Consider the following 204,345-nt stretch of genomic DNA (forward strand, 5'->3'; position numbering starts at 1 on the left):
TCTCTGGTAAGGGCTGTTAGAATTTTTCTGGGAAGTTACCAAATTGCCAAGGTCTCCTGGGGGGCCAGGCCCTGGGTGTGATTCCTAAGCAGGGCCACTTTCGTAGGGAGGTGTGGAATCCCTGTGGCTTCTGGCCACCCCTGTTCTGGGTAATTTTCCATAGCAGCCACTTCCAGGAGGGGAACAAAGAGCACGATGTCCGGGCTGAGCCTCAGGGCCTTGGGCTTTCAAGGCCTCTCTTGGCCCAAGGTACGCACCCCTCTTCTAAAGTACGCCACTAATTTTACTCCATTGGAGGTAAAATTTATTCTGTGGCCACACAGAATAAATCTGGAAACTGAGCAAGGTGGTATTTGGGGTGGCATGACTCACCAAAGCCAGGGCCAAAGAGGGACTGGAGTCTAGACCTCTGATAGTGTCCTTAGCTGCCCTCTCCAAGGGGAAGCTCTTGCACACCTGCCTTTCTCTGCTTGCAGACCTGCAGGGGTGGGAAGCTCACTGTCTTTCCGTTTTCAGATACTGAATGTTACTTCTGGCTTATTTATCTTTTTAAAAAATGTTTATTTATTGATTTTAGAGAGAGGAAGGGAGGAGGAGAGAGGGAGAGAAATATCGATACTCAAGAGAAGTATCAATAGGTTGCCTCTTGCACTTCCCCAGCCAGGGACCCAGCCTGAAACCCAGGCACGTGCCATGGCTGGGAATCAAATCAACAATTTTTTAGCTCACAACTTTCCTCCCATATCCAGCTGTGGGGACAGCCAATGGGCCTGGGGGCCACCTGGCCCAGTCCAGCCCTTGAAGGTGGGCTCACTTCAGTACACAGAACAGGAAGACCCAGAGAGTTCTAAGGATCAAACTGCCAAGGTCACACAGCTACTCAGGGACAGCAGCAGGGTTGGGCCTCAGGGATACCTGGCTCCAGACTTGGTGCTTATCTCTGGGAGCAGCCGGGATGGAGGCCACAAGAAAGAGGCAGACTGTGCTTTAGACCTGAGCTGGGTTGCTCTGCATCATGACAGGTGGGGCTGAGTCAGAGGAGGCAGCTTGGCTGGGGACGGGCCTGGAGAATGAACCTAGGGCCCAGTGGGTTGAGGACAGAGCTAAGAGGCAGGAGAGGGATTCCAAAGAGGTGGATTGAAATAAACCAGAACTGCCCTAGCTATGTAACTCGGTTGGTTGGAGTGTTATCCTGGTGTGCCAAGGTTTTGGGTTCAATCCCTGCTCTGGGCACATACAATAAGTGAATACATAAGTGGGTGGAAGAGTAAATCAGTATTTCTCTTTCTTTCTCCCTCTCTCCCCCACCTTCCTCTTGCTCTAAAATCAACATACAAAAGATTAGTCCTGGCTGGTGTGGCTCAGTGGATTGAGCACTCCAACCTGGGGGCATCCTCAGGGTCCTGTTCCAGCAACTAAAGCTCCAAGTGGTGATGTAACTGGCCTGAGGCCACACAGCAGTTCTTGCAGCTATACATTGGACGGGTGTTTCTTGCTCTAAAGAGCCAAATCTAGAAAGCGAAGTTTGTCAGGACACCTCTGTCCTCCCCACAAGTCCAGAGACCTCTGGGCCGGGCCCAGTCCTCCCGCTTCCATTCAGCCCCTTTGCTTGGTGCTGGAGAAACAGGCCCAGAGAGAGGCCGTAGCCTGCCCGAGCTCCCGCAGCAGAGGCCAGAGACTAGGTAAAATGAACGACCACAGGGTTCACCCTCGGGGGTGGGTTTGCCTGGCCTCCCCGGAGCCGGGTCACGCTCTCCCCAGGTGGGGCGGGGCCGTCCGGCCCGGGGCGGGGCCTACGCGCTCAGGACCGCCCCGGTCCTGCCCTCCCTGCCTGCCCTAGCAAGCCGCCCCTGAGGAACCCAGTTTCTGAGGAACTTTTCGCGGGCACCGGGCCGCCACCGAGGCCAGGGCGGGCCGCGAACGCGCGGAGCGGCGGCGGCAGCGGGCCAGGGCTGGCGGGCGCAGAGCTCCTTGAGAAAGTCTGTGGCCCTCAGAGCCCAGCCGGAGGTGGCGACGGCGAAATGAACGAGCCGCCCTTTACCGAGGCGGCCTTGGAGCAAGGGCTGGCCGAGCCGTGCGAGCTGGACGCGGCGCTGCTGACTGACATCGAAGGTGCGTCAGGGCCGGCTGGGCTCCGCACGAGTGGGGCGCGCAGGTGGCGCCCGGCCTTTGTCTCCCCTGGCAGGGCACGGGGCTTCCCGGCGTCTCTGTATTCCGCGCTAGTGTTCAGCCAGCAGCCCCCCTGCGCCCACTCTGGCGCCTCGGGCTGCGCCGCGCTGACAGAGCGTCCTGAACCCCACCTCGGCTGCAGCGGGAGCTTGGGACCAGGGCGTTGCCGAGGCCCCGCCTCGCCTCCGCCCATGACGTCAGCGCGGGGTAACTTACGGTCATTCCATGGGTCCCGAGAGTTCAGCTCTGCGCTGAAGCTCTTGCGCTTGCGCACACGCGCGACTCGTCCTCCCGCCACACCCCGCAGGCTCAAGCTCTCCCGGTGGAAGACCGCAGCTTTTTGGCAACTGTTGAATAGTAGGCCCCATCTTAGACACAAAGGGGCCGGGGGCGGGGTGAGGGTGGTCGGGTCAGAGACCTGGCCAACTCCCTCTCTTGGGAGCACAGAAGTTCCTTAGAAAACGGGCAAAAACGGATACTGATATTTAGTTGCCACTTGGGGGCGGAGCAGGGGTGGGGCTACTTTGGACACAGACATGGGTCCAGATCTCGCCTAGCAGACTTTTGAGCTGAGACCTGAGGGTCAGCTCTGGGACCAATTGAGAAGGATGTTTTCCCAGCCACCAGCACAGCCAGGGCAAAGGCCCCGAGTTTGAGGACCTAGAGGAAGGCACAGGAGGTGAGGTAGGTACGCCAGAGGATCACGGGACCTCGTCCACTAGGGAAGGACAAGGGGCCCTGTGCTGGATTACTTACGTCTTTTAAAGCATCATACACTAGTTATGCCAAGAAGGGATTTGGGGACCACCGCACGGCAGGTACCCATTAGGAAGTTGTTGCCTGCTAACGAGCACCTGCTACAAAACCTCAGCAAATTGCCCCCCATTGGTTGCTGCACAGGTTCAGCAACATTGGCTAAGTTGCATTTGGTTGATAGGGAAACTGAGGCCAAGAGCTCAGGTCTTCCACCCCTGGATGGACATGTCCGTGGAGCTTCTTCTGCCTGGGATTGGCAGAACACACACATCTCCTTCAGCCTTACAGGTTAACCAAGCTGGCTGCTGGCTGGGGGGCTTATCAGCTTGCTTTCCCTGAGACCAGCCTGAGGCAGGGCTAGAGAGGAGAGACCCCGATCACTTCGTTCCGAATTCCAAACCCCAAGTCCTGGGGAAATCCGAACTTGACTCAACTAACAGTTTCACAAGTACTGGACTAGTGGGTGGAGACTGGGAGGTGCCATGACCAAGCGGCTCACACCTGGGCTTTGGGGTCAGGACTTGAATCTGGACACTGTACTTTAATGCCCTATACAAGCGGTCTCGCACTCTGATCCTCAGTTTCCCCTCTGAATGCAAATGCTCCCATTCAAATCAGAGCAGGAGTACCCAGGTACAGGTCTGGCACAGACTTTTCTTATATACTCATTTATAGAAACATTCCCTTAACCTTAATCCCCAGGACCCAATGGGTGAGCCATTGGGCAGCCATTGGGGGTAGGGGCAATTGGAGGTCAGACTAGGCACTAGCCCTAGTCTGAGAAAGGTAACAACTGGGCCTGTCGCTGGGATGAGTTCAGTCCCAGAACCATGCCTGGCTTGCCAGAGCTCAGGGAAGGGGAAAAACTGATGACCCACTTCCAGTTGCTGGCCCCGAAGTACAGAAACTCATGGGCAGTTTCAGGACTGAGGCCCCCAGCTTCTGGCAGGGGTGGGTGGGGAAAAAGGAGACCCCCTCAGAGAGGCCTAGAGCCCTCTAGCCTGGCTCTCAAGGGCAGATTTGCCCCTGCTACCTCCCAGCCTTGCCCACTAGCCACCATGCTGTCATGGTGCCACAGCACAGAGCAGCTGCCCAGAGCCACCACTGCTGGCCGCAGCGCGGGCAGGAGGACTCTCACTGGGTTAAACATGAGGTTTGCCCACTGCATCAGGTTTCTTGTTTTTTATTCAGACTTTCTGCTCTTTCCCCCAATTACACGCACCTACTCTCTTTGCATTTTAGAATGATTAGCACAGCGGAGCAACAAAGAAGGCAAAGTCTTCCTTAAACCCTCTACCTACAGACAAGCTCTGTTAATTACATGGGAGATTATTTCCTGTGTTCCTGGACATATTTTTTCAGAATGGCTGCACACTCTTGATCTTCCTTTTAAAAACTACTTCATTGAAGTATAGTTTACCTGTCCTAAGATTTACCCATTTTAACTCTACAATTCAGTGAGGTTCAGTAAGTTTACCAAGTTGGGTGAGCATCACCCGTTGGCTGAAGAACATTTTCATCACCCCAGTATGTTCCCTCCTGCCCATTTATAGCTGCTCTGTAGCCTGCCCCAGCCCAGGCACCACCAGGTCTGCACTTGCATGAATAGAGTCCATTGTAACCTACCCTGTCCCATGCCATTAGTCAGGGCCTCTGGCTTATCCACCTGTCCCCATTGATGGACATCTAGCTTGCTTTGTGCTGCAGTGGACACCCCAAAGCCAATGTTTGCCAGGAGGAGTCCGTGTTTGGTTCCATAGGTAGGCTGTGGCTCTGGGAGGGGAATTGCTGGTCTGAGGCTGGACTGCTTTCCAACCTTTCCCTGCCCTGGGAGCTAGGCACATTCGATAAGGTCAAGGCAGAGGTGACTTGAGGGTGCGAAGGGCAGGGCCCAAAGGTCTCCAGGTCCCCTGGGAGGAAGAGGGGTTGTGAAGTGGGCCAGGGCTTTGGAGCTGGACCATATCTAGGAAGCAGTGGGGAGCCTTGGGAAGGGGATTGGAGCAGAGCATTGCCATGCTTGAATTACTTTTCCTAAGTCCCCTCTGGTGGCCGGGATGGAGGATCACTGCATGAATAGGGAACTAATTGAGCACTTGCTGCATGCCAGGCACTGTACAGACCACTGAGTCCTCTTGACCACCCCGGTGGGTATACGTAGAACCCTCACCCTACAGACGAGTACCTTGAGGCACAGAGAGGTTAGGGGACTTGCCTAAGTTCACACAGCCAGAACATGGCAGAGCCGGATTCAGGCCCAGGCTGTGGGCTCCAGTGCTCTCTCTTAGCTCTGAACCTGTGGGCTCCTGAGACTGGGATTAGGGGTAGGGAGTGGCAATAGAGCACAAAACAAAAGGCTGCTCCACATGGGGTTGTTTTGGGGCCAGGGAGTGGGTCATAGATAGGGGCACAGGCCACAGGCTACCTCCCTCTCCCAGCCAAGAGTGGCTTTGGAGTCATGAGACTGAGGACTGGCACCAGAGAGCCAGGCACAGGCCCCAAGCCCCACCCTGCCTCCCAGCCCTCTGCCACGTGAACAGTAGCGGGTGGATCTACAGAGTCCTGTGTTCTGTGGGCAAAGGCTCTACCCTGGTGACAGTGCCCAGTGGCCTTCGATGAGCTCCACTGCTCCCCGTGCCTCCTTTCTTGCTCTGTGCTCCGGGATGCCTAGCAGCTGTGGGCAGAGGGGACTTGAGAGCCGTCTTGTCTCACAGGTTTGGGATTATTGCTAAGCTGGTGTCTTCACCTGCCCCCTGATTAATTTATCAGACCTTGCACGTGCTTCTAAGTGCAGAAGAGACAAATGGAAATGGAGTTTCTGGTCAGGGCCCCCACATCCACCATGGGGGGCCCTGGCTGAGGAGCCCCCTGCAGGCTCTGGAGGCACAGCTCGTTCTGCCCCCCCACCCAGAGGCCTCTGTGTTCACATGGTGTGTGTGGTGCCCCAGGGACCTGACAGGCTGGCTGCCTGCCTGGCTCTTGCCTCCCTCCGCCCCTTCCTGACAGTGCTCACTGGGCTCACAGCTCTGCGTGTTCTCCCAAGGTGCCTAAACCAATCACACCGAGCCTCACCTCCCAGGATCCAGACCATGCTGACCAGCTGTTTTTTGGATCCGGGCCAGCTATGGTGGTGAGGACACACTGGGGTGACACTGCCATCCGGTACCTCTCCCACTGCATCTTGTGCCTAGTTCTCTTCCTGGTCCCACTAAGCACAGTCCCCCTAGAAAGCACAGCCTGGGACTGCCTACTGGCCAGCCCCGGCTCATAACTCCCTGTGGCTCCCAGTGCCCCCTAGAGTTCCCTGTTTCAGATGGCATTCATGGCCTGTGCGGCTTTGCCAGACCTGCCCCTCCTCTGCCATTTCCTGTTCACCCAGAGCCTGGCCTCAGGCTCTCCCTCTGCCCCCCTGCTCTGCAATGGTGCCTGTCCTCCTGGCCCCCAGCCCAGCACCCCTCAGGAGAGAGACCCCTCCTGTTAGACATGACCTGCACAATGGCCATTACACAAGATGCCCTTCCCAGCCCCCTTCCCGCCCTCTTTGCTGCCTCTTGGCACCTGGCCTGCCTGGCGCAGGGCTACCGGAAGTGTACCATCCCCCGCCAACCCCTGCCCAGTGGCAGTGCCTGGCCGCTTTTCCTGGGGAGAGTGCCCTGCCCTCTTTGAACTTCAGGTGCCTCCCCTGGAAAGCACGAGGTAGGGGCTACAAGGTTTTCTGCCCCTGAGCCCCTGTGGGTTCCAGCCCTGATGCCTCTGAGGGAACAGGGTTGTGAGGAACAGAGAGAAGCATGCTGGGAGTGGCTCCAATAGACAGGCAGGCAGGTGACTGGGAGTTACCTTCTGCTCAGTGGTTCCCTCGCTGAACATAAACGTCCTGTGTCAGCCACAGCCGGTGCTCACCACTGGGCAAAGGCCTGGGATGTGGACTTTTCCCTGCCAACAGGTGACACTCGGATGGGAATGGCTGTGCTGGCCAGAGAAAATGTCTCTGCCAGCCACAGGCCCTGTGGATGTGTCCTTTGACCCTGGGAACCAACTGGGGTGGTCCACATGGGCCACCCATGTCCCACATGGCCCCATACAGGGCTCCTGATAGGGGGCGAGGGGGTCTTTCAGTCTGGTTCCAGGTTTGTGAGTCCCCTGCTAGGTTTGAGGTTTGGTGGGAGGTATGGCAGGGCTGGGGGGTATCCATCCCACCTGGGAGAGTTAGTGGCTTAGAGAGGCTCACTCTGACCTGGAGCCCTACTGAAGCCCCCTACTTCCCAACTAACACCCCACCTCTAACCAGTGAGCTTGCCTCTCCCAGTCACACCTTAGGCCTTCCCTTCCCAGGGCTCTGGGGTCCCCATTCTCCCTGCAGCTGAAAGGCTAGGTGTCCAGAGGTCTTCACATGCAGCCCCTGCTGTGTGGCCATGGACAAAGTGGCTTAACCTGTCTGACCTTCAGGTTCTTGTCAGTGTACTAGGAACAGTAACAGAACCAGCTTCTTAGGGTTGTGGCCAATCGGATGAGCTCATTTAAGTCAAGGGCTTAAGTAGTATGCCAGCACATAGTAGGCCCTCAGCCAGTGCCAGTGAGTATTCATTTATTATTTGTTATTTATTTATTTGAATCCTCATCTAAGGATATGGTCATTGATTTTAGAGAGAAGGGAAGAGAGGGAGAGAAACATTGATGCAAGACAGAAACATTGATCTGTTGCCTCTCCTATGCACCCCAACCAGGGACCAAATCAGCAACGTGACATGTGCCCTGCCTGGGTATTGAACCTGCCATCCTTCAGTTTATGGGGTTACACTCCAACCAAGTGAGCCACACCAGCCAGGGCCAATGCCAATTAGTATTATTTAAAGCAGTGGTCCCCAACCCCTGGGCTGTGGACCTGTACCAGTCTGTGGCCTGTTAAGAACCATGCCGCACAGCAGGAGGTGAGCAGTGAGCAAGTGAGCACAGCTTCCCTCAAATTACTCCTGTCCCTGACTCTACCCCGTCAGTGGAAAAGTTGTCTTCCATGAAACTGGTCCCTGGTGCCCAGAAGGTCGGTCCCACTGCTGCTTCTGAGCACTTCGCCATGCCCTGCACCTGTTATGTTTAGCTAAATAGGGTTAGTGGTGGTAATCCAGGGACCTGTGCTCAAAGTGTTTAGGATATTCTGGGCTATGGCTCCCAGTTCCAGCACTCACCATTTGGGGATTCTGGTTTTCTGGGTGGGAGGCAAAGTGGGGATGCTCAAGGCCAATGGGGGGCTCCCTACCGCCACCTTACTCCCAAGGAGCAAGCCCCCTGAGGTGAAAGATATAGAGATGAGAGCTGGAAAGGACCTTAGAAATGCCATTGTCATCACTTCTGCACTCTGTGCAGATGAGAAACAGAGGCCTGAAGACAATTGGCTCACCACAGTTCCCCTGCCACTCAGGCTGCGTGGTCCAGGCCCAGTGGCAGCAGGATTGGGGGTGGTGAAGGAGCTGGAGACCCATGAAAAGCAAAAAGGGAGCCAGGCCCAGCAGGGATTGCTTCCCAGGCCAAAGAACCTGCTAAAAAGTGTTGCTGATCTCTGGCTCCAGGCGACTGTTTCCTGCACAGAACACCTCAAGATAGCCTTGGACAAACAAGCAAAGCACCAGTCACCCAGCTCTTGGGACTAAACAAAGCATCCAAAAGTAAATAAAAACAATAAAATCCAGTGCTGGTGATGCTGTGAGGAAATGGGACACATTGAGGAGTGTTGTAAAGGACTTATCTTTTCAGAGAGAATAGCCTGGCAGCTGTGCAACAGGTCACAGGGAGAAATAAGGAGAAATATTTCTCCCTTCTCCAAAAGGGAGAAATAGATACAATCTGTATAAAGATGTGCATGGCACTACAATTTAGACGGGGAACTAATGCAGTTGCTCAGTAATAGAGCCACTGCATCAGGCCTGTGGGTTCTGTGAGAATAAGGATGGGCTCGAGCCCACACCCGTGACAAGATGTCTGGGTTGGTACCGATGGGCATCTTGTGTAATGGCCATTGTGCAGGTCATGTTCAGGAATCTGTAGACTTGGGAGCTGGTGCATGGGGCAGCACAGGTGAGGGGAGGGTCTGAGAAGGTGATGTCAGAGCAGGTTTTGGAGGAGGAATAGGATGTTGCCAGGTGGACAGAATAGTGGGAAGGGCACTCCCCACAGAGGGAGAGGTCTGGGCAAATGCATGGTAGCATTAATTAGCATGATGTGTTCAGAAGACAGACAAGGAAGAAGGAAGGTTCAGCTTGCCCTGGAGCAGCGGGGCTCAGGTGGTGGGAAACCAGCGGCTGGGTGGTGGCTGGCAGTCTATAAAACCCTCGACTGTAAACTACTCTTTGCTCAGCCCTGTGCTGGGTGCTCTGGGGTCACAGAGTTAGTTCCAGCTTTGTCTCTGCCTTGAGGGGCCTGCTGACGCCTGGTCTCCAAGGGAGCTTAGGAAGGCCGCAGAGAGGAGGCAGTACGAGCTGAGTCTTGAAGGGCTTTCTGTTGCCTTCCCGACCTGAGGCAAGTGGTGACAGCAAGTCAGGCCGAAGCAGGCTAGAGCTGGGCTCCTGGCAGGCTGGGGCTGACAAGTGTTGGCTCTGAGGTTGGTGGTTCTGGATCTCAGTCCCAGGTTCTCCACTTGGCAGCTGTGGGACCTTTGGGCATGTGGTTGCCCACTTAGTCTTAGTTTCCGTCTATAGAGCCCATCCCATTCCAGGAAAATCCAGCACACACTCGTACCCCTGGGACATCCCTGAGTGCACAAAGGGCAGCCGGTGTCCCTGGTGCACACGTGGCCAGCTGAGGACATGTGAACTTCCTGACCCAAGTCCTCAGGGTGATCAAGGAGGCACAGGTGGCAGCAGCAAGACGGATGGTGGGCAGAGTGCAGCCCCAGCTCCCTTCAGTGTTTGGCGAGCGCCCCATTTCCACCCTGCGCCCTCCGTCAAGCAGGTAGAGGCAGACCACCTGGGTGGCTCCCAGGACCTACGTCTTACTCTCCTGAGTGGTGGTGCTGCTTCATGTGGTTAGCGTTCTTTGCAATCTGACAAACTTTGGTATCTGCACTGCACAGGAGAGTTTGCAAATCCCTTTCTAGCCCATACCGTGCCCTGGAGTGTTGGTATCCTTGGCCCAAGTGATGGACCAACTTGGATTGGAATCCCAGCTCCTTGGCTGCCTCCCTGACCTCCAGCCCCAGCCCCTCCACACTGGCCTCCTGTTGTCTCCACACCGCATCAAGCTCACATTTGTCCGAGGGCATTGCACTGCTGTTTTTCCTGCCCAGGACATTCTTCCTCCCTCCTGGCTCACTCCCTTATTTCATTCAGACCTTTCCTCAGGTGTCACCTCCTCAGAGAGCCCTGCCCTGACTACGTCATCTGCAGTGGCCCCTCACACTTTCTACTCTCTCAGTTTTGTGCACTCATCACCACCTGCACCCGCATTCCTCCCTGTATTTGCAAACTGCTGGTCTCCCTCCCTGGAACAGGACATCCCCAAGGAAAGGTCTTTGTGCTGTGTCCCTGTACCTTCCGTACCTGGCACAGGCCCAACACAGCAGGCCCTTTGGGAAGGGGAGTAGTTCCTCTCAGAGAATTACAGGGTCCTGCACACATAACACCCCCTTTGTATTACAAAATCTTTCATCACAAAATCATAAACATGCAATTCTGTGACATAACAATATCACACCCAAGTACACCATGTGACACTTTAGGTAAAATATTCAAATTAAAACTATAAAAATTATTATACCCAGATTATTACCCTATGAACCATACTCAAGCAGGCCTTACTTCTGCTGGACCCTATAGATCTGGGCTTCATGAACCAGGTCATAGTGTATAAGGTAGTGAGTTCCCTGCCCTGGGAGGCATGCAAGTAGATTTTGGGATTCAAGGCTTCATGCAGGTTGGATGGGCTCTAAGCTTCTGTGATGGGCATAGCTGGGCTCCTGCAAGTTCATGGTATGGGGTCCTCCTGGGATTTCCATCACAGCTTCACAGAGTAAACAAGCCAGAGAGTCAAAGGCTGACCCACATTTGCCTTCAGAGGAAGGTTGGAAGGTACAGCAGGGAGGGAAGGAGGGGCGGTTTCAGGTTTCCTATTGGGTCCTGACAGAATCAGGGTTGAAGAGAAGGAAGAGGAGGAAAAAGGAGGAATGCAGGCTAGGAGGTGGCAGGGAAGGTGAAAATGGGCAGGGGTAGAAGGACATGGTCACACTGAGATCCAGAGTCCGTGTTTCCTGCCCTTTCCCTAGGTTCAGAGAGTGCTCGCAGGAGCTGCATGTGCCCTCTGAGTCCGGGCTCCCAGGACCGGGACCAGGTGAGGCAGGAGAGGTGTGTTTTCACAGTGTATCCTGGGTGCTTCTCCTGCCTCAGCCTAGTCTCGGCCCTGTTTACTCTGTAAAACAGTTCCCATCAAATGGACATGGAGTTCCAATTTGTACATTCCAAGTGTTGGGCAACTCACCACCTGACTTTCCAGTTCTAGACCATTCAAACTGGTACAGAGGGACTGACCTTTGTTGGGGCCTTGCTGAGTGGTAGGTGCTTCACACACTGGGCTCTCCCAGAATCCCCCTCTGGAGAGGAGGGGTAGAGGCTCCGAGAAGGGGCCAATCTACCCAGGGTTACATAGCAGGTGAGGGACTATGAGGCTGGCTCTCAAATTTCCACCCCTGAGTCTTAGTCCTGGCACCCAGCTTCCACAGAGGTGGCTGGCAGACTGAGCTCCAGGGAAGAGCGAGATGGGGCTGATCAGGCCACGAGTTCCGTGGTTGGCTGGCTGCTCCACATGCCACTGGGTGCTTTGTGGTTGCATCTTAGACTGTGTCCTCTGGTTGCATCTTAGACTGTGTCCTCTGGTTGCATCTCAGACTGTGTCCTCTGGTTGCATCTTAGACTGTGTCCTCTGCCCCCAAGGCCCAAGGCCAGCCCTCCTCTCAGAGCCTTTCCTGACGTGCTGTCCTCAGAGGGTCGTTGAATGGCTGTCATCTTCCTCCTACCTCAGGTCTGGATGGGGTGGAAGTAAAATGCAAAGATATGAGAAATAGAAAGCAAAAAGAGACAGGGCAATGTGCCAAGAAGAGAAGAATGGGACTGGAAAGGGAAGGGCTCACAAACCAGGGAACAGTAAGGGAAGGGTTGGAGGCTTGAGGTCTGCCTTTGAGCTCTGGCCTGGACTCCAGCCTGGGTCCCGTCTTCTTATTCAGATAAGTCAGAGTTTTACACCAGCACCGTTCGGTTTTGTGTTTTTGAGGTGAGAGTGTAAGCACCCATGGGCAGAGGGCTGTGGCTGTGTTAGAGAAAAGTTCTGTTTTCCTTGGCACCCCCTACGAGGCCATGGAAGGACCTGGAAAAGGGGAGAACTGGGTGTGTGTGAGGAGATAGGTCAAGTTTCCTCATTGAAGCTCCTGAAGAGGGAGAGCAACTGGGGCCAGGAGGGCTCCAGCCCCCCAGCACTATCTCCTCAGTCTCCATGCCTGCCTGCCTGCCTGGGATTTGGCCCCCTTCCCAGCTGTCAGGAGCTTGGGAGCAGGAGGAGGGGTGGCTTGTGCTGTGGTTGGAGACTGGATCAGGCCTTGCTGGTGGTCTGTTTGGTCACAAAAGCCTGAGCTGCTAACCTGGGCTGCTGGCCAGGCTCTGTGTGTGTGTGTGTAACTCTGACCTCACACAGAAGGGGAGATAGGCCTAGGTACCCCCTCAAAAGACCCCTGCAGCCTGTCGCCCTAGGGCTTGACACCCTGCCTTCCTTACCTGTCCTAGGGATTGAGTTCCCTCTTGGCCTCCCAGGACCCTACAGTGAATAAGAGTCAGACTTCACCGGGACTGCTGAGGGCCTGTAAGGCTTGGGGTGGGGGTGGGGGTGGAGCAGGGAAGACTTCACTGACCACACACACGCACACACACCCTCCTAGACCCAGGTCCCTCTGCAAAGGGATATCTGTGCTGAGAGTCAGGAGATTTACATATTATCTGGATGTTTATTTGGTGTAGGGGTTTCCCTGCACTCTGGACCTAGTTTCTTGGCAGTGACCTGTTATCGCATGTTGCGGGGGCCGGTCCCATGCTGCATCTACCCCAGGAAGGGGAGGCCTTGGATCCCTGAGCCGTAAATGCTTCTTGGTTCTGAGCACAATACCCATACCTTCTTTACTTCTTTTATTTGATGACAAGGAGATGTGACTATTTTTTGAAGGAGTAAACCAAGGCTTAGAGCGGTGAAGAGCTGCTCAGGGTGTCAGCGAGCCGGTAGTTTAAATCACAGAGAGCCCCGGAGTTCCTCCGGCCCGTGCGCACTCCACGCGGGGTACTGACCACAGGTGGTAACGGAGGTGCCGGGGGCTGGAGCGGGCGCGCGGCTCACAGTGACCGCCAGTAACCCAGGCGGCTGTCGGCGCTGAGCGGGTTAAGGGCGGACGCCCGCGGGTAACCCCAGCCCCAGCAAAGTCTTGGGGTGAAACCCGAACCTGAGCCGCCGTCGGGTGGGGTGGGAGCCGGGGCGGGGCCCTAGCTAGGCGGCGGCGCGGCGGCTGATTGGCCTTGCATGCTCACCCCACGCCAGGCCCGGGGCCGAGGGGGCGGGCGCCGGCCCGAGCCAGCGGGAGGGGCCGGGCTGAAGGGCGGGGCGGAGTGCTCCTCCCGCTTTTAATGCGCCCGGGAGCCGGGCGTGGCGAAGTCGACGCAGAGACCCGCAGGCCAGCTTCCGGGACACCCCAAGGGGTGGCAGGCCGCGGAGTCATGGATTGCACGTTGGAAGGTATTTTTTGGAGGACCCCCCACCCCTTCATTACAGAGCCTCCACCTCCGCTGTGGGGTCACTCACCCCGGTTCCCTGGAGGGTGCGTGTGTGATTGGCGGCTGTTGGAATATAAATGGGAAAAAACTGCTTCCCGAGGGGGAGGTGTACCACTTCCCAGCTCTCAGGAGGGATAGTGGACCACCCTTCAACCTCATTAGTTGCCCCCAGCCCAACGTCTGCAGTGAGAAACTGGCTTTCCCCAATCCTCTGCTGTCCGTCTGGGGCACTGGAGGAGGAAGCTGAGAGGGGGGCCAGTGGTCTTTCTGTTGCCCAGGGGAGCTCTGGATTGTCCAAATCCGGGATCCCAGGCCTGGATTTAGCCAAGACCAGTTTTCTTTCGGTTCCTCAGTTTCCCTATCTGTTAAAGGGCTCAATGAGGACTGGGGTGAGGAATGGGAGATCCTGCTAGTGAAAATACTTTATGCCCTCATAAACCTGGAGGGCCCACAGAATATTTCTGTTTGAGAACCCAGGAGACTGAGCCCAGCACCCCATTTTGCTTTCTCGGAGGTCTTAGGGAGGCCCCTCCTGCAGTGACTTTTTTGTCTGGGTACCTATAGGAAGGAATTGGCCACTATTGAGGCCCCACTCTGTGCTGGCCGCCTGCCTGCATAGCCTCTTAGCAGCCCTGTGGAAGGGGTTTAATCTCTTTTGTTGTATGGATGAGGGATGAGGACGCTGAGACCCAGTGAGAGGAGGCCATTGGGTTCCAGAGAACTCTGGCTCTCAGAGTTCTCTGGCTCTTGGGATCCTGGGGGCTTTGGGGCTCCCAGAGTTTTGTGCTTGTGGGTCCTGCAAGGTACTTTGACCCAGTCGGCAGCTGCCCACAGTGAGTTAGAGGGCCCCAGAATGACCCAACCAGGTTGCCGGTTACCCTCCGTTGGGGGCAGGGGGCTGTAGTGGAGTGTGTGTCCCAGTTTTCAGGAGGAGGAAGGAGTCAGGACAGACAACGTTCACTTTTCCCCCTGTATAGAGGGAAACTAAAGTCCCGAGTGGCCGGGTCCCAAGTGTGCTTGGCTACAGACAGAGTCTGGGCTTGTGCCCAGAACATGTAGAGACACACTGCTTGGCACACACATGCCCAGCAGCTGACTCTGCCCCAAGCCTTGGTCTGGTCCATGGAGTATGAATTGGTAATGGCTCTTAAGTCGGCAGTCTTGGACCCAAGCTCCAGCTTACGTATGGGGCAAGTTAATGGGCCTTGTGGGGCCTTGGCCCTGCATGTCACTGAGCTTATCTAATTGTTGCAAGGGCTTTCTGGTAACATGTGAAGCACTAGGCATTGATACTAGATGTCACAGGTGCCTAAGAAATGGCTGTGTGTCTGGGACCGCAGGCTTGCACATGTACAACAGTGCAGACAAGGGGTATGCAAACGTGTGATGCCTTTTACAGGGCCAGTCCCCATAGGCTCTACCGTCCCTCACACAGCCTCTTCTTTCCCCAGACATGCTTCAGCTCATCAACAACCAAGACAATGACTTCCCTGGCCTGTTTGACCCACCCTATGCTGGGGACAGGGCAGGGGGCACCAATACCACCAATCCTGAAGCCAGCTCCTTGGGCAGCTTGTCTTCACCTCAAGCCACTATGAGCTCCACACTTGAAGGCTTTCTGGGGGGGCCCAAGGCAATACCCCCACCGTTGTCCCCTCCCCAGCCTGCACCCACATTGAAGATGTGCCCCTCTGTGCCTGCCTTCTCCCCTGGACCTGGTGTCAAGGAGGAACTGGTGCCGCTGACCATCCTGCAGCATTCCACCCCACAGCCCCTGCTGGGGGCCCTCTTGCCCCAGAGCTTTCCAGCCCCAGCTCCACTGCAATTCAACTCCGCTCCTGTGTTGGGGTACCCCAGCCCTTCTGGAGGCTTTTCTGCAGGTAAGGGGGCATGTGGAGGGAGAGGGATGGCAGGAACACAGAAGGGTCCACTTTGGTCATGGTGGAAGAATTTCAGGCTTTAGAAAGCTATCTCCTCTCTGCTGTTTGAGGCGCTGACTGGCAGTCAGCGTGTTCCCGTTGTTGGGCTAAGCCTCACCTCCCGTTCCACTGAGGCATCCACCTCGGTGCTGCCCATCCAGAGACACAGGCCCGGCTGGAAAGCTAACATGTTTACATCAGAGCCTCAGGAAGGGGATGTTGATAAAGGAAACTGAGGCCACACAGGTAATGACTTACCCAAGGTCACACATGCTAGGGACCTGAGGGCAGGTTGGAAGTGGGTTAGGGCAGCTTGTACCAGGGACTTCATCTCTGCAGGGAGCACTCCAGGGAGCACTCCACAGCCACTGCCTGGCCCACCAGGGGTCCTGCCCTCCTCCTTGCACACCCAGGTTCAGGGTGCAGCCCCCCAGCAGCTGTTGACAGCCACAGCCACCACTACAGTGGCCCTTGGAACAAACAGTGTGACCTCACAGATCCAGCAGGTCCCGGTAAGGGCATTTGTTCAGGGGCTGGGGAGCTGGCAGCTCCTGGTCCAGACAGAGCTTACAGTAGAGACCACCCCTGCCCCCAGGTGCTGCTGCAGCCCCACTTCATCAAGGCAGACTCGCTGCTTCTGACAACCATGAAGGCAGACACAGGAGCCCCTGTGCAGGCAACTGGTGTCGGCTCCTTGGCCCCAGGCACAGCTGTGCAGACCGGGCCCTTGCAGGCGGGTAGCATGGGCAGGGTGGGAGGGTACGGGGTCTGTACACATGCATGCCTGCCTGGTGACACATACCTGGCTCTGCAGACCCTAGTGAGCGGTGGAACCATCCTGGCGACCGTGCCGCTGGTAGTGGACACTGACAAGCTGCCCATCAATCGCCTGGTGGCCAGTGGGAAGTCCCTGGGTTCGGCCCAGAGTCGTGGTGAGAAGCGCACCGCCCACAATGCCATTGAGAAGCGCTACCGCTCCTCCATCAATGACAAGATCATCGAGCTCAAGGACCTGGTAGTGGGCACTGAGGCAAAGGTGCGGGTGCAGGCCTGCACAGGCACGGAGTACAGCGACTCTGGGCCAGGAGGCAGCGGGAAAGGAGAGAAGGACTTGGGCTGAGCCCGGACAGACCAGGTCTTGGGCTTCAGTCTGCCCAGGCCTGATCAGCTTTATTTGTCCAGCTAAGCTTTATGGAGGGCCCCTTGTGCACCAGGAGCTGTTATAAGCACTGGGGATAAAGAAGTGACCAGACAGGCAAAAATCCTCCTGTTGAGGAACCAACATTCTAGTTGGGGGAATGACAATAAATAAGATAAATATGGAACGGTTAGCCAAAATAATTTTAGGACTGTACAAATGGAGCTGCCACAGTTGAAATTACATTCCACCCTTTGGAGGCAACTGCAAGGCTGGAAGTGAGTTTGACACCTCTGGGTTAGAGGATGGCAGATGGTTTTAAGTGCTATGGGAGAAAAGAAGGCAAGAAGAGGGATGGTGAGTTGCAGATCTGAATCAGGTGGTCAGGGAGGGAAGGCTTCACAAAGTGCTATAATGCAAAGTAGACCTGAAGAAGGTGAGGGAGTGGGATGCGAAGATGACAATAATAATAGCAGTTAGTGAGATGGTACTGTATATATTTTACATATTAATTGTTATGCCCATCCTGTGAGGAAGGTACTAGGGGAAGAACATTCCATGTAGAAGGAATAGCAAGTGCAAAGGTCCTGAGGCAGCTGTGTTACAAAGAAGCCCTGACACCACCACCCCTGCTTAGGTGCCCACTTGCCAGGCCTGACTGGTAATTACTGTGCTGTCTCCCTCCCACCTCCTGCAGCTGAATAAATCTGCTGTCTTGCGCAAGGCCATTGACTACATTCACTTTCTACAACAGAGCAACCAGAAACTCAAGCAGGAGAACTTGAGTCTGCGTACTGCTGCCCACAAAAGCAGTGAGTCCTGGCCTTCCATGGCCTATGGTTCTGGCCCTGCCTCCAGCCCTGCCCCATCCCTGGTCTGACCTTAAGCTCTGAGCCTACAAGGGCTCTCAGCCCTCCCTTTTTCCTAAATTGGCCCTCAGAAACTAGGCCAACTCCCAGTCCCCTTCCCCAGGGCCCTAAGTTGATTTGGGTGGGGTGGGTGTCTCTGGCCTGTACCCTCAGCCCTGCTCCTTTCCCTCCTGTAGAATCTCCGAAGGACCTGGTGTCCACTTGTGGCGGTGGCAGGAACTCTGATGTGCCCATGGAGGGCATAAAGCCTGAGGTGGTGGACACACTGAGCCCACCACCCTCGGACGCTGACTCGCCCTCCCAGAGCAGCCCCTTGTCTCTTGGCAGCAGGAGTAGTGGCAGTGGTGGCAACAGCAGTGACTCAGAGCCCGACAGCCCAGCCTTTGAGGACAGCCAGGTTGGGGTCTGCACCATGGCCCTTTCTAGTCTCAGTGTACTAGGGCTGAGCCAGGAAGAAGCCCCTAACATATATCACCTCCTGTTTTGTAGACAGAAAACCTGAGGCCTGGAGCCCTGCAGGGCCCCACAGTTAGGGTGGGTGGAGTGCTGGTCCCTCCAGCAGTGCTCTCTGGGCCACCCCCACTCTGTCCTCACCACCCTGCTCCACCCCAGCAGGTGAAGCCGGAGCAGCTGCCATCCCCCCACAGCCGGGGCATGTTGGACCGCTCCCGCCTGGCCCTGTGCGCTCTCGTCTTCCTCTGTCTCTCCTGTAACCCTCTGGCTTCCCTGCTGGGCAGCTGGGGTCTCCCTGGCTCCTTGGATGCCACCAGCACCCACCAGGGTCCTGGACGCAACGTGCTGGGTGCTGAAGAGAGAGGTGGGACAGGCCAGCATGGACACCTCTGGCAGAGAGGTAGCAGGGGGACTTTTGGGGGTGTAGACCCCAGGCCCCTGGGCTTGGACTCTGCACTTCCTGGGAGCTATGTCCCCAGCCCTTCTGTCTGCCCCCAGATGGCCCTGCCTGGGCACCGAAGCTGGTCTCCCCACTGGTCTGGCTGACTAATGGGCTGCTGGTTCTGGTCTCCTTGGCACTTCTCTTTGTCTATGGAGAACCAGTCACACGGCCCCACTCGGGCCCTGCCATGAACTTCTGGAGGCATCGTAAGCAGGCTGACCTGGACCTGGCTAGGGTAAGGGGCAAGGAGAAACCTGGGGGTTACCTGGGAAGGTGCTTAGCGTCACCCACTCTCCCCTGCCCTCTGGGTGGGCCATGAATCTGCCCTGTCCTCTTCACTCTTGTCTACTGCTCAGTCTCCCACTGACCCTTGGTGGCCCAGCTCACACTGCTGGGGGACATTGGGGTCATAGGGAGAGCCCAAAGTGGAGGGATCTTCTGTTCAGAGCTGGAAGAAATTCCATGCTTCACCCAGAAAACCATCACCCACAGGGGGACTTTGCCCAGGCGGCCCAGCAGCTGTGGCTGGCACTGCAAGCACTGGGCCGGCCCCTGCCCACCTCCCACCTGGACCTGGCCTGTAGCCTGCTCTGGAACCTCATCCGCCACCTGCTGCAGCGTCTCTGGGTGGGCCGCTGGCTGGCAGGTCGGGCTGGCGGCCTGCAAAGGGACTGTGCTCTGCAGGCAGATGCCCGCACCAGTGCCCGAGAGGCGGCCCTTGTCTACCACAAGCTATACCAGCTTCATGCCATGGGTATGATGGGCGAGGAGCAGGCCTAGGGGATTTGGCCACTTCTGACAACAGCCCGGCTTCATGCTCTGCCCGTTTTCCAGGGAAGTACACAGGTGGACACCTCACTGCCGCTAGCCTGGCACTGAGTGCAGTGAACCTGGCAGAGTGTGCAGGGGACACCCTCTCTGTGGCCATGCTGGCTGAGATCTACGTGGCTGCTGCCCTGACTGTCAAGACCAGTCTCCCTCGGACCTTGCATTTCCTAACTGTGAGTCGGGGGTAGGCTGGTGGGGACAGGGCTGGGGGCTTGCTTGGCTTTGTAGCTCTGACCAGCCTTGGAGAAGGGGCTGCACTGTATGAGGCCCTTGGTCACAGGCTGGGCTCCAGGCCCAGCTGGGGTCTCAGCCCAGGGTCAGGTTTGAGCCCTGCCTGGTGCAGTGTGACAGCCCACCTCCCCTCACCCACAGCGTTTCTTCCTGAGGAGTGCTCGCCAGGCCTGCCTGGCACAGAGTGGCTCAGTGCCGCTTGCCATGCAGTGGCTCTGCCACCCTGTGGGCCACCGTTTCTTCGTGGATGGGGACTGGGCCGTGAGCAGTCTCCCCAGGGAGAGCCTGTACAGCTCAGCTGGAAACCCAGGTGCGGTCTCACGCCGGGCCCCTCCTCCTCCTTTGTTCTCCATTCCCTATTTCTCATCCTCACTCTTGCCCCATCCCTGTCCCCTGCATCTATGGATGTCCCTACCCACCCCTGTCTGTTGCCTGGCCATCTGCTGTGGCTTTGGGGGCTGGGTCTCTCCCAATTAGGGCTCTTCAGAAGCAAACGGAGACAGGGAAACAGATCTGTGGGCAGGCGGTTGATTTGGGAGGCAAACCCAGGCAACAGCACTGCACTGTGAGGAGGTAGGACAGGGGAAGACAGCAGATGAGGGAGTGTTAAGGAGTAGATGACACCGTCTGAGGTCAGTTATCCTAAGGGCAAGGACAAGGGTATTTCTTCACCAACTTTATCTGTCCCAGAGCCAAGCCCACCCGTGTGCCCTGGAAATAACCCTTGGTGTAGAGAAGGGATACGGAGAGTAGAAAGTCCCCCAACTCACACCCTCCTCCCCACAGTGGACCCCTTGGCCCAGGTGACTCAGCTATTCCGAGAACATCTCTTGGAGCGAGCACTGAATTGTGTAGCCCAGCCAAGCTCCAGCCCCACATCAGCTGATGGGGACAGGTGAGTATCCCCATTCCCCTCCACAAGGCAAAAGCCCTCCACTGTGGGGTCTGGGAATGGCCATGTCCAGGGACTTGTGCAGGTGGCCAGAGCCAACTGACTGGCCACTTACTCTGTGGCCTCAAGTAGATCTCAGCTCCTCTCTGGGTTTTAGTTTCCCCACCAGCCTGGCAGGAGGAGATTGGGCCACTTTATAGCCACTTTATAGAGCCAGGAAGTCAGTCTCTGCTCTGGTGGGAAGATGAGAAGGGCCACTGCCCCTGTTCTAATGGCCAGTCCCTCCTTCCACAGGGAATTCTCAGATGCCCTTGGGTACCTTCAGCTGTTGAATAGCTGTGCAGATTCTGCCAGGGCTCCGGCCTGCACCTTCTCCGTCAGTTCCAGCATGGCCACGGACACAGGTGAGCCCCGGGCCCCTGGCCTCTGATGGCCGCTCAGCGCCTGCTCCACAGCAGCTCAGCCTCAGGTGCAGTGTGGCTGAGTTTCAGGGAGCGCCCCCACCTGCACCCTGCTCCCTGCAGGCACAGACCTGGTGGCCAAGTGGTGGGCCTCACTGATAGCTGTGGTGACCCACTGGCTGCGGCAGGACGAGGAGGCAGCTGAGCGGCTGTACCCACTGGTGGAGCACCTGCCCCGTGTCCTGCAGGAGTCCAAGTGAGTGCTGGCCAGATTGGCCACCCAGCATCGTGCCCCCCACCTTGTTCTGCATAATTGGGATTGCCACCCTTTTTTAGCCATGAAACTGGAACCAGGGCAGTGGGAGCTCAGTGAGGGCCTGTGGCCTGGTCTGACCATCCCTCCTCTGCCTCGGCCCCAACAGGAGACCCTTGCCCAGGGCAGCTCTGCACTCCTTCAAGGCTGCCCGGGCCCTGCTAGGCCGTGGGAAGGCAGAACCTGGCCCGGCCTGCCTGGCCGCTTGTGAGAAGGCCAGTGGGTACCTGCAGGACAGCCTAGCTACCACACCAGTTGGCATCTCCATTGACAAGGTGAGGGGTGGAGCCAGGGGCCCGGCAGTCTGCAGGGTCACAGCCTTTCCATTCCATTCCCTGGCCATCCCTGCACAGGCTGCAGAAGGCTGGGGGTGGCCTTACAGTACAGGACTGGGGCCCAACTGGCTATGCTCTCTGGCTGACTCGGGTCTCTTGGAGAGTAGTTACCACTGTTCAGCCTTAAATCCCCCCACCCTGGCCCAAGGACGGGTAGAGTGAATGCTTTTGGAGGCTGCAGCGGTGGCTGGTGGTGGGTGTGGAGGCCTGGAGAGGTGGGTGGTCCCGAGGTGCATTGCTGTTGCATTGCATGTGTGTGAGGTGGGTGCAGTGCCTCGGCAGTGCAGCCCGGAGCCAGCCCCTGGCACCACAGGCCCCCCCGCTCCTCTCGTTCCAGAGCTGGAGCCCCTCAGTGACCCCTACCCTGCCTGCCCTCCCCAGGCTATGCAGTTGCTCCTATGTGACCTGCTCCTTGTGGCACGCACAAGTCTGTGGCTGCGGCAGCAGCCATCTGCACCAGGCCAGGCCTTGCGGGCCCCAGGCAGTGGAGCCCTGCCCTCTGCCCTCGAGCTTCGTGGCTTCCAGCGGGACCTGAGTGGCCTGAGGCGTTTGGCGCAGAGCTTCCAGCCTGCCATGCAGAGGGTGAGTGCCCACCACGGTCTCTTCCCTTCACAGAGGGGATGCGAGGCAGCTGGTGTGGAGAGAGGGTGGGAGCCTGGCCTGAACCCCGACTCACCTGGCCTCTCCTGCCCAGGTGTTCCTACATGAGGCCACAGCCCGGCTGATGGCAGGGGCCAGCCCCACACGGACACAGCAGCTCTTGGACCGCAGTCTGAGGAAGAGGGCCGGTTCCTGTGGCAAAGGAGGTGAGAGGGGCCACAGACCTTGTAGAGGTGTGTGGGGGTGCTGGTCCAGCCTCATCTTCCCCACCCAGGTGTGTGTGTGGAGAGGTTTGCAGTGTTAAAGAATCCAACAAGGTGACTGTCATTTGTGGGATACATGACTGTGCACGCATGTCTGTACTATGTCTGGCCCTGAGGGGGGACCAAACCTCCCGAAAGTGTGCCTGAGATCCAGGTGGGGAGGCAGGGGTCAGGCATCTGGCGGGCACTAAGCCCCGCCCACACCCCACCTTATGATGCGGCTTGTGTGTAGGAAGCCGGGTGGAACTGGAGCCACGCCCCACGCGGCGAGAGCAAGCTGAGGCCCTACTGCTGGCCTCCTGCTACCTGCCACCCTGCTTTCTGTCGGTGCCCAGGCAGCGTGTGGGCATGCTGGCCGAGACAGAGCGCATGCTGGAGAAGTTCGGTGATCAACGCCTGCTGTACGACTGCCAGCAGATGCTCCTGCGCCTGGGCGGCGGGACCACAGTCACCTCCAGCTAGACACGCTCCCCTGCCCCAACCTACCTGCGGTCAGGCCCCAGTACCGGTTTTAAGCCACCTTGGCGCCTTCTGGATCTGTCACGGGCCAGAGCCTCGAATGCTGAAGGCAGTACCAGAGACCCCAGTGTCCACAGTTCACCTAGGGACTGCACTGCATCGGCGGGTTTTGGGGAGGGGAATGGGACTTTTTTTGGCTTTTGCCGCTGGCCCTGGAAGGCCAGAACAACGTGATCTCGTCACCCCTGCCCCCTCCCCAACCCGACTAGCGGTGACCAGGATGGTGCTGACCTCTGGTGGCTGGTCGGGGGATTGCAGGGGTCGGTCCAGTCACCTCTTGGCTCTGTAGGTGCCTAGTGGCTTTTCCCTCTGCTATCTAAGAGGGAAGATAGGGGGTACATGTCACTCAGCTGTAGGGTGGGTGGCAACTTGGCTTTCCTGGCCAGCAAGGGGGCTGTGCCCCAACACCCCTCTTTGTCTTCTGGAGAGATGTGTATATAGTGTAGATCAGGGTGCATCAGCCTCCTGGCCTTGGAGGCCCAAGTGTTACTTTGCCTTTTGCAAACTTTATTTTCATAGGTTGAGAAGTTTTGTACAGAGAATAAAAAGTGAAATTATTTATAATCTGGGTGTTGTTTCTTTGGGGAGGGTATGTGCTTCAGCTGATCTACTTGCTAACCAGAGGGGGTCCTCTGTGCCTTCTCCCCAGCACTGGGGCAAAGGCCTTCCCACACACATCTGCCATGAGGGACTAGATTTCCCTCCTCTGATATTACAGGAGGCCCAGGGAGGGCAGGTATGACCTCCAGCTGACTTGGATCCCACTGACCTCTGGGCCACGTTGGGGCACCTAGTCCTTAGGGCCATTTGATTTCAGCTGTCTCCTCTCACCTCCCAGCTTCTACTCCTGCCCACTCCCAGGGTGACATGGAGGACACATGGAGATCCAAGTTTCCTGTTCTCAAGGATGTGTTGACAAGAGCTACAACCTGGTGTCCCTGTGTTTGGAATGTCAGTTTCATGTTTTCCCACCCCTGTGCCTTGGTCACCTAGCTCTCCCGCCTGAGGACGATGCCTTCTACCCCCATTCTGACCTGAGGCTGCGTGGCAGAGGTGGGGTGCCCACTGTGCAGCAGGGGCTGGTTTCTTGTCCCTGCAAACTGCTAGAGTCCCTGACTCTCCATTTGTGCCTTCTGGGCTTTCCCCTCCATTTCCATCCCATACCTAAAGCCTGGCCCCCTTTCCCAGCAGAATCTGGTCAGAGTCCACGGGCTGCAGACTTCCAAAAACAATCATATCTTTATTGACTTTTTTTCTGAATGCAATGACTGTTTTTTACTCTTAAGGAAAATAAACATCTTTTAGAAACAGCTCAATACACACAATCTTCAGTGTGAAGCAATATACTAATAAGAACACTAGTCTTAACATTTACAGTCTTCATATATATTATATATATGTATATGTATACATATATATACACTATATAACGAAGCCAGATATAATACACACGTTTACCATTGTACAGTCATATGTACAGAAAGTTGCTAGGATGCCCCGGTCTGGGGCTGCCTCAGGCCTATCGAAGCATGGACAGGACTGAGGGCAAAGACAGGGTGGCAGAGGGACTGGCCTGGGCTGGTGGTGGCTGTGTGGGAAGGGGTGTCCTGGCTGTGGCCCCCTTCCCAGCGAGGGCCTGGTGCTGAAGAGTGCACAACGCACGGCGGCGACACGGCAGAAGCGAGCATGTTCCCAACATATATACATTCTATGCAACATATATATAGAGGGGTACACAGGTTTGTACACAAATCTGGTGCTGCCTCTGCTCCTGAGCCCAGTGGGGGCTGCAGTCCCTGGAATCAGAGGTCCTGCAGAGACAGGCTGCTGGGGCTGTGCTCTGGTCCAGACTCTGGCGCTCTCTGGCTGGCTCCAGGGGTGGGGCAGAGGATTGGAAACGGGAAGAACAGAAGCAAAAGGGGTGCCCCCAGTCCAGCCTGTAGTACCCGGGGAGCCTGCATCCCCCTGAGCCTATCCCCAGACTCCCCTGGCTCTGCCCAAACTGCATGAAAGCTCTGAACGGTTTGTTCCAGCGCTGTGCATTTGTTCCAAAGCCTCCAGTTCACACCCCTGTTGGCCTAGCACTGTCCAGAAAGGCTTCGGCTCCAGCTCCCCCCATCCCCCTGCTTCCTTCTAGGAACCACCCTCTGCCACTTCCAGGGGCCCTTTGGACCCCCACCTCCAGGGTGCCCAGCTGCATGTCACAACCAGACTGCGTTGGTGGCAGCACCCACCTGTAATGTGTGCCACACTGATTTAGAACTTCCGGTGGAGCAGCTGACCCCAGCCTAAAGGCATTGCCCCGCTCTACGGAACCTGGGTACCCCAAGGAGTCTGGCTGCTCTGTGTGCTTCCCCTTTCCAAGCCTGGCCCATAAATGCCGTGTTGTCCAGTTCCAGGAGCAGGTGGCTCCAGAACGTGTATTCTTCCCAACCCGGGACCAAGCGGTTCAGCCCTGGGCAGCCAGTCCAAGATCCGGGTCTGGATCCTGGACCGGCTCATGGAGCAGCTCAAAGGCCTGTACAGACGACCCCTCTCCTTCCGAGGGAGGGCTAGCGGCTCCGGCAGCTTCCACACGGCCGGGGTGTGTTACAATGGAAGCCTCTGCAGGAGAAGAGTACACACCCGAGCGCCTCATTATGCACGGCTGATACCCGCCAGTGGTCAATCCCTGCAGCCCACCCACCCGGGGCACCGGAGCTCACCACTGGGAGGGGCAGGGGGTGGGAGGGGGGGAGGCTGCTGGCCCCGCGCCAGGCCTCGCCTCTCTGCACCCAGACCCTTGTCCCCGGCTTGTCCTCCCATTTCTGCTGCCTGGGATGGCCCCTCCTGCAGGGCCCGCCAGGTTTCTAAAGTGGTCTCTGGTGTCTGCGAGTGCCAACCAGCCTGCCACCCGCCTGTTCGCCAGCCTGCTGAGGGCCCGCTGGGAAGACCAGTGGCCCGCGGTGGGCAGGTCCCTGTTCAGCCTAGACCCTTCCCAGTAGAGTCCTGTGGTCACCTACCTTATGCTGGGGGCATTTCAAAGAAAAGTTATCTTCGGTGAATATGCAACCTGTGACCGAAGAGAAGTGGGTGCGGTTAGGGCACTTTGGATGTCTAGTCGGAGCCGGGAGGGCCCCCACCCCACGACCCCCCAACCTCTCTGCACCGCGACGGCTCTGTGCCGAGTGCTAGTCAGACCCGCATAGGTGCTCCCATCCCTCTGCCTGCCCCTGCACCGCAGCCCAGCTGGCCTGGCCTGTGGCACTCTCACTTGCCTGCTCACCCCAAGCTCCCCGTTATTCGGGGAGCCTTCCCAGACCCCCGGCTGTGGTGGACCCCACGTCCCGGGCGTCCCCTGCTGTCTTGGGCCTGGCTGCACTGGGAGCTGCCCAGGAGAAAGCTCCCTGCGGATGTCTTTCTTAGGGTCTCTGCCTTCCTGGAAGGCCAGCTCTGCGCACCAGCTCTGACTTCGCCCTGGGCGCAAGGCCAGCCCTGGAGGAGGCTTTGCCCCGCAGTGGGGCTCACTGAACAAACGTTCAGGGACTGGGTAGTGCAGTCACCGGTTTAGATTCAAGCACCAGCTACTTCTCTGAGCCTTGGTCTCCACATCTGTCACATGGGCACTCTGCCGCCTACTGTGTCCATGGTTGGCACTGATGAGGATGTCTGTAAACCATCGCACCTGTGAGGCCAGGAGGGGATGCACCCTGAGTGTGGGGCAGGGCTAGGGAAGGGGCGGAAGGTATCAGGTCCACGCAAATGCCCCCAGGTATCTGAGGGCCCAGGGTACTGCCCACCCTGCGGGAACAGGGAGGTTGGCTGAGCATGGCCTGTCCTTGATGCCCACTCAGGCCAGGGATGCACTGATGTCTCAGTGAGTCCCCACTTCCCTGTCTGCTGCACTTAGAGAAACCCTTGCTTTCCCCCCTGGAACCCCCACCCACCCTCCCCTGGGGAGCCTAGTCCTGAGTCCACTCCCCTCCCTCCCATGCCTCATCTGACATGGTTCAAAACAAACCCTAAAGCCACAAATAGCCAGAGGCCCAAGCTTGCCAAAGAAAGCCCTCTTGCCCGTGCTGAGGCCAGCTGTGGTGGCCAGTGGGCAGGGCTGGGAGGCAGCAGGGGCAAATCTGCAGCCTTGAGAGCCAGGCTGGAGGGCTCTAGGCCTCTCTGAGGGGATCTCCTTTTTCCCCACCCACCACTGCCAGAAGCTGGGGGCCTCAGTCCTGAAACTGCCCATGAGTTTCTGCACTTCAGGGCCAGCAACTGAAGTGGGTCATCTGTTTTTCCCCTTCCCTGAGCTCAGGCAAGCCAGACATGGTCTGGGACTGAATTCACACTTCCCAAAGAGCACTGGGCTGTAGCCCCAGGCTCGCTCACAGCACATAGAGGACATCCCCCTCAGCACACACACCCACAGACCACCCTGCTACAGGCCTGACGACAGTCATGAGCTTGAGTCCACAGAATTAAAGGGTAGGAGGTTACCCCTTCCAAAACCAGCTTGCTCAGTGATCCTCCTGGATCCACACAGGGCGGGGGGAGGGGAGACCCTGGGAAGAGCCAAGTCATCAGTTCCTGGCTCTTCTGTTGGTGTCTGTGCTAAGGGGACCTGGGACCCAGCTAACAAGGTGGCCCTGGGCCCTGGGTGAGGAAAGGAAACTGTAGTGTGTGCCTGTCCCTGCCAGCCCTTTGGGACATTACTGCTTAGCTTCAACGTGGCACTCTTTAATGAGACTGAACAGGGGCAGGGGCAGTGGGACAGGACAGGAGGGAAGGGAGCGGGCAGGCAACCCAGAGCCCGTGGTCTGAGAGCTGACCCAGATGCCCAGGAGAGCCCACCTGGCAGACCTGGGGGTGGCGTAGGTAGACGGTGCTGATCAAGGCCTGGGACTCGCACTACCCAGCCCGCTCTCTCAGTTCCCTCCCACTCCCAGCCCCTCCTGCCTGACCAGGGCTGCACCGGCCAGCCCTCCCTGCTGCCAGAAACCCTGTCTTCCCTCCCCTTCCCACTGCCTGCCAGGCTCCCTTGTTCTCCCACCTTCTCTGGCTGCTGTTTCTCCAGTGCCCAGGGCTCCACCCCTCCTCCTCTGCCAGCTACTAAATGGTGGTGCCCAATCCCCCCCACTGTCCCCTCTGGGTCTTTGACGACCCCTTGAGCTGAGGGCCATTAGTCTCTGCCCTGAGCCCAGCAGGACAGCTCCCCTTGTGTGTCTGCCGCTGCTGCCTCCAGTGCAACCTGCCTGCAGGGAGGCTGCCGTGTGTGGTGGACAGACAGACTGATAGAGCAGACTCGAGCCTCTGCCTGTGCCCCCATCCTTTGCAGTGTGTCTCTGCCGCTCCTGCCATCCAGCAGGTGTGCATTTGCCACTGCATGGATTGGAGCTGGACGTGGGCCTTGTTCTGGCCAGCAGGACACAGTGAGAGGGACTGTGCAGTCCCACACAGAGGCCTGCTGGAAGACGAGAGACCACAGGGAGCAGGTAGGAGCTGGTCCAGCTGGGGCATGAGATGGTCCTGCCTCCGCTGACCCACAGCTGACTGCGGCCATCTGGGGGAGCTCCACGGATGATGTGCCTGCGGACTCGTGGCCTTCTAAGAAATACTGAAGGAGGGTGGTTTAGCCATGAAGTAGGGCCTGGGGGCCAGCAGCTTGGCAACAGTAGTGAACACACTATTGGTGCCCCACCTCAGACCTGCTGGCACGGGGTGGGGTGGGCTCGAGGTCACCACTCCATCATCCCTCCCACCAGAGAACGGCTGTGCGTTCTCTGCCCAACCCACGAAGCCCTGGGATGCGGGTTCTCTCCAGACTGGCCACCTTCCTCTCTTGCCCAGGTGCTTGTAGCATCCACCAGTTCTCGCTCAAACACAGCTCTGGTCACACCAGTGTCTCATCTTCCCAGCCTGTGGGCTCCCTTCACACCGCAGTCCCCATGCTCTGCAGAGATGCCTCACTGAACTCCTTGGAAGACGTCATTTGAAAGAAGTTTCTGTGGCTCCAAGCCTAGTATAGGCATCCCACCACTAACCAGCTGCTGCCTGCCTCCCCTGACTTTCCTAAGTACGGCCCAAATACTGCCTCCTCTTGAAAGTCCTCCTGGATTTCTTCCCAGCTCAGACAGAACAAATCTTTTCCACAGCACACACTCTCTCTTCCTGTCTGGTCTCCATAATTTTGAGCAAGGAAAATGGTTTTCCTGTCTGTCCCACTCAAAATGTGAGCCTCTCAAGGGGCTGGACAGCACTGGGTGGAAGAGAGAACACAGGATGTGGAGCGAGGCAGACAGGGAGTCACACCCTCGTTCTGCTGGTGCCACGCTCAGTGACCACGGGCAAGGCATCGTGTCCCTAATGACGCAGGGGAGAGGTGCAGAGACCTGACACAGGCCTGGCATGGAGTGGGCATGACATGGGTCATGTCAAAGGGATGTGGCTTGTGCAGCCATTACTGCCAGTGAGGCCACGTGTCTGGTTAAGTGGCAGAGTCCACACTGAAGTCTGACTCGCACTGCTCAGAGGGGGAAGGCTGGAGCCACAGACACCCCTGCCCCGCGTCCCTGCCCCAACGAGCTCCCTCCCTCCCTCAGGCTGCGAGCACCTGAGCCCTTGCCCAAGAGAGGTCACCACTTATTGCACAGCCCAGTGGGGTCGGAGCTGCCTCTGCCCAGAGCAGCTCCGCGTTCAGGTGGGAAGGGTGGGCAGCTGGTCCCCAGGAGGTAGGAGGGTGCTCCACGAGGAAGGGGCACAGGGAGGTGGGGACAGAGGTCATACAGCTGCCCCCAAAACAGGACTGAGGCTGCCCTTGCTGCGCAGTGTTGGTGATCTCACTTGCTACTCCCAATAGCTTGGGAAAGAAGAGATTATTGTAACCTCCATTTGACAGATGGGGTAACTGAGCACAGAGACCTCGGTGAACCTCCCCAGTCCATGTCAGGAATGCCACCAGGGTTTTAATCCAGACCAAAACGGCCTTTAAGCCCCTTAAATACTGCCCCCATCAGTGACTAAAACTCCATCATAAAAGTAGCTTCCCTTAAATGAAACAAGATGTGTCTCTGAGCCTTGGTTGAAGCCTTTGACAGCTATCAAGCCTTCTCAGACTGCCTCTGTCTTGCAGTTTATGCCTATGGGCGCTCCTCAGGCCGGTGGCTGGGGACAGATCATCTCCTTGTCCCTAGTGCTGCCCAGCACAAGCTCTGGTCAGGGAAGGGTTGCTGGGGCAGGAAAGGAGGGAAGCTGAGGATTCCTGTGGGGCTGGGTCCCAGCGGCTGTGCCCAGGGTCCCTTGTCCCCCAAGGCTGGCTCTTACCTGCGTCGCTGGCACACGGGTAATGGTAAGTGTGAACGCAGCCTTTGTGGGAGCACCCAATGGTGGCCCCAGCTTCCTGGCATCTGGAACAAGTCTGGCAAGGAAAGAGGAAAGACAGGTGAGCCTGCCACTGAGGGGCTGGGCAGGTGGGCTTTCCAGAGGCACCACATGGCCCCTGCTTCCTTCCCACACGATGGTTCCTGAAAATTGGCCAGGAGGCTCAGAATGGGGTGCATATGCCCACAGAGTTGATCCTGTGGCAACCCCTGAGCTGTAGCCATGGTGGGGGGCCCTTTGGGCAAGGGGGGAAGGACCCTTTGTGGATGAACCTGTGGCGTGGCCTCCCACAGACCCAGGCCTGAGCCCCAGCTCCGTCACGTGATCCTGCGGACCTCAGCAAGCGGCTCAAACTCTCTGCACCTCAGCTGCACAGGGAGACAGCATCCCCTCAGGGTGGCTGTGAATATTAAACTAGCGGTCGTGTGCCCAGTGGATGACAAGCACTGCTGGTGCCAGTCACCCTGATGGCCATGGCTACCGGCTGGCACTGGCAGGCCTTCTGGGTGCAGAATGTGGAGGGTGTGTTCTCGCCCACGGACAGCACCAGGCAGCACTTGCAGCAGGTAACTTTGTGAACCCACTTTACAGTGGAACTGAGACCCCCACTTCAGGTGAGAGTGAAGGCGCGAAGCATTGTTTCCTGCCTTCCCTGGCAGCAGAACAAGCACCTAACTTGGAGGAGATGGGCCGCCCTCAGACCAGCCATTCACCCCTCCCAGGACCTGGGAGGAGATGACATAGCCAAGCCCCAGAGGCGGGGTTAATGTGAACCTTGTGCTTGGTGCAGAGCATGAGGGGGTCAATATGGCCACCACGGTGGCCAGCTCCCTCTGGGCTTTAAAAATGTGTCTGCTGAGCTTGGGACCTAACCCACGTCTGCCCAAGCCACCTGGAGGGAGATGTGGCAAGGACAGGGAAAGGCTAGGAAGGCCACTGAGAGTGGGAAACAAAACCTGGGCTCTGGGAAGGGACGGGTTGGGCCCCAGGTCCTGCAGACCATAGCCTGTAGGGTGGGGGAGTGCCATCCAGGAGGAAGTAGGGAGGGCGGCAGGCCCAGGCCCAGATGCTGAGCCCCTGGAACTAATACCTAGAGCTCAGGGTGTGCCAGGTGTGCTTGGGAGCTGCCTCACGACAACCTTCTGGTGATGGCATTGCTGTTCTTTTAGCTGGTCACCAATGAGAGCACACAGAAGCCGAGTGACTCGCCAACAGTAGGCTGGAGCATGGGCTGGTACGCACCGCCCCATGCTGCCCGGGGTGGGGTGGGCTCCATTTCAGGCCCCAGGACTGAGAGACCCCACCCTAGCAGCTGGGAGACAGACAGGGATGAAGTCTCCTCCCACTCTTCACGGGCCTAGCCTGAGGAGCACCCGGAATGTTCCCTCTGAACCAAACTGAGAGTAGGAGAGGTCAGGGTAGGAGGCTGGGGTACATTCAGGAACACTAGGTTTTCACACGGTGCCTCTGAACAGGCAGTTTCCTTCTGACCAGAGCTGAAACACTCTGGGACTCTGGGGCCCAGTGCTTCCCCCAATTCCTATCCCAAACAGGGGTGAGGAAGTGGGGGTGAGACCCTAGATGAGGCCCGTGTGCCTTCAGCCCACAAGCAACCCTCAGGTATTTGAGACCTGCACTGAGGCCTCCCAACAAGCCTTGCGGGACATTTTAGATGTGGAGAAACAGACGTACAGACAGACAGAAGCTCCAGGGCCTTCTGACCTCAGCACCTGCACTGAGGGGCTGGGGCCCGCGGACCTGCCGAAGGGCCCCAGGCTGGCAGAGGGGCCCAAATGGGGCCTCCTGACACAGGCCCCTGCAGCCAACGCCCACCTCCTCAGTGTCCGGGGCCTGGCCTCACCGGAGGGAGACAAGCCCATGGGAGCTCCGGGCAAGGTCTAGACTCTGGCAGACTGGGAAACTGAGGTCCTAGGGGGGGTGGGCAAGACAGGGCTCAGGGACAGATTGTGTGTGGGGTTCCCAGGATGGGATGCAGAAGAAGGGGGTCCCTGGGGGCCCCAGCTCTGTTCCTCTGGAGAGCAGAAGTAAGGTGAGCGTCAGTAGGCCTGCAGGGGGTGGCAGCTGGGGCCTCGGCTGCCCTTGGGGAGGGCAGACCACCACGTGGACCTGCAGCCCAGCCCAGAGTGAACATGAGTGCTAGTCAGGGGGGTGGGGCCGGGGTGGGCAAAGGAGCTGGTATGTGGGCCGTGGGGCCAGGTAGGGGAGGATAAGGATCCCTGGGGCTGGGGCTGGGGCTGGGCAGTGCTGCCCAGTGCCAGAGTATGTCACCCTACTGGACCATGGCTGAGTATGGGGGGTCGATGGGGGGCAGAGGCACAAGCCTCGGAGGGAACTCTGAGCCCCACTGCCCTGTCCCACGTGCCTCCTGCTGATTGCTTCCAGGACTCTGTCTGAGTGCCCCCTGCACCCCTCGGAGGGGTATGTGAGAGGCATGAGGGCCCCGTGGTAACCCCAGGGGGAGGGATGCCAGGGGTGGTGATGTGGCTCCTGCTGCAGTCACCAGTTCTAGCTCAGCAATGCCAACAGCACTCAGACGGGCCTGGCCCGGCCTTCAACTCGCCCTCAGGGCCCCTCCGAGCTGGGAACTAATGTGAGGAAACGGGGGTGCAGAGAGGCCACGTCCCTGACTGGAGCTGGGCGGCGAAGGAGGGCGGCACTCGGCTCCAGACCTAGACCACATTCCTGCTCGCAGACCTCTGCACCTGAAGGCTCTCAAGCAGCGTTTCGGGACTGTTGACAAGCGGTACTGGGGCCACCCTGCATGAGGGGAGCTGTGCGGCCCAGGGACCACCCAGCAGAGGAGACACAGTCTGACCTCCTGCTGTCTGAGGCGCCTGTCCCCTCCGTCCCCAGCTCCATCTCACAGGCACTCGAGCTGGGGTAGCCTCCTTGTGGTGGGCCACCCTGACATTCCGTCTGGGAAGTCCCTCCGCCTGTGGGACCCCAGCCTCTTGGCTGGTTATCTGAGGTGGGGAGCCAGGGGGGCTCTGGAGTGGGAAGGGGCCAGTGGAGCATGCAACCTTCCCTTGATGCGAAGGCATCAAGGGGCTGGGGTGGGAAGTGCTAGATGGGGCTGGGTGAGTCTTGCCTCGGCCTGGGCTGTACTGCCACTGGCCCAAACCCCTCAGAGACTAATTCCTCATTATGGGCCTGTTTGGCTCAAACAGAAGTCCTGGGGCAGCAGTGGGGGCTCCCTGGCTGCCTGTCTGCCTGCCTGGCCTCTGAAACCTGAGCTCCCTGCCCCCCTGGGCCGGCCTCTTACCATGTCCAAGGCCACCTTCATGGCCTCCTGCAGCCCAAAGAGCTTCCCGGCCACCAAGTAGACCCCGCCCGTCCACACGGCGCAGGCCTCGTGCACCCAGTGCTCCTGGGTGTCCCCACCAGGCTCTGCTGCTGCCTCCTTGTTGCACTCATGCTTTCGGGTCTTGTCAGCAGCTGGGACCACCTCCTCACTGATGTCCCCTCGACCATCACAGCAGTAGCAACTCTGCAGCCGCCGGGACAGGCCCCGGGCACTGGTGCGTAGTGAGCCCTGCTTGGCCAGGTCAGCTGAGCTGTCAGGCCGGGGGGCCTTTCCGGTGGTAGTGGCAGAGCTGGCGGCAGTGGCTGTGCACTCAAGGCCCTTGAGTGTCCTCTCGAGGGGCAGTAAGGCCTCCTCACATGTGCCTTCAGGCCGCACCTTCTCCTTGAGTTTTGGCTTCTTTTTGGGGAGGCAGTGTTCAGGGTAATAGGGCCCGCAGAGGTCCCCGAGATCCTTGAAGTTGGCTGGGTTTTGGCAGAGGCAGCAAACAAGGCAAGAGGTACTCAGGGCCTTGGACACCACGGGCCCCAGGTGCATGGTGGAGGAGAGGGGCAGAGAGGGCCGAGGCTGCAGGACAGAAGAGGCCCCAGGGAGTGTGACCAGGGAGGCCCCAGCAGTGTCCAGGGAGGAAGAGGATGAGGAAGAAGAGGCAGAGGAGGAAGGTTTTCTGTGGGGCTTGGGCTCCTCCCCAGGGGAGTTGACAACAGTGCATACAGTGGTGAACGCGTCTCGCTTCTCGACCCGCACGAAGGGTGAGAAGGCTGGGGTGCGGCTGTCTGCCCGCAGCCGCTTGCATGAGGAAATGTACTTGAGGCGGATTTCAGGCTCTGCAGGATCCAGGGGCAGCACCTGCTGCTGCCGACGCCGCTTGGCACGCCCCTTGCAGGGTGATGAGGTGGTATTCTTGGCTCGGCCCCGAGAGAGACGCTTCCGCTTGGAATAGCTGCTGTAGTTGGCGTGGCCTGGCTGCTTCTGTGCCCTCATCTGGGGCTGGCAGGACCGGCTGTCGGGGGGCTGGGGGGCCAAGCCCAGCCCCTCCATCTTTGGCTTCTTGCTTCCCCCACCAGAGCTGTCCTCACTGGCCCCCTGCATGCTGTTGGTCCTGTCTCGGGGAGTCAAAAGCAGAGCAGGGCCTAGATGGGGCTGCTTCTCCAGGGAGCCTTTGGGGAGTCCCAGGGCTGCAGCCCTGCCTTTCCGGCTTCTCTTCTTCGGCACCAGGACAGTTCCCCCAGGCGACAGGGCCTCTGGGGACACCAAGTCCTCAGTTTTGAAATAGTCAGTCAAGGACAATTTCTTACTGTTTATGACTTTGCCTTTCAAGGATCTGTTGACTGTATTTCTGCAAAATGGGTCAGTCCCCGAAGCTGCCGGGAGCTTCTGGCTGGTGCCCACGACTGAGGGACCTTCTGCCCCCATGAGGCTTCCCCTGGTGCTCTTGGGCGCTCGGTCCTTCTCAGAGAAGGGTGGGCTCAGAGAGTGCCCAGGAGTGGTCCCAGGCGTTTTGCACACAAACTTTTTCAGGCTGGGTGAGGTGATCTTCTGCACAATGGCCTCCAGCTTCAGGCCCCGGCCTTTTCGGGGCGGCAGAACCTTGGTCTTCATGGTTCCCTGAAAGGCCGCCCTCGAAGCCATCTTGAGACAGGTGTCAGGCGTCTCGGGTGGCAGAGGCCTCAAGGTGGCCTCGCTATTGCCTTTGGCAGGCTTGGATTTCTTAGGAGAAGACACCCTCTTGAAGAGGGCTGGGGAGCCCTCAGCTCGCTCCTCCTTCGCATCCCCCCGGCTGCCACTGCCACTGCCGCTCCGTAAGACCAGGTTCCGCTTCTTGGTGGGGACCGGTGCCATGAAGGCTGATTTCCTCTTGAGTGCGTGGAGGGGCCGATCAGAGAGCTTGCCACCTGCGCTAGGCTTGGGGACCCTCACCCAGTGACCAGCCCTGCCCTCCTTCTGGGAGTTGCCAGAGACCTTGAACGTGGCAGGCAGGTGGTCGTTGGCAAGGAGCTTCTTGGCAGCCCGGCAATTGGGGACCCGGCTTTCCGAGGGTCGCCGCCGCTTGCAGTGGAAGACCTCCTGGGTTCTGGTACGGGACCGAAGGATCATGGAGCGCTGGTCTCTGCCAGGGGGGCTGGGAGAGTCTGTGTCCTTGGTCTTGGAGCCCATGGGGCTGCTGTCAGAGGCCACCGGCAGGGCAGCTGGGTTGCTGGGGCTGGACGCCGCCTTGGGGGAGGGCTTCCCTGCGCGCTTGCCAGACTTGAAGGCGGCTCGCTGCCTGCCGCCCAGCTTGTCCGGTGGGGCAGGGGTGGTAGTCAGTCCAGGAGGGCCAGGTGTGCGGGGTTCACTCAGGGCTGTGAAGGAACGGGTACACATCCTGGGGAGCCCTTCCGAGGCCCCCCGGCCTGGGGCCCCGGCCCCTTCCATCTGTCCCTGGGGGGGCCCTGTGCAGGATTCAGGCAACAGGAGGTCTTTGGGCAGAACCGGCGCCCTGCACGGGGAGTCCTCAGCCTCAGGAAGCCCCCGATGCACCCGCCTGCTCCGCAAGCTTTTGCCCCTTGGCACGGGCTCTTTCTTAGCAATGGGTGCCTCGGGAACGGCAGGATTGTTGAGCTTCTGGGCCAAGGAGGTCTCTGGGGCCAGAGTGGCAGGATCCCCTGGAGCTAGTGCCCCACTGGGCCCTTCTTCCCCGGGCTTCATGTGGGACAAGGAGGACTCGAACCAGCTCTGGACCTTTGACTCGGCGCCCACAGTGGGGCCCAGCAAGATGACAGACTCTCCAGAGAGGTGGCATGGGGAGCCCCAGCCAGTTTTGGGGTCCAGAGCCTCCTCTACCTCCTCCTTGGTACACATGAGTGGGGCCTTTGGGGACAGTGGGTCCCGCAGGCCGGGCCTCTGGCTGGGGCTGCCCAGAAGCTCGCACAGGGAGGAGTACTCCTCCTCCGCCTCCAGGTCCTCCTTCCTGCCTGTGGGCGGCAGCAGCGGCAGGTCCCCGAAGTCCGCAGCCGGGCAGCAGTGCCTGCCGTCCTCCAGCCACACCTCGGCCTTGCCCACCTCAGGGCACTGCAGCAGCCCGCCTGCCTCTTCCTTCACCCCACCTGCCTCCTCCTGCTGGGAGTCCCGGGGCAGGGCGGCCTGCCCCCCAGGGGGCTCCTCCTCCCGGAAACCCAGGCAGGATGAAGCCTCGTGGGCATCCTCCTTGCTGATGCTGTCCGAGGCCTTTGAACCCTGCTCTAGACCCTTGGTGAGCTCGCTGGGGTGCAGCCCCCACCGGGGACAAGCATCACCCAGGTTCTCCTCTGGCCAGGCAAAGGGGGTGGCGCTGTCTGCCGAGCTGGCAGTGGCTGTGTCTGGGAAGCAGTCAAAGGCGGCTGCGGTGGGGTCTGAGGTAGCAGCCCCAAGGGTGGGCCGCTCACCAAAGGAGAGGGGACCAGTGGTCTTCTTGGGTTCTGGGGTGACGAAGCCCACAGAGGGGTCTTCAAACAGCCCTGGGCTGAAGTCCTTGGCATTGCTACCCTTGTCCAGCTGTAAGGGCTCAGGCAGGGCCTCAGGCTCCCCTGGCCGTGGCCACGTGTTCTTGGCCATGGAGTCCAGGCAGGTGCTGTGGTTCTCCAGTGTGAAGGGCGGCTTGGTGGCATCCTTGGAGAGGCCAGAGACCTCAGCCCAAGCCTTGTCGGCCTTCTCGCCAATGGCCTCCTGTAGGCCCAGGATCTCGGAGGCCAGGTCCTCCTGTGCCAGGGCACTGAGCAGCAGCCGCGGGCAGTCCTGCTCGCTGGACACAAACTTGGAGAAGTTGTCGAGCGGCAAGCTGCTGTGAAGGCTCTGGAAGGAGTCGTCAGACTTGGTGGACATATCGTCGGGCGAGGTCACGGAACAGGTGGACACGGACTCGGGCTTGGCTTTTGAGCTGCTGTTGGCCCTGGCGGGGCTGCCTCGGGCCTGGGTGCAGTAGAGGAAGCCGCGCTCCAGAGGGTCCTCAGAGCCGCTCAGGTAGTCAGCCTCGGGTGGCTCGGCATGGCTGGATTGTGGTGTGCTGTTTGGCGGCTCTGACAGTGGCGTACCTGCCTGCTCGGCTGAGTAGCCGCTTCCCTCCGGGCTACAATGCTGGCTTTTGTGCTGCTCTGGTGTCCTGGACACCAGGGTCTTCACACCCTTCTTCTGGGGCATGGCAGCCTTGGAAAGCAGCAGCTGCTGGACCGTGTTGGAGATGTTCTCTACCTGTGAGGTCAGCGCGGTGAGGCTCTGCAGGCTGAGGTCTGACAGCAGGCTCTCAGGGAGCTTGTCCTTCTGCAGTGGCTTGCAGTTGCTGGCCTGTGTGTCCACAGAGCTGGCAGCGTCTGTCGGGGAGGGGTTAAGCAGGGGCATGAAGTGGCTGTGGTCCGAGATGCCTGCAGGGAAGGCTCCTGTGCTGAGTGGCTGCTGGCTGTAGGGAAAGTTCTCCAGGTTCGGCATCAGCGGTGACGGGGTGGAACTGTAGGAAGGGGAGCGGCCCAGGGAGCGCACGGGCGAGTGGCTGGAGCTGGGGCTGAAGGTCTGGTAGTACTGCTCTGGAGTCCTGACGGCCGCATCTGGCTGGCAGTAGCCTGAGCCTTGTGGCCCGTAGTGTTGGTACTTGGCCAGATTTTGGTAGTGGAGGGTTTCCTGGGCGTGGTGTCGGCTCTGAAGGGTTTGCTGCTGCTGCTGATGCTGCTTCTGCTGGCTGTAGCTGAGGCGGCCAGACTGGTAGGCATGAAGGTTCTGGACTCCTTGCCCGGGGGCCAGGCTGGCACTGGCAGCCAGTGGCCTGTCATGGGGCTGTGCAGACGGCGCTGTACAACTCTTGTAGGAGTGGGCCCCCTGCCCGCCACCCTGGCCAGTGGAGGAGTAGGTGGAGGAGGTGGGGAAGGACTGTGACTGCTGGGGAAAGGGGCTGCCCTGGGGAAAGGGCAGGGGTGACGTGAGGTCATTCTGTAGCTTCTGCCTCTGGAGCTTGGGGTAGGACAGGGGCTGTGGGGGCGCTGGTGGCTGGGGCTGGGTGTGCAGGGGGTGAGTCCGAAAGGGCAGCTGGGCACCCTGCTCTGGGTACTGCCTGCCTGGGGGCACTGATGTCTTCTTCATCAAGTTCTCGTCATATTTGCCCACCCCCCCTGGCAGGGTCTGTGGCTGGGGGGGTGGTGGCTGGGGGGTCCCCCAGGCCTGCAGGCTTTCCTCTCCTGCATAGCGGCCTGGGTAAGGGCTGCTGTCTTGGACGCCGTAACTGGAGAACGCTGGCCTCCCAGGCAGGACCTGCTGTGAGGGCAAGGCTTTGCTGCCTCGGGCGGTGCTGGCAGCTATGCCTGCACTACCCTCGTAGCCCGGGTACGGCTGTGGGCTATAATAGTCCTTTGCAAGCAGCCGCTGCCGGTCACAACTCAGCCCGGCCTGGCTTGGCTGCCTGTAATTCTCCAGGCGAGATGTCTCCTGTGAGGTCTGCTGGTAGTTCTGTTGTTTGCCATGGAAACCACACCTTTCTCGAAAAGACTGCATGACTTGGGCTGGTTATCTGTGAAAAGAAAAGGGAGGTGGGGTGGGGTGGGGGAAGACAGGCAGGGAAGGGGTCAGGGGGAGAGCAGCTCAGATGGGCCGTTTCCTTTCACCTCAGCAAACCAACTGCCTGCCACCTCTCACCCAACCCTGCCCTCCCCCCACAGCTCTTACCAGCACCCCTTTTGCCTGAGCCTCCCTCCAAGCTGCGCACCTACTGACAGCCTCTGTTGCAGGGGTGGGAGGGAGAGGTGCACCAGGCTGCCCACCTCTCCAGGTCGCCTGGGAGATGCCACCCTTCCCTCCCCAGCCAGCTCCCCACTCTGCCTCATGCCACCCCTCCCAGCCATTTAGCAGAGCAATTCCCGACACCCTGCTCCCTGAGGCTGCTGGATCCTGTAATCTGGTCCCAGCTTGGCAGTGTTCAAGCACGATCCAGCCAAGCCAGGGACCTGGTTCTGCCCCCAGCCTGGAGAAGCTGCTCCCAAGGCCTGCCTCGAGCTCCGGTGTGCACACACCTCTTCTGTCACTGTCTTGCCACCTGGAGCCTGCCTGCGCCTGCTAGCAGACGTCAGGTGGGGGCCTCTGAGCCACTGTAGGCGTTAAACAGCCCCTTCTCTGACTCCCAGGAATGCAGGACAGCAGCACCGGCCTCCTATGTTTGATACCATAGGTGTGTAAACAGGTTGCGTAGCCCAGGTCGAGGAAGTACATGCTAATGAAGGACAGAACTACAGCTCCTCCCTGTGTGAAGTAGCCCAGCCCTCCTAGCAGGCCCGGGATGACCTTCATAGGGTCAGGGCCAGGTCATACCAGGCCCAGAGCCCATCTGTTTAAGATTTTAGGGCTGGGGCCCCAGTGAGACCCAAAGCAGGACTCAAGGTCAGGAATTGGTCCTGGGGGTGAGGGCCCTTCAGGGCAAAACAACCAGTTTCACAAAACTGGCCGGTCTTCTGCATGCAGACTATAGGTTCCCTCAACTGGCTGGGGGCCTGGTCACCCCAGAAGACCCTCCTCAGAGGGAGGAGCAAGGGCACTCCTGAATGGGCAGTGCCAGGGGGGCTCAGGATGTACCCACAGTCACGATTGGGGTTAGAGTAGGGGAAGGGGGAACAGGAAGACCATGACTCAGCCAGGCTGGCCCACCCCAGGCCCCCAGGAGAGCACAGGAGACTTCCCAGTTTGCATTTCCAACATGGAAAGAGGAAGGGGCAGTTGGCCTTGGGCCACAAGATTCCAGGGTTATAAGAGAGACCAGAATGAACTAAAGAGGCACAGGGAAGAGAGACACGAAGATGTGGAAAGGGGAAAAGAGCAGAGAGTGGTGTGGAGCCCGGGAGGAGAGGGACTGCCCCCAAAAGGCGCAGCTCACCCCTCCTTGTCACTGGAGTCCTATCTAGCTGCTTTCTCATTCAGTGTTGAGGACTGATCAGGAAAGGGAACAGAGGAGAGACTCCAGCTGGCTGAGCAGGGCAGGCCCTAGGCAGCCAGATGCCCCCAGAAGCCTCCCTGCACTAGCCCTTGCCAGGCAGCCTGCCCTGACGCAGGGGTGGAGGCACTGCTCTGCCCAGAGGGGACCAGTCTCCCACAGGGCAAGCTCCTGTCCACAGGTGGCAAAGCCCACGTCCCCCTGCCTCTCCCCAGACTCATTTCAGGCATACCCAACACTGAGAACCGTGTCTGCCCTTCCGACCCACTTCAATCCTGTCTCTGGACACCAGGATCAAACACCGAGGGAGGGGCCTGCTGCCACACAGCCAGCCCCAGGGAGGCGGGGCAGCTTTCAGTTCTGGTCTGGAGGCCCCCTGACAGGTGGACAGCCCCGAGCCTCCTGACCTGCCCCTGGCAGGGAAGGGTGCCCGCCAGACTGCCACAGGGCTGACCAGCCAGGTAGCCCTTCTGCCCCAGGCAGGCACACTCGGGGGCCTCCCCACTCGGCCCACATATGGGCCAGCAGGTGGAAGCCACCTCTGAGCCAGGCAGAGGCACCACCAGATCTCTGCCCTCCCCACCTCCCATGTTGTGTTTATGAGCCCAGAATTTGCAAACCCAGGCCTGCTCTGAAGGCTGTGCCTTGTATATCTGCACAAATTATATTTCAGCTTTTATTAGTCCCAGATCGCTCTCATTTCCTGCTGCGTGTCCTGTGGATATCATTAACATTTCTACAGCTTTTATTTTTTTCACATTCTCCAAAATGCATCAACCAGAAACATTATTTAAAAAGGAAAGTGCTATGACCAGTGTCCCACCCCCTCCCCCAGCTTTAATCAGTCCAGCTGCTGCGTCTTTTAATTTCGTCGAGCTGTACTGCAGGCGGGTTTCCCAATGCACACAAGCAGCTGGATGTGGTGAAAGCATCTATCTCTAAGAAAAGACAGTTCAATTAAAATACAAAAAGCCCAGTGCCTGGTGGAGAATGCAGCCAAAAATGCTCACCCCAACACCAAGCTCCGACCCCAGGTAGGGCATGGGTGCCAGAACAAAGGCAGGACACCAAAGGCAGGCCTGGGAGACAGCCAGCTCTGCCCAGAGGAGGTGGGGCTCCATGTCTTTGCAAGCTGCCGTGGACTCTGTTGTTAATTATTATGATTATGATTACTTTTCAAGAACATTAGGCAAGGATAAGGAAAGAGGGAGGCAGAGGGGGGTGGGGTGGGAAGCATCATGGGGGGGGAACAGAAAGTGGCCCCCGTGGCAGAAAAATGGTGACCTTTGAACTTGGGGGAGAGAAAGGGCAAAGCAGGGCAGACTGGGGGGTCTGACCTCTGTGGGTTCAGCTGGAGGGAGGAGTGGTGGTCAGGGGAGGGCGCTGACCTCCTCACAGTGCTCCTTCTTGTCCAGCCCAGCTCCCGGCCTACCACTTCTCCCAGACACTTGGTCAAGAACTTATCTCTGCAGGGCTTGTGCAACTGGGAAGGAGGAGGGAAGGGAGGAAGAGAAGAAGCCGGTCTCACACTCCCTATGACAACTAGAAATTGGCCTTCCCTTGGGCCACTGGCCAAGGAAGCAGGCCGGGAGGCACATGTGTTAGAGGCTGGTTCTGGTTTGGGCAGCCTGCATCCAGGCCTCAGGAGTTCCCTTGTCGCAGCTGCAGCTGTGGTCTCATTGCCCATTGCCCTCTGCTCCCCGCCCCAGCCAGCCCCATGGCCATAGGCTATCGGGGCAGGAGAGAGAAGCATGAACAGACCCCGCCCCCACCACAGTCTGCCAGGGCCCAGCAGTCCTTCCAGGCATAGACTCTGCCCTCCCCAGAGGGCAATAGAGCGAAGGGGGCACCCTTAGCTGTGGGTGCCTACTTGGTACTGGTGCGCTTCCCAAATGCCTACTTTCCTAAAGTAAGGGAGGTACAGAGAGGAAGGAGACCTGGTATGAGCCCCCACATGAAGAATCTTTCTACGAGACGTCTAAAGTAGGGGCCGTGCCCCAGACCAAGCGTGGATACCCCCCGCCTGGGACCCACACCAAGAATTCTTTCAGAGGAAACATCTTGGAGCATGACAGCAAGAGGGCATGGCAACGGGGTGCTGCTGGCACCTCACGTTTCCCAGGTCCCCTCTGCAACCTCAAGGGCCCTGGCAGCCAGTCAGGCCCACTTAACTCAGGAACCAGACCCACCTGAGGGAGGTCCACTCAAGGGCAGTAGTGCTTATAGGCCACCTGCAGTCACCATGGCTGCCTCAGAGAGAGGTCCCTGTCCACACAGCTCCACAGGGAGTTGGGGAGTGCAAACCAGACTGCTGCAGCCCTCACAGAGGGGATGCTGCGCGGCCAGCCAGGAGACTGTGGCTATAAGTTCTTCCTGAAACACAGGGAGTGTGTGTGTGTGTGGGCGGGGGGACGGGGAGGGGGCAGAGAAGGGAGAGCCTGGAAGAGAAAGAGAGAGAAGAGGGAGAGGACAGAGAGGAGGAGAAGGAAGGGGGAAAAGGGCAGAGGGCGGGGAGGCGGGGAAGAAACAGAGACAGGAGCTGTCAGGAAAAAAGGGAAGAAGAGGCTTTCCGCTCCCTGCTTCCTGGTTTGTAGCTGGAGGGATAGTTCTAAACCCATCCCGTTGAAGGCCTGAGAACAGAAAGGAGAAAGCCACCTCAGTCAGGAAGCAGGGGGTGGCACCTGGGGGTGTCCAAGGAGGCACTGAGGTGGCACCACCTTGGGCCCCCCCATCTGCTGCAGGTGATGAGCACTGAATATGATACTTCGCTGAACTGATGAACCATTGACCAGATTGACTGGTGTCCTGTGAGGTCTATTCTGGATCCTGAAGGTCTGGCTTGAACCGGGGAAAGGGTGGACCTTCCAAGGAGCCCACAAGACAAGCAGCCCAGTGCCCACAGGCCCCTGGGACAGGCAGGATCTTCAGGCCAGGGGCAGAGGAAGGGCCATCCTGGGGCCTAAGGAATCCCAGAGAAAAGGCAGCCCCTACCCTTGTGAGCGGCATACTTGGTATGCACCCTCCTCTTTCATGCCCACCCGTGCCTGCATCTTCCTGGGAGAACCACCCAGGGGTTCACCACACCCCTCCTAGGGCATCTTGCTGCTGATGTGGCCTTGTGCAAGCACTTTGACCTCAAGCCTCAGGGCCTTTGCACCTGCTGCTTCCTCTGTTGGAATAATAGTCTCAGGTATCTACAAGGGCCTGCCCACAGGCTTCACTAACATTGCCTTCTCAGGCAGCCTTCCCAGACCAGTGTTTGAAGTGGCACACCTTGCACTCCCTCCCTTTGCTTCTCCAAAGCACTTATCTCCTTGTAATTAGCCATGTGGCTAGCTGGCTGCCTTTGGTCTCTCCTTATTGTAACAAAAGTTCCATGAGAGCAGGGATTTTTTCTTTTTGCCTGTTTTGTTCACAGCTATATCCTTATTTCCCATAACAATAAATACGCATTGCATAATGTGTAAAATGTTAGGTTAACCCTATGAAAATATCCTGAGCCAGCAGCCGGGAGGCGGTATGGAACACACTTGGGTGGGGCCAGGAACTTGTGCCCACAGAGCCTCACTCATCCAACAAAGAATCCTCTCCCTCCAGCCTGGCAGGCAATGCACCTGAGTGAAGCAGGTGGGAATGGAGGCAAACTGGGGGTCTTAGTCACAAGTACAATGAGGGGGAGCACCACTCACCTCCAGTGAATTGCTGCCTTATGAGAATGAGGGCCCAGAGTGCCAGAGCTTGAGTTTTTTTCCTTTAAAAAGCCAGAAATCAGGATTTTATACAAAGGGAAATCTCTCAGTTATGAAAATGTTACCAAGCAAGTAAAAAGTTTAACATTCCAGGGTTCGGGAGAAGCCACCTGTGGGCTGTGTTTGATCACCAACTCTCAGGTGTCCCATGCTGAGGTAACTGACACAGGTGGAACTTTCCTGGGCAAAGGCAGGACTGTGCTGGGCAGGAAATTTGGATACCTCTAGTGCAGGCACTTGAGGACCAGGAAGGAGAGTGGCAGGGGTGTCCAGAGCCTTAGGGTGAGCACAGTAGGCTGGAGGTGGGATAAGCAGGGTTGCCCGGCTACTTGTGGCCCTTGGGGAGGGAGGAACCCAGCAGCCTTTCGAAGGAGGTGCAGAGAGATGGGGGAGCTGCCAAGGCTGGGAGGCCCGAAGGTCCACAGAGGCCCTTGGATGAGGCCCTGCTGCCTACCACCTAGCTAGGTCCCTGCAAGACTCCTTGGTGGCTCTCATCACAGCTGTAATTGCATAATTAATGTATAACAACCAGTTGGACACATGCCTCCTTCAGCAGAACGTGGTCTGATGAGAGCAGGCCTTCATCCGTCAGCTCCTAAACTGTAAGCCCAGAAATTGACCCAAGTAGGTGCCTATTAAATAAATAAAGTCCACTGCCTGGGTGGATGGGCAGATGGGATGAGCAAGGGGTCAGCTCCTGGTTGGGTGCATTACTTAACCCTCACCATGGCTTTAAAGGATGTGACCCAGAGAGGGCTGATGATGGCAGGCCTGGAGCCGGGTTGGACAGAAAGACCAAGTTTCGCCCTGCCCTCCACAGCCCTGCCCATGCCTGCACCCACTCACTTGTCAAGTCCATTTCTGCTCAGCTTAGTCTGCAGGAGGGGCAGGCTGGGTGCTGAGGAGCCAGAGGAAAAATCGAATGGGCTTCTGCCCTCCAGGGGCAGACAGATACCCAGGAGGCTGTGGGAGTGGGGAGAGAGAGCCAGGGGCAGCCAGAAGGGGAACTTGATCTGAGGAAGGGAGAGCATCCATCCTCTGCAGAGCATATTCCAAGTCAAATCTCTCTCTCACTTTGCAGGCAAGACTAAAGACAGCAACTTGTCCAGGAGGTCCAGCAAGGCTAAGACCCTCTACAGAAAAAGAACTCAGAGCTGGAGGCCAAAAACGAGGGTGGTGAGGTCCTCTTCTGGACACTCCAGCTTCCCAGAGTCAGGGAAAGTCTCCCCACTCCCAGCCGCGGTGGGAAGCACCCCTGCTTCAATGCCTTTGACACCCCGTCTCTGCAGCATCCCGACAGCCTGGGAGGCACACAGCCCACCAGACCCTCGTGCCCAGATCCGCCCTGGGCAGCGGGGAACTGGCGGAATTGGCGTCGCCCCCTCCCCCCAACCCCCAGGGGAGGAAGCCGCCTGTCAGGCCGCCACAGCGTGTCAAATCCTCTTGCTGCCTAATTGTGAGACAGCGGCATTTAAAGAAACGCTTTCCTGGCCGCCTGCCACACCGCAAACTACTTGGTATAATTTTATTATTAAGGAGAGAGAAGGGGGAGGTTGGAAAAAGGAGCGAGAAAGGGGGCGGGAGGGGGGGGCGGGGATCGCTTCGTCCCAGTCAGCTGGTGGAGTCTTCCGCTTGCTGTGGAACCGAGACCGTTTTCCAGTGGGCAAGCCGACTTCGTTAATTGCGCATTCAATCTCTACTTAGGGTAATTGAAACGGAGTAGCCCGGGTCTGACAATTTAGGGTCTTCGACTAGGCCATTAACCCTTTCCGCGGCTGCCCTCCCGCCCAGGTCGATACCGCGGACCCCTCGGAAGGCGGGGACCGGCCCTTGGGCCCCACGGAAGGCCCACTCTGGGGCCGAGAGCCCACACTGAACCTCTGCTGCGTCGGGGCTCCCGGGAGTGCGTCTGGCGCAAGCAGGGTTAACACGGCGCCGCGAGCCTCGAAGCCCGGCAAGGGCCCGGCTGGGGATGGGGAAGCCGCGCAGGGCGTGTGGGGGTTGTTTGCGGCCTCGCCGCCCCTTGGCAACAGATGTTTCAGCCGTGTAAGACAAAGGCAGAGCGCCTGCTGCTGCCGGGAGAATATCCGCAGGACTCCCTCGGGGGCAGGTAAAATTTCACCTTCTATTTGTGTTCCTCCGTCACACCCCCGCCCGCCCCTCCCGGTTTCCCAGCCTCTGCTCCAATCCGGAAAGCGCCACCAAAGGCGCCGCGCCGCCTCCTCCGCAGCCCAACCCGCTGACCCTAGCAAGGTCACGGCGACCTCGGTTCCGCCAACCGCGGGCCCGCCTGCCTCCTGGGGCGCCCCCGCCCGCGGTCCAAGGTAATTGGAGGCGCCGGGAGAGAGGAAGGGGGCGCTGCACTCGCCGCCAGGCAGAGACGCCGGACGCTTCGCGCCTCCCTCCAGCCTGTGCCACATGTGACCCCGGGTGGCTGCACCGCCCGCCCCGCCCCGCGCCCCGGCCCCAGTCATTCATCTCCCTGATTCCTGCTGTAGCCGCCCTCGGAAGCCAGCCGAGTGAAGCAGCTGTTCCTTGCACACTCCACTTGACCAAAGATGATGATAGATGAAGCCCGGGCTGCACCGGGGACGCGGCGAGGGGCGCGCCGGGCTAGGCGTACAGCCCGCAGCTCCTCCTCGCGCCCCGGGAAGGGAGAGGACGCACAGGGCAGAAGCCGAGAAGCAAAACCTAAAGCCCGCAGCACTCCCCCCCCCCCCCCCCCCCCCCCCCACCCCNCCCGTACCGCCCCATCTCCCGGCGGACGTGCCGGGTCCCGAACGCTGGTTCGAGGCGCAGGCTGGGCACTTGCGGCCGGCGCTGCAGCCCCTCCCTCCCTGCCCTTTCCCCCTCACGCCTTCGTCCTCGCAGCGCCTTGGCACCCACCCGCAGTGCCTCAAACCTATTAACGCTCGTAAATAATAAATAACGGCGCTATTCCCTCCAACCGCGCAAAGCTGCAGTCGGAGGCCGCTGCCAGCTGCGCCCGGTCCTGGAAAGGGGGCACCCTCAGCCCCAAAGTGTGGGGGTCTTTGGGCGCGCCCCTCAGCACACGTGCCGCCGTGGCACGCAGACCTGTACCCCGCCCCGCAGAGGAGGGGGAATCCCGCTCTGCCCTCCCCAACGCCACCTCCCCTAGAGTCCTCTGGCACCAAACGAGGCGAGAGCGCGCGCGCGCAAGCTTCCCAGCGCAAGAGGATTATTTTTAATCTGTTCCCCGCTTCCATATCTGCCTTTCCGGTTTGTGCGCCCGCCCGCCCGCCCGCCCGCTCCAGCAGCCGAGGCCGCGGGCTCCTCACCTCGCTCGGCGGCTCCGGCCTCTGAGCACCTCCCCCGGCCCGCGGCCCCTGCCCCTGCGCGGGCATCGCGCGGCTAAATCTCAGCCCGGAAAAGACGGATTAGGAGCCGCGTGTCTTTCTGCGAAATATTGGAAGCGGGTGGGGTGGGGGCGGGGAGAAAAGCGCTGTGGTCCCCTTGCCTCCCCACTCGCGGAGCGGCTGCGAAGGTGGCTCTGGCTCTCGCTCTGCATACAGGGGGCTGCCGGCCCTGGGCCCTAAGCACCCCTCTGCTTTTCGGCCTTCTCCCTTCAACGCCCACCCTTCCTCAGTTACTGACGAAGCCGGAGTTTCTACCGCAGGGACCCTCGGGCGGCGCCGCCAAGCGCTGAGCTGCCTCCCCCACCTCCAGACTCCTCCCGAAGCTGCTTCAAACAAACAGCATTTAAACAGCAGCGGGCTACCGCACCAACAACTTCAAGGCTAACTCGGCCGGTGCCCGAGCCGCAGCGCACCACGGGGCCTCCCCCCTAACGCTTTCTTCTAGGCCCACCTTCGCTTCTCGCTCCCAGGCCCTTTCCCCTTCGGGCCCGGGAGCTCAGGCCCCGCCCCCTTCCCGGTGGAGGGGGGGGGAATGAGACAGCAGGAAGTCCATGTCCACTACCATTAACCGGCTCCCCAGAAGGCACCCACCCAAACCCCAGCCGGTCCTCCCCCTTGGAGGAGGAAGCAGAAACCCCTCGCAGGCTTTGGCTGAATAGTCACTTGACACTTTCCAGACTCCGATGTGCCCAGTCGTGGAGGCTCAGCGCTTTGGGCCCCTGAGCACCTCCCTGCGCAATAAGGTGGGGAATCAGAGATACCCACCGCAAAACAGGGGAAAAGGGAGGAAGTGTGGGCTGCGAAGGAAGAAAAGAGGCATTCCAGCGGCAAGGAGCCGCCCCGGGTTAGTGGCAGGAGAGAACACAATCTGCTTGGGAACCTGAGCCAGATTTCTTTCCCTAGCCCGGCTATGGGTTGGGAGGGCCGGGCCCCTCCCCAAGGCTTCTGACCTGAATCCCCAGAGGTAAGAAGCCTCGTGGGTTGTAGGTAGGACAGACATGGGGAGAGCAGCCGCACTGGGCTGGGCTGGCCTGACCTGCCCGGGAGCCAGCTGTTGGGCCCCGCCTGCCCCGAAGGCAAGGTAGGGCTAAGAAGGGGGAAAGAGGGTCCTGTGAGTACCTGAGCAGGGCCCGGCAGGGTTCTGAAGGCTCTATCCCCCAATCAGCCCCCGACATGGGGCTTGGGGCCTCCCTCAGATATAGAAAGTTCCCAGTGGCCTTCAAACTTCTGGCATGGGCATAACAGCAGCCACAACATTGCCAAGGTGCCTTGATGGATTTTACTTCTAACCCTCAAACTACCCTTCTAGGAGGTGGCGTTGCACCTTGTTTCACAGGTTTGGAAGCTGAGCTCCAGAGTAGGAAGGGGCCATCCTGGGGTTGGGGCCTCCAGCTTGTTCTGCTTTCCAGCAGCTGGGCATCAGGGAGGTACCCTGGGGCTGGAGGGTGTAAGACAAAGAGGTTCTGGTTTTTCTTTGAAACTTTAAGAACAGTGGTTTTCATGAGAGGAAAACGGAACAGCAGGGGGTTGGTGTGGTGGTGAGCTGGAGGGAGGGAGCAGTCACACTGACAGCACCCCCCCACAGAAGGTTCCCAAGGCTGCAGCCACCTTAGCAAGGCCTCTAGTCCACACAGGGCTCACTTTTCACATGTAGCCCAAATGTAAATCTCACACAGCCAGGTACCACTATGTTTCAAATGTGTGTGGCTATTTTGATGAATAAATTACAAATTTACTTAGGGCCAGAGGCTTTGAGTGTATAATATAGCCTCCCTCCCCCAACACAGACCAACAGACAGCTACTATTTGGATGAGGGATCTGCATCTCAAGACTGGGCTCGGTGGGGGAGGACCCCAGCCATGGACAGCCGGGACCACCCTGTCCTGGCTCCACTGCACCCCTGTGTGGGGAAGGAGCTTCCATCTCTGGGCATGGCTTGAAAGGCCCTCAGCTCTCCTGGGTGGGGTGGGTCCTGGTCAGTCCCCCAGACACCTAGCCTGGTCTGAGGGACTGACCAGAAGCACTAACCCTTGGGGGAAGCAAGCCACTAGCTGCTGTTCCAGAGGCAGCCTGGGGAGCCTTTCTTCAAAATGGAAAATACATGCTTTTGGTTTTTGGCTGCTGCCTCATTCTGGCCCATTTTCCTCAGAGCAGTAAAAGGTGGAGGTGCTTCAGAGTGAAAATGAGGCAAGGACACGCTGTCTGAGCCCAGCATCTGGCCATCTTAAGCAGCACTGTTTTCCTTCCAGGGTGAACAGGAGACTTTCTGCTAGCACTCTGTGCAGTGTTCTTTTGCATTCCCAGCTAAAAAGGCTCTTCTTCTCAAGCCCACCTCCAACTGCACCAAACCTTCCAGAGGCTCCTCCCCTCTTGCTTCCAGTCACTCAGCGACTGGGGCAGAGCCTCCTCCAGCTGTGTGTAGATGGCCTGCCTCCAGAGCGGACTTGTTTTGGAAAGTTGCAGGACACTCCCTCTTGGCTGCTTCTGAGGAGCTGGTGTGGAGAGTGGCTGGCTTCCTGGCGGGGGTGGGGAGGGGTGATGATGAGGGCTGCAGAGAGATGCCAGATTCACAACAGCCAGGCCTGTCCATTGTGTGGACTCACGGGTGGCTGGTTGTTGTGAGCCCTTAGGGTGAGGGAAGGCATCATTTGCCCCCACTGCACCTTGACTGTAAATGCCTAGGACCCTGATGCCCCACAGCTCTGGGTTCAAATCCCAGTGTGGCACACTCTCTGCTGTGTGCCCATGACCAATTCACTTACCCTCTCTAGCTTCATGTTCCTCAGCCAAAACCTGCTTTTATTAACACCACACTGGCAGGGCAATCCTGAGGCTGACGGGGGTACTGTGCTTGGCACCTGGCAGAGGCTCCGTGAAGGGTAGAAACTCATTGCTCTGTTGGGGGATGAGGACCAAGTCTTATCCTCTCCCTGTCTCCCAGGGAGCTGTGTGTATCTGGGACAGAGCAGGTCTTCAGGGAGGGCTTTATGAAGGACAAGGACACCCTAGCGCTGGGAGAGCTGCTGGGACTGAAGGTTAAAGCCCCTCTCCAATGGCAGGTGAGCTGTCTTCCCAGTAGTGTCTCTGGGTTTCTCACACACCAGTGTGCACATCTTAGAAAGATGCACATTCTGCTGGTGGTCAGGCCTGGGGCCCTGCTATGTCAGAGCTCCCAGGAAAGGCTGGCACTGCTGGTCTGTGGACCACAAGTGGCTGCAAGACCTCAGCCTTGGCAACCCTCTGGTCCCTCCACATCCTGGGGGCAGGGCATGGCACCCCGAAGCCCTACGTCTCAGAGCTGGGTGCTGCAGGGCCTGCGCAGCCCTGCTGCTTGGTGTGCAGCCCTGCTTCTGGAGCTCCACTCTGTGAAGCTTGCCGTCAGTTCATGAACTGACGAACCCCATGCCTCTGGGGTGTTTGTGTCCCCATCAGGAGAGCAAGAAGCTGAGATATGACGACCCCACTCTTTCCTTTGCTGTCTGCCCATCCCCTCTTCCCTTCTCTGACCCTTCCAAAGGCACGAGTCTGAGACCCCAGCATCCATCCCAGGGGCTGCGGTCCTGGGGTATGAGGCTCACTCAGACGCAATCAAGTACAGCCAGTTCTCACTTACTGCTTACGTGCCAGGCATGTCCTGAGAAGCGTTTTGCATCTGCAAACCTCATCCTCATGACAGCCCCATGGGATAGGTACTGTCACCATCTCTGATTTATGAAAGAGGAAATAGACCTGGAACCACTGCTGAGGTTCCATCACAGGTCAGGGCACAGGGCCTAGAGAGACTGGACATGGGTTCTTTCTGGCCTGGCCCCTACGCATACCTGGCCTTTGAGGATTTCCTTTGGGGAAATGGCCCAGTGGACTGTCTTGGCACATCGCAGCTATGGGTGTGGCATACTGCACGCCCCCAGCTGGCGGTGGGAGCAGGAGAGGGCCTGGTCCGGTGAGGGATGTGGGGATGAGCCCATGAATCTGTCTGGAGAGCTTTTTTGCAATATGGACCGGAATAAAAGCCATAGGTGCCCTCTACCCAGCAGTCCTGCTCCCAGCCAGATGCAGGGTTGTCTGTACAGGGCGATGACCTGCGTTGTCGACTGCAGCAGCAAAAGACTGGGTACCCCCTAAACATCCATCTGAGAAGGATGAGGGGAATACACCTGGGGAATTCTTCACAGTGAAGCACCAGAGTGAGTGCACCCAGGCTCGTGTATTGGGGGCGCGGTCTTCAGATTCAATGGGAAGCACAGGGCAGATGGTGCGTAGAGATGCCCACTTTGCATAAGGAGGAGACACTTAATTTTTTTTTTCATGAGCACTTGATGCTTAGTAAAGATTTTTAAAATTCTACGGATAAAGATTGAAGAAAGAGCCTGGCTGCAGGCTCTAGTGTGGCACAGCCATGTCACAGCAGCCAGGCTCCAGGCCGGGGCGGAGGCACCCACCACTTCCTCAGATGGGATGAGTGCCAGCTGCCAGGAGCAGTCAGCCCACCTGTGTTCTGTACTTGGCAGTCAGCAGGGCAGGAATCATCCTCCCATTTTACAGAAGAGGAAACAGGGCCCCAAATTAGGGAGGGACCAAGTCTGAATCCCCAGGTAGGCTGTATCCTCATGTCCAGGTGCGCAGCCCTAAGGACACAAGCCAGGACTCACTTAAGGACTAAGCTGCATAGATAACCAAGGCCTCCAGAGCCACGGATGGACCACAGGCGCTGCTCCTGGTCCACATGCCCCCGTTCTCCCCACCCCCGGCTCTGGCAGCAGTGTGCTTTCATCCTCAGAACAAAGGTGACACATCACAAAATTTAAAAGCAGAGGCCATGCTGGGCTTCCATGGGGCCCTAGGACTCCGAGCTCTAAGGGCGTGACTGACAGACAGCCCAGGAATACCTGGGGCAGAATCCTGGCTGGGGCAACCCCCAATCTGGGGTGCCTGGGGAGGTGACCCCAGCACCCATACCTCAGCTTCCTGATCTGTGAAGCAGGAGTAAAAAGAAGTATGTCCCTCAAAGGTCCTATACGAGTTAAATGAAATAATGGGCAGAGTCATCTAAGCAATGCCCGGCAGAGAAGGGCCCAATAAATGAGCTGCTATTTTTATTTTTAAGAGGTAAATATGTAATTTTTTATAACAGAGGGAAAGTTCAGGAAAATCCTTATCCTGGTTGTAGCTGGCTATGGGGGTAGGGCCAAGAAGGTGGGGAATCCTTGGAGGGACAGGAACCTGGCTCTGGCCTCCCGCCCCAGGAGCAAGGGGTACCATCCAACTGGCTGGATCCACTGTCCTGGCCCAGAGGCCCAGTGGGTAATGGCCATAGCAGAGCCCAGCCGTCTGCGTTCCCCAGCTGGTACATTGGGTGGAGCAGACTTGGCCAGCTGGCCGGAGGCCCCTGCAGCCCCAGGCCTGTGCAAAGAGGGCTCAGAAAGGCACTGGTGTCCCACCCTATTCCACTGCTGGCCATCTCCAGGCCAGAGCCTCTGGGTCTTAGGAAAGAATATTTAGTACCCAAGGCCCTGACAATGTGCTCTGTGACCTTGGGTGAGTCACCCCACCTCTCTGGGCTGCCATTTCCTTAGTGATTAAATGGGGATAGTGGTAAGTATTCACTTCACAGGCTGACCAAAGAACCGATAAGAAAACAAACATAAACCTCCTGTGTCGTCACGCCCTCACGGCCACCCTCACGCGGTACTGTGATGTGTGGGGCCGCACTCCAGGAGCAGCCTGCACACTGCAGAAGCACTCGGCTTCTGGCAGAAGCCCTGTAACAGGTAAGTAATGAAAGGCCTCACATGATTATTACTATAGTGTACTTCAGGGCTATGGGGTCAGGCCTTGGTTTTGGAAGTTCCAAACTCAGTTCTGGAAGGCCCAGGAGGGACTGCTGTGTTATTGCTGACGGTGACCCCCATGGTATGTATTGGGGCACAAGTCAGTCTCTTTGGCCGTGTTTTCTGGGCACCCTGCATGTGCTGGGACCTGAGATGTGCCTTCCTCCCTGTCTCATCATTTCAACCCCCAGAGTAACTGCAAGGAACACCGGGGCACCCCCACCACACAGCCACTGCCACTCAGGCCTAGAGGCAAAGGGGATTTTTTGGTGAGCAGTAACATTTGAATCTGAACTTGGTCTGTCTGGCTCCAAGTGTGTCCCCTGGGCAAGGGTCCCGGGCACAAGCAAGCAGGATAGGTGTCAGAGTCCCCGGAGGCAGGAACCTGGGCCTACCGAGCCCTGGGACAGGTTGCTCTGCCCCTCGCCCTGGCCTTGCAGCTCCTGATCTGTGGCCTCTGGGCTCCACCTCTGCCTCCCTGAAGGGACAGTGTGGCCCAGAAGGCTTCCTCTGGATGAGGCCTCCTTGGCACTGCTGTCTGGGTGGGGAGGGGACACCATTCAAGCTCAGTGATGAAAGGCCAGCGCTGGAGACTTGGAAGGGAGCAAGATTCCCATGGGAAAGGGTGGCTGCCATGGCAGATAAGCTGCAGCGAGATCCCAGGCCACATGTCCCTCCGTGGGAAACAAAGGCTGTGGGCAGTGGCCACAGACTGGTACAAACAGCAGGGAAACCCCCAAGCAGCCCAACCTGGTGTTTCCTCCGCTGCAGCTCTGTCTCTGTCCCTGTCCTTTTGCAGGTAAACATAGCCCTCATGGACCAGACAGGCCAGCAGGCCTACACCATCCACTGTGGTCCCCAGAGCTCCTTTGTCACTTCCCTTTCCACCCTAAGAGCCACCACTGGAAGGATTTTTGTCTCCCAAGCAAAGTGTTTAGAGATCACCCACTTGTTCTCTCTCATGGGGCCCCAAACAGCTCCTTGAGGCTTTGCTGGAGAACAAACCCAGGGTTTCAGGGCCACATGTCTGTTATATGAATGAATGAATGGGTAGAGGGATGGGTGGGTGAGTGGATGGATGGACTGTGGGTGGAATGGAATTCCATCCCCAAGCAAAGCTGTGTTGGCCTGAGCAAAATACGATTTCCCCAAGGGTCTGAAGAACATTGCAGGTGGTACTCGGGACCCCCGCTCCAGCTGCCATTCATGATGCCCGGGCTGGGAGAGTCAGAGGGGCCCAGCCCCACTCACACCACACAGAGAGGGGAATCGGGCCCCGGGCTTCCACCTCCTTGGGCCATGTCACTCTAGATCCCCAAAAGGTCCCCCAGGTGCCCCCTTTCCTGAGCCCTGCCCCCAACCCAGGGGCTCCCAGAGGCCCTCTGAGAGTTCCCCTGGCCTATAAGTGTCCCCAGACCCGAGGTGGCTGGGAGCCTCTAACTAGGGGCCAGAAAGATGTCAGAGAAGGGAGGGGTGCGTGCCTGCGGGAGCCCGCCCTGCAGGTTTGCAGAGCAGAGACAGCAGCGTTTTTGTCATCTGCTGAGGACAGTGGGTACAATTTAAGGTGAAATTTAAGCCCATTAGTGCTTGACTGATGACATCAGCAGCGACAGTGAAAATGATGGTGGCAGGGTGTATGAGCACCCATAAATTTTGTTCTCGGGCCGGTTTCTGTGCCCCCACTAGCCTGGACCCACAGAGCTAGCGGGCCCTGCCCCTGCCCCAGCAGCCAGCCCCAGCCCCCAGGGTCCGTGTGGGCTGGGGCCTCAGCCAGGGCGTGAGAACAGAATGGCCAGAGAGCCCATGCGTGGAGACAGTGTCTTCTTAATCTCCCTCCTTTTGTCACTCCTGTCTTTCTGGCGCACATACAGGACCCCAGCTCAGCCGACAGCCTCTCTTCCCCGGGCTGAGCAGTTTCCTGCAGCTAATGCCTGACAGCTCTGTTTATGTCTCCCCATAATTCTCCAATTTTATGTTTTTTTTTTCAGGGCCATTAAGCTCCCAGCCACAAGCTCCTTCCCCTGTCCCCGCCTGCCTTTGTCCTTGAGGCCCAGCAGCCCCATGGCCCTTTGGGAGATAGGCTGTCTTCCCTAGCAGGTGGACAAGGACCTCAATAGGAGGCCTCACTCAGGACAGACAGCCCTCGGCCAAGACTTCCAGTCACCAGGCCCTCCTAACACCAACTCCCTTGTCCTCCGGCCAGAGGTCTTATCCTGCAGGTCCACACCAGGGTCTCATGGGCCTTGCCAAACCCTCTGGCCCAGGTCCTGCCCCCACCCCCCATGGGGTTATATCTTAGCTCCAGCCTTTCACTTTTCTTCCTGGCTGACCTTTCTGTTCCCAGAGAGCCCTGGTCAGCTTCTGAGGGCGAACCCGGCTCTCTTCCCCAACTCTAACCCCCTCTGTGGCTCCAGATCCCTGGATCCAAGGAATCCTCAGTGTCCTGAGTCCCCCTACACTCCACACACCTGCCCTTGGCCCCAGTCCTCCCACATCCTACCTCTGCATAGGCCCCCATGTCCTCCCCTGCCACCCAAGGTCTCTCAGAGCCAGAGCCCACAATCCAGCCTCTTCTCCTCCCACAGGGAATCCCATGACTGCCTCCAAGCTGGGTTTCCATTTCCTAGCCTCTGGCCCACCTGGCTTCTCACAAGCTCTGCTCAGGGTACTCCCTTGCTATAAGGCTTTCACTGGCTCCCCATTACTCCCACCTACTTGAGCTCCCTACTCAGTGTCGGCTCTGAGTAGGGAACCACCTACTGGGGGGAGCCACCTCTGGGGGGAGCCACCTCCACTCCCCCCCCAGCTCCAGCACCTGGAGAGGAGCGGGCTCCTGCTGCCTCTGAGCTCTCTGAGATCAGGCCTTAGCTGTCCCCGACAGGCTCTCCCACGTCCCGGCCAGCTCGTGCCCCCTGGGGCGCCCTTCCCTATCACTGCAGGTCCAAATCCAAGGGAACAGGGGCCTCTGAGGGCCTTTCCTGACACCCTCAGAAGTGATTCTTCCTTTCCTTCTGGATCCCACGACCCCTGTGCAGCTCCCACAGCTCATGGAGTACATCGGTTCCCCAGCCCCAGCTGGGACACGGGGCTTCCTGCATCACGGTCACCCACAAAGGCTGGCATGCAATGTTGAAAGAACCACTTCACCTTGAACTCCCTTTTCTTTCCAGGGACACCCTTCACTACTTCTATCCTGGGGCCCAGGACCCCCCCCCCCAGGAATGGGGTGTGTGGTAGAGAGGCTCAAACCCTCTGTCACCCCTGGTTCCTCCCAGAGGCCGCCTGTGCACCTTGTGAAGGCATGAGAGCCCTTCCTTCTCTGTCTTTCTGGCACTTCCTCTCTTCATTGCTGAGTAGCCACAGTCACCCAGAGGCCCCTGGCCCTGCTGGCTCCTCTGCCCATGTCCTGGACACCCCTTCCCCACAGGTGCAGGTGGCCCTAGTCCCACCTGTCCTGTGGATGCAGCCCTAGCCCCACAGCTGTACTTTGCCCCCTGGCACTGTCATAGGCCTTCCGGACCCCATGTGCCCTCATCCCAGCTCCTTTCCTCTCTCCCCCCATGAGTGGGTGCTGGGGGGTATGCAGGCTGCCTCCCTGAGGACAGAGATGGGGAAGCAGACTCAACACCTGAGCTGCTGCACTTCTCTGTGCTTCCCATGTCCTCGGCTCAGCTCCAATCAGTTCCAACCTGAGCTGTCCCATGTCTCCCTGGTAAGTCTGGCCACAGCTCCGCAGGCCCTCCACTCCGCCCTGCCCGCCGGGCTGGCGTTCCACCCAGACCATGGCCTGCCCTTGCCGGCTTCACCACTACACTGGCAGTTCCCGGAGTGGCTGTCAGCATCACTGCTTGGCACCTGCTGCCACGTGTGCCTCAGGCAGGGGACTGGACCTCACAGGCAGCGTTCCTTCGCCTCTGAAGGGGTCTCCCGGCCCCACCTTCCACTCCCAAATAGCTTGAGCACAGACATACTTCAGGGTCAGGCTCAGAGAGGTGACCCTGTGGCGTGCCGCCAGGACTCCTGTTGTGCAGAGCAGGGGAAACTCCACCATCTATGTGGCCCAGTGCAGAATGAAAACGCAGGCCTCTGCTCAAAAAGTGTCGCTCTCAAGGCAGCACAAGACATTTAGAGTGAGCTTGGGGCATTGCTGAGCACAGGTCCCCAGTAAAGAGAAGGTTGCCACACCGGCGCTGTACCATGCCTTGGTTCCCCAGGTCCCAGGCACCCTGCTGGGCCCTACAGGAAGGTCACGGTTTAATCCTCACATCACAGATAACAGAAAGCATAGGAGCAACAAAAGTAATAACAGTAATCATAAGAGTACCAGTAATCCAAGGGTACCTACTGGGCACTCACTGTGTGCAAAGTGCTTTGCGCATATTAAGTCAACAAACCATCAGAGCTACCCTATTCTGTGGCTCAGGAGGTGGGAGGTCAGGGAGGCCATACAACCGACTGACTGGCAGGAGACTGCACTGCGGGAAAGTGCTACAGCCAGGACGGAGCCCAGGCTGCCCAGGCCCAAGGGGCTGGCTCCCAAATGGACTGCATGACAGGAGCCAGGCCTGCCCTGTGCCCAGCCCCCCACAAACATTACCAGGCTCTCCCATGGGAGATAAGGCAGAGCAACTGGGGCCATGGCTGCCCCTCTAGCACTGAGACCCCTGGCCTCTGGCTCTGAATGGAGCCTGGGAAACCACCCCGCCCCCTGCCCTGCAAGAGCACAGGCACAGCAGCTCAGAGCAGACAGCTCCTGCAACACCACACAGCATGGCAAGACCCCAAACCCAGCCTCCAGCAGCCCTGTGTCTGAAGGCCCTTTTTTGCCCCTTGGGACAATGTTCACAATGGGATATAAAATGGAAATGGTGGACAGAAGCAGATGGTCAACACAACCGCAATTTTGTTAAAAAAAACTGGGTGTGAACATGCAGAAATGCTAACATTGGTGATTCCTCATCAGAGGAGCTAGAGGTAACTCTATTCTTTGGTCTTTGGTCATTTGTATATTTTCTCCAGTGAGATTAAATTTGCCAGAAGGCCCAGCAGCCCTGAGCATTTCTGAATGCACAGGGAATAGGAGTCTACAAAGCTGAGGTCCAGTTCACAGGGAGCTGCCATGGACACACGAGCCCAGCAGACCAGTTTCAGGCCATGCTAGTCCAGACCAGTCTTCCCTCCCAGCTGAGGGTTCAGAGGCTCATCGGGTCCAGGGGCCTGGGGTCATTCCCGGCTCCCCTGGGGGATTCATCATCAGGCCCCTATGCCCCTTGGAGGTGCAGCTGGATTGAGGCCCCCAGCACAGCCCATGCTGATACTGGGCTTTCTGCAGACATCTCTGAGCCACCTCCTGTCCCCACCTCCAGTGGGCCTCTGGCCTGAGAAGAGCTGACAGCTCCTTAATAAAAGCAGGCCACAAACGTGCCCGAGTGACCCTGCACCTGCTGAGAGGTAGTGGCTGGTATCAAAGCCTTACTTTCCCCTTCCTGTTAGACTCTGGGACAATGCACATAAAAAGCCCCACGTGAGTGTGACAAAGATACGTTCTTCTCACGGCTGGCCAGCATCTCCCTAGGTTGAATGCCTGGCCCACTTCCCCAGGAGCGGGGGTCTCAGGGGCCATCCTGTGCCTGGGTCACCCAGACATGGGGCCAGGGGAGGCCAGTCAAAGGAACAGCTGTGCTGTATCTTTATTAAAACAAGAACCCAACCCTTAGTGGCCCTGGGAAGGGAGCAGGTGGGCGACGTGCCGACCACATGGATTCAAGGATCTCAGCAAAGCCTCGCTCTGGCCTCTCAAAGGACTGCAGCCAGCCACATACAGCTGCTTCGCGTGCGCCTTGTGAGCTCACCTGTGAGACAGCCCCACTAGGCGAGTCACCTGTCCAGCAGGGCAGGCTAGCCTTCCTGGAAAGGAGGCGCAAGTTCACAGGTGCTGGCCACTTGCTGCTGGGTTCCTGTGAGAGGGGCTGACCATGCAGAGGCCCGGGCAGGCTCCTTAGGAAGCTTCTGTCTTCCAAAGGCCAAAGCCTATAACCCCACTGTTCTCCTGCTTCATTTTGGGCAAAGAATCACCCTTTCTTGGTGCCCATTAGGAAATGCCACCCCAAGATGCAACAGAACAGGGCAAGTGTCCCTATCAAGGAGGGAGTGACCCCAGACCCTTTGTCCTGTGGGCCCAGGAGCAGGGAGCAGAGTGGGGCTTAGCCAGGCCCGACCGCTCTGGAGCCCCTTCTGCCGACTCACTGAATGGGGTCAGTCTTCCCTCATGCAGACAGGCAAGGGGGCGGGGCTGGCTCACAGAGGATGGGGGATGTTCTTCACACATGCACCTGGCAGGTGTGAGATCTGCATTATGATGTATACACTGTGGCCATTCCTGTCAGTGTGCTAGAACAGACTATGTCAATGCGTCACTCCCACCACCAGCCTGAGTGTTACTGTCTAGGGCTGAACACGCAGCCCCATGTGTCTGGGCCTGATTTTATGGGATTTTCATCTTCCAAGTCCCATGGAAGACAAGACTGCACTGCGGATGCATCTGGGTTCTGAGGCTGCAGGGGCAGAGGGCCTGGCATGCTCTGTCTCTCACTCCATCCTGGCCTGAATCACTGCCTCAGTCTCCCCATCCAGGTGAGCCTTCTGAAACCCATGAGCCCGTGGTCATTTCACTTCCAGGCACTTGGCCAATGGGAATGCTATGCGCTAGCACCAAAGCATGTGTGCTATGTCTGTGGCAGGTTTATTCATAAGCTCCTCAAAACTGTGAACTACCTAGATGTTCATCAAAGGTAGGAAGGATGAGCAGACCACACATCTGCACACAGTGGAATACCACACAGCAAAGGAAAGTAACAAGCGACCAACACACTGAGCATGGGTGAGTCTCAGAAATGGCGTGTGGAGTCCAAGATGCACGTGGGCAAAATGCAAAGGCAGGCAAGCAGACGCTGGGCAGTCCACACTGCACACTGGCACAGGGCACCTCCAGGGCCGTGGTGCTTTTCCCCTGGATCTGAGTGCTGGTTGTGCACAAAGCACGTTCAGTCTACAGCAATTCACTGGCTGTTCACTTAGGGTTCATGCCCTTCTCTGTGTGGAAGTCAGCAGAAAGTTAAAAAGTAAAACAAACAAGACCTCAGCCTCCCCTACTGAATGCCTCCTGAGGCTCTTCGCTTGGTGCACAGTGAAGTATGGAACCCGCCTCAGTCTGTGCGGTCAATGTCGACCCACCACCAAGTATTTCCTATTCTCCTGCAAACCCACACGTCTGTCTCTCTCTCTCTGTGACATGCAAGTGCTCTGAAGCTGCTGCACCATCCGCCTGGGTCCCTCTGCTGTCCAGTTCAGAACCAGTGAGGGATAAACCCTGTTTTAAGGTGCTGATATTTAGGGGATATTTGTTATTCAGGATAACTAGCCCATTCTGATCAGGACACCAGGCATTCAGGGCTCTTGGTGGCCTGGTCCCTGACAAGCTCTACAGCTTTGCAAACTAGGAGTACTCTGGCCATGAGCCCTATGGACACTACAGTCCAGGCATGCTGCAGTCTCAGCTGTTTCAGGAGCCCTGTTCTTTCATGTCCTGGGCCTCCAAGCCTCCACCCAGCATCACTCTCCCTTCCCTGCCTTCCTGGCACATGACCACTGCTCCCTGAGCATGTGAGAGGCAGGCCTCGCTCACCCCCACAGCCACGCCTGCATCATCCCTCCTGCCAGGGTCAGTGGCTCCTTGAGGGCCAGCACCAGTCAGCGAGCAATCAGTTCCTACAGGATCAAGCCAGAAGGGGGTAATGACACCTAGGCTAGACCTCCAGATTTTCCTCCTTTGACCGCAAAGCCAAGCATAGCCCGGGGCGGGGGGGCTTGTGGGCACCTAGGCCTATCTCTGGGAGCCCCCCAGCAGGGCCCCCCAGAGGGTCTGGATACCCAGAGCACACAGGTGCCTTAGACAGGTCCTTCTTCCCACATTTCTAGGGGTTGTCACCCTCCCCAGAGGGTCTCATGCTGGCTGGGAAAAGTTAGGGGGTGCAAGGTAGGATTTGGGGGCACTCAGGAAATGGTGCCCCCAATTAACCTAGTTTTTACAATAGTAACTGGAACCCCAGGAAAAGAACAGAAGAGTTTTTTCCAGAAGGGCCCTGGTTTTCAGGCTTGTGATAAATGACCCCAGCTCAGCGCATGGCTTGGATTCCTAGCTCTAAAGGCTGCCAGGGACCTACCCGCAGCAGCAGGGTTTCAGAGTGGCTGCTCACCGGGCAGCCTGGTGGGGAGCCTGGGCCATGACCTGCTTCTAGCCCTGGTGACAGAAGAGGGCTGGATGGGGGGTGGTACGGGCAGGAGTCTGGGGTGCATCAGAGAGCAACTCAGCCACAGGAGGTATAGGCCCCCTGGATCCCGGTGTCCAGAGGGCTCTTGGTTCCACTGAGTCACCTCCACCTGCCCTTTCCCACAAGCACCCCTTCAAAGGGGACTCTGAGCGAGTACTTCCCATCCTCTGCATAGAAGCTAGTTCTACTGCTTCAGAGGGGCTCCCCTGCTGCCAGCCAGGGGGTCACACTACCCCTCAGCTCAGTCTGCCCTGTCCTATATGAGGGGCACCTTTCTCCCTGCACATTCTCCAGCCACACCGGCTTCCACCAGCTCCTTGTACACGCCAGGCCCTGACCCCCAGGCCTTTGCTCACCCCATTCCCTCTGCCTAGGCCACCAGCTCCTTGGATCTTCTCATTACCCCCAAAGCCACCTCCTCCCAGAGGCCCTCCCTGCTTGCCTGCCTGCCTAAGGGAGCCCCCACCCCCACAGCTCTTGCCACTCTCTAGAATCTCCTCTCTCATGTATTTGCTGACAGCTTCTTGTCTGCCTGTCCCATGGATGGTAAGCTCTGTGAGGGCAGGGTCCTGTCTGACTTATCAGGACACACAGCAGGCACATGCTTGCTGAATGCACAGAGGTTGCTGGCACTCCTAATCCTTACCCAGGCATGGGGCTTGGGCTGGGAGAACGGCCTATGGCTGTTCCTGGGTTCCAGGCCATCCTTACACTCTAGGATTCCCAGTTCAGCCTGAAGGTGCTCAGATGCCAGGAGTCCTCCCCCTCTTCCCCCTGTACCGGCTGTCCCACCTCCTGAGCCCTCCCCACCTCTCCTGCCCTTCCTTCATGTTCTGGATCCACTATATTTCTCTCACCTGACCCTGCCCTCCAACTCAGACCCCTGCCCCCAGTCCCCATCACCCATGAGACAATGTCTCTGCCTCCCTGGTTTGACATTTAGGCATGACCTCTGCCTACCTTCCCATTCTCAAACCTCATGTCCCAGCAACACCAAACCATGAGGAGCTACGTGCACCCACCAGTTCTTTTATGCCCCCAACCTTCGCACACTGCTGGCATGACCCTGGGGTATACCTCTCCTTCCTCGTTTGCCTGGCAAAATGCTCCCAGTGTCACCTCTCACTTCTGCTCAGTGTCACCTCTCAACTCTCGCTGTGACTTGCTAACAGGAGCCTGCCCTGCTTTCCCCTCCTGCTCTCGCCACCTCACAGGTCCACCGTGACCCTGGTCACTCGGCCAATCAGGATCTGCGGCTGCCCACTTTGCAGCAAGCCTGAAGTCCCTAGTTCCGTCACGGCACCTCAGCTCCAGGCACACAGTAGGTATGAGGGTGTGAGTGCTGTGGGCTGGTGAGTGAACTGTTAGGTGAGCGAATGAACTGTATGTGTCACTTCCCTTCTTAATAGTCAATGACCTCCTCCAGGAAGTCCTCCCTGAACACCCTACTCCTTTACCCCAATCATCCAGAGCCCTTAGTAAGCATGGATCTTACCCCAAGATTTCTTTTAATCGTCACCCAAGGGTATTTTTATTGGTTTTAGAGAGGGAGGGACGAGAGAAAGAGAGAGAGGGAGAGAGAGGAATACCAATGTGAGAGAGAAACATCAATCAATTGCTTTCTGCATGTGCCTTGACTAGGGGGTGGAACCTGCAGCCTTTTGGTGTGCAGGATGACGCTCCCACCAGCGGAGCCACCCGGCCAGGGCCTCACCCCAAGATTTAGCCTCAGATCCAACTGCAGCACTCCCACGGAGTCCACCCAACTTCTGCTTACTCACTTTCAGGGACGGAGTGCTAACTTCTTTCCACAGCTCTTCATTCAGCACCTACTGGGTGCAGCCTCTGTGCTGGGTGCCGCATGCAGCAGAACAGCTATGGATGGGCTCTGCTCCCCAAACAAGCTCTGGACACTTCGGTCAGTGGGGTCCTTCTGGACAGCTCGGCTCTCAGCAAACATCACCCCTGGATGTGTGAGGACATGGGAAACTACTCCCAATGCGCTAAGTGCGAGCAGCGAAATCACTGAGGGATGCAAAAAGATTATGATGCTATGTCTGTTTTTAAAAACATAGAACCAGCCCTGGCTGGTGTAGCTCAGTGGATTGAGCGCGGGCCTGTGAACCACATGATCGCAGTTCAATTCCCAGTCAGGGCACATGCCTGGGTTGCAGGCCAGTTCCTGGCAGGGGACTCACGAGAGGCAGCCATACATTGATATTTCTCTCCTCCTCTCCCTCTCTAAAAATGAATAAATAAAATATTTTTAAAAAGAAAGAAATTGAAAACTTAAAAAAAAAAACATAGAACCAGGTCTGATCCCACTGGGCCCAAAAAGCGACCCACTACTGGTCAGTGTGAGATCCCATGGGAACTTCATTTTCCTGGGACTTGTGTCTACTTGCTGAGTTTTCCACAGTGAGCGCATACAACCAATGCTTCCTCTGAGCTGGGCTGAAGCCTGTGTCCCAGTCTGTGTCTTTCTTTCTGATGGCAGCAAGTGGGTGCCACAACCCCTCACGGGGCCCTCCTGACTGGGCATTTCTCCAGGTGACACCCAGACCCTCACAGGTCCCAGGTGCAGAAGCCACACACTTGCCTCTGCAGCTGTTCCCTCGAGGGGTCTGCGCTGGTCCAGCCCCCACTGCATGGCAGGTTCCCCAGGCCTGGGGCCTGCAGCTTGCAGAGAGGACTGTCCCAACTGACCCCCACCCTGGGCAAGGGCTCTGGCCTCTTTAGGGCAGCGGGATGTTGATGACAGCACTTGCAGATGCGAGCTCAGGCCTCCGCCCTACCCCAGGGTCCCTACCTGGAACTGAAACCAGAGTGCCCTATCACCGCTACAGCTTTTCTATAAACCCAAATCTGACTTTATCTCTATCCAGTTTAAAAACTCCCATGGCTCTCCAACGTCTCCAAATAATACCTCCCAAGCTTGGTATCCATGGCCTTGTACCTTCAGACACCTTCTCCCTTCTCCAGGTCCCTTCCCCCACCCAAATACGTCAGTGGTAACCCACCTGCCAACAGGACTGCTTCCCATTGCCGGGCCTTTGCACTGGCAGACCCACCGCACTCATCCTTCAAAACCCTGCCCAGGTGCCTGCCTCCAAAGAGCCTGTTCTGATCCCTTGCCCTACACCCTCCCCAGGTCCCTGTAATCTCTGCTCCCCTTCCTGAGCCTGCTCCTTGCACACACATTGATTATCGCACTCAATGCAATTAGCTGTTGATGTGTCTGTCTCCTACCGAACCGGATGCGACAGGGACAGAGCCTTTTGTCTTTGTTGTAAATCCCTGGTGCCCAGATACTGCCAGCAAACAAACAGACACTCAGGAACGCCTGGCTGACAGGTGGGAAAGTCAGTAAACAACATCTGCACAGCCCTTTACAGTTTGTGAAGCCTCTTTCCATCTTCTACCACACTGGGCTCCTCTCAGCAGGGCAGGGACTGCCGGAGCTCCAAGGGACTTGGGGGCCCTTCTCTCTGCCTGGGCAGAAGCTGGGGTTTGCTGGGTGCCTCAGCAGGGCTCGCCAAGAGCAGCTTGGACCCCTTGTTCAGAGGAAGCCAACTGGTTCCCTGCCAAGGGCTCCCTCCCATCCACCCTCAGGGAGAGCCTGGTGGGTGCCCGAGTGGCGGCCAGCCAGTACAGGCATGGTGATGGCTGCCGTCCCGCCAAAGCTGTGGGCTGTGGTGGGCTGGAGTGGCAGCTCCACCAGAGAGTCTTGGTAACAGTTGCTATGTAAAACGCTCAGAGGGGGAATTTACTGTCAGCGTTAATAATAGATGAAGGTTTCAGAATTTTTGATGCCTTACGTTCTAAGCCGTTTGATTTATAACGTCTCTGGAAAGGGAGAGATGAGGGTGGGGGGCAGGGCAGAGGCTCAGAGGCATGAACTGGAAGCTCAGCCCCCTTCCTCCTTTGACAGATGGGGAAACTGAGGCCTGAGGAGAAAAGCGATGGAGCCACATGACTCCAGCATGCCAAGACTGTGGGGATTCCAGATGCACAACCCTACCCAGGTCCACAGGAGGAGAAACTGCGCCCAGGGTTGTTTTGATGGATTACTGCTTCTCCTTTGAGCTGAGCAGGTGTATCTCAAGTAGTCTCCGGAAGCGGCACTGATGGGCGCCTCTGGTGGGGGCTGTGTGAGGCTGATTACAGGCTCCACAGAGGCAAAATGCAAGTCTTGACTTCCCTTCTGCAAAGCTGCAAGCAGTGGCTGCTGTGGAGCCTTGGTAGAGAGCAGGCGGGCAGCTGGGCAGGAAGCAGGGCTGTCGCCTCTCTCAGCTGGAAAGAGCTGGGGCAAGGATACAGGGCTGTCCTAGGTGTGGGAGGCTGGTGAGAGGGTGCCTGCACTAGGGCCGGGCCCCACCACAGCCGTACATCCCCCATCCACATGATCAGACATGCCACGTGGACATACACCACCCCCACCTTGCTCAGGTGACTCCAAATCGATCTGGTCTTACAGAGGCTGGGATCCTTCCCTTGATTACACCCCCATCTCCTGCTACCCTGCCACCTTGCAAGCCTTAACGTGGAATTCTCTTCTGCCTTCTCCAGCCCTCCTTGGTCTCTTAGCCTAGGCTAGGAAATCGGATCCTGCAGCCAGAGGAGTTCTTTCCTCCCTGCATCCCCAAGACCCCAGTCTTTGGGCCAGAGAAACTGGACCCAGGACTGGGCATCCCAACACCCAGAGCAATCACCTTCACAGCTATCACCAAAAGCCCCATTTTACAAATGGGAGTGTGTCTAGGCTCAAGGTCCTCCTGCCTCTTCCCTCAGACCCTAAACATATCCAGGAGGCCCCGTGGACCTGGCTCCAGTAGATGGGAGAATGCTCACATCCCCTGCTCCGCCTCCGTTTCTGCACAGAGATAAGAAGAAGTTCTCACAGGGCCTGAGAAGTTCTCACAGGTGCCCCATGCTCAGCAAAGGCCTGATGTGGCCCCACGAGCAGCCACAGGGCCTGCAGGAGAACAGCAACCACTGAGAGTCACCCTGCCCCATCCTGTCACTGCACACTAAGGAGGGCCAGGAGCATGCTAATAACAATGATAATGATGATGATGGTGGTTAGGGCCAGAACACCATCAGTGAGCCTATCTCCCCATTTGACAGGCGAGAGAAGCTGGGGGACTGGGGGGAACGAGCACCTCCTCAGACAGAGGCTGTCTCTGACCATCTCTACAACAGCCCCTCCCCCAGGCCCCTACCTGCCTCCCTGGGTCATTATCCACTGGCTGGTCTGCTGGGCTCAGTGACCCCCAACTCAAGCATCAGCTTCACAAACAAGAATTTCTGTCTGTCTTAGCCACTGCCTTGCCCTTAGCACCTTGGACAGCCTGGCACATAGTAGGTGCTCAATGGGTGCTTGTGGAAGGCTGAGTAGATGAAGAAATGGGTGAGGAAATCTTGCCCCATGGGTGTGAATCCAGCCCCCCCAGTGGCTGTGGGCGTGAGGCTGGCAGTGGGAGTGGGGCGTCAGGTACCATCACTGGCTCTCCCCCTTCCTGGCCTGCTATTGTCACTCCACCGTCCACTCACTCATCCCTGAGGCCTATTGATGACAGGCTCTGTGCTCCCAGGCTCTAGAGTGCCCTCAGATGGCCACCCTGGAGCTCTCCTCCCAAAGGAGCTGGACACACAGACACACCCGCACTCCAGACATGCCTCAGTTTTCCTCCTCTATAAAATGGACCCAATGAATCACTCACATTGACTAGTTACATACTTATATGCAGGTGTTCCCCTCCCTACTCTTGGCCACTTTCTGCTCAGAGACCGGCCAGTCTGCCTTGACTACTTTCCTGTCCCAAGCGAGGCCTGTGGCAGCCCCTCAGCCACCACCCAATTAAAGCCCAGGACTCTGGCAGTACCAGGACAACCAAACATTAGCGGGTGAGGGCTGCCAGGTCACTCGTAATGGCCTTAATAATGGAGTTTCTGTAAGGGCAGTTAGTCAGTGATGATGTGCATAATTTCTGTGCCTTCATTAGTACTGCTAACCTGAGTTGTCACAGGAGGCAGGAGGGTGAGGAAGACAGGGGTTGGGGCCATTCCACGCGATGTGTTTGTACTAAAAGGAAGACACCCCAGATGCCAGGCTCCACAACTTGGCCAGTAGCATGTGGGCTAGATTTCTGCCAGAAAACCTCGTGCAGGCCACAACCCATACAACTGTGCCCTTTGGCCCCAGGGTTACGCGAGTGTCAGCAGGAAAGCCTTTCCCCAGACAGGTTTCCTGAACTGTCAGATCACTCAACCCAGGAGTGAGAACTTTCTGAGACCAGATGCAGAGTCTGTATGTGTGTACAAATACATTCTTCTAAAGAGGATGCAGGACTTTTTTCCAGCTCCCGAAGGGCCCAGAGGCCTGGCAATCTGCACTTGAATCTGAGCCCGGAGACTGGGATGGAGCATGTAGAGAAGTCTTGCTGAAGCTTGGGAAGGGGTTCAAATGTGTTTGAGGACATGAACATTTGTCATTCTCTTTTTCAAAACTTGGACTTAAGATTTGGAGCATCGAAACCACACAGGTTTTAAAAAGGGCAGATTTCTGGGTCCCACCCCTTAAAATCTGTGATTTGGGGTGGCCAGAGCCCAGGAATTTCCCCTGGTAAAAACTCAGGGTGGTTTGAGAAAAATGCCAAAGCTCCCAACGCTCTGATTTAGTACATTGTTATTGGCTCTGCTCTACGATGTTTTTCTTCTGGTCTTGGTGGGGAACCATGTGTATGCCCCAAGGCCCATCAAAACCCCCAAAGGGGCATCCACGTAGAACTGTGTAACTGGTGTCGTGACTAGCTCCTTTTTGTTGCATAAGTACCACAGGGGGCAGGTGTTGTGAAGGTTTTCTCACCCCACCCACCAGGCCACGGACAGGCACAGGAAGCGCTCCCCAAATGAGGATTCAGATGGCTGGGCCTCCCTGGGCTCTCCCTGGGTTCTCAGGCTCTCAGTGTGCTGAGCAGCCCTCGCCAGCCCATGGATGCGCCACGCCTGCCTCCTGAGGCAGGGCCAGTCCAGAGTTCCCCATCTGTGCCGCACAGTAGACCATTCACCAAGGGCAAACACCAAACGAGACTCCTCTGGCCTGGGGTCCTGGCCAGACACTTACCCCATGGCCTGGCCTCAGACACAAGCTCTTCTGTGTCTGGGAGTGAAGGAATATCTGCCTCCCTTTCTCCCAAGTTCTTGCGTCCAGACTGGGCCTGCCAAGGAGGCCTACAGGGCAGCTGGATGAATGGGTCCATTCAACACCAAACATGAGCACCTACTGTGTGCCAGGCCACAGGCAGGCCCCACCCTGATGGCACTCAGTCTGGTGTGGGAAGAGGATGCACAAATAAAAGGTATAATTGCAAGGGAGGTAAATGCTGAGCAGAGCATAACAAGTGATCTTCTGTGGAAAGCTCCTGAAGAGGGTGAGAGATTAACCAAGAAGAGGGAATGAGAATGCCCAGCAATGGAGTATGATATGCAAAGGCACTGTGGTGGGAAGGGGTGAGAGGCCATCGTGGTGAGTACAGTTGGTGATTGGCCCTGGGGACAGATCAGTGGGGCACCAAGTGCTGACATCAGATTTAGGGGGAACTGGCCCAATCGGACCTCTCATTCTCAGACCCCGAGGGACCAGAATAAACTACAAGAGGCTGAGCCAGGGACACGAGGCGTCCTCCTTTGTTCAGGAATCACTATCCTTGCATACTGTATCCCTTAGCACGCTCTGATCACACTCTAGTGGCGGCTGTCCTTGAAGCTGCTAGGCTTTCTCGCCGCACCCACCGGAGCAGACTTCTCTGTCCGAGGCCACCCGCACCAGCCGAGAAGGACCCTCGCTCCTTCGGGCCCCGCCCGCACGGTTGGCGCAGCCCATATCCCAGGCTGGCGGGGTTCACGGGGCGGGGCTGCTCCGCCTCTGCAACAGAACAGCCAATCAGGGCTGGCAGACCGGTTTGGGGGAGGGGGATTGGGTCCCGCGTGAACACAAAGGCAGGAAATACCAGGCGGCTCCCACGACGACGTAACCATGACTACCTGAGCCCTCCAGCCGCGGAGCAGGAAGGGGGGTGCGGGGGATGACCCTGGGGGTGCGCTGTGCCCCATCTCGTGCTCGCGGGACCCAGGGCCTCCACTGCTTCATCTGTGAAATGGGCTCACATTTTGCCTAGGGCTGCGTTCACTCATTAGTTCCAACATTTACTGAGTGCCTACTATATTCAGGGGCGAGAGATCCGCCGGTGAACAAGACCGACTGAAAACAAAAACTGCCCTGGCGGGGCTTATACTGGGGGCGGGAAGGGGTGGGGCTCGGAAGGGAGGCAGCTGACAGGCAAAAGCATAAGTGAATTGTGCAGGACGTTGATTAGTGACTAAGTGCTTTACAAAAAGCAGGGATTGCTGCAGGAGAGTAGGGAAGGCGAGGGAGATGGCGTGTAGGTTTAAATAAGGGTGATCCGGCAGGTCTCACCAGGAGGTGCTGCCGAAGGAAGGCGAAAAGGGAGAAGGGGGCAGGTAGCTGTCTGTGCCCAAGCGCCCGAGTCCGCCGGAGAGGCCAGGTGGAGGGCCCCAGCGACAAGGCACGTGAGGAGGACCGGGCGGCTGTGGGCCACAGCTGAGTCTCTGAGGGGAGAAGCAGAGGCGAGGCCTGGGGTTGGGGCGGGTAACAGCAGAACGAGCCAGGCCCGCCAGGCCCGCGGGGCCTCTCAGGGTCAGTGTCTGCCCCCCCCCCCCCACTTCCGTGTTTGCTGTCCTTTCCTTTTCCGTTGCCTTCTCTCCTGCCTGGGCTCAGCGAGGGCGGAGGGACCTGCATCACTGGCCAGGGCAACAAACCTGGCACCACCCAGGGGCTAAGGCAGGGACAGGAGCTGAGGGGCCGGGTTCCTGCACAGTTCCCTTCACTTGGCAGGTTCCTGCCATCTCTGCATCTGACACAGTCCCACCTCTCACACTCAGGGGCCCATCACCTTTCACCTCCAGGAGGCACCGCTCCCTGGTGAAGAGCTACCCTCCGCACAGACCCTATCGCAGTGCTGACCAGCATTCTGGCAACTCTCCTGAGGGAGGCATTTGCCCTTTCTCGGCGTGGGGTGGAGGGAGGGGCAGCTGCTAAGTGGCAGAAAGGTCCTAGGAGAGCATTTGTCAGTCACAGGCGGCCAGGAAGAGAAGGCCTGGAGCAGATGGCCAGTGGTTAGCGGCCCCATGTGCACCTTACTCCTGTGTGGCAGGTGAGTCCTGCCTTACCCCACCACCTACAGGTGCCCAGCACAGGCCCAGAGCTTGGGGCGTGGTGGGAGGCAGGGAGGCCCTTCAAAAACTGACAGCTGGAAAGACAGGGAGCACTGAGCCCTTAGAGAGGTGGCCCCTGCCCAGGAAAATATAAGCCAGCCACCACTGCTTGGCCTGCATACAGTTCATTTCTCTGGACACTGGCCTGCTGCTGAAACACCTGAAACCTCCAATGGGTGTGCTGGAGACTGGGGACGGGCAGGGTGGGGGGTAGTGTGCAGGGCAAATCTCCCTGGGGCATGGGCTGTGTTACCAGGAAGAAGTTCAGACAGGTGGACTGTGTGGAAGAATGGTGGGACTGTACTCAACAACATGGGTCTTTCAGTCAGCCTTGCACCTTAACACATCATTTGAGCTCAGCCTCCTTTGTAAATGGGGCTAATATAATAATGCCCACCTCGCAGGACTGAAGTGAAAACTAAATGGGCCAATGTGAGAAAAGTATTTGAAATGATGGGAAGGACTTGGTAAAGGTGGGCTCTGGCCATCAGAGAGACCTGGAGGAAGTTTTTGGAGCCAGCAAAACTGGTCTCTTCTCCTTGGTGGTGCAGCTGGACTATACTTCCCAGCCTCCCTTGTAACTGAGCATGGTCACATGGCTGAATTCTCACCACTGAGTGTGAGTGGCAGTGATGCATCCCTTCCAGGCAGGAGCACCACCATGCTGAGGTTACCAGGGAAGGCAAAGCCAGATCACTCCACGAAGGAGACCACCCACCAACCAGGAACCTCTCACTACTGTCCCACATGAAGAATGGGCTAAAAATGTTAGGGTTTGCCTGTCACTGCAACTAGCCTCGGCCTCCATAGCACAGGAATTCACTTCACCCATTTGCTCATTTACTCATTCAGTAATATTTGAGGGCCCCCAGGCTGCATATGCCTCCTCCTGGGTACTAGGGATCCAGAAGGAGTGAGTTGTGCCTTCATGGAGTTTCTTGTGAGGAGAAGACCATCTTAAGTAAATCCTCAGGGTAGGGGTGGGGCAGGAATGCACCCCTGAGATGAGATTTGAGAAAGAGAACAAAGGGAGGATGAGAGTAGGCTGAGATCAGCAGAGGTCAAGTACCTTGGGCAGGAGGGAACATGGCCCCACCTGCTGACACCAGGGAAAAATGAGGCCACATGGTCTGTCTTTGTCATGTTCTCTTTCTAAACCTCAGTGTTCTCACCTTTAAAAGGAGGCGAAGCTAAGAACACTCCCACAGGGCACCTCTGAGTGTCAGGAGAAAACACCCGTGAGAAGAACTCGTGGATGTTTGCCCACTCCTGCCATTGCCTGGTGAGGAGAAAGGCCTCTGCCCGCTGGTGGAGTGGGGTGGGGTGGGGTGGGGGCCATCAGCTCAGGAGGCAGGTGCAGGGAGGGAAAGCTCCTGATATTACGGCTCCCACCACGTGGGCTACATATGAATGATGTCTCTAGCCACTAGGCAGCAGAAGTGCTGGCTCTCTGGGGAGGCGGGCAGGGCTGTCTCTGGAGGCAGCTCAGCGCGCTGGTGCTAAGAACAAACTCTCTGCTGATGAGCAGATGTTGGCTGCCATTCGCCCTCTTTCCAGACAGGGACGGCTGAGATGGGCAAATGCAGGAGTGCGGGGAGGTCCAGGGGGCCCCAGGAGCTGATGTGGGGGGTGTCTCCTGAAACTCAATGCCAGCCTAAATGCTGTCCCCTGAGGTGAGGAGTATGAAAACATGCAGCTGATCTGGGAGGTGTACTTGCCACCATGTACCTAAAAGGGCAGGCAGGGGGGTGCTTGGCAGGGGGAGTATGCCTAGGAGCTGAAGCCCCCAGTGACTTGGAATCATACTACATCACTTCCTTAGCTCATATACCTGCCATGGCTCCCTAGCTCCCTGCTACCACTATTCAAGACTCTCTCTGACTCTACTGCTGCTTATTCCAGCACTGCAGACCTTCACGCCACAGGTGCTCGCATTGCCACACTTCTCCTGTCACTGTTCTTGCCAACTTTACCTCTCATATCCTTTCATCTTCTCTGTCATCTTTTAAGAATCACTCGGAGTTCTAATTCTGGCTGAGCAAACTAGCCAGACTACCTCCCTTCTGATTCTTAGCTTACTCACTGAGAACATGTGGAAGCTATTTCCTGCCTCACAAGGTTGTTGGTGCAAATTAAATATGACAACGTATGTGAAAAGCACCTAATGGCATGTGGCATGAAGTATTTATTTAAAAAGTAACCCCCATCAACCAATTTTCTTGCAACACCTTCTCCAGGAAGCCTTCCCTGACCATACACCCCAGTTTGGATTAGGCGTCTTCTTGTTGGTCCCTAGTTCCCTGAGCAAGCCCTAGCATGACACATGGGACAGCAATGACTTTTTTGAGCAACTGCCTCTATCCCCACTAGACCATGAACACCTTGAGGGCAGGGACCTTCCTGGTGGGTACAAGGTCACATGGTTGTTGTCAGAAGAGTAAAGAAGCGGTAGATGGCGTGGGCCAAACCTCAGCCTCCTCATATGTCCCAAAAACTAAAAACATGCCCCTGGGAGGTGAGAGGATGAGGGTCTCAGATGCCCTAATGCCCCACCTCTGTACTGAGGGCCAGCTTGCAGGACAGCCCTCCGGCTGCCCTCCAGCTCTGCCCAGGGCAGTCCTTACCTCAGCAAGGCACCAAGGCTCCTCACTGGGCTGACATGAATGGCAGCTTCTGGGTGGGAACAACCCACTCCATCTCCTTCATCCTCTGCCAGCCACTGGTCAGCCTGTGGCCAAGTGCCAGAGGCCAGCCTGCACTCAGGACTGGCTAGAAAAGGGGTGATAAAGCATCGCAGGTGGTCCCAGGGATTTGGGGAGGCAATACGTGGGAGTCCATAAGCTGTCTCTATTTCTTCTAGAAACCTCAGGGGAGCTGTGTATTTACCCAAATGAGGCCACACTGACACAGATCCAGCAGGGCCCCTGCTCTGGGCCAGAGGCTGTCAGCTTGGGGCCCCACTGCCTATCTCCCCTCATTTAAAGCTCTGATAAGCAGTTATAGATGTTTTTGATTAATAAGAAATGAGGGCAATGAGTTAATCACTATGTAATAGTTTGTTTGGTGGCTGCCATCTTTCAAAAACATGGCTTGTGTGTGTATGCCTGTGTGTGTGAGAAATAATGAAGGGGTTACCTCAATAAATGCATATGACACGCTGGGAGAGGCTCCAGTTTGCTCCTGGAGCCCTGTACGTGGGGGGAGGGAGTGACAGCCACCAAAAATCTTAAGGAGCCGGCAGGAACGTCCGGCGAGGGGGTTGGTCGAAGAGGGACAGAGGCGGGCTGGCAAACTGGGGGCACCAGCACGGGCACTTGGAAACCCAGCATAGGACTGGAGCGGCCCGCCCTACTGCCCAGTGGCTCCCCGTCCCGGCTCTGCTGCCTGTCTCTCTCTGGGAGAGGCATGAACAGATGTTTCCTTGAATCAGGAAAATAACGTTGGCTCCCAGATGGGCTGCGTCACAGAAGCGTGTCCTCTCCCTCCCTCCCTCCCTCTGTGACAAGGTCTTTCTTTCTGGGGAGCAGCTGAGCATCAGAGGGTGGCGGGTGGGTACAGTGGCACCAGTGGGGCATCTGCTGGCTCTGTTGCCACACACGTCCCTGGAGGAACACTTGGGAAACACAAAGGCTTCCGCCCACTGCTGCATGCGAGAGTGGGGCTGCAGGTTCGGGTGCAGGGAGTTCTGTCCTGGAGGAGTGTGGGGGCTGAAGGCCAGACACACCCAAGGCCCAGGAGGAAGGCCCTGTAGGCCCGAGCCCTGAGTCAGGCCGACCACATTAGGAGCCACACAGTCCTTCATGGTCCCTGACCCCTGCCCATACCCAATCACCGTGGGTACAGTGTTCTCACTCCCACCACTGAGTCCACCCCTCCCCTCCTCCCTCGCCAGGCAGGGGCCACCAGCGCTGTGGCCTGCACAGCCAGACCACCGCCCCAGCCTAGGGGTGGGGGTGACGGGATTCCCTGACCCCCTCACCCTCCTGCAAGCTCTGCTGGAGAGACATTCTTCAAGTGCAAGACAGACCAGGTCACTGTCCATTTCAAAGCCATGACTGGCTCTAATCACAGAATAAAGAGGAATGCTGGGGCCAGGCCTCAGGGCCCCAGCCTCACCCAGCCTGCCCTCCAGCATAGACACACATGCATGCCCCCATGGGGGGCTTCAATGGAGGGGTTGACCTGGCAGACCCAAGTCCTTGTGCCCCAAACCACCTCCCTTTCCCCAGATGTTTTTCCGTGCTTCTCTCCCTGCTCTTCTCTCCCTAACAAGTGACCAGCACCTATGCAGGCTTGGTCTGACCTGCCAGGCCTGTCAGGCCCCTCCTGTCCCCTGTCCCAGCTACTACCCACAGCCACCCTTTCCTTAGGGTACCCCTCTGAGCTCATCACCTTACAGCCTGCTCCCCACCAAAGGGTAATTTATTGGTTTCTCAGCTTCCCCAGCACACCTGAGAACACCCCCTAAAGGCAGGGCCCAGAATGCACCGGAAAAAGAAACCAAAGACCCACATTAAACTAGTAAAAGCAGTGACCTCCAGGGAAGCCTGGTGAAGAACTTTGACCTACTATTTTATTTCCCTCCATCATTTTTCCCTTTTCTATTCACAAATATCATTTTTTCCCTTTTGGAATTAATTAAAAATGATTTTGAGTGAAAACCACCCCTGGCTGCTCAGGGGAATTTGCCTGTTATGGGCCCTGCTCTGAACAGGGGCCTTGCCTTCCTGGCAGCTCACGCTCACAGCCACCCTGGCTGTGCTGGGACCATCAGACCCACTTAACAGAACAGCCAACGGAGGCTGAGCACAGGACAGATGGGCCATCCTGGAACCTGAACTCCAAGCTACTGCAGGGGGCTGCAGGGTCTCAGAAAGTGCGGCTGATCCCAGCCATCCCCAGGTACGGCAGTCAGCACACACATAAATGCCACCATTCACACAGTCACTCTTATTTGTAAGTGAAGTCTCTCAAGCATTTACTATGTGCCAAGAACTGTGCGGGTGACGCGGGGATGACCAGTCCCACTGCTCAAAGCAGATTCTTAGGAAGCAACACCTCCAGCTGCTCCCATGGCCCTTCCCACTTCCATCTCCCCTCCCTGCCTCCAGCACAGGGCTGTCTCCCCGCCCGGCTGGGAGGCTACAGAGAGGACCTGTCCCCTGCCAGCCTAAAAGATGGCCCTGATCTGGCTACACCTCATGCTGGCTCTGGATCCTGGCAGGCATCTGCAGCTCCCAAGAGGCTTGTTACAGTCTGACTCCTGGGCTATCCCCTAGGGCTGTGACTTGGGCAGGCCCAAGGACAGGAACTGTGTGCTGGGCATTTCTGTAGGTGGCCTCCCAGAGGCCTGACCAGATGAGCCCCAGGCTGCTCCCAGTGTGCTGCTTGCAGGGAGGTGGCCTGGTGCCTGGCAGCTGGCCGTGGGGCAGGGGTAGGTGGGGCTTCTCCCGCACTGAGGTCTGGAGACAACCCCAGAGAAAGTGCCCTGGTGCTTGCAGTGACACAAACAAGGCTGATGGGCCTGGGGGCCAGCAGTGACAGGCTCCTGGGTGTGCCTCCTCGCTGCTCCTGAGCCACAGTGTTCCTGCACCTGGGGGCCCGGAGCACAGCAGGGGTACAAGACACGTTTGGGGCGTGGAACTGAGATTCCTTCCAAATCACAAAGACTACCGTTACAGAAAGTACCTGCCTGTGGTAAGTGTTTTGCCTACAGGAGCCTCTTTAAAACTGGGACTGGGAGGAAGGTGTCTGAAATGGCAGAAGAGCTGTCCGTGTGTCTGTCCACACACACAGGCACTTAGGCAAGAACTACTGCGCACTCCTGTGCGCCGATGGAGAGTGGGCATGGGGACAGCCGGGGAGGTCGGCAGACTTGCAGAACAGTGTGTGTGGAAGGGTCTCATGAAGAGAACGCCAAACCTCCCAAGAATTCCTGGGGACAGCAGAAGAGCTGTGGATGGAGCCTTCCCATGACTCCAAGGGACTCAAGCATAGAGCTGTGGGGATGGAAACTTCCCATGTCACACACGTCTGTCCTTTCTATCTTTTTAAAAACAATTGACCACTTTTTTTTAAGGGATATGATTTTTGGCAAAGTTTCCAGTCAATTCAGTGCCAGGGGCTCAGGGGTGTGTGCAAGGTGGGTAGGTCTTTCCAGATAGGTGACTTCAGACTCTGGAGAGCAGGCATGCATTCTACAAGGGTCCCGCCTCTCATCAGCCTCCAGCTACCCTAGGCCTCAGCAGTAAAAATTCATTCATTCATGCCACAAATACTTATCAAATGACCACTGTGAGTCCCGGTCTCTGGGTGGTAAGTCTGGAACCTGGATAGAGGCCAGGTTATGTGTAGATAGCCCAGGGCTGGTGAGCTGGGCAGAGCTGCGTGTCACCGCCAGCAGCCTGCTCTCTGGTGAGTACCCCTCTGCTCCTGCTCCTTGGCCCCTCAATAGTATCACCTGTGGTCACAGGAGGCCACCCCCAGTTCCAAGCTGGCAGGCACCCAAGACAGGAATTATGGTCTCTACAAGTTGGTTACTGCAGCTGCCTTTTCAGCAAACATAATTCCTTTTTATTAGAAAATTAAAGAACAGGACCAGTTTGCCAAAAGAGCTGAAATGTGCTGTCCTGCGATATGCAGCATCTGATAAAACAGATTTGTCCGTCTTCCTCCTTTTCCAGTACCATCACCCCTTGACCAGCCTTCCCTCCTCTCACGCTCCCCCACCAAGTGCCACCAAAGTGACTGCCCTGAGCTGGACCATGGTGGCAGGTGCAGCACCTGGATGCAGGGGCCCTGCCGGTGCCACCCCGCATGGGGCAGGAGGGAACCTGTTGAGTCCCACGGCCTGGGTTTAAGCATTTTTAGAATGATTACCTTGGGGATTCTCCGCCTTCCTGGGACACAAAGGCTGCCTGTGGCCTCTGCTAAGCTGAGGGTGTCGGGAGGGAAAGGCAAGAACAATACAGGACTGGCCCTTCCGAGCACCTTGGGAGCAGGAAGCTACAGGGAGCAGGGCACCAAGGGGAGGAGAGCCCCTCACTGATACACAAAAAGCAACTACTTACAACCACCCAGGGAGTTCTTTCTTATTGGGAAGTTCTTTCTTTCTTTCTCCTTGACTCTCCCCTTTCCGCTGCAGGGCTCACGAACAAGGGCCAGGTCTTATTGATGTGGAGCTGGAGGGGCCCAGGAGGGAGGGTCCTCCTGCACAGGAAATGGCCAGGAAGGTGGCCAAGCTGGTAACCAAGGTAGCTCCAAAATCAGGTTTTCTCTCCACTAATCTCTTTTTCTCTTTCCTTTTTTCTCTGCTGCTCAGTTGCTACCTTCCTGGTTCAGAGAAGACCTCAGAGGGGGTAGGGGAAGGGGGGAGGGCCATGGGAACCCGTGACCATGCTCTTGATGCCCTAGAGGGGGGTGTCACCTCAGGTACCTCTGCCCCTGGTCTCCCTCCAGAAGTCCCCACCATGTCCCCTCGTCCTCCCCCATGCCACGCCTCCCTGTTCGAGGGCAGACCTGCTCCCTTCACTCCCTCGATGAGTAACAAAGGTAAGAGGAGTCCTCTTTCACCTGCTCTCTTTGAAGCCTCTGCTTTGGCGTGACTAGCAGAGGCAGCTTTGTTCTGGGGAAAGCCAAGAGGGGTGTCTGTCCTGGGGCCTGCAGGGCGGGGGTCAGAAGGAAACACAGCAATAGCATTGTTTCCCAGGCCCCTTGCCTGGGAACCTGGTCCAGGGCAGCCCAGCTGGAGGGCTGGTCTGAGTGGCCAGGGCAGGTCCCAGAGGGGCCACCACTGGCCACAGGGTCTGCATCAGGTCCTTGCATGCCCTAAGCCTGGCCTGCCTGCCTTACAGGACAACTCAAAGCCCACAGGAAACCCCTGGCACCAGTCAGGTCTCTCTCCCACCTGGTTCTTCCAGGGCTGAGAAAGGATGTACTTTTCTGTTAGGTGGGTAGGCAGGAACAGCAGGCACGGTGACCCCAGTTCTCCGAGGGTGGCTGGGTAGGGCTCAGAGCCTCTAGCAGGTGTTTAAGGGGAAGGCAGCATTTGATAGCCACTGGGACCTAAGGTTTCTATGGATAGAGAAGCTGGGGACCCTGGGCCAGGTCTTCCCCAAAAGAAGGCCATGGGAGGAGCTGGGACTGCAGAAGCCCTGGTGTGGCCCCCTGATGTGTCTGCACAGCCCCTGCCTTGCTGTGGAGGGGTGGAGGCCCAGAGCCGGCTCCCAGGGCTATAGGTGTGGACACCAAGTACAGGTAGGTGAGGCACCCCCAGGTCCTCTGGGGGATGTGGTCCTCAGGAGTGGGTCCAGCCTACTCTGTTACTCCTGAGGGGAGGGCTGGCAGCCTCAGGGGGCTCCCCTGCCCTCCCAGTGGGGAGGTGATAAAGTCAGCTCAGCAGTACATTGGGCTGGCTGGTGCCTGGAACCCACCCTGGGAGGCCTCTGGGCTCCAGAGCACCAGCCCCTTCCCCTCATAGGGAGGACTAAGCCCAGCTCAGGGAGGGTGTGGCTTAAGGCCTCAAAATAGCCAAGCAGCCCCAGCCGGTGTGGCTAGCTTGGTTGGGGTGTCATCCCATAACCAAAGGGTCTCAGGCTTGATTCCTAGTCAGGATACACGCTATGGCTGTGGTTCAATCCCTGGTCCGGCACATATACCCCCGGGTTCAGATATGTACGGGAAACAACCAATCTGTGCTTCTCTGTCGCACTGACATTTCTCTCTCCCTTTCTCTGTTTCAAAGTAATTTTTTAAAAAGTGTCCCTGAGCTGGCTGGTGTAGCTCAGTGGATTGAGCTTGGGCTGCGAACCGAAGGATCAATGGTTCAATTCCGGGTCGGGGCATATGCCTGGGTTGCAGGCAAGGCTCCCAGTTGGGGCCGTGTGAGAGGCAACCACACATTGACCTTTCTCTCCCTCTCTTTCTCCCTCCCCTTCCCTCTCTCAAAAAATAAATAAATAAAATCTTTTAGAAAAAAGTGTCCGTGAGTGAGGATAAAAATAAAATAAATATTTTTTAAAAAGACACCCAAGCAGTAGGGCAAGGAGACCCGTGGGGGAGGTTGGGTTTCGGGGAGCAGGTGTGGGGCTGTGTCTGGAGCTAAGACTGACAGAGCTGCACGCTCTGCAGGCGGGAGGGGCCGCCAACGAGGGAAGCAGCAGACATTCCCCAGAGAGTGAGGCTCAGGCTGCAGGCCACAGGCCCAACCCCTCTCTGCCAGATTCCCCTGTGCTCCTCATCCCTGAGTCTGTCCTCCTCCTCGCTCTTTAAGCAAATCCACAGGAAATGGGATGGTGCATTGTAATTTGCACCCACTATATCTTTGTTTCCCCAGTTCTTGGGCCGCCTTGTCCCTTCCCATCCCGCCATCTCTGTCCCCCTCCCCACTTGGAGGGCAGCAGCAGCCTGCTGCCCACCAAAGATCAGCTGTGAACTGCTAGAGCCAGGGGCCAGACAAGCCACAGTGCTGAGTGGGGCCCTGTTGAGCGTGGATCGCATCTTAATGGCTTTTCCAGAGAGCACTTAATGGACATGTGGCCCCCCAGTGTGTGCCGCCAGTGCTCCTGGAGGAGCAGCCACCTACCCCCCCCCTGCCTTACTCCAAAGGTCTCAGTTCCCCTGGTCACAACACCTGCACACCCTGGGGGCGGAGAAGTTCCTGGGCAGCCAGCCTCACTCACACACATTTCTGGGTGTCGGGGCACACACCTCAGCAACCACGCTGTAGACGGTGCTGCCATTCTCCAAGCTCCTGAGATGGGCGGGGGCAGGGGCAGGGAAGGGTGCTGGGCGGGGTCTGGATGGCCTGGGAGCCTTCAGGGACCACAACCATGTGGAGGACAGCCCATGCCCAGCAGAGTTGAGCACTTTGCAGATATTTTAGCCCTGAAAAGTCCTGCCAACCTGACCACAGGTCTTGTTTCTGAGATGGAGAACACTGAGACCCCAGGAGACCACAGGCAGGCTCTCCGGCCTCCTGCAGCTGCAGCACTGGGTGGGCACCAGGAAACGACCAAGCCTGAGCAAATGTGGCAGAAGCTGGCAGCCTTGACATTCTACCCCAGCACCTCAGAGGCCCCTCCCTCCCCTGACAGAAGCTCAGGAGGGTGGTCCTCGGGCCTGTCTGCAGCTCTTGGTTTTCTCCCTGTTTCCAAAGAGCCTCTGGAGCCCTCTGCCCCCACCAGCAGACAGGCCTAAGGCCCTGAGGGGTGAAAGGGACCACCCAGGAGGAGAGAGAGTGAGCTAGAGAAAGAGTGAGAATGTAAGAGAGAGGGAGAGACAGACAGACAGACAGACAAAGGTGTGACCCAGCGCCCAGCCCAGTCCGGATGCTGCACTCAGCCTGACCACAGCTGGGAAAACAGGCTCCTCAGCCACCAGACCCCTCCCCCAGGCCAGCCATTTCCCCGGGCCCTGAACCAGGAACTGGGCCCGCAGCCCTCCCCGCCCACCCCCCTGACTCACAGCCCCCAGGGCAGCCCCAGACACCCCCAGGTCTCAGAGGCAGTGGGGCTCAGGAAGCCATGCCCTCCCGCTACCCTTGCTCAGCAGCTCCCAGCTCTCAGCAGCCCGAAGGCCAGCCTCATCCTCCTCTCAGCCTTCCCCTAAATTCTCAGGGGTGGGAGTGTCAGCCTTTTAACTATGGTTTGCCAAGACCAGCCTAAACAAAGCCCACCCTGGACCCCACTGGTCTGAGCTGCAGCCCTCCACTCCATGCCCACCACCAGTGCTCAAACAGGGAGCGCCTGCCCTCCTGGGGCATGGAGGCCCTCATCGCCTTGTTCCTTCTAGGGTCAGCAGGGGCTCCCCACCCTCCCCAGACCGACCAGGCCCTGGGTCTCTGTCCCTATCTCACATTCATGAGGCAGGATCACTGAGGCTGAAATTTCAATTAAGGAAGAAAAATAATTGCTCCAGGGCTCTTGGCTGGCTCAAGTGGTGACGGGCCTCAGTAGCTACTTCCCTGGGGTGGGGAGAAGAGGCTGGGCACCCTCTCAGGGCAGCCTGGGCCTACACAGGGATCCAGGCCTTTGCTCACATCAGCCCTGTGCCCCACTGTTAAACAAGGCTGACCTCAGTGTGTCCAAGGTAGGGAGGTCCTGGGCGGGGGGGGGGGAGCTTGAAAAAAGGGTGGACGCTCCTGGCAGAGGGGACTGGAGAGTAAGTTTTAGATGGATCAAGGAAATTGAATTAAATTAAATTTAACTATTCAATCACTGTCTGTTCCTGCAGTGAGCCTAAAGGCTGCCAGGGCCCCCAGGGTGGGGGTGGGGCTCTGAGAGCAGGACAGAGAGGGCTCTGGGCCCTTGGGAGTGGGGTCAAGCTCAGGCCTAGGGGAGGGGCAGCTCTGCAAAGGCCCACCAAAGGCCTGTTCTGCCGCTCACAGGAGTCAGGGGCCTGGGCAGGAACCTCCCCCAGGGACTCCCATCTCCTGCCAAACAAGAGCCACAGGTGGGGGGGAAGCATTCTTGGGCCCTGTGAGTAGCTGCCCCGCTCCCCCATCCACTTAAGAGGTCTTCAAACAGCCAGCCTTAGCTCCGTCCCTTCATTTCCCAAAAATTCCACCTCTACAACAGTCCTGTTTTCCATCCACAAATGCCCCTTTTCTGAGAATGATCCATTTCCTCTCTAGAGATGTTTCATTTTAATCTAGAAATCCTCAGCTCCAGAATGTTGCATCTCCAGAAATAACCCCCTTTTCCCTTCAAACATAATCCATCTCCAGATATGCCTGTGCTCTCTATCAACTTAAGGCTCCACCTTTGCTCCAAGAATGCTCCAATTCCAGAAATATCACATCCCATCTCCAGAGATGTTCCATGTCAGCTCCAAAAATACCTCTGATCCAGAGTGCCCTATTTTATTTCCAGAAATGCTCCAGTATCATCTTCAAACACACTCCATTTCCAGATATACAACATTTTATCTCTAGCAATTGCCCATTCCCAGAAATGTTTCATCTCTAATAATGGTTGAAATCCAGAAAGGCCTCATCTTTATTCCAGAAAATGCCCTCTCATATCTCCAGATATGTTCTTATTTCACATCCAAAAATGCCCTATTTTGCCATCAGAAATGTCTCTCCTCCAGAAATGCTTTCCATCTTGTCTCCAGAAACACATTTATCGAGTCTCCAGAAATATCATATCTTATTTCTAGAAGCACACCATCTCTGGAAGTGTTCCAGCTCATGTCTAGGAATGCCCATGATGTCTCCAGAAAGGTCTCCCATGTGGCCCAGATGCTGCAGCAACTCCAGACCCGCTTCCCCCAGGACCTCCTAGGGAGAGGCCAAGAAGAGATGGGGTGGCCTCTTCCTCCCCTGCCCCTGGGACCTACCACCCAACCCACTGGGCCTCTCCTGCAGCAGGAGCAAGAACAAAGGTCAGAGCTGTGCAGGCAGGAGCTGCAGCCCCTGGAAGGGGGAGCACAGCTGGTCAGGGTGTGGGCCCCTGGGAAGCTGCCTGACCTGGAGGCAGGGGCAGTGACAGGGACCCTGGGGCGTGAAGGGATAGGCCAAGAAGGACTCCACAGGGTCTCCCTGCAAACACATCCATCAGCCTGAGGACACACACTCGAGTTTGGTCAATACCTCCACAGTGCACAGGAACAGCCACCCCCCTCCACCCCCACCCCCAGAGCCCCTCACACACACACTCCTAACATGGAAATCCAAGCAGCATTTGCAACCCTACCACACAAGTACACAGAACTTACCCAAACACAGACACACACAACATACACACACATAGGTCCAATGTCCCAGCACTGTGACACACTATCATCCTCACCCACATTCCCCAGGTCTCTCTGGGTCAACTCTTGGGAATGCCAAGGGGCAGCAGCCCTCTGTTGGGCTCTCCAGCCAGTCCAGGTTAGCAATACAGGGCAACCTCACATCAGCTGTGGGTCACCTGGGGAAATTCAGGGCTCCAGACCTTTGGGCTTAGGAGGGACCAGAAAAGAGAGGAAGGTACACACTTGGCATCTGCTTGCACGTCTACCAAGATGGGATATTCCCTGTCTCCTGAAGTGGCCCAGGAGAAGCCTGGGAGAAGAAGCCCAGGAGAAGCCTGGGACACTTCTAAATGATAAAATAGTTCCTCCTTGGGTGGAAATGAAGCCTTGCAATGTCATCTCTGTCCAAAAAGCTAGGCACTGCTCTCCAAAGAAGTTGCAAAGCCTGCATCCTGCTGAGATTTCACATGGTGACCCTCTTCTCCTTTCCCTCTGACAGCTGTGAGGGGTTAGGGGCACAGCTGTTCCCTGACCTAGAGGTGGCTGAGGGGGGACAAGCAGCACCAGCACATACATGTGCAGACACGAGCACCTCAGGTTCAGACACCCGGGCAGGCATGGCACACAGCTCCATGCCCGAACCCACACACGGGAAGGAAGGAGGCAGCCCCCCTGGTCTGCACCAGGCCTGTTCCTGATCCCTTAGCAGAGAGGAATTCTCAGAGCTTCTAGGCAGGCAGGAGAGAGAAAGGACCCTAAACTCATGATCGCAGCTCCCAGAGGCATGGCTAGCTCTGGTTGCTCTCATGGGAGGACAGTTACTGTTTGTTAATCCTCCCAATTGGCCATCAACCTCAATTAAGGGGAACCTCTTAAGCCCCCTTGACTGATCCTTTGGGGCCAAGGGCAGGCATGAACAGACCTCAAACACACCCTTCAATCTGCCCCCAGTGCAGATGCCCTTTGTCTGCCACCCTGCACCTGGCCAGCTCTCGCCTAGGAATGAGGCTTCCACACCTGTGCCTCACTCACCCTCACTCTCAACCTCTCTCAGGCCCAGAGACCCCTTTTTTCTCTACATAGACCTTCCCACTACTGTAGGAACTGAGATCCTCACTCAGAAATGTGAGGAAAAAAACCCAAATGGTCAAACATGAATCTAAATGACCATGTGGGCATAGGGTCCAGGATAGGACAGAGCTGGGGGCCAGGCCTTGGCACGGAGGGACGAGAGCCCCCCTCACCCAAGCTCGGCTTTGGGGAGGGGCCTCTGCACTGGTGTTCTCTGTCCCTCGCAACTGAAACCACATGGGCTCTCCTGAGACCCTCTTATGGCCCGCTGTCACTTCAGCAAAAGGTTACGTATGAGAACATCAAAACTCCTCCCTCATGTGAAGTGCGACAGTGCTTTCACAAACGCACAGCAACACACAGCAACCACAGCCAGCGTTTACAGTAGCCCAGATCAAGTGAGCACTGAACTGGGAGTCGGGAACAGTGCTCCTTGTCAGACTCCTGCCCTCACTAGGCCTCGAGGTATGCCGAGTCCCCTCTTTCCTGTGCAGCTACAACATGTCCATCAGGGATAGTGGGAGGGGCATATAAATGGTTGGGTCTAGGTATGGAAGCAGCAGTGTCCAGCCAGGGAGAGGGTTCAGGCTTTGCCTCCAGCGCACTGCAACCTTGACCCAGGGAGGAGCAATGGGCATCAATGCCCAAGCCCTCAGAGCCCTCTCACACCTCCTCACTCCTCCCCTGGTAGACCATTCGGGGGTGCTGCCAGTGGACACCCTTTCCTGAGGTCTTGGCCAGAGATACTCAGCAGTTCCTCTGAGGATGCAGGTTTGCTCAGCACAGGGCAGCACTGCAGTGGAGGCAGGGGAGGTAGGGATGAGAAGAAGGCTGGGGAGGAGGCTGTGTTCTAACGGGAAAGGGGCTAAACCTCCCAACTCACCCCCTCCTGCCCTCACCCCTGCTGTGCCCTCTCCTGCCTTTTCCTGGGTTTGGGTACATTTCTCCCTTTCAGTGCCAAGCCTTCTTTTAGAGAATTACAATCTGCTTGGCTTTAATTACCGGTCCCCAAGGACCACCACCTCTTTCCACAGCCATGACTTAATGATCCCTCCCACGGCTAAATGAGAAGCTGCAGGCCTGGGTCAGGTCCCTGCTCCCCTCTGGAGCAGTGTCCACACAACAGGAAAGCGGGGAGGCAGTTCACAAGGGAAGAACGCAAGGAGAAAGCACCGGCCCAGTGTTGGCCCAACCAGTTAGAATCGAAGCACTCAGGAGATAGGAGGTCAAGGAACTCTGAATTTCCCCGAAACCTGACGTATCGGGAATTCTGAGGGAGGAAACTTGAGGCTCTGAAAGGAGAACGGGCAGCAGCAGGTCATGCAGCCCCTCCAGGTCTTCCTGACCCCCCTGCCTCACCTCCTTGCTTTGCCCTCCAGGCAGGGCCCTTGCATGGGGAGCCCCACTTCTTGTCCAGCCTGTGCTGTCAGTCCGTCACGGCAGTCAAGGCCCCAGGTTACCTCGGTCTCCACTTCTGCCTACACCTCCCCTGTTCCCACCAACTACCTAAACTTCTGGAACCCTCCTGGCCCTTTCCCTCCTCCAGGCCCCCCTGCATGCTGCGTGATGCTACCTCCTGCTGTGAAATGGGTCCCCTCCCTTTGGGAGGCCCGACTCTCCTGAGCAGGGCCTGGATGTGCTGCCTCTGGGTCAGACCCATGGGGCTGTGTGCTGGATGCAAGACAAGAGAGTGAAGGAAGTGAAACTGGACCTGTAAACCAGGCGCCCCACTCCCCTCCCCACTGACCCCATCAATGGGAACAGCTGTAGGAACTTTACCATCATTCAGGAGGAGGACTGGGCCAGGCCATGGTGAGCCATGCAAACAGGGTCCTGGCACTCCTGTGTGGGTCCTGAGTGAGTGTGGGCTGTGCAAGAGGCTGGCATCACGCACAGTTCTCAGGGCCTGCAGATGGAGATTCTCGGGCAGTTTCAGTGACCCAGGGAGGTTACTGGGTTAGATTACAACACACACAAAACAGATGTTGTGAAAACAACTGAATCCTGGTTTCTGAGAAGGTGGATGCTGGATACTCCATGTGCCACCCCAGCAGAGCGGAGCTGCCACCTCTCAGGAGAGCCAGGCACCCCCCATCCCCATCCCCACTCTCATTGGCATGGGGTGCTGGTCCTTCTGGCCCTGGAGGCTGGTGTTTGTAGGCAAACATGAGTTTATCTCCTGATCATTCATTCCCCCAGGACACAAGGTTGCATTTTACGAAGAAACTGATGCTTTTACCCCGGCAGTGATGACAGGAGGCTTCTCAGGCCCTAGGAAAGGCAAGAAGGGGAGATTCTGCAGAAAGGCAAACACCGCACAGCTCCAGGTACCCTTGGGAGGTGGCACCTTGCAGGGGTGGCCTGGGGCGGGGAGGGTCTCTCTGTCTGCTTCAGTTCAAAGGGCTTTTTGAGGAGTGAGCCAACATCTGCCAGGCTCTCTCCCAGTTCTGTCTTCGGGAATGTGTGGAAGCTCACTTTTCTGCTCCCATCTGTACCCTCTAATTCTTCACAACATTGTTTCTGGACCCAGAACCCTACCCTTGGTCAAGTTTCCCCTAAGAATGTGGGACCTGGTCCAGGAGAAACATCTCCTCCCTTTTCCCCTTCTACCATTGATAGTGCAGCTTCAGGGGGAGGGGTGAGGTCCAACGAACTTCTCAGACCCCCAGAAGCTACCACTGAGATGACAGTCCCCTCAATGCCAGCCTGTCTCCTGGAGAGCAGACAAGCAGTAACATCGGGTCTCTCTCCGCAGAACCCTGCGTGCCCCTGCTGTGACCACCCACAGGTACCCTGAACAGACAGACGACACTTCATGAGCCCCTCTGTGTGCCCAGATGCTGCCAGGCACTTGAACAACTTTGACCTGGTGTCCCTTACCTTCCCGACAGTCCTTTCAGGGAAAAGCTACGATCCCCACTGCACAAAGACGAAACTGAGGCATAAAGAAGTGAAAAAACCCTTGGAATGCTTCTGGATGTGGCTGACCTAAAGCCAGGTCTCCCAAATGTCAAGGTGAACCAGCTTGCCCAACACCTACACTCTCACCAACCACAACACTGGATTCCAGGGCACAGATTGAGGGCCACCTAGTTTATCATTATTATGACTTCTTTTTCCTGTTTTTATTTTATTTTATTTATTTATTTCTAGAGGGAGAGAAAGGGAGGGAGGGAGAAAAACATCAAGGTGTGGTTGCTTCTCCTGCGCCCCCTACTGGGGACCTTGCCTGCAACCCAGGCACGTGCCCTGATTGGGAATCGAACTGGGTAGCCTGTGGTTCACAAGCCGGTGCTCAATCCACTAAGCCACACAAGCCAGGGCTTGACTTTTTTTTTCTAACTGTGGTCCTTCTGGGGCTGACTGCAGCTGAGACTATCAGGCAAGGCAACACATGACTAGGCCCAGACTTCTTCCAGAAAGGTCTTAGGGGCATATACCCAGCAGTGCGGTGGCTGGCTGGCCCCATGGGGCATCTGTGTCGGGTCTGCTGCAGAATCATTAGCCACCTCGGGGAACAGCAGGAGGGAGTGGGGGGAAGCCCAACCCAGGCTGGCAAAGATGACATGAGTCAGATCAGAGCTTCCCTGGCCGGTGAGTCCTGAGGCTCCCCAAGGAATGGACACTATGGCTCTACACGCTGTGCCACTTGGGCCTTGGAAAGGAACCCCCAGCGTGCCAGGGACAGTGAGGCTTCAGCTCTCCAGGGGTTATGCAGAGGGAGGGCCCCTCACTGTGACTCTGGGGACTGCTGGGAGCTAGGAAAGGGGCCTGGGCCTTGGGCTCAGAGGACTGGGTCTAGCCCAGGGTCCCCAACTTCTGGTACTGTGACCTCAAGCATGTCACTTGTCCATAAAACCAGAACTACAAATGGTGACTCGCAGGCTCAGTATAAACAACCAGGCTCAGTGCCAGGCATGAGTGGGGTCCACGGGGCCTGCTGGTGACCACCTAGCTCCTAGAACCTCAGAGAGTGCCACCCACAGGAGCGAGTGTCTTTAAAATTCAAAGGAGTGGTTCCAATCAACCTCCTCATATCCCCCAACCCCCAGCCACTCAGTTCCCCCATGTTGAGTTCCCCTCTGTGGGCTGGGGCTCGGCTGGCTGTGTCTTACAGTTGGACCCTGCCCCATTTTACATCCTCTGCTCTCAACCTCACCCTCTCCCTCACTGGGGGAAGTGAGCAGGAATGGCTCAATCAGGACAGAATCATTTTTTAATTAACGCGCAGATCATTTCACAGGCTCATCTCCTTGGAGACCAGGGGAAGGTGGTCTTTTAAGATTTTCTTTTGCTTTCCTCCATCCACCCTTCCAAGTTGAAGGCTGCCCCCCACCCTTTTACCCACTCTGCCACAACCTTGCAAGCAGCACGAAAGCTTGCTGCCTGGATCCCTCTTGGGGCCACTAGGAGGTAAGTGTATATTCACATACAGTCACACATAAAATGTGCTCAAGCTTGGGGGCACGCTCTCCAGAAATGTGTAAATGGCATCAGAGACTCACAGACAGGGACACACACAGATTCGCACACACATGTGCCAAAGCTGGAAGGCACACAGACCCCTTAAGAAATATACAAACAGAATCTGAGGCATGCAAATATGGGTACACACATGCCCAGGCCAGCAGGCACCCCAACTCCCAAGAACACATGAACAGCATCTGATGTAGACACAAACGCACAGGCACCTACGGAGGTGGTGTGCCAATGGGGACAGGTCCTGGTACGGGGACACCCACACTCACAGGGTGGGGGGCAGGGAGACAAACAAAAGGTCCCTTCCCTGCACTGGGAAGTCCAGCCCCAGACCCTGACATTGAGGTGTCCCACCACCTGTCCCACTGGGGAACTCATGAACAGAGAAGCCACCAACATCTTGCCTCCCTGTCTCCTGGGTGGCACCTGGTCTGGATCCTTCTGAGCTCCAGAGCACCCCCTCCCCCTGCCAAGCAGCTATTCCAGCCAGCCCTGGCAGCATCCTGCAATGTCCGCCTTTCCTGGCTGTCTGCCCTGGCTGTCCCCAATACCACACTGGGAGTAGTATCCCCACCTTCTCCCCTGAGTGCCCAGTGAGGCTGAGGGGGAGAGTCTCTCTCTGTCTTCATTTTAAATAGGTCCTTTCCTAGCCCCATTTTCTTTCTTTCTGACCACCTCTGCCTCTTTTCTTTTCTTTCTTTTTTTAAAATAATTTTTTTGGGTAACACTGGTTCATGAAATCACACAGCTTTCCCCTTTCCCTCTTTTCCAATCCCTTCCTTTTTCTCTCTTCTCCCCTTCCATCCCTTTCTCCTCTTCTCTCTTCCTTGCTTACCCTTCCTCCCCAGGGTGGGGTGGGGCGGCACGCCTGGGGTCAATCTGAGATCAGAGGGAGAGCTGAAGACAGAGCTGGGCCTCTCCCACTCCCCCAAAGTGGGCAACTGTGCAGACCACTGCTCCCAGCTCCTGAACAGACCCAGAATTTGGTCTCTCAGGAGTACGCTGGGGGTACAGGGGTGGGCAGGGGCATAGCCAATGGCCCCTCTGACTTCTGCAGCCCTACCCCCTCAACACACCTATTTGGACTCCCTGCTTTTCTTTCCGGAAAATAGGACAGCAAAGAGAAAGGGCGAGTGGGGAGAGGGCGGGTGACGGGCCAAATATCTGACAGGCAAAGGCTGGTAACGCGGGTGACCCCAGAGACCATGGACACGGCCAGTGGGCACAACACAGAAGGGCTCAGGAGCCTGTCTAGTTCTCCAGGGGGTGGATGTGCCGGGTGCTTCTGCTCCCGTGGTGTCTCAGTGCTCCCACCTGTGAGGTGGGCAGGGTCAGGCTAAGGGGGCCCTAGGGACTCTCCCAGGATGCAGGAGCCAGAGTGGCAGATCCGTGACCCATCGCAGGCTGCTGCAGAGCCCAGCAAAGATTTCATGACCTTGGGACTGGCTTCCTGCCTCTGGGCAAAGCCTCCTCCTCTGGCAAAGGAGGAGGGTCAGGCAGGTGATTCATTGCTGTGGCTCTTTTTGGTTCTGGTAGAAGGTTCTAGATTGTGCTAGAAGAAAAGAGAATAATGTGCCCATCTCCAGGAAAAATGAGAAGCCCATTTCTCCTACTGCAGGCATGTCAGAGCCTTTCATATCAGCAGAATAATTTTCCAGGAAATTGTCTTAAAGACCAAAAAAAGCTTTCTACATAAAATATATCCACTACCTCATTCACCAGGAGCATCCAGAATGCTGCACAAAACGGGGAATGTTAAGTAAACGATGTACAGCCACCAGACTGAAAGAACCTGAAGACATGGTGTTTACGGAGAGCTGGTTACAAAACAGGAAAAGGCTCCCGTTGGCGTTGCCAAAGGAGAAGATCGGATATACATCTGAATACAGAGAATGACGACAAAGCCTCTAAAAAACAAACCAACCACCAAGTCCACAAAGACTGCAAAGGATGACATCAAAATAGTACCGTGGTCATAGCTCACTGTCAGTAACCTTCTTTGTTTCTTTTTATTTTTCACATGAAAAATTATTTTATTATTTTTCTATGAACCATATTTTAAAATGCTTACATCAAAAAGGTCTCTTAAAAAGATAACTAAATGCCTCCGATTGAGAAACCTTCCTCTTTCATTCATGTATTCATTCATTCATCACTGATTCATTCACTCCGTCGGCGTTTGTCCAGCCCAGGCAGGGCTCCTCTTGCACCTGGCCTCAGGGCTCTAAGATCCAAAGGGAATGCCTCTCCCCCACAGGAAACAGGAATTCGGGGAGGGTGGGGAAGAGGGAAGACAGCCCCTCAGGTGACTGCCCAGCTAAGACCTTGTGTCAACCCTGGGGATGGGGCCTGCCCTCAGCACTCAGGGTCCCCCAGTCTGGCCTTAAGGCACTCACCCTTAACCACCAAGCCTCCAGCTGTGGGTGGTGAGGATGGAGGTGGCAAATGGGGCAAGCACAGACTGGGTGGGGGGTTGGGGGGACTAGTCTCCCCAGGTGATTCTGCTTCTAGTTCTTGTGCCCCTAACCCTGGTAACTAACTCCTTTTCAAAGCCTCAGGGCTACACGCCGCTCCCTGACTACAACACCCTCTTTCCAGCTCTAATTTCAGTCTCTCCTAAGATCCCTGAACCAGGCACCACCCAGCCAGGCCCTGCCCCAATGCAGCTGCTGCGAAGGGAGCACTGGCCAGGGAATCTACCAGCTCCCCTCAGTGTCAATAAGTCAAGGGGCCCAACTGCGTGTTCCTGCTGTGTACAGCAGACAGATATCTGGGGAGGGCCAATTCTACCCCTGGACCAAGACACAGAAAGGCCTGAAACCATTTGCTGCTGCCCCCAAGGTGCCTTCCCACTCCCCCAGGAACTGTCTCTTCAGGTCCTTCACCTGCCTGGGTGTCCAGCTCGGGCTCCCTGTCTAACCCTTCAAATTCGCCTGGCGATCCAACTGAGGCAGGCTCTTCTTCGCCTCCACTCCTGTTCCAGCTACCCCTTGCCCCTTCTAAACCCCCCACGGGAGCAGAAGGAACTGGGAGCTGTGAGTGCCAAGAAACTGCTGACCTCGCAGCCCCCACTTTGCGTTGAGCCCCCCTCAGGGTTGAGACCCCCCAAATCTCCCTTGGGTAGCACAGCCCCAGTGGAAACAGAAGGTCCCACTACTCTCCTCACCCAGCCCTGGAGGGAGGGGATGAGGTGTCCGAATCACTGGGTCACCAGAACGGCATCTTCTGTGGATCACAAGAGACAAACACTTCATCACACACACATCACCCGTAGGATCACCTTTGAAGCCCGCATTGTACGTGAGAGGAGGAGGCCAAGGTGGAGGGAGGAGGCTGAGGTTTGGGGGGGGGGGCTTAGATGATCCTGAAGTCACCAGCCAATCACCAAGCCCAAGAGGGGCTCCAATACACCACCCTGGTGGAAAACCCAGGCCTCTGGCCTCCCGGGGCCTCTCACCTTGTCCCCACCCCCAACCCTCAAGGCGCCATCCACTTCAAGGTCTCTAACCCAAACAAGCGCCTCCCCCTCCTCCGACACAGGGTCAGTGGTCCCAGGAGAGATCAAGCTACCACCAACCCCCACCCCACCAGCAGAAATGCAAGATTTCATTGTCAGCCTGGCCATTCGGGCACGAGATCTAGCAGGCGCTAGCTTGAGGAGCGGGGAGGGGTCTCAAGGGGGGTTTGAAGCTGCTGTTCCAGCTCCATACAGATCCGGAAGCCGCACAGGGGGTGGGAGGAAGGCTGGGGGGTGGGGGGGAGAGCACGACCTTAAGCGCTAGCGGCAGGGCTATGCTGGAGGCTAGAGGAAGCACCCGGAGGCGGCAGGGGCGCCAAGTTCCCCGGGAGGCTGCACTCTCGGGAAGTTTCCCACTGGTTGCCGAATGCAGGACAGGGCGCACAGACGGTCCTCGCCGGCCTGATCCATTCCAGGTCGCAGATTGTGAACTTGAACAAAACTCTTTCCTTCCACGTCCCTCACCTCCCCATCCGCAGCCACCAGCACCTCCATCTCGGTACTGCGTTCTGCCAGTACCGCTGTTGCTGAGACCATAGAGGAAAGAGAAGGGAATCCCCATCCCCAGCACAGCCAAACTATGGCCAACATTTTTTAAAAGAGAAGGAAAAAAAAAGGAATTTCTTCTCCCGTGGCCAATTCCCTCAACCGGCATGGAAAACCCCCAAACAGGCAAATCTGTAACTGCAGCCAAGATTGCGGCGAGCGAAGGAGGGGTGCCGGCAGGGACCCCCTCCGGCCGCCCCAGGTTGTAGCAGGTCTAAGCGCCGTGGCAGCAGGGGCATCCAGGAGCCCTCGAACCCCAGAACGGCTCCCCAAAGACACAAAGCTCTGACGCCAACAATACCTGCAGGCTCCTCCTGGTCTCCCAAGCGCTGGCGCTACGCGTCTTGCCGTCTCTCTTTCCCCAGGCAGTCTTTCTCCTCCTCAAGCGCCGGCTTTCCCCCTGGCTTCTTCCACAACGCAGCGGCCAGATGAGATCCTTGAGAGAAAATAATGTGAGCGCTCGCACGATTCCTGATTCCTTTCTCTCTGCCGTTGCTCACGGGCTCGCTCCTTTCTCTCTCGCGCTCCCGCGCGCGCCGCGCCTCTCTCGCCCCGCGCTTCCTTCTCAGCAGCCCCTGCGAGCGCCCTCAGTAGCCATTATTCACGGGTCGCCGGGGGACAGGAGGTAATTAGAGACCGCCCTGTGGCCGCATCCACTCGGAAGGCGCGATGCAGGCGAGGGGGGCGCGCGCTCGCGCGGGGAGGGGCGCACGACGAGGGGGCTTGGCCGCGAGCAGCCTGAGCCCCAGACAAGAGGGAGGGAAGGAGGAGGGGGCAGAAGAGGAAGCGGGGCATTTGCAGCCGGGGAGACGCTCCCAAAGCTCATGGGGTGGGGGCTGTGGGTCCTGGGCTAGGAGGCTGGGTTAGGGTCTGGGGGTGGGGGTGACTGTCTCTGTGAGCGCGCGCACGCGAGCTTGTCAGAGATTAAAGGGAAGGGAGTGAACGCTTTAATATTTTTCCAGTGACTTACGAGCCGGTGGGTGAGCTCTTGGCTGCGCATTTAGGTCCGTGTGTATCAATGAGGCTGTATATTTCTGGTCTGTCCTACGTGTGAATGTCACGGGGTGTAGGGGTCTGGCTGCGAGCTGTGAATGGCTGCAAGCTGTGAATGTGTCTCTGGGTCTCGGAGGGACCCTGCGTGGGTCATGTTTTTATGCGATTGTTTATGGGGGAGGGTGTGACTGCGTGGGTGGGACTGCGCCTGTGCGGGGCTATGTCTGTATGAGGTTTGCGTGTGTGGGATTGTGTCTGCACGGGCCTGAGTGTGTCTGAGGGGTGTTGTGTGTGCGTATGGGCTTGTTTGCGATTGGGATTGCGGTTGCTGGGGCCAAGGGGCTGTGCATGGAAGGGGCAGTGCGCCTGTGCAGGACTGTGGTTTGGCGAGAGGCTGTGGTGTATGCCTGCAGGCAATACTGAGTGCGGCTCTGCTCTGCGTGAGGGTCTGAGGCCTGGCAGGCGAGGTAGGAAGAAGGGGTTCGAGTGGTGGCAGGGATCCCACCACCTCAGAAAAAGCCGCTTAAGATGCGAACAAGCTGCGATGGGGTCAGGGCGTAAAGCGCGGAGTAGTGTCAGAGGAGGGGGGAGAGAGCGAAGGCGGAGAAAGAGGGAGACTTCATCCTTGCGCCCCCTCTCTCCGCACCAGAAACGCAGCTTGGAGATCCTGGCACTTGTGAGCCCCACGGTCCTAGAGGCAGCAGGTTTTAGAAAACCCTGCTGGACGGGGAAGTCGCCTAAGGCCTGGTGGCAGCTGGAACTGACACTCGGGATATCTAGCAGCAGCCTGGAAGGGAGTGGCGAGGGTTGCCAGAAGAGGCAGGTCACGGTCGGAGACGGCGGAGGACTAGGCCGAGACAAAGAAGAGCAGGCCGGGGACTTCAAAGTGGCCCTCACCTCCAGGTGCCCCCGCCGCTGAGGGGTGGCCCAGCCAGGCGCGCTAAAAGGCTGGCACATGGATCCCGGGCATCGCTGGCGGAGCCATTCCTTGCCCCGGTCTTAGAGCTGCCACTGACAGCAGCTCCAGAGCCCCGGGGCGGGGGGGGGCGGGGGCGGGGCATGGAATTCTGCACCCCAGGCAGGCATGGTAATGGGGTTCTGAACGTGTGGTGGGGCACAGCACCCAGGGGCTGTGATTGAGCGCTGGCCTGGCCAGCCCCTTGCTAGGGCTACTCACCGCCCATGCAGGCATTCACTCATTCATCCAACCACCCTTCTCCCCAGACACGTGTCCAACCTGTCATGGGTCTACTCTATTATCGATCATCATTATTGGTTATTGAGCTACGGACCACACAGACTTGTCAGACCTGGCTCTCTCTCACTCTCCTCAGCCCTCATCTCCGCTTTCCCTTTCAGACTCCTCTCTGTTCTGGTAAGAGGGGCGGAGCACAGGTTTTGCGGTTCAGTGATCCGCCAAAGCCCTCTCCTCATTTCCCAACCCCCCACCCCACCCTACTAACGGCTCCATATGTGGCGGGGGGCGGGGGGGTCGCTTCCTCTTACCCCTTCCTTGGCCTCACTGAGGCCCTTGGCTCTTAGGCGGCTACAGGAGGGTGGCTACAGGCAGCGCTTCACCACCCCGCCACCTGAGTGTCTCCCTCAGTCCAGAACCCTCTGGGCAGGGGGAGGGGAAGCAGAAAGCAGTTTCATGAAAGCGTTGCTGTGCCTCCAGGTTCTTGGCTGAGGGTCATGCAGGTGCTGATGGCACTAGTGCTCCCGTGGCCTGAGGAGTCAATCCCAAAGAGTGTCCACAGGGAAACTAAAAACAGAATCCTGAGCTCTAGCTCAGACCTGATCAATTCCAATGCCCAGAGCCTCACTGTTTCCTTGCACATGCTGTTCCCCCTGCCAAGGAATCAATATCTTACTGGTAGGCCTAGAGCGTCCAGACTCTTGAGTGTGGCTGCCCAGGGACCAAGAGCAGCCCCCTCTCCCAGAAATGGACCCAAAATAGCCCTCTGGGCTGACTGACCCCTGGCTCACCTGGTAAGGATGCAGCAGAAACAAAGGGGCTGACCAACTGCAAGCACCTACTCCCAGCCAGCAGGCCTTGGGCAGCCGAGCTCCTCCCCGGGCTTCCCGACTTTAGAGGGCAGACTGCTTAGTCTGACCTGGGGACCAGAGTCCCTTAGTCTTAAGCCTGCTGGGTGAGCCAGGAGAAGCCCACTGTGTATGCACCATTAGACAAAAAAAGCCCAAATCCCTGCTGGAGACCACCAAGCCAGCCATAAACTGATCTATAACCCATCACAGTGCTGCCTGACCCTCAGCCTCAGGCTCTCCCTCTCACATCCTGACTCAGCCACCTCCTCTGTGCAGAGGCCCACAAGGTCAAGGTTGGCAGGTGGGACTTTTATGGTGGCAGTGTTTGCCACCTTCCCCTGGGGAGGGCAGGGACACGCTCCCACCCCTCCCTGGTTTCAGGGTGACCAGAAGAAAAAAAAAGTCTGTACAGTTGTTGATGAAACCCCACAAAATGAGCCACTGCTCTGACCTCATTCCCACCCCTTCATACACTGTCCCTCGAATTTATAGGCACACTCTTATTTCAGGGCCTTTGTACTTGCCGGTCCCTCTGCTTGGAATGCCTTCTTTAGCTTCTAATGTACCACTTAATTTACTTATTTGTGTATTTTGTATTTGTTTTTATCTGTTTGCTCACTGGAATGCCCTCCATACCTGCAATGGAGCCTGACACACATTCAGTAAGTATTTGTGAATGAATATGTAAGTGAATGAATGAACGAATGAGGCAATGAGGCTGACCACAGCCCTCCTCCTGTGAACATGACCCAGCCCGGGGCTATCTCTTCTTTGAAACAACAGCCCCTTTAAAGAACAATAGGGGTGGTTGGAGATGGAGGACACCTGGGCAAAGACAGGCCATGTGACTCACGAGAGGTCACTCAGGGAGTGCACTTCACAGATTCAGGATTCCGGGCACATATCCCAGGGCTCTGAAGGAAAGAGATGGCAGCTTATCCCAAAAGAGAACAGTGCCCTGCATCTGTTCAGGGCACTCTGCGTTTCTTGTTCCTGGCGGTGGTCTGGAGGGGCAGGGTGTCCAAATCCACAACTGCCAGAGTGGGGTGGAAACCCTTACCTGGCCAGGACCCTTTTACAAGTGTTACGATGGAGAGTCATCAGGAGGCCCACCTCTGAGAGGAGAGCCCAGGCTCGCGCCGTGGAAGGGCTCCTGGAGAACACCCAGTAGGACAACCCGACCCTGGCTAAGTCTCCGGAGGGATTTTTCTTGCCTCTGCCTGGAACAGAGCAGGTGCTCAACACGCATTTAGCAATCGAATGAAGAAGGTGGCAGTGCCCAGGTTCAAACTTAGGTCTGCGTGGCCCTGAAACCCTTGCTTGTTCTCTCAGACTCTACTGGCAGGACTCCATGGGACTACAGTGGCAGCATGCGTGCACAGCAGGTGCTCCCTAAATGCCCAGGGGACCACCAGCAGGGGATGCTGCCTGGCTGGCAAGATCCCTGCTCAGGCCAGTGGTCTGACTCCACCACCTACCACAGGATGCCTAGTCTGGGCTACATGGGGAGAGGGGATCCACCCCCCCCTTGCTTGACTGGCGGGAGAGTTCTATGGGGCAGAGCAGGGTGCTCGCAGGTCTCAAAGGCCCAGTCTTTCCTGGTGAGGAGTGGCTATGTTCAGGGCCTGGACACGGTGCCCCTTTTTGGCCTATCTGAGTAGTTGCTTTCATACAAAGTATGTGTCCAAATGCTACTCCAGGGTTAAACAACAAACAGGAGCAGAGGGGGACGCCAGGCATGGGCTTCAGGAAGGCAGGCAAATGAGTCAGCAAGGCTGTCAGGTGTTGGACTCACTGGCAGGCCACCAGGGACAGGGGTTACCCAGTGGCCACCCAGGTGGGCATAAGAGGCAGAGAAGAGGTGCCTGGACTCCACCCACCAGACCATGCTGGTGCCACTGAGATCCAGAAGTTGTGTTCAAGCTCAGGCTTGATCTGGTTATCGCAGGCCCTCCTTGCCTCGGGGTTCTGTGCTCTCCAAGGAGAGGACAAGGCACCAGGCACCTCACTTGCAAGAATGAAGCCCTGGGGTCAGAGGGGGCCAGGAAGGTAGAACGTCTACTCCACACACGTTTGTGGAGTAGTCAGCCAGTGGTTTCTTGTCTTTCTCCCTCAGATTAGCCACCCTTCCTATTTCAGAGACTGGGTCACTGAGGTCCAGACAGTTGACTTGCCCAAGGTCACAACTGGAGTCTAGCAGAAATATTCATCCATTCAATGGACAAATATTTATTGAGCACCAACTATGGTCCAGGCACTGTTCTAAGTGTTGAGGATTCAGAGCTAGGAATGAGACAAAATTTCCAGTCTTTCTTGCTGTGATTCTGACAACAAAGTGAATGAGTAAATTATGTGGTGTGTTACATTTAGGTGGAACCCTGCTGTTTAAAAAAAAGCCAGGGAAGGGGACTGGAAGCAACTGGGGGAGGGCTTTGTTTTCACACTGGGGGCTCAGGGAACTCACACTTGAAACCATTTGAGAACAGATTTGGAAGACCAAAGTGGTGAGGCAGGCAGCTACCTGGGGGGAAGCTGTGCAGGTTGCTGGAACAGTAAGGGCAAAGGCCCTGAGGCAGGAATAGAGCAGGACTGTTCAAGGAATGGCAGAGGGCAGAGGGTGGTGTGGCTGGAACAGAGAGGGCAGTGGGTAAGTGGGAAGAGGAAAGGGCAGAGAGGAACAAGGGAGTGAGATGAGGCATCTCTACAGTATTTTGAGCACAAGAGGGACATGACCTCCCTGAGGCCCTCACAGTATCCTCCTGGTTGCTGTAAAGAGAAGTGGGGTGGCACCAGGGCAGGAATGAAGGTGGGGGGGGGGGGCGCCAAGGTGACCTCTGCACAAGTCCAAGCAGGCAGTGACAGGGCCTGGCCAGGGCGGGGGCCACAGAGAGCTGAGAAGGCATGAGATTCTGGATGGATTTAAAGGCAGGGCTAACAGGTTTGGCTGACACATCTACCCCAAGGAACCGGAAGGATGGAGCTGCAGTGACCAGCCGGTCTTTCAGCGGTGAATGGTCTGGGGCAGGCTCCCAGGGCTGCTGGGAGGGCACATACTCAGGAAGGACTGCCCCCGCCCCCTCTGACAGGTTAACGCCCTTGGAGCCAATCTGTTAGCTTAGCTGCTGAAGAAGCCTGTTTCTCTTGGATGTACGGGGAACAGTGCCCTGCCTGGGTCATCACTGGGTGGCCTGTCAAGTCACTTTCCCACTCCAAGCCTCAGTTTCTCTCTTTTATGAACCTGCTGGGCCAGGTCAGAGGCCAGGAGCCCTGTCTGCCTTCTCTCCTCCGTGACCCTTACTGTTCTCCCAGACCAACTGAGTGAATCAGCTGCACAAACCTACGGTTTGTGACTCGCTCCCTGGGCTGTGTTTACAGAGCGCCCACTGAGGCCTTGTCAGGGCCACCAGGGAGACAGCAGTGAACAAAACCAACAGTCCCTGCCCTCCTGCTCTGGCGTGGTTACTAAGCAATTCCGCCCTGTTCCTCTTCCTCCCCCACCAACACGCTCTAGTGCCCAGCACTTCCTGAGAGCTGGGACACCACGTGAGACTGGGAGCTAAACACTTGAGAAAATGTTTTCCTTTGAAAGCGAAGAACTTGACATTTTAGCTGGGGGCAGTGGTAGGGCATCAGGATTATGAATACCCAAGTTCCCTTAACATTTTACATCATTTTCAAACAGCTGATATGTCTTATTCCCCATGCCCCCACCCCAGGGGATGGCAGTAGAGGTCAGAGGGAAATCTGGAATCTACCTATTTAGTTTCTGGCCCAAGTTTGGGCAAGAGAAGCTTGGCATCCACCTCTCTGGCCCTGGATAGGGGTGGGACATATTGCCATCTCCGCCTGGGCCTGGCCCTCAGCCCTAGCAGGGCTGGGCTGGGCTCTGCCCACCAATGCGGGAACCGAGACCACTTCTTTTGCTGCCTGCCTTTGATCTGCACAACCTTTGATCTCTCCTGCCTGTGGCTTTTCCTGCCATCTGTCTGTCCATCCTTCTTTACTAGACTATGGGAGACAACCAGATGAGGTCATACAACTTTAGCTTCCAACAGGCCAGACCCACCCTCTGAGGACCCTCTTTTCTGGGCTGGGCTCCAGAGGAGGGATCTCAACCGCTCTGTGACTTCTCCCCCCTCATCCCTGTGGCCCCCTTGCCCATGCTAGGGCAGCCTGCAGGCCCTACCCTGCCCCCACTGGCATCCATCTGTCTTTCTCAGCATCTGAGTGCCCTGGAAGATGCTGAACTTGTGTCCCTCAGCTAGGAAGAGGCAAGGCCCTAGGTTCAGAATGTTGTGGCTACAGGAAGGGCTGGGGTGGGGGGTTGGAATGAATGGAAAAAAGAGGGCAGCTGGAAAAGAAGGCAGACAGAGATGAGGAGAGACTGGGGAGGAGGATGTGAGATGAGGGGAGAACTGAGGAGAAGAGGAGCAAATAAGGAAGAAGAAATGGGTGAGGAGAGGGGAGGGCTCCAGAGAGACCTGAAGGGGCGGGGCCAGGAGAAGGGCGACAGGGATCCCCGCCCGCAGCCTCCAGGTTTGGGGTGGCACTGCCCTGCTCTGCATTCTCTGGCCAGAGGACACCCCTTCGTTCTGGGCTATGACCAATGTTACCCACACCTGGCATATCTGGCCTGGCTTGGATTCTGTCACAGTCATAAAAGTCATTCACAGAGCCACATGCCTGTATGGCATCCAGCAGGGCCCACAGTGGCCTATGCAGCCTTTGCCCCTACCTCTCGAGGCACAGCCCAGGACTCAAACCCACACTCTTGGCCAGGAAGCTACGGAGAAGCTGAGGACAGTGGTGTGGCTGAGGCTTATCCAGTCCCCTGTGCCAGCATAGACAGACCCCTGACCCCAGCCACTGACTGACCCCTGCCCTCTGCCATGAATGGACTTCCGACCCCAGTCGTAGTGTCTAGCCACACACTGGGGACATCTGGCCCCTGCTAGAGGCCGACCTCTGACCCCAGGCCCAGTCTGAGCCTGAACCCCAATACTGGCGGAGAAGCACTGTGTGACCATCCCATGGACACATTCCACCAGGCCACCAGGGATCATGTGGGAGGCTAAGAGCCACCCCGCCCCTGAGATAAGCAGTACCATCAGCCCCGAACACAGCCACACTGAGACATCAGGGCCCCGTGGTGACTAAGGAGAGCCCAAGGCCCCCCGGTTCTTTTCCCATGCCTGGGCCAGTCTGAGCAGGCCAGACACACACACAGACACAGCCGGAGTCAGACCTGCACCTATGCCGTCATCAGACCCACAGTTCCGGCCCAAGACCCTCACACACAGGTGCAAACGCAGAGACACACTTGGCCTGAGACCCACAGGCGCCACCACACAGAGAGCAGTCTGGTCCCACCCCCACCCAATCTCAAGGGGCCACACGGCCCCCCCCCCCCCAGGCGCAGTGGGTCCCCAGGCGCCTGAGAATGGGAATGATGATATCCCTCCTCCTCTTCCTCTCCTTCTGAGAGGCTGGGGAACTCTCGGGCCCCTCCCTTGGCCCCAGTGGCCTCCTCTGCTTGCCAGGAAGGGAACCCCATGAGAAGGGGGGGCTAGCATCACTCCCTCTCCTCCAAACTCAGGGCAGCTGCTGAGCCCCTGGCTTTACGAGGAAGCCCTTGACACAGAGTAGATAGGAGCCACCAGGACAGGCATGAAGACACACTCCACCAGGGGGAACTACCTGGCACACCATCTGTGTTCACATACTCATGAGATGACACACGTGCACTAACATGCATAGGAGGTGTAAAGAGGGACAAGTACACACATAAGTGACATAAATGCCCACATAGGGACACGCACAGGCCCCTCCGGGGAAGAGTGTGTGCATGTGCCTGCACCTACACCTGCCTCCACTAGTCCTGTGTTCCCTGACCACCAGTTCCCCAGGACAAGGGCCTCAGAGCTCCCTGGAATCTGGAGGTTGGGGTGGCCCAGCCACTCCTCAAAGGACCCCTCCAGCCCCTTCCCAGCTCAGCTCAGGACCCCGCAGCCCCTGCCCTCCCCGCACCTGGTGGTACTATGAATGCCAGCTGGTCTAGGGCTTCTCCTGGCCCCCAGCCCTCAGCCCCAGACTGGTGGGGACCCCTGAAGTCCCCCTGACCACTCAGCTGCTGCCTGGACCTGGGCAGGGCTGGCCGGCTCCCTCCCTGCTCAGGGAGCTTCCATCCCTGGGGCCAGACAGAAGGAGGCTCAGCCTCAGTCAGCATGGGGGTGGGGCAGGGAAGTCCCTGAGCCTCAGGGACCGTTCTGATGGGAAGCCTTCCCTAGGTCGGGGTGCCTGGGTCTGCAGGGGCTACCTCTGAAGGATGAGAAGAAAACTGCTGATTGAAAGGAGGGTTGGGGTAGGAAGGACATTCACTGTGCTGTGTGGATTTTTACTAAGTGTGTGTATGGGGAGGGGAGGGGAGGGGAGAGGGAGTGAGGGGCAGGGGGAGGGGAAGGAGAGGAGAAGAAGGGAGGAGGGGGAGATTCTTGTGCTTGTACTCTTCCTTCTGGTTTGGCTTCATCCCAAAATTCCCTAATGGAACCCAAGTGACCGTCCCCCGGGCCATGGGGTGGCATACAAAGACAGTGCTAGCTCTGCCCAGCTCTCCCCATGGGTCCTCCCAGCAGTCCTTTGAGGTGGGTGTCCTTTGCTCATTTTAGAGATGTGGAAACTGAGGCTCAAAAAGCAGAGGAGGCATGAGCCTGCATGGCTTCGGTTCGAGCCTGAGCCCCTGCCCTGCCTTACGAACTCTCACAGAGGTGTTCTTGTTCACTGTTAGGCCTGGGGCCCAGCTCAGGGCAGCCCGGAAGACGTGGGTTTAGAGAAAGGAGGGAGACTCCTGGCTTCAGCCACCCACCTGGGGGATGAGGTCATGGTTCCCTCCCTCCCTGTATACCCTAAACCAGGAAAGGTGCTACCCTGCTGGCCCCCGCCGAGGCAAGCCTAGCTCTGTGGCATCCTGGCTGTGTGTCCCGAGGAAAATCCACACCCTCTCTGGGCCCAGTTGCCACAGCTGTAAAGAGGGCTAATGCTTCTGCTCCTGCTTAGCTCTCAGGGAGGAGGTAGCAGAGGGGGTGTGATGGGCAGGAAAGCAGACTTCTAAGCCATGTAATGTCTCCCTCCCTAAACTTAGCAAAAAGCTCACAGTCTGTGACCAGAAGAGGCACCTATGAGAGCAGCTATGAGGGTCCTTCACTGGGGTGGTGGTGGGGGGGGGGTGCAAAGCCAGGTCCAACCAACCACAGTGTGTCCTTCCAGTCCTGTTTCCATCCCTGCTGTGGGGAGAGGTTGCTGGTTGGTTGGCTTTCATGCACAACACACATCACTCCCAAACTGTGTGACGAGAGACACAGTCAGCTGCTTCCCATCACACTCGAGTCTCAGTGTTTTCACTTTCAAAACGGGAGGACAGCAGGGCCAGGGTGGTGTTGAGGATAGACAGAAACTGGTAGGTGAAGGTCACTGGGGTCTGCCACACTGCGAGCTCTCGACAAGTGTTAGTCAGTCTGGGGGTCGTTGCTCCCTCCTGGCCCATGGAGAGAGCTGAGTTGCCACCTCTGGGGTAAGTATGAAACCCGGTCTTCATGGTGCTGGTCTGGACATTTAATTTGGAAACCCCACTTGGCTGTGTTGCTGGGGTGAAGGCCCGCCCCACACTTTGCCCCCAGTGCCCAATGACAACACATGTGCTCTGGGTGGTTAGTTCCTGAGTCCTTTTCTAGCCTCCCAGAGGCCAAGTGACGTTCGGGGCATGGAGGGGCCTGGCACTCTTGCTACCAACCCAGGAACTGGAGCTCAGAGCAGGAGTTGAGGAGGGTAGAAGCAAAAGGAAGACAGATTTCACTCCATATAAGGAAGAGCTCGCTGACAGACACAGCTGCCCAGAAATGGAATGAGAGAGCTGCCTTGGGCGGCAGTGAGTGACCCGTGGCCCAAGGGGCGCAAACCGAAGGAGGTGGTCTTTGGGTGGAAACATCAGGCAGACAGCTCAGACACTACCCAGGGGAGGGCCAAGGTGACCCCTTGTTCTGCAGCCTGGCCAAGGCCTTGTGAGCAGGGATACAACTGCAGAAGGTCTGCACTGCAAGCCACAGCAGAAGCCCCCTCCCCATAAAAGCCCCACAGACAGGGCTCCAGAGCTCCAGTGCAGTGGTGAGGGGGCAACCTTGCAGCCCCTCCCAATTATCTCCCTGCCCACCCTCCCACCGGGTCACAAAGCATTCATTTTGGGGAGAGGAATGCCTACATGCAGTTTTTAAAGTTGGAACATATATGAAAGTGCAAAGGAAAAAAGGAATCCAGGCCCTTCCTCTCCTGGTGATGGTTGCTATTGCCTCCCATCTTCTGTGTGCACATCAATGTTGGTTAGAAATCCTGGTAGGCTCTAAATTTTTTATTGAGATACAATTCACCCTTTTCAAGTGGTTTTGGTATATTTACCCAGTTGTGCAACTATTGCCACCACCACCTAATTTCAGAACCTTTGCCTCCCCTACAAAAGGAGCCCCTCCCCGTGAACAGTCCTGCCCACTCACCCCCACACCACAGGCCCTGCCAGATGCCACTACTGCCCAGTGAGTGCAGTCACCACTTCCCAGCCTCCCTGTGCCCACCCCTGTCCCCTTCAGCCCTTGTGCTCACCAAAGGGAGCCTGCCAAAGCCCAAGTGGGGTCGCATCCTTCCCTCCCTCAGAATGCTCCATGGCTCCCACCTCACACAGGTGGTAAGACCAAACTCACACCCGGGCCTCAAATCCCCTGCACAGTCCGAGCCCTGCTACCTATGGCCTCAGAGCCTCCCGCTCTCACTGAAGCCCCCTCTGCTCTAGCCAAGCAGGACTCTGCAAACAGCTGCGGGCCTGCTCCAAGGCTGCTGCTTCTTCCTGGACCACTCTTCTCCCATGTCCATCCCGTCTCTCCCCGCCCCCTAGATCAGCAGCCCCACTTTCTTCTCCATAACGATGTCACCTGACAGACCCTCTGTCCCCTGACTTCTCCCCACTAAGACAGTAGTTCTGTCACTCAATGTCTTGTTCACACTCAGAGCAGAGTTACACCTCAGTGAATATTTGTGCTGTTTCTAATAATAAAAAACAATTCGCAAGGAGCAATGCAAACCCAAGCGCTCATACATCAGACATTGGGAACTGGTGGCCCCCAGCTTGTGCACACGCTCAGTGCAAACCCCTCTGTGCCTTTTATTAACTGAACCAGGAGAAGTCACACAAAAATTCAAATTCCTCCTTCTTTTGAAAATACAGCTCTGGCCATCCAGGGCTGCACACCCACATGACAACCATCAGTAGGCACTGAAGGGTTGGGCCTGGGGGCACTGGTGTCCTGGCTCTGGGGTCAAGGGCTGCCTCTGTCAGGTGGGCCCTTCACAGGCAGGAGGCTGTGAGGTCCTAGGAGGGGAACATTTTCTTGCCCCTCAGAGACGCCCCAGATGTGGCCCTTACGGGGACAGCTTCCCTCCAGGAACGGTTGGAGTCCTCCCCTCTGGATGCTCCCTGCCTGACCCAGCCTACCTCCTACCTGCCTTTCCTTTCCAGGCTCACCAAGCTCCCTGGCACCCATTGCAGCCATTGTGCCCTGTGCATGCTCTCAACTTTATCCTTGTCTTCTAAGAGGCTCCCTAGGGCCTGTCCAGGGGCCTGGACATACCTTGTGAGCTAGGAGAAAAAAGGGGTATGACCTCCCCCGCCCCCAGCTCACCCAGGCCAAGGAGGCCCTTGGGAAGCTTTGTTGAAGAACTGAATGAACGGAATCCACCCTGAGAGCAAGGAGGAATTAAGGGATAACACACGCACCTAGAAGGGTCCCACTGAGACACAGTGCCCACACACACTTGTTAATCACCTAAGTGCACCAGTGCACAGAGGCACAATGAAAGAACAGCTGGGGAAGGCCTGCAGTGGGGACATAGGCCCAGAGAGAAGGCGGGAGGGCTGGAGCCCCGGCAGGAGCTGATGCAGTAGGGTGTGTGAGTGTGCGTGCACATGCACACCCACACTGGTGAAGGAGGGGCTCCATAGTGGGCAGTGTTCTCCTGGGGCCTCAGTCCCAGGAGACCTGAACCCAGGCCTCCCGTCCCCAAATCAGCAGCCTCTCTGACCACACAGCCCAGCCCTGCCCCCCCACCCTGGGGAGGTTTTCTGGTGCTTCCTGGGCTGTGCCTTCCCATCCATCAGGATTTCACTGCATTCCTGTGAGTCATTCTCCAAACAAACCCAGGGAGGGAGAGGAGGGAGCTGGAGGGGGGAGGGAGGTTGGATGCAAACCTGGCCCTGCCTCCTCCCCTTGCCTGCTCCCCCACTCTCATGCATGCTTGGGGCCCCCACCAGGTGAGCTCTGGAGTAACCGTCTAGTCAGTCAGTGCCATGGACTTGCTGTGTGACCTTGGGCAAGGCCCTTGCTCTCTCTGGGCCTCTGGAGAAAATAACCCTGAAGGTCCCCACCTGTGAGATACATAAGCTTCTGAGGGGACTGTCAGTCTCCAGTGAGGGGGGGGGGGGGGAGATGTGCCCTAGTGTCCTTGAGGCAACCTCTGCCCACTTCCTTGTCTCAGGTCCCACACCTCACGAGGAGAAGGCAAGCCCTCAGCAGGCACAGGGGACAAGAGCACATCTGCCAGCTGCAGCTGGGCAGTGGCCAAAGCGCAGGCAGACTGCTCATATTAATCCTAGGGCCCAGGCCACTGCCAGCCCCAGCCCAGGGCCATTGAGGCCTGCACCGAAGCCAGCCTATGCAGGCAGAGAGAGGTCCAGAATGAGAGGAGAGCTTCAGATGGACCCTGGCCCCAGGGGTAGGGAAGGAGACCTGCTGAAAAATGGAGAACCCCGCCCACAAGCAGTGAGGAGGGAGCCTCTGGCTGTCGGTGTGGGGGGGAGGTAGGGTGTGTACAGGCATGTGTGTGTTCACAGGACGGCTCCCCAGGAGTCAGTGGCTGTTTATCCATGAAGAGCTAGCTGGCTTCTGAGTCACCGTCAATGTGCCTCGACCGCTGACTGGTGGGTGTATGCAACAGCCCGGTCCCTATGCATGTGGGTCTGTATGTGTTCTTGTGTCCTCAGAGCCCCAGAGCAAGTTGTATGTGACTGTATGGCCAAGGGCTGGCTGGCAGTGGAGGTCATGAGAATGGGGTGTGGGTGTCCATGAATGTGCCACAGGCAGCAGAGTTTATGGGTTTGCCCATGTGTGTGTCTGAGTGAGTGTGTGTGTATGTGTGTGTGTGTGCTGCTGCAGCAGGCTGGTATCCAGGAGTGAGTGTGTGTACAGGAGAAATTCCTCCTGAAACACCAGCTCTGGAACTGCCTGCCCTGGCTTCTGTCATTCTCTCTTCCTCCCCACCCTGGTGGCTGCACCCATACATGTGCATGCCCTGGGCACAGACTCCTAAGACTGGGAACAAAGCTCCAGGCCCCTTCCCCGTGCGCATGCCCTCACACTTACTGCTTTGGACATACTACTAGGGTTCAGTTCACAGAGCCCAGGCAGGGCCCAGCAGGTCACAGATTAGGCCTGGAGGCCATAGCTGGCCTGGCAGAGGCAGCGCATTTAGGAAAGCTCCAGGCTTCGGGCCCTCTTCCAGCGGGAGCGCCTTTTGCTTCTCAGGGGAAGACAGGGTGGCTGGTCCAGTTTGCCTCTGACAGCAGCCCACAGGGAACTCTGGGATAGAGCACCCTCTTTGTACCTGGAGTGGTGAATAGCAGGGTCCCCCAGCACAGGGCCAGCTCCACAGTCTAGCATTTGTAAAGCTGGGGTGTCTCGGTTGTTTTCCATGCGGACTTAAGCTTCTGAGCACAGAGAACAGGCTCCAGTCAGTTGACTGGACCACAGCCTAGGCAGGCACCTGGTCTCTAGACACTGGGCCGCTGTACTGTGCCCGTCACCTGGTCTAGAGTCCCTCGGTTGTTAGAGGAGAGTGTGGGCAAGCAAAAGCCACCAGTGAGGAGTGAGGACATGGGGACACAAAGGGTCCCTGAGCCAAATGTGATAAGTGGCAAGCTGCGCGGGGAGGTCACAGCAGCTGTGAAAGGAGGGGGAGAGACCCCAGAAGCACTAAGATCTCACCCTTCTGTTGTCCACTGGGGGGTCTCACCAGGGACCCAGCCTCACTCTTGAGAGCAGCCCAGAGGGAAAGACTGGACCGGAGGACGTGGAAGCTGGTTCCTCCATCCGGTCTCAGCTGAAGGGTACTTACGTTGTTGGAGAAACAAGAGGCTTGCTGAGCTTCCCAGAGTTCAAGGGAAGGCCCCCACCACTACCCTGCTGCCACCTCTAGGGCTGTACACACCTGGAGAGGACCCACAGGCTGAGGGGTCACTAGGGGGAGGCAGGTGGGCAGCAAAGAGTGCCCACAGCCCACAGAGCAGAGGGATGGCAGGGGCAAGGCCTGAGAGGTCAGGGTGCCTACTCCTCCATTTTGTGGGGATAGGGTCTGCTTGACCTGCACAGCTGCAGCCTCAGCAGCCTGGGTTGGGCTGTAGTGCCTGAGGACTCTGGAACCTTCTCCTGGTCTCCATGCTCTGTCTGGCCTCTCAAGTCCTCAGGAGCCTGTGAGTTCCTGAACCTGCTCAGGGAAGGCCTCAAGTGGCCTCCATCCAACTCAGGATGAAAGCTAAGTCCTAGCTGTGGCCTAAAGGTCTCTCATGAACACTCTCTCTCACTCTACTGCAGTCACACTGGCCCCTGTGCCATTTCTGCAACCTACAAACATGGCTTGCCTACCTCCCTCAGGTCTTTGGCTGGTCTGACTCCTCAGCTTCTTCCCTACCGTGTTTTTTCTCAGTGCACTCACCACCTTCTAACACCCTGCATAGCCCTTCACCAGAACAGAAGCTCCACCAGGGCAGGGATCTCTGCTTCGCTCACTGATGTGCACCTGGAACCCCTGTTCCAGGCCTAGCACATGGCAGGGGCCTGGTAAATGTGTGTGGAATGAGTGAAACACACCATTATTCAAGACAGAAAAGCCTCCCTTTGAATGGTGAATTTTTTTAAAAAAGTCATCCTTGCAGAAGTTTCAATTCTTTTTTTTTTCCTGAGAAGGCACAAGGAAGAAACACATGCTACCCCCTCCCAGCTTAGGCCTCACCCCCAAATTAATGGTTTGCTCTTGGGCCGGAGAGTGGTCCTCATCTTCTTTCAATGTTCAGTCCACTAGCCAACGTGCCTTCTGGACATCTCCCCTGGCCATCACTCAGGCACTGACTCCACACCGACTTCCCACACCATCCCCAGTCGCTGTGTGGTATGCCTGTCCAGCCCCCCCCCCCCCAGGCTGCCAGGGGTGCCCCGAGCACTGGCCACCCAGGCCTGAGCTCTTCCTGCACCTGCACCTCAGCCCAGCCCACAATCTGGTCTCCCTCCCTCCGACCACTTGTCTTTCCTTTTACCAATGATTCCTCCTCATCACTGAGCCCAGGGCACTGACCCAAAGGGCAAAGTCTCCCTCCAGCATGGCTGTTACCTGGCCCCATCTCTGCTGGCCAGACCCAACTGCCCAGGTCTCTGCCACTTCTCGGCCTATGCTCAAGCAGCACCCACTACCCTGAATCTTGTTCCTTCCCTCTGCGGGGCTCTGCAAGTCTGACACCCACCCTGCCCTTTCTGTGTCCCCACCTCTGAGCCCCCCAAGGGAGGCCAGCCCTACCCCGTTCTTGGCCATGCCCTGCTATTCTGCAAAGCAATCTCCAGCTCCCCACCATTCTGTGGGCTCCTGCGGGTCTCTGAAACAGGTACTCAAGAGACATTTGCTGAATGAATGAATGACTGAATGAAGTATGTAATCGGTGAGAAGGTGAATGAAAGAGTGAGAGTCTGAGTGGAACAATTCTAGAACTAGGTCAGCAATTAAGTCTCTTTTTTGGCCAGGTCCCCTCCTCAGTCCCTCACTCTTTGCGGGCCTTTGACAGGGGCCACACTGGGATAAAATGCCTGACAGTCAGGATGGGCTTTGCAGCTATAACAAAACCCTCAAATCTCAAGGGCTTAAAACAACAAAGGTTTGTTTTCCATTCATACCACATATCCAGGGAGTTGGCAGGGAGCCTCTGCCCATCGAACAGTCATACCTTGGGCCGCCTAGGGAGAGAGTTCTGGCCTTTCTGAGCAGAGAAATGCTCTGCCTGGGAGAGACACAAATCTCATTGGCAAGCACTCAGCACGTGACTCCACCTGCCACAAGCCATCCAGGAAGTGTGGTCCTACCCTGGGCTTGGAAGCATGAGGAACTGAGAATTTTAGCCCAAAGTCCTAATGACACCTCTAATAACACCCAGAGCCATACGAACCACAGAGGCCATGTACTGAGTACATCCTGTGCTCTGGACATGAAGTGGGGTTTCACTTAATATTCCTGGCATTATCCTGAGGCCAATACTTGAACTAGTACGCCCATTTCCCAGATAAGACAACTGAAGCCCAAACAGCAAAGCACTGCCAAGGTCATACAACTTATAAGTGCTGCCGAGAGTGGAGTTCCCAGTTGTGTGATGCCAGCCCTTCTGCACTCCGCTGCCTAGCAGTCTCTCCCCTTCCCCCTCAAGGCTGGCTGGGGGTCAAGGGCTGCCTGTGCAGACAAGGAATCTCCATGTGAGGGCCGTAGTGACTGTCCCCCGCCCCCGAATAAAAGCCTCCTCACCCTGCCCCGTCCTGTTCCCAGACCTCTCCAATAGGGCCCCAGAGGGGACAAGGCCAGTCCCAAACATTACTCAGAGAAACTGAGGCTCAGAGGGAGCAGCGCTTTGGCCGAAGTCCCATGGTGGGGCTCTGTAGGACTGAGATGAGACTACAGGTCTGTCCACTGTGGCCTGACTGTCCCTAACTGCCTCAGCCACACCGGGAGCCCGGGGAGTGCTCAGCCTCAGCCAGGGCCCCTTGGCAGTAGTGGTGGTCAGGTCCACTCCACCTTCCCAGCAGGCAGGTCCACAGAGGAAGTGTCCCTGGTCCCTGGCCCAGCAAACCTGTGGTCCTGAAGAGCTGGGCTGTACAGCCTAGAACCTCAATGCTCCCAGAAAATGGCCCCAGAGGGACGGAGGGAGGTGCATCACTACTCCAAAGTTCTACATTTAGGATGTCTAAAAGCAAGGCTGGGGCGGGGGGAGGGCATCAGAGAAGCCACAAGGGGTCTGTGGGTATTGGCATGGCGCAAAAGGAAAGAGATCAGTGGAAGTGAAAACAGACCCACCTGGAGTCAGATCCCAGCTCTGCTCTGTGGCCTTAACTACTCTGGGCCTCAGTTTTCTTATCTGTAAAATGGGGTTGTGCTTGAGTACAAATGGCATACCCAATACATGACACATAGTAAGTGCTCAACAAACACTGTGGCCTTGATTGTTACTTTTTTGTTTTTTGCCCAGCAACCCCACCATCAATCTGAACACCAGACTATGATTAACATATTTCTAGAGCTACAGGGGGGCACTCACACCAGAAAGGACCCTGGTTCTGGAGGCCAAGAGAATGCACTTCTCTCATATGGTTCCTCCTGAAGGCTCCCTGCTTAGGTGCTTGATCAGAAGGAGCTCCCATGCTAGACGCAAAGCCCCCCTCAGAATTCACGTCCCCAGCAGCACCTGACTCGGTGTGGCCAGCCCACCATCCCAGCCTCCTCTGAGCCCACTCTTTGTCTAGAAGCCCGGAATCTCCAAGTCTCCTCACTTCCTCCTCTCCCTCCCCTACAGCTCCTGGGGGTGGAGGTGGAGAGGCAGAGTGAGGAGCTCCACACACAGCTCGCTACCCCAATTGTCCAGTCTGAAAGTACTTACTGAGTGCCTACTCCTTGCAAAGCACTGTGCTGATGACCACGAGAGTGACAGAATTGAAACGGGCATGGCCACACCACCCCTCAGGCCCACAACCTGAGAGGAACACAGCAGGCATTAGTGGAGCAGCCCAGCTCAGTGGTTCCAGACACAGGCTTTGAACTTGTACAAACCTGCATTTGAAGACCAACTCTGCCCCTTCACAGCTGAGTGACTTTGGGTACAGTGCCTCACCCACATGGCCTCAGTGTCTCCATCTGCAGAATGAGATCGTACAGAATCCACCTCATGGGTGGTAACAGGCCACCGAGTCCCAAGAGCTTTATGTAGAGCCTGGCATGTAGTAGCTGCTCAGCCCACGTGAGCCTCATTCCTTGCCCTGACTGGCTGAGGGCAGACCCGAAGGCATGCCAGTAGAGACTTCCCCCCAGGTTTCCACCACCTCATTAATCAGGGAGAACTGTCCACCCGACTGTGATGCCACCTGACACCCTTGGCAGCCTGCCAGTTTACCTCCATCTCATCTGCAAGGACATCTGGGGACAGAGATGGAGCTTGCCAAGTTCTGGCTAAAAGCCAGGCAGGCTGGGACCCTAGCAAAACAGAAGGGGCCCACCCAGCAGGCCACAGTGACACTAAGCCACACAGGTCATTGTGACCTGCCCACAGCGGCACATGCACAGGCAGCCCATAGTGAACTCCTGAGGGCTGGGCTGGTGGTCCGCAGCCAGGCTGAGGTTGGGCCGTACCCTGAGGGTAGTGGATGGCATAAGCCTGCTTGCCATCAGAGGGTCTGAGTTTGGCCCTCTGGGCAGCAGGCAGCCACTGAAGGTTGTTTGGGGGGCAAAGGGATCTCTGCCCACCTCTCCCGCATCGCGCTCCACGGTCCTCTACTGAGCTCAAGTGTCTGTGGCTGTTATTCCCACCCCCACTGTACCAGGCTGCGTTTTGCCCAGGCCTTTGCTCCAACTGTCCCCTACCTAGAATGTGTTCCCAGCTGATTCGCTGGAAACTGATTCACTCACATTTACCCTTCTTCCAGGCTGAGGGTAGAAGCCCCTGCCAACCTTCCCAGACTGGGAAGGAAGACAGTCCTCTGCTTCCTCCACATCTCTCCGTTTTACATTAGAGGACAAGCACTGCTTTCCAAGGCCTCCTCGCCCAGGCCCGAGTCCTGGGAGGCAGAGTGGGGCTCCCTGCCACTGGTCTCCAGGCGGACACTGTGCTTTGCTTTAGGGTTCTTCCTCGGAGATGGCACAGAGAGGTGATACAGGAGCCCATTTGGAGAGATGGTGTAGTTGATGCAGACCAGAGGAAAGGAGGGACCAAAGGGGCAGAAAGGGGGTGCTGAGGTGGGGGAGTGGAGAAGGGAGGAGAAGGAGGATGGGGCCATCTTGGAGAAAGCCCATGACAGTCTCACCTACTCCCTCTTCCCTTTTCTCCTCCCCTCTGAAGAAAAGAAAGGGGTGAGAGGAGAGGGACTGAGGGAGAGAGAAGAGGATGCAGGCCCTTTGAGCCCAAGGCCCCACCTCGTGGTGCACATGGTTGGGGGGAGAACATGGACAGGTCCCTCAGGGAGCCCTCGTCTCGAGGCTTTCCTGAGGCTCCCGTCACTCCCCGCCACTGTCTGGCCGGTCTGTGGGGGGGGGGGGGGGGGCGGTTCAGGGCAATACTGTGGCCCTGGGCCTGGGCCTGGGCTGCCCCAGGGGTTACTACAGAGAGGGAGCAGTCAGATTAGACTGTCCTTAAGGGATTGTGGGGACGGGGGATAGGGCACACCCTTCACCCTGGGCTGCTGTACCCAAGGGAGGAACCAGATAGATCCCAGGGGGACAATGGCTCCTTTTGGAGGGGGAGGGATGAAATTTTGAGAGGGAGAGGGGGCCCTTGTTCCAAGCAGTGGGGACAGTTTCTAAAAGGCCTCTGGTGACCTCTCAGAGGTCACATGGGACACCCTCCAAGATGCTGGCACACACTGAGTGACCACCACAACTACTGTTGGTGCAGAGCAGGGTGGCACCAGGTCAGTCGGCAGCGGCTAGTCCCCAAGCACCTTGAATGCCAAGCCAGACTACCAGGGCCAAGAGGCCAGAGGGAGGGCGGTATATTCAGTGAAGGACCCTGCCCCACCCCTGAGCGCTGCTCCCCACTAGCTCTGCACTCAGAGGTGAGAGGGGCTGGGCCAAGGCCAGCAGGGAGGCTCAGGCCACCCCTGCTGCCAGGCCTGAATAGGCATAGTCAAACCCACCCCTTCACCACCATTAAGCATTAAAAGACCCTTGGAATGTGCCCCTCCCCCCCAAGGGCAGTAGGCAAACATAGGAGGGGCAGTGGGGGTAGCCACCTGAGACCTGGAGCTGGACCCAGGCTACCAGCTCTCACCAGACTGCTAGGGCAGGCCAGCCTGGGGTGGGGGCATGGGCCTGAACCCAACCCCAGGGTGCCCAGCCCAGGCCCCAAGAGTAGGCCTTTGGAGGGTGAGGGAGGAAGTCCAACAGAGAGGGGCAGGTGTCTCTATCCCAAAAAGACTGCTGGGAAAACTGAAACCAGGAGAGCCATGTAACTCACACCGGGTTCCCCAACATGGGAGTTAAAATCCAGGTCTCAGCTCACAAGTGATTCATTTACTCAACACAACAGCAGTAGCAGCTAACACTTGAGGCTGTTACAAGCACTTAAAAATTCTCTCACGTAGGGATCCCCCAGCAACTCCGGGAGCCAATGGGTACTTACCACTGTTACCCCATTTACATAGGAGGAAACTGAGGCTTGGAGAGGGGCACTGATTTACCTGAGGTCTCATGGCTGGTGAAAAGCCAAGGGGAGGATTTGAACTTGGGCAGCCTGGCCCCTGAAGCTGGGCTCTTAACCATAATGCTACACGACCAGGCTGGGAGGCCCGGGAGGGGTGGCACTGTGGCTCCAGGGAGACCCTGCCATGCGGACCAGACCAAACTGTAGTCTTCGCCACCAATCACAGCCTCAAGGGAAGATGAGCTATAAGCTGGAAACTGGGGTGAAATCACCCAAGGACTGCTCACTGCCAATTCATTTGTTTTTTCTCCCCAAACATTTGGGTGGGCCTTCAAAATGGGTCTGTGGGCAGGACATGGCAGGAGGACAGTCAGTGTGCCTCCTCAGTCTAACACACAGCACAGTGCCTGGCAATTAATAGCTGCTCAATAAACTCATCCAGTGAGTGAGCAAATGAGTGCATGAACAAATGCCTCCTTCTACAACTACAGGGCAACAGGAACTGCTTTTCCAATTTCATCTCTTCCAGGCTTCCTTCCACCCAGCCCAGCGGGTGACTTTGTGAGAGCAAAAGGGCTAAGACAGAATGGCAGCTAGAGCCTGAGGCAGGAGCGGTGTGCTCTGTGGCTCCAGGCGTCCCCTGGGGCAATGCCTCGGGCATTCCAAAGTCTAGCTTGTTGGCAGCAGATGTCTTGAGGGCCCTGGAAGAGGAGATACAGGCTGTCTGAGTTCTACTCAGAGATGATGGAGCTGGAAGGGAACTCAGATGCCTGAGGAGCCCAGAGAGGGTAGGCAGTGGTCTGGGGCCATAGCCAGGATCCCGTCTCCTGACTCAGGCAAGTCCTGGCTGAGCCTTCCAGGTGCCTGAGAGCACCCCACAGCTGGGGACAGGACTCCCTCCCTCCACCAGAGAAGCTCTTCGTGTGCTTGCATGCCTGTCTTGGCTTGTGATGAACGTGCGTTCCCATACAGGAATGTGTAATGACACAAATAACTTGATTATTTGGTTACTGTCTTTCCCCCTTGGTCACGCCTCCCCAAGGGCAGGGATTATGAACACCCAGATCATAGCTGATTTCAGTCCTGGCACAGCAAGCTGCAAGTATAACTGTTGACCAGATGAAGTATTGTTACTATGAACAGTCACAGTACCAAAGTACAATGAATGCTAGTGTGGACACTCCTGCCTCCCAAGTCCCTCTAGCACCCTGGTCCCTCATGCAGCTGGCTCAGGGGCCCAGATGGGCCTCAATGCCCCCAAGAGCTGAGCTGGCTGGGGGCTACAGGCAGAAGAAGGTCTTGGCCCCCCTTCTTCACAACTTGACCCTGAGACAGACCCACCCCCTCAGTCGCTGGCCAGCCTGCAAAGGTATCTGTCCCAGAGGGGCCCTCAGCAGCCTCATTAGGAAAGTAGTGACAGATGCATTAGCTGCTGAGGTGGTGGGGAGGGGGAGCTGAGGGCCGTCACAAGGCTGAAGAAAACCAAATGCTGGCTACTTTCCCACTTTCCGGGCTACTGGGCCCCATCTGGGCCAGGGGCTGCAGCTAGGGGAGGGACAGAGACAACATCCCAAGTGCAGAGTCAGTCCCAGAGCTGGGACTGGCTGCTGGCACTCGGGGGTCCCCTTCTTCTCATCATTCCTCATCCCTGCTGTCTGCCTTCTGTCTGGACTCAACTGGGTGAGCCTTGGCCAGCCCCTGCCAAATCTGGGCCATGGCAGTTCTGGTACTAATGCTCTGTACAAGAAGAGCACCGGGCCTGGGAACTCATCATAGTGTCACAGAAGAGAAAACTGAGGCCCAGGGAGGGACTGCCCCAGAGCAGAGTACTAGAGTGAGAGCCATGCTCTGCACTGGGGTTCTGGCTTGGCTGCTAACAGACTGTGTGCCCTCTGGACTGCAGTTTCCCCATCTGTGAAATGTGGGCCTGAACCGCCCTGCCCACTGCCCTCCTCCTAGTCTTTGAGCCACAGGGCAGGGGAGACCCAGTTCTACTGGAAGAGGGTCAGACATTGTCAGTATTCCTTCAGCCCCCAAAGCCCATCCTTCCTGGAACCTGAGGCCCAGAGTCACAGGATTCAGGTTTGCCAGGCGCCCTGCTCCTCTTGGTGCCTAGGGTTGGGGGAGCAGATGCAACCCAGCCAGTGGCCACTGCCACCGTGGGTGGTAAAAGTCCTATGCCATACTCCATACACACATAGGAACAGGCCTCACACCAAAGGACATACAGATGACACCCAGGCATACACTTAGGCCCCCTGCCCACAAATGCACACACACACATACACCACAGAGAGGAGCACACCCCCTGGCCGCCCTGCGTTGTGGATACCACCATACACTGAGAACCCAAGACTTGCTCAGACAAGCCCACCCCCTCGGCTCAGCCCCTACCCAGACACAGACAGCCACACACTGGTCCCAGTCACAAACGCAGACCCCCTGCTCTACACATATCACACATGCAGGCACTCCCTCAACAGTCTATTAGACTGCTCATACACATGCCTGGATGCAGCACCCAGGGGAGAACCACCACCCCTTCCATGTACAGAACCCTGCAAAACAGGCATAGACAAATGCTGCCCACACATGGGCCAGGAGCCCAGGCACACACTTGTCCTGCCACTTGGTTACAGTTCCCTGGGGCAGGCAGCACCCAGCCTGGAAGAGTGAATCCAGATAAAGAAATCATGTTCAGAACATCAATCTCAGCCCAACCTGACTGTCTCCTTGATATAGGTAAAGCAAAATGGGTCTTAAATATTTTATAAATGAATAAACCTGTTCAGAGAATATAATTTACAGGGTGGTTGGCTGCGGGCTCACAATCTCCCTCCATATCTTCTCATCTCAGAGAGCACACAATGCTGGTAGCAGGTGAAGGCTGGTGGGGCATGGGGTCTGGTGTCCCAGCAGCCACCCCTCTACCAAGGACACTATTCCCGGGGACAGGGAAATCACTCTGTGATTTTCCATCCACTGAATCCAGCTTCTGCTCAGGAACAGTGCCCTGCATTCTCTTATCTCTTCAGCTCCCCCCAGCAAGCCTTGGATGCTTTTCGAAAGCCAACTCATCCCCGGCAACTGTGATTTTCCAAGGCCTATTTCACGCAGGGCTTGGATGTGTTGTAATTGAACTGTTCAGGAATGGGGGAGAAGGTCTGAAAGCAGGGACACTGGGGAGTAAGGGCAGCTTGTAGCTGGGCCCAAGGGGCAGCTGAGCAGAGGCTATGCCTGGGGCCAGGCCCAAATGCCCCCAGGGAGAAGCCGAGGAGCCCAGGGCAGCAGAAACTGGTTTCTAAGACAGAGAGGGGAGCAGGTAGGTAACAGAACCAACAAGGGGTCTTTGAGTCTCGGGCTGGGCAAAGGAGACCCCAGATGAGGCTGAGGTCTGAGGCCTTGTTGCAGACTTGCCCATCTGGGGCCAATTAGAGCCCCTTGCTACTGGAGTCTAAATATCAACTGGGCCCCATAAGTCTTCCATGTCCCTGCTCAGGCTGGAGAGCCCCCTCGGTCCAAGCTGCTATCAGAGTTAGGGGCAACGGGGAAGGGCCCCTGGGTCCGCAGTGGGGACAAGATGAACAAAATCAAAGTGACTGCCCAGTCTGACTCGTCTCTGAAGCTCTCCCAAGAATGTGGCTCCAGTTCTCTCAAGACTCTCACCGATTCAGGAAAAAGGAGCATGATATTCAATATTAAGTGAGAAAAGAAGATCAAATGGTATTTACAAGAGTAGTGGTGGTGTACTCAAACAAAAATCACAAAACCAACACCGGCATGAACGGTCAAATGTGGCTACCTCTGAAGACTGGGAGTATGAGAACTGTTTTTCTTTTGACCTGTCATATTTTCCAAGTCCATAATAAAACCGTCCTCCATGTAGTGAGGAGAACTATTAAAACCACCTTACAAAACCAAATATACAGCCCGACTCCATATTTTATATTTATATTTATCATGTTTATTGTATGTCTACAAAAAAAATGTTAACAATGGTTATGTCCTAGGGGTGGAATTAGGGAGTTTTTACTTGTTTTTCTGTACTATAAGGTTTTTCTAAAATCAACATATTAACAATCTGATAAATTAATTAAAACTGAAATGCTTAGGACTGGGAAATAATTTTTATTGATTGATTCTTAGAGAGAGGAAGGGAGAAAAAGAGAAACATTGATTTGTTGTTCCATTCATGTACACATTAGTTGGTTGATTTAGGAGGAAGCTCTCTAACGAACTGAGCAACCCAGCATGGGCAGGAAACTTTCTGATTTCAAGTTTGAGTCCCTTCCCGCGGCAACTGAAGTCCCTTCTCCCTCTCCTGTGCTTGCACCCTGGATGAGGCTCCAGCAGAGCCAAAGGACAGCTGCTCAACAGGCACACAGCCTCCCTTCCCAGACCCACAGGCAGGCTGTGGGTAAATTCAGCTGCCTGCATAGTCCAGGTAGGAGTGCACAGAGGCCAGCTGAGGAGGTGTCTCTGAGGAGACGGGAAAGCGAACCAGGAGCGGGGTGGGGTGGAGTGGAGGCAGGGCCGGGTGGCGGCAAAATTCCACAAGAGGCTGCCCCAGCTCAGGAGGTAGGAATGTGCCACCCAGCCAGGCAGTCCAATGGCTGGGGACTAGCTAGACCAGGCCTGTGCTCATGCTCCCACGCTGGAGGGAGGCGGCTGGGACGAAGGGTCCAGTCCCTTCGAGGGGGGGAATTCCCACCCCTCCTCTCTTTGGCCAGCCCAGGGTGCAGCAGAGCTGCGGATTTGGGGGAAGCGTGGCCTGGAGCTGGAGACCAGCCCCCATTTTTTCAGGGGCCCCAGGAGCCGTCTCTCTGCAGTCCCTGATGTCGGGTCTCCGGCTCGCCAGCACAGAAACTTATCACCGGAGACCCAAGCCTCCAGTGGTTCATAGCCCCGAGTTCCCGGAAGTAGCCAGCCTTGGCGAAGGGGCGGGGCCTCGGCAGCGCGGAGCAGGCCGGGACCCTGCGCTGCCAAGGCAACGGGAGCACCCCGCCCCTCCCAGTGCCGTGGGCGGTAGAGCTTCGCAGGTCTGGGCCGACCCGAGGGGGCGGCCGGCGATGGTCAAAGTGGTGGGCGCTGCGGCAGGGGACTAGAGGGGAGGGCAGGAAGCTCAGCGTTTGCCCTCTCACCATTCCCTCCAGACGCAGGGGAGGGTAGAGGTAATGGCCCCGGAGGCTATCACCGAGCTGCTTGCGTGTCTGGCCAGACAGCTCCCACCTAAGTCTCTCTCCGAAGCCCCAGCCACGCCCTGCCCGGGAGAGGCGGGACCGGAATTTGACAGCCTCTCCCTCAAGATGGCTCCACAAAAAGGCCTTGTTTTCCCGGCTCCGTCCTTTCCCGACATCCGGTTCCTGGGCCTGGGCGGAGATGCCAGGGGTCTGCTACTGCACAGCACGAACCCCGGGTCGCCTCTGCAGGGCTGCCGGCAGAGCCCCAGAGCACCCACCGCTCTAGGCAGCCATCCCTGCCCTCCCAGGAGACCCAGCTTGACTGGCAACAGCCCGGGGAGACCCTGACACCCTCTTACTCATGACCTCCTAGCAACATGGGGGCACAGGGGTAGGAGAGAGCTCCAATGGGTGCTCCAGGTGACTGTCTTCCTGAGCTCTCCACACGGTGACCCTGTGCAGGTTCAGTGGGCAGACAAGCCTAGATCTGTTAGTGGGTGGAGTGGCACGCAGCTGGGGTTCAGCCAGGCTGGGACTCCTGGTGCCTGTCCACACCAGGTGGCACTCCTCACTGCCTGGCCGCCTGGCCTGGGCTGCTCTAGCATGCAGAGTCATGGCCTGGCCACCTTCCTCTACCCCTCCCCACTACCAGGGCCTGGCTTCCCTTCTGAGCCGCCAATCTGCAGCCATACAAAGCCCTATTTGTTTGCTTTCTCTGCTGTTCCCCCTATATCTGATGTCTTTCCCTGCTACCTGTGGGTCTGGCTTCCTCTCCAAGCTGCCTTCTCAGCCAGCTGAAGGGGAGGAAGCAGCCACTCCAGTTCCACCGTTTCTCGAATCCCACCTCCCTAGTGCAAGGGGCACCCATCCAGCCAGGGTCGCCTGATTGCAATGGCCCTGTAGCCCCCTGACTGCCTTTCTGGGTATGTAGAGTGTCAGTTGGGTGGAGCAGCAGAGATGCCTCAGCCAGAGGGGTCTGGGCAGGGGGAGGGGAAAGCCAGAGAAGTCCCGCCAACCTCCCTCTCCTTTTGTGAGCAAGGCTGTTTTGTTTGCCCATCAGGAAGGTGGCCCCTGATTTCCCAGCAACCCGCTGGCTGCTGGGAGATAAGAAAATAAATGGGACCAGGAGGGCTGAATTGGAGGATGCCAAGGGACTCCCTGGTCTCATGGCCCTTGTCCACCCATCACTCTTTCAGGTTTTTTTTAGGTATCCCAGGCTCTTGGACGAGGGCTTACAGGCTGCAAGGGGGACCTCTACTTGGTGGGTGCCCTGCCGGTGCCCACCCTAGACAGCTCTGCAGTGTCTGGGGGAGACCTATCAGGCAGAGGTGAAACAGGGCTTTCACAGGCAAAGAAAAATAAACACTCACATTCCACACCACCTTCTCTACCTTTCTCTCCTTTCAAATAAGGAAACCCAACACTGATACTGCACAAAGATACCACAATCTCACTGGCTCTACCCAGGGTGCTTTTAAGGCACCCTGCCACTTGGGTGGCCAGGGGCAGGATGGCCTCCCTGGGCCTCCTTCTTCCCCTTCCATGCAGAGTTTAACCCTTACACAGTAATTCTAGGATAAAGGAATGGCTATGCCCACTTGAAAAATGACAGGATGCTCCAAGAGAGAAAGCTGCAGAACTAAAACTGCCTCAGTTAGAATTCAAGCTCACTTTTGTCTGACTCCAAGCCCCAGAAACTTATAGTTGGTGATTATCTGCCAAATGGCTCAGTGACCAGCAGGTGGGGTTTGGCTTTGGTGCCCAACCAATGCAGTCTCCAATCTGGGCTCTGCCACTTGGTTGCTATGTGACCTCAAGCAGGTCACTGAACCTCTCTGAGCTTCAGTTTCCTTGACAATCTCTATAGGAAAGTTAATAAGGCTTAGAGAGAACCACCCAATGCCCAGTACAACAGCAGACACTCATTAAATGATGGCCCTTTTCCACAATCCCTCTCAGCATCCAAAGAAACAGGCATTTAATCACTTAATACTGGCCCCAGGCTTCCCCCACCTCTGCTTCCACTATCTGGTCCTACCACCAGCTAGACCCCAGTCTCCATCCCTGGCCCTCTGGGATGCTCAGGCTAGGCCAAGGGCTGCCAGGCTGAGCTCCACAGGTTGCTGTCCTGCCCAGGAGACCAGAGCTTCTAAGTTTAATTAGCCAGGGAGGGGCCCCAGGGGACAGTGTCACCTCCATCCACATCCTGCTGGACTCTGGAAGAGAGAACCACTCAATTAAGTCTGATTTGGCAAAACGTCTGCTTTTCGTGCTATTTCAGGTCACATGGGATTTTCTGTGCTTGTCTGAAAGGTGTCCTGAACACTGTTCCTTCGACCTCCCCCACTCCTACCTCTTTGAGATGAAAATTTTGTTCTTTCTCCCCCTTCTCTCTCTCTTTCTGCTTCTCTCCCCCACCTAGCAAAGGGATGCAGATGAGAGGAGGGGCAGAGGCTGGGCCCCCAGAGGAAGGTGGCACTCCCACTGCTCACACCTGCACAGGTCCCACTGCTCAGTCCCCTAGAGCTCAGGATGCTAGGAGCTGTAGTTCCCTCCCACCAGGTGAAGGTGGCCATTTCTCTGGCCTGTGTCCCCTCCTCACCTCTAGAAGCCCTCGGGGCTGGGTCATTTTCTGCTGCCTCTTCAGACACACACCAACTGTCCACCCTTCCCACCATATACCTTTGGACTTTCTGCCTCTGAGCTTTGCTTGGGCTGTGCCTCCTGCCTGGAAAGACTTCCTGAGAGGTGCCTCCTCCACAGAGTAGACAGCTTCTTCCCTCACTCTGCACGTCCTCGTCTTAGCTTGCAACACAATTACATATAACTATAATAAATCCACACAAGTACAATTCTTTAATGTCTCCTCACTACCAGAGTGTAAGCTTCACAAGGGCGGGGTGGCACCCCCTTGGTCACCATGTTTCTTCAGGGTGGGGCTTCCATTCACTATGGACATCTTGGCCCTGTGGACATCTTGGGCCACTTTGCCGTGAAGGCTGTTCCTGTGCATCCGAGGGAGTCTGGCAGCAGCGCTGGCTTCTACCCACCAGGTGCCAGCACCTCCCCTGCTGAGACAACCAAAATGTCTCCAGACACGGTCTACATGTTGCCTGAGGGTTCTGCCTGCCGAGGACATTCAGACCGTGAGAACCACTAATTTTGGACCCCTGCTTTGTGGCCTAGCACAGTGCCCTCCTCCCCCAACAAATGAATGCATGGCTCTTGCCCTTATTTTACCTCTTTATCTCTTACTATAATCATCATACATTTCACTGTCTCATCAGACCAGAAACTTCCAGAAGGCAGGCTCATGTGACTCCAGCTGTTTATCAGTGCTGATTGTCCTTAAATATTTGCGGAAGGAATAACAACCAAAGCACCAGAAAGCACAGTATTAACATCCAGTGTGGTTCCCTCCTCCCTCCACATGCTGGATCACTGGTGACTTTGCTACAGGAGCCGGGGTTCTCTGGGCCTTGGCCTTTCCATTCATTGTGATAATGCTTTGTTCCATAGTGTTAGTGAAGGGATGCAACTTCCCATGTCTAAAGAGCTGTAGCTCCCAAGAAATGTTTTAGGTGATTTTTAATTTACATTTATGTTTTCTAAGAATTATTGTTACTAATAAGCAATATTTATTGAGCTCTTTGCTATGTGTTACAAACAGCTAAGTGGCATTAGAGGCACCATCTCATTTAATCCTCCTAAAACAAAAACCACAAAGTAGGTGTTATTAATTTTGCTGTTTGACAAATGAGGAAATAGAGGCTCTGAGAGCCAGAGGTACCTGCCGCCTAAGGATGTCCAGATACGATTTGGTGGCCTCCAGCAATTGAGGATATCAATCAGAAAATACCTTCAGCCCTGACTGGTGTAGCTCAGTGCAGAGCATCAGCTTTCAAACAGAAAGGTTACGGCTTCCATTCCAGATCGGTGCACAGGCCTGGGTTGTGGGCCAGGTCCCCAGCTGGGGGCATGTGAGAGGCAACAATCTGATGCTTCTCGCCCTCTCTTTCTCCCTCCCTTCCCCTCTCTCTAAAAATAAAATAAAATCTAACAACAAAAAAGAAAACACTTTCATCTTCAATATTTGATACTGAAATTCTTTCTAAAGTCTGTGAAGCCCACATGGTGCCAGGCAGAATCAGGCCTTTCTGAGTGACGAAGCCCTGGCAGGGCCTCCGCACCGCCAACTTCACCCTCTCCATGGCCTCCACTATAGAGAGCCATGGAGAGGCCTGGGAGGCCCGAGGCGGAGGAGGGCTGGGTCCGGAGCCAGGTGCTTGGCGTGGAGCACTGCCACTCCCTGCCCAGGTGCCACCCTCTCAGAGAAGTCCTGGCTGGGAGCAACCTCCCTCAGCATCAAGCTGGTCTGTGAGGTTCTCCAGGGCAGGGAGACAAGGAGGAGGAGGAGGAAGCATTCTCTAGCACTTTCCATGTCAGGCCCTGTTTTAAATATTTTATCTGCATTAACTCACTAACCTTCCCAATAACTCAGTGAGGTAGGTGCTCAGATGAGGAGTCTGAGTAAAGGAAATAACTTGCCCAAGTTAGTAAGAAGCGAAGTTGGGATCTGAGCCCATGCAGCTGAACTCCCAAACAGGCATGCTTACCCATCAGGAGGTACCAGAAATGTTCCATGTTAGTGACTGTGCCCCAGGACCCTGGGGCAATGTGATCTCTGAGTGAATGAATGAATGAGAGAGTGAACGAATGACTCAGTTTGTGGTTCCACTGCCTCTCCACTGCCTCTTCACTGCCTCAGAAATCACAAGTTGCTGGATGCTTTGTCAGGGTTCCCCTGCACTGCTGGGGCGAAGCCCCCTTTGGAAACAAACTCTGACCAGAAAACTAGAATTCTCACCTGCTCTACCATCCAACGGACACAGCACAGCACCATCTGTCAGTCTCTCCACCTCGCCTGACTGAGAAAGAAACTTTGTTTCAGCCAGTGTTATCTCACTGGTAGCTGACTAGGTAGCTGCAACCTGGTGTGAAGGGGAATGGAAGAACAGTGATCTCTTCCTCCTGCAAAGTCTTTTTGCCATCTTGCACACCAAAAAGTTGCAGGTTTGATCCCTCATCAGGGTACCTACAGGAGGCAATCGATCAATGTTTCTCTCTCTCTTTCCCTTCCTCTCTTTCTGAAATCAATAAATATATTCTCAAGTGAAGATTTAAAAAAAAGTTAACAGCCACATATGCTGCCTGTAACTAGAGGGACTGGTGATTATGACCATTGGAAAGGTCATGGAGCTTCAGAACAGGCAGAAGGACCTGGGGCTGAACCAAGGCTGGCCTGACCCTCATGTCTGTGTTTGTGACCCAGAGCTCAGGGCCTCAAGAGGAAACTGATGCTCAGAGAGGGAAGTGACTTGCCTGAAGCAACAGTTGGAACTAAACCTCTTCCTGATTCCAAATCTAGTGGTTCTCCCACAGTGCTGCACTGTGGACAGGCCCAGTCTCCAAGGAGGAAGCTCCGCTCAAGTCTTCACATCCTCCAGTGAGACCCCCCCCCCCCGCCCCGACCTGGGGCCTGTCCACACTGAGCTAGCCCCCTGCCCTTGTTCTGTCAGTCCTCCCCACTGGGTCCCCTACTTTCGCAGCCAATGCAGTTGACCAGAGGAGAGGGGAGACGCCACCCAGCCCAAGCTTTCTAACCCACAACTCCTAACCAATGTCACCCGCCACACACACACCCTGGGCCCTGCCACACCTGTTCTCCCTTCACAGGGCTCACTCCTGCCCCTCCCCAGCATTCTGGGTTCCTTCTCTCCTGAGCATGATTGCTTTGTGCAGAAACTAGACGGTGACTGTCCATCGGTCCTACAGATGGGGTGGGGCTGCAAGGCCAGAACATAAGCACACTCATCTTCGGGGCCACGGTGCGCACAGGGCTAAGGGGAGAAGCCAGTGAAGGCACGTCTGCTGAATGAAGGGATGGGCAGACAAATGAATGAACAAATGTCCAGTGTTGTGGGAACCCACAGCACTCCTGCATCTCTTTCCTGATGCTAAGCACACCATCCGGCAACAAGAACACCTCCCTCACACTTTCTCATGTCTCTCCCCTTCCCCTCGACCCCTCCTTCTTCTTCTTCTATTCCATCTCCCTCTCGCAGAGAAGCAGGAGACAAGGCATCTGTTTCGGTCTTGGGAGGCAAGGAGGAAGATGAAGAGCATATTAGGAGGAAGGAACAGGCCCAGCAAATGCACAGAGCCCAGGGCAGGAGGGCTGTGCTGGAGGAGGAGCGGGGCAGATGGCAGCAGAGCAGGTGCAGGAGGCCAGAAAGAGTCCCTACCAGCCTGGGAGGGACTACAGACTGGACCTTTACCCAGAATGCAGCACAAGCCCCTGGCAGTATCTGCTGTGGTTGAGAAAGATCAGTCTGGTAGTGTGGCCCACGCTGGGAGGGGCAGTGTGGAGGCAAGGAGGCCAGCAAGGAGGCCCCAGCCAGAGCCCAGCCTCTTCAGCCACCCATCCTTCTGAGCCAGCCCCACCCCTTTTGGCCATGGTAGAGGCCACGTTCCTTTCAGCCTCCAAAGGCATGCTGCATGTTCCCTCTGCCAGGAATGCCCCTCTCCTTCTTACCCACTTGTGTTTGAAGCCCCTGCTCCAAGCCCCCCTCTTCTATGAAGCTCCCATGTCCACAAGGCCCCAATTCTGGCTAAGACTGAGCACACTTGCTCCCGAATCCCAAAGCGCAGGTCGTCTATCCCACCTCCCTTGGAGCTGAATCATGCACCACCTTCCTCTACTCTTCTGTGCTTGGGTGAGTCTCGCCAAAGATGCTGCCCTCCAATATCCCCTCCATCATGCCTGTTAAGAGCTGTATGGTGCTTCCACAGGCGCCTGCTCCCGGCAGCAGCCCTGGCATGAACTTCTATGACAGTGCTAGTTCCTCAGGTGGTGTCCGGGTCTCACTCACCCACCGGGCTATGCTCCTTTGGAGGCGGCTATGTTAAGCAAGGGACTTGAAAAATAGTGGGTCCCTGAAAAATACCTGTTCCTTTGGGGTCCGTGAACCCCAGGTCTGCCTCCCACAGAAACACTGTTCAATGTACACGGCCTCCACCTCCCCACTCCCCACACAGCCACACAGGAGAAGGGGCTGGGATGGCTGTGCCATAGCTGTTAAAAGCCATGAGGTACATACATAAGCTGCCATGGAAATAGAATAGTAATAATAGTGATGGTGGTGGTGGCAACTGGCATTTATAGGGACAAGTACTGTTCCTTACATGTTTATAGAAATTAACTCATTAAATCTTCACTGCAGTCCTGTGGGGTCAGGACAGTTATTATTCCCATTGTATAGATGGGGACACTGAGGCACAGGGCGTTTGTCCCTGACTCTACAGGGACAAATGGAAAAGCCAAAGGAATGTGCACAGTAAGAGCCTGAGGTGTGTTCTCGTTTGGAGGGAAAGAAAGCGAGACGTTGGACAGCTGCACTGTGAGCAGCGAAACGTCTAGAAGGACATGCTCCACTGTGAACCAGGGTCCTTGGGAGGAGGCTGGGGTGTGGAGGGCATTTTACTCTATATACTTTTATTTCTTTTGCATTTTTTCGCAATGAGAAAAAAAATCCATGTGTTCCTTGAGTAATTAAAAAAGAGAGAACTTGGGGGGGTGGAGGGTAGTACAAGGTAAAGGGGGTCAAATAGATGGTGATAGAAGAAGTTTGACTTTGGGTGGCGGGCACACAATGCAATATACAGATCATGCATCACAGAAACGTGAACTTGAAACCTTTGTGATCCTATTAACCAATGTCACCCCAATAGAATCAACAATTTAAAAAAAGAGAGAACTTGTTAGGGCCTCTTAATGTTTGCTGAATGAATAGAAGCCAAATTCATTTTCTAGCTTGTTTTTTTTCAAACTCTGGTTATGACCCATTAGTGGACTGTAAAATCAATTTAGTGAGTTACAACCAGCAATTTTTTTAAAAAAAATCAGAGAGACCAGAATAGAAAGTACCAGATCAACAGAGGAAGGAAAAGACAGTTATTTCACTAAATCTTCATTTCAGTTATGTACAATGGGGGTGAACAAAATTGCAACCTAAAATGTATTTCTTACCACAGGTCACTAGCAATCATTTGAAAGTCACTGGTGTAGACTTCTTAGTCCAAAGAAGAAAAAGACAAGAGCCTGGGCTGCAAGGGCCTCTTGGTCCAGCGGGAGAGAAGGGGGGTTTTGCAGAGGCGAGTTTCCTCTGTTTAGGAAGTCAGAGGGGTGCCTGGCTGTTGGGAAAGGTCCAATGGAGCCCACTCCAGACTCAGCCTGGATGAACCCCTGCTGTACTTTCTTTCCCTCCAAGGCTTTTGCTTTTGAGAGCCTTTGCCAGAATTTTGGGGTTGAGCCTCCCCCAGACCAGAACGTCTGCCCACTTCACTGCGTCACCTAAAAGGCCACTTCTTGCCTAAGGATCTCTCCCTAGATGTTCCTGGGGCACGTTCCCTCCCTTGTTGTCAGCTAGAAGATTCCTTTCCAGCTTCCACAGGAGGAGGGCCAGGGAAGCCTCTGGAAACACAACCAGGTGGTCAGTTGGCAGAGGCCCCACCACCGCAGAGTGAGCCTGATGGGGACAGAGCCAGTGCAGATGCAGGATGGGGGCGGGGGGGGGGCAGTGGGGAGAAAAGAAGAGCCCCCAGCCTGGGGTACCCCGGGGGAACTGGCACCTCCACATCAGAGCTCACCTAACCCACCTTCCTCCCCTCCCGGGGAATCAAACTAAAAAGATGAAATAAAAAGAAGTAATTTCCCTGTTCTGACGTCAGCGTGAGGTCTTAACAGCCCAGCAGAGGCAAGAGACTGGATTGCAACCAGATGTAACGCTCTTGAATCCTCAACACACCGCTGCGTTAAAAGAGAAATAAGGTGGGGGTACACTCTGGGTGGGAGGGAACCGTGCAGCCCCGTCTGGGTCCTTGAATCAAAGCTGCTGAAACCTCAGGAAAGGAGATTTGGGAGGAAATGTTGAGAGCTGGAAAGCTCAGGGCCCAGGTCCGCCATTCAGGCGCGTTGCCTCCCTTCCCCCAAGCCCCCAACAGCGCATTGTTACACTGGATCTATCCATTCAGAGCTGAAAACCTAGAGCTCCCCCTACCCAGGGCTCCCAAGGCTCCAAGTGTCACCCTTGTCTCCTGCCACTCCCTTGCCCCAACCGCGCTCAGCGATGCAGTCTGACGCCCGGCCCCCACTTTGGTCTCTTGCTTCCGAGACGCTGGAGACCATCGACCTGGCCGGCACGTTGCTGTCTGGGGACATGGGGCTTGCGTGTTCAGTGCCCGGGACCGTAATGCCACCCTCCGAAGGGCTAGCGCGCCTGGGGCCTGGCCGTGTCAGGGCTCCCCGGGCCTCTGGGGCAGCTTTCTGCTGGGTCGCGAGGCCTGTGCACAGGCCCCGGCGCCTCTCCCTGGGTTGGGGCACCGCGTCGAACCCCTTAAACCCTTCTCCCCACACAGGCCCTACCCGCCCCTCAAGTCCCTGGGTCCCAAGCTGTGGCCTACGCCCAGCCCCAAGCCCCACAAGGAGACGTCGGCTTCCTGCCCCCCACCCCCTGGACGAACTCACAAAGTTCCTCTCCCGGCGCCGGGCGAATGCCACCCCCCCCATTCCCCCAACCCACACTCAGAGAACACTTCATGCCCCCGAGCGCGCAGAGCTTCCGGCCACACTGGACCCACGCTTCTAGCGCCCCCACGCCACGGACCGACCCCAGCCGACCGCAAAAACGTTCCTGAAGACCCTTATCTACGGCGCAGGGCGCCCCCACCCTGCAGCTCCCCGGACGGCCATCCGGTGACCTCGCGCACACCCCCCACCCCACGCCACACAAAGCAATGACCCCGCGGACCCCTACGTGCCGGCCTAACGCACTTTTATTCTTCGCCGGGCCTCGGATCCTGACGCCTCGCGCCCCCACAACCCGGCGTTCGGTGCTCACCTCGGTGGCCCCGCTCACTTGGGGGCCCTGGGTCTGCCTCAACGACTTCGCGGCCCGGAGGCCCGGTAGGCCATTGGGGGTCAGGGCGCGTCGGCCCGGCCGGCCCCCGGCCAGACAGGAAGGAGGGTGGGCCGCGGCGCCCCCTCCTTGCGCCGGCGCTCGGGCCGCGGTCAGGGCGGCCTGCTTGATCCGTTCGCCTCTCACCCTCGCCGCTGCCTCGATCTCCAATTTGTCTCTACCAGCCCAGCCGCGGGCGGGGGCGGCACCTGGGGGCCCTGGGATCCGGCGGCGCTGGGATCCGGCCCTGGCCACGCACCCAGACGAGCCAGTCTGGTGGCCGCGGAGAAATGCTATCCCTTATGCACAGGAAGAGCAAGCCGGCGGTCGACGCGTGGGGGGAGAAGGAGAGCTAGAGCGGGAGGAAAAAAGTTCCCGGGCGGCCAGGCTGCGCTCGCTCACGGCCCCGGGTGCCAGATGGGCTGTGCGCGCCCCGACAGCACCCCCTGGCGGTCCGCATGCCCCACTGCGCGTCCGCCCGCCCGCCCGTGCGCCTGGGGGAGGGAGGTTTGGTTGTGGGGTCCCAGTGAAGCCCTCAGGGACTCTCATGCGCCGCCTCGGGGTTGGGAACGCTGCGGGATGATGTTGGGTGGACAGCTGGAACATGGGGCAGAGGATTTGGACCCACCTCCTGTTCTCAGGTGCTTCCAGTCTCTGGTCTGGTAACCAGGCCAGGCTCCCACCATTGCCCCATCATTAGCCCTCACCGGGACCTTCCTTTGAAACATTTTTTACTTCTGAACTTAATGCGCTGGATATAAATGTCTTCACTTTCTGGGCACCTGGTACCTTGCTGGGCTTTGAGGAATCCACAGAGGTAAGTGGTCCCTGCAGTTATGGAGCTGGTGTCCTGGTGGCAAGCGACAGACAGCAAACAAATGCTTACATATTAAGAGAAGATAATTGTAGGAAGTGATAAGTGCTAGGAAGAAAATTGGCAGGTGAAGTGACAGAGGCGGGCTCCTTAGCTGGGAGTGTGAGGAGGAGGCCTATCTGGGCAGAGTTGCATAGCAGGAAGAAACCTGTCCCTGGCAGGCAGTGGGAAGAGCATCTTTGGCAGAGGGGAGAGCAAGTGCAAAGGTCCCAATGTGGGGCAGAGCTTGGTGGGTGATGAGCAAGGGGACAAGCCGCGGGCTTGCCAAAGGCAGGACCCTAACACAGGTCTGGGGTCTCTGGGGCTGCAGAGGGCTTGGAGGGCAGGATTTACATGTGACTCTAGTCTGTGGGGAAGGAAGCCACTGGCAGGTGATTTTAAGTAGAAGAATGTCAAATGAATGAGAGAACGAAACTATTAACTTACAGACTCCCTGACAGCTGCTGCTCCAAGGCTTCCATTCACCACAGCTCAGGCTGAAAGCCAGCAGCCAGCCACTTGGGAAGACTCCCATCCCGACCCCAACTCTCCATCCCGACCCCCAGTCTTATGGGGATGGTCAAGGCATTGGAGCTCCCTGGTGGCTTGGGGACTAGTGAGTTCCTGTATCAAACCTGTTTCCACATCTGTCAAATGAGGCACTGAGATTGCCAGGTACTGTGCTCTTCTATCTTGGTAAGTCCCAGGTGATAGTACCTCTTTCTCTATATCTCATTTGAGTCCATAGTCCCTCTGTGCAGGCTGGTCACATTTCACTCATGAGGAAATTGAAGTGCAGAGTGGTAAAGTCACCTACCTGTGTGGTTCTCAGGCTGGAGAATCATAGCCAAGACTTGTACTCAACGCCCCTCCCACCAAGTTCATGGGGAACAGTAAGAGCAAGACAGAAGCTGGATCAAGATGGGAACAGGGTTGTTGTAATCTAGTTTTAAACACTGACTCTGGAAGAGACAGATTTGGTTTCTAAAGCTGGCTTCTCTGTGGCCAGGTGGGTGGCTTTGGGCAAACCATGTGACTTGCTGAATGTCCATTTCTCCATCTATAAAATGGGAGTAATAGTGGTTTCTATTCACCTGGAGCTGCTGAGAGGATTAAATGAGGTAGGGTTTGGAAGCCTTTAGCCTGGGGCTTGGCATTCAGTGAATGCTGTTAGTATTTGACCTCAAATGCTAGATGTGTGGGGATGGTCCCTTTCATCGGTCCAGAGGCTTCCTTGTACCTCACATGGTCCAGCCCCCTGCCTTTCCTGCCTTAGCCTGCTCCTGGAGAGAACCTAGGGAAAGGCCAGGAGCCAGGAACAGCAGTGGGCAGCAAGAAGAGGAGGCCTCTTGGGGGAAGGAGAAGGTGTGGGATCCAAATGCTAGCTGCTGCCATTTCTGAGCACCTACTGTGTGCCAGGTGACTTCCATGTGCAGTGGTTTCCTAGGGTTGCTGTGACAATTGACTACAAGTGTAGTGGCTTAAATCAACACGTTTATGGTTTACAGCCTGGAGGGCAGAAGTCTGGGATTGGCTTGACTGGGCTAAGGTCCAGGTGTTGGCAGGTCTGGCTCCTTCTGAAGACTCCAGAGGAGAATCTGTCCTTGCCTCTTCCAGCTTCTGGAAACCACCTATATTTCATGGCTCATGATCACTTGACCTCCAGAAGCTGGAGAAGTCAAGGAAATAATTGCTTCTGTCCTCACATGTCCTTCTTCCTCTGACCATCTTGCTTCCCCTCACAAGGACCCTTGTGATTACATGAGGGCCACCTGGATACTCTGGGACAGTCTCCCCACCTCAAGACTCTTAATTTAATCACATTGGCAAGGCACCCCCACCTTCTCTCGCCATGCAAGGAACTATTCATAGTTCCCAGGGATTAGGACCTGGATATTTTTGTGAGCCATTGTTAAGGCTTACTCTCCATGCATTCTCTGAATGCTTTCTCATCACAACTCATTTTACAGACAAGAAAATATAGGCTCAGAGAGGTGAAGTCACTCATATAATGTCACACAGCAGGTAAGTCTGTTCACCTATTCCATGCATATTATTGAGTGCACACTGTGAGTGAGACATCAGGTTAGGCTCTGGGTTGCTATGTAAAAGTTACCTATGAAAAGCAAGCTGTGAGACACAGGCACGAAGTATAATGAGTCCTGTGGTCCAGTGGAGGAATACAGGGAAAGCTTCCTGGAGGAGGTGGCTTGGGAGCTGAGATCTGAAGAGTGCTTTTCCACTAGCTAAAATAGGTGGGCTTGTGAGCAAGAGCCACTTACCTGAAACTTCTCTAAGTGGTGCTTGCTGGCAGTGTGTGGGGCTTCTCGGGGATGAACTGGGAATGATCAGAGGTCACTGCCAGCATCACCAGCATCCAGGAGAGTCTGTTGAGAACTGTGCCACCCTGAGCCAGGTTCAGGTAAGAGGGTGAGGAGGGAGTGGGCTCACTGTGCAACACAGACGTCTGATGGTCGAGACAGTGTTGGTACCAAGATCTCAGACTTGCAGCTCGAAGGTGGAATCCAGGCTAGGATGCTGGGCTCGAAAGAACAAACAATGCGTTTGAAAATTTTGGAGTTGAAATACCTTTAAAGACTCTAAATTCTTGGGCCCTACCACCGTGACCTATTGTTCCCTACCCACATTTAAATCACCCAACTGACCATCAAAGGCATTTGAGTTTGAGATGTTCCCCCTTCCCTTCCCTTCCCTTCCCTTCCCAGGGTTCTTAAGGCCCAGTTTTGCATCTGAATGGCCTTGGGCTTGAACTCCCTGTAGGTTTTCTCTTAGGCCAAAAGGAGACAATGACTCCTGCCTAGGGGGCGAGACAGACCCCCCCGTGAGCTGGAAGACAGGGAAAGGGGAGGGATCTATCTCAAGATAGAGTCCTGTGCCCCGAGGGAAAAGGCTTTTGTTGGCTCACTTGATACCAGGCAAGGGAGCAAGCACCCCACCAAAGCCAATCACCTCGTTAAAGTAGACATCCCCTCATTCAGTGCCCAGAACGGAGGCGCAGGAGAGGAAGTACTTAGAGCAGGGTGGTGTGGATCGGGATTCAGGTGGGTCCTGGTGGGCTCACCTAGGCTGCTGTCCTGCCCCTTGAGGGTGAAAGACCACTGCGGTGCCAATGTTCCGCACGATGCATCTCCTGAGCCCAGGCAGAGTGTGGGGTGCTCAGCAGGCCCCCATTAGTGGGTATGTGGCTAGCGTTTACTGAACATTTTTTATGTGCTAGGCCCTGTGCATTTGGGCCTCTTATCTCCATTTTGCAGAGGAGACGGGAGAACAGGTTTAGTTAGTACCCAGAGGAGTGAGGTAGAAAAGCAGAGGGACTGATTTTCCCAGCTCTGCCCCGTACCAGCAGCATGACCCTGGGCCGTTCTGAGCCCACACTGAACCTCTCACTTCTGCAGGGAGAGTGGAGGTATCCCACCTCAAGGGCTTGACGCAAGGTGTTAAAACCCTACTGTGCCACAGAACACTGTGTGGCTGCTGCAGCTTCCCTCTCCCGGCTCACTGAGTTGGCAGGTGCTGCTCCACTCCACCTACCGAAGGAAACGTCAGTGAGCTCTAGCCAGTGCTTAGAGGCTGGCTGCAGGGAGGCGGGCCAGGGAAATCGGTGGGGTTGCCCATTTCAGAGAAGTGCAGTGATGGGTGGGGCAGAGCAGCGAGAGGCCCCTGGCCTTCTTGCAAAGAGAAGGTGAAAGCCCTGCTTAGCTCCAGGGGAGTCTGAGCACCCTAGGCTCTGCACTTCTTTCCAGTGCCGGGTCTCCTGCACCAGCAGGCCCAGGCCAGACGGGCATCATCACTGGGATGCTCCACTCACTCACTCACTCACTCACCCATTCATTCAGTCACTACACATTAACGGAGCCAGGCCCCGTTCTAGACTTCACCTCAGGGATGAGATGATGCCCCCACGGGTCTGGTGAGCCAGACAGACATTGGACCCACTCTGGACACTTCATTCTCAAGAAGAAAGCTGCTTGACTACAAATCCTCTTGCAATTGGGAATGAACATTTTTTAGTAATTGTAGAAAAGAAGTTAAATTGGAATTATATTTAAAAAATAAAACTAAAGCTATGAAAATACTTATGTTTTATCTTCTATTCAACAAAATTTAGGTTAATATGCCAACTCTTAGATTAATGTTCTGATACTTAGAATGCAAAAAACCTTTATTTTATGAGGCATGGTTTTCCCACAGAATTGCTTGATGGTCTTTGTGAGGCCCTTCCAGACAGTAACTGCCCAGAGGCTCCATCACAACCCCCTGTGACCTCTAGGCCACTGAGTTCTGTGACATTCAGATCACTGTCTAGTAAGCACTATGTCATCATTTCTTTGCACCAGGAGTCTTTATTATTTAGACAAGGCTGACCCAGCCAAATAGAGCTTTGATTTGTCAGCCCCTGTGCTGGACCTCAGCATTTCTCCAGGGTCACTCTCGTCAGCTTCATGAAATTCTACAACCTTGGCAAGGTTTGAAGATTTCCTCTGCCACCAGCTTGTGCACCTGGACCTGACAGAGCAGATGCTGAAGGCAGGGGTGCAGAGAGATGCTGGCACTGGCAGGGTATGGTGTTTGCTCTGGGACTGTTTGTAAGTGGTCAGAACAGAAGCACATATTGTCGTGTTTTAACAGCGTTTACTTCCAATGCAGATAACAAGTGGCCAGCTGCCGGGGCCCCCACATCAAGACCAGTCAGATCAGCACAGGACTGATTGCTTCTGGAGCTACTTTAGAGAGAAAGAAAATTCTACGTTGTTTCAGTCATTGTGACTCTGCCACAGAACCTTTGTCCTACCTAATACACTTGGTGTTTTGGTGCTAATAACTCCCCGGAGCAATGTAGGGAACATCCCTTTTCACTTTCAGCTCAAGTGATTCAGCCTGGGCTCACCCTACCTCTGAAATGCAGAGATGATTATATGACTCATGTTTAGCCAATCAAAGTGCCCCATTTGCCTGGCCACAGCGATCGGTTCAGGGATGACCACATGACCCACCCTTTGCTGGAGCCCCCAGGGGTTGCTGAGCTGGTTAGGTGTGGGCCTGAGCAGAAGGCCCACGTGGAGGGGGCAGTGTAGAGACACCCACAGAGACAGCCCCTGGCCATCTGGACCCACGTCTGCCTGAAACTAAGGAGCCTCTGGGCTTACAATTGTACAAAGGGCTAATACATTCACCTTTTTACATAAACCAGTTTCAGTTGTTTTCTGTCATGTGTCTCAAAGAGAACTGGTGTTGCTTTACCTGGAGAAGAAAAATTAGGGTGCGGAGTGCAGAAGTATGACCTGCTTTCATAGACCTGAGGACTGTGTGGTTCCAGGAGCAGGGTCCTGACTCTCCACGAGGAGGGATGTCCGTACAGCCAAAACTGCTCAACTCGCTACTTCGAGAGAGTAGACATGCCATTTCTGGGGTGGGCGGACAGAAGCAGGGCGTGATGGAGCGGCTCAGGCCAGCAGGACAGCAGTCCTGTGATTGAAGGAATATGGCTTGGTGCCTTGGACCAGCTTAAGAGGAGAGCTGGGAAATATCAGTCACTCCCAGTTTTTAATTGTAAACTATTAAAGATGCTTAAGAAGATACAGAAGATAATAATTTAGTGACCACCCCCAAATCCACCACTGTCGGCTCGAGAACTGCACTGCTGCAGGTGGGTTCCTGGTCACAGGCCCTTCTACCCGCCTCACTGCCCCTTGCTGGCCATTGACCTTTCATCGCACATGGGCCACTTGAAGGGCTAAGCAGTTCACAAGTCTTTCTTAAACGAAGGGCTTGGAATTCCCATACTTTTAGACCCTACAGTTGTTGTTTTTTTTATTGCCAATGGTGAAAATAAAAGTGCTCAGCTACTAATGAAACATGTACTTTCTTTGTTTTAGTAATAGAGAAGTATCACAAAAGTGGCCCCCAAACAGTTTTCATTTTGTTTGTGTAAAAGCAATCCCTCCACCACCCTGAGCCCTGGCCTCCCTGTCTTCCCAGCACCAGGTGTCTGAGCAGAGGGTCATCCTCTCACAGCTGTGAGGACTGAGGCCGAGACATGGTGGGCCAAGCACTGCGCATGTTCTCTGGCATGCAGTCAGTGTTCTGTTACGGCACTAGTTCTTGTTACTTTTGTCACTGCAGGGTATTGCCCCATCACCCAGCCTCTCCTCCCTCCCTCACTGATGTGTCCACAGAACCCTATCACTGGTGTTGCCCTTTGGTCCTTGCCCGATTGCAGCCTGTGTCTCCCTGCCTTCGGTCTCACCTCCCCCTTACCCACCCACCCACCATCCACCTCCTTGTAGTGGCCCAAGTGCTTTCTACTCTGTGGCTCCCTGGCTTGCCACTGCCCCCCCCCCTCCCAAACACACACACACCCAAGACTGGCCCGACCCATACATATCCTTCTCCACTCTGCCCCTGCAGAGACTTGCGGGCCCCTCAGTGGGCCCACCCCTTACTCTTCTGAGTGCCTCCAAATGCTGTTCTCTCTGCTTGAGATGCCTTTCCCATTTTGCTCCATCTGGCTGCTCCCTCCACCCTTCTAGCTCAGCTCAGGACCAGGCCCCTTCAGGATGCTTGCCCAGATATTCTCTGGTCACATCAGGCCCTGGCTTTCTCAGCTGTGCCCATGGACACCACTGCCCTGTGATATTCTTGGCAATCACTGTTCTTTACGAGTCTGTCTTGCTTCAGGCAACAAGTTTCTTGAGGGCAGAAATGCTGTCTCCAGAGTTTGGCAGATAGTTTTTGCACAACAGTTTTTGAAGATGACACCATTTACTTTCATAAGCTCTTTGCACCTACCATTTACTTTCATAAGCTCTTTGCAGTGGGCCAGCTCACTGAAGCCTCATAAGAGCCCAGGAAGGGAAGTACTCAATCAGCCCATTTTATAGGTCAGGAGGCCACTGTGGCCACTAGAACAAATTGCAACTAATCTGGAGGCTTAAAGCAACACATTTGTTCTCTTACAGTTCTGGAGGTCAGGAGTTCACAACCAGGATCTCTGGATTGGGCTAAAGTCAAGGTGCCAGCAGGGCAGGTTCCTTCTGGAGGCTCCAGGGGAGAACCTGGGTCCTTGTCTTTCTCTGGTTCCAGGGGCCGCCTGCCTGCCTGCCTGCCTGCCTGCCTGCCTCAGCTCATAGCCCCTTGTTCCCATCACTGCAGCCTCTTTCTTCTGTTACTCTATGTCCTCCTCTTCCGTGTCACATCTCTCTCTCCCTCTCTCTTAGGAGGACACTTGGGATTACATTTTGGACTCACCCAGATAAGCCAAGGCAATCTCCCCATCTCGAGATCTTTACCTAAGTCAGAACTGCAAAGTCCCTTTTACCAACTAAGGTAACATTCACGGGTTCTGCAAACTGGGAAATGGGGATCTTTGGGGGATATTAATCAGCCAACACAGAGGTGTCCCCTCAGCAGCAGAGCTGAGACTCCAACCCAGGAGGTCCGGTTCCCATGTTGGTACCAGGGAGGCTCGTCTCCTGGCTGGCCCATGGGGCAAAGCACTCCAGGCAGGAGGCAGAGGCGGTGTGGGTGGAAGTCCACACAGCTCTGTGCAGGGAGGAAGGCACAGGCTATGCGGACCCTGATGAGGGATCTCTGTCCACAGCCCTGCATACTGGAAGTGGTGGCCAGGGAGGGCGTACCTGCCCTTCGGGCCTCCTCCTCATCTGTACAGCCCTCAGTGGTCAGCAGGGCCTGGACAATGGTCCTTCCTGACAATGCAGCACTTGGAACATGCCAGGCAGTGAGCCAAACTGTCTTCGTCACTCATTCAGTCTCACAGCCATCATCCCTCACAGCCTTTGTCCTTCACATACACATTCCGCAGATGTTCAGAAAAAGTCCCGCCAGCAGTGCTGGTGTGTCTGGAGCCTGACCAAGGGCTCTGGGCACTGAGCCCTGCACTTCACAAGCTCACACCCACACAACGCTCCCAGAAGCCCTACAACGCAGGTGCTGCTATCCCTCCAATTGCCAAGGGGACTGAGCTTAACACAGTGAGCAGTCACAGGGATGCCGAGGACGGTGCTCCAGAGCTGTAGGTGGATGTGGAAGTGCGGGCTGGCCAGCCTCAGTCTGGGGTGAGAAGGGCATGCTGGCCCTGGGCTGTGGAATAGGGTTGGGGGTATGGGGACAGCTTGGGTGATGTGGAGGGAAGGAGGAGGGGGCAGTTGGGGATGGGGGAGAAGAGTGAGGATGGAGGGGGATAAAGGGAATGGGGAAACAGGAGATGGGGAGGGAGGGAAAGGGAGTCGGAAGGTCCAGGAGAGTCACCATAGTAACAGGAGCCTGCTCAGCTCTGAGGCTGAGCTGCCCCTGGGGAAGGAGATAAAATGTTTTGTATCGATCTCTGCCGGGAAAGTCATTGGTGATAAACTCCTCCAGCCAAAACAAGGCTGGAGAGGCCTGGCTGCTGGGAATGCATAGGACAGCTGCACAGGGTGGCTGCGTACTCCTGTGCTCCCGGCAAAGCACCCAGATGCCCCCCCCCCCCCCCCCCCCCCCGACCAGACTGGGCTCAGACTAGGAGGTGACCACCCCAGCTGGGCAGGGTTGGGCGGGGCTGGTCAGGGAGGCACAGGTACCTGCTCCGGCCCAATCTCCCCTTCTGCTCAGAGGGACAGTTGTACCCCGGCTGCCCCCTCCCCTCTGGAGCTGTGATGAGGCAGGGTGGGTAGGTGGGAGGGAGGGTCTGGGACCAGGTTTCTTGTGGGCCAGTGTGATGTTAGTCTCTTCCCCTGGAGGTTCAGCTACAGGAAGCTTCTCCTTTCTCCTCCAGGGAATTGGTGGGATTGCCCAGGAGCCCCCTGGGATTGACAGCCCTGTCGGGGGAGGTCTTGACACTCTCCTGTACACTGGCAGGGCCAGGCCCCGTGTCCAGGGCCTTCCTGGGTCTCACTGTGGGCATCTGTTGTCTGCGGGCCCATGTGCAGGAGGCAGGTATGCATGTCTGCATACATGGCTGTGGCCTGTGCATCTCCATGTGTGCCTTTGGAGAACAAGGCCAGCATCTCAGGTTTAAGGGCTGGAGCCCTCCCAGTCCACAGGGCCCGGCTCCTGGCCACTGGTTCCTCGGACTTTCCTGGGGCCCTCCTGCTGTCCTGAGCACCAGGCACAAGGGCAGTCTCAGCCAGGCATGTGCCTGCCTGTCTCATCCCCGCTGCCTCTAAGGCCCGAGGGCTGGAAGCAGGCAAAAGGGAGAGAAAGCAGAGGGAAAGGTGGGTTGTGACAGGCCCTCAGGAAACACTGATGGGATGAATGCGAGCATTTTAGAACTAACAGCTCCCTGGGGATTGCTTGCTGAGCTTCATCCTGGAGCTTCTGAGAGGAGTAACCTGCCCAAGAGAAGAGACATTGGCCCCCACCCTCCAGCTTGCCTCCTCCTGGAAGTCAGGAAGAACCCCGCCAGTCCACTGAGCTCTCAGCTTCTCCACTTCCCCAGACCCTTCCTTCCTCTGGGACGGTTCAGACCTTGGCTCCTGGGAGTCTGACGAGGCAGCTTGTGAGTACTCGTGTCAGCCAGAGGGGCCCCCTTCTGCCTCCTGTTGTGTGATGTGGGGCAAGTTGCTGCCCCTTTCAGAGCCGACACTCGGTCCCTCTGAAACAGGGACTGAGCGCCTGTCCTGTGGGCCCTCTGCAAGCCTCAGCTTCTCGGTCTGCCAGGGGGTCCTTGGGAGGATGGGATGGGATGGGATGTGCAGGCCCCCACTCCGTGCCTAGGTCATGCTCATTTCTTCCTCCCCCCTCGGCACCCAGCCTCATTGCCGCAGACCCCCACTCTACTTTTCTGAGAGCCCCCTTCTGGGGAACTCCCACTGGGTCCCTGACCACAGGCCCAGGCCCACAGTGTCTGTACCAGGCAGGGTCTCCACATGGGTCCCTGTATGCCACCCCAGTCCATCACCCAGCTGGCCAGAGCCAGAGTTGGTTGTAGGAACCAGCGTAGAGTGTCGGGGGCTCCAGCTCAGACCCCACGTGACTTGCCGTGGCATACTGAAAGTAGCCCAGAAGACACGTCCTCATCCCTGGAATTTGGGGCTGTCCCTTACATGGCAAAAAGGCGTCCTTACAGGTATGACTTTAGCTAAGGATCTTCAGATGGGTGCAGTGTCCCAGACTATCCAGGTGCGCCCTAAATGCCATCACAAGTGTGACTTGACACATACAGGGAGGCCACGTGACTTCGGAGGCAGGGGCTGGAGGGATGGAGCTGTCACCCAAGGGAGGTCACAGCCCCGAAGCTGGAAGAGGTGGGGACAGATTCCAGCAGGAGTGTGGCTCTGCAGGCACCTTAATTTCAGCCCAGTGATACTGATCTCAGATTTCCGGTCTCCAGGGCTGCGAGAGAATAAATATCTTGTTTCAAGCCACCACCTTTGTTACAGCAGCCACAGGAAACAAATACACTTGCATTTTGGGATCCTTTAGTCATTTCCTTGCAGAGCTGGGACATGAGTAGACAGCATTGGGGGGTGGTTATTCAACTCCTGCAGGTCAGGAGGGGCCTAGGGGACTGGGGTGGAGGGGTGATGAGGCAGGGAGAAGGGAGGGAGGTAGCGGGGGTCCCGAAGGTGGGACATGTCCTGAGAGCTGCTGGAGCTTCTGCACAGACCAGGACTGCCTGGGGCCACCAGGAACAGTGGCCTAACTGGACTGCCCTGGCCCTGCCCTGCCCAGTCTCTCCAAGGCTCCTGGTGTGTCAGAGAGGAGCTGAGGTCTTCCCTGGAGAAGGCCACAAGGTCCCTCAGCCCTCAGAACAGGGGGCATAGAGTCATTCCTGTTGAGGTGCGCTGGGAGCTGGAAGGAGGTAGCCCATAGTGTCTACACACTCCTGTGTGTGTTGAAGGGTGAGTTTGGCATGTGCACATATGGTGGGTTGTGGGGTCACAGACATGCTGCACTCCCACACTGGTAGGAGCAGGTATGTGCGCACCTGGCATAGAACCAGCTGGAAACCAGGTGTGCCAGGAACAGCCTACTTCCTTACTTTCTTTAAATCAATGTAAATTCTGTTCTAAGCATCTATCCTGCTGACTGGTGGAACATGGGATCTTACCCATTACTGGTGCTCCCTCTTTCCTCCAAAGTAATGCAGAGATCCTGGGGCCACTTTGAGTCTGGCCACCACCTTTGGCCAGGTTGTGGGTGAAGACAGGTGACCATCTATTCTCAGCTCAGGGAAATACCAGCAAAACTCCTCTAACAGGAAAAGCACGAGGTCAACCAGTCGAATTGGAGTGTGTGGCAGGGGTGGGTGAAAAATAGAACAAAAGCCAAATTAGTATCTGGTGTTCATTTAGAACCCTAGAGTTGAGCTGCTCAATATAGGTGTCATAAGCCCCGTGTGGCTGTTTGAATTTCAAATCAAAATGACATAAAAAGTTTTAATTTTGCCCCTCAGTCACACTAGCCACGTTTCAAGTTTTCATTAACCACCTGGGGGCCATCACCGAAGTTCTCCCACTGATTTGAGCACTGTGCTTTTGAGTGGAGTAACCTGCCTGTTTCATAGATGGGGATGCCGGGACCAGACACAGAGAGTGGCTTGCTGAAGACCACTCAGAGGAACTGGAACCTTCAAGGTCCACAAGGCAGTGGCTGCGTCCAGCTCAGTTGCCATAGTAACCCCAGGACTGCCAGGCAGAATGGGTACTGGCCCATTGCAGTTGCTATGTGATCACCTGTCTCATCCTCGGCATCCCTGGGGGAAAATAGCTCTGGGAGAGAAGCTTATCAAGGGCTGTGTGACTCCAACCCTGCCTTGGTCTTGATACCTCACTTCTTTGTTACTCAGTTTCCCCATTCATGAGATGGAGATTGTAGCAGCCTCATAGGGTTACTGCATGATTTCTATAAGTTAATCTGGGGGTGTGGGGGCCACCCCAGGCCAGGTAAAGCTGATCTGAGAACAACGTGAACGCAGAGGAAAGGAAAGCCCTGCGTAAGGCTCTGGGTGATATCTGTGAGCTGAGTCCAGGTGTTCCTAAAGCCAGTTATTTTCCAGTTATGTTCACCAATAATTTCTGTTGTCATTTGCACCCTAAAGACTAGTGTGAGGCCGTTTCATCCAACCCTGTGCCCCCAGTACCCTATGGTCCTTCCCCATGGCAGCTGACTGCTTGAATGCTACTCACGATGGGAATTTCACCACCTCATAAGGGAACTCCACGAGGGTAGAACCAATGCTGGCACTAGTGAGAGTGGAGAGTTGATTGCTCCTCTCTGGGAAGGGTGTGTCAAGTGAGACCAGGTGAGTGGTTGGCCAGGCTGCTCCTAAAGAAGCCCTCCTGATTCAGATGCAGTGTGGGCAGTGGAGAGAAGCCCCTTCATGATCCAACAGACCTGGGTTCATATTTCAGCCCTGTTTGTGACTCACTGTGTGACCCTGAGCAACAGACTTACACTCTTCTGAGCCTCAGTTTCACCAACTGCAAATGGCCTCCCTGGCAGCACTCACCTGGTGAGGACGAGGTGAGGATTAGGGGAGAAAACGTGTGTGGGTTGCTGGGTGCATGCCCATGCCTGTCGAGCAGGGGACACTCAGAGTGGGAGGTCCACCCCTGATGTGGACGACAGCAGTGCATGTTCCACATGTCTGCAAGGTCTGCTCTGTGGCCTGGAGGGGGTGGCACCAGGGGTCTGTGCAGAGGCCTGGGCTGCTGCTGCTCTGGGAAGCGTCTTCCACAGCTGTGATACACGCCCCAGCTCAGGGCCTTCCTGGGGCTGCTGTGCACAGCCTGAGCTGAGGAGCTGTCTGTTTTCGTGGTGACAGAGGCCCTCTGGAGTCCTGGGCCCACCAGTCACTAATGCCTGCTGTGGGTGCACAGGCCTGTGGGTGTTGGATGCAGAGTGTGTTTGGTTTGTGCATGGAATTCCTGGGCATGTGAAGCCGTGTGCCTGTGTGCATATGGAATTCTTGAGCATGCAAGGCTGTGGGTAAGTGTATGAGTGTGTGAACAGAATGCGTGAGGCCAGCTGTGTCCATGTTGTGGGTGACTGCATATAGGCAACATTTAAGTTGTGCGTGGTCTGTGTGTTTGTTGGGGTGTGGATAGCATGTCTCTCTGACGCTGATCCCAGCCCTGAGGCAGGTGTGCAGGCGGGTGCCTCAGGAAGAAGGGTATGAGCTCAGGTGTCCTTTGCTGTGACCCTGGATAGGACACTGCACCTTCCAGAGCCTCTTCTATAAACACAGAAGGCCGCAAATGGCAATTCAACTCGCTGCTTCATGCAGTCCTCCTATGAGACCTATGATAGCAAAGTTCACACATCAGTACACATCAACTGAGGGCTGACTGTGGTCTGGGCCCCGGAGACACAGCACGGTCTAAGCTCCTTCCTCAGGCATCTTCCTTCTGGGGGGATATGGACAGCACACAAGTAAGCACAGAAACCCATAAGGCCAGGTATGTGCTGTGCAAAAGAGCAACAAGATCTGGGCCTGAGGCCTGGCCAGTGGGTCATCAGTTGGAGCATTGTCCTGTACATCAGATCATTGCTGGTTCAATTCCCAGTCAGAGCACATACCCAGGTTGTGGGTGATATTCTCTATCTCTCCCCTCCCCTTCCTCTCTCTTTAAAATCAATAAAAAACATATCCTCAGGGAAGGACTAAAACAAAAAAAACCCCACAATCAAAAAACAAAGATGAGGGCATGGATGGTCAGGGAGGTGACCTTTGAGCAGAGGCCTGAAGGAGGGAAGGGCAAAATCACGGGAAGAGCATCACCAGTAGAGGGAACAGCGAGTGCCAAGGTTCCAACGTGGGGCCAGAGCTCAGGTGTCCACGAGATGGTAGATGCGCTCAAGTTGTGTGGGCCCCACAGTGGGAAGGCTGTCAGACAACAGGCGGCGATGGGAGGGGGAGGGATGGGAGAAGAAAGACTAGAGCCGTCTGCAGGTGCTAGGCAGACTAGGGGAATGGAGCTAATGTAGGCTGAGAAAGCTGGACAGCTTTTCACATTAAAAGGCCAAATAAGCCTGGGGACTGGTGTGGAAGATGCACAGGGGCAATTATAATTATTCATAATCATAAGTGCCCTATACTGAAAGCATCCCAAATGCTTATCAGCTGATAAATGGATAAGCATATATGGTACATCCATACAATGAAATATTATTCAGTAATAAAAAGGAAAGAATGACCAAGTTTAGCTCTTTCACCATGTTTTGTTGGAATTTGGACTTTTCTCACTAGTTCTGGGCTATTCAGTGCTTTCCAGGCTACTTTGTAACATTTTGAGAGTTTTGTGCATCACCTTCCATTTGAACCTTTCGGGGGAGGGATCTTGGAGGAGTTTCAAGCTGTGACTAGACTTCCAATGGACTCACCAAAAAGTTTAATCCAACCTTGACTTTGGAGTCTTCTCAGGTACTGACTCTCAAGCTGTCTCAGAAGTACTAGAGAAGACCCTTGGTAACCTGACTCTCAACCCAAGTATCAAATTCCCCTCCTTTCTACCAGGATGTTCACCCCAACAGCAGGGCAGAGGAAAGAACTTTCAGGGGCTCAGACTGGGGCTGGGTCAAGGCACACTCTGCGGGAGACAGGGAGTATGAACATTGGCACCTGCTTGGAAAGAAAGGATGTTACAGGTTATTAGATACCGCAGCACCCTGTCTCTGTTTCAAAAAGACCCACAGGAAACTTGAGATTGAATCAGGAGAAGATTCAGAGGTAGCTGTCATTACTGCCTATTTCATAGATATTCTTCTGACAATATTAGCATAAAGATTAATTAAGACATTAAGCCACTTTAGCCATAAGCCTTATTGTTGCACTTTCTTCTCACTAGTAATTTTAGTGAGAAGCAGCAGCTTGGGAAAGCTACTGTATGCAGCAGTAGCTTTAATGCAGCAGCTTGGGAAAGCTACTGTATGCTAGGACAGACCGTATACCAATATTTTGATAATCTGTGATAGCAATTCTGTGATGTCTTTTTTTCTTGCATCTCTTTCTTATCTACCTTGATGCCAGTAACTTATGAGGACCTTCAACTCATGGTCATTGGCGCCCCCATTCAATCCCTGATTTGGTGTGTGGTGAAGAAGGACCCTTTATTCAGTGTAAAACAGTTCACCTGTGATACAGCAGGGCTATAGAACAGTCCTGGAGCCAGGCTCCTCTCTGAGTAGACAGCTCTGCTTTGGTCCTGCCCACTACATACTGCTCTTCAGGGTTTCAGCTCAGCCAGGGAGATGCTCTCTTGCAGTCACCAGTGGAAAAGAAAAGTGTCCTCCTGGAGTCAGAAGGAAGCTGGATTATAGGCTAGAAGTCCCTGCCCCTGGTCTCTGATTGGTTTGTCCTCATGCAAATAAGGGTTCCAAATCCTTGCAGTTTGATTGGCCCAAAAGACACTCTCCTGATTGGTTAGAATAGATCCACTCTGTTTGGTCAAAGCTACACAGCTGTGATTGGAGGAGAAAGCCTCAGTCCTATTGGTTGAAATCGTATTCCAGAAACCCCTTTATGAGGGCTGGCTCAATGGCAAAAACAGTGCAGGCAGCAGTTCAGAGCAGGCTTCTCTGTGAGATGCAGTTTTTGTGAGAGGCCCTGTGTAGAAATGGCTGCTAGACTCTGTTTCTAAAAATTTGAGCCCAGTTAGCCAGGAGGAGTCCTTCTTAGCAGGTGTCTTTTTCTCCCCCACCCCCTCAGGAATCTATGTAGTTTGCATGTGAATGACTTCACCCTACTTAAAAGAAGTATACTTATACTTCTTTTATTTGACCCAAAGAAGCATTAATAGGTCTTGAGTGTTGCTGGTGTTGAGTGTTGCTTACTGACCTAGAAGCCCAAGGTCAGTAAGATGCAGCCCAATATGAAGAATTAAAGCAAGTAACTTTTGTGGAAGGAACTTGTGTGCAAAATAGAAAACACTGGATGGTTTGGCTAGAGCATGATCTGTGCAGTGTGCCTTAACTAGATTTTCTGGTTTTTAAAAATTTTAATAATAACACTGTTTTAGATGTGCTATTTTAATTTTTAGTAGTAAATAAATGTTTGTATAGGGGATTTTTTTAAAGTAATGAACTACCAGTGTATGTAAAAATACCAGTGAATCTCAAATGCATTATGTTGAGTGAAAGAGGCCAGGTCAAAATTCTGGGACTGCCAAAGTTATAGGGGCAGAAAACCATTAGTGGTTACCAGGGTCTGGGAAGCAATTTTTTTAGGGCAGTTTCACATTCACAGTAAATTTGAATTGAAAGAACAGAGATTTCCCATATACTCCTCTTCCTAGACCCCCCAGTATCAGCATCCCACCAAAGTGGTGTGTTTGTCACAGCCGATGGACCTACGTTGATGTGTCATCATTCCCCAATGTCCACAGTTCATGGTAGTGCTTACGCTTGGTGTTGTACATTCTGTGGCATTTGGACAATGTATAATGTCATGCATCAGTCTTTAGAGCGTCATATAGAGTATTTTTACTGCCTAAAAATCCTCTGTGCTCCATCTATTCATTTCTCTCCCCTCCAAGCCCTGGCAACCACCATTCTTTACTGTCTCTATAGTTTTTTCCTTTTCCAGAGTGGCCTGTGGTTGGTATCAGATGGTCTGCAGCCATTTCACCTTGGCTTCTTTCACCTAGTGACATGCATTGAAGGTTCTGTCATGTCTTTTCATGGCTTGATAGTTCATATGTTTTTAGTGCTGAATAATATTCCATTGTCTGGGTGTACCACAGTTCCCTTATCCATTCATCTACTGAGGGACATCTTAGTTGCCTCCAAGTTTTGGAAACTATGAATAAAACTTCTATACATATCCATGTGCAGGTTTTTGTGGGAATGTAAGTTTTCAACTTCCTTGGGTAAATACCAAGCAGTGTGGTTGCTGGATTATCTGGTAAGGTTATATTTAGTTTTGTAAGAAACTGATTGTTTTAGTTAGGTAGGGCTGCTGTATACAGAATGACCACAGATTGGGTGGCTTAAATAACAGAAGCTTACTTTTCACTGTTCTGGAGACACAGCTTCTCGCTGTGACTTCACATGGTTTGGGGGAGGAAGGAGGGCAGGGAGAGACAGCGAATATAAGTAGATACATGAATAGGAGAGAGAAAAACATAGCTTTATTGTTCCACTTACTAACGAATTCATTGGTTGCTTCTTGTATGTGTCCTGGCTGGGGACTGAACCTGTAGCCTTAGCATATTGGGATGATGCTCTGACCACCTGACTTACCCAGCCAGAGCCTCACTGCTGTTTTAATTTGCAGTTCCCTAGTGATATATGATGTCGAACATCTTTTCATATACTTATTTTCTATCTGGATCTCTTTGGTATGGTGTCTGTTCAGATCTTTTGTCCATTTTTTAATTGGGTCATTTTCTTATTGTTGAGTATTAAGACTTCTTTATATTTTTCAGTTATAGTCCTTTATCAGATATTTATGCAGCAAACATTTTTCTCCTAATCTGCAGTTTATCTTCTCATTTCCTTGGCAGTTTTACATTTTAATGAAGTCCAACGTATCTATTCTTTCTGTGACGTATTATGCCTTCGGTGTGATATCTAAAAAGTGATCAGTCAACTTTTGTTCTTTAAGGCTTAAAAGCCACTGAGATTTTGGGGCTGCTTGTTAACATAGCATAACCTCGCTTATACTGACTCATTCAGCAATTAACAAGAAATGTTGCTTGGCCTGCAGAATCTGACTCCAGAACTGGCTGAGAGAGCTTTTAGCTCTGCTACAATCAGAACAGTGAGACTCAGAAACTCCCCTGGTAGCCAATGAGAAACCATTGTCACCACAGCAACCTCACAATACTCACAAGGCTGTGTGTGGAGCATGGGAAGAGGCTGTAGCAAGTGCCTTCCCAGCAGGAGGACCTACTCCTCCATGCCCTTCCTCCTGGTCCCGCCATTCAGTGCAGCGAATAGCCAGAGCCCGTTTCCTGTCTGGAACTGAGCTGCAAGGGATCCAGGAATATGGTTTCAGCTCCAACCTCACCACCCAGGGAGGTGTGGGAGAAGGAGGTGGGAGTGGGTGACCAGGGCACCCAATCATGGTCAGCACACTGGGGGCTGCCAAGGAAGGGTGTGACTGCAGAACCAGGAAAGGCAGAGAATGTACTGAGAGAGACGGTTGGAAGAGGAAGAGGAGCCTCAGAGTGGCAGACGGGCTAAAGGAAATGGATGCTGAGGGTAAGGTCAGGGCACCTGTTGGCACCGGAGGGGAAAGGTTGGCCGTGAGGCCAGAGAAAGAGGGGAAATGGGTTATAGTTTGATCCTGCTACCGGGGATTGAATAGTGTTCCCCCAGATTCATGTCCACTGGGCCCCTCAGAATATGACCTTATCTGAAAATAGGGTCGTTGCAGATGTAATTAACTAAGGATCTCGAGACAAAACCATTCTGGATTGAGGGTGAGTCCTAAATCCAAGTGTGGTGTCTGTCTAAGAAGAGGAGAGGACACAGAGACACGTGGGAGAAAGCTACGTGGAGTCAGGGGGAATACACTGAAGGGATTGTCCCCAGGCCACAGGATGCCAGGAGCCTCCAGAGGTTGGAAGAGGCAAGGAGGGGTCCTCCTTCTCCTAGAGACTCTGGCGGGAATGCAGCCCTAGCACACCCTGATTTCAAATGCTGGCCTCCAGCATTGAGAGAGAATATATGCCTCCTATGTTGTTAAGCCAGTCGGATTTTGTTACTTGGCTATAGCAGCACAGGAGATGAACATAGTGGGGTGTAAAAGTCCAGCAACTGCTTTCTAACCCAGAAGGCTGGCACAAAGAGAGGTCACTCTGGAGTAGGGCAGGATGGCCTGGAGGTGAAAAAGGACATGAAGTCCTGGACAGTGTGGCTCAGTTGGTTGGAGCATCATCCCATAACCAAAGGTTGCGGGTTAGAGTCCTAGTCAGGGCACATGCCTGGGTTATGGGTTTGGTTTCCGGTCAGGCCTTGTATGGGAGTCGACCAATCAATGTTTCTCTCTCACGTTGATGATTCTCTCTCTCTCTCTCTCTCTCTCTCCTCTTTTCTCTCTCTAAAAAACAGAACAAAACAAAACAAAACAAAGAAACAATGAAAAAATGTCCTAGGGTGAGGAGAAAGAAAGAAAGGAATAGATGGATGAGGGAGGTGTGAAGGGGTCCCCAGGGGAGGCTGTGTGGCTCATCGGAGCCCAAGAATGTCCTGTCAGTCCCTGGGGACAGAGAGCCCTGATGGAACTGGGGTCCCAGGACCCCTGGGAGCACATGGCCTGGGTTACCTCGCTGCTGGTGGAGGGGGCTGATCCCCAGGCCTCCAGCCTTGGCTCTGCTCTGAGACTCTACATCACTACACCCGCCAGCATTTCTCAACTTGCTATGTGACTGTGGACAAGTCACGGCCTCCTCGGGCACTGGAGGAACTACAAGATAAGGCTGGATAGGCCCTTAGAGGCCTTGAGTGTGCGGCAAGGCCGAGGGACTGTGGTGCTCGCCGTGAGGGAGGGCTGGGAAACACAGCTGGGTCAGTGACCTAGGTGAGTATAGCCACCCACAAGCTTGTGAGGATTTAGGGGAAAGGGAGGAATTCACCCAGAATCCGGCTTCCAAGGCCTGGGAATTTGTTAAGGGAGCAGAATATCTCCTTCCCCTGTCCCAACTGGGGGTTCAATAGAGTGGACATCTAATTCAGGGCTCAGCACACTGTGGTTCAGTATCCAAATTCAGCCTGCCACCTGTTTTTGTGAATACGGTTTTATTGGCACCAGCCACACCCACTCAGTTATGTGCCCTGTGTGGTGGCCATAGTGCCCTGACAGTGGGTGCTATGGTCACAGCAGCCTGTGTGGCCCTTTACAGAAGTGAGTTGATCCTGCTCAACTGCCTATCCACATTGGGACACTACTGAGGAGAAAGGTTGAGCTGTTGAATGTTAAATGGGGCTGTCCCAGGAAAGACAAGGTGTGTGGTTGTTCTGGGCCACTCTGGCCTCTCTTTATGAGTGACATTTGTGGCTTTGGCTGTCAGCCTTGAGGTGGGCGTGGAGGCTGACATAGGAATGACAGGTCCAAAGCACCCCAGGGCCCACATGGCCCATCCAGACTTGAGAATCTGGGCTGTGGCCAGAGCTGAGGGCAGGAAGGGGGGGGGGTCGGAAACAAAGCCCACTGGTGTCTGTGGGCCTGAATGGGCAGGGGTCCTGGGGCTATGGTGTCTTTGTGATGTTTCTCACAGCACCCCTGGTGCCACGTGCAGTCCCTCAGGGTCTGCTGACTCCCTCTGCAAACAGGCTCTCCACCCACTGCCACCATCATCCCTTCATCCCATCGCTGGCCCCTTCATTGTGGTGCTTCCATTGCTCCCCAACAGACACACAGCAGCCAAAGTCAGCACTTCACAATAGGAGCAGACCAGGTCACTTCTCTCTGCGAACTCCCACAGGCCCACCCCATTTCCTATCACCCCTAAACTAAAGTTCACACTTCTTCTGTGGTCAGTAGGGACCAGCAGGACTCAGCCACCACCTACTCTTTGGCCTGATTTCTTTCTGCCTCCCCCTGTTCTCCGAACTCATGGCTGGTTCTCTAGCTTGCAATACCTGCTCCCGCCCCAGGCCCTTTGCATGCAGGTGCCTCCGCCTACCCCTGGACCAGCTTGTTCTCAGCCTTCAGGTCTCAACTCAGGGGCTGCCTCCTCAGAGGGGTTTTTCTGACTCACTTGGCTAAAGCTCCAGGAGCTCTTAACCACACAGTCTTATTCTGATGATTTTTAATTTATTTTTTATTTCAAAATTATACATGCCTGTATTTTAAGGAGTTCAATAGTTCTAAAGGTTTATAAACAACAAGGACAGTCTCTCTTCTTCTGAAACTTTCAGCTCTTTAACTTTTGTTCTCCTGTTGTTTACTTCCACATCTCTAAATAACTCATCTCCTGCTTCTCGGTTTTTTGGCCTGCAGCATCAGCTACTGACTTTCCGTTCTAGATGACAGTGCTGTGCCTCCCTCTGCCCCCTTGACGCCCACACGTGCATCACCTTCCAGCAGACTTATGTTGTGGTTTGAATTAGATCAAAACGTTGGCCATGGAGGTGCACTGCTGAGATTGCCCTTAAAGAAACAGCTTCAGCTGCAAGGAGTGTGGTGAGGTGAGGGCTGAGTGGTGGTGGATGCTGGGACTCGTGCTGTCTGTCCCACAGAAGCCCTGCTGGTGCCTGGTGCCCAGGCGCAGTGGCAGCTAGGGAGCTGGTCCTGCCCCATGTGACTCTGCTCTGGAGCTCCCAGTGGGGCGAGGGCCAAGATTTCACTCTCTCCTCGCCTGGCCTCACATTCTTCTCCTTTCTCTCTCACAGACTTTCCTGCCCAGTAAACATCTGTGCTCTGAAATCACCTCAGCAACTACTTCCTGGAGGATGTGACCTGACATGAGCCATAGTTGGTGTGTGTGCATGTGACAGTATTCAAGGAAATGCCCCTCATGGCCACACCACTGAGTGTGCTGCAATGAAACACACTTTCCCTGCAGCACTTAGTTCTCCTGCAGCCAGACTGGAGCACAGGGTTTTTTGCTCTGTGTGCGCCGTTTCGTTCTCTGCACCCTGCACCCTAGCCTCTGCCACCTGCCTAAATTGCCTTTCACTGCCTTCACGCATGTCATGTGTGCCGTTGAAGTCATCCCCCCAGTGCCCCTCCCTGCCCCGTTCTGGCTTAGCTGCTCTTCTGCCTCCTGCGCTGCCAGGATCGCCTTTGGGCCTCTCCTCGTCTCTCTCAGTGTGGGTTTCCTGTTTCCTGTGTTCACGATTTCCTCTTTCCTGGTTTTCTCTCCTAGTTTGATAGACCATATCTTCCACCCTCCCTGAGAATGAGAATGGGGAAGTAAATTTATTGGGATTTTTGTATGAGTGTGTCTGAAAAATGCTACCTTTCTACTTGGTTTTTAGTTTGGCTGCCTATAAAATTGAAGGCTGGAAGTTTATTTTCAACTATTTCAAAGGCACTGTTCCATTGGTCTCTGGTTTCCAGTGTTGCTGTTGAGAAGCCAGAAGTTAGTCTGATTTCTGACCCTTTGCATGAGCCCCCTCCTCTCTTTCCTTCTCCTTGAAAGTTGTAGGAGCCTCTCTTTGTCCCTAATCTTCACGATGATGTGCTTTAGTGTGAATTTATTTTTATCCATTGTCTGGGTTCCTGGTGAGCCCTTTCAACCTGTGAACTCTTTCAATCCTTCAGTTCTAGAACATTCTCTCACATTATATTATTGAGGATTTTTCCCTCTGGTTTTTCTGTGCTCAATTCCTGGAACCCTACGCTTAGATGCTACCCTACTGTATGGATACGCTGCATTTCTTACTTTTCCTTTTCTGCTTTCCCTCTTACTATCCTGCTGCTCTTAGAGATTTCAATTTTCTCTTTTGATCCTTACATTGAGGTTTTGGTTTCTGTAGGTATGATATGTGTGTGCATATATAGACACATGTGATGTCTGTAAGTGTAACCTGTAACATGTTATATAATATGTATTTTAAACATGTTACATCAATAATATAACACAGGGTTGGGCAAAAGTTGTTTACCATCGTGAGTACAGGAAACAGAGTTTATTCTTATATTCTTATTTATTGATTATTATATTATTTATATCACAACTATAAACCTACTTTTGCTCCACCCTGAATATTAATATAATACAGATATAGATATAATTTTTATAGACCCTTTTTTGTTCTGTGAATATTCTCTTTTATTTTATCCTGATTACAGTTCTCTTATCTCTCTGAGGATGTTAATGAGGTTGTTACTGCATTTTGAAGTTTTCTTCTTCCTGTGGAGTCCCTGTTTCTTTTAACTTGCTTTTTTATGTTTGTTGATTTAGATTTCTGTCTTTGCCCTTGGGGGCTTTCTCCGGATTCTAGGTGACATCTGGAATCTTCCAGAGCATTGGCGAATCACGGCTGTGCTGGTTCTCTAGAGCTGCCATGAACAGCACCACAACCGGGGGATGTAAACACCAGCAATTAATTGTCTCACAGTCCTGGAGGCTAAAAGCCTGAGAGCGAGGCGCCTTCAAACAATTTTTTTAAATTGAGATAAAAATTTAAATAACATTCAGCTTATTCTAACCATTTTAGTGTACAATTCGGTAGTTTTTACTTTACAGGGTGGGAAGACGTAGGTTTACAGCTGTGGGTATGAGAAACAGGGTTTGTTCTTGTGTTATTATTTATTAGTTATTGTATTATTTTCCATACGAACAACTGTAAACCTATTCTTGCCTGAGCCAGGGTTCGTAATGTTGTGTAGCCACTGTTATCTAGATCTGGGCAATTTCACTGGCGCACAAAGGAACCTGCGCCTCCCCGTGGCTCCTCCCCTGTGTCCTGGCAACCCCTTATCGCTTCCCCCTCCCTGTGGGTTCGCCTTTTCCAGACACCTCAGATAAATGGAACCATAGAACATGTAACATTTTGTGTCTGCTTCTTTTTGTTAGGGAGATGTTTTCAAGTTTCAAAAACATTGTAACATGTGTAGTACTTAATTCCTTTTTAAAAATATATTTTATTGATTATGCCATTACAGTTGTTCTAATCCCCCCTTCATTCCCCTCCACCCTTCACAACCCCTCCCCCACCATTCCCCCCCTTTAGTTTATGTCCACGTGTCTCAAGTTCTTTAGATTCTATATTTCCCCCACTATTCTTGCCCTCCCCCCTGTCTATTTTCTACCTACCATCTGTGCTACTTATTCTCTGTACCTTCTCCCCCCTTCTCCTCCTCCCACTCCCCTGTTGCTAACCCTCCATGTGATCTTCATTTCTATGGTTCCGCTCCTAATCTAGCTGTCTTCTTAGTTTGCTTTTGTTTTAGGTGTGGTTGTTAATAACTGTGAGTTTGCTTTTCTTTCACTGTTCATATTTTTTATCTTCTTTTTCTTAGATAAATCCCTTGAACATTTCATATAATAAGGGCTTGGTGATGATGAACTCCTTGAATTTGACCTTATCTGAGAAGCACTTTATCTGCCTTTCCATTCTAAGTAAAGCTTTGCTGGATAGAGCAATCTTGGTTGTAGGTCTTTGGATTTCATGACTTGGAATACTTCTTTCCAGCACCTTCTTGCCTGTAAGGTCTCTTTTGAGAAATCCGCTGACAGTCTGATGGGAACTCCTTTGTGGGTGACTGTCCCCTTATCTCTTGCTGCTTCTAGGATTCTCTCCTTCATTTTAATCTTGGCTAATGTAGTGATGATGTGCCTTGGTGTGTTCCTTCTTGGGTCCACCTTCTTTGGAACTCTCTGAGCTTCCTGGACTTCCTGGGAGTCTATTTCCTGTGCCAGACTGGGGAAGTTCTCCTTTATTATTTGTTCAAATAAGTTTTCCATCTGCTCTTTCTCTTCCCCTTCTAGTACCCCTATAATTCAGATGTTGGGACATTTAAAGATGTCCTGGAGGTTCCTTAATCTCTCTTTATTTTTTTGAATTCTTGTTTCTTCATTCTTTTCTGGTTGGATGTTTTGTTCTTCCTTCTGGTCCACTCCATTGAGTTGAGTCCCAGTTTCCATTACTATTGGTTTTCTGTGCATTTCCCTGCATTTCAATTAGTTTAGCCTTCGTATGTTCCTCTAATTTGTGACTAAAATCGACCAGTTCTGTGAGCATCCTGATCAGCAGTATTTTGAACTGTGCATCTGATAGGCTGGCTATTTCTCAGTCGCTTAGAGTTATCGGCTCTGGGGCTTTAAGTTCTTCTTGAGCCATAATGTTTTGGTCTGTTCACACCTGTTACGTATGAGGGACAGAGCCCTAGGTGTTCACCAGGGTGGGGCAACTCAGTCACTGGGTTGTGACGCTGGATGTCGGGGGCAGGGTCAGAGAGGGGCAATGGCGGTCCCCTCTGCTGCTTCCCGCCACTGGGGCCTGCGCGGTCTGTCTCACTGCTCGCTCCTTTGCTGGTTTATCCTTGAACAAATGTGTGACTGCCGTCAACCTGTTGCCTTACGCCCTCACTGGGTCCACCTGTTGCTACCCCACACCTGGGATCCGCCCATGGCTGCCTGCGCGCTTGAGTCGGGAGATCTTTCCTGCCTAACCTGGCTCCACTGTTGGCTCCGCCCCTCTTACCAGTCTGACTGAATGGTTTGTTGTTGTCGGACTTCCGTATAGTTCAATTTTCTGTGTTTTGGCTGCGTTTTTGTTACCGAAACTTGGTTGACTTTAAACTTGGTTGTGAGAGGAGGCACAGTATTTCCACCTACACATCCATCTTGGCGGAAGTCCCTTAATTCCTTTTTATGGCTAAATGATATTCCCCTCTGTGTATGAATGTTTTATTCATTCATTCATATGTCAAATGGACACTTGGGTTGTTTCCCCCTTTTGGCTAGCTACTGTGAATAGAGCTGGTATGAATAATCAGGTACACGTTTTTGTTCAAACATATGCTTTCAATCCTCTTGAGTAGAAACATAGGAATAGAATTGCTGAGTCATTCAGGCCCCTGGTGCCAGGGGGATTAGCATTGTTCCTCTGGTCTTGAGGCAAAGACCGGGTCTGTGACCTGGGTCCAGGTGGCCATGGTGCAGTCACTCCTACCTCCAGGCATGGCTTTCTCACCTGCAGCTGCCTGGGGCAGGCTCTGTAGATGCCTGCACCCGCTCCCTAGTCTGCCATGGCAAGGCCACAGTCACAGGCGTGGAGGCTTAAACAACAAAGACTGTCTCACCTCTCTGGAGGCTGGAGGTCCAAACCCAGGTGTCAGCAGGGCTGTGCAGGAAGGACCTGCTCCAGGCTTCTCTCCTTGGCTTTTGGGGTGCTGTCTTCCCCTGTGTCTTCACATCATCTTCACTCTGTGCGTGTCTGTCTGTGTGTCCAATTCCCCCTCATATATGGACACCGGTCATGTTGGATCAGGCCCACTCTTGTGACCTCATTAGGACTTGGTGAAATGATACTAATGGCTTAATTTGATCACCTCTGAAAAGATCCTCTCTCCAAAGCAGGTCACATTCTAAAGTATTGGGGACTAGGATTTCAGCATATGAATTTGGGGAACACAATTCAATCCTTAACAAGCTCCCAAACTTACTACTTGCCCTGAGATCCTTGCCTCAGCATCTGCATCTGAGGGAGCCCACTGGAGCCCTGTTTGTCTCCCAGTCTTGGTGAGAATCAAGAGAGCAAATGCAGAGCTCATGGACCATCTGCACTCAGCCTCCCGTGCCTGAGGCCTCCCCACACCTGACACAGCAGACCCAGCCCCTGACCTTGGGGAGGTCACGGTGGTGGTGGCAGAGTGGCAGCCTGCAAACACACAAGGAAACTTCAGGTAGCAGGAGGCATCTGAAGCAGGGAGAGGGTAGAGGGCTGTCGGGGGAGGCTAGAAAGCCTGGGACAGTCAGGGAAGGCCTCGCAGAGAAGGTGGCATCTGAGAAGATTCTGCCGTGGCCATGTTGGGTATGCCTATTAAAGGAACAACAAGGTGGTATTTCTGCTTTCTTATCTGACACCCCCTCCCTCTTAGCCCCCAGCATATCTGTTGAGAACAGCCCTGGGGAGAAAACCCCAAGAAAAAGCCCACCTCAGGCCCCAGGAGTGGATGGAGGAAGCTTTGCCTATAGGAGAAAAATGGAGCTGCTCTGGAATTCCTGGGGGTCGTGGGAGAGGAGGGTGGTTCAAGGGGTCCTGATGGGGGAGGGGCATGTTACCAGGAGAGGGGAGGAGAACTGTGTGGAGAAGCCATTCAGAGAGAGTGAGTGCCCCATCCCTGGAGGTATTAAAGCCCAGCTGGATGGTGTCTTGACAGCATCCTGTGGAGGGAACTCAAGCACTGCTGCGGGTACTTGGGCACCTCTGAAGTCTGGGAGTTAGAAGCACCCAGGGGGACCAGCTGTCTGATTTTTCAGCTGTGATGACACACTGGACCTCTGCTTCTCCCTTTGGTGAATTCAAGAGAACAACACTCACTGTCTTTGGTCTTGAATCTCAAGAGAACAACACTCACTGTCTTTGGTCTTGAATCTCGTGGGCACTGGAACTGGCACCCACATTATCTGCAGTGCCTCTGTTTCACACTAGGTGGCACCGGTCACCTGGCATTGGGGTGGAAATGGACTCCTTCACAGGTCTTAAAAACAACAAAAATGGTTGGATGAAGTGTTGCCTGAACCTGGAAAACCCTTGGAGAACACTAGCAATGAGCTTGTGAGTGGGCAGAGTGTGGCCTTGTGGGAAGGGCCAGAACCTGCCTGAAGGCCTGTCTCAGCCCTGCCACCTGCAGCCCTGTGACACTAAGTCTTCACAGAGTCTCAGCTTCCTCGCCCGCAAGTTAGGAACTGGCACTGTCTTGAAAAAATCGTTTAGTGACTCATCTTCATGGAAAAACCAGGCTCCTATGCACCGTATACCTTTGACATAAATGGAAGGTTCTGCTAAAAAAAGAAGTATAAGGTGGGAAACTTGCTATTTACCAAAGTAAATGCCTTTAAACATACCAAGCTCTTTGAATTAAAAAGACTAAGAATAAATTAACTCGACTTGCTTGTTTATAAAAATAGTTATTTATCAAGGAATGTTTTATAATAGAGCCACCTCTCTGAACCGCCTCAGAGCCAATATCAACTGTGTAGCTTATTTTCTTTAACTCCGACTTGGGGTAAAAATTATATGAATGAATGTACCATTACATTAAGAGATACTGCCCCCAAAACCAACAGAAAAGTTAAAAAATAAAATAAAAACTGTCATTTATTTGTGAAATATTAAGGCCTCTGAAGGAGAAAAAAATCAATTTACTGTTTGGGTCTGTAGCTTTTTTCTATTCAATCAACCCCATCGGCCCCACTTACCCCAAATTCTGAAAAGTTGTTCTGAATTTTGCAATATATAAAATTGTATATAAAACTTGCCATGTAATATTGATCAAATTTTGTATTTAAAAGTGCATTTGCTAGAGTGCTAATTTAATATGTATAATTTAAATGGGTATAATATATTTAATCATATATGAGACTCTAATTTAGATTTGATATTATATTAAAGCACATTTCTTATTTCTGGCCACTTTTGGACATTTACACACTGGATATGTATTTTATAAAAATAAAACAAATACTTCTAAATCCATAGATTTTTAACCTTCTTTTTGTCTGAAAGGTTATAAGAAAGATCATCTAAGTTATGAGGCTGAGATGGTGATTGAGAATAGTTCCAGACACTTTATTTTGAAGTTTTAATTTACATTTCTATATTTCCTAAGAGTAATTATTTTTCTAAAAAGTTCCTATGAGGCAGAAAACGTCCAGGTTTACTTTGAAATAACCATACCCAGCTTGCTCTGGCAAACATTGCAACTCTGTTAGCTAAGTGAGGCATATAATATCCCTGAGGATCAACCAGAGAAGAGAAAAATCTCATCTTCATGAACGATTTAGAACCAAAATTTTTCTTTCAAAGGAGCAGTTTAACCTGCTAAATATGTCTCTTCTAAGAGCTTCTTTTTAAGAAAGTATCATTCCTGAAATGATATTTCAAATACGTGGCTGTTAGCTGAGTATTCACCATGCTGTGTCAGCTAAGGTTGGATGACCTCTTGTTTCTGGTGCAGATAAAACGTTCCTACAGCCTTTCAAATGGAGTTTCCTTTGACAAGCATTAATGAGAAGGCAGGCAGTCATTAAGCTGAAGTCTTATGGTATATAAGCTAATTATTGACTTTGCCACCAAAGAAGGAAGATAAAATTTAGTATGGCGTTCTCCTATTCAGCAAACTATGGCAAAGTCTGTATTTTAAAATTAGGATAATGTTATGAATTCCCAAACACTTACTTGGAATATTCCTGTTTATCCAAGTATAATCCAGAAAGCCAGAAGCGCACTGAAAGCCCCTGATGTGTCCAGCACTCACTGTGAAAACCTTCCATTTATTCACCAGTTAACACAGTCCTGCTTTCTACTTTTCAATTACATTTTAGAATAAAATCTATGACCATAAACTATGCATTGTTTATTGCTATCTCTTAAAAATGTCATTGCAAGTACACTGTACACATTACAGGAAAAAAGAAGGTAGCTTGAGGAAGATATTTCGGTTAATTTACACTTTAGGAGACCAGGCGCAGGGGCCGTTTGCGGCCTTGTAAGAAGTTCACAGACTCAGAAGCTCTTCAGCTCGTCCTCACACTCGGGACAGCGCTGGTCACTAATGCTGACAAAGATGTGCTTTCTGACACATTGTCTTTTCTAAGGTTCAAAAATGATTCTCCAATTATTAGAAGGATTGCTCTCAAGCCTTTGTGTTCTTGTTGAAGTTGAAATATTCTTTCCTGTTCTTGCAACTCAGTTGCTCATAGGTTTCAATGGCCATTGCCACTGCTGCCCCCTCGTTACCTGGTCCACACGTGCCGAGAGTCTGCGGAGAGCTGCCCTTTTGGCTCCATCAGCTGCCTGGCTCGTCTTCTTTTGCTAGCCGTGAGCAGCCTAAACACTTGCTCCCCAAACTGAATTCCACCATAGGCATTCATTCCCCCAGGGATGTACACAAGTCTTCATTCTCTCATGGCAGTTCTCTGATTTGTCTGTTTCTTGCTGGATTCCCATAACTAATGGAGACCGAGGCCAATGTCTCAAAACTTCACTAAGTTCTTGAATTGCTTCCTGATGCTGCATCACCACTTATACTCACTTGTTGTCCGTTCAGTCAGAGATCCTGTTGCATCATCATGATCTCTGTCTCTCACTGGGCATCCGCAGGTGCCTTCTCAATTCTGCAGCTCCTTTCTGATCACAGCAGAGGCAGTGGGTGGGGGAGGGGGGCCCTGGGGCTTCGCCCTTTGCTGGCCTACATAGCACCTCAGCCTGGTGGCCTTGAGCAGCGCTCCAACCACACTCAGACCTGGTAAGCCTGTCTCGAAGGTTAGTGGAGAAGCTTCTAATCTGTCCACAGTGCCTGGCTCATGGCAGGTTTTCTTTTCTTTTTTTAAAAATATATTTAATTGATTATACCATTATACTTGTTGTTCTATTCCCCCCTCTACCCTGCACACCCCCTTCCCCACCATTCCCCCCTTTAGTTTATGACCACGTGTCTCAAGTTCATTAGATTCTGTATTTCCCCTACTATTCTTGCCCTCCCCCCTATCTGTTTTCTACCTACTGTCTATGCTATTTTCTGTACCTTCTCTCTCCTTCTCCTCCTCCCACTCCCCTGTTACTAACCCTCCATGTGTTCTTCATTTCTGTGGTTCTATTCCTGTTCTAGCTGTCCTCTTAGTTTGCTTTTGTTTTAGGTGTGGTTAATAACTGTGTGTTTGCTGTCCTTTCACTGTTCGTATTTTTTATCTTCTTTTTCTTAGATAAATCCCTTTAACATTTCATATAATAAGGGCTTGGTGATGATGAACTCCTTGAATTTGACCTTATCTGAGAAGCACTTTATCTGCCCTTCCATTCTAAATGAAAGCTTTGCTGGATAGAGCAATCTTGGTTGTAGGTCTTTGGATTTCATGACTTGGAATACTTCTTTCCAGCCCCTTCTTGCCTATAAGGTCTCTTTTGAGAAATCCGCTGACAGTCTGATGGGAACTCCTTTGTGGGTGACTGTCCCCTTATCTCTTGCTGCTTCTAGGATTCTCTCCTTCATTTTAATCTTGGCTAATGTAGTGATGATGTGCCTTGGTGTGTTCCTTCTTGGGTCTACCTTCTCTGGGACTGTCTGAGCTTCCTGGATTTCCTGGGAGTCTATTTCCTGTGCCAGACTGGGGAAGTTCTCCTTTATTATTTGTTCAAATAAGTTTTTCACTCCTGGCTGTTTCTTTCCCCCTTCTAGTACCCCTATAATTCACATGTTGGGACATTTAAAGATGTCCTGGAGGTTCCTAAATCTCTCTTTATTTTTTTGAATTCTTGTTTCTTCATTCTTTTCTGGTTGGATGTTTCGTTCTTCCTTCTGGTCCACTCCATTGAGTTGAGTCCCAGTTTCCATTGCTATTGGTTTCCTGTGCATTTCCCCTCATTTGAATCAGTTTAGCCTTCATATGTTCCTCTAATTTGTGACTATAATCAATCAGTTCTGTGAGCATCCTGATCACCAATATTTTGAACTGTGCATCTGAGAGGCTTGCTATTTCTTTTTCACTTGGAGTTATTGGCTCTGGGGCTTTGAGTTCTTCTTGAGCCACATTTTGGACTGTTCATGCCTGTTACGGATGAGGAGCGGAGCCCTAGGTGTTCACCAGGGCCAGGCAACTCAGTTGCTGGGTTGTGATGCTGTATGTGGGGGCGGGGGTCAAAGGAAAGCAATGGCGGTCCTGTCTGCCTCCTCCTGCTGCTGGGGCCTGCACGGTCCGTCTCACTGGTCACTCTGCTGGTTTATCTGCGCACAAATGTGTGACTGAGGTCAGCCTGCCCCGCACCCTCACTGGGTCCGCACTGCTACCCCGGCTGCCTACTCGCCTGGATCCGGGGATCCTTCCTGCCTGACCCTGCTCCGCTGCTGGCTCTGCCCCTCTTACCGGTCCTGGTCAAACGGTTCGTTGCTGTAGGACTTCCATATAGTTCAATTTTCTGTTCTTTGGCTGCATCTTTGTTTACTAAACCTTTGTTGTATTCAAACTTGGTTGTGGGAGAAGGCACGGTGTTTCCACCTATGCCTCCATCTTGGCAGAAGTCGGCAGGTTTTCAATAAACCATGGCAACTCTGTGCATGTGGAAGATCCACTGGGTGGGAACGCTCACCAAGGTCAAGTTCTCACAGTCTAAACGGCTCCTGAAAGACTCTGGTGGCCTCTCTCTCAGCTGAGCCCCTTAGACCCAGGGCAGGCACATCCATCACCCTCAGAGGTCTGGGCAGCTGCCCCCGGCCAGCCCTGCTCCTGCAAAGCCAGGGGCCTTCTTTCAGCAGCAGCCTCGGCCCAGACCCTCTCCTGGCCCCAACTGCATAGGAAATCAGTCTTTTGAAAAAATAAGTGCTCCTTTCTTCTCATGGTTTGCATTTCTCACTTGTTTTGTTGATAAAATCAACAGAGGTGTTTGTACCCTTTAGGGGTTCAGTGCAGATGGTGAAGCCTTCTGCAGTTCCCTCCCCACGGGGGCCTGGTAGCAGAGTGGTGGGCTTCCCCTTGGGAGTTCTTCCATATGTAAGCCCACATTTATATAAAAATGATTATTACTCTTGAAAAATGAAAACACGCTGGTACAATCATTCACTCGTGCATTCATGCATTCAGCCTGTGTCGGACACGCTAGCCTCAGCACAGTGAAAAGCAAGGTGCTTCAAATGGTGCTTCCTTCCTGCCCTCGAGGAATGAGAAATGAGAAATAAATACCAGCACCTGCTCCGGCTGGGTGGTTCCCTTGGTTGGAGCATCCTCCCATACCCCAGAAGGTGCCAGGTTCACTCCATGGTCAAGGTACATACTAGGTTGCACATTCCATCCTGGGTCAGAGAGCGTACGGGAGGCAACCAACCGGTCGTTGTTTCTCTCTCTCACACTGGCACTTCCCTCTCTCTTTCCCTTCTTCCCTCTCTTGTACTAACATGTGATGGCAGTTGGCAAAGCAGAATAAGGAGTTAGAGGGCGTATTTGTTCCTGCTGTGATATTGCCACAAAGACACCAGAAATTTAATCCCTTCCAGCTCTGGAAACCAGAAGTCAGAAATCATTGCTGCTGGGCCAAAGTCAAGGTTCTGGCAGGGCGGCACGCCCTCTGGAGCCTTGGTGGTCTGTGCAGGATTCCATCTTCTCATGGCTGTGGCCTTCCTTGGCTCTGGGCCGCATTGTCCCAGCCTTCGAGGCCAGAACCCGCCCCTCCCTCTGCCTCCCTCTCACAAAGACACACCCGACTGCGTTGAGGGCCCACCCCGAAAGCCCAAGGCAATCTCTCCATCTCAAGATCCTTGACTCAGTTACACCTGCAGCCCTCTGGCCTCTTTGGCCGTAAAAGAGAGCATTCGCAGGTCCCGGAGATTAGAAATGGAGGGGCAGGGGGAGGGCACTTTCCAGCCTACCTTGGAAAGTGTCTGGGCAGGGGGAGGGCTGTGGCAGCCTCATCCTGGCACGTGGAAGGTGTGCAGACGACCAAGTCATTGTCCAGTTAGTAAGTGAACAAACAGGCAGCTGACAGGCCTGTGTCTGAGAACAAAAGCGTGTTCCACAGCCCGTGACTGAGCACTGGCTACTGTTTCAAATGCCTGGGCATGAGCAGGAAGGACTGACTGCAGCACACATTTTCCTGGCTGAAACTGAGCGTGAACGGAACGTCTGCAGATTGGCAGATACTGGTTTTGCCAGCAGCTTCGTGTGGGGCCGCAGGCACCCCTCACTTTAACCCTGCATGGTCACCGGTGCGTGAGAGTGTGGTGGCCAGGGCAAACCTGGGCACCCACTCCTGGCAGGGCCTGGCTTCTGTTCTCACTGTGTGGCAGGTATAGAGAAGCCCTCTCGTCTTCCCCGCTGAGGGTCAACCACGTTCTGGGCCAGGGTCTCAGTAGCCCCACAAGGAGCCCACTCTACCTCTGGTCTGCAATCCAGACTCCATCAGCTCTGATGCTGGCTCCCTGGTGCTTTCAGGACCCCTGGTTCCTTGAGGCTGCCTGCACTCTGGATGCCAGCAGGAGTGGACACAGGCCATGGGGCCAGTGGGCCAGGCCTGCCTCTGACCAGCATCTCCAGGCCTGTTTCCCCAGAGCCCAGTGCTGAGAGGCAGCAGGACTCTCTCAGAGTCTCTGCACTTGAGATTCATTGCCATGCTGCCTTCCAGCTCTGCCTGGCAGGTCCGGACTCTTGGAATCATAGTGACTCCCACCAGGGGTCTCTGGGCAATTGTATCAGCCAGACTTACTACTGTTGCGGAGGAACATTCACTGAGCACCTCCAGGGCCTGCGCTGCCCCAGCACGTCATCGATTCTCTCAGCACACCCTCACAGCCACTCTGTGAACTCATCTTCAAGGGGGAGAAACACTGGGAGGCTTGGTGACATGCCACGGCTAGGGGTCAGCAAGCAGCAGGATTGGGAGCTGCGGCAGGCCTGCCCAGACCCAGAGCTGTCTGTGCCCACCCGAGTCCAGACCGTCGCTCCTCTTTCCTGGGGCCCTCGGCTGATGAGGGGACAAGCTCAGAGCAGGGCTTCACAAACGTGGGGAATAGCCCTGGGAACAGGGATCTGGGCACCTGGGCCAGCTGTCCCCAGTGCTAACAGGCTTGGCCAACTTGTCCTTCATTGGCTCCCCTTCCTTGCCCTCCTTTCCTGCAGTGCTCTTGGGGGTCAGGGGAGTCACCTCTGACATCCTTGTCTCAGGTCTGCTCCTAAGGGGTCCCAGCCTGAGCCCCATGGCCAGCCAGCTAGATGCAGTGCTGGCCACTCAATGCGTTGTCTCCTTTACTCCTTAACAACCCCTTCCTAGTTGGTCAGCTGAAGTGGCTCGCTGGGAGCTGGTTGCACAGCTCCAAGGCTGCAGGGCTGGCCTCAAAGACCTGCAAGCCCAACTGGGCTGCTTCTGCTGTGCCCCCACCCCTAAGTACAGGTGGGCTGGGCTAGAAGGTAGAGTGATTGAGGCCCCTCCTGAGGACCCGGTCTTGCGGGCAAGTCTCCCCAGGACACCAAGGAGAGAGGGAGCCACCACTCTCTTCTCAGAAATGGTTCTTCTTCTTTTTAAAAAAATATTTTCTTGATTTATTTTTAGAGAGGAGAAGGGAGGGGGAAAGAGAGGGAGAGAAACAGCAATATGTGATTGCCTCTCGTGTGCCCCCTACTGGGGACCTGGCCCACAACCCAGGTGTGTGTTCTGCCTGGGAATCGAACTGGTGACCCATTGACTCACAGACCAGCACTCAATCCACTGAGCCACACCGGCCAGGGAAGACATGGTTCTTCTTGACAGGCACTGAGAGCCAAGGGCAGCTCCGGATCTTCTAAGGAGGCTAGGTCCCCCACCCCAGAGGCCCCTCCAGGGCTGGCTGAGACCCACCCTGACTCTCCCTGACAGAGACACTCCTCTTGGTTCAGCTGGTGCAGTGGTAAAAACAGGGTCCTTGGGGCACCCCACTGCTTGCTCAGCCACTCCAGGCTGAGCTCTGAGCCAGACCACTCAGCTGTGGCCCCCACCTTCTCCCACTGTGCAAGCCGAGAGTCTATCAGTGCTGCAGGGGACCAGGTGCAGGGAGCGCCAGCACCAACACTGAGGAAAACCATGGTTGCTCCAGGTGGGTATGGTGGCCATTCTCAGGGACACAAGGAGGAACCCTGCATAGTTAGACATCTCTGTTATATGTTTGCATTAGAAAAATAAGCATCTAGCATCAAATGTGAGTGCCTGGTTGTAATTGCTTGAGAGATGGCTAAACTTCAGAAAGTGAATCAAATGAAAGAAAAATACGAAGTGACCCATGCTATGGGACCATTTCCATGGACTGGGTTGGAAACAGCTAGGGCACTGGTGATGCCAAGGGATGGCAAGGGCTCCGAGTCACAGGAGCTGAATTCCACTCCTGGGCGGTGCAAACTGGGGCAGCCACTGGGGAAGAAAACTCGGCCTTATTTAGTAAAGTTGAAGATGTGCGTTTTTGCTTCTTGGTATGGGCTCTGAAGCAGAGCTTCTGGAACTTTCATGTGCATGTGAATCATCCGGGGAATCTTTATTTAAAATTTGTTTTGAATGTATACTTTAAAAAAATTGCACTTTATTGATTATATCATTATAGTTGTCCCAATTTTGCCCCTTTCCCCCCCTCACCCCAGCATCCCCCACTCCGTCAATGGTGTGGGGTGTAATCCCCACACCGTTGTTCATGTCCATGGGTTGTGCATATAAGCTCTCTGGCTACTGCATTCCTATACTGCACTTAATATTCCGCTGGCTACCCTGTAACTGCCTATTTGTACTTCTTAGTCCTGTCACCTCCTCACCCATCCCCCACACCCTCTCCCCTATGGCAACCATCAAAACGCTCTCCATATCCATGCTTCTGTCTCTGTTCTTGTTTGCTTAGTTTGTTCTTTAGATTCAATTGTTGATAAAGATGTATTTACTGCCATTTTATTGTTCATAGTTTTGATCTTTTTCTTGAAAAATTCCCCTCAACATGTCATATAATAATGGTTTTGTGGTGATGGACTTCTTTTTTTTTTCTTGTCCAGGAAGCTCATCATCTGTCCTTTGATTCTAAATGATAGCTTTGCTGGATAGAGCAGTCTTGGCTGTAGGTTCCTGCTTTTCATGACTTGGAATATTTCTTGCCAATCCCTTCAAGCTTGTAAAGTTTATTTTGGGAAATCAGCTGACAGTCTTATAGGAGTTTCCCTGTAGGCAACTAACTTCCTTTCTCTTGCTGCTTTTAAGATTCTCTCTTTCCCTTTAATCTTTAGCATTTTAATTATGCTGTGTCTCATAGTGAGCTTCTTTGCATCTATCTTGTTTGGGACTTTCTGTGCTTCCTGGACTTGCATGTCTATTTCCTTCACCAAATTAAGAAAGTTTTCTTTCACTATTTTTTCCAATAGATTCCCAATTTCTTGCTCTTTCTCTTCTTCTTCTGGAACCCCTATGATGCATATGTTGGACCTCTTGAAATTGTCCCGGAAGCTGCTTACACTGTCCACAACTTTTATGATTCTTTTTTCTTCTTCTTGTTCTGATTGGTTGTGTTTTGCCTCCTTATGTTCCAAATCATTGATTTGATACTTGGCTTCATCCATTCTACTCTTTCTCTGTAAAAGTTCTTTAATTAATGTGTCCCTCATTTCTGACTAGAGTTTTCATCCTATGGAGTTCCTCACTAATTTCTTAGAGAATCCTTATAACCAGTGTTTTGAACTCTGCATCTGATAGATTGCTTATCTTTATTTTGTTTAGCTCTTTTTCTGGAGTTTTGATCTGTTCTTTCATTTAGGCCATGTTTCTTTGTCTCCTCATTTTGGCAGCCTCCCTGTGTTGGTTTCTATGCATTGGGCAGAGCTGCTATGACTCCATGTCTTGGTAGTGTGGCCTAATATAGTAGATGTCCTGTAGGGTCCAGTGGCACAAACTGCCCTATCACCCAAGCTGGGTACTTGAGGTGTGCCCTTCGTGTGGGCTGAGTACATACACTCTCCTCTTGTAGTTGAGCCCTGATTGCTGTTGTCAGATCAATGGAAGGGATTTACCCAGGCCAGTCATCTGCAAGGACTGGCTGTGACCACTAATCACCAGTTTCCACCCTCTGAGGAGGATCAGCTGTGCAGGGGTGGGGTGGTAGTGCTCTGACATGGCCTATAGCCATCCACTGGGTGCTCTGGCCCTGGAGTTTCCCTGATGGTGCAGGCCAAGGTCAGCCCCCTCCTGCGTTTTGTCCAGGGCCACCCTGCCTGGGCTATAAAGCAATCTGAGGTGGCTGCTACTTGTGCTGGGCTTGAAGATTCCTGGGCAAAGCCAAACTGTGAATCTAGGGTAACTGCTGCTAGTGCCAGGCCTGGGGCCACTTAGCAAGAGGTACATGGGCTGGGGGCTCACTGAGGCAGCCTGTGGTTTGTTTGAGAGGATTTAGGAAGTTGTGAAGCATGAGCCAAGACCAGCCATTCATATGGAAAAGTCTCTGTTAACAGTCCAGTGGTCTGTAAGTTGGGTAGGATGGGGTCTCAGGGGATCTCCAGGGCAGAGTAGTGTTAGCCAGGTCAATGGAGTTTCAGATATGGCACCTGCCTGCTGGCTCTGTGGCTCTGTGGCTCCGTGGCTCTATGACTCTGTCAGGGGGAAGGTTCAGATAAGGTACAATGGCCTTGCCCGCTTTTCTCTCTGGGAGAAAGCTGTCTCCAGCTCTCACCTTGATGCCAGACACTTCAGTTCCTCCCTGTATACCACTGGTGACTTTTAAACTGCCATCCCATTGTTGGAGTTCAGAGGGAGTGAGTCTGAGTGAGTCCTTGTGTGGGTTCTTAAAGAGAAACTGCTTGGGATTCCAGCAGTTTCTTCCACTGACTCAATCCCCACTTCTAGCAGCCAGAAGTTATGGGGACTTATCTTCCTGGCACTAGAACCCTGGCCTAGGGAACGTGGTGTGGGGCTGGGACTCCTCACTCCTGAGATATCCCTCTCAAGTTTTTATCTACCACGTATGGATGTGGGAGCAGCCCATTCTGCATCTCCAACCCTCCTACTAATTGGATGGGTGTAGTTTCTTTAATTCCATAGTTGTCAGACTTCCATTCAGCTCATTTTCTCATGGTTTTGAGTGATAGTTGTTGTATAGTTTAGTTGTAATTTTTATGTGTTTGTGTGAGGAGGTGAGCAGTGTTTACCATGCAGAATGGTAAATGTAGCCATCTTGACTGAAAGTCTCTCACCTGGGGAATCTCGTTAGAAGGCAGTGTCAGCCTTAGGAGGTCTGTGTGAGCCCAGAGCCTACCTTTCAAAGCAGCTGCCGCACTTCCCAAGGTTCTCAGCAGCACTGCTGGTGACAACCCCAGCTGGAAACAACTCAGTTGGCACGGTCAGGGGGCTGGACACACTTGGGGCCTTGACTGCCACAGCACCTCTGATTAGTCAGAGCACAGCCAGGCTTCAGGTCATGTCTCCCAACCTAGGACTGGGACCTTCACTGAGCCCCTGGTGCGGACAGTGGGAAGCCTGAAGCCTTGCCAGCCAGGCTCCTGTACTAGTTGAATCTGGAACATCTCAGTTCCTGACTGGAGAGAGTGCTGGGTGCTGGCTGGGTCCTGGCTGGGTGCCGGCTGGAGACTGACCATTGAGGTCTCCCAGGTCCCAGGCAACATGCTGGGGATTGTCTGAGTTCTTCTGGGTGACCTTGTACAAGCTTCAGGATGTCTCTGAGCCTCAGTTTCCTCATCTGTAAAGCAGGGATAATAGTAGCTCCTAACCCCAGAGGGATCGAAGAGTGACAGCCCTTAGCCAGGTCCCCCATCCCTCCCAGCCCCTCTGCTCTGCAGTGGAGCCTGTTTCTTCACTGCCCAAGTCTGGAGGTACTCGGGCGTCGTGGACAGCCCACCCTGCTTTCCAGGCACCCTGCTCAGGGATCCCCCTGAGGCCTCCGGCATTTTTGAGGCTCACTTACTGCCTGGGAGCCGTCAGCTGCATGAGGAGTGAGCAGTTCCCGGAATTGACTCTTAGAGTCTGCACACCCCATAAAGCACCCGTCTCCGAGTTCTGGGCTGCGCCCAGGTGCAGGTAGGCAGGTCGGAGTTCATTGGGAGTGGACGCTCTATCTGACCCATGTTGCCCTCTCCCTGATGCTCACCTCTGGCCCCCTCTGCCTCTGGCCTCTGCCTGGGCTCTGGCCCTGCTAGGAGAGGAGGGGTTTGGGTTTGCTGGCTCCCGCCCTCCTGTCTTGACACTCCGTGCTTCTCTCACTGTCCTGCTGCCGAGTGGGACTCCTTGATGTTTCTCAGAGGACCTTCGTTCCTGCCTCTGCGCCTCTGCACCTGCTCTCCCCTCTGCCCGGGTAGCCCTGCCACAACATTTTTGCAGGTCTCAGTTCAACTGTCACCTTCTAGGAGGGGCCTTCCCTGGCCACCCTACCTAATGTTGCCCCCTAGATCTTGTCCATCATATTGCCTGCTTAAAATGGTGCTGAGTACTCTGTGTATATTTTTGACTGAGCACCAGCTCACAGGTGGACCCTGCTTGCCTTGTCTACTGGTGAACACCCAGTGCTGGGCACGCAGTAGGTGCTCAAACAATATGTGGAAGGAAGGAAGACAAGGCTGACTGAGAGAGTGTGAGAGCCAGAAAGAGAACAGTTATATACCAAGTGGAAGGACAGTGGAGAAAGGGCTGCCTGTCTGGATGCTTAGGAACTACAGGAGAGCAAGAGAGGCAGGAGCCGCTGGGTGCCTGGGCTGCCTGCACGGAGGCTGTGCCTCCTGCAGGGAGGACCTCGGGCCCAAACCCTGGACTGACTGACCCTTGCTCAGGAAGGCCAGGGGCAGCCACTTTGTCACTTGGCCCATCTTGGGGTCAGGGCTAAAACTGGGCACGGGACCAGAGTGGCTAGAGGGAATCCCAGTAGCCAGGTTGCAGGCTTGAGGTCTGGGGCTGGCTGCGTGGAGGCCAGTCTGGGGCAGTCTGTAGGGGAAGACCCCAGGCTTGGGCAGGGCGTGAGGTTCTGGGGCAGCTTACTTCTCTCTGGCCTTCATTTCAATTTCTGTGAAATAGTTGGTTCTTTAAGCGTCCTCCCTGGGCTGTTACAAAGATGCCCTGGTGTGATGTCTTAGAGGCAGTTTACGCGTTGGCCCCAGGACTACTTGGATAGGGGAGAAAGAGCCTCGCCCGCTTGCTCACCCCCAGGGAGTCCATCCTCTGGCATAAGGGCCACCACACGGGGGCCGGGACCCCTCCTGAGAGGCTCGGGTTGATAGAAGCTGTTCTCTGCCATCCTTGGCATTTCTGGGGCTGCTGTGCAAGAGTCATGTCTTGGTACATTGTCATCACTGCTCCATTAGAAAATGCCTCTCGTTTCATTTTATTGTGTGGCATAGTCCCTTGAACCTCCCACCCGCACCCCGGCCCCCACTCTCAAGGCTGCCACTTAACAAGACCACTCTTTGGTCCTTCACTGTGTGTCTGCCCTTCCTACCTGTGAGTGTGCACAGTGTAAGCTCTGCTAGCGTCACACACAGCTCACACTGTTCCTCAGGGTCCTACAAACAGTATGATGTAGCCAGCGCTCTGAGCGCCCCTCGGGCATGACTCTGCTCAGCCACACAGGTACCACCAGAGCCCACTGGGTGTTCCTGCGCTTCTCCTCAGCATGGGCATCCAGGGAAGATCACAGATGAGGAAAGGGTGATGTGGTTAGTGGATACTCGTGGTTCACTCTGGGGAACAAAATGTGGATCCCACCTCCCATTGCAGCAAACCAGGGTGCCAGTGAATCAAAGGTCTCCCTTTAAAATTAGGTAAAGCTATATTGTGGAGGTAAGGCCAATGGAAATAAACATTGGCCGGTAGCTTTGTGACCAGGGTCTGGGGAAAATGTCTTAAAGAGCCTTCAAATATCTCATATTGGGGGGGGGGCAAAACCTTAGAATTTATTAAAAATTGTGTATTTATTCCTACATACATGTTTAAATTTTACTCACTTTCAAAGTATTTTCTACTTTATGCAATACACCTGTTGAGACTTTTTCCTGCTGCTCAAAACAGTGTTTGAACTCATCAATTCTGATGCCTGTTAGTGCTTCTGCCATTTTTTGTTTCACCTCTTCCACATCAGCAAAATGTTTCCCTTTGAGGACTTTTTTAATCCTGGGGAACAAACAAAGGAGCTTAGGGCAGGATGGGCTGAACGGGGAGGGTGGGGCACGGGGATCATGTTGTGTTTGGTCAAGAGCTGCTGAATACTCAGCACTGTGTGGGCAGGTGCTCTGGTCAATCACCCATCACAAAATGGGCTGAAAGAGTCTTCGGTCTTAAAATTAACAAAATTCGCTGAAGCCAAATGCAGCGTCTCACAACAATGCCAGCTGGAACACTGATCCAGACGGGTTCCTAGAACAGTCACCTAGAGGGGGAAGCCTGTACTGCAAGGGGCCCGCCCTCTCAAAGAAAATTCTGAGGGGTTTTGTTGGTCCCCCTTGTGTATGGGGGGCGGGGAGGCACGCAAAGGAGTCACTGGCTCTGACCACATGAAAATGAAGGGTGTCTGCTCTGTGAAAGATCCCCCACACAAAAATTAACAAATGACAGGCTGGTAGAAACTATTTTCCTGGACGACAGTGTATAAAAGACAATGATGGGGGTGGTACCTACTTGTGACAAGTTGGAGTGTCCTCACCTTCGTAATTGGTTTTCATGGTAGCTGGCATTTCCCACACTCTTTGTTCTTCCTCCCAAGGACAGGGAGTGGAAACAGCTAAGATTCTAACCTCCTGAGTAGTATCGACCGTGGGACCTCCCCTACCCTCCTGGCTCCCTGATGCCAACCCAGGTTCAAACTTCAGACTGACCAGGAAGATCCTTTGTACCTGGTGCTAGAAAAGATGCCTCAGAGGCTGCCTGGAACACCATGCATCTTACTGGTGGGAGGCCGGTGCCCAGATGGGCATCCAGGGTTCGATGCTCAGAGCCATGGTCTCACTGGGCTGTTAAAGGGCCCTTTATCTGTACATATCAAGGAGACGTCTCCCCTTGAGGGTCCTCTGGGTCCACAGTCCCGCCCCCGCCCCGCTCCCAGATGAGAGGGGCCATCCAGGGGCAGACTGCTGTGCTGCTGGGGCCCTGATGGATGTTCAGGCACTGTTCAAGACCACCTGCAGGGCTGACTGGTGGGCAGCCCACCCTCATGGCAGTGGGGGGCTTGGCCAAAGGGGGTGGTGATCGTGATGGTGTGTGGGCTGCTAGGGCTTCGCCCCGTGGCACCTCTGCAACGCTGGGTTCCAGCCCTCCTGCTTTCTGTCTGAGGGAACCAGGTCAGCTGCTCTTCTGCCTCCGGCAGCCCGGGTCCAGGAGTCCCCCTGCCAACCCCCCTGGGGGTCAGAGGAGTCCTTGGGAGAAGCTGCGGAGATGAGAGAGGTGGGTCAGGAGGGTGTTCATTTCCCCCATCAGTGGCTGCCTACCTGACAGCTGGCAGCCCTATATTTCTCTGGGTGATGGAAATATGGCTACTTACTACTATTCTTTCCATTTCTCTGGATTTTAGATAGTTTTCTTAAGAAGAAGAACAGAAAGGGTCAGCAAGACTTGCCGGCTTAGGGTGGACACTCGGAGGAGGACTATGGAATATGGCTGGATTCTGTGTGTGAGCGTGTGTGTGAGTGGACACAGGGGTCCTGACAATGGCTCTCATGACCAGCCCCAGCCAGGGGCCCTCCACATACCCCTCGTCCCTTGTAGCAGCCCCAACAGGTCAGTCCCTTAGTTCCCACTTTGTAGAGGAAGAAACAGGCTCAGAGAAGTGAAGCCATTTGCCCAAGGCCCTATGGCCAGCCAGCTGCTGGGCTCCGACTCAAACCTGAGCCTGGGGCCCTCCTGGCCTGCAGCACGAAGCGCCTGGAGGGAGGCTGTGTTTGTGCTGTTCAGGGGGAGCCGTGCCCAGCTCAGATCCCCGGTGTGGGGCCCACAGGCTGCACCACCTGTGCTGCAGCAGCCCTGGGAGTGTCTGTCCTCCCCCTGAGGCCAGGTGAGTGGGGGTCTGCCTGATGTGGGAGTGATCAGGTGCTACTTGCATGATAGGAGCTCTCCCTCCCCCACCCCGAGGAGAGATCTTGGCAAGTCAACACTCCTGATCCGTGGCGGGTGTGCGGGGGGCCAGCTGGATGCACCCCAGAGTTGACATTTCCCTGGCCAAGCTCTTCTCCGTAGAAAGAAAACACAGGGTGTAGGGTGACTGCAGCAGCTATGTTTCAATGCCAGAGAGTTTAGTTGACCTTCTGAAGCAGAGAAAACTGCCATGTTTCTCACAAACACTCTCATCTCTTCTCTGGGGAGCCCTGTGCTTACACCACAGCGACACCACAATGACTGTGACCGCCAGGCATGGCTGTGTGGGCTGTGCACTGTCCGGCTCTGGGGAGGACACCAGACACATCCAAATCTGTGTAAATGGACCCTGGTGGGCTGTGCAGTGCCCATACTGTGCCCCTGTGCATGGTAGCCCTAAGCCCCAAGAAACTTTCCACTAGGGAGGCAGATGGTTGTGTCCCCTGAAGCCTTGGGAGAGCAGGTGTGCTCACCTTCTTGTTGACACATACCCCACAGAGTGGGAGAAAGTGGCCATTGTCCCCACAAAAAGGACCTGGAAGGGGATGGCCTCCCCNCGCCGTCTGATACTCACATTACAGTGGGCCCAGGCCTGGCTTGTGTTTAGCCTCTGTAGCAGCAGTCCTTGGCTCTTAAGTTCTTGAACGGACTTCCCATATGCCTGGCCGCTGTGGCATCTCTCCCCTCTCCCAGTCTCCACAAGCTCACTGGGGCATCGCCAGGTCCCAGGGGCTCAGGCCTGGTCCCTGAGTACCCCTGACTCCTGCTTCTCCCCTGCCTGCCACAGCCCAGGCGGTCCGTCTCAGTGCCCCTGCCTTCAGGGTGTGCCTGGACCCCTGCTCTCTCATCGCCTGCCTCCTGCCTGTCCTGGCCACCAGCGTCCCTCACCTGACAGTGGCTCCAGCCTCCTCCGGCCTCTCCGCCTCAACCGCGCCCCACCGTGTACACGTCCTCTTTCTGCAGCGGCCAGAAGGGCCCAGACTTTTGATTTAAGAAGCTAAATCAAAAGAAGCCAGATGAGAAAGGCCACCTACTGCAGATTCCATTTATATGAAATGTCCAGTGTAGACAAGTCCATAGGGACAAAAAGCAGATAGGGGGTCATTAGGGTGAGGGGGGCGATGGAGAGTGCCGATGGAATGGGTGCAGGCTTTCTTTTGGGGTGGAGAAATGTTCTGGAATTAGTTGCACACCACTGTCGGTGTACTAAATGCCAGTGAACTTGTTCTCCCTACAGTGGTCACAAAGATGAGTTTTGTGTTATCTCTACTTTACCACAATAAAAACAAACAAAATTAAATCCAATCACATTGGACTGAAACCCTCCACTGGCTCCCCGAACACCTCCACAACAACCCCAGATTCCTGAGCAGGGCTGTGGGCCCAGTACCACCCATCCCCCGTGGGCTCTGCCTCCATCTCCCTCCCAAGGATCCCTCATCCAGGGGCTTGCTCTGCTCTTCCTGCCCCCTCCCCAGAACCTCTGGGGCTGCTTTTCCCCCCTCTCATCCTCAGAGGGGCCTCAACCTCCCAGCCCCCAGTCAGTCTGCCCCACTGCACATTCCTGGGCTCTATTTTCTTCCAAGCTACCCTTGAAATGGTGCTATTTACTTATAATTTGACTTCTTAATCCCTTCTTTCAACCAGGAGGGGCTTTGACAAGCATTGGGGGCTTTCTTTGCCATTTTTGCTGTCAATTCCTGAGTGAACGAGACACGGTGAGCGGCCACCCCCAGGGACATAGTTTCTAGCAGCTGGTGCGGTGGCCCCAGGCTGGTGCACCCTCATCTCCCCCAACCTGGTCTTCGGGAGCTGACCCTGAGCATGGCCCCCTGGAGCCCAGCTTTCTCCTTGTCTTCTTGTCCGTGGTGTTAGCAGCTGCCTGTCTGAATTCCTAGCAGGCTGCATCCCCTGCTGCCCTGCCCGGCCCTGTGCCTGCCCCAGCCTGCCCTTGACTTGTTGCAGGACACACTGCTTGCCTGTGAGATGTTTCTTGGGGCTCTGGGGTGGGGTGGGGTGGGGGTGGGGCAGGTTCTCAAAGGTTGCACTCACTCTTTCCAGCATAGCGGGTTCCAGAGACTGGCAAGCAGGACGTGTGCTGGGGACTACAAAGGGCTCTGTGGCCTGGACTCTGTCTCCCAGATTCAGAGGTGAGGGCTTCTCCCCGAGCCCTCAAGGAGGGGTGCTAGTTTGACTGGCAAAGGTAAGAGGAAGGGCACCAGGGCAGGAGAAACAGTTGAGTAAAGCATCACAGGTGAGGATGGGGGGAGCGCCCAGGGTGCACCTGGACTGGAGACTGGTGGAATGCAGTGGACTCGGGATGAGCAGCCCCGAGAAAACTTACCTCCTTCCAGTTAAACTTGCAGATTTTGAAGCAGTCCTGAAAACATGGGTTCAAAGGAACAGATTCCTGCTTCCAAGGGGTTCATCACAGCCTGTAGCCCAGGGACCCGGCCCTCACCATCTGACGTGGTTTGTCTGGCTGGTGGTTGTACTGCGGTTTTTGAATCTCACTACCCTTCAGTGGGCCTGCGTGTTTTTACCACTCACTCCATTTGTCTCAAGACTCGTGGTGGCGTTTGATACGGAGCTCCCTGCTGCGTCAGGAGGCTATGCTAACTGGTGTGCTGTGAGCCCAGAGAAGAGGGGAGAGCACGGCTGGGCTGGGCTGACTGGGCAGGGCAGACCTCCCATGTGGGCGACATTGACCTGCACCTGAAGGTTGCCCTTCTAGGGACATGTGGGGCCTGGTTTGGGGGCCAGAAATAGAGATGTGTTCTCCGAGGAGGTCAGCCTACAGCTGGAACTGGGCATCATGGGATCAGTTTGGAGGGTCCAAGGGAAGAGGAAGGCCACTGTGAGAGTGGCCGGCAGCCTCAGCGAAGGCACAGGAGCTACTGAGGTTGGAGAGGCCTGGCTTCCACCCCTGGTTCCACCTTTTACTGGCTGCATGACCACGGGCAAATGCATAGTTATTTGTAAATTTCTACCTGCTCATGTATGAAATGGGCATCATACTACTTGCACACATACACGAGGGCTTATTTTATGTCCTGTTCTGAGTACTTTACACATGTCGCCAGACTGAGTTCTCCAAGTGAGTCTGTGAGTTAGGTGCTACTGCCATTCCTGCTGTAAAGGTGAGGAAACTGAGGCACGAGGAATTTAAGTACAGCTGGGGAATGGCCATGCAGGGGAAAGCCCGATCTGACCACGGAGCTCGCAGTCTGGACTCTCCTGCAGGTATTACCTCTGTGAGCCTCAGTGCCACTAGCTGCAGAGTGGGGGTGACCCGGCACCTCCCTGAGCAGACCCGAGGGTCCAGGAGGACATGCACCTGGGACATGTTGCGTTTAGTGTTTGGTGCTTGGCACATATTGCTACTGCTACCCTGTCCCCAGCTCCCCGGACTTCTCGCTTTGTTTCCCACATGCAGCTAAACGGTGTCTGCCTGGGAGCGCACCCTCCTTGCCCTGGCCAATCCCAGTTCTGTATCCTTAGAATTCTGAATTCTCTGTCTGAGCCTCGTGTGAGAAGGCCAGGCTCTGGGGAGAGGCAACAGCTTCTTAAATGGGAGTTGCTGTGCCTGCCGTTTGTTTTTCAGAAACCACGGGCCCAGCCACCTTCCTTGGGAGAGTGGCTCCCCTTCGGTCTCCTGGGGACAGAGTCCAGCGTTGCCAGAGTGACTGGGGAAGACCAGGCCTGATGGCCCTCTGCATCTGAGGAGAAGGGGACTTCTTGGCGACAGCTCCAGAAATAAGGACTGAAAACTGAGACAGACTCCACAGACCTATTTCCTAACACCTATTTCCTTTGTGCTAACAAAACAATGGTTCATTTTTTAATCAATATTTTGCAGCAGTCCTGACCATTTTATTATTGAGTTACTCAGTCTCTCATATATTTGTCATGTGACCCAGTTCTGCCAATCAGTCCTAAAGTGGAAGTCTGCTGGCAGCATTTCTGGGAAAGCTTTTGCCCTCCTGATGAAAAGAGAGACAAGAACATGAAGCTAGTGTGGCCCTTGACCTTTCCCTTACTTTTAGCCTTTGTTGAACCTAAGTGTGGTGACTAGTGCTATGGCAGCCATCTGCAACTATGAGGCCAAAGCGTGAGCATAAAAGTCAATTATATCAGGGATGGTGGAGTCAGAGTCCCTGAGGCTGGCAATTGCCTGCCTCTAGTGTTCTGTGGGAGAAAAATAAAAGAACTTCCTGCCTATTTGTTTAAGCCTCTATTGGTTGGATTTTGGATTTTTGCAGGTAAATGTGTTCCCGATACAGACACGAAGGCCCAGGGTAGGTCGGGCCAGTCCTGGAGGGATACTACGTGTGCAAAGAGATCCACACACAGGTCCTCAGCACCGCTGTGTGCTGTGTCCTCCGCTGGACTGTGGTGACATCGGCAGGTCAGTACCAGACCCTCCCCTTGAGGGGGTCACAGTCCACCCAAAAAAATGATACAAATTGTGTAACTGGTGAGAACTGTTGCATAACTCTCGGGGTGTAAAATACCCTCTACTTTTAACAATTGGATTAAGCCCTAATTGAGAGTCCATGTGCCAAGGTTGGCAAAACCTACCAGAGAGTATGATGAGGGAAGGTGGGATTGCTCAGAATTGACTGAGATCTTTGGGCTTGTTCAGCCCTGCAAAAGGTGGAAGGGGCCTTTGTGTTCCACCTCTGATGTTCCTGTTGATCCAGTCTGGCTTTAGTTAAATAAGATTAGCTGCTAGAACAAGTAAACCCTGAAATCTCAGGGTGCAACACAATGGAGATTTATTCCTTGTTCATGTTAGTCTGATGTGGGTTGGTGGTGGCCAGCGGCTGGGGTCTGCTTCATGAAGTCATTCAAGGACCTAGGTCCCTTTTATCTTGGAGCTCTGCCTTGCTCTAGGCCTTTGGGGTCCTCCTCTTGAGTGGGGAGGTGGGAAAAGAGGAGGAAGGGACATGTGGGCCAGCCTGGAATGGGGTGACATCACTTCCTCTCACATTCCATATCTTGGAACTCAGTCACACTGCCACACTGAACTTCAAGCAGGGCTGGAGATGGAGACTCACTGTGTGCCCAGAAAGAAAGGAGAGCACAAATTTGTGGACACCAGTTGGCCCTCAGAGATGGTGGGCAGCAAATTCCCTTCCTCATCTCTCCAAGACCCCATCTACAGTTGCTCCTCCTCCCAGGTCAGCCAGCCAATGGCCTCAAAGCACCTGGGTCTTCCCAACTTAAAAACCCGAGCTTGGGCCCTCTCCAGGAAGCCCACCTGACTCAGGCAGTGTCTGCTTGCCCTGAAGCCCACCTGCCTCCCCCAGCATGTATTTCCACCTAGGGTTAGAACAAGCTTTCTCAGCCTTAGCACTTTCATATTTTGGGCTGGATAAGTCTTGACCATGGGGTATCCTGCACATGATAGGATGTTGTGCCGCACCCCTGGCCTCTACCCACTATATGTCCATATAACTTCTCAGCTGTGACAACCAAAGTGCCAACAGACATTGCCCAATATCCCTGGTGGGCGCTTATGTGGCAAAATCGCCCCAGGCTGAGGACGCTGGGTTAGCGGGTGCCACGACTGTATATAGGAAAGGCTGTTTTCTCCTTGGTAGAGGTCCGAGTTGCAGGGAGGTGGGTGGGGCGTTCATGGTGTCCTGGTGTGTCTATAGCATAAGAGAGTAAAACCAGTTCGCTTCCGAGAAAGTTATAGTTAAAGTAATAGCTGGAGGAGATCATCATTGTGATGAAGTTTGTGTGGGGCTGGGCTATCTCAAAGGCAGGACCAGTGGGTCAGCTCTACAAGGTGGGGTGGGCACTTTGCAAAAGAGGAGACATTTCAACCACGTCATGAAGGCTGGAGGAGTTGGTCAAAAGAATGAGAAAGGAGGAGTCTTCAGTGGTTTTGCGAAGACAACATGGTGCGTTCCAGGAGTTGGAGGTGATTTGATGTGGCTGGAATGTGAGTGGGTACTGAGTAGCCACCTCCTCCAGGAGTCTCCTCCTCTCTGTCCCCATTGTTCCCCTATAGGCCCACTGCACCCTGCTCACCCTGCTTTGGCTTGCTTCCCCTCAAAGCCCTACCTTTTGTCCTGCTGTATCCCAGACCCTTGTACATCATAGGTACTGAGGAAATCGAATGAGTGAATCTATATGTGAAGGAACTGATTCATGGAGGGCCTTCTATGACAGCTGGAGCAGATTGGACTTCTGTCTGGGCACCAGGGAGCCACTGCAGGGTTTTGAGAAGGGGTGTCACCTGCTTTTGGGTGGAGAATGCTTCAGAGAAAGGGTGGAGGCTGGGAGACCAGCTATGTAGATGGTCCTGGGATTCTGTAATTAAGCTGACCCATGTGCCACAAGAAGTCCAACCCAGTCCTCAGCTCTGATAGTAACTGCCTTCAGCTCCTGCTTCCCTGCCTCCGTCTTGTGCACAACCTTCACCCGGCATTTTTCACACTATTGTAACGACCTGCTTATGCTGTGTCCCTTTGAGCTGCGGGGGCACCTACAGTTTATCATGGCACACTTGCACAGCCCTGTTGGTCCCTGCAGCATTCAGTAGCACTCAGTGCTCTGCCCCCAACCCCCACTATGCCAAATTCTTCAAAGGCTGGTCACGTACCCCTCCCCCTCGGCCACTGTTGCTTGACTAGGATGAGCCACCTGACCCACTCCAGCCAGGTCTGGTACCCACACCTTCAGCCACCCTTCTTGTGCCGTGGATGGACACCTGGTCCATGTGGAACCAACAGGACCTTGTCTCTGGGGTTTGAACAGAAATGTATTGGCAGGCGAAGTTTTCTGGTTTGACTCCACTATGTTTAGCAGAACAAACTATGGTACCTCAGTCTCTGAAAGTCTGAGATTTGCTTCATGCCTCAGCATCCAATTGGGCACATCAGACATGGCCTTGAAAAGCATGGAGACTCTGCACTTGCCGGGAGGACAATTCTGTGGAGATCAAGGAGGCATAGCTGGCTTATCCTGTACGAATCTGCAGCCCCAAGGGCTTCTGCCTTTCTCTCAGGTACTGAGATTAGTATTTTAACTCCCACAAGACATGTCTATCGTCACAAACATCTGCCATTCATTTAGACTTGCCTGTCTCAATGCCCTTCATCCTTCCTGAGGTCCTAGACTTTGGCTGGGATCCTGTATATATATACCTCCTGCTGCTGGTATATATTCTCTTAGCCTTTGTTTGACAATATCTTTATGCCTTGTCTCCATTTTTGAGGGGTAATTTCACTGGACTAAGATTCAGTTTTGGCCCTCACTGATTCATTTATTCCTTTGTTTGGTAAAACATTCCATGAGTGCTAAGAGGTGCTGAGGGTGCCAGGTGTAGGTGTGTGGTGGTGGCCAGAGTGAAAGAGGTCCTTACTCTCTGGGGAGAGAGGGAAGAGTGTGCCTGGCAGAGGGAATGGGAGCTGCGAAGGCCGTGTGGCTGGAAGCAGCTGAGAAGAGGCCAGGGTGGCGGGAGTACAGAGAGCAAGACCTGGGGAGGTGGCCGCACACAGGCTGCACAAGGCCATGTTGGAGTGATGCTTTGCCTTTTTCCTCACAGGGGGAGTCAGGCTTCTCAGAGATGAAATTTCATCTGAACCCTGAAGGGTGACCAGGATGGAAAGAAACAGAGATGGGGGCAGGAACATGATGCATTCTGAGCATGGGATGCTTGAGTACGTGCAGGATCCCGTGCTGAGCTCTTTGTATCATGTACTCCGTCCCAGGGAGGCAGGCTGAGTGATGTTGAAAGGTCAGGCCTGGCTTTGGGCAGGCAGCAGTGGAGCCCACCTGACTGGCAGCTGTGGGACTCCGGGCCCCGCCCTGCCACCTGACCTGGAAAGTCAGCGTAACATGCCTTACCTCCTAGGGCTGGTCAGAGGCTTCAAGAAAACAGTGCCCAGTGTGTAGCCTATAGCTTTGTAAGAGGTCAAGCATACTAGCTATTGTTTTTATGGTTAGAATTTCTTCTTCTAATGAAAGCCAGAGAGGGTAAGTTACTTGTCTCAGGTCACACAGCCAGGAAGTGGTGGTGGACTTCAAGTCTCACTTGGTTGTGTTGATTTCCTGTTCGTAGATCCTATCACCCTCCCCATCCCATCTATCCATTGACAGGGTCACTGAGGCCCAGAGAAGTGTTCGCCCTCTAAGGGATCCCAGAATTTGGGGCTGACAGAACTATTCCCCTTTCTTACCTTCATTCATTAGTTCATTATTGAGTGCCACCTTGTGCCAGGCAAACTCCAGGGGCCAGGGAGAAAGTTGTGTATAAAAGGATAAAAATCCCTTCCCTCAAGAAACATCCTTTCTACTGGGGGAGACTGGCACTATGCAAAACACATACTCCAAGTAAATTCATCAGACAGCAATCAAGGCCGGCCAGAGGAATGAAGTTGGAAAGGGGATGGAGACTGGAGGGGAAATTCGACATCTGAGGAATAGCATTCCAGGCAGAGGACACAGCTTTCACAAAGGCCCTGAGGGTGTGCCTGGGGTATTTCAGGAACAGCCAAGAGGTCAGCAGGAAGGCCGGGGTGGTCTGCGCTGTGGACATTGAAGGGAGAGGGAGGCGTCACCAGCACCAACATCCTAGCTCGTGTTTGCTGTGCCTTGGACTACTGGATCCCGGTGAGTCTACTCCTGAGCCTTTCCCCCAGCAATAGGAGGCCACTGGGGCTCCTTCCTACAGGGGGAATTGACTCATCACAACTGTGCTGCCCTGCCCCAGGTCCCACCAGGGCTCCTGCTGAACCTGCCACTTTCTGGTTCCTGGACTGCCCCACAGGCAGGGTAGGGGCAATCAAACCTAAATCTCGGAGTGGGGTGCTGGGCATGGTGGGCACCCTTCTGGGTTTAAAGAACTCCCGATGATATGGTTTGGGGTGATACAGGGAGGCTATCTGGAGGGCAGCTCTGGCTACCCAACCAGGCTCCTCACTCCATGCTTTCTGGGAACTTGGCAGGGCCCCTGAGCTGCCACCCAGCTCTCCTGGGCCCTGGTGCTGGGCTGGTCCTAAACCCCAGTGTGTCCATGAGTGTCATGCATGTGATCTTAACAGTTGAGTCTCAGTTATATAGGAAGAAAGGAGACAAACGGTTATTGAGAACTCCCTGTGCACTGAGCATGTTCATGCATATCATTGACAAAGCATAGTATGAAGCTAGGAAAATTCCTCGGCCAGTGGAGTACAAACTGAGACAACAGTTTGAACACAACCGGCTGAGCAATTTATATCCAGGTGCAGATGGTCACGGGGGTGGGGATGGGGGCGGGGAAGGCCTCCAGCACCTGGCAGGGGACAAAACTAGGGAAATAAGAACCCAGCCCCCAGGGTAGCCTCTCCTCCCTGGAGACAACATCTAGGCCTCAGTTGTGTTTGACCTCCAGGCCCAGAAAAGCAGCAAAACCAGGTGGGCGATGCCAGAACCAAATGCAATGACTAAAGACCCCCCCACCCCCCCTGTCACCGACCAATCAGTGAGACCAGGACCCTGAAGAGGCACACCTGGAGAACTGATGCATATTCAGCTGAAACCCTCCTCTGAGACCTCCCCTAAGATTCCTGCCTGCAAGAGAGACAAAAGCCTCAAGACAAAGGAACTAGTGCAGTGTGCTCATCTCAGACATTGTTAGGCAACTGAGGTGAATGGGAGGTGGAGATATGTGAGAGGGTTTGAAATGTAGATGTACAATTACTAGGAAACCTTTACTTACTTGCAAGTACTACAGAAACTGGAAGATGTAACTAGAAGTGACGAACTTAACATGGCCAAAATGTATCTCTTTTAATGCTTAAATTAAGTTTTGCATGCAAAATTAGTAATGCCAGCTCTAAAACTGAACAAAAAAGTGGAAAGCTTATCTTGATTGCAAATTAGAAGCCCCTAGGAGGAACACAGGTCAATGGACACTCTAATAGAAAATAAGAAAGAACTCCTGGCTGGTGTAGCTCAGTGGATTGAGCATAGGCCTATGAAGCAAAGGGTCGCCAGTTCAATTCCCAGTCAGGGCACATGCCTGGGTTGCCTGCCAGTTCCCAGCAGGGGACCCATGAGAGGCAACCATACATTGGTATTTCTCTCCTTCTCTCCTTCCCCTCCCCACTCTCTAAAAATAAATAAATACAATATTTTAAAAAACAAGAAAGACCAGTTTTCAGGGCAAGCTCTGGCTGTGGCTGCCCCAGGGTCTGGGGTCTTAGTGACAGGTAGGCTGTTGTTTGGGCTGTCCACCTACTTCCCGGTTCTTCCAGGCCTGGTTTGAGCCTTTCCCCTGGCAGGTCCCTTCCTAGACCTGTTGGGGTCTGTACCCCATCCTTTTTTGTGGGTTTCCTGGGCTGGGCTCTATCCTTTCATGTTACTATTTTGGCCACCGCTGTGCATGCCTCTGGGGCTCTGCTGCATTGTCTGGTTTCTGCTGCAGTTGTACCCAGCAGACAGGTTTTTCCCTACTCTTCCTCTTCTTTTGATAGTCCTGGTACGTGGCCTTGGTTGAGACCCAGGGAAATGCTTCCTGTCCGCTTGCAGGAATAGGTCCCGCGGGCAGGGGACATGGCAGCCTCCCACAGTGTGTGAATAAACCTGTACATGCTGTGGTTTCCTAGTTCACGAAGTGCTGTGGCTTCCTGAGGAAGCAAGCTCAGTGTCTGGCTTAGTTTCCCTGTTTATTGAACTTAATGTCTAATCCAACTGAATTACCAAATAGGGTTTGCTGGGAAGCTTTTGTGGAGAAGTCTGTTTCTACTGCAAAAAGCCAGGTCACCTGGGAGGAACTGTAGGAGGCTGAAGTGAGATTGGCAAAGAGAAGGCAGGCATGGGTGGGGTTGCTTGGGGAAGATTCCCTTTCTTCTCACTGATGGTTTGGGAGGGGTTGAAGTTGTCATGGAGGGGGAAGCTTCTAAGGCCCTTATACATACTTTATCTGTCCTTTTAAAAAATTATAGTTTACATTCAATATTATTTTATATTAGTTTCGGGTATGCTGCATAGTGGTTGGACAGTCATATATTTTATAAACCAATCCCCACAATATTTCAAGCACGCACCTAACACCATCCACAGTTGTTACAATATTATTGTGTTCGTTGTGCTGTATTTTATATCCTTGTCACTTTCTTGAGTACCTCTTTTGGATTCTTAATACCCGCCCCCCTCAATCCTCCCCTCCTTGGCAACTGTCAGTCTGATCTCTGAGTATTTCTGCTTTGTTTTCTCATTTATTCTACTTTATCTGTTCTTAAACTTGCCCAATACAGTGTCGCCCTCCCTCAGAGTAAGCTTCTATACCAATAGTAGAGATAATTACCCAGTGTCTGTTTTTTTAAAAATATATTTTATTGATTATGCCATTACAGTTGTCCCATTTGCCCCCTTCATTCCCCTCCATCCTGCACACCCCCTCCTCCCATTCCCCCCTCTAGTTCATGTCCATGTGTCACAAGTTCTTTAGCTTCTACATCTCCCATACTATTCTTGCCCTCTCCCTGTCTATTTTCTCCCCACCATCTATGCTACTTATTCTCTGTACCTTCTTCCTTCTTCTCCTTCTCCCACTCCCTTGTTGCTAACCCTCCATGTGATCTCCATTTCTGTGGCTCCACTCCTGATCTAGCTGTCCTCTTAGTTTGCTTTTGTTTTAGTTGTGGATGTTAATAACTGGGAGTTTGCTGTCCTTTCACTGTTCCTATTTTTTGTCTTCTTTTTCTTAGATAAGTCCCTTGAACATTTCATATAATAAGGGCTTGGTGATGACGAACTCCTTGAATTTGACCTTATCTGAGAAGCACTTTATCTGCCCTTCCATTCTAAGTGAAAGCTTTGCTGGACAGAGCAATGTTGGATGTAGGTCTTCGGATTTCATGACTTGGAATACTTCCTTCCAGCTCCTTCTTGCCTGTAAGGTCTCTTTTGAGAAATCCACTGACAGTCTGATGGGAACTCCTTTGTAGATGACTGTCCCCTTATCTCTTGCTGCTTCNGACCCTAAGCTATAAACCCTCTGTAAACTGGAAAAATGTACCCAGGTGGAAATAAAATTTCAAAAATGGGTGAATGGACTTTTTGGTCCTTTACAAACATGAGTGGCAACCCAACCATGGAGGTGATCAAAATAACTGGCTTTGTCTTAAAAATGAAGTATTCACAGGACTGGAGGTGTGGATCCAGAACACTAAAGCCCCAAAATCCTCTTATCTTCCCAAGACTTCTGTTCATTTTTAAAAACTTATAGGTAATTGACTTTATGAAACCAAAGTCCTTCTAGGAGAAACTTGCTTTCCTTTACTTATATTTTTTGAAATGCAAATACCTGTTCTCCAACTATGCTTGTCCAGGCCATCTTTTAAAATACAAATTTGGGGCAGATAATTTTTATCCAAAGGGAGAAAACCTTAGCTATATATAAGCAAATCAATTGAATTTATTTCAGCTATTCATTTCTAAATTAGTAAATTCTGATAAAAGTTATTGACTATCTATATATTATGAAATAACAGGAGATATTGACACATTAATTGTTGGACAAGTCTTCAGTTCATCTGTTTTTGGATTTTTATTACAAAGAGGCTGTAAACTGGATGGATTTCGAGCTATAGATAAATGTCTTGTGTTTTCTTGGGGTTGTGTTTCATGAAAGTGAGTTTGCCAATAGAGGAAGCTGTGTTTCTAAAGGTCATGAAGGTCATGTGTTTCATAAAAGTCAATCTAGAGAATGCTGGTTGCTTACTTTTTGGTCATTGTAGGAAATGCAGGTTTCTAGAAGTTAGAAGTTCAAATTAAGTTGGAAAGAAATTATATGGCTTTAGTAATAGAAGGGATAAGTCATGGAGATGAAATTTTGAAGGACAAAGATTGAAAATGAGAGACTCCTGGCCAAGATGGAAGCATAAATAGATACACTGTGCCTCCTTGCACAACCCACTTCAAGGACAACAAAGATTTAGAAACAAAAACACAACCAAAACAGACAGAAAATTGAACTGTACTGAAGTCCGACAACAACGAACCATTCATCCAGACTGGTAAGAGGGGCAGAGTCGATGGCCAGCGGAGAAGGGGCGGCAGCAGGGAAAAGTGGTGGCTGCTGGACCAACCCAGGCATGCAGGCGGTGCTTGGCAGATCCCAGGCATGGGGTGGCAACGGGCAGACCCAGTGAGGGCGCAAGGCGACTGGCTGACCGCGGTCACACATTCACGCACAGATAAATCGGGTGAAAAAACTAACAGTGAGACAAACCGTGCAACACAGGGCCCCGGTGCTGGGAAATAAAGCCTAAAAGTACTGATTGAAAACACTTGTGGGGGTTGAGGTGCTGAGAGAGACTCCCAGCCTCACAGGAGAGTTCATTGGAGAGACCCACGGGATCCTAGAATGTACACAAGCCCACCCACCCGGGAACCAGCACCAGAAGGGCCCAATTTGCTTGTGGGAAGTGGCAGAGGGGACCAAAATCCAAGAGAGGGCAGAGCAAGAGCCATTGTTCCCTCTCTGGCCCCTCCCCCACATACAGCATCACAACCCAGAGACTGGGTTGCCCCGCCCTGGTGAACACCTAAGGCTCTGCCACCCTCATACATAACAGGCACGACCTGACCAAAAAATTATGGCTCAAACAGAAGAACAAATCAAAGCCCCAGAGCCAATACTTTCAAGCGACCAAGAGATAGCCAACCTATCAGATGCACAGTTTAAAACACTGGTGATCAGGATGCTCACAGAACTGGTTGAGTTTAGTCGCAAATCAGATGAAAAAATGAAGGCTATGCTAAGTGAAATGAAGGAAAATGCACAGGGAACCAATAGTGATGGAAAGGAAACTGGGACTCAAATCAATGGATTGGACCAGAAGGAAGAAAGGAACAACCAAACAGAAAAGAATGAAGAAGCAAGAATTCAAAAAAATAAGGAGAGATTTAGGAACCTCCAGGACATCTTTAAATGTTCCAACATCTGAATTACAGGGGTACCAGAAGGGGAAGAGGAAGAGCAACAAGTGGGAAAGTTATTTGAACAAATGATAGAGGAGAACTTCCCCAATCTGGCAAAGGAAATAGACTTCCAGGAAGTCCAGGAAGCTCAGAGAGTCCCAAAGAAGTTGGACCCAAGGAGGAACACACCAAGGCACATCATCATTACATTAGCCAAGACTAAAATGAAGGAGAGAATCCTAGAAGCAGCAAGAGATAAGGGGACAGTCACCTACAAAGGAGTTCCCATCAGACTGTCAGCGGATTTCTCAAAAGAGACCTTACAGGCAAGAAGGAGCTGGAAGGAAGTATTCCAAGTCATGAAATCCGAAGACCTACATCCAACATTGCTCTGTCCAGCAAAGCTTTCACTTAGAATGGAAGGGCAGATAAAGTGCTTCTCAGATAAGGTCAAATTCAAGGAGTTCGTCATCACCAAGCCCTTATTATATGAAATGTTCAAGGGACTTATCTAAGAAAAAGAAGACAAAAAATAGGAACAGTGAAAGGACAGCAAACTCCCAGTTATTAACATCCACAACTAAAACAAAAGCAAACCAAGGACCGCTAGATCAGGAGTGGAGCCACAGAAATGGAGATCACATGGAGGGTTAGCAACAAGGGAGTGGGAGAAGGAGAAGAAGGAAGAAGGTACAGAGAATAAGTAGCATAGATGGTGGGGAGAAAATAGATGAGGATGGTAAGAGTAGTGGGAAATGTAGAAGCTAAAGGATTTATGACACATAGACATGAACTAAATGGGGGGGAATGAGGGGTGTGTGCAGGGTGGAGGGGAATAAAGGGGCAAAAATGGGACAGATGTAATAATATAATTAATAAAATATATTTTAAAAGATTGGAAATGAGTTATGCTAAAGATGGTTATTTCTGAATGGAGAAGAAAGTTTATAAAAGTTATAGAAAGGTTTGTGAAAACCTTATAGAAGGTTGTGAAAGTTTTAAATTTGCAAAAAAACCACCCTCAGTCAGGCTCTAGTACCCGTTCCTCCACCTAATTTCTCTCTGCTGACATTCTTTGATAACTCTCGTGGCACCTGAGTCATCAAAAACCGGTGCTCTGGAATTTTCAGTACACTTTCTCTTGCCCTTGTCACGGTGGGAAACCTTCCTGTCAGGTGCAGAATAAACCCATCTTGTCTATGCTGAGATAGAAGATAAGGCTGTCCTCTGGACATGGAGTCACCCTATATGACTGTCCCCAAGTGACACCTGAACCACGGGATTGGATAAGCCAAGAACAGATCACTCCTGACATCCAAAGGGACCCCTTCCTTCCTCTTTGGTCGGTGCTCTGGTCGTTGGTAAGGCCACCCTCAGGGCATGGGGTAAACATATCTGTGGGTAGGTATGGAGTTGAGTCCCCTGTCTGAGTGGGGTACATCCATTCCCAGGGCTTCTAAACATGCTAACTCTTGTTTGGTAGCATGGAGCTGAGCACAAAGGTCAAATGAGCTTTCTCTCTCAACTGGGCTTTTCTTTTTTTTCTTTCAGTGTGATATTGAGTCCCCTGTCTGAGTGGGTTAAATCCATTCCCAGGCCATTTGGCTGGTGCCCTGGTCATTGGTAAGGCCACCCTCAGGGAATGGGTAAATGGGCTTTCTCTCTCAAACATGCTTTCTTTCTGTCTGTGTGGCTCCCTCAAATGGGCTTTCTATTGAGTCCCCTGGCTGCGTGGGTTAAATTCATTCCCAGGGCTTCTGACTGGTGTGCTTGTTATTGGTGAGGCCACCCTCAGGGCACAGGGTGAACACATCCATCTCCTTGTATTTTTCTGCTGGTGTGGACTATAACTCCTGGTTCTCCCTCTGGAGCATGTATCTTCTGTCATTGGGTTCCTGAACTTTGGGGAGCCAAAGCAGCCTCGCCCGGGCTCTTCCCCGCTGCTTGATTCCTTGGATTGATGCCAAGACTTTCTTTATTCCCATTGTTCATTCACAGTCCTTGAAGCTTTCACTAAGAGTCAACAGGTCTTCCTGCTTGGTGTTTAGGACCTTCCATCCTCTTTTCCAGTCTTCTGAAAAGGTGTCAGAAGCAAATGAAAAAAATCTTGTGCTTTCTTTACAAAAACTAGTAATTCAATTTATGTGTATGGTGTTTGTGTTCAGTCTTCATGTGTATGGTCTGTATGTGATATGTTAGTCTGTGTATTACACGTGGTGTCTTTATAGAATTAGGGTATAATATTTTATTGGTCTAAAGATATTAAGTACTTATGTAAATTAGCAGGAACCTGTGATCTGGACCAAATACTTGATATTAAAAGCAGTTTTGAGTTTGATTAATGTCTATTAGAGTTATTACCATAAAATGAACAATATGTTTAATATACCCAGGTTTTAAAAAGGTTTGTATTATGACTTTCGGTCAACCTTCCCAAGTTTCAAATTTAAGAGACTTAACTGAGAAATGACTTTGAGTTACTCAAATGAGCTTGGAATAACTCAGAGATTTGTTCTCTTTCCTTATAAAAGTTTTTGAACTAATTAGGCCTATTTAATATGCTCAGAGATTTGCCAAACAGAATAACAATAACTATGTTCTATTTGTATACATCTATTTTTATCAAAATAGATGTTCTAGAAATTTCAGCCTGCCCAGGGAGGAACTTGCAAAGGTTCAGGAAGCCCTCAGGGGTAGCAGGTGACCTGTCAGTGACACCAGAGCAGCCGAGGGTGATGGTTTTCATGAGGACATCAAGCAGTGACTCCTTAGGTGTTCATAACCCACATGTTAGGCATTTATGAATTGTTTCTGGTGCTCAATGCACACTTCCGGTAAGTCAGGTACAGCGTTTTAAAACCTTGCATGCCGTTTGGTCTTTATATACATTGAGATTGTGTGTTGAATTGGAAAATATGGGCTTTGTGTTGTTCTTTTATGTCATTTCATAGTAATTATTTACCAAGAAATTGTTATCTTAGAATATTGTATCTTACAAAGAAGCAAAGTTCTTTATCAATTGACTTTTAGTCAAATTTATAACCTAGTCATTTTAAGTTCTGCCACTGATGAACAGTCATTGTTTTACTCTAATGCATTTGCAAATGTATTAGGTCTCTGGAAAAGTTTATGAAAATAACTCTGACTTACTTTAAATTCCAGGTATCTAGGTAGGTCATATCTTTGAAGTAAATGGAGATTAATAGAATTCTACCCTGGTTGGTGTGGCTCAATGGATTGTGTGTCAGCCTGTGAACCACAGGGTCCCTGCTTAGATTCCCAGTCAGGGCACATGCCAGGGTGTGGGCCAGGTCCCCAGTAGGGGGCACTCGAGAGACAACCACACATTGATATTTCTCTCCCTCTCTTTCTCCCTCCCTCCGCCTCTCTAAAAATAAAATAAATCTTAAAAAAATTAATAAACCCTAAGGATTAACTAGATTCATGGAAATACTGGCAAATAATCAAGACAAACAAAATTGGTTACATGGGACCAAATAAACTGAAGATAATTATTATTCTTAGGACTTTGTTCAAAATATTGCTAACTTGAAATCTTTTTGTTTTCCAGATATAAGGAAACTTGTTTTGTCCCCCTAGAGCAATATAATAAATTATACCCTCATAAGTAATATTGAAAAATTTATATTTTTCTCCCTACCCAATCCCTCCAGAATTTGGCAACTCTTAATAAGTATTATTTTCATGGCAATATGTTTGTTTGCATAAATCTAATAAGAATCTGTTCTGTCTATAACAGCACCAGTTTCCAAATGTGGTTTTATTAGCCAAGTCTTTGTCTGGAATGTCACGTCTGAAAGAGTCAGGCCTGGACACCAGATTCACCAGAAAGCCTTAAGAAATTAATAGACTTTGAAACCAATAGAGCCCCTTGGAGAAATGGCCTGGTACCTTACTTAGTCACATGGTTCATGATAGCCTTTCCAGGTAAGGAATGAATGTTGCTTTCCTGAAAGATGGCAAGGAAGGAGCCTCAAGACATTTGGGGCCCTTAAGAACTTGAGGAATACACCCAAACCTATAGGTTTTGCAGGCAAAGTCAGATAACAACTGTGTGGCTGCCTTCTTTGCCCCTAGAGGCTGACTAAAGCTCAATCTGAAGGTTCCTTGTGAAATGCCAACAAAGCAAATTGGAAAGAGCCTGTATGATTATTATTCTTCTTGTGTTCATGCAAATATCCAGGCCAAATAGAAACTAGACTTCAGTCTGGTTGATGAAAATTGAGGGTTATTTTAGGGAAAGAAATTGTGTTTCAGAGGAAATCACAATGCCTAATAGTAAATATTGGACTGTAGTTAAATTTTTATTTTTCACCTACAAACTGAATTGTATCCTGAATTTGATTCTGAATTTTTCTAGTTTTCTTTCAAACTAATGGTTCACTTTTTCTTTCATCCTTTGACTTGGAATTATTGAGAGCTCCTGATGCAGAGCTTCTGTATAATCAGCCATATAGAATTTACCTGAGCACCTGATGACATCATCAGTTATTTAAACTGCAGAAAAAGAAGCTGTATCAGATTGTCAATTCTTAATTTTATTCCAGCAAAAGGTTTGCATTTGGAAGTCTTCTCAACTAACAGTTTTGCAGACTCAGAAACTGGTTTTTGATTTGCTGTGTTCTGTTTTCATGTAGTGTATAATACGACCTTATTTATCCAGTTGCATGTTTACGCAGTATAGGCCACACTTTAGAAGTCCATCTGCATTGCCTGAACTTCCTGAAATGAGACTCAACAGTCTGGCTGAACTGACTTGTTAGGACTAGATGATTGAATTGGAAACAATTCCACCTCATGATACTTTGGGGATTCCAGCCTACCACTACTTTGGAAAAATCAGCTAACAGCCTTTCGGTTTCAGTCTCAGATCCTATCCCATTGTCTTCTTAGATCAGACAGAAAGAGACTTCCATACCCTATGCAGACAGGGACCACATCCTTATCAGCAGGAAGCAGTTACTAAAGAAAAGAAACCCTCCTCCCTTGATCACCCCTAAAAGATTTTAGGGATGGAAGTCTCTGAATGGGGAATGAGACAGGATAGTAAGAAATCAGGAAAATTCCTTGGCCAGTGGACTAGGGAAACTGATACAGACGATTGAACACAATGGATGAGCAATTACAGCCCGGTGTAGTCACCAGGGGAAGGCCTGGCAGGGGGCAAAAATGAAAAAGAAGGACTGCACCCTCAAGGTGCAGTCCTCCTCCCTGGCCTTTCCTTCATGGAGATAACATCTAGGCCTCAGCTGTGCTTCAGCTCCAGCCCCAGAAAAGCAGCAAAACCAGGTGGGCAATGCCAGAACCAAATGCAATGACTAAAGACCCCCTGCTCTGTCACTGACCAATCAGTGGAGACCAGGACCCTGGAGAACTGATTAATATTCTACCAACACCCTCCCCTGAGACCTCCCCTAAGATTCCTGCCTGAAAGGGAGAGATAAAAGCCTCAAGACAAGAGCCAGTGTGTGTGCTCTCCCTCTGGACAGCAGCCTATACCATTCCCTTTCACCCTTACCTACCTTTCCTACTTTTTTCTTCACAGGTATGCACCTCCTAAACTCTAGGGCAATGGGCACTGCCAGGATGCTGATCCCCTCAACCTGTCCCGAAGACCCCCTTTTCTCTGATTTCCCAGTGAGCTCAGGCAACCCAGCCTAGGCTCTCCTGTTGCTTCTTCTATGCTAAGCCCTTCCTTGTTTCACTGTGCTCAACTTTAATAAACACATCCTCCTAGTTGCCTGGACTTATGTTGTGAAATATTTCCTATATGAAGTCAAGAGTCCATATACTACAGCTGACCCTAGGCAGACCCACTCTGGGCCAGGACCTGTCTGGTAACATAACTACCTCTAATCCTCCTTATCATGGTTGTGCTCAAGAGATATTACTATACCTATTTTTTAAAAAGATTTTATTTATTTATTTTAGAGAGAGGGGAAGGAAGGGAGGGAGAGAGACATCACTGTGTGGTTGCCTTTAGCATATCCCCAGCTGGGAATATGCTAAAGGACCGCAACCCAGGCATGTGACCTGACTGGGAAACAAACCTTCGACCCTTTGGTTCGCAGGCCAGTGTTGCATCCACCAACCACGAGAACAAATGTCGGAGACTTTCAGGGTTTCAAAGATGTTACTTTATTGGCCAAGTTTAACCTGCGCAGGGGCAAACTCTCAAAGTTTCCGGAGACACGGTGCCCGCAGGGGCTGCAAACGAGAGTCGTGCGCAGCGCTTACAGCTAAGTCCTTATATAGAGGCAAGCAAGCAAGCGTTGCACAGAAGCAGATGTGGCGGTTAGCTATTGGCTTACAGAGCCCGAGCTCGGGAACAGGGTGGGGTCTGACTCAACTGAAAGGAAATTTTTGAAACTAAACAGATGGCAATCAACTTACAGGATGTTTGCTAGGGACGCAGGCTCCTTGGGGCTGAGACTATTTTCTTGTTCCCAACATTCCCGTTTTCTTTGGGGGTATGTCAAACCTTTGATTCTTCATCACTCGGGAGGATGGTGTAGGGTTGGGAGAGTACCATTAGCTTAACCACTTCTATTCTCTCCTTGATGAAAGCAAGTACTTTATTTAAGATAATAGGTCCTATTGTGACCACTAATAAGAGCACTAGGAGTGGTCCAGCAATGGCAGATATAAGGGTGGTTAGCCAAGGGGACGTTTTGAACATAGATTCATACCAATTAGAACTTTCTTCTTCTCTATTTCTATCTTTTAATCTTTTGGTGAGTGTTTCGATATTTTCTCTAATTACTCCAGAGTGGTTAGCATAAAAACAACACTCTTCTCCTAATGCAGCACATAACCCACCTTGCTGGAGGAGGAGGAGGTCTAGTCCTCTCCTATTCTGTAAGGCTACTTCAGCAAGGGAGTCTACTTGGTGCTCTAGATATATTACTTGATCTTGTAGGAGGGATATGTCCTTGGAGAAAGTTTGGGATAATTGCCTGAGGTTGAGCTCCCCCTGTATGAGAGCCCCCACCCCTACAGCGGAGGAACCTACAATCCCTATAGTGGCTACAATTGGGATAAGCAGCGGGGCTCGTTTGGTGCACTTAGGGGAGGCAACTAGAAACTCAGGATTTCCTCCATATAAATATACTTGAGGAATAATATAAGCACTAACACAGAGCTCGGGGTGAGTGGGAACAATGCATTTAAAAATGCCTTCGGTACAGACAAACCATAACCCCTCAGAAGCTTTGGTTATTAATGGGTTCCCCGAGGTTGTTTGCAGGGTCTCTTGGTTAAGACAGTAGTCACTATAGTTTGGATTTTTGTCTAGAGTGGAATTTGCTTGGAGGTAACAGGTTCCTCTCCCATGGAACTCCGCAAGGGTGAGGGACCCTTCAGTAACACAGTCCTCCATCTGGTCTTGATCTCGGTCTATGTCATTTGTAAGAGTGACTGTCTTGGGAGCTAATTCTCCTCCTCTGGAGGTGTTGGCTCCTAATCCTACATAAAAAGGCAGCCGGGGACTTAAACATAGCCAGCAGGACTCTAATTTCTGGCTGGGATTGTTGAAGAATGGGAAAACTTTATCTAATAAATCTAAGGCATAGATTTCTTGGTGATGCGGTCTCTCTAACAGCGGATTAGGAGTGTAGAATGGTAGCTTATGGCTCTGGTCTTTTAATTCTTCTGACTTTTCAACGGGGTTTCAGGCGACCCACTCTGATTGGGAGAACTCGTGGTGGGTCGAGGTGGCCTCCTCGTGGTGGGCTGTGGTGGCTTTGGTGGGAGACTACCTCCTGCCCCCTTGAGGAGCAACTCAGTTTTCGTAGGGAGCTTCTTTATAGTAAAAAGGGTTCCTGGATCCTGTCCAGTAACATATAATCTTAAACCCCAAGTTCTCCCTTTATTCCATTCAGAGTCTTCTGGGTTCTTAATAGTAATGACTGTTGGGTTACACTTATTTTTCCCGCAGTCTTGAGGTTTCCCCCATTTACTTTCCCTATCTAAGTTAATGTGGGGATCTTTTCCTCCTCCTGGGACCCATCCTCCCTTGCTGACTAAAGTCTCGCAACCCCAACTTTTGCAGTAAAAATCTCCTTCCCATCCACAGCCACGGGCGGTCTTTCTCTCCAGTTGTGGGCACCCGTAGGCTCCCGTTCTATTTAACTGTTTATTTAAAAATTCTTCTTCATCTACTGGTATGGGTTTTGCGGGAGCCCCTCCTCCAACTATCCCAGTGAATACATAAAGGTTTGAAGTCCCTAACCTATCTGAAACTGAGGAATCTTTAAGAGTGTCTCCAAAAAACTTAGAAAAATCAGCTTGTAGGGTTATTGGGCCCGCATCCCAAGTAAAATTTTTAGCAATAGCACTTCCATCTGCTGTTCGAATTAATACCCATTCTCCTCCTTTTAACCCCATATTTTGACCAAACAGGGAACAAAGAATTAGTAGTCTTAGTTGGCAGAAAAAGTCAACTTCAAGGGTTCCCCCGGTTTTCTTTTGACTTGCCATCTCCGGGGATCCTCGTCAGGGGAGTTGGCTGGTTTCACGTGGGAGAGATGGATCCAGTAGGGTTTCTCTGCCACTTTAATAGCCGTTGGTGTGCTTAAGAGTACCTGGAATGGTCCATTCCATCTCGGTTCCAGGTTACCCCACCTGTGATTGAGGATCCATACCCACTGTCCAGGTTCTGGTGGTTCAGGTATTCGGGTGCCACAATCAGCGTCCGATGGAGCTGTCTTCTGAAGGGCTCACACCTTGCTTCGGATGTGCTGTAGTGCCTACAAGGACTTGAGGAAGTTGTGGTTAGAAACTTCTAGGTCTTCTCTAGTTAACTGAGGCACAAGAGGTATTGGTTGCCCAAATAAGATTTCATAAGGGGCCCATTTCTTAAGGTAAGGAGTACACCTTGTTCTAAAAAGGGCGAAAGGGAGTAGCTCAAGCCAGTTTTCGCCGGTCTCTTCCCTTAATTTCATTATAGTTTCTTTTAAAGTCCTGTTCATCCTTTCTACTTGTCCGGAACTTTGGGGCCTATAGATGCAATGCAATTTCCAGTTGATATTTAACTTTGTAGCTAATTCTTGAGATATCTTTGAGACAAATGCAGGTCCATTGTCTGATCCTAGGGCTATGGGAATGCCATATTTGGGTATGATTTCCCTCAATAAAACTTTGCAAACGGTGGAGGCAGTTTCTCCTTCTCCCGTGTGGGGAATGCTTCTACCCATCCTGAGAAGGTATCTACTAATACTAGTAGATACTTATAACCTGATTTCCCAGGAGTCATCTCTGTGAAATCTATTTCCCATAACTCTCCAGGAGCTTTTCCCCAATACCTTACAAGGGGAGGCAATTTCTTATTCTGCGCATTTACCCTAGCACAAATGCTACATCTAGAGACAATGGAGTGAATAATATCCCTAATGTTGGGCCCTAAATAGTATTTCTTGACAAGCTGTTCTAACTTATTTTGCCCTAGGTGGGTACTGGTATGAATATCCTTTACTATCTCTCTTATTACTCCTTGAGGCAGGTAGAGTCTGGAGTCAGGAAGTTCTACCCACCCCTGCAGATTTCCCTGCCCCTTTAGTTGTATCCCTTCCTGCTCTTCCTCGGGGGAATACTTAGGATCCGGAGGTAGCGTTGGCTGAGGCAGTAGGGGGAGGAGGTTTTCTTGTTGCCCAGTAGCTGCTTCTTTCGCAGCTGAGTCTGCCAGGCAATTACCTTTTATAACAGGGTAATTCCCCTTCTGATGTCCTTTGCAATGAATGATGGCAACTTTGGTGGGTAACCAAATGGCATCTAGGAGGGCAAGAATTTCACTGCAGTTCTTAATGTCCTTTCCTCCTGCTGTTAGGAGGCCTCTCTCCTTGTATATGGTCCCGTGGATGTGGGCTGTGGAAAATGCATAACGGCTATCAGTGTAGATGTTGGCCACTTTTCCTTCAGTTATCCGTAAGGCCTTGGTCAGCCCTATCAACTCTGCCCTCTGTGCAGAGGTCCCCGCAGGCATTGCCCTTTGCCACAGGACCTTATCTCCTGTGGTCACTGCTGCCCCCGAGTACCGCTGTCCATCCTTGATAAAACTGCTCCCATCAGTAAAGAGGGTCAGGTCTGCCTTTTCATATGCCTGATCTCTTAAGTCCGGGCGGGAGCCAGTCACTGTGTCAAGGATTTGCTTGCAATCGTGGACTAAAGTGGAATCTGGTACTGGCAGCAAGGTCGCCGGGTTCAGGGCAGCTGTTTTAAGGAACTGAACAGACGAAGGGTTTAATAGCTGGGCCTGATACTGCGTTAGCCGTGTGTTAGATAGCCACCTATCTGGGAGCGCTCGTAGCACTTGCTCTACGTAATGCTCCCCAATCACTTGTATGTCCTGTCCCAGAGTCAACTTACTGGCCTCCTTGACCAGGGTTGAGGTGGCAGTAAGTGCCCTCAGACATGTTGGCCATCCTGAAGCCACGGGGTCAAGCTTTTTAGACAAACAGGCGACGGGCTTCTTCCACGGCCCGAGCTCCTGGCTCAGCACCCCTAGGGCTACCCCTCCCTTTTCTGCTACAAACAGCTGAAAGGGCTTAGCCAGGTCCGGCAGGGCCAAGGCTGGGGTGGTCACTAGGGCCTCCTTAAGCACTTGGAACGCTTGCCTCTCCTTATCTGTCCATGTGAACTGTTCTTCTTTTCCCCTGGTTAGTTCATGCAGGGGTCTAGCTAGTTCTGCAAAGCCTAGTATCTACAACCGGCAGTATCCTACTGCGCCCAAGAATTCTCGTACTTGCCTTTTGGTGGAGGGCTCAGGAATCTGCAGAACTGCCTGGATCCGTTGGCTGGACAGGGTCCTTTGTGCCCCCTGCAAGTTACACCCCAAATAACTTAACAGTCTGAGTCACAATCTGGGCCTTCTTGGCGGAGACTCGATATCCCATCCGCTCAAGATCCTGTAGCAGATCTATGGTGGCCTCTTCACATTCTCCTTTATCCTTGGCTGCTATGAGAATGTCATCTACATACTGGAGCAGTACGATCGACGGGTGGGAGGAGCGAAAAGCCTACAGATCTTTGCTGAGGGCCTCATTGAAAATGGTGGGGGAGTTCTTAAACCCTTGTGGTAGCCTAGTCCAAGTGAACTGCCCTACCAGTCCATTTTCTGGGTCGTTCCATTCAAAGGCAAAGATCCCTTGGCTCTGGGGCGCCAGGGGAATATAAAAGAAGGCATCCTTCAAGTCTAGAACTGAATAATAGGTATGGGTCGGGGGCAATGAGCTCAGCAAGGTGTATGGGTTGGGCACGGTAGGATGAATAGTCTCTACCCGCGCATTCACCTCCTCCAAGTCCTGCACCGGGCGGTAGTCCTGAGTCCCTGGTTTCTGGACAGGGAGTAGCGGGGTATTCCATGCTGGTTGACACTCTCGGAGTATGCCTGCCTCCAGCAGGCGTTGCAAGTGCCGTGCAATACCCTGTTTGGCTCGGGCTGGGACTGGGTATGCCTAATTCTAACTGGGCTGGTGGTGCTCAGCAGCACCAGGGTAGGCGGCTGGTGGATGGCCAACCCTGGTGGATTGGTCTCTGCCCATACTCCAGGTATCTTGGTGAGTAGGGCATCCAGGACCTCTGCTCCTTCCTCCTTACCTCCTTGTATAACGGCAAGTAGGTATTCTTCAGATAGTGGGACAGTTATCTCCAAGCTGACCTCTGCCTCCTTGCCCTTGTTCCTCGAAGGGCTCTCCTCACATCTGAAGGTAATGGTGGCCTGAAGCTTCTGCAACAAATCTCTCCCAAGCAGTGGGTAAGGGCAGTCTGGGATAACTAGGAAGGAGTGGGTGATGGTGCCTTGGCCTAAGTTAGTAATTCTAGCGGTAGTCCATGGATAGGCTTCTGCTTTGCCAGTCACCCCAACTATTTTGGTGGTTGCCTTTTGAATTTGCCCCTGAGGTTGTTTCAGGACTGAAAAAGTGGCTCCTGTGTTGACCAGGAAGTCTATTGGCTTACCTTCGACTGTTAAGGTGACCATGGGCTCCTGGGAGCCAACGGGAATGGAGCCCTGGCCCCGTCAGTCTAAGGTTTGGAGCAAGACTTCAGGGCCTTGTTTTTGTCCCTGTCTGCCTTCATAGCCTTCAGCTTCAGGCAGTCTCGCTTCCAGTGTCCCTTCTCCTTGCAAAAGGCACATTGGTCCTTGTTTATGTCTGTTCGCTGTCCCTGGCCCTTTCGTTGTCCCCCTTTTCCTTTGGGAGGAGGCTTCTGAGCGGCAATCAAAATCTTGGCAACTTCCTTTGTTCTGCCAACCTCCGGATCATCCCTATTAACATACACTTTCTGTGTTATTTCTAGTAGCTTGCTCCTATTCTCTCCCTCAAATCCTTCTATTTTCTGAAGCTTTTTTTCTGATACCTGATGCCGCCTGAGTCACAAAAGCTATATTTACTAGCCTTCTGTTCTCCTCCGCCTCTGGATCTAGAGGGGCACATACCCTGTAGGCCTCCATGAGTCTTTCTAGGAAGGCTGCTGGGGATTCCTCTTGCCCCTGGATGGCTTCACTGACTTTACTAAAATTAGTCAGCTTTCTAGCTGCTGCCTTCAGCCCTCTAAGTAGAGCCCGGCGATACTGGAGGAGCATGTCCCTTCCCCCAGTAGTGTTGGCATCCCAAGATGGGGGCTGGGACGGGAAGATACCCTCTATTTCCCTCCTTCCCGCCACGGTGTCCCCTTCCTCCCCCAGGACTGCCTTTGCAGCCTCCCTAATAATCCTATCTCTCTCCTCCGAAGTGAAAAGGGTCTGCAGAATCTGCTGGCAATCATCCCAGGTGGGTTGATGGGTTCTAAATATGGTTTTGGGGAGGTAGATTAGCCCTTGGGGTTTCTCAGAGAATGGAAGATTCTGATGTTTCCAATTATATAAATTACTGGTGGAAAAAGGCACATAAATAAGGCGGGGAGGTGCCCGTGGCGGAGCATCTGGTGCAGGTGGAGCCTCCCAGAGGGGCAAAATGGCAGAGTTTCCCGCCATAGACAAAGCCGCAGGTCCTCCTGCTGGGGGCAAAATGGCGGAGTTTCCTGCCAACGGTAATACCCCCTCCCCGTAGAGTGCCCGACCCCGGGTGTGTGATGGGCTCATGAACCCGCCAACATCCCGGTGGGAGGAATCAGGTTCCTCTTTGCACGGATAGGGTGGAGGAGCATTCACAGGGTCTAGATGGTCCTCCGGTGGTTCTGGCAAAACAGGGTAAAGCCTAGGCTGCTTTCGGGGCTGTCTCGGGGTAGGACCAGGACCTCCGCCTTGCCCCTCCTTCTCCTTGGCCTTATTCCCTCCTGCAGTGAGGCAGATTGCCCGTCTGCCCCGCTGATTTCCCTTTAAACATTTCCTAACATATCCAGGCCGCTCAGTAGCAATATCCACCTAGATATCTATGTACAGGTATTGGTCAGGGTGGGGAACTCTTTAAACGGTAGCCCGGACAGCAAATAGGGTTGGGAGGTCAAAAATGCCCTCTGTGGGCCATCCTACATTGAAGGTGGGCCATCCTAGTTTACTCAAGGTTCGAAGGAATTCAGGGTCCGGTGGCAGGCCACCATATCCTTGGGCTCACCTCCGAAAATCAGAAAAATTTTTCAACAGGCAATCAAGCAGAGAACCGGGCACAGATTCTTGTTGACCCATCTGAAAGACCTTAGGGATCTCAGAGGCCAAACCAATACACCAAACAAGACAAACAAAGACCCCGACAACCAACAGGACGGAACGAACACAGAAATTATCCGAGTCTCTAGACATACACACTTGCAGACACACCAGGCACACTCGCAGCGAGGCACAGTGCAAGGGAATAGAAACCTAACCGGTCCCAATCTAAATAAATCGTCAATACCAAATTTCAGAGGGCGGCGTCCCGTCTCTGACAGTCCCTGGGTAGGTCACAGGCAGAGTCCCACCTACTACCACAGGGTTTCTTACTCCGGAGTACAAACACTAAAGAGGATCCTCACCAAATACTTACTCAGCTCGAGCTGCCTGTCCCGTCTCGAAACCAAAACTCCGCCGAGGGAGATCTCGCTGGGGCCTCCAAATGTTGCATCCACCAACCGCGAGAACAAATGCCGGAGACTTTCAGGGTTTCAAAGATGTTACTTTATTGGCCAAGTTTAACCTGCGCAGGGGCAAACTCTCAAAGTTTCCGGAGACACGGTGCCCGCAGGGGCTGCAAACGAGAGTCGTGCGCAGCGCTTACAGCTAAGTCCTTATATAGAGGCAAGCAAGCAAGCGTTGCACAGAAGCAGATGTGGCGGTTAGCTATTGGCTTACAGAGCCCGAGCTCGGGAACAGGGTGGGGTCTGACTCAACTGAAAGGAAATTTTTGAAACTAAACAGATGGCAATCAACTTACAGGATGTTTGCTAGGGACGCAGGCTCCTTGGGGCTGAGACTATTTTCTTGTTCCCAACAGCCAGCACTCAATCCACTGAGCCACACCACTCAGGCTTACCTATTTTATGAACAGAAAACAAATTCAGAGTCAGGAAAGGTTTGGGTTTAACTCAAAGCAACCCAATAACAAATGTTAATTTTGGCAGTAAAAGTCCACTTTAGTGATTGCAGGGAGTCATGTAGCCAGACCCAGTGCCACTGGGGGAGGTAGGGAAAAGGAGGAAGGCAATGATGAAAGGCAAAAACAGCTTTTAGTTTTGATCCCCTCATTGCAAGTGTCAAACTCTTGGCCAGAGAGGTCATCTGGAACTCTGCCCTAGAGCCAACTTGGATATGTGATAAATGGCTTTCTGTATCTGAAGAGCTATCAAGGGGCAAAGAGAGACAACTTTCATAGCCTGGGACAAGGTGTCAGCTGCCCATTTGTTAAAGCTTCAGGAAGGGTGACTTTGTGTTTGTATTATGAATGAACACCCCATGCTACCTTATGGAGTAGTGAATGTTCCACCACTTGCGGTAAGCAAGCACACTGACTTTCTTATTTGCCAGGGATACCCCCCCAAAAGGGTATTTTAGTGAGAGAGGTTGGCCTAGGTAATTATTTTCCTGCATGCTCTCAGACCAGGGAGTTTTCAAAAGGCCAGGCAAATAATTCTGCCCCAAACTATCTTCAACAGAAGGCTTTTGATCTTAACAATCCTAATCACAGTTGAAGCTGTAGTCTGGCTTCTGCATGTTTGGGTGTTTTCTTTTCATGGAGTGGCAGGAGGCAGGTTGGGGTGGAGGAGTAGCATCCTCTAGTTGCATCAGCTCTGGTGTGACCTCTGATATTTACCTTCTTTGTTCTCAAATAAACCAAACACACAAAAACTCATTTTCCTGGCTCTATAAAACAAGAGAAGCAGCAAGGTAGGTCAGGAGAAAACTGGGGCTTCTGTGATATACATCTGGGGAATTCTCTGTAAGAGCCCTCCCCCTTGGTGGGCTCCTCAATTGGCTCTGGTTCCAGCAGGCTCTGTTAGGACCCCCAGAGGGCATCTCCTAACCCTTATAACAATGCTGCATAGGCAAACCAGCTCTTGAGTACCTGTTGTGTACCCAGCCCTGTCACACTAAGTGGTTCTCACAGCACTGTGTGGTGAATTCAGTCCTGTGTGTTGAGTTTTACCACTATGTATTGTTCTTTTACTTAAAATAAAACTGAAAGTCAAGTTAGTACATGCTCCAAGGCAAGGGTCCTTCCTGTCTCTTTGATGGGCACATCCCATCCTAAGGCTATTGTAAAGGTTGGGCCTGTAACAGCAGGCAGCACAAAGGAGCATCTAGGTGCTTGCTCAGTATATGCTGGAGACTGGCCGATGTCCAGCGCCAAAGTGGAGTGCAGCGAGCAGCCTGAATCAGGAAGCAGCAGGCCTCCCATTAAGGGGAGGCCTGCAAAACATGGGAATCTCTTAAGTCTATACCCCTATATATGTATTTAAAACCCGGCTGCAAAAGGGACTCTGCTGGCACCCAACCAACTAAAATTCCACCTACTTCCCCTAAATCCTTCCCTCTCACTGCTCATCCTCCACAGCTCACTAGCCTTTCCTGGATTCCTGAAATGCCCCAAATTCTGCCCTGTATCCTGGTCTTAACACCAGCAATCCCTCTCCCAAGTCTGCCCCGCCCCCACACCTTGCTGTCTGGCACCTCTCCCTTGGTTTCATCTAACCTAGCCCCCAGTATTTTCCACTCTAGTACTTATACAAGTTATAAATCTTTGTTCTTGTCTCCTACTTCCGTTAGGAGACAGTGAGGACCTGGATCTTGTGTTGCTGGCTACTGTATT

The 204,345-nt window shown here is 54.1% G+C and overlaps 2 protein-coding genes and 1 pseudogene across 10 annotated transcripts; 1 reads left to right on the plus strand and 2 right to left on the minus strand.

Moving 5' to 3' along the window:
• Positions 1–1,836: 1,836 nt before the first annotated feature.
• On the plus strand, positions 1,837–23,479 carry SREBF1 (sterol regulatory element binding transcription factor 1). 5 transcript variants are annotated; one of them, XM_037068745.1, is made up of 19 exons: positions 1,837–2,112; positions 15,164–15,592; positions 15,971–16,143; positions 16,227–16,364; positions 16,446–16,667; positions 17,467–17,581; positions 17,815–18,035; positions 18,254–18,455; positions 18,590–18,768; positions 19,026–19,287; positions 19,368–19,534; positions 19,734–19,902; positions 20,379–20,487; positions 20,779–20,888; positions 21,009–21,141; positions 21,308–21,473; positions 21,915–22,115; positions 22,228–22,339; positions 22,629–23,479. In XM_037068745.1, the coding sequence occupies exons 1-19, from the start codon at positions 2,022–2,024 to the stop codon at positions 22,856–22,858; spliced, it is 3,429 nt and encodes a 1,142-aa protein (XP_036924640.1). In that variant the 5' UTR covers positions 1,837–2,021; the 3' UTR covers positions 22,859–23,479. The 5 variants fall into 5 exon arrangements, with proteins under 5 accessions (XP_036924640.1, XP_036924638.1, XP_036924637.1 ...); XM_037068743.1 differs by having other exon boundaries at positions 1,838–2,112; positions 18,251–18,491; XM_037068742.1 differs by lacking the exon at positions 1,837–2,112 and adding an exon at positions 13,551–13,674 and having other exon boundaries at positions 18,251–18,491; positions 22,228–22,342; positions 22,635–23,479.
• Positions 23,480–24,203: 724 nt separating this feature from the next.
• On the minus strand, positions 24,204–130,608 carry RAI1 (retinoic acid induced 1). 5 transcript variants are annotated; one of them, XR_005069793.1, is made up of 7 exons: positions 130,147–130,608; positions 93,744–93,878; positions 33,549–39,096; positions 30,209–30,302; positions 26,458–26,579; positions 25,918–25,967; positions 24,204–25,519 (listed from the first exon to the last, which is right to left on the minus strand). XR_005069793.1 is itself a non-coding variant. In XM_037068736.1 (7 exons), the coding sequence occupies exons 4-7, from the start codon at positions 39,078–39,080 to the stop codon at positions 25,505–25,507; spliced, it is 5,691 nt and encodes a 1,896-aa protein (XP_036924631.1). In that variant the 5' UTR covers positions 39,081–39,096; positions 93,744–93,878; positions 115,045–115,708; positions 130,147–130,608; the 3' UTR covers positions 24,204–25,504. The 5 variants fall into 5 exon arrangements, 4 of the variants coding, with proteins under 4 accessions (XP_036924631.1, XP_036924630.1, XP_036924634.1 ...); XM_037068736.1 differs by lacking the exon at positions 26,458–26,579 and adding an exon at positions 115,045–115,708; XM_037068735.1 differs by lacking the exon at positions 26,458–26,579.
• Positions 130,609–160,158: 29,550 nt separating this feature from the next.
• Positions 160,159–172,779, minus strand: LOC119002760 (FGFR1 oncogene partner 2 homolog; annotated as a pseudogene).
• Positions 172,780–204,345: the final 31,566 nt, after the last annotated feature.

The sequence above is a fragment of the Sturnira hondurensis genome, unplaced genomic scaffold, assembly GCF_014824575.4.
Source record: "Sturnira hondurensis isolate 20B ecotype Veracruz unplaced genomic scaffold, ASM1482457v3 Scaffold0018097, whole genome shotgun sequence".
NCBI lineage: Eukaryota > Metazoa > Chordata > Mammalia > Chiroptera > Phyllostomidae > Sturnira > Sturnira hondurensis.

Bases quoted from the DNA above. Each gene is read 5' to 3' on its own strand.
- SREBF1 (XM_037068741.1), top strand. From the start codon at position 13,566: ATGCGCCCGGGAGCCGGGCGTGGCGAAGTCGACGCAGAGACCCGCAGG. The intron at 16,144-16,226 runs GTAAGGGCATTT...CCCTGCCCCCAG, and splicing joins CACAGATCCAGCAGGTCCCG to GTGCTGCTGCAGCCCCACTT. The intron at 21,474-21,914 runs GTGAGGGGTGGA...TGCCCTCCCCAG, and splicing joins TTGGCATCTCCATTGACAAG to GCTATGCAGTTGCTCCTATG.
- RAI1 (XM_037068735.1), bottom strand. From the start codon at position 39,080: ATGCAGTCTTTTCGAGAAAGGTGTGGTTTCCATGGCAAACAACAGAAC. The intron at 30,303-33,548 runs GTAAGAGGCCGG...TTTCCTTGCCAG, and splicing joins TGAAGGTGGCCTTGGACATG to ACTTGTTCCAGATGCCAGGA. The intron at 25,968-30,208 runs GTAAGAGCCAGC...CTTCGGTCACAG, and splicing joins CCCGTGTGCCAGCGACGCAG to GTTGCATATTCACCGAAGAT.